The 228,368-nt window shown below is 41.4% G+C and overlaps 6 protein-coding genes across 17 annotated transcripts; 3 read left to right on the forward strand and 3 right to left on the reverse strand.

Moving 5' to 3' along the window:
- Positions 1–2,963: 2,963 nt before the first annotated feature.
- Positions 2,964–17,604, reverse strand: LOC149313414 (SPRY domain-containing protein 7-like). Its single transcript, XM_089519065.1, has 5 exons — positions 17,183–17,604; positions 12,772–12,888; positions 10,830–10,996; positions 6,421–6,523; positions 2,964–4,257 (listed from the first exon to the last, which is right to left on the reverse strand). The coding sequence occupies exons 1-5, from the start codon at positions 17,334–17,336 to the stop codon at positions 4,160–4,162; spliced, it is 639 nt and encodes a 212-aa protein (XP_089375191.1). The 5' UTR covers positions 17,337–17,604; the 3' UTR covers positions 2,964–4,159.
- Positions 17,605–18,537: 933 nt separating this feature from the next.
- LOC149313415 (E3 ubiquitin-protein ligase TRIM13-like) lies at positions 18,538–25,944 on the forward strand. 3 transcript variants are annotated; one of them, XM_089519068.1, is made up of 3 exons: positions 20,491–20,532; positions 20,566–20,621; positions 23,510–25,944. In XM_089519068.1, exon 3 carries the CDS (start codon positions 23,516–23,518, stop codon positions 24,740–24,742), a length of 1,227 nt encoding a protein of 408 aa, XP_089375194.1. In that variant the 5' UTR covers positions 20,491–20,532; positions 20,566–20,621; positions 23,510–23,515; the 3' UTR covers positions 24,743–25,944. The 3 variants fall into 3 exon arrangements, with proteins under 3 accessions (XP_089375195.1, XP_089375194.1, XP_089375193.1); XM_089519069.1 differs by lacking the exons at positions 20,491–20,532; positions 20,566–20,621 and adding an exon at positions 18,538–19,062; XM_089519067.1 differs by lacking the exon at positions 20,491–20,532 and having other exon boundaries at positions 20,554–20,621.
- Positions 25,945–28,981: 3,037 nt separating this feature from the next.
- Positions 28,982–31,968, forward strand: KCNRG (potassium channel regulator). Its single transcript, XM_089523195.1, has 2 exons — positions 28,982–29,556; positions 31,457–31,968. The coding sequence occupies exons 1-2, from the start codon at positions 28,982–28,984 to the stop codon at positions 31,707–31,709; spliced, it is 828 nt and encodes a 275-aa protein (XP_089379321.1). The 3' UTR covers positions 31,710–31,968.
- A 4,963-nt stretch (positions 31,969–36,931) lies between these two features.
- On the forward strand, positions 36,932–79,378 carry LOC149313417 (protein FAM228B-like). Of its 5 annotated transcripts, XM_089519071.1 has the most exons (12): positions 36,935–37,059; positions 41,244–41,354; positions 44,098–44,184; positions 45,315–45,419; positions 48,591–48,710; positions 49,881–49,952; positions 51,549–51,746; positions 65,510–65,587; positions 71,389–71,476; positions 71,843–71,987; positions 75,374–75,475; positions 79,195–79,282. In XM_089519071.1, exons 1-11 carry the CDS (start codon positions 36,970–36,972, stop codon positions 75,438–75,440), a joined length of 1,161 nt encoding a protein of 386 aa, XP_089375197.1. In that variant the 5' UTR covers positions 36,935–36,969; the 3' UTR covers positions 75,441–75,475; positions 79,195–79,282. The 5 variants fall into 5 exon arrangements, with proteins under 5 accessions (XP_089375200.1, XP_089375199.1, XP_089375197.1 ...); XM_089519070.1 differs by lacking the exon at positions 75,374–75,475 and having other exon boundaries at positions 79,195–79,376; XM_089519073.1 differs by lacking the exons at positions 48,591–48,710; positions 75,374–75,475 and having other exon boundaries at positions 36,933–37,059; positions 79,195–79,377.
- A 1,460-nt stretch (positions 79,379–80,838) lies between these two features.
- LOC149313418 (intersectin-2-like) lies at positions 80,839–196,850 on the reverse strand. 5 transcript variants are annotated; one of them, XM_089519075.1, is made up of 40 exons: positions 196,800–196,847; positions 184,707–184,763; positions 178,077–178,169; positions 173,912–173,975; positions 169,976–170,139; positions 168,877–169,077; positions 168,365–168,461; positions 167,743–167,885; positions 166,043–166,106; positions 165,301–165,438; positions 165,120–165,205; positions 164,171–164,433; positions 160,658–160,807; positions 158,388–158,528; positions 156,257–156,344; positions 155,084–155,223; positions 152,397–152,477; positions 147,534–147,670; positions 145,483–145,940; positions 144,455–144,576; positions 143,731–143,909; positions 142,626–142,767; positions 141,333–141,538; positions 139,655–139,719; positions 138,394–138,560; positions 137,706–137,751; positions 137,499–137,620; positions 135,066–135,162; positions 124,972–125,163; positions 103,486–103,607; positions 99,489–99,595; positions 97,437–97,620; positions 96,379–96,477; positions 96,023–96,190; positions 93,867–94,079; positions 90,945–91,066; positions 88,858–88,940; positions 84,964–85,047; positions 84,260–84,433; positions 80,840–83,340 (listed from the first exon to the last, which is right to left on the reverse strand). In XM_089519075.1, the coding sequence occupies exons 2-40, from the start codon at positions 184,735–184,737 to the stop codon at positions 83,183–83,185; spliced, it is 5,391 nt and encodes a 1,796-aa protein (XP_089375201.1). In that variant the 5' UTR covers positions 184,738–184,763; positions 196,800–196,847; the 3' UTR covers positions 80,840–83,182. The 5 variants fall into 5 exon arrangements, with proteins under 5 accessions (XP_089375205.1, XP_089375201.1, XP_089375203.1 ...); XM_089519077.1 differs by having other exon boundaries at positions 184,707–184,769; positions 196,800–196,827; XM_089519079.1 differs by lacking the exon at positions 165,120–165,205 and having other exon boundaries at positions 80,839–83,340; positions 165,287–165,438.
- Positions 196,851–200,395: 3,545 nt separating this feature from the next.
- On the reverse strand, positions 200,396–207,804 carry LOC149313419 (large ribosomal subunit protein bL19m-like). 2 transcript variants are annotated; one of them, XM_089519081.1, is made up of 6 exons: positions 207,732–207,804; positions 204,958–205,075; positions 204,743–204,861; positions 203,227–203,361; positions 202,561–202,742; positions 200,396–200,774 (listed from the first exon to the last, which is right to left on the reverse strand). In XM_089519081.1, the coding sequence occupies exons 1-6, from the start codon at positions 207,778–207,780 to the stop codon at positions 200,547–200,549; spliced, it is 831 nt and encodes a 276-aa protein (XP_089375207.1). In that variant the 5' UTR covers positions 207,781–207,804; the 3' UTR covers positions 200,396–200,546. The 2 variants fall into 2 exon arrangements, with proteins under 2 accessions (XP_089375207.1, XP_089375208.1); XM_089519082.1 differs by lacking the exon at positions 207,732–207,804 and adding an exon at positions 207,613–207,662.
- Positions 207,805–228,368: the final 20,564 nt, after the last annotated feature.

Raw genomic sequence — 228,368 nt, forward strand, 5'->3', positions numbered from 1 at the left:
TCAATACATATAGTCATTTTGACAACGAAATGGGTTTTAGCCTGTCTCACTATTAAAGATAGTGGGAATTATTAGGACACAAATGCGCTACTTAATAATGTGCTATGTCACCATTACCTATGAAACAAAACATTACTTAAAACACTATATTGACTTAAGAAACCATCAGTAGCACTTGTCATGTTTGCTCAATCCTATTATAAGTATATGCAATTTTATACCAATGAACCAATAAAGTTGTGATGTGACTTCAAGTCATTTTTGATGTAAGGCAAACTTATTTATCATGGTGTTTGTTTTTTGGCAAGATTTATTCAAAGATTTGTTTTTGCCCTCCTCTGAGGCTGAGAGAGTGTAACATGCTCCACTGGGTTTCCATGGCCTAGTGGGGATTCAAACTCTTGTCTCCTGAGTCATAGCATAGCCCTGTATTCAAACCACTGATGTTTAAAATGGTTTTAAAGTAAGGTTCTACATTAAGGACACAGTGGCTGAGCAGTTAAGATATAACAACAACAACCACATTTATATCCTGCCTCTCTGTGCAACACAACCAGGGCGGCTTACATGTTAGATGCCAAGTCTGACAACCACAAGGTCAGCCAGTCAGCAGTTTGAGACCCAAGTGATGTGAGCTCCCATCACTAGTGCCAGTTTCTGCCAACCTCGCATTTCAAAAGCATGTAAACGTGCAAACAGCATTTCGTGCAACTCGGCATTTAGTCATGCTGGTGACATGACCATGGAGTTATCTTTGACAAAGCTAGCTCCCTTGGCTTAGTAACAGACGAGCAATGCCCCCTACAGAAGGACATGACTAAAGTATCTTGTCAAAGGGAAAATCTTTACCTTCTTTTTTCTTCTTTACTATAGATGTACAGCCCTGAAATTCTGAGTAATGCTTGGCTATATAATAAGGTTATGTATAATCTTACAGCATGGACTAAGGTATTTCACAAATATCTTTCTAACAGCATGTTTTAGAATTTTTGAATGGTTTTTGTATTGATAGAAATTATGTATAACCATTAAACTATGTATTTACAAATAAAGTCTTTAAAAACAAAATAAATCTCAAAAGGGAGAAATGCTTGGTACTAAACTTAGGCAGAAAAATATATATGCACAAATATAGGATGGAGGACACCTTGCTTCACAATAGTACAGTGGGTCCTCAGTATCCACGGGGGGATCCGTTCTGGATTCTCGCACGGATACCAAAATCTGTGGATGTTCAAGTTTCATTGTCCTCAGTGGTGGTGCAGCCACGCAGCTGCGCCACCGTTGGGGACAATAGGAGTTTGCCACCTTGCCCCCCCCCCCCCCCCCCGAAGCCTTCCTCACCGCAGTGAGCAGCAGCACGTTGCTTCTTCCTCTTTGCCCCTGCCGACTCCTGCCTTTCTCCTCTGCCTCCTCCCCCCCAATGCAGGCTTGCCACCTGCTGATGCTCAAGTCTGTGGATACAGACTGTACATGCAAAAGGAATCTACAAGTCCTAGTAGCCCACAAGCTAAAGATGAGTCAACAGTGTGACGCAACAGCTTAAAAATCCAATAGGATGCTAAGAGGCATCAATAGGAGTATAGTGTCTAGACTGAGGGAAGTAATAGTGCCACTCTATTTTGCTTTGGTCAGACCTCACCTGGAATACTGTGCCCAGTTCTGGGCACTGCAATTCAAGAGGGATATTGACAATCTGGAGTGGTCCAGAGGGAGGCAACCAATATGGTGAAAGGTCTGGTACCCATGCCCTATGAGGAGTAGTTTAGGGAGCTGGGCATATTTGGTAAGGGGAAGAGAAACTTAAGAGGTGTTATGATAACCATATTTAAATATTTGATGGGATGTCACATTGAGGATGGAGCAAGCTTGTTTTCTGCTGCTTCAGACACAGGGCAGTGGATTCAAACTACAGCAAAAGAGATTTAACCTATACATTAGGAAGAACTTCCTGACAGTAAGAGTTGTTTGATCATGGAACACACTCCCTTGGAGTGTGGTAGAGTCTCCTTCTTTGGAAGTTTTTAAACAGAAGCTGGCTGTCCATCAGTTGGGAGTGCTGATTGTATGTTCCTGCACTGTAGGGGTTGAACTGGATGGCCCTTGTAGACTCTTAGGACGGAAAAATGAAATGCACAGATATAGGATGGGGGACACCTGGCTGAATAAAACTACGTGTGAAAGGGATCTAGGAGTCCAAGTAGACCTCAAGTTGAATATGAGTCAACAGTGCAATGCGCCAGCGAAGAAGGCCAATGCGATTTTAGGCTGCATCAATAGAAATATAGTGTCTAGATCAAGGGAAGTAATAGTGTCACTCTATTCTGCTTTGGTCAGGCCCCACCTGGAATATTGAGTCCAGTACTGGGCACCACAAATCAAAAAGGATGTGGAGAAACTGAAGCATGTCCAATGAAGGTCGACTAAAATGGTGAAAGGTCTGGAAACCATGTCCCATGAGGAACGACTTAGGGAGCTGGGGATGTTTAACCTGGAGAAAAGAAGGTTAAGAGGTGATATGATAGCCCTGTTTAAATATTTGAAGGGATGTCATATTGAGGAGGGAGCAAGCTTGTTTTCTGCAGCTCCAGAGAATAGAACGCGGAACAATGGATGCAAGCTACAGCAAAAGAGATTCCACCTCAACATTAGGAGGAACTTCCTGACAATAAAGGGTTGTTCGACAGTGGAACAAACTCTCTCGGAGTGTAGTGGAGTCTCCTTCCTTGAAGGTCTTTAAGCAGAGGCTGGATGGCCATCTGTCGGGGATGCTTTGATTTAAATATCCTGCATGGCAGGGGGTTGGACTGGATGGCCCTTGTGGTCTCTTTCAACTCTATGATTCTATGATTCTTCCAACTTTATGATTCTACTTTTCCTATAAAGTTTTGAAAGGGTGTTTATAAAAATAATGTAGTAAGTAGTTAGTATGCTAACTACACAGAGCATATGAAAGAAGCAAATTATTTTTGTAAGACTATATAATCTGATAAAATATTTTGCATATACATTAATATATATTAATAATGCATTTAAAAAAATATTATTCACTAATATCCATAAACCCATAAAACAACCAGATCTACAGCAAATAACAAAGAAAATGGAGAAACAAATATTTAACAGTTAGTGTGATGTGCTATATTGTAAAATTTAAAATGTTATACTTGTATTCTAATTAATTTTGAAGTGTCTCTTTCCTCAGAAGGAAACTGCTACTTTAATGTAGCAGGTCACATAGAGCATATTCTGGATATACAGTAATGCTGTTTTTACAAAATCTGTGCTATTTAATTTAATACAATCACAAATATATGAAGAAGAGCAACTTATACATGTTTAACAGGGAATTGTTTTTTTAAAATTATGGCCTGTTACAGACTGCCAAATAAAGTTGCTTCGGGTCTCTTTGGAGGTATGCAATTTAAATGATGCATGGGTCCTAAGAGTCCGGAGGTTGCACCAAAGCCACACTCCATTCCTAAGCACTGGAGTGCAGCTTTGGTGCAGCTTCCGGATTCTTAGGATGCATGCATCATTTAAACAGCATACCTCCAAAGAGACCCGAAGCAGCTTTATTTTGGCAGTCTGTAACAGGTCAATATGTCCCTAAGAACTCATCAGCGCTCAAAAGTAAACATATATCATAGCAACCATTTTCAGCTAGGGTTGACTTTTCTTTTTACAGTCAACAGTGTATCCCGATTTTAACGCAAGTGCTCTCAGCATTGAATTTTAAACAGGAATTGCAACAATTTTAAAAACGGAAAACAGCTACCAATATTGAAATTGTGATTTGCTATTTGAGACCTTTGTAATCCATGAAAACTTTGAGTAGTATCTCTGAATAGCAGCAAAGTTGGAACAACCAAGAGAGCTTACAGTTGTTGAAATATACCAATATGTATAGAACTATTATACAGTATAACATTAGAGCCTGGAGTCACTTAATACTGTCAGCTGTATCCCTTTACATCAAATACAAGTATTGTCCACATCACAAAACAATAGTTAAATCTAACATTTGGAACACACTTGGTAATGTGTTTTCTTCTAAAACATACACTTGTATGTATAGGTTTGTATTATGGGAATAATGTGAAGCTTTGAGAGGAGACATTCATTAAAGTACTAGTGAATAACTTCTCAGTGGAATCATTCAGAAAATCTGTTGTTCAAACAGTATTTTTTCAAACCCTGCTGGAGGTGTATGATAAAAGTCACTGAACTGGCAATCCAGAATGGCACTGTCATCAACTGTAAAAAAGAAGAAAACTGTGAGGAATGTGCATACATTTATAATTCACATTTATAGTTCAAATAACTTTTCATTTCAGTTGCAAAGTTGTATCGCTTGTTCAAACTTCTGTAATTTGACATAAAGACTGAAGATGTGCTGCTGGCCCTACAACTTTCATTGCATTCCCAGGAGACAGCCAAGGTGGAGGGGAAAGTGGAGTGATCTGCTAAGGAGAAGAGGAAGAAGGGACTGCTTTAAACTGGATCCCGGGCACCTATTCATTGGCTCCCGTCCAAGTATAAAGCTGCTGAAAGATGAAGCAGCCACCCACAGGCTCTCTAAGGGAAGCGCTGCTGAAGAGAGGAAAAAGCAGTGGCAGTGTGATCTGGGAAGCTTTTGAAGGTCCACAGGACCAATTGGTGCAGGGCTCGCATGTGGAGCCTGCCAAGGAGGGCTCTGAGGGGAGGATTATGGGATGGGAACTCACATGATCAACTTGCCTCTGGTGATTGTCTTTTACGTATCCCCCCTCACAATTCCTTCCAGACCATGTATTTTATTTATATCCTTCCTTTACACTGTGAGCTGCTTTGAATCCCCTGCTTTGAGCCTCCTCTGTCCCCAACGGCTATACAGCTATTTGCATCTGTGCCACCATTGGGGACAGCAGAGGGTTACCTGACTGTATTGTCTCGTGTATAAGTCAACCCAGGTTTTTTGGGGGTCAATTTTTGCAAGAAATTTTTCAACTTATACATGAGTATATCCTGTACTTTGTTTAGTATGATCAGTAGAGGAAAATGCCCCCATCTTAGAATACCCACTGCCTTTGGTCTACCTGAATATACAGAAAAACAGTAGGAACACAATAGCTATTGCCATTGATGGAGTGCTTTTTCAGTCCAGTAGTTAGGGAAAGGCTTTCTGCATATGCTCTTGTTGACTCTTGCTACAACTATTTCATGCTAAGACTTCACTACTATTTTATATTTTCCAAAGCTCAATCTTAACATCAAGAGAGTTCAAACACTGCCCTAGGAATCCCTAGATCAAATTACATTCTATAAGGAAGGAAGGACTCAGGCAAAAAAGTGATATACTATTAAAAACAAAGTAAAAGGTGAGAAAATAATTTTTAAAGATGGAGGATAGAATCATAGAATCGTAGAGACCACAAGGGTCATCCAGTCCAACCCCCTGCCATGAAGGAACTCTCAATCAAAGCATCCCTGACAGATGGCAATCCAGCCTCTGTTTAAAGACCTCTAAGCATGAAATAGAAGGAGGGCTTAATATGCATAAAAACAAGCAGAAAAGGACAAGTATAGTTGTACTGAGGTGATAACTAGATAGAAAACAGAAATGTTTAAAGTAAGAGGAGAAAATAGCCAGGTCATTTATATAGCAAAATATACACCATAGGAATAGAAAGCTACTTCAAACTCTCTTCAGCAAACCTAGTGCCAATGATGGGAGGCAAAAATTCTCAACTGGCCTCCTACAGTTCAGCACTCCTTTTAAAGAAAAATGTTACCTCTGGAATTACAAACTTTGTAATTTAAGAAAGCCTAAGCCAGACTTTACCCTAGTTGAAAGAGCACTGCAATAGTAATCAAAAATTTTGAACTGAAAACTAGAATATTTTGCAACTGGTCATTCCCAGTTTAATTCAATGGTTTGTTTACAAAGAAAACATTAACTAATCAGAGAAAGAATGTGGATATTCCCAAAATTAAAAGTGGCTGGTTGGCAGTAAAGTATTTACTTTAAAGTGAATAAATAATAAATAAATAAAATAAAGTGAATAAATAAATAATTTACTTTAAAGTAAAGTGAAGAAATAGACATTTGTTCCTATCAAACTTATGTCTACAGTCATTTGCTAAGATATAATAGTTTTTCTGTTCATAGGCAATTTATATGAAAGTTAAATTCAATTTCTAGTGCACTTCTATTAAAATATAAACATGTATTATACATATCACTTGATTCATTAATTTATTACATTTACTTTTAATCTTTTCTCCCAGAAGCTCGTGGTTAAAGGCAGCACACATGGTCCCTAATCCATTTTTGCACATGTTGACCACTCAGTGAGCTTCATAACTGAGTGGGAATTTAAATCTGGGTGAAATATCATACTCATTCTAATAAAGGAGACTTTGAATATCCCAACTTACCATATACCACAGGGAAGACAGTTCCTCTGATACCTGATGCTGGACAGTGCATATTTTTTCCATTTAAATAAACATTCAGTTCTACGTGGTCATATGTAATTCCCTGTAAGAAAAGGTGAAATATTTATAAAGCTCTCTGTGTCACTTTTAAATACAGTCCGCCCTCATTATACGCGGATTTGGTATATGCTGATTTGAGCATACACAGACTGAAATGAAGGAACTTTTTTTTACCTTCACTTGATGTCAGCGAGGCTGAGAAGCACTCTCACGGCAGGGGAGAGGCTTTGGGGAAGAGCTCTAGCACCAGGGAAGCATTCTCTCTTCCTCCTCCACAATGTGGCTCAGGAGAGGAAGTTGGTGCTGCTCCCAGGAAACAGGAAGAAGGGAGGCTTGGAGCTTGGAGCTTGCCTCTCCTTGAGTCCCTCGGCTTACTGAAATCCCCCACCTCCCTTCCCCATAGGAATCAATCCAAAAACAGAGTTTAAAGGAAGCAGAGGAGAGCCCAATAGGTCTCCATCTGGGGGGCCAGGGGTTGCTCTGCTATGGGGATGCCCTGCAATCAATCTCTCTCTCTCTGTCTCTCTCCCCATCCTCCTCCCTTCCCCATAGGAATCAATCCAAAAACGGAGTTTAAAGAAGCAGAGGAGAGCCCTATAGGTCTGCATCTGGGGGGCCAGGGGTTGCTCTGCTATGGGGATGCCCTGCAATCTCTCTCTCTCTCTCCATCCTCCTCCCTTCCCCATAGGAATCAATCCAAAAACGGAGTTTAAAGGAAGCAGAGGAGAGCTCTATGGGTTTCCATCTGGGGGGGGGGCAGGGGTTACTCTGCTATGGGGATGCCCTGCAATCTCTCTCTCTCTCTCTCTCTCTCTCTGCTATGGGGATGCCTACGTGGAAGGGAGGAGGATGGAGAGAGAGAGAGATTGCAAAGCAACCCCTGCCCTCCCCCCAGATGGAGACCCATAGAGCTCTCCTCTGTTTCCTTTAAACTCAGTTTTTGGATTGATTCCTATGGGGAAGGGAGCAGGATGGAGAGAGAGAGATTGCAGGGCATCCTCACAGCAGAGCAACCCCTGGCCCCCCAGATGGAGACCTAGTGGACTCTCCTCTACTTCCTTTAAACTCCGTTTTTGGATTGATTCCTAAGGGGAAAGGGGGTGGGGGATTTCAGTAAGCCGAGGGACTCAAGGAGAGGCAAGCTCCAAGCCTCCCTTCTTCCTGTTTCCTGGGAGCAGCGCCAACTTCCTTTCCCGAGCCACATTGTGGAGGAGGAAGAGAGAATGTTTCCCTGGTGCTAGAGCTCTTCCCCAAAGCCTCTCCCCTGCCGTGAGAGTGCTTCTTAGCCTCGCTGACATCAAGTGAAGGTAAATTTAAATGAGGACTTGAGTAAACGTGTTTTTTTTTAATACGCGGTGGATCCTGGAACCAAACCCCAGCATATAACGAGGGGCCACTGTAAAAATATTAAAATAAATAATTTATATATTGCACTTCAATGTGAAAGAAATTCTAGGTGGTTCCTCATATAGTACCAAAATACTATAAATTAATAACAGTATCAGATATTAAAACAGCCAGCAAAGCTAAAGCATCAATTTAAAAGAATGCGGGAAAATTTAAAAGTCTTTTGCTAGTTCAATAAGGATAACATAAGAAAATATGCTCTACTCAGGAACCCTCATGTAAGGTATCCCTTTTAATCACCATGCACCAGGCTATTCAGAGGAGAGCAAAATTTGCTGCAGGTTGCCTGAAGCAAGATTTATTTTTTAGCTGGGGGGAGCTTTGGAATGGTTGGGAGGGACCACACCACTAGGTGTTCATCCCATCTGAGGAGTTACCCAGTGCAGTCTGCAACCCCATAGTAACACCTTGTGTATATCTATTTAAAACAGAGACTTCCTCAATGTTACAAAGCCCCAGGATATGGGATTGCAGTTTTAATTGTCCAGTGCAAAAATGTTTTAGGAATGTTTAATATATAGCAAATTGAGTATTATGTAGCTCAAAGAATACAAGTTAGAAATAATCATAGAATCATAGAATTAGAAGAGACCGCATGGGCCATTCAGTCCAACCCCCTGCCATGCAGGAAATCCAAATCAAAGCATCCCCAGCAGATGGCCATCTAGCCTCTGCTTAAAGACCTCCAAGGAAGGAGACTCCACTACATTCCAAGGGAGTGTGTTCCACTGTCGAACAGCCCTTACTGTCAGGAAGTTCTTCCTAATGTTGAGGTGGAATCTCTTTTCCTGTAGCTTGCATCCATTGTTCCGAGTCCTGTTCTCTGGAGCAGCAGAAAACAAGCTTGCTCCCTCCTCAATATGACATCCTTTCAAATATTTAAACAGGGCTATCATATCACTTCTTAACCTTCTCTTCTCCAGGCTAAACATCCCTAGCTCCCTGAGTCGTTCCTCATAGGACATGGTTTCCAGACCTTTCACCATTTTAGTCGCCCTCCTTTGGACACGCTCCAGTTTCTCAATGTCCTTTTTGAATTGTGGTGCCCAGAACTGGACACAATATTCCAGGTGGGGCCTGACCAGAGCAGAATACAGTGGCACTATTACTTCTCTTGATCTAGACACTATACTTTTATTGATGCAGCCTAAAATTGCATTGGCCTTTTTAGCTGCCGCATCGCACTGTTGACTCATGTTCAACTTGTGGTCTACTTGGACTCCCAGATCCCTTTCACATGTAGTTTCATTCAGCCAGGTGTCCCCCATCCTATATCTGTGCATTTCATTTTGCCGCCCTAAGTGCAGTACCTTACATTTCTCTGTGTTGAATTTCATTTTGTTAGGTTTGGCCCAGCTTTCTAGTCTATTCAGATCATTTTGAATGTTGATCCTGTCCTCTGGAGTATTAGCTATTCCTCCTAATTTGGTGTCATCTGCAAATTTGATAAGTATGCTCCCAATTCTGTCATCCAGGTCATTGATAAAGATGTTGAATAACACTGGGCCCAGGACAGAGCCCTGTGGGACCCCACTGGTCACTTCTCTCCAGGATGAAAAAGAGCCATTGTTGAGCACCCTTTGGGTTCTGCCGGTCAACCAATTACCGATCCATGTAACAGTTACTTTGTCTAGCCCACATTTTACAAGCTTGTTTGCAAGAATGTCATGGGAAACCTTGTCAAAGGCCTTACTGAAATCAAGATATACTATATCCACAGCATTCCCTTCATCTACCAAGCTGGTAATTTTATCAAAGATAAAATAATGATAAAGATGCTTAGGGAACTGGGTATGTTTATCCTGGAAAAGAGAAGGTTAAGAGATGATATGATAGCCTTGTTTAAATACTTGAAGGGATATCATATTGAGGATGGAGCAACCTTGTTTTCTGCTGCTCCAGAGAATAGGACCCGGAACAATGGATGCAAGTTACAGGAAAAGTGATTCCACCTCAACATTAGGAGGAACTGTAAGAGCTTTTCGACAGTGGAACACACTCCCTCGAAGAGTGGTGGAGTCTCAGAGGCTGGATGGCCAAGTGTCAGGGATGCTTTGATTGTGAGTTCCTGCATGGCTGAATGGGGTTGTGCTGGATGGCCCTTGGGGTCTCTTCCAACTCTATGATTCTATGCTCATATTAATGGCTGTAGAGACATGCTGCCACCTCCTCAAAGGAAAAGGAAGAAAGAGCTGGTGGGGGCCAGGGTGGGAACTCCTGTGAGTGTGCAGCTGCTGTGTCTCTTCCTCTGATGAGTCACCTCCCTTTCCTGCTCACCCAGCAGTCATGGGTGGCAGCAGTGCTGGGTGGCAGGAGCAGCTCACCTCCACCATGACAGAGGCAGCCTGGCTGGTGGAAGGGGGTATGTGTAGCTCAAAGAATACACGTTAGAAATAATGATAAAGAAAGATGTTCATATTAGTGGGTATACTTGCTTCCATCTGCCTAGGTGGAGTGGGGCTGGTGCCATTTCTTTTTTGTAATATATCCAAAGTGAGCAGGATTGGTAAAGGCTGCAATGTGACAATATGACTATACAGTATTTGAAATGCAACAGCAAATGCAGAGATGCTGTATGCTTTATGCCAAGCTTGGAAGACTAATGGAGAGAGTAAAAAATTCTAAAAGCTGGTATCATTTCAACACTTTGGGACCTCCTAGACCTTTAAGAGGGAACCTTTGCCTTTTATATAGCTGTCCCACTTGATGCACTAATGATTTACATGTTGTTGCTCCTGCTTAGACAGCTTGGCACCCTCAGGTCCTAGGCTGATTTTCTGCATGCAAGTTGGCTACTGGATTCTCCTAATAAAAGGAAGAGCACTTCCAGCTTCAGTAAAGTCTGCTGAAGCTCACATCTACTTTTAAATTAGCTATGGCTTGAAGGCTGCAATACCAATTCTTGTTCTGATTTCCCATAAGCAATACTGAAAGCAACTCACCACAACATCACCCTCCTGTGGAAGATTGTTTGCTGGCAACCTATTCTTTTCTTCATTGTTGTAGTAAAGAGAACCATCATGTCTCAGTACTAGACTATTCACATCACGCCCAAGGGGGATCTGATTCAGGTTGACCTTATGAGTTGCAACTCCAATGCCCCAGATTCCTGAGAACAAAGTAGGGGAGGCAGAAGAAATGGAATGGTATAGCTGTGACAGAGCAGTCAAGAGATAAACTCCAAGGGTACATAACTTGGGCTGCAATCCTAAATACACCGTAAAATTTACTTCCACGCAATAAAACTCTGTGTGTGTGCACATGCATATGTATAAAAACCAGGGATAAGAACTCTTTAAAAAAAAACACACCTTGCTGGTTTCACTTAGTGGTCGTCTGCACAGGCCAAATGGCCTGGGTTCCCTCCAGCCTTGAGTTGTCTAGTAGTTAAAGATTGTTATGGGGAGGTTTGTATTTATTTTGTAATTATTTGATGGCTATATACATACATTACTAGGTTGCTAAACTCAGCTGTATGGATGTGAGAGAATGCCAGCCTCTGAGCTCCAGTCCTTATTTATACAATGGAAGTAATTTGTACAGAAAAATTTAGCAGGAGAATCCTTTCTTCTAAGCATGCATATACATAACCGTATTAGTTACAGGTGGCAACTATAGTAAAATAATCATATTAATTTACTCCATCAAAAAAGAAATGTGCATATGTATGTAGATCAAACGTAGAGGTGATATTCACAACTACATATGCAAACTGAAACTATGGCCTGTTACAGACTACCAAAATAAAGCTGCTTGGGGTCTCTTTGGAGGTATGCTATTTAAATGATGCATGGGTCCTAAGAGTCCGGAGTTCACGCCAAAGCCACACTCCATTCCTAAGCACTGGAGTGCAGGTTTGGTGCAGCTTCTGGATTCTTAGGATGCATGCATCATTTAAACAGCATACCTCCAAAGAGACCCAAAGCAACTTTATTTTGGCAGTCTGTAACAGGCCAACGTCAACCAGTTCTAGAGATGGGCTTAATCAGTTATCAAATCTTTACTGATGCTTGCAGCTGAATTAAATTAGAAGAGAGAACTCTTACCTGACATCAATAAATTCAAAATTATTACTTTTACATACGTCTGGGTTTTAAAGTGAAGCCATTAAAAACCAGTATTAACTCCAAACAAATTAGTCTTAGTAGGACCCCTGGGGGGAGGGTGCAAAAGTTGCTCGGGGGGGGAGGGGAGCAGTGCAACACTTGATCCCTCTTCCTCTTCTCACACTTTTTTGTGTATCATTTACGCATGCATTGAATTAAATATTGAATTTATTTAAATAAAACTGTTCTAATTTGAACAATGTTATTTCCTTATAAAAGGTAAAAATATAAATACTCATGAATGTGCGAGTGAAAATATGCACACTAAATAAGCAAAGTATTTCTATTCATATATACATCAAGTAGGGTGGCACAATGTCTGCAGGTAGATGTAAAGGGGAGTCCAAGGGTAAAAAGTTTGAGTACCACTGGTCTTGACATTTGAAAAACAAGTTAATTCCAACAGTGTACAACTGACTTACAATATCCTTTTTCCTTTAATGGAAGGGCCTATTCTGCCTAGGGAAGTCACTGCATCCAAGAGACAGATCCCACTGGCAAAAGTGGGAAGGCAAACCTTGCCAGTTCTTGCTTTTCTTCACAACCACGTTTGCTCCCTAAAATCTGCCCTGGGGGAATTGCAATTTTGTAGGGCACAAGAGACTGGGGAAGGGATTGACAAAAAATATCTCTTTCTTTTTTGCTGATGAGACATCCTCTGAGCCGAACCTGATCAAGGGAATTCACTTCACAGCTAAGTGATGTCTACATCCAATCCAGAATCTAACAGGAAGAAAACATGATTAATTTTTGGAAAATGTTGTTTGTTTTTACTAACCTGTAGACTGGATTTTAAACTCAAAGTAACTCTTGTTCTGATGCAAAGGGGCATTGGCTAAGCAGCCTCCTGTACCACATACTCGTCGTCCATTTTTCACAATGACAACATCTGTGCCTGCAAGATTGAAAACATAGAAATCATGTTGAATTTACATTCAAAACTCACAACATGGTTCTGTGCAAGTATATTTGGAAGTAAGTTCCACTGAATTCCATAGAATTTACTCTCATGTAAGTGTAGCTTTGCAGCATAATCCTATTCAGATTTATTCAAAAATAAGTCCTACTATGACCTCAGGTAAATTGTTTAGTATTATAAAAGTCTACAATCATAGCTCGTGCATGCATTCACATCCAATGATGCAATGACTTAACATTCATGAGCTGTTCACTGGTAAACACAGGTTCTTTCACTTCCACTTTGCTGCTTCTCTTCCTGCCAGCAGCAATGGCTAAATTAACCAGAAAAAGAAAGTTTATTGTGTTGTCTGAACTGGAGCTCGTGGTGTTTTTGCTCCCAAAATATAAAATAAGAACAAATCCTAGCTTATGATTCTAGCTTGTGTGGGGAATAAGCCAGGTACTTGGATATGAATTACATGGTTAATCTTTTTCTTTCCTGGTTAGTTCAGCCACTGCTACCAACAGGATGGACCTAGCTAGAGCAAATGCACTATGAAAATCGGATGGTTTTCTGGTTTAGCACTGTCTTTCAAAGTTTGGTGCAATTAAGGAATTCAGAGAGATACCAAGCAGTTTCAGTATTATTAGAAGTTACTGGCCTAGGATTGCTACTGGAATGGCAGACCTGAAATTTTAAAGATAGTGGTACTAAAAGTACATCCCAAAGAACAAGAAGATGGAACTGCCAAAGGAATCATCACTCTTGGCAATTGTATGATATCCCTTGTGAGCTATTTGTTATTTGTTTTCCTTCTTCTTTCCTGTAGTTCTCAAGGGAGTTTCACATGCAACTCAAAACTTTCAGAATTCTTCACCTAACTTGAATGTCTGCAACCTGCTCCTCTCATATTTCATGTTAAGACCATGCAGACATCCTGACCCTTACATAATCATTGTTTGCTTAATTTAGGGGCAGTACAGATGCGCCGCAAAAAAAGAGCTGCCTGTAGACCTAGAAGCAGTGCCCCAATGCCATGACGCCACTTCCTTCTAGTGACGTCTGGTTGCTGTATGGCGGCATCATGGCGGCCTTTGTATGGATGGGAGGCCGCCACAATGCCGGCGTCCATACATACTAGGGTTCAGGAGCATGAGGTTGCTATGCACTCCAGAACCCTAGTATCAGCGGCACCACACTGCTTTTGGCTCGTATGTACCGGGCTTTATACATTGTTTTATTTCACAAGACTCAGAATTGGTTACCATCCTACTGGGCATTTAGAAAAGGCTTGGATTTGAATCATGTGTGTAAGGGTCAGGATCAATGCAAAGGTGAACCCCTGGTTGCATCAACTCACCTAAAGGCATATACACACACTCAGTTTACACACTGAAGTAATTAGGTAGGTCTGCAGGGTATGTTTTGGGAAGCCTCGCTTACGAAGGGATACAACTTTAAAAATTGGGTCTTCAGCACATGGTTGTGTGGAAATATGCCATAATCACTAAGGACCTTGGAAAAACAGTTAATGGTGCTCATCAATCTGGAAAGGGTTACAAAACTATTTTTAGAGATCTAAAGCCCTATCAACCCACCGTGAGAACAGGCAAGTCTATTAATGGGTCTGCAGACCACTCTCACCTTGGCTAACATAAGCATCAAAGACTCAACAAGCAGGAAAAGTCTGAACAAGAATGGTGTACATGGAAACATAGCCAGAAACCACTACTCCATAAAAACAAAATTGCTGTCTGAAATTTAGCAAATGTCACACAGATGATTCTCAAGACATCTGGAATAATGTTCTCCACACAGGAGGCAAAGCTAGAACTTTTTGGATTTGATGGGAAGCACTATGTTTGGAGGGAAAAACAAATTCTGAATTTGAACATAGGGACGTCATCCCAACCACCAAGCAAGGAGATGGAAAATTGGGCTTGCTTTGCTGTCTTAAGACCCCTGGACAACTTGCCATCACAGACACAACCACGAAGGTTGTTCTAGAGAGGGATATCAGGCCACCCATCCAAGAAAGAAAGCTGAACTAAAAGTGGGTCATGCAACCTACCAATGATGCTAAAGATATAAGCAGTGGAAGAAGAAATTCCATATTTTTAGAATGGCCTAACCCAAGTCTGGGTCTAACCCTATCAAAAGGGCACTGGGCAGCTTCATTACTAACCTGAAGCAAGATTTTCACTGCAAGGACGCTCTAAATGTTACTGAGATGAAGTGATTTTATAAGCAGAAATGGGCAACATTCCCCAAAACCAATGTAAGAGACTGACCAAAAGTTACAGGAAACACTTACTTCAAGTCCTTGCTGTACAAGGGGTACCACGAAGTACATAATCACACACTTTGTCACAGACAGATGAATCAGTTGTGGATAAATAAATGCCACAAATGTAGCATGTTTGGGTATAATATGTTTAATTGGAGTTATTTATTGCTTGTTTCTCTAGGTTGTGGAGGCAGACCATGTTCCAAAATATTTGACGCTGGGAATATGTGATCATAAGGGGTTCACAGGCTTTTTTTCACTATCATTTCAGTCAGAGGCCTGTCATTCCAGTCCCAGGAACTGCCTTTCCTTCTTAGGGAGGGGAGAATGGGTTGGCCCAATCCAGGCCTAGAATGACAGTCTGCCCCCAGGGCTTGCTGTGCCAGTCAAGCAACCCTCCTACTCCATGTCAACACCCACCATAGGTATCACTAACCTTTGAGACTAACTTGTCAGCTTAGGCTTGTTGTTGTTGTCGTGTGCCTCCAAGTCATTTGATTTATAGTGACCCAGGCCAAACCTATCACAGGATTTTCTTGGCAAGATTTGTTAAGAGGGAGTTTGCCACTGCCATCCTCTGGGGCTGTTAGTGTGACTATCCAAACTCACCCAATGGGTTTTTTAATGCTCCAGTAGAGAATTGAGCCCTGATCATCACCAGAACTGTAGTCCAATGCTCAAACCACTATGCCAGGCTGGCTCCTTTCAGCCTCAAAGGTGCAACAAGACCTCTTTGCATACTGCTTTGATCTGTCCTTTGCTATGATTTTGTTCTTTCGTAGTGGCTCACTCAACAGACTTCTATTAAAGCAGCCATCAGATTTCAAAACAATAACGACTTCTGCACAGGAGGAATTCCTGAATGTCCCCCATTCTAAGCCTGGCTTAGAAGTATGAATTTCATATTTCTATGGGCCAAACGCACTGCAGAAAAAACTCAGTCTGAGACTGCTTTAACTTCCCTGTTTCAGTGTTAGGGAATCCTGGGAACTGTAGTTTCTTGTGGCTTCAAAGTTCTTTCTGACAGGGTGCTAAATGCTTCACAAACACTACAGTTCCTAGGATTCCCCAGCATTGAGCCAGGGTAGTTAAAGCAGTCTAAAACTGGGTTATTTCTGCAATGGGTCTTTATAGCTTTGTCTTCTGCCCAGGAGGAATTCCAGAATGTCCTCCATTTTGAGCCTGACTAAGGAGGATGAATGTAATATCTCTGTGAGAGTTTTTAACTTTTACTTTGTCCAGAAGGAATTCTAACAGGTCCTCCATTTTGAGCCTGACTAAGGAACATGAATTTAACATTTTTAGCTTTGACTTCTTCCAGTAGGCCCTCCATTTTGAGTCTGCTATGGTGCATGAATTTAACATTTCTAAGAGTGTTTATAGCTTTCACTTCTTCCCAGGAGGGATTCCAACATGCCCTCCATTTTGAGGCTGACTAAGGAGCATGGATTTGATATTTCCAAGAGTGTTTTGATCCTTGACTTTACTCAGGAGGGATTCCAACATGCCCTCCATTTTGAGGCTGACTAAGGAGCATGACTTTAATCTTTCTAAGCCTTGACATCTGGCCAGGAGGAATTCTAAAGTGTCCTCCATTTTGAGCATGAATGTAATATTCCTAAGAGCTTTGACATCTGCCCAGGACTGGAGGGATTCCATTAGGCCCTCCATTTTGAGCCGGAATATAATCTTTCTAAGAATGTCTTGAGCCTTGACTTCTGCCCAAGAGGAATCCCAACAGCTCCTCCATTTTTGGACCTGATTTAGAAGCATTAATTTAACATTCCTATGAGTGTTTCTAGCTCTGACTTCAGCCCAGGAGGAATTCTAAAGCATCCTCCATTTTGAGACTGACTCAGGAGGGTGAATTTAGTATTTCTAAGAGCGTTTTTAAGCTTCCCTTTGGCCCTGCCCTGTGGCAGGGACTCCTCGGGAGGAGAGAGAGAGAGAGAGAAGGGGGCATCTTATCTCTCTTCCCTCTCCGCACTGAGGGAGCCTTACCCATGCGCTGGGTGTCCAGGAGGACGGAGGGCATCTCCTTCAGGGGGATGTGGCCGCTGCCTCCCTCCCCGCAGCACGCCCAACGCAGGCAGCACCACAACGAAGGCCCCGACGCCCCCGTCGCCGCGGTCGCAGTTGAAGCCGACGCCGCCATGGCTGCTCCTCCGTCGCCTTCCGCCTCCTCGTTCGCTCTCCGCCCCTCAGGCCCAAGGCCCTCCTGCCCTGCCCAGGGAGACCTTATTGCACTCTTCACATGCTCAGTGGAAGGAAAAAACAAACCCTCCTAGTTTTATAGGTCCCCCCCCCCACACTTCTCAAAACAATCCTATTCAAACCCAGGGTGACTGGGGATGCATCTACATTGGAGAAATAACCCGGTTTGGGAGCGCTTTAACTTGTTGTCAGGCTCTTTGCTATGGAATTCTAGGAGTTGGAGTTTGTTGTGGGGCCCACAACAAACTAACTCCCAGAATTCCATAGCCTTGATCTTGTAGCTCCTTATCTTATTTTGGGCAATTATCCTTGTTATATTTATATACAAGTGTATGTGCATACAAGTATATACACACACACACACCTCTCTACAAACACATAAGTTTATTTTAGTATACTGTTCTGTATGTTTTTAACTGTATGGTGGGTTTTTTTTAATGTTGTAAGCTGCCCTGAGTACCAGCCTTGACAGAAGTTCAGGATATAAATATAATAATAATAACAACAATAATACACACACACACATATATATATATGCGTTTATTGGGTAAAAATTCTTTTCTCCTTTTAGTACAATACTTTCTTTGTTACCCCTCTTCTTCTTTGTTAGTCTTGATTTCACCTTCATTATACTGATATTTTTAATTGTCCATCCCATTAATAACCTTAATTTTGGCTCAATTTTTCTTTTTCCCCCGTGTGTGTGTATATATATATCACATATACATATATAATGTTAATACACACACGCACACACACACACATATATATGGTTAATATATATATGTTTTTAAATTGTATTAATAATAATATTTATTTATTTATTTATTATTTTATTTTTGTATTGTTTTATACTTGTTGTTTGCTGCCTAGAGTCCCTATATTGGGAGAAAGGTGGGGTATAAAATAATAATAATTGTAGTTTATTTCTTTTTCTATTATTTATTTATTTCCCAAATAAAACAAAATTTCATGTCCAATGTTGCCTTGTTTACACAACCCTACATCTCTAATTCAATCCTATTCTTTTCTTCAAACCTCTGTAACTCAAACCTTTAGTATGTGCAATACAATTCATACCAACATATATTATTATTATTATTATTATTATTACGCTTTATTTATATAGTGCTGTAGATTTGAACAGCGCTGTATATACAAACAATAAAATATTGCCTTACAGCAGCGATTCTCAACCTGTGGGTTACGATCCCTTGGAGGTTGAGCAACCCTTTCACAGGGGTCACCTAAGACCATCGGAAAACATATTTCCAATGGTAGCAATGAAAATAATGTTATGGTTGGGGGTCACCACAACATGAGGAACTGTATTAAAGGGTCGCGGCATTAGGAAGGTTGGGAACCACTGCCTTACAGCAAGCAAAGCTGCTAAAAGCCTAAGTTAATTGTTTTTGCTCTTTCCTTGTAGCTTATCTAATACACATGGTTTGAATGTTTATACATATTCCTCTTCCAGTTATTTCTGTTGATGCCACTTTTTCCTTTATTTTTCTCTCTGTGTATATATTCTCAACTGTCTGTCTATATCTCTGTCTCTTATGTCTCATTATGTAGAGAGATCTTTGAGACTAACTGAAAGAAAGAAGTTGGCAGCTTGAGCTTTTTAAGTCTACTTCCTCAGATGCATTGGATGGAGTGGAAGCCAGGTACTACTATTAGCATGTTTTCTCTAGGAATATCTAAGTCCTCCAGCGAAACTCTATGGTCAACTTTAACAAAAAGTTGCACTGAAGGACCTGGAGATTCCTAGAGAGGATACTCTACTAAGCATTTGTAGGTCCTTCAGCACAATTCTGTGGTCAATGTCTGGCAGATGTTGACCACAGAGTTGCACTGAAAGACCTAGAGATTCCTAAAGAGGTGTTATCTCAGGTAAAACATAGTACTCATCCCTCCACATTCACTGGGGTTAGGGGCACAAGACCCCAGTGAAAGTGGAAATACCACAAAAACTATATTGGGAGAATGGTGGGATATAACATAATAATAATTTTAGTTTATTTCTTTTTCTATTATTTTATTTATTTTCCAAATAGAACAAAATTTCACATCCAATGCTCTTATAGCACTGTTATTCCACTTTAACTGCTCTGACTGTTGCATTCTGGGGATTGTAGTTCAGAGGCCTAAGTGCTGTCTGGCTGAATATTCTAAATCAGTGGTCCCCAAACTGTGCCCTTTAACAGCTTTTGGACTTCAGCTCCCAGAAGCCTCAGCCACGTTGGCCAACAGCCTGGGATTCTGGGAGGTGAAGTCCAAAATCCCTTAAAGGGCACAGTTAGTGGACCATTGTAGCCCCTTTGAGACTGAGTGAAAGAAAGAAGGTGGTAACATTTGTAGACTTAAGCCTACTTCCCTCAGATGCATTTGGTGAGGAATACATCTGAGGAAGTGGACTGAAGTCTAGGAAAGCTCCTGCTGCCACCTTTTTTCAGTGGGTCTCAAAGGGCCTCAAGGTCTCTCCACATACTGATTCTACAGGCTAACACAGCTATATCTTTTAATAATAATAATAATAATAATAATAATAATATGCATCTGAGAAAGGAGACTGAAGCCTAGGAAAGCTCCTGCTGCCAACTTCTTGCTTTCAGTTACTCTCAAAGGGGCTGCAAGAGCTCTCCATATGCCCTGGGACTCTGGGAGGTGAAGTCCAAATCCCTTCCAGAGCACACCTAGGGGAGCACTTGTGTTTAAGTCCCGAAATCTGAGGCTTACTGAAGGAGAGAAATTGGCAGCATGAGCTTTAGTTATTAGACTTCCCTCCCCAGACTGCAAACCCCAGAGTGCAACAGGAGGCAGCCAGAGATGGAGTAGCAGAAGCAGTGGAAGCTGTTGAGAGCCTGTGGTTTTCTGAGGCGGAGGAAGGACGGAAGGAAGGGGAGGAGGCCCAGGGCGGGGACTACAACAGGCAACCACTGCCCCTTCCCTTTCCCTTTCCCTTTCCCTCAGCCAGGTGAGGGCTGAGGCCTCCAAAGCGGGGCTTTGCTGTGGGGCCGCCGGAGGGAAGGAGGAGGCTGCCCTGAGGGAGACCCCCTTTGCAACACAGCCCTCCATTTTCTCCTCAAGGAAGGAAGGCCCCAGAGTTGAAGCCTAGAGAAGCAAAAGGGAGGGTTTGCTGCTGCTGCTGCTGCTGCTGCTGCTGCTGCTGCTGCTGCTGTTCTTCTTTGAGCGTTTAAGGCCATGCCCTGGAGCAAACCTGAAGGTACTTCCTGTCTTATTCTCAGCCACGAAGGAGGCTCTCTTGATGATCTCAGTGATAAAAGGAGCCAGGGGATCCCAAAGGTATAGAGTAAGCAGAGAGAGACTGCATATACCTTCATAGGGTCAACCCCATAAAAAGGCACAGAAAATAGATATAATACAGGGTTGTACAAGCATTTTCCAAGCTGCACCTGACAGGGAGGGAGGCAGGGGAGCTTGGAAAGCTTTTGCCATCCTGTATTTTTGGTGCCTTTATGAAAGGTTATGCAAGAAAGCAAAGACATAGCCGTGTGAGTCTGTAGGGAGATCTTGTAGCACCTTTCAGACTCAAAGAGAGAAGTTGGCAGCATTAGCTTCCTAGCCTTCAGTCTACTTCCTCAGATGCATCTTATTATTATTATTCTTCAAAGATATAGCTGTGTTAGTCTGTGGAATCAGTCTGTAGAGAGATCTTGCAGCCCCTTTGAGACTCGCTGGAAGAAAGAAAGTTGGCAACATGAGCTTTCATAGACTAAAGTCTGCTTCCTCAGATGCATTTGGTTGAGTGGAAACTGGGGACACACATATATATGCCATTGGTATGTGACAATATCAATTCAAATTAAAAATCCGTTGTGCCCTTTGCTACTTCATTTCCATACACAAAGGATTTTAAATTGACATTCTCACATACCAATAGCGTATATACAGTCAGCCTTCCTTATCCATGGATTTTTTATCCACAGATTTAAGCATCAGTTGCTTGAAAATATTCCAAAAAGTTCTAAATTCCAAATAGCAAACCTTGATTTTCAATTTTATATAAGGAATACCATTTCACTATGCCACTGTTTTTAATGGGACTTGAGCATCCACAGGTTTTGTTATCCACAGAGGTCCTGGAACCAAACCCCGGCGGATGCCAAGGGCCCACTGTATGTCTGTCCCTGGCTTTCCACTCCACCAAATGCATCTGAGGAAGTACATTTTGATCTAGAAAAACTCATGCTGCCAATGTCTTTCTTTCAATTAGTCTCAAAGGGGCTACAAGATCTCTCTACATACTTAGGTAAGAAAGCTTAGGGAGGGAAGACTAAGCAAAGGAATTGTTTGTTTAGACTTTTGTTTTTAGGAGTTTTTTTAAGGAGAAAAATTAGGGAAGGGGGGGCCCTCAAAGGGTTTTCAAAATAATTGCAGTACCGATTTTGGGAAGAGTTAGGCAGTGGTTCCCAAACTTTGGTATTCCAGAGGTTTTGGACTCCAGGTCCCAGACCTCTTGACTGTTGGCCAAGCTGGCTGGGCCTTCTGGGAACTGAAGTCCAAAACAGCTGGACGACCATAGTTTGGGAATCACTGAGTTAGAGGAAAAGAAGAGAAAAGAGAGAAGAAAGGAAAGGGTGGTGGAGAAACAAGAGGAAATACAGGATATAAAGCAGAAGGTATTCTATAAAATAATTAAAAACAACCAGCATGAATATGGAGTGTATTTTTGGTAAAGGTTCTGGGAGCAAGTTTATTTACTTTGGTGTTAGTTTTATGTTGTACTATGTAACTGTGTTTATATGTCTTTGTTTTAATTTATTGGTTTTATTTATTCTTTCTTTATACTTTTATTGTGTGTGTGCATCTGTAGTAAAAAGAATAGTTTAAAAAAGAAAGCTTGAATTATGTATTCTGTGCATGTTGGTTGCCCTATAAAGACATCACTATTTTGTGGATTTGAGATGTTATTGTACTTTGCTATATGGCCAACACAGCTACCCTTGAATATGTGTGCAGGGAACATAAACGAATGGTTAATTTTAGGACTTACATTTTTGGAGTTTAAGGAAGGAAATTAGGAAAAGGCGGGGGGGGGGGCTCAAAGGGTTTTCAAAATAATTACATTACCACTTTTGGGAGGAAGCAGGGTCTGGTTCAGTATCAGTGTTAATGCTGTTGCAATGGCTAACTAGTAATTTCTGGAAGGAGTACTGTACTAGTAAAAATTAACATGGTCCACATTCTGGTTAGCAGTAGAGTTCTATTAACTCCCAGTTTTATTAAATGGAAATAGTAGTACCTCCATGCTTCTTAGATGCTGCTGTTCTCTGGCAAAGACAGAAAACCACTGGTGACTTGTCCCTTGCATCCATCCTTTGTCTCTTCTCTTAGGCCTTACCTCTAAAAGGAGCTGGGGCAAAATTATAGATGTGCAACTGTTGCTTGGAAAATGCTCTACAGAAAGAAGGTGGCTCATTTTGATTTTCTGGAAGATAAAACTTCGGGCCTGAACAGACAGAACAAAATAAAGCTCTTTTGAGTCACTTTGCAGGTATGCTGTTTAAATGCTGCATGCATCCTAAGAGGCTAGAAGCCGCACCAAATCCACACTCCAGTCCTAAGGACTAGAGTGCAGCTTTGGGGCAGTTTCTGGCCTCTTAAGATGCCTGTGTCATTTAAACAGCATACCTCCAAAGTGACCCGAAGCAGCTTTATTTTGGCCTGTCTGTTCGGGCCCTTCATTATATTTTCTGCTCTTCTTCTGCCTCTTTAAAAGCTCAAGGGAAGGTGGTGGCAAGACAAAATGTGGAGAAGAAAAGGAAAATTTTGTCTTCTTCCTTTCCAGCCTGTTTTACTGTAGGGAGTATTTGGGCAAGGAGTTCCTCTGTTCCAGTATGCCAAAAGGCAGCTGATAAAAAAGCTCAGTACTTTGTGTGTATGTGTGCATGCTGCTGTCGGTGTAAATTTGGATGTGGTAAAATTCTTAAACCTGTATACATAATAATGAATATCTCTTATGATATATAGTTTCTAAACATTGTCTTGCTTTAGCTGAAATCTGTGTAATTTGTAGAACTAGAGGAAAAATATTTCTTGGTCTATTATAATGTTTATAGTTCTCTAAACTATGTTCTTCTTTTATTATAGACTGCAATGGAGCTCCTTGAAGAAGACCTTACATGCCCCATTTGTTGTAGTTTGTTTGATGATCCACGGGCACTACCCTGTTCACATAACTTCTGTAAGAAATGTTTGGAAGGGATCTTGGAGGGAAATGCCCGGAACGTAATTTGGAGACAGTGTCCTTTCAAATGTCCTACGTGCCGGAAGGAAACGATTGTTACAGGAGTTAATAATCTCCAAGTCAACTATTCTCTAAAAGGTATTGTGGAGAAGTATAACAAGATTAAGGTAGCCACAAAAATGCCTTTGTGTAAAGTGCACAGTGGCCAGCCTCTCAACATTTTTTGTCAGACAGACACACAGTTGATATGTGGCATTTGTGCAACTCGAGGAGATCATATAAGGCATGTGTTCTGCTCCATCGAAGATGCTTACTTTCAGGAAAAACATGCTTTTGAGACATTGTTCCAAGGGTTTGAAACTTGGCGTTGTGGGGATGCACTTTCTCGACTGGACACTCTGGAAACTAGCAAGCGGAAAGCCCTGCAGATGTTGACAAAAGACTATGACAGAGTAAAAGATTTTTTTGAGAAATTACAGTATACACTGGAACAAAAAAAGAATGAGATACTTTCAGACTTTGAGACAATGAAACTTGCAGTTATGCAAGCGTATGACCCAGAAATCAATAAACTGAACACAATTATACGAGAACAACGAACAGCATTTAACATTGCTGAAGCTTCTAAGGATGTGTCTGAACCCATTGTATTTCTGCAGCAGATGCAGGAATTTCGAGAGAAAATCAAGGTGATCAAGGAAACTAGATTACCTTGTCTTACTGTAGACATCAACTCTACAATTAAAGGCTTTGATACTAGCCACTGGGAACAATTTAAGTTAGCAGATGTGGACAAACTTTCTTTACCTCAGGAGAAAAGTAGTGTTAAAGGGGTAATTTCTCTCTTCTCACTCAGATTTATTGTGACAGCTTTGCTTTGCTCACTTATCCTTGGTGGTACAATGCAGATGTGCTTTATGGATTTTATTGTTGATACTCTTCAGTGCTGGAAAACTCTTGTTTTTACATTAGGCTCAGGTTATCTGCCAGATACAGCAGAAATGGCAGGCCATGCTGTCTTCTACTGGGAGAAAGTGAAAGACAGTGCTGCTGTTCTTAGTGAAATATGTGTAAACTATATCCTTATGATGCTGGATAATGTTGCTCAATTTGTGTTCAAATACAAACTTTTGTAACTGCCACCAGTATATAAGACCTGTATGTTCAAAGTGATTGCTTTAGTGATCATGTATTCTTCCGATGTTGGAATGCAACTTCCACAGTATGTAATCCTTCATAATTGATTGTACTGGCTAGAGTTGATGGGATTATGATCAAATGGATTACGGAGGGAACAACTCCTGCCCTAGAGTTTAAAAAAAACCTCATCGGAGAATATTGGTAAACATTTGAAGATTTTGAAAATAATTTTAAAATAAATTCTTGTATTGATAATGTCCCCATATCCGTGGTTCACATATAAGAAGTATTTTGCTTACATTATTTTTGAAATAAGATAATAGGCTGTGGAGGTTGCAGTTTTCCCACCCTAATCTAAAGCCAAGGAAGCTGTTCTCTATTAGTAATGGACTGGATGATAATGAACAAGTTGAAGCTCACACCAGACAAAAAAAAGAGAACCTGGTGGTTGGAATGGATATCCGAAATAAGCATCTAACGTGCAGTATAGAATTACCTCATGTTTTTGGTTAAACCCAGAAGTGCAGAGGTGAGTGCTCCCAAACTGTGCTCATTTCTGGAAATGGCTAATTGTGGAAATGCATGCTTTCATTACATCCCATTTTGATTATTGCAATGCACTCTACATGTGATTCTATTGGGGGGGGGGAAGTGCTTAGAAAATTCAGCTGGTCCAGCATATTGCAGCTAGACAATTAACTTAGGGCTGTTGTGGGGAGCATGGAGCTTCTTTGTTATGACAATCCTAGAGGCTATTCAATGTGCTAGTTACAACTTGGACAACCCTATCTGAATGGTTCCAGGAAGTCTGAGGACAGCATTCCCCCACATGCCTGGGATTTGAGATTTTGGGAGGATGACTTGTCCTGCTTCTTTCAGAAGTACATTTGGAGGGGATGTGAAAGGGGCTTTTGCAGTAGTTGTTCACAGGCTGTAAAGACCCTGGTGAAGGTAGCTCATTGGTCCCCTCCCTGTTGTCTTTCAACAGGCAAAGACCTTTCTTTTCAGGCCTTTGGCAATTAAGCTGAGTTGCTGCATAAAGGGCTTTCAATAAGGTGTGTGCTCTCTCCCCCCCCCCCCCCTTTTACTTTTTAAAAGCTGTGTTTTAATCTGTTTTAATGGAGTTGGTTTGCTTTCATTATTTTCAGCGATCTTGCCGTGTTTGTGTGTAAATCTAGTGAATAAAGAATAAACAACAGATTATTTTTTAGAAAGATAATTACAATATTTGATTGCTTATAAATAACAATTTGCTGGGAAACAATGGAGAGAGTTATTACATTCATGTCCTATATGTAGACTTTGTAGTAGTATGACACTGGAGGAAATACATCTCTGGATAATAAAGCTGCCCTCTTACTCATGCTAGGTCCCAGGCCTTTACTTGCTTGCCAGAAACCCCTCAATCTTAAACAATTGATGACAGACAGAAGGGGACATTGTACGGGTGGAAATTAGGAATGAGACCCTTGTCACAAACGCAGATGCCAACTGTCTCCCCACAATCTGCTCTAAAAGCAACATACTGATATACTCATGTATAAGTCGAGAAATTTAGGTTAAAAAATTGATCCGAAAAACCTGAGTCTACTTATCCACAGGTCAATATAAATACTGTACTTTAAATTACATGCACACACATCATCATCATCGCCTGGTGACAGGCAAGAGTTTAATCTGCCCTGGAAGCACTGACCCCCTTCTATTCCCTCATCTATCCAGCCTTTAATATGAGTACAAATAGTTATGCCTGCTGGAATTTTGTAAGTTCTTTGGCACTGTTTTCCTTTGCTTTGTCCTTTACATCTTTCATTACATGCCCAAAAGTTTTAGCCTTGACTTATCGATGGGTCATATCAAAATCCATAATTTTGGCCTCAAAACCTGCCCGATTTAGGTCGACTTTTAGTCGGGTATATACAGTAATTCCTAATGACTTCATCCACAATATCAGTGATATATTTACTTGTTCATCATCCAGTGTGATATATACTATTCCTGCCCCTCAGCCCTCTACATAGGATGATCTCTACAGAACACAATAAGCAGACACAAGTCTCACATAAGAAAAAAGAATATCAAAAAAAAAAAAAAAACCTAGCTGTACATTTTAACTTATACTGATTTTCAAATATCTGTTCTGGAACAACAACAAAAAAAGGAAGATTGGAAAAAGAAATAGCTGATTTAGATATACTCACAAATTCCAATCTATTAGAATCTATTAGAAAACAGTACAAATGGTTTCTTGGCATACCCCATATATTAATATACAGGTTCTTATCACTGTTATCCAAATAAAATAATTCTTGGAAAGTCAGAAACTGACTTTCAGCTAAGCAGAATATATTGCTTTGACTCCTGAAGACTAACAGGCCAAATATTTGATAGACCTGTATCATTTTACAGCTCTTTGAAAGTTGTTTAAATCTATTCCATTTGCATCTTTTTCATCTGATTACGTGCTGATCCTGACCCACAATTATAGTATGTAACCATGGATCTAATGCTGCATTCCATCAGTCCATCTGAAGAAGTTGAAATCCACAGAAACTCATGCTAAAATGGATGGGTTCTGCTTACTTCCTTAACATGACTTTTTCTTTGAAAATTGTTGCCTAACTCTAAAGGATTATTATAAACAGCATTTTTATCTATATAACAAGGCTGCTAGCAACTGTGTTAACAATGCACAGAAATTTGCTTCTAGATCAAGTCAGGTATAGTGTAAAGAAGTAGGATTTGGAGAAGGAGTATGGCAACAGAACACTAGGAGAATATATTTGGATCCATTGGCTACTTTTCCAGCTGTATACAGGACTCTTATTTTTCTTTTACTGTGCATGTAGAGGCCAAGAAATTGGTCAGGTAAGTGCACATTTTGTACAGCCTATTCATAACCACAAAGTCTGAGCAGTTACAGAGCAGTTTGCATTTGCAGCTGCTATTTCTAGTCTGGAGGGCGCATAAAAAGGAAGAAAGGGTGAGAAAGGAATGTAGCAGCACCTTAAGTCTAACTGTTTTTTTATTTTTGCATGAGCTTTTGTGGGACTCTGTACTGCATCAAAGAAGTGGATTCCAAAAAGTTCATGCCAAATTTTTTTTTAAAAAAATATTAATGGTGCTGCTGCTTTCCTTTCACACCCTTCCTCCTTTTTATGCTGCAAGAGACTAACATGGTTACTTCTGTGAAGAATGTCTAGAAGAAGGTGAGCATTCTCATCTGGGAATAACAAAATGTGTTCTGTTGAAGCAGTCCAGCAATTTCCACAATTGCAAGTGTCAGCTGTAGCAACACTTTGGATAGAGTATTCCTGATCCCTGGAAAGGTGGTATATAAATAAAATTTTATTATATTATTATTATTAAATAAAGGCAACAGAAATCAGCTTCATCAATCTTCCACAGGAGTGTGGAAACTGGACAGATTTTGTGGATCTTTAGAATCATAGAATCATAGAGTTGCAAGAGACCACAAGGGTCATCCAGTCCAACCCCCTGCCATGCAGGGACTCTCAATCAAAGCATCCCTGACAGATGGCCATCCAGCCTCTGTTTAAAGACCTCTAAGGAGGGAGACTCCACCACTCTCCGAGGGAGTGTGTTCCACTGTCAAACAGCCCTTACTGTCAGGAAGTTCCTCCTAATGTTGAGGTGGAATCTCTTTTCCTGTAGCTTGCATCCATTGTTCTGGGTCCTGGTATCTGGATCAGCAGAAAACAAGCTTGTTCTTTTCTCAATATGACATCCCTTCAAATATTTACTTGCCTCTTAAGCATGTGCCAGTGAGTCAACCATTCAACAATCTCATTCGTTCCCTAACCAAGCTTTATTGCATTGTTTACTGCAGACACACTGCTGCAATCCAACACTGAAAATCTGTCTTTCTCTGGCCCTCTTTCACCATCATCTGTAATGCTAATGCTGCAAAAAATTTACAGCTAGACAGAAAAAAAGAGGGCTGAGCTCCCATAAAAAGACTATGTAAAAAGCTTCTTTATCAGAGGCTTTGTTAACTGTCTATAATGTTTAGCTCCCAAGTGACCAGCCCTGTAAACAAAACTTTGTGGGTGTACTTTGTACATGTACGTGGTTTTTGTTGCTAAGGAATATGATGCTTGCTTCGCCCTTCTCTCCTAAAACGCACTGAGTGGAATATGCTATTTTGGTTATACACACACGTAGTTTTGAGACACACCAGTTGACGATACAGTTTTCTTGTTGGAAAGAGGAAGATGAACAACCAAAGTGTGATCACTTTGAATGTGGGAGGACTGAAATTCATGACAAGGCCTTCGACACTGCAGAGGTTCCCTGAGTCTAGATTGGCAAGGATGCTGAATGGAAACGACTCTGAATTTACATTGGTGAATGGCCATTTTTTTGTGGACCGTGATGGAGTTTTGTTCAGTTATATTCTAGACATTTTACGAACACTCCAGGTTTCGTTGCCCAGTGACTTCTCAGACTACCAGAGGCTGCAGCGAGAGGCTGATTTCTATGAACTCTACCATGTGGCTGATCTTCTGAATCAAGAACATTTGTTGAGAGCAAAGCCAGAAATCTTGGAAATACGGTTCTTGCTCCAAGAAACTCAGGCTTTTTTCCGCATTTTTGGTTCTTTCAGTTTCACCATTAGTGAACTTGCTGGGCGAATCACTGTCTTTGAAGAGAAACTTGCAGGGACAAATTGGAAGAACCATGAGGTACCTTCTCAGAAGTCGCTGACACCCCTTTTTCTGGAGAAGCCTTCCCATCACGATCTTATTTTTCAGTGCGGCACTGATTACAGCAATCAGCTTGTAGCAAGGTATTTTAATAGCCGTCTGTAGATATCTTGACTAACACAACACAAACAGTGTATGGGGATTTATTTTTTAAATGATTTCTGTCACTGCAACAAAGCACCTCAGAGATGACGTGTATGTGATGACGTGTATCCAGGAAAACCTTCAGTTCTTCACTGTCTTTGTTTTAGGTCAGGACTCAGCAAAGTGTGGTTCACAGGCTGCCCCTAGGGCCATTTTTATGCACCCAGTCCACCTCCAACCTAAAGGTATGCTAGAAATTTGACAAAACCTCCCCTAAAAATCTCAATGGTATGATTGGCTATTTGGGGTCCCTTCTGATATTTTATTTTATTTATTGTATTAATTTATATCCCACTTTTCTCCCAAAATTGGGACCCAAAGCAGCAGGATATTGAAAAAAGGCCCCCATGACTATAAAACAGATCTATGGTCAAAAATAACAATTACTGTTTATACTTGTGTATAAGTCTAGAATTTTTAGTCAAAAAATTGACCCAAAAACTTGAGTCGACTTATCTATGGGTCAATGTAAGTACTGACTTGAACTCTTAACAAAAAGGAACCAATCCCTGGTGAAAGGCAAGAGTGTAATCTGTCCTGGAAGCACTGATTCCCCCTCTATTTTCTCATCTATCCAGCCTTTAGTGTGACCACAAACAGTTATAACTGCTGAAACTTTGTAGGTTCTTTGGCATTGTTTTCCTTTGCTTCATTATTTAGATGATTTGTTGCATACCCCAAAGTTTTGTCCTCAGTTTATCCATGGGTCATAGCAAAATCCATAATTTCGGCCCCCAAACCTGTCCTCAATTTATACATAAAGTCAACTTATAGTTGAATATATACGGTAAGTATCCTGAAGGTTTACTGCATTTTAGTCCCCATTTCAGGGTGGTGGGGGGCAGGAGCTGCAAGGGAGGTTAAAAATGGTGGGTGTGATAATGGAGGATGGGGCAGGTCAAGGCAGCCCCCAACCTCTGGGGTTGCTTAAACTCTTGTTTAGAGTTTGTAAAAAAACAAAAAACCCTAACCCTAACCCGTGCAGTTGCCACAAATCCAATCCACTTGTGGCTAGAGATGTGAAGGCCAACAAATTTATTGTGTGTTTTTTTTAATACAGGGAAAAACTGGAGGGGGGAGGACAAATTGAAAAAATGAAGAAAATCAATTATGGAATATTCTATTTTAACATGATTCAGAAAAAAACAAAACAAAAAAATGCCCCACAGTTTTTTTCCCGTTTTTTCCCCGGGCCTTCACATCTCTACTTGTGGTCAGAGTGTAGTGAGAGTGGAGTGCCCAGATGGGAATTGTGGGTACAAAAAGCGGGTGAGGAGACTGTTTCTTACATCATTTAAAGTGAAAATTGCACCCTGATTTTGCTATCTACCTCTTTAATTTAAGCGCAAGGACACACATATCGCTGCCCTTGACATTCCAGGAATACTGGCTTATTGGTGTCTTGCATTTGGAATTTGCTTTCTTAATAAGCACAACAGTTTGTTATTGTGTGCATTCAAGTTGTCCCCAACTTATGGCAACCCTAAAGCAAACCTAGCACAAGGTTTTCTTGGCAAGATTTGTTCTGCGTGGGATTACAATGTGACTTGCCCAAGGTCCCCCAGTGGTTTCCATGGCTGAGTGGAGATACGAACCCTGGTCTCCAGAGTCCTAGTCCAATGCTCAAACTACTACACGATGCTGACTCTCATAAAAATCCAACAATTTTCCCCACAAACTTTAAAAGCCCAGCCAATTAGAAGTTGAACTTTCTAATGCAGTATGTTATTTTCTTTCTTTAGGCTTCAGAAATAAGACTGTTCACACTGTACACATAGCAAATGCATTAACATTTCAAAATAAAATTTATTAGCACTAATAACTTTTTGTTATTTTCAGGTATGTTTCTATAAAACCTGATCAAAGGAAACTGTTCAGTGGTGCTAATGTTCTAGGCCTGCTGATCGACATCTTGCACAGAGAAGGATTTCATTTAGTAAGCACCAGAACCATCTCATCTGAAGAAAAAATTGAATGTTATTGTTTTGAAAGAAAAAGGCAGCCGAAAGCTCTTACTATCAGTACAAGCCAAATACAGCAACACACTACTGAACCACAAAGAAAGGCAATCCAGATGCACAAAAGGAAATAAGGATTATATGCTAAGAAAGACTGCATGAGATTCAAAAGCAGCACCTCAAGTGCAACAGTGGAATACGTATTTTTGCTGTCAGTTTGTCCCTTGCATTGCATTTTTGTTATAGAAATAAACTAGAAAGTTGGAGAATCTGCAGATAATGTTGGATTCCATCCCCATCACCTCTAGTCAGCATGGGTAATACTCAAGATTTTGGGAGAATTGTTGTCCAATAACATCTGGAAGGCTACAATTCCCCACCCTTGTTTTAGATGGCAGATGAAGAATTCGGGGTCAAAACTACAATGTAACCTTATTCAGTTTGCTCTTTAATACAATAATTTTCTTGCACAACTAGCCAATGCAATTGTTCCCCTCGCTGCTGCTGGTGGAAGATTGGAAAATGTGTGATGGCTTTACTTGTTTGCCCTATGCTATGCTGCACTACCAGTTATGATCAGGGCCACTATAGTGGCTCTTTGCATGGAGAATGAACCTCCCATTGACTCCAGCCCTAGGTGCTTATCAGACGGGGTCTTTGCAGCTCAGATCCGGGGCTTCTGCGGATCAGGTGATTCGCATTCACGTGATAATGAGAATGTATTTTCATACCTGGTCGCTGTTCCGATGCCCTTCCGAACTGATGGGGAATCGAATCAAAGGAAGTCACGTGATGCGGATTCAGGCAAAGCGGAGTGAGTGCAAATTGTATTTCCACACCGGTGCATACCATGGGGATTCAACGATTTGAATTGGGACCCTTGCACATGCTCAGAGAGGCCCTGAAGGCATCCTGAACCTTTGCACTTCCAGGGTTAAGAAGGGAATCTGGCTCCACTTTCATGTGAATGACAGCTGCACCTTTCTTTCTCCCTTCTAGTTTCCCATCCCTGGCAGCCAAATTCAAAGGGTCCTCCGTGTCAAAGCCCCCATCCATTTGACATCTATCCCAGTGGTCCCCAAACTGTGCCCTTTAAAGGATCCTGGACTTCAGCTCCCAGAAGCCTCAGTCATGTTGGCCAATAGCCTGGGATTCTGGAAGTCCAAAAGCCCTTAAAGAGCTATATCTATATCTATATCTATATCTATATCTAAATAATAATAAATAATAAAATTTTTATTTATATCCCGCTTTTCTGTTACAAGACAATCAAAGCGGCTCACAACATATTAAAATCCACATTTACAAAATTATGTCCCAAATTCCCCCCCTTAAAACAGGATTAAACATGTACAATTAAAAAATCTATTAAAAACACAATTAAAAAACACAATAAAAATATAACAAGAACAGAGCGGTGGGCTAATCCATGATGTGGGGGGCAGTCATTCTGTGGCCGGGCACTTTATTCAGGAAAGGCCTGCATCCATCCTCCTGTCATTCAGTTGCCTTCTCTTAGGTTGCATCCACACTGGGGAGATAATCCAGTTTAACTCCAGTTTAACTGTCCTGGCTCAGTGCTATGGAATTCTGGGAGTTCCATCTCTCCCTCCATCCTCATGTTTCATTTCCTTCACATCTATGTCAAAAACATTAGTATACATCCTTAGGATAGATGTACATGTGGATGAAATGAATAGGGGCTCTGACAGGGAGGATCCCTTTGAATTTGGCTGCCAGGGATGTGTGTGTGTGTGAGAGAGAGAGAGGCAGGGAGGGAGAAAGCGCTGCAAGAAGTTGCAGCGAGGAAGGAGAGGGAAGCAGAGACAGAGCTCCAATGGAGCCCCGGTTGCCCTGAAAGCAAAAAGGGCCACCGGAAGTACATGGGGCAAATTGCAGGAGGACGTCATGGGAGATTTGCAACCTTGGGGGTCTTGCGATGGTGTTCAGGAGCACAAGCAAACTGGAATTCCACACCAGACCAATTCGCAGTGAGATTGAACAGAGCCCCAAGGCGAAACGCGTCAATCCACTTATTTAGTGCACTCGCCAAAACGCGCCAAAATGAGGAGCCAGTAAGGATTCAGTTTGGAAATCCTGTGGAAGGGGCTCACATTTAAAACTACCAGGTATGAAAATACATTCTCGTTATCACATGAATGCGAATCGCCCGATCCGCAGAAGCCCCGGATCTGAGCTGCAAAGACCCCGTCTGATAAACGCCCTAGTCCCAGTCCATCTCCCAGTGGCTGCTTTGAAAGAGAAAGGCTTGGTCTGAATAAATCAAAATAATGTAGTTATTATTGCCACTGGAAATTTAGTGTTCTGTCTTTTGTATTTATTTCTGTATACCTCATGCTACTCTTCTGAGTTTTAAGTAAATGTGAGTGGTGCATACTTTTCTAAATAAAGAAAAAAGGTCCCAACTGTGTGAATGCTTTATCTGAAATACCTACAGCAAGACATATCACTTATAATATTTAGCAATGTACACTGGATTTTGTTTTATAGTCAACACAGCTATCACTGCATTTTTAAAAACTGCTTGTTACCTGTATTTGCCTAATGCTATTACTTTTATCTCTCTTAAAATTTTAAGGCAATTTAAACTTGATCCTGTGTGAATAAAAAAAAGGTAGAAATGTAAATATATGTTATACACAGAATACACAGCTATTCCCCCTTCAATTTTAAAATCAAATATACCAAAAACATCTGATATCATAATACACAATTATTCTTCTGGGTGTTGCAGCGTTATTGCTGTATTAATTACTGCATTTAGTTTCTTCCTTTGAAACATAGCTTACACCATCTGGTATTTGTTGATGGTCTCCCATACAAGTACTAACCAGGGCTGACTCTGTTTAGGATCTGAAAGCAGACAGGATCTTTATAGTATGGAAAATAATTCAAATGGCTATACTTACTTCAAAAGGCTCTGATGCTTTGGAACACAGGGTACTAAATGAATTAAAGATGTAGACTGGTTTCTAGATCCAGGAAGTCTGAGGCATTTGGGTTGAAAAATAAAGAGAGGGAAGTAGTCACAGAGAAAGTGTTCAGGGGGCAAAAAGGAGAAGAGAAAGTTCAGGTTGACAGCTTGGCTGTTTTGGTGAAGGATCACGGTGACCAAAGGAAAAAGAAGGACAAGCAGGAGGGTCTCTCCCAAAAATGCCCTTATTTTTTTCTGGAAGATAAACTTTGGAGTTTATCAGACAAGGGAAATTGGGAGTATAATCCAATGGCAATCCAAATGCAATCATGGGGCTTAATGTTATTGCGTGATAGACTACCACGCACAATGTCAGGCAATAGGAAGTCAGTCTGAACGCAATCGTGGGGTTTCACGTTATTTGGCGAGAGGTGATCACATGCAATTTGGGGCAATGGCACGCTATTTTGGGGCAATGGGGAGTCAGTTCGAGCGCAGTTCACATTCACGTAAATTCTCTGAACTAGCGAATTCACATGAATGCGTTCTGGCCCCACTTTCTTTTCATTCGAAATTAAGAGGAATGCCTCCCGTGTCATAAACTCCTTTGCTTACTATCCGAAACACACCTGTCTTCATCTGATTTCATAGGCTAAGCAGGGACAGCCGTGGTTAGTACTTAGATGGGCAAATGTGGGTAGAATCCCAGGGATCTCCAGCAGCAATAGAAAATAATCTTGCCAAAAACTTGGAGGAGCCACTGCCAGTCATACCTTGTAGTTGACAATAGAGGAGTAGATGGTCCAAACCACTCTTAAGGCTATCAGAAGTGGGGGGCTGGCATGTTTTCTCTAATGCACAAGGGACTAGCCCCATACTTCTGCCCCTTGGCTACAACTGTTTCCTTCCTGGAAACACTCTTCAGACTGGCAGCATCAGTCCACAAATAGAATCATAGAATTATAGAATCTTAGAGTTGGAAGAGACTGCACAGGCCAGAAAATGGAAAAGGAAGACCTCTGGTCTGTACTCAGTGGGCTCCAAAATGGAAGATATTGTGGAATTCCTCCTGGACAAAAGGTGGAAATGTAGGACATGTCCTGGGAAAGGAGGACCTCAGGTCACCCTGTACTCAATGGGTTCCTTAGCGAAGCTCCAAATGGAGAACATTTGGGAATTCCTCATAAGCAGAAGGTGAAAATGTAGGACATGTCCTGGAAAAGAAGGAAGCCTGGTCAACCTGCACTCAATGGGCCGCTTAGTGATGATCCAAATCTGATGGAGGCCATTTTGGAATTCCTCCTGGACATAAAGAGCAAATGTAGGACATGTCCTGGAAAAGGAGGAAGCCTCTTCCCCCTGCACTCAATGGGCCTTTTAGATATGCCCCAAATGGAGGACATGTGGAAATTCCTCCTGGGCAGAAGGTGAAAATGTAGGACGTGTCCTGGAAAAGGAGGAAGCCTCTTCCCCCTGCACTCAATGGGCCTTTTAGATATGCCCCAAATGGAGGACATGTGGAAATTCCTCCTGGGCAGAAGGTGAAAATGTAGGACGTGTCCTGGAAAAGGAGGAAGCCTCTTCCCCCTGCACTCAATGGGCCTTTTAGATATGCCCCAAATGGAGGACATGTGGAAATTCCTCCTGGGCAGAAGGTGAAAATGTAGGACATGTCCTGGAAAAGGAGGAAGCCTCTTCCCCCTGCACTCAATGGGCCTTTTAGATATGCCCCAAATGGAGGACATGTGGAAATTCCTCCTGGGCAGAAGGTGAAAATGTAGGACGTGTCCTGGAAAAAGGAGGAAGCCCGGTCACCCTGCACTGAATGGGCTCCTCAGTGATGCTCCAAATGGAAGACGTTTGGGAATTCCTCCTGGACACAAAGAGCAAATGTAGGACGTGTCCTGGAAAAAGGAGGAAGCCTGGTCCCCCTGCTGCCCCCGTCGTGATCGTGATAACAGTGTTGGGGGGGGGGGCGTCTAAGTCCCTTCCAAGGGGTTTGGGCCTTCCCCATTAAAACGTATGATAGGCCTCTTTCAACCATAGGCCTCCGTTGCCTTGCCAGCCAGAGGGCCAAGCGGAGGGGTTTCCATGGCGACGCTGCAGGGCTCCTGGCGCGGAGGGATACACTCATGAGGGCCACCACCACTCCGTCCCCTCACTGAGGGGGGACCAGTCATAACAGAGGCACCTGGAGCCTTTAAATCATGGGGATATGTAAAAAGTGTGTTATTTCCCCCCCCCCCTTTTCCGGGCGCCAGGGCTTTTATAAGACAGTTAATGAACGTGGACCTGGGGGACTATCATGCTTCCCGGCGGAGGGAGACCGGGGAGGGCGACTGGAGGCTGTGGCCTAGGCGCTGAATGCGCGTCTAGGGAGCAGAAGGAAGCAGAGGGCGGGAGGGAAGCAAGGGCGGGGGAGTGCTGCTGCCCCGAAAGGGGAGGGCTGGGAAGGGGGCATGGAGGCCCCGGGGGACACGGAGGGGCCCTTCACATCCACACCGAGAGAGTCCCCTCCTCCTCCTCCGCCCCCGGAGCCCCCGCAAAGGGTGAGTGGCGGAAAGGAAGCACCCAGGAGGACCAGCGAACCATTGGGGGATGCTTGTCCATAGGGAGTCATTGGTTTGACTGAGAGTTCCTGCATGGCAGAATGGGGTTGGACCGGAGGGCCCCTGCGGTCTCTTCCGACTCTATGATTCTATGACTGGAGGGTGCTTGTCCATAGAGAATCATTGGGGAATACTCGCCCAGTGATTCCTCAGTGTATACCCCAGTGATTCTCTATGGGCAAGTATGGTTTCTCTATGGGCAAGTATTCCCGTGTCTCATCCACAGGGGCCACAATGAGCTGAGGTCAAGCCTTCCCCAACGATTCTCTATGGGCAAGTATTTACCCATGATTCCCTATGGGCAAATATTCCCTGATGATTCTCTATGAGCAAGTATGGTTACCCTATGGGCAAGTACTGTAATTTGTTTTAGTGTGTCCTGACAACAACATCAATTTCCTCTGAGTGTATTAGCCTCTGCTTATGGCAACCCTATGCATGAGAGACCTCCAAGACACTCCATCCTTCACAGCCTTGTTCAGTTCTTGCAGACTCAGGGCCCAGGCTGCCTCAATTGAGGAGAATCCTGCACTACACTCTTATAGCCCTGTTATTCCACTTTTACTGCTCTGGCTGCCATCTGTCACATCTATACACAATGATGAGAAATATACACTGGCATAGGCAGTTATAACTGTAATATTAAGTCAAACATAGTTGTAAAGTCCTTAAAAAAGATGCTCTTAGGCTGCTTTCTAATGGTTGCTAAGGAAGTAGAGGGAGCAGCATTGGTGGTAGCTGGCATGGTTTTCAGGTTTTCAGTGCCTGCTCACCTCTAGTTGGTCTGGGTGACATGATTTACAGATCACTAGCCAAAAAGACAAATGGGTCCTAGAACCAATTAAGCCAGAAATCTCCTTGGAAGCCAAAATGATTAAGCTGAGGCTGTCCTACTTTGGCCACATCATCAGAAGGCATGACTTATTGGAAAGACAGTAATGCTGGGGAAGGTAGAGGGAATTAGAAAGAGAAGAAGACTATGCTAGATGGATGGACTCGATTAAAGAGACCACGGGTTTGAATTTGTATAAGACCTAAGCAGTGGAAGATAGGGAGACTTGGAGATGTCTCATCCACAGTTGCCATGAGTGATAGCCATACTCAAGGGAGGTTAACAACAACAAAGTTGCCAATTAACATTGCTGTTATCAGGTGAAGGCATCTTGGTTGAGGCATCTTCGGTGCTGTCTAAAGTACCACCACTATCAGGACTTGTCTTGTAGAGTGGTGATTGCTGAATTGCATCTCCACCATCTTTCACCATTGGCCATGCTAGCTAGAACTGATGGGAGTTGTAGTCCACCTGAATGGCAATACATTCCCCATCTCTGCCCTAATTGTTTGATCTGCTCAGGCCCTTCACATGCTGGCCCATGTAGCATGTTTTATCCTTTCCCCTGTTTGCTGAAAACTAAACCATGGATCAACATTTAAGGATTCATCCCTACTCTTAGATTTAAGAAAACATCTATACAGTGCTTACTCAGTGGTGAGAGAAATGCAAATTGTACCCATTCAGTGGCATTCTTCCTGATTATTTCCTCACATATGCCAGAGTTAAGTTGTGGTTCTAAAACTGATGAAGGTGCTGAGCTCAGAGTTTCTTGTGGTGGGAGGCCTGTTGTAATCACAGCGACAAGCACTACCTGGATTGCTTTGTTTCTCTCATTGGTTCTTCAGGCTCCATCAGTGGTGGTGCTCAGAGATCACAGTCAAGAGGGTGTCTGTATTCAGCTGTTAAACACTGAAATCCATCTAGGGTAGGAGGGCTAAGAGGTATTTTGTCCTTTCTGAAGCAGAGATGGCGTAGTACACAGTTACTAATATCCTAGCCACCCATCTACATCCACACATATAATGACCAAAGCATTTATTGCAGGGATAGGCAACCTGCGGCCCGCAGGCCGGATGCGGCCCGGCAAGGCCTTGGGACCGGCCCCAGCCCGATCTTGCCGCCGATTGCTGCCGGGGCCTTTGGGGGGCAATTGTCTATAGAAGCCTCAGAAACATGCATTTATATTAACATTTTTTAAAAAATCAGCAAATTTTTTCTCGTGTCCTCCATTTTTTTTAAAAAAGTGTCTTCCATTTGAAAATTTTGTCCTACATTTGTCCTGGTTTATTTAAATATTTAATTTTTTAAAAAATTATTTAATTATTTATTTTTTGGCTTCGGCCCCCCAGTTGTCTGAGGTACAGCAACTCGGCCCCCAGCTCAAAAAGGTTGCCTACCCCTGATTTATTGCTTTCGCATCTTGGAAGGCATGTATGCAATATGTCTACTAACCTGTTAATATGAAATGTCCCATAATCTTTCCGCCCCTGACCTTTCTCCAAGGCTTGAACAGCAAGTTTTGTCTTGCCTCACAGCTGTCTCTCAGTGGCTGCGCCATCGGCATTTGAAGCTCAACATGTCCAAGACTGAGCTTCTTGTCTTTCCTCCTAAGCCCACCCTTTAACACTCCTTTTCTGTCTCTGTGGACAACATTTCTATTCAACCAGTCTAGCAAGTCTTGGTTTTATCTTTGACTTTTCTCTGTCGTGTATCCCTCAGATCCAGACCACAGCCAAGGCTTGTAGATTCTTTTTGTACAATATTGCCAAAATCCGACCATATCTCTCCGCCTCTACTGCCAAGATCCTGGTCCATGCCCTAGTGGTCTCACGACTTGATTACTGTAATGTCCTCCTGGCTGGGCTTCCTCTTTCTCACCTCCGTCCTTTAATCTCTGTTCAGCATTCAGCTGCATGCATTATCACTTCCACTCACCGCTCTGACCACATCTCTCCTGTGTTGGCATCCCTTCACTGGCTCCCCCTCCCTTTCCGCATTCAGTATAAGCTCCTGCTGTCCACGTTTAAAGCCCTCCATGGACTGGCCCCTCCCTACTTATCAGACCTTATTTCCCCTCACCTTCCCACTAGGGCCCTCCGTTCTGGTAGTCAAGGTCTGCTGTCCATCCCAGGATTTCCTCTGCCCCATCCCGGATTCGCCCCTTTTCACTCGCTGCCCCTCACTCCTGGAACCTTCTTCCCCCACAAACAAGAGCCATCACTTCTTTAACCAGCTTCAAAACGGAGTTGAAAACCATCCTGTTCAGAGAAGCCTTCCCAAGGCATTGCATAATTGTCGCTTACTATTTGATGTTCTTTTGGTGACTGTTTATCAAACCATTTCCTGTATTGCTATGTACTGTATATGTAATATCCTACTTGAGAGTATGTATTTTCCCCAGAAGAAGATTAACCATCCATTATGAAGCCAAGCCCTCCCTCCAGTCCATCTGCCTTGGTCCAGGCCTTGGAGGTAGAGAGGAACTGCTGGACCTCTTACCCTTTCCCTCCACCACTCCCTTCTCCTTCTGTGTCATGTCTTTTTAGATTGTAAGCCCGAGGACAGGGATCCGTCTAACTAAAAAGATTGCATGTACAGCGCTGTGTAAATTTACAGCGCTTCATAAATAAAGGTTAATAATAATAATAATAATAATAATAATAATAACACAGCTTAAGGCTGACTTGGGCAGAGGTGAGTGAGAATCAACCCAGTTATGTTTCTGCCATCCTGAAAAATGAACTAGTAGTCTCCCTCTCACCCCTTCCCAGTTTTCCTATATAGATGTTAATATTGTGGAGTATGATATTTCAGTGGAAGGTGTCCATCATACCTGGAGCTAAATTTAGTGTTTTTCTTAACTAGAATAGTCCCATTAAATGAAAGTGGCTTAATTATGATGAACGAGTCCTATTCATTTCAGTTGATTGACTATTTATTTAAAATATTTCTATTCTGCCTAATTTGAAATGATCTCTGGGCAGCATACAAGTAGAATACATGGAAGGAAACTTGGTTTTAGTCCAGTGATGAGAATCATGCAGCTCTCTTGATATTGATGGACTTCAAGTCCCAACAGCCCCAGCCATCATAGCCAGCGGTGAGGACTTGACTGATTTAGGCCATGGTGATTCAGTTATGAGGGTTCTTACAATCTCGTTAGCAGTTGTCATCTGACAAGAAGCCAGTCAACTATATCAGTCTAAATCTGCACATTCTGCAGAACTAGAAAGCGCTTATTACTCTACATTATTTTTCATTTGTTTTTTGGTTATATTAATGGTTTTAGACTGAGTCATCAACATCATCTAGTAGTGAAAGTTCAGGTGAAGACTGGCTTATAAAGGTTTGCTGTCCAGGAGCTCGGCATCGATATCGTAGATATGCTAAATACCGAAAGGTAAATATTTCTGTAAAATGTGTGTTTTAATAAGCCCAGATCCAGATTTAGGGACAGCAGTCTTTATGGATGCTCAGTAGGCAACTTAAGCATTCAAGTACTGAATTGATCAAGCATGCTTAACATATAGTGGGCTTGCAGGTTACCTGGCTCCCTCCTGTACTATGTTCCAGTTCAGTTAGGCTAAATGGTAAAAATATAGTAGTGCTTGTGCGCGCACAGCCAGGAAATATTCAACATCATCAACTTATTTTGTTGGGCAAGAACCACAGGTGTGAACAGCTTCTCCTCCTCCTCCTCCCTCATATTTGTGACTCACACAAATGGGTCATCCATGGTTCCAAAGGTTCACATGTTGCAGTCCCATTGTGTTGCCCCCCCCCCCTGAAATGATGATAGAGAGTGATTGGAACTGAGTTTCCCCATGACAGTTGCCTAAGATTGGAAGGTGGGAATTGTGGCCACCCCACCAGTATCCCATTTTTAAAAATCGTTTTTAAAAAGCCTTCTTTTTCTCATTGTGGTTTGCTGCTGAATTTTGGCATCAACAGCAACCAGTAACCAGTTTTAAAAAACAGTAAATTACCTTGCATAAATGAGTTGAACATGTATTACGTTCAATGAATAACAGGACACCATATTAGTTTCCAAAAATTAATATTTTTTCATGGGATGGCATGGAGGAACAATCCACTACAGCTGGGTTTTCCCCAAATGCCAACTGTACTGGAGGATATTCGTTCCAAAGTTCTTCAAGGTTGCCATTGGTGCCAAGCTTTCTGATCCTTTTCCAAAGACATTCAGAGCATTTTGGTGCCCATGCTACCAAGATACTCACTTGCTGCTACCGAGCTATCCAAAAGCATTCTCGTATGTGCATGGAGGGGTCCATGTACCTTCATGTGGTTCTATCTGTTTCATGAACAAAATGCTATTTTTTATGCCAGCATCCATCACCATATTCTGTCATTGCTAAAGTTTCTCTGACAAATGGAGGTGAACAAGTACATTCCAGACCTCCAGAGAAAGAAAAAAAGTAATGAGATCTTAAGGGAAGACATTTCTACTCATCTGCTGCACTAACTATGGTGCTTTCCAGACCGCCCAAAAGGGTGGTCTGCTGGCGCCTTCATTTGCTGCACCGAGGAGCCTCAGCGGCCAAACCGCGCGACTCCTCCGCGCAGTATAAAGAAGCCGCAAAAAGTGGCTTCTTTTTGCAGTGCCATTATGACGCTGCAAGGTGCCATTGGTGCACTTGCAGCATCATAATGGCACCAAGACGTGCGGATGCTAAGCGTCCGCTATGTCAAAATGGCAGCGCCCATGTAGAATGGACACCGCCATTTTGTACATGCTCGGCGCGTACTAGGGTTAGGGGCGTCCGGAAAGGACTTTTGGCACGTGCGGAACGCGCCTATGAGAGTTAGCAACTGTGAGGCTTCCATGGCAGCCTGATAGCAGCTACTGTGGGAAAAGGTACAGCTTTTCCTTCAACATTTAGCTCAGGCACAAAAGGATTTGCACATTGCATATCTTTCAGATGGAACCTCATGGATTTGAAGCCCCTTCAGATTAATTCAGCATGCCATGTCACCATGCACTCAAAGGTGGCTTGGACACCAGGTCAAGAATAGAAGACCTTTCTTTTGACAGGAATGGCTTATTTAATTCTGAAACTGATCAGGTGATGGACTTCTTGCATAAGATTTGAATAGTAGCATGAAAGGTGAAAGATGGGGAACACTCTGCAGTGCCAAAAATGTCACATACAAGGCTCACTCTGGAGCCATTCTTCTTCCACATAGAGATTGAGATCTCCCGCTAAGCCCTCACAATATATACTCCACTTTTCCATACAGCGTAAGGAGATTCTATTAACAATCTCTTTTTAAAATCCTCCAAAGAAAGTCCACCACTCTCCAAAGTAATTATTTCACTGCTGAATGGTTCTTAATGTAAACAAGTTCTTCTTAATGTTTAGATGGTATCTCTTCTAAAAATTTATCTTCCGTTTCACCAACAGTTTAGATTAGAGATGTAACATTTTTGGAAATTTTGAAAAATATTCCCATGGACTGACACTGGTCTGTGGACCATGACTTTGAGTAGTACTGGATGATGCAGCACATAGACATTCAATTTTAGGCTTTATGTATATTATTATGTATATTAAAGTATTTCTTCTCATACTAACATTTGGATTCACCCAGCGAATCTAAACAATGAAAAATTCAAGAGAGATATGACAGTGCTTCATCACACAACATATAGTTAAAACTGTAAAATTCCACAAAATGTAGTGATGGGCATCTTTAAAAGGAGATTATATAGATTCATGAAGGATAAGACTACCAATGGCTAAAAAACACAATAACTTTGGTATCACAGGCTGTATGTCTCTCAGTGCTATTTGCTTGAGCAGAAGGGAGCTACAGTATCACACTCATGTCCAGCTTGTGGGATTTCTGTTTGCTGTAGATGAAGAGAATACTATAGCAGATAGGCCATTTGCTTTCTTCCAAGTTGCTTAAGTCATCTCATTAGATCAAATCTCTAGCTTTTAGAGGGTATCTTGTTTTGAGAAACTAGAAGAGAGAGCAATTAGAGATTATGCACATCTGATGCACACTGTTGTTTCTCGTGCACATTAGTCAGACATGGGTGTCAGTGAGACATACTTCCAGGTGTGAAATAATTTTTTAATTTTTCTTACTTCACCCTGATGCAACAAATGTCATCACAGCCTAAAAAGACTGGATTCCTACATAATTTAGATGAAGAAGATGGTGAAACAAAACCAATAAAATGGAGACCTATTACATCTTACCAGGTACACATTTTCTTGAAGTTGTGTAATTGAAGTTCAGGCATTCTGTTTAGTGGACATATAAATTTTAAGAGCACACTGATGAATTTTATGTGCATAGTAATGTTTATGTTGAACCTTTCTCTTGTACATTATTTAAGATATGTATATGGTTTCTTATTTCCTATCAATTCCTTAAAAAATTCTTAACATTTTTCAAAAGCGTTCTCTATTCCAAAAATAAACTGAATGAAGATTATTTTGGTCCAAAACACATTGTAGAAATAATCCAGTTTAATACTGCTTCAACTGTCCTGGCTTAGTGCAACGGAATCTTGGGAATTGTATTTTATTGTGGCAACAGAGCTCTCTGACAGAGAAGGCTCAATGTGTCACAAAACTACAGTTCCCAGAATATCCTAGCATTGAGCCTGGGCAGTTGAAGTCGTCTCAAACTGGATTATTTCTGCAGTGTGTTTTGGGCCTTAGTAGGAGGGACTGTAACAGATCTAGACATAAATTACTGAGTTAAGCCTCCCTTAGAATGAAAATGTGGTTGGTTAATCTCTATGTCTTCCTACATCCTACACTAGGCCATTATGTGGTTATCTGTATTTTTGTTAGAGAGGCAGGTTAAAACCAGGAGATGCAGCAGAAATATGCCACTGGGAGGATAGAATGTGGCTATATTATTTCGAATACCTCTTGGTGGGAAAATAATCAATACATTTTAGAAATAAAAATAAAGAAAATCAACATTGACTTTAAAGACAGATGTCAAGAAGGGTTTTGAAATCATCTTTTTAAAAAAACAACCTAATCTACACTCTATTTGTTACATACAATCTATTTGTTGCAAGTTGGAACTTTGAACTGTTGTCATAGTATTTATTATGATGTAACAGCACTGGAACAGTTCTGTTCTGATGTGCAACATCTAAATTCCTGTTGCACATTCCTCTCAAGTAGAAATGACAGACACTTAACTGTGTTTGACTAGAAAGCTGACATCTGATTTGTGCTATCTGAAAGTGTGCCTGCCAGTATATTTTCTAAGACCTCTGAAGGTTGTTTTTATTAATCCTAGTTCTTATTTTTTATAGACCTTGGCTTTGTTTTTGTTTTTTATATTTAATATAAAATTCTTATGCTAGATGTTCACAGGAGTACCAAAACAGGAGAGTTCAGAATTGCAATGGCTTATAAGACTTCGTTGTCCAAGGGCCGAGATGGAAGAGATGATACCAGATGCAAAACAAGTGAGTGTCTAGCGTGGGAACATATCACTTGTTTAGCAGTATCACAAAATGTAAAGCTTGAATTGTAAGGCAGGTAAAGCAAAAGTTTCATCTTAATGTAGGCATTTTTAAAAATTTAAAACCCCAGTGAAGTCAATTGATTTAAACACAAAGTTTCTCATAGATGCCTAGATTCCCAGCATTTGAAGTTATATAATTTTTTGGTCTTAATAATATTCAGGGTTAATATTTCAGCAATCTGATCTTCATAAGTGTAGAGAGTAAGATCACGATATGATTATCAAATTGTCTTGATATTTGGAAGTTATGTTATTTATTGTACCTCATATTGATGGGATATAAATTAAATAAATAATTTGGGAATTGGACTGAGTAGAGCTTACTTCTGAGCAGATGTTCTGTGCTTTAATAAGATAAGCTATATGGCCCTGGATTTGAATCACCTCTGCTTTGAACATATTTGATGGCCTTAGACACACCCTACTCTCTTGGCCTAAGCCTTCACTTTGCTACTTATATAAAGATTATATAAGATAATATATGTGAAATACTTTGAATACTCAAAAACACTGTTCAAGTGCTAAGTGTTGTGGAGAATTAAATTTTTCCTGTGAACATTGCTAAAATGTTGCTACATGTGTTTAAATGTATGGCTAAACATTAGATTCTGAATTATTCCTCATGCCCACTATGATAGTGAAGCAACTTCTAAACATTTGTAAAGATACAGTACTTTTTAAAAAATGTCAGAATGGAACAAATATGGGCCTGTTACAGACTGCCAAAATAAAGGGTCTCTTTGGATGTATGCTGTTTAAATGAAGCATGCATCCTAAGAATCCGGAAGCTGCACCAAAGCTGCACTCCAGTGCTTAGGAATGGAGTGTGGCTTTGGTGCAATCTCCAGACTCTTAGGACCCATGCATCATTTAAATTGCATACCTCCAAAGAGACCCGAAGCAACTTTATTTTGGCAGTCTGTAACCGGCCATTATGTTTAATTTAGTACTCATGCAGTGCCACAGCATGTCTCGCTTTGTCTTTGTATCTGTGTTGTACATGAGTTGATACATTGACTCAACAGAGGCATTCTGTGGCTGTCAGTTCAAAGATATAGCCATTTTAGTCTGTAAAATCAGTATGTAGAGAGATCTGTTTTGGGTCCCCTATTGTTCTCTCTTTACACACTGTCCTTAGGCAAACTCATTAGTTCTTTTGGCTTTTCTTATCATCTGTATGCCGACGACACTCAGCTGTACCTTTCCACTCCTGATCTTTCTCCGGGTCTTGAACAGCAAGTTTCATCTTGTCTTACAGCTGTTTCTCAGTGGATGCGGCACCAGTGTTTGAAGCTCAGTATGTCCAAAACTGAGCTTCTTGTTTTTGCACCAAAGCCTACTGTGCAGTATTCCTTTTCCATTCTTGTTGACGATATCTCTGTTTGACCTGTGCAGGAAGCCCGCAGTCTTGGTTTCATTTTTTATTCTTCCTTGTCGTGTATCCCCCAGATTCAGGCCATAGCTAAGGCATGCAGATTCTTTCTCTATAATATCACTAAAATTTGACCATTTATTTTGGCCTCTACTGTCAAGATTCTGGTCTCACGACTGGATTTCTGTAACTTCCTTCTGGCGGGGTTTCCTCTTTCTCACCTCTGTCCTTTAATTTCTGTCCAGTATTCAGCTGCATGCATTATCATGTCTTCACACTGCTTTGATCACATTTCTCCTTTATTGTCATCTCCCCATTGGCTCCTCCTTTCTTTCCATTTTTGTTACAAACTTCTGTTGATGACTTTTAAAGCCCTGCATGAGCTGCCCCCTCCTTTTTTACTAGCACTTCTTTCTCCTTAACTTCTCACTCATGCCCTCCATTCTGGTATTCAAGGACTGCTGTCCCAGTTAAGGATTTTCACTGCTCTATCCCAGATCCATCCCTTTTTACTTGCTGTCTCTCACTCCTGGAACTTCCTTCCCTCACGAGCATGGATCATCACCTCTTTCACCAGCTTCAAGACTGAGTTAAAGACAATACAGTCGGCCCTCCCCATAGGCTGGCTTACCTTCTGCGGTTTTGAGTTTATGCAGAAGGCAAGCCCTGACAAGTAATGGGCTGCGTACCTGCGTCGCACGCCCAATGCCACACTGCAAGCACACACCCCATTATTTTCTATGGGGCTTGAGCATGTGCTCTTTTCCCCATATGTGTGTGTGTGTCCGGAATGGATCGCCCGCATGTGGGGAGGGCGGATTGTATCGTTCAGGGAAGCGTTCCCAGACATCACATGATTGTTATCCAATGTTATTTTAATTTGTTGTTTGCTATATTTTATGGTTTGAATGTTAATATGTATTAATATGTATTATATTTAATTATTTTTGTAGACTGTATGCCATAGACAGGTTTGCTTTATCTATTTTAATTGATTGTATAGTCAGCCCTTCTTATAGGCGGGCTTGCCTTCTGCAGCTTTGAGCTTATGCAGAAGGCAAGTCCCAGTAGAACTAATGGGGCGCGTACTATTATTTTCTATTGGGCTTGAGTATACATTCTTTTCCCCATTTGTGAGGGGTCCGAAATGGATCCCCCACGTATGGGGAGGGCAGACTGTATGTACAGCGCTGTGTAAATTTACAGCACTTTATAAATAAAGCTTAATAATAATCTTGTAGCACCTTTGAGACTAACTGAAAGAAAGTTGGCAGCATGAGTTTTCATAGACTAAATTCTACTTCCTCCAAATGCATCTGAGGAAGTAGACTTTAGTCTATGAAAGCTCATGCTTTAGTCTCAAAGGTGCTACAAGATCTCTCTACAAACTGATTCTGGGGCTGTGTTGAAGTCTGGTTGTCAAACTGTTGTTAAAGTTTTCTGTAGAAGCAAATTTGAATATGTAAAATAATCTTTGTGTACTGCTTAAAATTTTGCAGAAGGGTTCTGAGTTTTCTTGAAGTCTTTGAAAGGAATGACTGTACATTTTAGTTAATTACAGCCTGCAATGGGTGAAAACAGAAGAGAGTTCAAGTTGTAGTGTGCCATGCTTTGCAGCTTCCTTAGTGTGAATATTGGGGCAAATGTAGGCATAATACTAGGCCACTTTAATAGGTATACAGTATTTCAATTTGGGGTATGTAGAACATGAAGCATTCATTATAAATCCCCCCCCCCCAGTCTCTTCCAGCAGCTTCTACATCTTTAAGCCGATCACCAAGCAAGACAAGAAGTCCTCAAACTGGAGGGTTAAAAATTTCAGATAGCTGGCTGAAACAGAAACATTTTTCTCTTGCCCAGGTACAGCTGACTTGGGAACTGGGGTAAAAGTAAAGGATTAAAACCAGCAGTTGTCTGTTAAAGCTTTGTCAACTTTTGGGAGAAGGAAAACAATCTTGCCAACCTTTTTTCATTAAGCACGAACACATTCCAAAAGGGCTAATAGCCACATCACTATTTTGGAGTCATCCAATCTTTGAGTTCCATGCAGTTTATTGAATGAATGTGTTTTGATTTTAGAAGAATCATAGTTACTGTTTGCTCTGTATGAGATTTTCAATATTGCAGGTTTTTTTAAAAAAATGTATAATGAAAATGAAACAGTATTATAAAAGTGGTAGTATCTGGGGTAAATAATAATATGTTTGTAGGACTGAAGATATTCTGTGATTGGAGGTGCCTCGTGTTAGTGGAGAGAAGCTTTATTAGTGAGAGGAACTCATCCTTCCTGGAAGTTCCAACTATATTCTGAAGGTCCCATAAATGTGAATCTACACCCAGTGATAGTGGGCAGATACCAGTGGCAATGCTGGCAGGTCCACCACAGCACTCCCTGCCATCCTACTTGCGATGTTTCTGTTAATAACTACTTGGCAAAATATAATTGGCAGCTTTGCTTCAGAGTATGTTTAATTAAAGTTTATTTTTACCTTCTTTTACTCTTGATCAGATGATTTAGTATATTTGTATGTGTATTCACTGATGCAGCTTTTCTAACTATTATTTTATCTTTTACAAGTACAGAACATGTAATGTACTTAGTTGGGTTCCCAGGAACTATACTGAATTGTAATAAAATTTAAAAGATTTGAAGTTGGGATTTGCAAAATGTTTAGGAATGCTCTACATATTATAATTTAATGTAATATTTTCTAAAGCATATTGGCATGACCTTGGCTATCAAAATAGTTTCCTTTTAACCTTCTAGACTATGGAAATAGTAAAAGTAACATTTTTCCTAGTATTTTTATTGTTTATTTTACTGTGAGATAGTCATCAATACATTATGCACTCAGAGTTTTGTCCCAGTAATCTAGATCAATGAAGGCTTTAAAACCTACTTTTATTTTCATCTGCTCCTTGTTGGTTATGGAACCTGCATATAGTGCAAAATCTGCTTATTTAGCTAATTGTAATCACTATTTTTCATGAATCAGTTTTACTTTACAGATTATGTTGGTATTTTATTAGGCTCTAGTTAATGAAAGACAGAATGTTGGTTCTACCCAGTCCCTGTTGGAAAAGGAAAATTGCTTTATCAGGGTAAGAAAACATAATGTATATATTTGCAGTATGTCTTTCTGACAATTAAGAAAGCATAGATATATTTAACCTGAATACCTTCTCTTTTTTATGTGATTTTGGACTATAAGTTTTGTTTTGCTAGGGGTGTTGTAAATTTGGAACACATTTACTAACTCTTAGCCTACTGGAGGATAAAGTAAGCATGATGTTAAATGCATTTAGTATGCCTAATTTTTGTTATTTTGATAGTAGTCAGGTGAGAATGGAAGCTTCTTCCCTCAGGCTAATAACAGCTGGAAGAGGAATTTTAATCATGACCAATTCCAAATTAGATTATTTCCATACTGTGTAAATTACAGTCCCCCGCCCCCACATGCTATTTAAAGAACAAAATGTGAGCACATTAACACACGCCAGAATAGGACATTTTAGTCCCCCCTCCCTTGAGTTATGTCTTCTTACAAAGTCCACATTCTTTCACATTTTCACCTCAATACTTGTAAACGATTTCCCCAAATTGCAGCCACTTGATACACACTATTTTTTAAAAAGCAAGCAAAAACTGAGTATTTCCTTATTTCAGCCAGTGTAATGCAACAAAACATGTCTCATGTAGGTTTTTTTTGGCAACCCCTGATGCAGCAAAAAAGAAACAATGTGCTATGCTTGTTAGGTTAATCCTGGGGCAGGGGGTGGTGGGGGGATGAGAATTCCTAATAACGCTATGAAATACCTAGAAGTCACTAAATATAATTTTCAAAATCCTGGCATATGGATTTTACAATGTTTTGTGACACCTTGGAAACATCACTTTAAAATCTAACTCCTGTTAGCATTATTTAAAATAAAGTCATCTCTTGACATGGCTCACAACTTTAAAAACAATGCATCATGATAGTCATTTCTGGAACCACTGGGGGTTATTTAGAAGATTCCAGATGATGACTCTGCAGAAGTGCAGACACCTCATGTGTGAATGCACACAGATGACCACTCCAAAAGTATCAATTAAATATGACCAACCTATGTATATATCAAGTGGCTGGAATGGTTTTGTCTATTTTTAAATAAGAGCCCCATGTTGCTCAGAGCACTGCAAGCATCAGCTGGCTTCCAGTTCCCAAATTTATTTAAGTATTGATATCCTACCTTATATCCAAGGATTTCAGAAGCAATTTAAACAGTTTAAAATAATTTTAAAGCACTAAGAATAATTTAAACAATCTAAAAAGTTATTGAACATCAAAGCAGTACAAGACAATGTAAAACTATGCACATGTGCAAATTTGGATGAAATTAATTAGGTCCCAAAAGCTTTAGTAAAAGGCCATGTTTTTATCTAATGCTGTAATGACACTATAGATGCCTACACTTGAGCCTCAGCTTGATTTTTCATCCCCCCTTTTCCATTTAATGCTGAAACAGAATATCTCTTTGAAAACATTTTGTTCATGCAAATGTCATCCATATTAGAATGTTAAAGTGTGTAAATAATTATTTATTTTTTATTGGCTAATGACCTGCCTCTTTTAATCCTCCCCTAACCTGGTAATGTCTCATTGTGTCATTTGTTTGTAAGCTTCCTTTCTTAATAACAGTCTCTCTGTCAATTAGGAAGTAGACAGGTATTTGAAGCACAGTGATTTTTTAGCCCTAAGGAGGAAGGAAATGTTGTACAAGAAATGGTTTGAGAATGTTTCAAGACCACTACTCCAGACAATTCAGGACAAAATTGACAAGCAGTCAAGCGAAGAAATAGAGGAAAGGAAGCGAAAACAGCTCTCCCTTTACTTAAACTACTGTAACAAGAAGGTATTAGTAAAAGAAATGTTCACTACTCAGACATTTTTAGGCCTGCTACAAAAGATTTTATCCTTGGTCAAGATTGGGACCAGCATTACTTCTTTGTAGGATTGATAGTTATGTTACTAGCAAAGATTTCACAATATCAACACTTAAATTGTTACTAGTTAGACCATAGAGATTGTTACATATGTTTGTATGCATGTATGTGAGGAAAATGTCTTGCTCTGTTCTAGTTATGAACTTTAATAATCAAGAATTTCATTTGCTTTAATGAGAAAATAATTTATTTGGGTTGTACTTGGAGGCAACTGTAATGAAAAATGGGTTATTTTCCTCTTCTTGTCCAGGAAACAAAGGCTCATGTGATGCATTTTCTTCAAACACAGTAGCTTCCTGATCCACTGCCAATTTCTGGCCTTGCCTCTACCCAAGAGGCATTGTTTGCTCTCAGCTTATTCCTTTGCTCTGAACTGCATAATGTTCTTACCCTCTCTGGTCCAAAACACACTGTAGAAATAATCCAGTTTGAGACTGCTTTAACTGCCCTGGCTCAATACTGGGGAATTCTATTAACGTGGGAGACATTTAGCCTTCTTTGTCAGAGAGACACCCTATATAGAATCTGGTCAGATTTCTCTGTCTCAGACCAGATTCCTTGTTAATTCTAAGATGAACGCATTCCTCATTTGGGTATATAGAAGCTGGTTCTACCTTCCTTTTGTCCCAGCTCCTCATATCCTCTGAGAGACCTTGGCACACTTTAGTCCAATTAGGATATACAGAAAAGGCAAAGAGTTTTAGACATACAGTACTGTATTTTTGTTAGGGGAAAAGGCTTCCAGATTTACTGTTGCATGCTGGAACAAAGTTTGTATTTCAATAGCTTATGACCCGACCCACCCACATGCACACTTGAGGTTCAAAAGCACCAGTTTAGTTGGTTAGAATTCATGTCACCTCAGCTGTCCTCTCAACAGAAATGTTCAAGGCAAAAGCATGGACCTGACCAAGGGCATTTACAAGACTCTGCAATCTTTACATCAGCAGAAATTGCCTTTGTCACACATCCTCCCCATAGTAAAATTAGCTTGGGCAATCCCATCTCCCTCCGCCCCAATATGTTGACTAATAGATGTTGTAAGAGATAAAGTTTTCTACATAGATTAATGGACATTCTGAGGATGGGGAAAAAATCTTAATTTTACTTGTATAATTAATGTTTCTCACTGTTACCTCTCACTAGAAGCCAAAATGACCGAACTGAGGTTATTGTATTTTAGACAAATGTGAGACAACATGACTCACTGGGAAAATGCAGTAATATTCAGTAAAGCAGTAGGAAAAGAGGAAGACCACAGCACAATTGGATTGACTAAAACAGTGTAACCACAGCTCTGTGTTTGCAGGACCTGAGCAGGTTTATTGATTACTAGGATTTATAGAGGTCTCTCATGTATAGGCTCTTAATATGCCTATATATCGGAGCCCTGGTGGCTCAGTGGTTAAATGCCTGTACTGCAGCCATTCACTCAAAACCACAAGGTTGCAAGTTCAAGACCAGCAAAGGGCCCAAGCTCAACTCAGGCTTGCATCCTTCCGAGGTCGCTAAAATGAGTACCCAGACTGTTGGGGGCAAATTAGCTTACTTGCTAATTAGCTTACTTGCTGTTCACCGCTATGATCTTTGGAATAGCGGTATATAAATAAAACAAATTATTATTATTATTATTTGATGACAGTCGACAAAATCTCTGGGGCAGTACAGACTGGGAGAAAGGGGCAGCCAGAGGCTGCCCCTTTCTCTTCCAGCTAGAGGCTGCAGCAGACAAACGCTGCAGCCTCCACGAGGCCTAAAAATAACCTGCTCCTGGCAGGTTCTTTTTGCGCTGCGCATGGGGCGCTATTGGCGCACTCACACGCAATGATAACGTCCATGCGACATGGTGCTGTTTGGGCGCCACGCCACATGGGCATCATCGTTGTGCGCCCCGTATGGGCAGGCGCGCACAATCATGGTGCCCACATGCTGATAGTAGGGCTGGGTGCATGCAGACGCCCAGTCCTACAGAACCCTAATTTTGGCCTCAGGCCGGTCTGTACTGGACCTCTGTTCCTGAACTCCTGTAAAGAAAACATGTCACATGATTCTTCTTTTTGTGATCAGGAGAGAAATAATCCATCCTTTGTTCCAGATGCCTTTATCATGCCACCCCACAGTGGACATTCATGATAAGTTCTAATGTTCCTTTAGCCTCAGTGGGTCGTGTTACACTTGGAATATTTAAAACGAGGCCCAGGCGGTTGAATGAGTCAGTGAAAATGGAGGTGTTCTCTCTGTGTATGCTTCTTTCAGTGCAGTTTGTGAACAAGGAAGGGTACTCATTATATTTTCAGTATATTCTGAGAGTAAATGTGCAGCCAGGTGCCACAATTTTAACAAAATACTTCAGCATTACCTGAGTTTGAAGTCACAATGTGAGGGCTCTACTTCGGATTTGTAACAAATCAAAAAGGTTTCTTTCTTCAGAAAAGATTGATTTTATTTTTAGTTTATCATATGGAATGAAAATGTGTATGCTTGTGCATAACAATATGGGATATGGTACCAAGCTCTATAACAGCTTGCCCACACCTCATTCTCATGTCTTCTTTATCCAGTTGACAAGGAAAAGGCAATGGCTGTCAGTGGTTGCTGTTTCCACTGCCAGCTGTTAACTTCCAAAGGGAAAGTGGAACTTGTGTTGATCTGGGTGCAAGTGGGTGGAGTGGGGGAATCTGGCATGATTCGCTGCACCATATACCCTTAATTCATCTGTTATGAGGGCAATCAACTTGAATGGATTCATTTCTTTCTTCAAATGCTTAGTCTGCTTCAGTATCGAAGAACTGTGACTGAGTGTGAAGGCAGCAAGCCATCTGTGAACAATCAGAGGACTACATATTTGTAGAAAATGAGGTGGGAATGTTAGTGTACAGTATATGCAGAGCAAACAGTTGGACTATAAGATCTTACTTCCATCCTCAGTGAAATGCATGGAACTGGATAAGTGAAAGATGAAAGAACAAGTGGATATATTGTTGGACTTGAAACGTGGATATTTGAGTTCAAGTTCACCTGAAGAACTTATTGTGCAACTCAAAGCAGATTGCTATTCTACAGTCTCAGCTCCCCGTATGTAAAAAAGAAATAATACCTACCTCACAGGGTTGTTGTGAGGGTAGAGAATTACTGTCATACTATTACTGGTAGTTAGGTATATAGATACATAATATATTATGTGTACTTTTCAGTTTTGGATGGGCAATTACAGTAATACAGAAAAATTGGTGTTTTGTTTTAGGAATGAGGCAAGAATTTGAAGTAGAAATGCTTAATTATGAGAGCATCTCTGTTCAAGTACTTGCAAGGAGGAAAACTAGCACAGCCTAGGTCTACAAGGACCCATTTTATGTTTGCATTCCCAAATTCTGTTGTGGGTGCCGCACTTTATGGCTCCCCCAAGGGAAGAAGTGTCAATTGAATGTTAGAAATGCCATGCTTTCTTCATTTTTTAAAAAGGACATCTACATAATGCTGGATCATTCAGACATTGTTATCGTTTATATTCCCAAGGTTCTCCCACTTCTCAGAGCATAGATAGTGTAACATTTATTGGTATAGAAGAACAAGAAAATCTCAAATGCATAATTCCTTTAGAGCTAGTCATCTTTAAAAATGAGACAAAAAATGAGGGGGGTGTTTATGTGGACACATACAATTTAAGGAACATGTGATATAGTGATTATACATACACCTAATAAAAACAAATAAATAATATATTATAAAGTTCTTATATCTTTGCTAGCACACAACAGTCACTGTCAGATATACACACATTGTACAGAATGTAAAAGTCCAAGAAGAAACAAAACTCTGTGTTTTGATTTTATGGATCTTATTAATTCATAAAATTTAGAAGGGCTCTGATAAACTAGAAAATTGGGCTAAAATTAATAAAATGAAATTCAACAGAGACAAATGCACAATTCTACACTTAGGCCATGAAGACCAAATGCACATGTATAGAAAGGGGGATACTTGGTTTAGTAGTGCTACATTTGAAAAGGACCTTGAAATTATTGTTGCTCATAAATTGAACATGAGCCTGCAGTGTGATACTGTAATAAAGAAGACAACTGGGGGGCCGAAGCTGGGGGGGAGCTTCCACCCTCTGGGGGCGGGGCTGCGTGCTGGGGGTGGAGCTTCCACCCTCTGGGGGCAGAGCCACATGTCGGGGACGGAGCTTCCACCCTCCAGGGTGGGGCTTTCTCTGCTCCCTTTCCCGACCTCCAGCTGTCTGAGAGACAGCTAGAAGTGGGGGGGGGATTGGGAGTGGGGGTGACAAGCGCATGCCTGCTCCTCCTGCCCTTTCTTGGCCCCCAGCTGCCTCTCAGAGACAGCTGGGGAAAAGTAAGGGCCCGTGAGGGGCAGGAGCAACAGGCGCGTGGCCCCTGCTCCTTTCCTTGGGGCTTCGCCAGGCCTGAGGTGTCCTCCGAAGGACACCTCAGGTTTGCCGAAGCCCTGCGGGGAGGAGGAGGAGGCCAGCGGCCCCTGCTCCTTTCCTCGGGGCTTCTCCAGGCCTGAAGTGTCCTCCGAAGGACACCTCAGGTTTGCCAAAGCCCCACAGGGAGGAGGAGGCGTGTGCCCACCCTCTCCTTCTTCCTTCGGCCGAACGGGCTCCAAGGGGCCTTTTCGGCTGAAGGGGAGGGAGGCCGAAGGGAAAGGCTTGGGCATCCATCCCAGGCCCTTCCCTTCAGATCTTCCCTTCGGCCGAAAGGGCTCCAAGGGGCCCTTTCGGCCGAAGGGAAGGGCTTAGGCACGCCGCCGTCCTGGGCTCCTCCACGGCCTTTGCAGCCCCAGATCTCTCTCTTCGAAGGGAGGCCTGGGGCTGTATGGGCCGCGATGGACCCCCCAGCGGCACGCTGCCTCCTGGGCTCCTCCATGGCCCTTGCAGCCCCAGGCCTCTCTCTCTGGATGGGGTCCGGCGACTGCAGCAGGGCTCCTACAGGCCTGGAAAGAGCCAGGGGGGGCCCGCCAGCGCTGGAGGCCTCCTCCTCTTTCCTGGCCCCTGACGGGGCCCAGGCCCTGTCAGAGGCCAGGAAAGAGCCGGAGGGGGGGCGCCAGCTCTGGAGGCCTCCCTGCCGGCTGTTTCCCGGCCCCTGACGGGGCCCAGGCCCCTTCAGAGGCCAGGAAAGAGCTGGCGGGGGGGCTGCCAACGCTGGAGGCCTCCCCCTCTTTCCCAGTTTCAGCGGAGGCCAGGAAGTAGGCCGGCGGCCCCCAAAGCCCCCGCGCGCTTGCGCAAGAGGCCACAGGCCCCCCACGAGAGGCCCAATCCTGCCACTGATTGCTGCCGGCTCGGGGCCTTTGGCAATCGGCAGCAGGACCGGGCTCGGGCTGGTCTCCCGGCCTCTCCGGGCCGCATGTGGCCCGCGGGCCAGGGGTTGCCGACCCCTGCACTAGATAGAGAATTAATGTGTCTTTTCCCTGTGTGAAATCTAAATAGATGAAAACCTGTGTAATCATAATTATGTAAATGCTAATACAACCCAATCTCAAAGAAATGGGTAACAAACTAAATAGACCAAATTCAAAGCTAAATAGTCCAAGAGAATCACTTTGCGACCTTCAACACTAATGTAACAAAAAATTTTGGCCTTAATTTTAAAAAATCAAGTAGCTGACTAACCAAAAGTGAAGAGTAAAACAGTGTCAAATATGCTCTTTATTTCTGCAAATGTCCTTGCCTAAAAAAAGCTAAACTTCTGTATCCTATAGGTAGATTCTTGATACATGCTTTCAAACTGACTCTGATTTATGGTAATCTTTTCATAGGATTTTGTTGGCTAAATTTATTTAGCAGTTGTTTGCCATTGCATACCCCTAAGGCTGAGGGAGTGTGACTTGCCTAAGGTCACCCAGTGGGTTTCCATGGCTGAATGGAAGTTTGAACCATGGTCTTCAATCATAGCATGTTTGCTTACTGTTTGCTTACATAACTATCTGGGGAAAGAAAGCATATATGGCTCAATGCTCAGAGGTGATATAATGTGGGTGTTTTGCTGCTGTGGAGGCTAGTAGCGAAACCAGTGGATTCAAATTAGAGGAATGAAGATTCTAATATAAAATTAGCGAGACCATTCGGACAATAAAGAGCTATTTGACAGTGGGATAGATGGCCTTAGACTAAAGGATGGTAAACTCTTCCATTGGAGGTTTTTAAGCAGAGGTTAAATGGCCACTTCTCAGGGATACTTTGGCTGTGGGTTCCTGCACACTGGCAGGAAGTTAGATGGCCCTTGGGATCCTTTCCAACTCTATCGTACTACGATTCAGTGTCTCAGGCGGGTTACAGACCGCCATTTGGGACGTCCTAAGGACGTCCCAGTTTAAAAAAGGGGCGTCTCTTCTAGACGCCCCTACTCCTGTTAAGGACTCTGTCCGTAACAAATGGCGGCGGCCGTTTCACACGGCCGCTGCCATTTTGACGTCTTGGACGCCTAGCATCCAGATGTGTCACAGTGGAAGTGACACCGCGAAAGTGTGCCTTGCGCTTTGCGGCGCCACGTCCGGGGCCCAGGAAGGAGCACAATTTCTGCGCTCCTTCCTCGCAGCGTCTGGGAGTCCCGCGGTTTAGAAGCTGCGGCTCCCAGACGCTGCAAGCGGCGCCGGCAGCAGACCGCCACAATTCGGCGGTTTGTAACGTGCCCCAGTTCACAGGTTTGGAGTCAAATTATGTTTATGGAACGCCACTCTCTGCAAAATAACCAGAGTTCTGTCTTTCTTTTATTTTATTTTCTGGTTCTAACTTGTGTGTAATTTCCCCAGAATTAATCCAAATTTGAATTGTACATATCTGGATAGATTTCCATTTTTATGTTGTCATTAATCAGGCTGATGTTAACAGATTATATAGGTTTTGTATAAGCATTGCGTGCTCTCATCTTAAGAAACATTCACAAGGCAAAAACATGGATGTTCATTTATTGGGACAGGATCTGTCCCTTATATGTAAAGCTAGTTGGAAGCATTTGTATATTATATTCTAAACCAGTGGTTCCAAACTGTGCTCTTTAAGGGATTTTGGATTTCAGCTCCCAGAATCGCAGACTATTGGCCAACATGGCTGAGGCTTTTGGGAGATGAAGTCCAAAATCTCTTAAAGGGCACAGTTTGGGGACCATTTACTAAATACTACCAGATTCTGGGTCAGTGCAATCCTGAGCTTTTTACCTTGAGTAATGTTTCCAATTTAAGGATGTAGTCCATACACCTTGTTAGTATTATTTTGCTACATATTGTGATAATGAAAAGGGAAGTGTACAAACTCAGTAACCTGTCATGCATTTATTGTCCCATGTTGGATCTCATTCTGTACTTTTCTGTTCATGTATTTATTTTCTATTTTTATTGTGTCTTTTCTTCCATTAGGCTTCCTCTTCTGGATCTCCACTCTCCCTTTGTGTTCTCCTACCTCCATTTCACCCACTGTTTGACTTCCCCTGTCCTTCCCAAAGCTCATACTTCCCCTCTTTTCTTCCTCCATTTCCATTTTCTCTTCTTTCTGTCTCTCCTTCCACATCGCCACCAGTTGTAGTCCTGCCCTCAATCTTGCTTCCTCCTTCTATTCCGTCGTATTTCTTTCATTTGCTTCCCCCCTTTCCCCCTTACACACCTTCCCTTTTCTTTCATTCACCCTTCTTACAGCTATCCCATTCAGCGATGTACAGTCCACCAGCTCTTTTACCAGATTTCTCCCCATCTCCATCTCCCCCTCCATCTTCTCCCCCTCCCCCACCTCCTCGTCTTCACTCTTTTTACCCTCCTACTCCTCACCCTTCTCTTGCTGACTTTCCTCTGCCTTCAGAAGAGCTTCCAGCTTATGAACAGGAGCCTTCTCGTGATTTCAGTGCTTACCATTCCCATAATCCTTTTTTCCTCCCTGTACCTGCACCAATCCAGTCCTATAGGAGGTATCAAACTCGACAGAAGAATAGTGACAGCATTAAATATTCTTGAAGACAGAAGATGCTTTGGTTTCCTTCACTGCCATGGTCCATAAACAAACATCAGCTTTTCTACAGTAGAGAGAAGATTCAGGTGCTCATAGCTTCTCAAGTACTCAATGAATGTTACTGTTGTCTTGGAGGAAAGATCTTCTGGCTTCAGTGCTACCTGCATGATAAATGTCACAAGGAACAAAGGGGGCATGGTTTTTATGGACTTTGCCTATTGACTTTCTCGTGCAATCTTTCTTGTGAAAGATGTATACATCATAAGATTGTACGCTCTTTGGAGCAGGAACTTCTGTTTTTGTCTTCATTGGAGGCACACACATTATAATTGTATATTTAATGTAAGAGAAATGAAAAACTAACTGGCATTTCTAGACTCTGCTAAAAAAACTTATCAACATTGGACACATATATACTACATATATCTGATTCTTCTTTGTGTTCTCTGTGATTCACACAAAATGGGAATTTCTGCACCTGCGCAGTGCAATTTTGGGCACACCTAAAGCTGTAGAGCTGGTGTTTTGGTGTTTTCCCTCAGGTTGCCCTGCCCCTCTGGCCTCAGTTCCTTTTCATCTGCTGCAGGAGTAGTGTTGACTAGCAAGCTTCTCCATAGTATCTTTCACTGGACTGTTCTTTGACACTCCTCATATTTTGCCTGGATTTTTGTCTTCACTTTTCTGACATGGCTTGTTCATGGCCTTGTCAGCGTCTTTCAAACCTTGCTCCATTTGTTGGGGAAAATCCCAGAGAAGGACAGGCATTCTTAAGTGCCTTCTTTACCTGGGGGAGACCCACAACATGGCATTCACTCACCCCCGCCCCCCCCCCCCCCCCGCTCACTGGAATCACACCTCTTGTCTCAAAGTGCCAACTGACTGCATGTGCTTTGTAGATTATAGCAAAGTGACTGCATAGCCCATGAAAAGCTATGGAACACCCTTGAAGACATGGAGTGCCGACACATCTAATAATCATGATGAAGAACCTATACTCAGGAGAAGAGGCTACAGTTAGAACAGGACACGGAGAAACAGAATGGTTCCCAATTGACAAAGGGGTCAGACAGGGTTGCATCCTTTCACCCTATCTTTTCAACTTGTATGCAGAACATGTTATATGAAAAGCAGGCTTGGACACAGAAGAAGGAGGAGTGAAAATAGAAGGAAGGAACATCAACAATCTAAGATATGCAGACAACACCATACTGTTAGCACTGCACATCTAGAGCAACTACTGAGGAAGGTCAAGGAAGAAAGTGCAAAGGCAGGCTCCCTGTTTAACATAAAGAAAACAAAAATAATGACCACGGAGGATCTAAACAAGTTCAATCTAGACAATAAGGACATAGAAATAGTAAAAGACTTCCTATGCCTGGGATCAAACATATATCAGAATGTGGACTGTGGTCAAGAAATCAGAAGAATAAGAATGGGGAGGGCAGCTATGAAAGAACTAGAAACGCTCCTAAAGAGCAAAGATCTACAATTAAACACGAAAGTCAGTCATACAAGCAATTGCATTCCCCATTACCATGTTTGGATGTGGGAGCTGGACAATTAAGAAAATGGACAAAAAAGAAATAAATTTGAGATGTGGTGCTGGAGAAGAGTGCTCAGGATACCATGAACAGCATAAAGAACAAATAGGTGGGTCCTAGAACAGTTCAAGCCTGAAATTTCCCTGGAGGCAAAGATGACTAAACTGAGGCTGTCCTACTTTGGCCACATCATGAGAAGGCACAAATCATTAGAAAAGACAATAATGCTGGGAAAAATGGAGGGAACTAGAAAGAGAGAAAGACCACATGTTAGATAGATAGATTCAATTAAGGAGGTCGTGGGTATGAATCTGCAGAAACTGGGAAGAGTAGTGGAGGATAGAGTGGTGACCCGGTGGAGATGTCTCACCCACAGGGTCACCATGAATTGACATCGACTCGAGGGTATATAACAACAACAAACTGACATAAACCCAGACTTCCCAGAAACTGTTCGCCTTGTCTATATGGATAGCGACCAAACAACTGACCTTCAAAACTACAGCGTGTACTGCTGCATCACACTGTGTGGATAGACTGACACCACTGGTACTGGAATCCTCCTTGAGTCGTTCTTCATCTTCATCTCAGGCGCCCAACTGGGAGTCACATATAAGAAACAAGAAGAAGAAGAAGAAGACCAAACCATCCTCTTCTCCTGGAAGTAGGCACGTGCAACAGACCCTCCTACTGGCCTAACACCCACAATCCCAGACAAATTAACTAGTTGATCAAGAGGACATCCTGATCTTGTACCCTCCATGGAATTGATCTATGCTGAGTATACCTCAGGAGGGTGATTGATTTTCCAGCTGCAGTTTCTTCACCCCACTTATAAACTCTGTTGGTACCATTTCAAGACCATCCTGTGCCATCTCTACCTCAGGTGTATGAACAACTGCGTGAATCTCCCCATGGAACCCACAAAGCCATCCATAGTTGACATCTGCCATGTCCTAACTCATAGCAACCATCACTCTCACCAAATTCCAAGAGTTGAATGACTCAGAACAACATGCTCCTACCAGCTACCCAAGGCTCCCCTGGTTCCACAGATGCCACTAATTCCTAAGACATTGGGACAAGACAAGCAGAGATCCCCAGAATCCCTTTTAGGATAATGTAGCCCTGCTTCTCCACCTGAAAACATCTGCTCTTTTGAAGATGAGGTCCTCCAAATAGCCTGGTCCCTTAATTTAAAGGTCCTGAGCTTGGAATCCCAGATCCAGGACCCAGAGACTCCAGCATGATTCGCCGTTTCCTTCATCCCTGCCATCTTTCCCACACCTACTCCAGGTGGCATGTAAATCATAGTCAATTCCTTCTTCAGTCCCTCCCACATCAAAGAAAATTGAATCCCTATATGATTTAGAGGATTCTGGCTGCAAGTGGCTCACCCACCACCCCAAGCCCAAGTCTGCCTCCTCCCAAAGCATCCAGTCTATCCCATTAGATACGGAGGGAGAAAAAGCTAGATGTCATGGGAAACCAATTCTATTCAGTTTCCTCTCTCTTCTTTTGCATCATCAACTATTTTTCCTGCATGGGGGTGAACTATCATTTCCTCTGGGGCAAATTCTTCCCCTTTCTTGACCACCTGTCAGAAGAAGACAATAGGGTAGCTGCAACCATTCACACTGAAGCCCTCACATTTGCTTCACAGCAATTGACCATTGCTCAGCACTTGGCCAACTGTGGGAGGGAAGGCCATCACTGACGCAGTGGCCCTTCACTGCCATGCGTGACTCCATTCCTCAGGTTTCTCTCCACAAGTTCATAGTACCATCAAATTCCTACCTTTCAATGAGAGAGCCTCTTCCACTCTACCATTGACAAGCGCCCAGAGCATACACACAAAATGATGTTCTTGGCCTACAAGTTTGGTCTATAACAACCAGGTCGACCATTCAATACCATCGTTTCTCCTCTGGCTACCAATGGACCTCAGTCTGGCTCTCCTTCAGCAACAAAAACAATCCACTTTTCAACAGAATCCATCCCACATGCCCGCCTAACAGAGGAAATTTAAACCAACCCAGTTCAAAAAGAAGGGCCAGGAAGCGCACAGATACCATCTTTGATGCCCCCCCTGTTGCTGACACCATCATTTACCAACAGTTTAGTTGCCTTTAGCCCACCAATGAGCCACCATCACATCAGACTCGTAGGTGCTCAGTATCATTGATCATGGTTATGGCATAGAATTTCAAGGCTTTCCACTTACGGCTACCTTCCATGTATCAGCATCTTCACCCACACTTCTCAGTGAGGTCCACACCCTATTTCGCAAGGGTGCCAAAGAACCCATTCCTCTCTCCCTCCTGCATCAACGATTCTATTTCTATTATTTCCTTGTGGGGAAGAAAGGAAGAGGATTTTACCTGGACCTCAGAGGAATCAATTGCCACATACATCTGAAGTGGTTCAAAATGGTCATTTTATACTGTGTCCTTCCACTGTTTCAGGAGAGTAACTGGTTTACCACTTTGGACGTATGGGATGTGTATTTCCACATATCAATCTACTCAGCTCATCGGAAATACCTGTTTCTCACTAGACGAAAGACTACTGTTCTTGTGCCCTTCAGTCATTGTACTGCACCACTTGTTCTTATAAAATGCATGGCAGTGGTGGCCATGCATCTTCAACAATATGGTGATGTCCTATTCCCCTTTATTGACAACTGACAGGATTGAGAACTGTTCCCAACAGGGGGAAGCCTTTGGGAGGGTGGTACTGTTTTCATCTGTGGCATGACTCTCCCACCTCTGGGAGTAAGTAGCTTGTAATTCTCCCATTTTGTGTGAGTCACAGAGTCTATAAAGAAGAAGAACAGATTGCTTATTTGTAATTGATTCTTTGAGTGGTCATCTGTGACTTCACACAGTCCTGCCCATCCTCCCCTCTCATGTTCTGCTGCCCTAGTTTCCTAAATTCTGCTGCTTTGTGGACTTGGAACTACATCCAGAGAGATAGGGCAACCTGTATACCAGAGAAGAAGGAAGTGGGGCTATCACCAAAAAAGAAAAAAGGGAAAAAAAAGGTCTACAGCTTCAGAAGCTCCAGAAACCACACAGTACAGACACAGAGATCCCCATTTTGTGTGAGGTCACATATGACCACTCAGAGAACCACAGTTACAGGTAAGCAGCCTGTTCTTTCCAGGTTGTTCTTAATATAAATGCCAGGGGCAGGAGAAACCTGTGAATCATAGTTTAATGTGGAGGGGAGGGGCTGTTTTGTTGTTGAAGATTTTTAGCCCCTTCTATTTAACTTCAGTTCACAAGATTTCTTCATATCAAGTAATGGATGATAATGGGACCTAAAGCTGATATAAAAGCATATTGTAGATTTGCACTGTATTATTCCTCTAAATGGCATGTTACAAATTACAGGCTTCTGTTACTACTAACTAGTGCACCAGCTGTGCCTGTTTCTGCAGATGTCAGATCTGGCTACAATGACACGTGCCTTGTTTGCATCCTTTTTGGATCACTAGTGAACTCTACATGGGGCTGACTTTTTTAAACTGTTGAGAAACTTAAGTGAATCCAAAATGCTATGGCCAGACTGTTTCATTTCAGGAAAGATATAACTCCACATTTTGTTTGTTGGTACTAGTTATGACCTATAAAGCCTTTGGGTCAAGACTATCTGAAGGACCATGGGGTACGTCCTGTTACTGATATATGTGTGTGTCTCTTTTTCCATGGAGTGCAGGGAGTTGTTCCCTAAGAGAGCCTTTGCATTCCATACAAAACCTCAACCTGAGTATTCTTATCTTCAGCTTAGTCTTCAGAGTGCCTTTCTTAAAAGACTCATAACTCTTAATTTGGGGCTTATTGCCTTCAAAATTGCAACCTCGGTAATGCTGAAAATAATAAGTTGATTGTGGCTTGATTATGGGATAATTTTTTTTAGTAGCTGAAATATTTTGAATTATTTTTCCTCATTAATGCCTCCCTATAGAGTAGAGAAAATATCATACATTAGTGCACTTTTGAGGCATGATGGAGATAAAACACATTTTTCACTAAATACATGTCTGATAAAAGTTCTGCTCCTGAATATACATTTAGGATATTTCTTCTGTGATCTACTGATGTGAACTATGTCCCCCTTAAGTATCATTACATTGCAACCATTACTTGACGTGTTGTTTTTTCTTCCTTTACAGGGTGGTGCATTTTTAGAAAGTTACAGTCCTTCATCTTATGATCCTTTCTTCCTGAAGACTTGTACAGATGTTTGGAAGGTAGGAGAGCTAGTGTGCTCTGACTATTCTAACTAGACAATTAGGCTCGAATTGTATTGGTTTACTTAGCAATGTAGGCAGAGCTTCTGAAGAGATGAGTTTGAGTCAACAGTTTTTTTAAAAATAAGAGATATATTGAGGATTAATTGGTGTTTCAGAGATTTGCCACTGACCAGCAAACACTCCTCTCTGCAGACCTGGATGTTCTCTTTCCCAGCAGGGGCTTCTTCACATACTCACTTCTCCTAACATATGAATAATTTTTATTTATTTATTTATTAAATTGTTGCTATTAGGTATAGTGGCTGTTTCCTGGTTACTGACAACTTGACTAGAATGGACTTGGGAGTTACACTGTCCAAGGAAACCATCCTCTACTAGCCATGCTCTAGTAGCAGCATTGACAATTTTACCAGTGTAGGGAAGATAGTTTAGCACATCAGGGACAACGAATGGAGAGAGAGAAGGAACTGTAAAGAAAAGGGAGAAGGAGAAGAAAAAGAGAAAGGAAAGAATGTAACTTTACAGTTCCTTCTCTTTCTCCATTCACTGTGTCTCATTCTGTTTTAACCCTAATTCTTTTTTGCAGAAATTGGCCTGAAAAAAAAAGACCATTCACATAAATTTGACCCCTTTTTCTAAGCCTGATTTTTGTAAGGGAGAATTGAGGAGTAATTGCTGTCCACGAGGAAAGTTAATTACTCCCCCCCCCCCCATTTTTTTTTGGTCATTGTTTAAATTCTCTTCACTTCAATACCAATTCCTGCAGTGCCTGAAAAGCCACATTTACATGCAGAAAAGACACTTTCCTATGTGGATGTTCCTCCCTGAATTGTGGCCTTAGTCTGGCTCCTTAGCAAATGCCTGTTTTATGTGGGAGACCCTGCCAACAACAGTCTTACCAGCATAGCCTCATGCTTCACAGGAACATGCAGTTTCATCAGTATGGAAAGGTAGTGCCAGGGTTGAGAAAGGTTTGGTGTGCATCTTGTGCACTTGAAATAATTGATCCACCCAGGATAGGCGGGAAAATACAAATAAGGACAGGTTGCTTACCTGTAACAGTATTTCTTCAAGTGGTCATCTGCGAATACATACAAATGGGTTGTACTGTGCCTGCGCAGTGCCTTTCGGAAACTTCTAGAATCACTAGGCAAAGTACACTTTGCAACATATCGAAACTTTTTGGCGGTAGCTCTGCCCATCCCTTATAAAGCCCCTGGTTTCCCGCTCTTTCCCCAGTTCCGCAATTTTCCGCCGCGTAGGCGACAAGAGAATGAGCCAATGTATAGCAGGACACTGAGGGGAGGATGGGCGGGATTTGTATGTATTCACAGATGACCACTCAAAGTAATACTGTTACAGGTAAGCAACCTGTCCTTCTTCTTCGTGGTCTCTGCGAATCATACAAATGGGTTGAGACTAGCAAGCTAAGGTTAAAGGCGGAGGGAGTGTCATGACATTTGCTTTAACCAATAAACATGGTTATTGCTTATCAAAAAATTATTGCTTGACAATAAATTCCAAATAGACAATGCTGTGTCTCTTGGTTTGTTTCACAGTTTAGTTTCTTTTACAGTGGGGCTGTTCCCATCAGGTAATAGATTACATATAGATACCTAGGAGTAAACCAAGGGTATAACTTCTAGGGTAACCCAATAACCCCCAAGGGTGCTGCAAACGCACATCAACATATCAACAGGGCAACATACCAACAGGGCCATGCAGGACCCAGGCAGTGCATTAGTCATAAAAAGGCATTCAGCAGATAGCAGAAAGTGTATTCAACATATAACAACTCTCTTTAGTGTAAACCTGATACCAGGACCGCTCTGCCAAAGGCTGCGTCTCTCTTGGCCCTGGTATCTAACCTGTAATGCTTAATAAAGGTTAAAGGTTGAGACCACACAGCAGCTTTACAGATATCGTCTAAGGGAACCCCTGATAAGAATGCGGAGGAAGCCGCTACCGCTCTAGTGGTGTGGGACTGAGCCCTGACCGGCAGGGGTCTATCCAGGAGTTCATAACACAGGTGAATGGTGCTAGATACCCATTTAGATAGTCTCTGAGCCGATACCGATAGTCCTTTTTTAGGGTCCGCGTAACACTGGAACAGTCTCTCGGACCGGCTCGAATCCACAGTCCTATCAAGGTAAAAAGCTAGGGCCCTACGGACGTCCAAAGTATGGAGGGCCCTCTCGGCATCGGTGGTCGGGTTCGGGGCCAGGGTAGGTAAAACAGTGTCCTGGCATATGTGGAAAGATGAGACCACCTTGTGTAGAAAGGTAATGTCCGTACGGAGCACCACCTTGTCCATATGGAACCTAAGAAAGGGCTGGTCCCGTCGCAGAGCACAGAGTTCGCCCGCATGGCGAGCAGAGGTAATAGCCACCAAAAAGACTGTTTTCCAAGTCAAAAGTCTGATGTCCGTGGTGGCTAAGGGTTCAAAGGACTTGGACTGCAAGGCCCCCAGTACCGCATCCAGACTCCAGGCTGGAGGCGGTACTGGCCATACCATTGCCGGAGCCTGGTGAATCTCCTACGAGAAGAAGCATGGGGAGAGGTTGACATACCAAGCTTCTTCGCCGCAGTCTTCATCTGGTATTTGAAATTAAGTTTTTCATCTGTCTCGCGATGAAAGAGGCCGGCCTCTTCGAAGGGCATCTCTTCGATGGTGGAATGGGCGCTTTGGTTGAGGTCCGAAGATCTCAGCCATGCGTGCCTCCGGAGGGCTATTGCTGCAGCCATGGATTTGGCGGCACAGTCAGTCGAATGTCTGGCTGATGTGATGAGCCAACTGCCAATGGAGTGCGCTTCATCCCGAATCTCTGGGAGAGTGCCCTGCGACTCGTCTGGGAGGTCTGGTATCAGAGGGGAGATTTTTTCCATAAGCCATTGTATGTAGGCGCCCATACAGGCATTATAGTTGGCAACTCTGATCCCCAGGGCAGAAGAAAAATAAGCTTTTTTAGCTAGGGCATCCCCCTTCTTGGCTTCTCTGTCGGATGGCATTGAAGAGGCCTTGGGGGTGGAGGTGCGTTGGGAGCCCTCCACTATCGCGGAGTTTTGTCTCGGGTGTCCAAATAGCCATGAGGGATTGTTAGGCACAATCCTATAAAGGGACTCGATCTTCCTGTTATTAGATGAAGTCGAAGCCGGGGCCTCCCAAGAGCGCCTGGCCAACTTTTCCAGGGAAGGGAGCAGAGGGATCGCGGGAGGGGTGGGCAGCTTGCCATGAATCCGCTTCTCAATCGGATCCGAAGCCTCTTCCTCCGTCTGGGATATCTGGATCTCGAGAGTGTTGCCCATCTTTATCACATGCTCTGCGAAGGTGCGAACGTCATCGGACGGAGAGACTGCACCTGGTTGGGCAAAGTCCTGATGGTAATCCATATCGGTGGAGGACTCCAACTCACGTCGAGAATGGTGTCGGGCATGGAGTGACCCCTCACCGTCTGAGTCTAATAGGTCTACGACGTCGAGACCCATCCCGACCTCAATATCCTGGACAGCCGTGGGAATGGTGGTCCGGGGCTTGGGAGACACGGACGACTTGCTGGACTTGTGTGGCTCCGAAGTCGACGGTAAGCCAAAACAAGACCTGATGGAATCATGCGAGACAGCCATATAATATCTGTCAGTCTCGCTGTCATAAAAATAGTCTGGTTCTGGTTCCTGATGTAGAGACGGAGAAGCAACATGGTGAATCTGGGCCCGATGAACAACAGTCTTGGGCATTGGAGTCGTGGACTGACGGTAATCGCAGGAGCTGGCCGGGGAGGTCAGATCAGACAGCGGCTCGATGGTGTCATCAGTCAGATGCCGGAATGTGGGAAGAGGTTGCTTCCTGAGTGGAGATCATCAAGTCGGGGAGGTTAGGGACCGACGGGGCTCGGAGCGGCTCTCAGGGTCCTTGACAGGGTCCTTGGTAGCAGAACTCTTGGAGGCAGAGCGCGGAGCCGAGGGCATCTGCTCGGAAGTCAACCGGTCCCAAGAAGAATCTCTACGCTTAGAAGCGGAGTGGGGCTCTTGTCGGTCGGTGTAGTGGCGCTTGGAGGTTGAATGCTGGTCCTCAGGCGAGAGGGTGTGGATTCTCTTTGGCACCGAAGGTGCAGTGCCTGTCGAGGCCGAGACCTTCGCAGAAGAGGATCTCGAGGCAGAACCCTTCTGGGAGCTCGAGTCCTTGGGGCCAGAGCCCTTCTTCCGCTTGTCCTTCTTGGAGGTACGAGACACCTCCTCTGAGGGCCTCTCGGGGCCGGTTTCCTTATCCTGCAGTGTCGGTGCGGGCTCTGCCAAGCCAGACTGAGGAGTGGGTTCCGTAGAAAGGGATTGGGTCGACAAGTCGACGACGGCTGGTATGGCCGAAGGAGTCACCCGGTTGAAGATGCCCCGGCAGAAGAGGATATCGCACCTGCAGTGAAGACCTTGTTGTATATCGCTGCCTTCAGGCGCGTCTCCCGATTCTTTCTTGCTTGTGGGGTGAGGGTTTTACAAAGGGCACGGGCCGCTGGATTATGAGTCTCCCCCAAGCAAAGAAGACAGGCAGAATGCGGGTCTTGTCTGGGAATTTTGCCCCCACAAACAGAGCACTTTTTAAAGGGAACCGGGGGCATAGCGGCTTACACGTTGTGGTCAAGAGAGTCCGAGGTCGGTAATGTATCGAGGATTGCCGAACCTGAGGGTCAAGCGGGAGCGTGGTCAGAAGGAGTCCGAGGTTCGAGCCGTATCGAGAAGAATACCAGGCCAAGGGGTCAAGAATAGAATGGTCAAAAACACAGTCCGTGGTCAGTATAGTGATTCTGGATCTGAGATCTAAAGAGCGAAGTTCCCTAAGGCAGGAAATGCAGCGGAAAAAAGGAACTAGGGAAAGAGCGGGAAACCAGGGGCTTTATAAGGGATGGGTGGAGCTACCGCCAAAAAGTTTCTATATGTTGCAAAGTGTACTTTGCCTAGTGATTCTAGACGTTTCCGAAAGGTACTGCGCAGATGCAGTACAACCCATTTGTATGATTCGCAGAGACCACAAAGAAGAAATTTTATTATTGTTGTTGTTGTTATTATTATTATTATAAGGCTTGCTGAATGTAATCTCCTGACAGAAGTCAGCACAACAGTCCCCCCCCCCCCTTTTGAGACATTCTGTCTGCTGAGCCTCAGGGTGATTTGCAAAAACAGCTGTTCGGCATGGAACTTCAATTTGACCTGACTAAGCTGTTATCCACCCACCCCACCCCTCTTTTGCTGGCTGTTATCCCTTGTTTATTTAGGACAGTGGAAATGGACTGGAAGTCCTCTGCCTTGCCAAGTGAGAAACGGAAAACCATTCATACCTATCTTATATTTTCTGTGTTAGCATTTCCATGGTAACTTTGCCCATTTTCTTTGTATGTCTGAATGATATATCTAAATGGCTCATTGATGTTTTAAGTTGCTGCAATGCTAGAAATTTGCAGATAGAAGGAAATGTCATAGGACAGTAGAATTCCTATGGGAGAACAGCCCCCCCTCCCACACACGTTGCTATAAACCCTGAGTCAGACTTTATTTTGTTATTAAATTATCAAAAATACTCAGCTTGGTTGAGTTCAAACCTGCTATTCCACTCTTGCCGCAGTACCTCTTCCCCAAATCACAGTACAGTATAGCAGAAAGACACACAGAAGCTTTTAAAAATGATCTGCACATTTCTCTGGCCCTTGGAGTACAATATCTTATTCATTTCCATATGTTGGATCTGAGATTGCTGAGTGATTTGATGAGATTTTGATTGCAAAAGCATAAACTTAGCTATGTTTTAATAGGTATCAGTTCCACTTTTACATGATCCCTTGTTAAAGGATATAAGAAGAAGATACCTTGAGGCTGGCATTATCCAACAGTGTGATACAGGTATTCTGTAGTGCTTACTTCTTCCTACATTTGCATTTGTGAAGCATTCTGTATCCCAGGATTAATATCTGATAGTTTGGGAACCTTCGATTGCCTTTTGTTTTGTTTACCTTTTCTTTTCCCTTTTCCATCAAGACTACAGGTTAATCTGACCAGATCTGAGTAAAAATATGAGGAAACAGAAGCATGCAAACCATGCTTTTAAAAGGGTATTTCCCAAAATATTATCAAGTGGCAGTGGCATGGTGGATGATACATATCTTGGAGAAGTGAATTTGGGACTAGCTACTGCGTTTACTTCATCTTCAGAGCAGCCATTCAAGTGGAGGAAAATAATTCTGTTTCCATGTTTTCAACTTCCTGCAGGAAGAATATTCTCTCCCAAAGAGATGAATGAACTGCATAAAGTTGAACTGCCACTTCTTCCTTTGAGTCGACAGCTTATGAGTCCAGTAGATTGGCAGAAAGTTCCACCTGGATATATGGAAAGTGAGGTTCGTGTGAGAAGTCGGTAAGACTTGTTTTGCTGTTTTAAAAAAGTTTCTCGTTCATGTGGTTTCTCAGAGGAGCTGATTTTGTGTGGCTTTCATGGAACAAATGAGTGCCAGCTTTCCTGTCCATTCCATGAAAAAGGGTATACTGATGATAGCTGAAGTTGTGAAATGTTTGTCCCTTAAAGTTCAGAAGCATAATTGTATGAACCCATTCAGTTTTTGTCTAAACCCAATATTTAACCAAGATCAGATTGACAATTCCCCTTTTGTCTAGTAGAATCAGTGTATCAGTCCACCTGCTGGGGGAAGACAATGACTTGGCAGACAAGCTCAGTCAGTTGTCGGAGTCATGTCACAAATGGATGCTCCTTCCTAAAGGATTCATGCCACAAGTTGCTTCTTCCTCTTCTTCAGCTGAAGGCTTTTGAGGGGAGCATTCAGGAGAGAAGGGGCTCCAAGGCAGGCCTCCTCTCCTTCCTTCCTTCCTTGGTCTGAGGAGACTTTGAGGAGGCTGGAATGGAGCCCAAGTTCCCGCCCTGCCCCCAAATTGCAGAATTCACATAGTGGACATCTGCATCCCCATCAAAGGACCCATAGAGGGGAGAAGCCAAATAAGTGCATCGAATGTGGAAAGAGCTTCTGCTAGAGTTGAAATCTAAACTTACATCAAAGGACCCACACAGGGGAGAAGCCATATAAATGCATGGAATGTGGAAAGAGCTTCAGTCAGAGTGGAAGTCTAAACTCACATCCAACGACCAACACGGGGGAGAAGCCCTATAAATGCATGGAATGTGGAAACAGCTTCAGTTAGAGAGGAAATCTTAATACACATCAAAGGACCCACACAGGGTAGAAGCCCTATAGATGCATGAAATGTGGAAAGAGCTTCAGTGAGAGTGGAAGTCTAAATTCACATCAAAGGACCCACATGGGGGAGAAGCCATACAAATGCATGGAATGTAGAAAGAGCTTCAGTCACAGTGGAAGTCTAAATTCACGTCAAAGGACCCACATGGGGAAGAAGACCTTTTACGAGGGAGGACACACCTTCCCTTCACACTTTTGCTTTAGTGAGCAAAGAGATGAGAGGTGCAACATTTGGGGAGATGATGAGGGAGTGAGTGAGACACCAGATGTTGATAGCATGGGGGAATAGTCATCCAGTAGTTACCATGGCTGAAAAGGACTGGTTCTGATTCATGCAGCCCCCATTAGAAATACCCCTCCCCTTCACTGACTCTGGAAGGGGATGAGGTGGCAGGTGAAAGAGGTAAAGTGGCAGAATTGTGAATAGGGGAATGTTGGTGGAGGTAGTAGATTGGGGGGCTTTGTGCTGCTGCATGCAACCCCCCCCCCCCATTGGAAGGGATTTATGGGGAAGCCAGCTGGGGTCTTGCCTTATATGAGGTACGGGCAGGGGAGAATCCAGGAGGTTAGTCAACCTCAACCAGAGTAGTCCTACTAAATCAGTGGCTGAATGGTTGGGTGATTTGGGTAACTGCCGTTGACTCCAGTCACGCTTAATTTCTGTATTTTGCTCCTGCAAGAGAGACCTTCCTTCCCTCTCTTTTTCCTAGAGAGCATGCCAAAAGTCCTATGTGTTTGCACATATCTTGGTAGCCCTGGCCTGGAGGAAAGGAACTCGGTTTTTCTCTAGGCTAAAAAGTATGCCCTCCCTCCATGCCAACTGTCATCATCCAGCCTGGGAGGTAGAGAAAAAGCAGGCCCAACTGCATTAGGGCTAGCCTGAAGTAGAAGAGCCCTCCCTCCATGCCATCTGACACCATCCGGACTGGGAGGGAGTGAAACAGCAGGCCTAACTCCATCGGGCCTGGCCTTGATTAAGAAGGAGAACCCTCCCTCCAGTCCATCTGCCTTGGTCCAGGCCTCAGAGGGAAAGAAGAAATGCTGGACTTGATCCCCTTCCCCAAAAACATTCCCTTCTCCTTTTGTGTTATGTCTTTTTAGATTGTAAGCCTGAAGGCAGGGAAAATTAAAAATTGTATGTACAGTGTTGTTTAATTTTACAGCGCTGTATAAATAAAGCTTAATAACAATAATAACAAAGTGACACAGATGCTGTTCCAGCGATGGGGTTCTCCACAAATTGACCTGTTTGCGAGCGACCTCAACCATCAGTGTCTGCAATTCTGCTCCAGGAACCAACTTGGGAGCTTTTGAGGCAATTCCTTCTTTTTCGACAGGAAAATTGGTATACACTTTCCCTCTGTTTCTACTCATAACCAAGGTCATGGCAAAGATGAGGATGGATTGAATGGATGCCATCCTGACCACTCCATGGTGGCTGAGGCAGCCGTGGTTCACTCCTCTCTTACACCAGGTGCGCAAGGAATGCGTTCACTTGCTGATGCATCCAGATCTCATCACCCTACATGAGTGTTGGTCCTTCACCCGGGTCTCAAAATGTTATGTCTGGTTGGTTGGTGGATTTGACCCTAAACTCTGCCTGACTCTGTACACGATGTCTTATGAGCTGCCCACAACTCAACTCAAAAGTCATACAAGCTAAAATGGATTACATTTCAGGTCTTTTTGAATGAAAAAGGCTTGTCTCCTTCTCAGTTTGGAGTGCCTCATGTGCTGGACTTTCTGATGACGTTGGCAGAAGCAGGTCTCTCCTTATCTTCTTTGAAGGTATATCTTGCTGCCATATGTGCTCACTATCAGTTTGAAGATCACCCATCTTTCTTCAAGGACTCTTTAATCAAGAAGTTTCTCAAGGGGTTCAACAACCTTTGTTCCCCTGCTTCAGTACTAAAACTGGCATGGAGCCTCAAACTGGTCCTTTCGTTTCTGTCTAGGAAGCCGTTCGAACTCTTGATTATGATTGACCGTTAGTTGATCACTTGGAAAACTGCTTTCCTGGTTGCCATTCCCTCTACCAGACAGGCTGGAGAGCTTTGTGTTCTTTGTGTTGACAAGCACTGTCTTAGGTTTCATAAGGACAAGGCCATTATCTGGCCAGATATTACTTTCTTGCCCAAGGGGGTGTCCTTTTTCCATGTGAATCAGGACATTTTGCTTCCTACCTTTGTACTGATCTCGGATACCAAGTGGGCCTTACACTCTCTAGATGTCAAGAGTGCACCTGCTTTCTGTGTGGACAGAACCTTGAATTCATGTTGTACTCAGTATTGTTTGTATGATACTTGGATTGGAGGTTGGTACTGGCTGTCATCACTCAGCAGTTCTCAAAATGGGTGGTTGCCACAATACACCTCACATATGAACTCTCAGGGAAGGATCCTCCTGCTCGGGTTTGTGCACACTCTACCTGGGCAGTAGCAGCTTCCTCTACTTTTCTTAGCGGCGTGCCATTGGAGGATGTTTGCAAGGCTGCTGTCTGGTCCCAACCATTGGCTTTCATCTCTCATTATAGGCTGGATACCAAGCCACGAAACGCTGCAGCTTTTGGGAAGGCTGTGCTGACATCTGGGTTTCAGTGAATGTTGCTGCCTTTCAAGTTCAAGTTCAAGTTCAGGTATTTTCTCCTGATCTTAATTAAACAGGTTTTGCTTCATTGACATGATACGTGATGTCATGACACTCCCTTCTCCACTGACTGACGCTTGTCAGTCTACTCATTTGTGTGATTCACAGAGACCATGAAGAAGGAGGATAGGTTGCTTATCTATAACTAGTTCTTCGAGTGGTCATCTGTGAATTCACAAAAAAACCACCCATACTCCCCTTATGTGTCCTGCATATATGGTTTGGTGATGCTGTCAGAGAGCTTCCTTGGGAGCTGAGGCAAATGAGAGGGAATAGAGGGAGATAGAGCAGTGGGTGAGTAAAGCTACTGCCAAAAAGCTTATGTAAATATTCTAGAAGGTTCCAAGGATACACTGCACAGACACAGAATATCCTAGTTGTGTAAATTCAGAGATGACCACTCTGAGAACTAGAGTTATAGGTATGCAGTGTGGATTGTGTGGGGATGGATGAATTTCTCATCCTGTCTGTGATCTTTCTAATATTGCCTTTGGAGACAGTGTGTTACAAAATGTGCCTCTTCTCCTCTGATTCTTATATTACATTATTGAAGGTTGCAACCTAGGTATTCAATCATGAGCAGAAATCCCCTGACTCACCTATAAACAGATTGTAGCAGTTCAGTCTTTCATAACATTTCAGTGCTTTTTCGTGTTTTTTGATGTTATAGTCTTTGTTATAGTCCAGTGAATCCCATTGTGGGGAAAAGGTGGTGTATAAATCAATGAAATAAATAAATAAATAAAGTCTGTAAAGCACATGCTGATTTTCTTTTTGAATTCTTTTGTGCGCTCAAATAGCTATTGTATGTTTGCAATGTGGTCCGTAGTGCCTCTACCTTTCCTGAATCCTGCTTGCAGGATTTCTGGGATTTCTCTCTATATATGTGATTAGAATGTGTTGCAGTGTTTTAAGCATAATTTTACTTGCTTGAGCAATTAGTGGCGAATTGCGCGGGAAATTAAATTTTATTACCTGTATTTAATTGCCCTTTGTCCTTGTTCCCCACATGGTTAAGAAGGGGCGATCTCTCCAGACCATCTTATCTAACAACAAAAGTAACACCTGAGACAAAATGTAGGCCTGTGATTCTAATATCATCATTTTTCCTATCATGTATGACTAACACTTCTGCCTGATAACCCAAGCAAATTTCAAAAGCTTTGGTTTGCCAATAAAGGGATCACTGTTTTGTGGATTTTGTATTTTGTTTTATTTTATTACATGGCTAACACAGCTACCCCTGAATATGTTTATTGGAGAAAAGGTTAGCGTACAGCAGGAATGGGGAAAGTCTAGTCCAGGACCTGTATGCAATCTCCAAGGCTCCCTAATCTTTTTTTAGCGACTGCTCCCAAACACCTCCCGTGGGTTTGAGAGGCATTTTTGTTACAATTTTTGCACCCTTAAGCCTCTGTTGGCCTAGAAGGTCTTTTTTCCAACAGGATGTGACCAGAAGGTTGCCTGACCTTAAAATTGGCACATTGGGGGAGTCCCAAACAAAATTTCTGCATTTTGGGGTAGTGGTGTCAGGGCCATGTGGCCTTCTAACCCCTGACAGTTATCCTGGTTTCCCCTGGTCTCCAGCCTTCTTCCTGGCATTTTGATTTTATATTCAAAGGGATTATTGTTAGATAGAGGAGCAATGCACGATCCAATCCACCCTTCAAAATACAAAGTTTTCAGCAGAAGCTCTGTCATGGCAATATTTTTATCTATCTTTAAGACTGCCCAGACATCCAAGTTACATGGTGCCAGCAAATAAAACAATTGTCAGATTACTTAAATATTAGTCTAATATCCATTGGGAAATTCATGTCAGAAATGGGCTTATACTACATTTGAGATACGGTGGGATTTTTGGGAGGTCTTGAGGAAATGTTGGGGAATGGCCTTATGAATTTTTTGTTCCTGGTCCCAACTAATAGTCCTATAAAGCAAATCTCTCAGAAGCCTCATTGAGGCTTGGGATATGCCTCATTGAAAATCCATGGTTTGCAAGCTTTCCTGCATACTTGCACTGGAAGGTGATCACCTGAAACAGGAAACTGTAATGATTTTCACATGTAGAACTTGAATTTGGCTTTGAAGACAGGGAATAACCTTACTGTCCCAGAGGTTTAACAATAAAGATGCTGCTCACATTTGAGATTTTCTGTGAAGTACAATTAGAAACGTCTTTTCACAACCTGTTGGGATGTCTGAAGGCAAGCGGAGTGGGAAGCACAGCACCTTCAAGAAAGGTAGCACTTGTCTGAGAACAAGGCATGGAAATAAAAGTGATTCTAGGCATATTTCAACCTAGGCTCTGATGCTCTTGTAAGAAATGTGAATAGAATTGTGATTCTAACATTAAATTGTCTGCCTCACTTTTCCTAATTTAGAGTGAGTCCTAGAACCATAGATATAGTAAGAAAATTTCTTTTTTCATGATTTTCTCCCATTAGATCCCTGCCTACTAGGTGAATATTATAGGTAAGCAAGGTTTTCTTTAACAAAGAGGAAAGGAGGGAATGTATTGCAGCCTGGCTGCTCTTGCTCTGAATGAGTGTATTATTCCAAATGGATTCTAACTGGCATCCTGTTAGGGACCTAGGCATACCTAAGCTTCCTTACACCTGCTTATATTCTTTTCTGGGCACTATGAGGTTGGACATTTCCTTTTTCCCTCTACAGCAGCAAAAGACCCTCTTGACTTACAGTACAACATCTAATGTTCTCCCCGCCATGCTCTGTCTCATGGGGGTGGTGGTGGTGGTGGTGGTGGTGGTGGACAGGATTGAAGAGGTGTCTGGCTATATCCCATAGCCAGATGTTAAATAATGATCATAGCACTGAGATTTCCAGAGGACCCCAGCTGTACTGGGGTATGCACCAGGATGATTCAGAATCTGCACAGTGTTAGGGAGTGGTGGTAGTACATAGCTCAGCACAGTCATAGGCCCACAGGCAAAACTATGCTATGCCAAGCCCTGCTGAATTCCAGCATGTGCCACTCATTTTAGAGAAAAGATCACCTGATCCAGTTTAAAGATGGTAGTTTTCGCTTAAAACCACATGATTCTGGCCTTTCCTGCTTGTGAGGGGCAAGGGGATTACCTTGGTAAGTTGCTAGAGAATGTAGATCCTGTCCTTGAAATGTCCACCCTGCGGGACAAAGCAGAAGTATGGCAGGAGCAGATTCTTTGAATTGGCCTTTAGAGAAGATGTGTGGTCTGCATTCTTTTTTTTTAGTACAGTATCTTTTTTGTATATATGAAAGCTAAGGAAGTGAAGAGGAACAGTGAACAAGAACAACAACAAAAAAAAAAAAAAAAGGGGGGGGGATCTACCCAACAAGGACAGCCAAGACCCTTGAGAGAAATCTACCCTCTGGTTCACTGCAGACATTAGTCTGGACCCAGCTTCATACTTTTTAATCAAGGTGGAAACATTCTGCTGGAGAGGATTTCTCTAACTCAGGCACCCCCTAAGTGTTTTGTACCGTATCTTATTTTACAATACTTCAAAAATGAAAAGTGAATAAGGCTTTTTTATATATATAATGGGAAGTCAAAACTAATGTTGTTATATCAACCAGTTGTCATTTTGGTTTTTTAATTTTTAGTATTAAACAGTGTCAACACAATACAATATGCAATTTGTGCCTCACTGATGCCTGACATTAGTAGGCAGCATTAACCATCTGGTTGTCATTCTCTTCAAAAGGCGAAAAATGCTCCCAACTAGAAATGAAAGTACTATGGATTTCAGAAGCTGGGCTGACACATCCTGCTCTTCAGCAAACAAGAGACGCACCTGTGCCAGGAAACCAGATGCTGCTCCTACATCCAGTTCATCAATTTGAAAATCACCAATAAAATCTGCTTCCTAATTATGTCTTTGACCTGGATTCTTTGTATAAGGTATAAAATTATATGAATGTGGGTAATGTGAGTCAGTTACAATACATATTTTGAAAAAACAATAGATCCTCAGGTTTTGCCATCCAGAACAGAAGAGTGAAATACTTGGTAAACATTTGTACAAAGCTATTTTGTAAGTTTATCAGCTTCTTGGTGGCGGTAGTGTGAGTATTCAAATGGATAGGCAGTCACTTTCCCTTTGAATTCAGGCAAAGGATATCACAAATCTATCCACACCAACAAAAGTAAACAACCAAGCTCTAAACGGGTATTGGTTCATTTTTGAAGAAGCCTTGTTAATCTAGAAAGTTACTAATTGTGACCACAATATCTTAATATCTGCGTCTGGAATGTTTGGAATAATGAGAGAAGAGAATCCTCCCTACTTAGGTTTGAATCTGTGTGTATTATGTACTTCTGTGCAAAACTCAGGACACAATGGTTAATCTTAAGTCTAAGCCTGGCTCTCGGATAATGTCTCCCTGCCAAGAACTAAGCTTGTATATAAAATACTTGGTGCATTCATCCAGTTAGCCTAATATATCTATTTTAACTACCGTATTATTGTTGAGAGACCACAGGCCTCTTATCAGAGAGTGATATCAATGTCATGGTGGTCAAAACAAGTTCCTAACATGTCACAGAGTGTGTAGGAGGGTGTCAAGGACCAGGCTGAATTATCCAGGTAAAGAACTTTCATTTTAAATTGAAATGCTTAGCAGCTAGAAATAAAAATAGAAATGAAAGGTATAGGTAGAAATGAAAGGAACTTCCAAGTCAGTTGTTCAATACTATGATGTCCTACATGTTCCCTTCTATTCAGAGTGATTAATAAAACCTGTCTATTAGTCTGCTTGCAAATGAACCTTTCAAGCTTACATGTGTTATCTGACTTTTGATCAAATGTTAGTATTAGAGCTTGGCAGTAATGTGGAACATACCACAGCTGAACTAGTAGCAGCTGTGGTCCAACCAATAATGACAATGCCAGAGTAGCTATCATGCATTCTGGATGGTAAAGGAATACATAGCTAAGAGCAAAGGCTGAGACCTGAGTTAAGAATGAAATGGACATGCTGAACTTTGTTTTTTATATGAACAATAATGGCTGTGCATTGTTTCTCAGGCAGGTAACTTCTCCCTGTTCCTAAAACGAACAGCTGAAGATACTAGTTTGGCTACATCCTGTAGATCCTTTGATAGCAAACTTTGTCGTTCTCCAGAATTAGCTCATAAATATGCCAGTTGCAATTAGGAATAGCAAATGCACAATTCTAATTACTTCAGTAATTATGAAATTATTTATGTTTACTCTGGCCTGTGCAGTGATGCTTGCTTTCTCTACAAACCAGATCCCCCCTCCCCCCGCAGATGACTAAGCACACACACACACACACACACACACACACACACACACACGAGTTTAAATGATTAATGGTACAGTCGGCCCTTCTTATCCACGGATTTTTTATCCACAAATTCAAGCATCTAAAGTTTGAAAATGTTCCAAAAAAGTATAAATTTCAAATTTAAACCTTGATTTTCCATTTTATATAAGGGACACAATTTGTTATGTCATTATGGTCCTTGAGCATCCACAGATTTTGTTATCCACAGGGAATCTTGGAACCAAACCCCCGCGTATAACAAGGGTCCACTGTATCTTGTGAGAACAATAGCACCGAACGCCTTTAACATTTACAAATTTAAGCAACTCAGTTCTTACTGTAAAAATAAATTATCATCAAGCCTCTATATCCACGCATTCAACCACCCACTCCCTACAAAATTCCCAAAAGCAAACCTTGATTTTGTTGTTTTATATACAGGACCCCATTTTGCAACACCATTGTATATAATGAGACTTGAACTTCCAAGGATTTTACTATCCACAGGGGATCCTAGAACCAAACCCCAGTAGATAACGAGGGCTCAATGTAATTTAAAGTATTACTGAGATTCCATACTGACACTTGCCTCAACTATAAACATGAAACCGTGTTATTGTCATTTTTTTTTACCAAGAATGTGGCCAGTTCAGAGAACACAGGATATCATTCTGATTAAAAACAAAAATCATTTAAAAGCAGTATTTGAAACATGAATCACACAACACACATCCCCTCTCTCAGTTGGGTTTGCAAACTGCAATTCTGTAAAAACATATTAGGCAAAATAGCGCTTAAGGGATACAACTCAACTTGCTGTTTTAAGTTAAAAGCAACACTTAATATCAGAGAAATAAGTGAAAAGATGCATATATTTTTGGCATCTCTTAAAACCCAAACCCAGTGTTGTTTTTTTAAGAAACTGCACATAAAATAACCAGTAGCTGCATTACATGGTCTTTTAGCAGGGGTTTTGCCACAGGCGTTTCTGACTGATGTTTTGGCTTTAAGAGGAAGCCCTGGCTTGTTGAACATTCAGTCCTGTATGATCTCATGAGAAATGCTGGTAACAAACAAACATGATTTATATTTTGATCGTCTTGCTTTTGCTTTAGCTTTTACATACAATTTTTTTTATTCAGCATAATAAAATACCCTTTAGAAAATCATTTTCTTTCTATATGGATCTTTAAACAATTATATTAATAAGCTTATCTAATCTGCTATACAGACTTAAGTGCAACTTACTTTCTATATTAAGGGGCCTTCGCCTATGGAAGGTTTTAAAGGTGCACATTTTAAAGAAAACCCTAGATTTTTTTTACAGATTTTTTTACAAATAATGTGAAAAAATATGGGAATAATGTGAAAAATATCCACATTATAGCAGGACACGTCATCCTATTTAAAGTCAACACCACCTAGTTACTCCTTTTCATAATCAGAAAATGGTTATAAAATAGATAAAAAAAATTGGGGGGGGGGGGAAGCTTAAAGTTGGGACAGTGTTCCAGCAGGGACAGAGGTAAAATTGGATCTCCCTCTCTGAGGCCAGAGGGAGGCAGTGAGATGGGACCTTGAACACCCCCCAAGACCCTCAGGAAACATCTGCACCCTTCTGATGATGATGAAGAAGATCAGGGGGATCCTGTGGATGGAATTTATGAAGCTCTGGGGCCTACTCAGCCCCAAACTACACCCCCAACTTGGGGAACACAGATCAGCCCTGTACTGGTCTGAAAACATTTGGAGGGAGGGTAAGCAAAGCTTTTTCCTTCCCTTCTGGCAAGAGCCCACAGGACTTTGGAAATGTGGAGCATCCCAACTCACCTGCAGGATTAGCCTTCCTGCTGTAACCTTTTCTATCAGTTCTCCATAAAGAACTGAAGTTTACCTTTCTAAAATGAACACAGTAGTAGTTAACAGATGCTAAAGTGCTAAGATTTCAGTATATGTTCCATACAATTAATATCCTGAGATCACAGTCAAGCAGATTATTTCTTTTTTCCAGGCTGCAGAGGAAATTATTCTAGCCCTGAGTAAAATTATTCTCCAGTAATCAAAACAGTAACGCTTAAAACATTTTAAACAGCAGGTTCCTAGTACTTTTAGCAGATCTGAAATTGAAAACATTGGCATCTGTGTTCAAAAATTTCAGCATCAATGAGGAAAGGCAGTGTACTAAACTAACATATATACAGTACATTTTACATTGCATAGTTTGTCACTGACAGGAAGATGCACAGCAAAGAAATGCTAGACAAGTGACCAAGCAAAGTGATTTTGTGACAAGAATCACACTCAGATGACTGCCTGATAGTAGAACATTTTCCACTGCAATGAGAGCAGTCTGGCCTCTTTGTTAGATCTAATAGTTACAAAACAAAACTAAAGGTTTTTAGTTCAAAGGAGAGTTTTCTGATCAAACAACTGCAGGTCAAAGCGCACCCAGACCTCTCCAGTTGGAACCTCATGAAGTAATAAACGTTTCGTTGTAGGACCCTTGCTTTCTTGCTCTGTTCTGATTTTGGCTACTGGAACTTCGGTGCGACCCAAGAAATCTATTTAACAAAGGAAAACCATGGGTTAAATTACTAGTAGTCATTGGTCTGAATTCTGTTTCTAATTTACCTAAAGTGCACCCATTGAATCAATGGGATTCACCTATGTGTTGACTTGCCATTCAACAATTCACTGAATGGGTCTATTCTAACGGGCTAGCCAACAGGATTCCAGCCCTACACTGCCTGATTACAGATAACTCCCATTGAGTTCAATAGTGCTTAGCTGAATAAGATTTTTTTAGCAGTCACCCTCAGAGACAGGGAATAGAGGCCTGCCTTGGAAGGAGAGATCCAGTCTCAGAGGGCAGATCCCAAGGCACACCTTCCTCAGCTTATCTCTCTGACGGTGGACCCCTTCCCTAAGACTGACAGAGGCAAAAACAGCAGATCAATCCGTGTTTTGAAAAATGTTGGGGATCTAGAGAATCCAAAGCCCTCTCATGCCGTCAGCACACCCCCTAGAATGGGGGGAACAGCTATGCTCTCTCCCATTAACATCAATGGAAAGGCACAATTAAAGTGGGAAGGGAACAGATCACCAAATCAGGTCCAAATCCCTGCCATACAGGAATCCACAGTTATAACACTTCTGAAAGATGCCCATCCAACCTCTCTTTAAAACATGATGTTTTTTCTTGACCAAAGGAAATAATACACATTTGGTTGTATACAGAGCAGAAATCTTCACTTGCTACTGTCAATGTCAGTGTTACAATTCCAGTTTGAAAGATTACACTGATGAAGACAAGAAATACTGTACGGGACTGCCAATCTATGTCTCCATTTTATCCCAAAATGGACAGTTGGAATTGGTAGATTTTTGCTGTGTCCCTAAGTACACTCTACCGATTTCCAGTCATCAACCTGGGACAAAGAGTGATAATCATCACCATCACAGACAAAATGCAGCACATACCATCAGGCGAGAACTGATCCCTGTCAAACATGGTGATACACAGCACATCTTGATAAAGATCCTTGATGAAGAATTGGCAGTTAAAGTTCCACTTTGGGTTCAAAGTATCTGGCAGTGTTCTTGTAGTATAGCATTGTGATCCCATGCTGATTTCACAGTATGGATTGCTTTTTCCTTAACACAAAACAGGGAAATGCAGGCATGATTTTTTTTAAAAAAAAGAGAATATAGACAAATCAACCTATCAGAAAAAGTGTTCACTTTTCACCAGTTCCTTTTTTAACATTTAGTTTACATGGTGCTGACCCTACCCTCAGTCTGTTCACAGTACAGTGCAAAATATTTTGTCAATTGCATGGATGTATAGTCAACTTTCCCCATAGGTGGGCTTGCTTTCCACGGCTTTGAGCTTATGCAGAAGGCAAGCCCAGGCAAATGTAATGGGGTGCGTAGAAGTGCCGCCATGAGCACACACCCCATTATTTTCTATGGCGATTGAGCATACGCTCTTTTCCCCATACGCGGGTGGGTTGGTGGGTCTGGAATCGATCCCCACGTATGGGGAGGGCAGATTGTACATTATTTTTTCTCCATACATTTGTTATTGGCAATTGCTATTTATAACAGTGTAGTCTGTATACATAAGCTAGTTCAAATTAAATTATTTTGCCAAATATAAAAAAGATCCATTTCAAAATTATTACCATTAGATTTACATGCTTTTAACTCAGTTGCTTCAATCACATGCACCATCAAACGTCCTATTCCTGAACTCTTCTGTGTTCGAGCTGAAAAAGAAGAATGTTGGAACTAATTAAATGCTTGGAACAAAAACTGAAGCTAATAGAAGAATATGCAGGTTAAGTCACAGATTTGAAATTGAGGATCGCTCAGCCACCATTCAGAAAATGCAGGTGCCTCCATTTTGATCCGGAATGGTGGCAAATGGGAACTTCAGTCCGGATTTAAATGCCATGGAGAGATTCACTGCCTTAAAACGAAGTGGGAATGATGAATCTATTTTGAACCGATTCACAGATGTGAATCTCTCCATGTAAAAAATGTAAGTGTAATTGGCCCCAAAGACACACAAAGACACAAGTCCAAAACATCTGGAGGATCAAAGTTTGGGAGTTACTTCTCTAATGTCTCAAGAAGTCTATCCCGGAATAAACAGGTTGTCAAGTTCAATTTATAGAGCTCGATAGAACTGATGACCTAGCTTACAAACACATAGGCAAACACAAACGGGCAGGGGAAGACGTCTTGGAGGTGTATTCTGATGAATACCGAGCCTCCAGATCGCCCACCCCGGGGGCGTGGCTCAGGAGATGGGGCTTCCACATGGGGGGCAGTGAAGACGCCTCACCTGCGGCCGTTTCTGACCTGCAGTTTCCAAACCGCCGCCTCGGAGGACGCTGCAAAGAGAGAGGCAGCTTCCTCATGGGCGGCCAAAAATGGGGCTTTTTTTTTCTTTTGCCAGCTGGCGGATGCGCAGCTGCAGCGGCGGCAGAAAGCCTATGTGCACATTTAAAGTGCCCAAGCCCCTTTAAAACTTTTCCCCCCGCTCTGCCCAAGAACAATGGTGGTCTCCTGCCAGCTGGTGATCAGCTGGTGTTGGCATCCTTGTCCTCTTGCACTTTGCCAGTGTCACCAGCATCATGGATGCCTCCTCTCCTTTGGTCCCCGCGCTCCTGCTGAATCTGCAATGCACAGCCACAGCTGTCGCCGCTGCCACCGCTGTCCCCCTGCCATCCCCCATCACCTCCCTTGTATATATGTAAATATTTACAGTTTTAGTGGTTTTTATTGTTAGGTGAAAATGGCACAGGAATGTGTGTAGGGGCTCACTTTAAAGTCCAAACTTTCCAAGCAGCGCATGCGTACATGTTGCTCTAGGGTTAGGGTTAGGGTTAGGGTTAGGGTTAGGAGTCTTAAAATGCGCTGCAGCTGTGCTGCAGCTTCCACACCTGCATGGCAGCTGACGCTGCAATTAAAGCCTGACTGCAAACTGCGCATGTTCCAGGACCCCGACTCATTATGCGACGCAGCTGACTCGGAGCTTTTAAATGGGCAACTTAAATTAGCGGCGTAGCAATTCTGGCGTACCGGTGCAGCAGCTTACAGACGGAGCTGCGCAGCTGCGCATCAAACGGAAAAGAAGCGGAGAAAAGCAGCACCTTTCTAATGCCGCTTCTTCCCGCTTGGGGCGTGCGGGGGGCGTTTTCATGGCGGCATTCAGGTAAGGCCCGTCTGAAGGCTCTACCTTCATGACGTCATGAATACATCCCTTTTTGCCCGTCTGTATCCCGCCATACAGTCCTTTTTTCAGTTTCACTGATATCCTTGTATTATATAATCCACATTTTTTTCTACATTAAGAGGAGAAAAAAGAGAACTCGGCAAGAACAAGCACTCCCTAACATGCCAGAAAATGTAGGGTTGGTACTTACCTTGAGTGTTCATTCTTGGATGGCCCAGAGAAACAATCCACATACTGTACTTTTGTGTTATTCCTGCATGTCATACGGCAACGCAGGGGTCTTAAATCCAAAGATTTTTTCTGACACTACCGTTGACTGCTCCCCTTCCTGCCAGTTTCATGACAAAGCCTGTCCAATCCACCTATCAGTTGTTTATTTGTTTCTTATTTTTACTTTGCAATCCTATTTCCGGGAGGGGATGGATTGCTCCTCAAGGACATCCAAGAATGAACATCCATAGTAAATATGAACCCCATGTTCTTTGAATGGTATGGTGGAGCAATCTACATACTGTTGGAATGTACCCAAGCCCTCCATCAACTGGATGGGTGCAGCTGCTATTAACCTATGTTATAGATTGGAGGACAGTCTGTCCAAAGGCTGCTTATGCTGACTTAAACTTACTTATTTGACAATACCTCATGAACATGGATGGTTCCTTCCACCCTGCATAATTGCATGTATCTTCCAGCGATACTGAAACTGCGTAAGCTGCCATGTAACCAAACATTTTGAGGTCTTAGCACCTTAGCTAGATCATAGCAAAGAAATATACATATTTGTCTCATCCTGCTAATGTATTTCTTTATAGCACACATCCAAAGCGTGCCATTTCTTCTGTAATAGATGTGTGGGATTTGGAGAGAAATTTGGTAACTGTATGGACTGATGACGTCCTTTGTTTAACTGTACTGATAGCACTGCTAACTCTGACACTTTTCTTGCCAATGTAGTGGCTATTAGAAAAACATCTGTAAATGTTAGCAATCTTAATGATGCCTGTTTTATTGGTTCAAATGGAGGGGCTGGTTAACCTGTTTAACACTAGATTGATCCTCCCCCAGTTCCTATATGTGTTGTATTTTTGGATTAAAATGCTCTTAATTTATTTGCATGCTCACTCTCTAATGAAGTCATGTAAATTTAAGCTGTTTTCAATTGGTGAATTAGATGACTGCAGCTGAACCTGTGATATTTGCTGCATAAACATTGGATTTTCTGTTGTAATAGCCTTTAAATAGGTTAGGAGTGAAGGCTGTGTTTCTGTGTTCTTCCAAAGCTCCTCTGCCTCCCTTTTACTGTTTACATTAGTCTTGTCAATCACTTCATGTGCCTGGGTCACAGCTTCCTTTGGCTGCTCTGGTTGCCTAAAGAGGCTGTGGGGCTCAGCTCTGCTCCTTGCTTTGGAACCTCTGTTCCCAACATGGCCACATGCAGATATGTTCAGAGACTTAAATCTGGAATTTCTGGCTCCAGCTTAGGAGGTAACTCAGATTTCTTAGCTTTAACAATGAAGTTAATTTCTTCTATCTGCTTTTTTAAAGCTGTGGTTTGATCAGCCTGTGTGTCCTTCTTTGCTAAATCCCACCCCCTCCCCCAACACCCCAGAGTGGCTTCTGTAAATCCTTCTGACTCCCTTTCATTGGATGAGAAGAAAATTCTTTTTAATGCTAAAGTCATCTCAGATGCCTGCTGAGTTGTGGCCATCTGAGCGAGGTTGGTCAGTTTGCTTTCTCAGCTTGCAGTTTGCTGGGCAGCAGTCAGAAAAGTCACCTCTTTTGCTAAAGTTTCTGTGCTTTGATTCCTTTTCTTTAGAAAAGGCAAGGAAGAGTTAATATTATCAGATTTGTTCTCTGATGGTTTTTTCTTTTGAATGGTATCTATCACTGATTTCTCTATACCTAACTGATAGTTGGTTAGTATGCAAAGGGATCTTGCAGTACCTTTGAGACTAACTGAAAGGAAGCTGGCAGCATGAGCTTTAGTAGACTTTACTTCCTCAGATGCATGTTTCTTAGATGCTAGATGGCTGAGTGTGAAGGAAAAACATGTCTTGCTGGCTAGGCAGGATGATAAAAAAGGAGTCAAGGAATGTAACAGAAAAAGAACTTTGGACTCCTGGCTCCTCAGTTGGCACATAATCCAACAGTACATGAATTGCTCCTCTGTGCAATCCAGAGAATGTGATTTGAGAGTCAGAATATTTGGCCATTTAGAGTCAGGAAAAAAGCATCTCTAAAGAATCACTGATAAATCTTTCCAATGATATTGGGAATCTAGCAGTGTATGTGATACAGAACACTTTAAAATACTAATCAACTGAGATATCAGTACCTTGGTAAGCCTTTTCATGTTTCTTCTTTTCAGTTTCAATATAATGTTCAGATGCTCCTTTAATTTTCTGGACCCAGGCAGTTCTGCAAAAGTGAGCAAATTTTGTTAATAACAAAAGAAATCACTCCAAAGCAGGTTTATGTTAATTAATTAATAATTTAAATTATTTTAGGCCACTTTAAAGGCTGGAATACTCCCAAGGCAGCATAGAAGACAAATACAAAACACAATGGAAAGTGCTCAACACATTTTTTAAAACTATGAGTCAATGTCAAGTGCAAATTGTGATTCATGAACAATTTAAAAGGATTTGTACTCAATGTAAAGAGCCTGGGAAAACTAGTTAAAAGGCAGAGGGGTCTCTAATCTTAATATATAATTAGAAAACCAAAAACTGATTTAGTTTCCTTACAGTTGATCTACTGCCGATATCAAAATGAGCACTTACTTAACAGTACAGTACAATCCCTGTATCTGTGGGACCGTTAACACACTTGCATCTGGGGGGAAAAGGTCTCTCTAGGCATCTAGAGGTCTCCCATTGCAACTCTGTGGTCAACATCCAGCAGAAATATAGGGTTTGTCATTATTCATGATTTTTGCTACCCATAGGAAGTCTGAAAACAGGATATGGGGGACATATTGTATTTAGTTTACCCCTTGTCCTCCACTGCTCTGCTTAGATCCTGTAAACTCAGACCGGTGACCTTCCTAATTGAGTCTATTCATCTAGAGTAGGGGGGGGGGTCTTCCTCTTTTTCTACTACTCTCCTCCTTGCCTAGCATTATTGTCTTTTCTAATGAGTTGTGCCTCCTCATGATGTGGCCAAAGTATGACAGCCTCAGCTAGATCATCTTGGCTTCCAGGGAGATTTCTGGTTTAATCTGTTCTAGGACCTATTTGGTTGTCTTCTTGGCCATTCACAGTATCCTCAGTACTCTTCCCCAGCATCACATCTCAAATGATTTTCTTCCTTTCTTCGCTGTCCACTCTCACATCCATACATAGTGAAGGGGAATACAATGGCTTGGATGATTCTAACTTTAGTGCTCAGTTGTATATCTTTACGCTTTATATTTGTATCTAAATTGCTAATCATATGCTGTCCATTAAGACTACCTATCCCTAACATTTGGGACTGGTTGGCAAACTGGGAATTTTCAGAGTGACATGGGCACTCTCCCAAAATAGTTGTCTATTCACAAAATGATTGTCATAGTGGAGAAAGGTACCTTGCTTCAGAAGCAAAGCATAACATACAAGTGGAATGTGAGTTCCAAAACAAAATCAGTCTTTCAAAAATCATAATCTTTTGCTCCAATATTTCTTTCACAGACAGCAAAGTTATATGTTAAATAATATATCTGCCCCAACAAACCACAACAAAATACCCATAAGCCAACAACCAATTAACACATATCACAACTCCAAAACACCAAGCAATACATATGAACATCACAGACAAAACAATGCTTTTATACTCTAGCCTGTCAAGATAGACTCCTACAAAGTTTATCTTTTTCTTTATTTTAAATGGCACTGGAGATCATTCAACACCATGCCTGAATCTGAATAAAAATATTATTTCAATTTTACAAAAAGGTGAAAAACTGGAGGAGTTGGGAGCTTGGTGGGCAACATAGGAGACCTCTGTGCAGTCGAAGGCTTTCACAGCTGGCATCCATAGCTTTTGTGGGTTTGTTCAGGCTATGTGGCCATGTTCCAGAAGAGTGTATTCCTAATGTTTCGCTGTCACGTCAGGAATAAATTCATCCAGAACACAGCCACATAGCCCGAAAAATCCACAAAAAAACTATAGCAGACCTCCGTGGGCACAGTGTCTTGGGAATCCCAGCTATAATTAAAACCAGTCCTCTAATCACTGTAATCTATGGAAAGTGACTATTCTATCCATTAATACAAACTCACAAAAAGTGGAGTTCTGCAGGCCACTCCAACAGCCACTTTGCGTAGGAATCTTCCAAAATACTTTTGTGCTTGAACCCTGTTCCTTCAAAGCCTATTTTAAGAAGCAGCAACTCCAAGCTCCCAAAGCATCTTTCAGGCAAACATTTTCTGGGCTCACCTCTCGTTGATGTTGTCTGCTTTAAGTGTGTATACTCTGTCAATGTGGGAGATGTGGAAAACTGGTTCATCACTAGAAGGGTCAGTTGGCAATTTTACTAAGACTTCATTTAGAAAAACAGGCTGGAAGAAACAGATATAGTTTCAGCTGGAGAAAAAAAAGCATTTGAATAAGCTAAGCCAAAATGATCATTAAATTAATTGTTTCTGAAGTAGCAAGAAAAATGCAATAATGCAATATAACCCATTACCATACTAGGAAGAGTGAATAAGTATGGGAGGTTACAGATATTTAATTTATCATAGACTGTACCTTATGCACGTAAAGCTCATCTAAACGCCTGATGGGATAATAGGATAGTGGATACAAATGACTATTTTCTTTGTAATAACACCATGTTTTGAGTGTTCACCTTGTAACCTAGTTTCAATATTGTCTAGTCAAGTGGTAAGGGCAGTTTTACAACACCTTTAAGCTTGATCAGAAAAATCAAGAGCTGAGGAACAGGAAGGTGTCCCTACCTTGGCAGGTCAACCCATGAAAACGGCAGAATAGATATTCAAATGGAGGAAAAACCCCACTATTACTATTATTGTTGTACTTGTATCATAAATCTGGTATAGCCTCCTGAAGAAGAAAGTCTCTTTTAACTCGGGAAACCCTCACCACTTTCCCTCCCCGGTGTTCCATACCACATGGAAACTCCTCCAAAGCTAGATACGTCCCTCTCCTTCAGAAAATCAGCATCCTTGTATGCTTATTCTCCATTTTATAATGACTGAATTGGCTTCTGTCTCCATGTGTTCACATCTGAAATGTACTAAACTGCCAGGACCCTAAATAGGTCTAAATACCCTACAGGTACCAGATCCTGTCTGATCTTGGAAGCTAAGCAAGGTTGCTTAGTACTTGGTTGGGAGATTTTCAATGAATCCCAGGTGCTGTAGGGTATATTTCAGAGGAAGGAACTGGTAAAAATACCTCTGAGTATTCCTTGCCTAAGAAAACCCAATATGCAATTCATGGGGTCACTGTAGTTCAATAGACAACTTGAAGGCACACGTGTGCAAACACGCACTAGGACCCTGCTTAATTCAAGGTACAAAGTTCATTTGTACATTCATTCAACCCAAGTTTCCTTGGGTTGAATGAATGTACATATAATTATGGGCTGTGAAGCAACAGACAGGAAGGAGAGGAGAGACCCTCATCTCCAAGTGATAAGTGATGTTTTCGACTCCATCCCCTCCTATTTTTTTTAAATGTTCTGCTTAGATAATGACCTTAACACATATAACTTGTATTGTTCCCACTGCTTTCTTACCTCATACCCCCTAATTATATAAATTCTTGGCAGAAAGTATTTTTCATTTTTAATAACATATTTTCAAAGCTTGCCAATATTATTTTGGTTTGTTGTTATGTGCCTTCAAGTCAGTCCTGACTTATGGCGACAATAAGGTGAACTATCACAGGGTTTTCATTGCAAGTTTTTCAGAAGGGGCTTGCCACTGTCATTCTCTGAGGCTGAGAGAGTGTGACTTGCCCAATTTCACCCAGTGCATTCTCATGGCCCAGCTGGGATTCAAACCCTGGTCTCCAGACTCACAGTCCAACACTCAAACCACTAGGCCATGCTGGCTCCCCATTATTTCATTAAGTAGATAAAGGAATACTCCATACTATTGTGCTACCTATAAGAGTTTAAGTAAAACCAATTTTCCAAAGAGCATCACCATACGTAAGGCTCTCTGAACACACCAGGACTTAATTTTGGGCAAAGTAGTAGAAGTACTTTGCATTTACTTGATTTTAAAAAAATGCATTTACTCAAGATCGTGAACTCCTAATTTCTAATGTTTGTTTGTCAAGAAGGTTAAATACAGCAACAGCAATTGAAGGTTTAAAATATGTTGTAACCTTTTCCTCCAAGTGAAGGATTGTCCTTTTATAGATAAAACAATAGCGGAGATCACCCAGAAATCCTTGTATGAAAAGACATTCACTCTGTTTTATGGGAATAAATGAAGACTGACATACATTAAATGTATATGCAGGTCACGTAACATGCAAACATTCACTTCAGTGCAATACCTTTAAATGGTCAGGTCATACACTAAATTAATAATTGTAAGAATAACATAGCCAAATAATGGCTTGAAGAAATGCAATCAATTCAGTCCCCACAAATGGAGATGCATACACTAAAGTATATTGAGGCAACTTTAAAAAAAACCCTCTGCATAAGTCACATACTGTATATACTCATGTATAAGTCTAGAAATTTAGGTCAAAAAATTGACCCAAAAACCCTGAGTCGACTTATCCACAGGTCATGTAAGTAGTGTATCTTAACTCTTATTTAAAAGAAGGAACTATCCCCTGGTGAAAGGCAAGAGTATAATCTATCCTGGAAGCACCAATCCCCTCTACTCTCTCATCCATCCAGCTTTAAGAGTGAGCACAAAGAGCTATCTCTGCTGGAATTTTGTATGTTCTTTGACATTGCTTTGCTTTGCTTCATCTTTTAGATCCTTTGCTATATGCCCCTAAATTCTACCCTTGACTTATCCATGGGTCATATCAAAATCCATAATTTCAGCCCTAAAACTTGCCCTTGACTTATACATGAGGTCGACTTATAGTTGAGTATATACGGGTAGCCCTTGGACATTTCCATTCTCTATGGAGGAAAGACAAAGATTCCAACTAATCAAAAGTTCTCAGTCACACTAACTATGCGGCTTCTGTTCGTTAAGAGACCTGTGTGTCACTAAAATTTGGAACAGTTATTATTTATAGGATGACAATATCGTATTCATTAACTTCAACAAGTTAAAGAAATGGAGCTATCTCCCGTCAAAGTGTATCCATTTCTTTCCTTCTCCAAATGCACCACAACAGATTGTTTATTTTACTCACCCCTTTATACATTTTGAACTGAGAATTTGATTTTGGGCTGAAAAGTTTATCTGATCCAGTAGAGACAAACTGCTTGACCATGTAGGTGAGAAGCAGGAAGTCATTGAAGAGGAAGCCATAGAGTTCTTTGTTGCTCTTTGTCTTGTAAAGCTTGCCACTGTGCAAAAGTTTTCGTGGTCCCAAGCAGTTGGTCAGTGAGTTGAAAATCAGTTGCTAAAAGGGAAAGAAAACCAGTGCACTGACTTCTCCTCGCTATTGCAAACAGTTTTACCCAAAACTGAAGCTATTTTGCTAGGTTTAACATAAACATGCACTCTTAGGACTAAATACAATTGTTTGACCCAACTAAAGCAGACCTATTAAAGTAACAGGAATTTGGTGAGGCAACTTAATTGTAAATTCCATTAATTTAATAGGTCTACTGTGGTGGGACTATTAATCAGATTTAGCAATTGATTTTGATCTTTAAAACAGAAACACTACACTAGTGCAAGCATTAGTGCAACATTCACTTCTCCTTTCAGTTCTCTTTTCTCTATTATCTAAAAAACAAAAACAAAAAACCCAACTCTTTCACTTAGATCACTAATAGTTTAAAAACGTGAAACCTTCTAGCTGTTGTTTTCACTACTGGCACACTTCCCAGTTGGCTACTCTAGAGCATCAGAAAAACTTTGAATGCTGTTTGCCTAAGTTATAAACTGAGGGAGAATTTAAAACTTACAGAAAATAAGTTGAATTTTTAATTTTTTTTTAAAAAAATTAAAAACAATTACAAAATCTTTCCTAGTTTTTAAAATGATTTGTGGGAAGTCTTTAAGATGGTGTCAGTCCAAATTTAAATACCGTATCTATGTGATCAGGGAACGAATTGCAAGAGCAGCCTGCAATTCCTTATAGAGGTTGTGTATCCCTTACCTGAAATGGGACTATATATACAAATGAGATAGCTTGGAGATCAAACCTAAGTCTAAACATGAAATTCATTTATGTTTCATATATACTTTATACATGTAGCATGAAGGTAATTTTATATACAATATTTTTAAAAACTTGGTGCATAAAACAAAGGTTGTGTACACTAAATCATTACAAAGCAAAGGTGCCACTCTCTCAGCCACCCATGTAGACAATTTTGGATTTTTGAGTTATTCTGTATTTTGGATTTCCAGAAAAGGGATACTCAACCTATAATCAGTTGAATTCCCTCTCTTAAAAACAGACATTTAATGCTCTGAAAACAGCATACAAATTGTGTTCGTGTCATCCACTGCTTTAAAACAAAACTAATGAAAACAGAAAACTATTATAAAATGAGATAACTTAATCTGAAAATCCACTCTGATATCAGAAAAATTGGGAGGTCTCATTGTGTCCAGGTGATTTCATGTGAAAGCTTGAAGTCAAATGAAAGAGGCATGGCCATATCTTCATTCACAGGCATTCATTCTAGAAAAAAACTGAGCAACTGCACAGAACCAACGGATCAGTGAAGCAAATGCAGAAGGCACACACTTTACATCTTGAGTTTTTAACATAAAAAAGTGACTTTGAGATACCCTATGGTAAACTTTATCAGCCACCAGTTCTTTAATGCTACTAGCGTCAAACATCAAACAGCATTTTGGCTGTTCACTAAAGCAACAAAATAAAAGACAAACTACAGTGTATCATCTAGCTTTCTCTCACTTTTTCACTGTTCCCCATTCATTAACTGATTCTGATTTTGATGTATAACCATTTCATTATTAATACAATATCACATAATTAAAAGAGTTATAGGTAGGGCTATGAAAATGCTAGTTCTGGCATGAGCTTCAGAATTTAGCATTTTTTTTTAAATAAAAAAGACAAGTTCACTCCTTGCTCCTGAAAACCAGGGAGCACCGTTGGCTATCCATTCCATTTTAGTAGTTTAAAAAGAAAGTTTTGATGCGCTATGTTTTGATAGTTTCTGTTGCTTTCATTGCTACTGTTCTGTGGCAATTAACAATGCCCATTCTCCATATCCTTTTCTTTTTTAAAATTTTCCTAATACTTGATGGCATATCCCATTTTAATGCAATCCTGATAGGGATTTATGTGTAGTGTTTCCAAAACTTCAGTTTCAGCATACACTTAACCAGTCCTCAGCATACAACACAAGCCACTGTTACCTCCACAAGTCCTTCGCATTGAACATGGGACTGTAGCCACTCTAGTCTGTCTGAATTTTCCTTTTCACGCACCCCCTCATTAACTTGAGAGCACAGTTCTTCAGCACACTCAAGCGCCAGCTTCAGGTTACTGTGATCTGGATGAGTTTCAGGAGTGTTTTCCAGAATCTTGTTTGGAAACAAAACAAAACAAATGAAGGTTTTAAAAAGTACAATGTAACTTTCAAGGGAAATCCACTTTCTAAATTATTTATAAATGTAATTGCAGTACTCTGTTCAACTTAGCGCCACGTGGCCAGTCATGTGTGTTTCTCATTTCAGTTAGTTTTTTAATGAGCAAACAATTTGATACTCACACTCTTGATGAGAAGTGGATAGCGTGTAATTCTCTGCATAGGTTTCAACAAGAAACTGGAGAGTGGCATTCCTTTACAGTGAGGGTCTGAAGCCAGTTTCTGTAAGTTAAACCAGAATTGTAAATGAAAAGGTTGCATTGTTTCTATGGATATTAAATTCTTCTAGTGCTCAAAGACCTGTATAGACTATCACAAAGGAATGGACTTTGGATCCCTGATTTATAAATGGGAAATGTGAGAGAGAATTACTTACATATGGGCACACTATTAGAAGGACTAGGAGAACCCATTGCCTTTTACAGATGTGAAGCAAGGCTCCATTTAATCCAGAAAATCCTGGGTTTGGCTAAATAAAAAAATCTTTTATATTTACAGTTGGCGCAAAGATGAGAGGAGCTACTCACAAAGAGCATCTCCCCAACACGAGCCCCTAAAAGCCATTCAAATACCATGGAAGTAATAAAAACTGTAAGCACATATTTACTTTGCTAAGTGGGAGAAAAGGCTGGCCCAGCTCCCTCAAGGGCTAGCCTGAAGATAGAAGCTCCTCCCTCTATAACTGTCATCCTTCGGCCTGGGAGGGAGAGAATAGGCTGGCCCAGCTCCACCAAGGGCTAGCCTGAAGAAAGAGACTCCTCCCTCCATAACTGTCATCTTTCGGCCTGTGAGGGAGAGAATAGGCTGGCCCAGCTCCATCAGGGCTAGCCTGAAGAAGAAGAGCCCTTCCTCTGGTCCATCTGCCTTGGTCCAGGCCTCAGAGGGAGAGAAGAACCCCCTCACCATTCCCTTCTCCTTTTGTGTCATGGCTTTTAGATTGTAAGCCTGAGGGCAGGGAACCGTCTATTATCCCCTCTGTTGTAAACCGCTCGGATTCCCAGTGATTGGGCGGTATATAAATAAATCCTATTACTATTATTATTATTATTATTATTATTATTATTATTATTATTATTATGTCATGATTTTCAGTTAAATAAATGTGGTTATCAGAGAGACCTGCACCTGTCCCTGAAGAGAAATGAAACAGGTCTGGATTAAGAAGTGACTAAATAGCATACTTTTAAAAATTCTTTGAATTCTGGCTCTTCATCTGTCTTTTGCTGCAACAAGGCAGCCCCATTAAGTTGGCAGCTGCAGAAGCGGACGTAGGCTTGCATGTGGGACAGTTCAGCAGCCAGGATGTCTCCAATCATCTGCACAGGCATCTTTTCACCCCCAGTCTTCTTACGCACACGGAGGGCTCTACAAGTAAAACAACATAAAATATAATTGGAGCAGTTTGATTTAAGCGATTGCAGTAGAAAAAGTTAGGAAAGCTAGTGGCGCAGTGGTTAAATGCCTGTACTGCAGCCATTCACTCAAAACCACAAGGTTGCAAGTTCAAGACCAGCAAAAGGGCCCAAGCTCGACTCAGGCTTGCACCCTTCCGAGGTCGCTAAAATGATACCCAGACTGTTGGGGGCAAATTAGCTTACTTGCTGTTCACCGCTATGATCTTTGGAATAGGGGTATATAAATAAAACAAATTATTATTATTATTATTATTGTTCACAGACGACATTCTGACTAGCAGGAACAACTCTGTTAGCAAGGATGCAGACTGGGTGAAATAGTGGAGTTTATCAGACAAGAGAAATTGGAAGTATAATCCAATGGCAATCTGAACGCAATCATGGGGTTTAATGTTATTGCGTGATAACCCACTACACGCAAATTCGGGCAATGGGAAGTCAGTCCGAACGCAATCATGGGGTTTCACATTATTGCATGATAGACTGCCACACACAAATTCGGGCAATGGCATGCTATTTTTGGGCAATGGGGAGCCAGTTCAAATGCAATGAGCATTCATGTAATTTCGCTAAACTAGCGACTTTATGTGAATGCGTTCTGGTCCCACTTCCTTTTCATTCAAAATTAAGAGAAATTCCTCCGGTGTAATAAATTCCACTGTTCCCAAGGAATCTACCTTATATACTCAACTATAAGTCGACCTCATGTATAAGTCAAGGGCAGGTTTTGGGGCCAAACTTATGGATTTTGATATGATCCGTGAATAAATTGAGGATAAAATTTAGGGGCATGTAACAAAGGATCTAGGAAGCAAAGGAAAACAATGCCAAAGAACTTATAAAATTCCAGCAGGAACAACTGAGAATTCCAGGTACCCTTCCCTAAACTGCAAATCCCATGATTCCACAGAGTGGAGTTGTAGCAGTTACAGTGGAACCATAGAATCATAGAGTTGGAAGAGACCCCAAGGGCCATCCAGTTCAACCCCCTGCCATGCAGGAAATCACAATCAAAGCATCCCCTGTGACAGATGGCCATCCAGCCTCTGTTTAAAGACCTCCAAGGAGGGAGTCTCCACTACACTCTGAGGGAGTTTATTCCACTGTCGAACAACACTTACTGTCAGGACATTTCTCCTAATATTGAGCTGGAATCTCTTTTCCTGTAGTTTGCATCCAATGTTCCATGTTCTAGTCTCTGCAGCAGCAAAAAACAAGCTTGCTCCCTTCTCAGTATGATACTTCAAATACGTAAACAGGGCTATCATATCACCTCTTAACCTTCTCTTCTCCAGGCTCTTAACCTTCTCTTCCCCAGCTCCCTAAGTCTTTCTTCATATGGTTTCCAGACCCTTCACCATTTTGGTCGCCCTCCTCTGGACATGCTCCAACCTGTCAGGATCCTCTTTGAATTGTGGTGTCCAGTATGTATATTGCCAAGGACAACCAGCACACGCCTTTATGTACAAGACTAATATCATCTCAATACTGTGTGTTTGTTATTGTTATAGCTAATACATTGTAGCACCTAAATTTTTTGTGTATTATTCAAGGGTAGGTCCACATAGAGCACACTGCAATAGTGAAGGCACAATGCAGCTAGGACACAGATGACTCTTGCCAAGTCATGCTGACTCAGGAAAAGTAACAGCTGATGCAAAAGTATTTCTCATTTTCGCTGTCATGTAGGAGTCCAGCGTTACTTAAGGGTGAAGTCAGTATAGGTTTCCAGACTCTGATCCTGATTTTTCATGGGTTGTGAAACACTTTTGGGACAGCTAATAACACAAAATTTAATACAACAATAGTAGCACTTACTTCAGCAGCTTTGTATTAGACATTATGAGTTCCTTCCAGTTGACAAAGATTAATCGCATTTCAGCTTCTGAAAGGCAGCCTGATTCAGCCATTTGTTTCTGAAAAACCTACAATGATGACAGACACGGGAGATGCTTCAGATGGAATGACAGACTTTCAGAAGTAGCACATTCCTCTCAAATTATGAATTGTTTGATAAGTAACATGAGTGCTCATGACACTTAAGTTTGCATCTGTTCTTAGCAATATTGTAGACAAGCAGTGCATTTCCAAAACATGCAGAGAGGACAGGGTTCTCACTATGCCATTTATCAGCTCTGTAGTAGACAAATGCCAACATATGAAATTTTTCTCATTCCTTCAGCATTATGATGTGACAAGTTAAAATGATTTCCTGCATGGCTATCGGAGGTTCAAGAGCATTGTATTTTACTGGATGTGATCAAACTAATTGCTAACTGTAACTGATGATCTTCAGACAATCTGAACAGCCAAAGTTAGGAGATCAACAAAGAGCTAGTTTTAAAAAATCCTGGAGCTCTAGTCAGAAAACTGGTTTGCATTTCTAAGGTAAGCAAAAACACCAATTCTTTAACACTATTCTCTTTGGATTCAAACTGGGAAGGGGATGAATAGCACTGAAAGAGGTGGCCTGTGAGATTGCAGAAGTGACCACGCAAAGAATAAAACTCCATGCAGATGTACAAAGATCACATATAATAGCCTAACATGGGCTCAGAGGTGTCATGGAAATGACAAATCTCAAATCTGATATGTTTGATAACATAAACTTTTTTCTTCTTCTTCTTCTTCTTTCAAAAAAGAGGCTATAGGTTCATTGCAAAAAGAAGATTATTATTATTATTATTATTATTATTATTATTAACCTTTATTTATGAAGCGCTGTAAATTTACACAGCGCTGTACATACAATCTTTTAGTTAGACGATTCCCTGCCCTCGGGCTTACAATCTAAAAAGACATGACACAGAAGGAGAAGGGAGTGGTGGAGGGAAAGGGTAAGAGGTCCAGCAGTTCCTCTTTACCTCCAAGGCCTGGACCAAGGCAGATGGACTGGAGGGAGGGGGAGGCTTCATAATGGATGGTTAATCATTTTCCAGGGAAAATACATACTCTCAAGTAGGATAATGCATATACAGTACATAGCAATACAGGAAATGGTTCAATAAACAGGCACCACAAGAACATCAAATAGTAAGCGACAATTATGCAATGCCTGGGAACGCTTCTCTGAACAGGATGGTTTTCAACTCCGTTTTGAAGCTGGTAAAAGAAGTGATGGCTCTTGTTTGTGGGGGAAGAAGATTCCAGGAGTGAGGGGCAGCGAGTGAAAAGGGGCGAATCCGGGATGGGGCAGAGGAAATCCTGGGCTGAGACAGCAGACCTTGACTACCAGAACGGAGGGCCCTAGTGGGAAGGTGAGGGGAAATAAGGTCTGATAAGTAGGGAGGGGCCAGTCCATGAAGGGCTTTAAACGTGGACAGCAGGAGCTTATACTGAATGCTGAAAGGGAGGGGGAGCCAGTGAAGGGATGCCAACACAGGAGAGATGTGGTCAGAGCGGTGGGTGGAAGTGATAATGCGTGCAGCTGAATGCTGGACAGAGATTAAAGGACCGAGGTGAGAAAGAGGAAGCCCAGCCAGGAGGACGTTACAGTAATCCAGTCGTGAGATCACTAGGGCATGGACCAGGATCTTGGCAGAAGAGGCGGAGAGATATGGTCGGATTTTGGCAATATTGTATAAAAAGAATCTACAAGCCTTGGCTGTGGTCTGGATCTGAGGGATACACGACAGAGAAGAGTCAAAGATAAAACCAAGACTGCGGGCTTGCTGGACTGGTTGAATAGAAATGTTGTCCACAGAGACAGAAAAGGAGTGTTGAAGGATGGGCTTAGGAGGAAAGACAAGAAGCTCCGTCTTGGACATGTTGAGCTTCAAACGCCGATGGCACATCCACTGCGAGACAGCTGTGAGGCAAGACGAAACTTGCTGTTCAAGCCTTGGAGAAAGGTCGGGGCGGAAAGATACAGCTGGGTGTCATCGGCATACAGATGGTAGGAAAAGCCAAAAGAGCTGATGAGTTTTCCTAAGGACAGTGTGTAGAGAGAAAACAGAAGGGGACCCAGAACAGAGCCCTGGGGAACTCCAACAGATAAGGGAACAGGAGATGAAGTCTGACCACCTGCAACTACTGCAAAAGATCTGCCAGACAAGTAAGATGTAAACCAGTCGAGAACAGATGAAGGGATGTTTACAGGCAATGGAAAAAAGAGAGACTGCTCAACACTTAACCTAGTTTTCTCGCATAATGAAAATGGTGCTCAACCAAGCATAAATGGGTTTCATGGATTTGTCATATATACACCATAAAATTTTAATCTTCCTTTCTCATACACACATATATACACATCAGGGAAGTCTCAGTAGTTGTCAAATTTGGGGGAGGTGGCTATGTTAAGCTTGGAGCAGAACAACTGAGAGGAAACATGACAGCCATCTTCAAATATCTGAAGGACAGGCATACAGATAAATGGAGGGTAGAATTTAAACATTAAAAGAAGAAGACTGAGATTAAATACAAGGTGTTCACAGTGGAATAGTGGGACTGGCATGCAAGATGCTAGACTCTCCTTTGTTAGAAATCTTTAGGCAGAAGTTGGTTGGCGACCTAGTATACTCTTCGCTCCCAATTCGCTGGGGATCCATTCCAGACACACACACCACAAATTGGAATTATCACAGATATTCAAGATCCAATGATTGAACTCAGTTAGTGCACTGGTTGACATAACTGGCAATGAAGCCAATGAAAGAGATTGAATCTGGCGCTGAGCTAGAAAGGCAGATTAAAGAGAAGGATCAAGGTAGCCACTTGGAAAATCTCAATGGTGGTCAAGTCATGGGCAGTCATCTCAGAGACTACTGGATATCTGAAGATCCTCATAATGTCCTGATAGTACTTTCCTTGGGCTTCACTTCTGAAATGGGATCCTGGTTTGAAGAGCATTTGCAGGCATAGGATGGAATGCAGATGGAGGATGGTACATAAAGCAGGAAAGGTAAGCTATTTTGATACCACTAGGCCACAGAAACCTAACTGGGACTGCAAAAGGTGGCAGGTTAATTAATTAATTAATTAATAATTTGTTTTATTTATATACCGCTATTCCAAAGATCATAGCAGTGAACAGCAAGTAAGCTAATTAGCAAGTAAGCTAATTTGCCCCCAACAGTCTGGGTACTCATTTTAGCGACCTCGGAAGGATGCAAGCCTGAGTCGAGCTTGGGCCCTTTTGCTGGTCTTGAACTCGCAACCTTGTGGTTTTGAGTGAATGGCTGCAGTACAGGCATTTAACCACTGCGCCACCAGGGCTCTTGACTGACAATAGAGTTGTAGAGTGGTAAGAAGGTGAAAGCCCAGGGGGTTTGTGAAGGGAGCAAAGGCACCACAGAGGAACTCCACACTCTCTTAGGTGATGCATCCTTCAAATTCATTATGGTTACACAGGATTCTATTTTGTTTCCATTCATATTCTCTACTCACCTTAACATCAGGGAAAGATCAAACACAAATTACAGGCGTTGTTAAAAAACAAAAACTCAGTAGCTATAAAACTAAAGGGGTAATGTTACAGAGAATGTTTTTCTTGACAAAAATTTTGTCAGAATGGAAAATGTACCTTTTGCTGGCTACATCTTGTCACTTTCAGTGTGGCAGCAAAGGAAAATTCCTACAAAGTCACTTTAACAATCATAAAATTGGATTTATAAAACAGCAATTGATGACGATTTGCCCTTTACCTAGCAAATCTGGTAATCCTTAGGACTGCAGAAGTTTATTCTGAATTCTAAATTTATTGTAAGTTTGTAAAAGCTTTTGTTAATGTATATTTTACCTTGTTTGAATAAAACAATGGCTCAAGAAGGGGTTAAAGATAAAAGCTCAGTAAGTACCTTGCCCACTCAGACCTCACCTCTATGACAAGCTGAAGGTCATCCATGTATTTTTCCTCTGTTTGGATCAACTCATGTATATAACCCTGTCTTTTCCTTTCCATGGGTTGCATTGTGTCAAGGCTTTGGAGATCCGCACACCCTACAAAATCATACAAACAATAAATGTCAAACATGTTACTCTTAGATTAATTGATACTAAAAATATCTATTGTGAAAGATCTCAAATCCTTTGATGTATACGGAGACAGAAACTGATTAGTATTGCCTTTGTTTAATTCTTCAACAGCCTATGGTCTTTATCAAGCACACAAGAAGGACAACAAGCAAGATGGAAAATTTCCATCTTCTGCTGATATAAGTGCAGTCTACATGCGACAATAACTTGAAGTGTTTATTAAAATCTACTTTACACCATGTTAGCATAGGACTGAAAACACTGTTGTTCCAACACAAGAATGAACTTTGTTCCCTATTCTAGTGCAATGTTTCATGGAGGCACAAAGATGTGGCATTCTCTCCCCAGAGAGGATACCTGCTGTCTACTTTAAGCACTTTTTGGCACCATATGAAAACCTGTTTTAGTTTCCCAGACTGCAAAAATAGCTGTAGAGTTTTTTTTTAAGTTTTCTGTGGGTTTTCCAGGCTGTATGGCCATGTAAAGTCGAAGGCTTTCATGGCCAGCATCCATAGATTTTTGTGGGTTTTTCAGGCTATGTGGCCATGTTCTAGCAGAGTTTCTTCCTGATGTTTTGCCAGCATCTGTGGCTGGCATCTTGATGCCAGCCACAGATGCTGGTGAAACGTCAGCAAGAAACTCTACTAGAACATGGCCACATAGCCCGAAAAACCCACAAAAAACTATGTATGGCCATGTTCTAGAAGAGTTTTTTCCTGACATTTCATCAGCATCTGTGGCTGGCATCATTTCTCTGAAGATGCCAGACACAGATGCTGGAAAAAAACTCTTCTAGAACATGGCCATACAGCCTGGACAACCCACAAAAAACTATGGATTCCAGCCATGAAAGCCTTCAACTTCATTTTTTAAAAAAAAGTTTGTCCTAAAATCAGCCATGCATTTGAGACTGATTATGTTTTCTGTTTCCAAGAGTTGAGATCTAAGGACATTACGGCATGGCCGTGTCCTTGCCGCAATCACACTTATTAAAGCAAGTGGAATTATACCTGTTTGTGAGTAGCCACTATCACACGTCTTCTCAACTACATAACTGGGGCTGGTTCTGCCATTGTGCTCTCTTACTGATTCTCCCTTAAACCCACCTCCCTTACCTAAGTCCTACCCAGCATGGCTATTTTAAAATTTGTATTTTTATTCAATTTTATTTTCACTTTTTCACACAATTCTGCAGCTCTGCTCCTGCGATTGAAGTTGGGGGGAAAAGAGAGGGGGAAAAACAGAAAATAAAATAAAATAAAGGCAACCAGTCTGCTTCAAAATAGTGAGGAAGTTGGGAGACAGGGTGAGAGGAGGAGACATTGACAGCACATGACTGCACAGATATAGGATGGGGGACACCTGGCTGAACGAGACTATGTGTGAAAGGGATCTAGGAGTCCAGGTAGACCACAAGTTGAACATGAGTGAGATGCGGTAGCTAAAAAGGCTGAAGCAATTTTAGGCTGCATCAATAAAAGTATAGTGTCTAGATCAAGGGAAGTAACAGTGCCACTATATTCTGCTTTGGTCAGGCCCCACCTGGAATATTGTGTCCAGTTCTGGGCACCACAATTCAAAAAAGATGTTGAGAAACTGGAGCGTGTCCAAAGGAGGGCGACTAAAATGTTGAAGGGTCTTCAAACCATGCCCTTTGAGGAAAAACTTAGGTAGCTGGGGCTGTTTAGCCTGGAGAAGAGAAGGTTAAGAGGTGATATGATAGCCCTGTTTAAATACTTGAAGGGATGTCATATTAAGGCGGGAGCAAGCTTGTTTTCTGCTGCTCCAGAGAACAGGACCCAGAGCAATGGATGCAAGCTACAGGAAAAGAGAATTCAGCTCAACATTAGAGGAACTTTCTGACAGTAAGGGTTGTTCGACAGTGGAACACACTCTTTCCTCGGAGTATAGTGGAGTCTCCCTCCTTGGAGGTCTTTAAACAAAGGCTGTATGGCCATCTGTCACAGGGGATGCTTTGATTGTGATTTCCTGCATGGCAGAACGAGGTTGGATTGGATAGCCCTTGTGGTCTCTTCCGACTTTATGACTCTATGATCCTAGTATCACAACTGCAGTGGCAGTGATGTTTTGCACCTAAAGACTAGTGTGACTGCAAGCTCATTTATGGGTTTCCCCCATCAATGAAAAGGGACATCCTAACTACAGTTTGGGGACACTGCAGCTACGGGTTGGAGGCGTTGTCATGCAATAAGTATTGCCAATGCTACTTTTTCCCAGGTCTAATTGTGGTTCAAAAGCCACATGAGATAAAGTCTTTATACCTGCAACAATAGAGACGCATTAATAGAGCTGACAGATGAGGAAAAGGCAAGGAAAAGAGGAAAAAGGCATTTTCCTGGCAAGGAGAGGTAAAAGGGCAGCACTGTTAGCTTGTAGTTGCTGGTTTGTCAAATCCTCAGCTTCCAGGGGTGGTGGTTGAGAATTGGAAGCCAACTCCTCCCCCTCCTGTCATGGTTGCCTACTCCTTGTGCAAACACTGAGGGAATGGCATGGCCTGTTTAATGGACATCTATGCAAGGGTTGTGTCACTGTAGGATCCTGGCCCAGGCGTTTAGACTGAACCATTTGAAATGGTTTTAGTTATATATCATTATTGCATTTTTATTGAAAGCTTCATATATAGTACTCATGTTGTGTGACACATAAATGCTTAGAACAATTGAATGAATTTAAAAAACCCAATCAGAATAATGTCTTTAATGATTCTTTCTAGTTTTATGGGCAAAAATACGAAATCACGATATAAGGAATCAGCGAGACAAGAGCCGTGCAAACTTTCTGACATTTTACACAGATCTTACTTTTTGTTTTTATATATGCTGGATGTTTAAAAAGAGTATACTTTTATTCTAAAAAACCTGAAAACATTAGATTTTTTTTTTGTAAAAAAAAGTTCTATTTTAATGGAACCAAAGGTGAATATAGAATAGAGAAAGTGTTATATAATTTAAATTGCTGGTTTAAAGCCTCTTCCTTGGCAGCCAGTCAGTTGCCCAAAGACAGTTGAATAAAAAGGTCTTTGCTTGCCAGAGGACGGACAGCAGGGAAGGAGCAACCTTGTCTTCCTCTAGAAGGCTTTCTACACCTAGGAGCAGTTTGACACCACTTTCACTGCCATGACTCAATGCTATGGAATTCTGGGAACTGTATGGTGCCACAACAGACTAGTACATACCACTAATATTTACATTAATCTGTTATGTAGCATTAGCTTTAGTTATACTGTTTTGATTTTGCTCTGTCATATTATTTCCTAAAAACCTGTTTTTGTTGATATAGAAGACTCCCTTTTTAAATGATTGTGCTTCTTTTTTGCTTTTAGTTTTACTGATAGCTTAATTATACGTTTAACATTTGTATGATGTGAACTTTTAGCACTGTTTTAAAAATTTTTTATGGTGAGTATATATTTACATTAAAATTCTTATATGCTTATATATCTATTTGCTGTCCAGCTTTATACAATTTTAGCTAAAAAGCATTAAAGAAAAACATTTACATAAACATTGTATTTCTTAACCATTACTATTGTCTTCTTCATTATTTATATTATTTTTAAAAAACGTTTTTACTATTTAAACTTTCATTGATAACATTTGTATTGTGTGATTATTTCTTGAAAGTTAATTCCACTTCCGCTTAAAGTTATGATCACAGTTAACTGTTTTAATTTTGTCAGTCACGTTGAGCAACAGGACTGAGAAAAAGACAGAATACAAGTAAGTACTGCAAAATAATTATATTCTATACATTGTAAATAATTCCATCTTTTCAATTTGCCTCTGCCTGTGTCTTACAGAAACTGCCTTGATACTGAATCTAGTCCATATATATTGGCTAGTATTACTGTTTTAAGGTTTCTTTGCCTACAGTTCTGGACCAGAGTGTGCATTGTTGGCTTAGACCTCAAACTCCCAGAATATTTGGGGTGCCTTATGGGGATCACAAGTCAGTGATTCCTTGAGATTTCAGGGCCAAACTTTGCGACCAAGGAGTGGGTCTTGGTGATGTCATACAGATGGGGCCTAATAATGTCACAGTGGCAAGGCATCCAATGATTGGAAGACAGTTTGGAAGCGCTTGAGGGGTGCATCACTTCTAGTTGCCTTTTTAGCCACTGGGATGGATTCCTTTCTCTATGAAGGTGGGGCAGCATTTTAAAACCTTCTAAAGTTGTTTCAAGTGTTCCTAGGCTTCAGCATTTGAGACTGGAAAAATCAGGGAGGCCTCTGACAGGAATCCTTGATGATAGAAAATTGAATTTAATTTTGAATATGCTATTAGCTAAACTATGGCCAATCTGATACCTGACACCAAGTCCCATGTGTTCACCATGCCATAGCAGAGTTTTTCAATCGGGAGCAGTGTGTGTGTCTGTCACATCTTACTCAGACACTTAAAAAACCCAACAACTATAAAAGGCAGTTGGCCACTAAAGGGTATGGAGTGCAATTTTGTTACGTTTTCACCTTGACCTTGTTTTAGACCAACAAGGTCTAGAAAATGGGCATGATGGTATGCAGAGATGCTAAAGTCAGGTTGTGTGGCCAGGCTGTGCAGAGTCCTTCCCATCATGGTACATGATTTTAAAGAGAAAGAGTGGAAGGGGATGATTCTGTTTAGCTGGCATGTGATTTGACAAAACTGAAGAACTTTAGTTTTCAAGGTGTGATTGCATCATGCACTCAGTTGACTCAAAGGAATGCTACTCTACACCTCTTTTTTAAAAAGTACAGCATCTACATGTTAGAAGCTATAATCAAGAACCAATGCATTCAGAAACAATACTACATTTAGATATTAATTTCAAAGAATACAAAAAGGATTATTTTAAAAAAATCTCAGTTAATTTTGGACACAGGTCTATAGGGATTTAAAGGAAACACAGAAAACATTTCCGAGAGAAGTATCTCAGGGGTGTTCAAAACATGTTTAGTGGATAGATTTAAATATGAATTAGATAATATCTCAGGGGAGAAGGTTTATAAAACATCCAGAAGATACGTATAAAACTGTCCAAACTGTTTTAGGCAGTTTCTGATTGCTTCTGATGATGTAAAATAGGATGAACAGATTTTTGAGCATTTAGTGGTATTGCTCCTCAGTTTAAACTGTACTTGGAAAAACAACTAAACCCAGTCCTTGTATTGCTATATTGTACTTTAATCAGATACTCTAAACCTACAGAACAAAAGGAAGGAAGAATGGGGAGGAAAAAAAGAAATGTGGCAGCACTTTAAATACTGTTTTTTAAATGTTTTAGCATGAGCTTTGTGGATATAAACCCAATTCTTTGGCTGCAGTAGTAGTAGTAGTATTAAGGCCTCAGGTATAAAGCATATTTATGCAGCTGTGGGAGTGGGACAGAATGTAATAGAATCCAGAGAGATGCAAAACATGTCCCTTGCCCTAAATTTTCAAAAGACTGGGCAAGGTGATACATATCTTTACAGTGGTCAGCTAGCGCTAATGTGTGAGAACAATACACCTGCTTATTAAACGTCTGCTTTCCTGGGTTCAAAAGTTTCTGAAACGATTCCTTTTGTTACATGTACAGCAGCAAGGACTTGCATTAATATATGTAGTGTGTCATGAAGCCATTATGTTTGTTCATACCTCTGATAATGGATTGGAATCTGTGAATATTATTTATGTCAGCTATTTCTCTCCCTTATCTCCTTTATAATGTCCTTGTTCAAGGACTGCAACTTGTAAATCTTTTACCATACTCTCAGGAAGGCTGAAATATTCTGCAACTGGTTTTTAGCTATTGCCATTTCTAATGTCGAATAAATGTGTCCATTTATGCTCTAGCGTAGAGACTGTCCTGTTTGTCCAGCACAGAGTGTAGAGGGGCACACAGGACGGCAGATCTCCCATTGGAAGAACAGCAAGTCTCTGATGTTGTGGGTGATATTATAGGCCCCTATAATATTGGCTCCAGAGTACAGTGGAGACAGTTGGCATCTGGAGTTGTAGCAGGGTCCTGTCCCTGTATGTTATGTATCCTGTTGTAAGTGAAGAATTAAGATTTGGAGGCAGTTTACAGGCCAATAAAGGCCTGCCTTTCAGAGCTTGTGGGAGGGCTGTATGATTTTCCAGAATTAGTTATAGCTCACTGATTATGCTTTTGAGTATCTTGTAGTAAATGGTTCCTGAGATTTAATCTTGCTTTGTGTAGGGTTGCCATATTCTAGTCCCTCATATTTTGGCATCTAATCTGTATTAGGTAAGTTTCTTGAAGAGATTGATGATCTTCTACAGTGCACCCGCGCCATATGTGGGTGCACGCCAATTAAAGCAATGACGTGCACACCCGTGGCATGCACACTGCCCTGGAGCTATGAGCATGTGCCCCATTATTTTTAATTGGGTGCAAGCATACATGGATTTCCACTTACGCGGGGGGATTGGGAATGGATCCCCTGTGTAAGGTGAGGGTCCGCTGTACTTAATTTGGTTAAATCTGGTGCTTTCCATTCTGCTAATTTGCAAAGAAGTAAATGTGTAAGACCCTCTGGAGACAGGCAGATCATCCATTGTCACTTTAAAATGATCCTAGAAGATACCCAGTCAGTTTTAAACTATGAATTTTAAACTGCTATTTTTTAAAGTTTATGTTGGATTATTTTAAAGTGTCTTATGTGTGTAAATGGTGTTTGGTGTTTGAATCTATGTTGTTCCCCCCCCCCCCCCCCCCGAGCCTTGGAGAAAGGCAGGAATAATAATAACAGCAGCCTCTTTCACACAAAGCAGCTGGTGACCTACAAAGTAGCTTGTGGCCTACCAGATTCTGGTGCTATTCTGTAAGTCTGCAAATACCTGCTGCCTCCCACCCAGCTCACTGCCATGCCTTTTGGTTCTAACTACCATTATTGCCTGCCTTGCTGTTGTAAGGATTTACATGTTGCAGTCCTCGAACAAGGAAATTACAAACACTAGAAAGGAAAACAGTTGATTTCAATGATGAAGTCGAAGGCATCTTCAGAGAATGCTTTGTCTGCAAATCACTCCTGCATCCCCAGGCTCACACAGTATATATACACCCAACTTTTTCCAGGCAAAGCATTCTCTGAAGATGCCAGCCACAGATGCTGGCGAAACGTCAGGAAGGAAAATTTCTAGAACATGGCCACATAGCCCGAAAAACCCACAAAAACCCATGATTTCAATGATATTCACATATTTCAATCCATTATCAGAGGTATGAACAAAGACAATGGCTTCATGGCACACTACATATACAGTATTATTAATAAGAGTCCTTGCTACTGCTCATGTAACCAAAGGAATCTTTCCAGCGAAAAGGAGCCATCTTTTGGCTTTTTGAGAACTAGCTAGCAGAGGTCACAAAGATATGCTTTACTGTTTAAGAGAATACGGTATGCATGCTAATAATTTTACTGTTTGGATTTTGAAAGGCAGTGATGTAAAAATAACAGTACTGAATTATTTAAAGGCAAAAAACACAAACTCTTTCAGAAGGGGTGTTATAGAAAAACAGGAGAGGTAGCAGAGCGCAGCGTTGGAACCCATAAACACAGTATCTAGTTGCAGTTGGGGCCTAAATAGACAGGCCAAAATAAAGCTGCTTTGGGTCACTTTGGAAGTATGATGTTTAAATGCTGCATGCATCCTAAGAGGCCGGAAGCCACACCAAAACCATGCTCCAGTCCTCAGGACTAAGTGCAACTTTGGCGCAGCTTCTTGCCTCTTAAGATGCGTGTGTCATTTAAACAGCATACCTCCAAAGTGACCCAAAGCAGCATTATTTTGGCCTGTCTGTTCAGGCCCTAGGACAACCAATAATGGTGATTAGAGCCAGAAGGCATGGTGGTGCACTCGGGTGGGGAGGTGGCGGGCATTGGCAGAGCTAGACAATCAGCCCCAGGATGCCATTTCACACTAGCTTTGAGGTTGCTGCTAGCCCACCATCACTGCTGTGTGTGGAAGAGGCAGTAGTAGAACTCACCCTCTCATCCAGTATTTATAGGGTTCATTTTGAAGTGGTAATGGATGATATGCCTCCCTCTGGGCTGGGATAAGCAGCCAGAATACCATACCACTTCAACTCTACTCCTACATTCAGGTCACACCACCACTCTGTCCTGCTAGGAGAGACAATATAGAAGAGTAAAGTGCTGGAGCAGATATGGTCTGCCTCTCAGCCTCCCTAGAGGAAGAATACAACTACTACAGAGAATAGGGGATGAAGAAAAGGCAGGGCCACACATAAAACAGGCGTTTCCAGTGTCATTACCACTTGTCTAACATGCGAGTACTCATGTTGGTCAGCCAGACATAATGTTTGGTAGAGTCTAATGGGTTTATGGAGGTCATAAACCTGTCTTACATTGAGCAGAACTGTGTGGTCCTCCTTATTTCAAGAAGCCAGGGAGAAAATGCCCTAGGATTAGAAGCCTCAACCACACAAACCCTCTCTCTCCTTCTCCCTGTCTGAAGGGCTTTGGACTTTGTTTGAATCTGATGTCTATTCCTAGTAAATATAGGAAATTACAGTCATCCCTCCATATTTGTGGCTTTGATATTTGCGGATTTGATTATTCATGGATTTCATTAATATGTTCTCTCTAGGACTGTCTAGGTCCTCCAGTGCAACTCTGTGGTCAACTTTAACTAAAGGTTGCACTGAAAGACCATTTGTAGCTACTCTAGTGCCATTCTATGGTCAGTGTATGTTGGGGATTGACCACAGAGTTGCACTGGAGGACCTAGAGATTCCTAGAGAGGTGTCCTCTCAGGTAAAAAGTGTTTTTGTTATTTGCGGTTTTTCCATATTCACGGGGGTCTTGTTCCCCTAACCCTAGTGAATATGGAGGGACAACTGTACACCCAGAGATAAATGAAATTTGGCTAATATTGATGGAAAAGAAATCACACACACACATATTCTTCTGTGTGTACCTTTAATAAAATATGTTTGCATAGTTATTTCCAGTTTTCAAAAAACAATAATGATCTCATGCGCAGCATAGGCTGTGTGTGCATGGGGAAACAATGATTATTCCAAAACATTTAATAATAGAAAGTCTTAAAACAAAAGTAATATTAAGGCAACATTCAACACTATAAGATGTAAAGAGTTCAATTTTAATTACATTAAAGCAGCATTATGCTGTAGCAGCCCAAAACACCACTACAACTAGAGGTCTGTCAGCATTCATGTAACAGATTGATTGGAGGCAGCTCATAGCTGGACTGAATAAGATACTGTTTGGCAAATACTGTGATACAAGCAATTAGCAAATCATGATTTGGTGGTGTGATTCATTTTTTAATTGTTATAAAAATCAAAAATTTTGTAACTTTTACATTTCTATTGTAAAGATTTTTTTAAATTTTCTTTTGCTGTTTTATGACCATTAAAATGTCACAAAGTCCCAAGTAAGCTTTTGTGTTCTCTAGAACCCTTTATCAAACTAGATCTTAATTTCTAGGTACAGCTGAAGAACCTCCATTCCTAATTCTCCCCTACTCTTGTGAAAGTCTCATGGCCCTCATATTCCATACTTTTCAAGAAACAATCCTCTTTCTGGAATGGGGACAAATAAACAATTGTGTTACATTGCCTCAATTATATACCGTAATTATCTGTGATTACATGAAAAAGAATCTTAGCCACACACGAAAAGCTGCAAGAGCAAAGCTGTTCATACCTAAAGCTAAAAACCACAATTCAGAGAGGCAATGTATACACACTGAAAAGCTTGGACTTATATACTACAACATTTGGCTTTTTCTTTTGAACAAGCAGATATCCATGCCAGAAAGCAAATTACTTTGGGGACTTACAGAGCTGCTTTATATGTATGATATATGGACAGTTGTTGGGATGCTCCAATTTGGGGCGAGGATGTTCCACTGAATATGTGGATTTAGTAGGGTGTATCTGTTTCTGGAGTCTGTCTTGTGTATACAGACTTAGGGCCTGAACAGACATGCCAAAATAAAGCTGCCTTGGGTCACTTTGGAGGTATGCTGTTTCAATGATACACACATCTTAAGAGGCCAGGAGCTGGGCCAAAGCTGTGCTCCAGTCCTTAGGGCTGGAGTGCAACTTCCAGCCTCTTAGGATGCATGCAGCATTTAAACAGCATACCTCCAAAGTGATCTGTCTGTTCGGGCCTTTTCTCTAACTTGGTGCAGAACATTTCTCCCCCAATTTTGCCTTGAAATTCAGCAGCCATGGCTTCTCAACAAGAAATGTGAGATCTAAAAATGTTTATGCAACAATTACTGAATGATGATCCAATTATCTGATACCTAAACATCTTAGGACCTGCTTCATTTTTTTTCTTTACTTGCTCAACATATTAAAATACAGACAGACAAAGGGAAAGGTGTGGAACTACCAATATTTTTCTTTATGGCAAAAGAATACTGATGCCATGTCATAATGAAAGTATGGTTCCTTTATTAGTAACCAAGGCATAACAAAGAGTGCATTCATTCATTTTTGCAGCACTTTTAAACTAATTGTACTACATGAAATTCATTTATGTTTTGTATACACCTGTTTCACGTAGCCTGAAGGACATTTTATACACAATAATGTTGTGCATGTAGCAAAGTTTATGTACATTGAACCACTGGAAACCATAGGTGTCACTATCTCAGTCACTCATGTGAACAATTTTGGATTTTGGAGTAATTCGGATTTCAGAATGCCAGGTAAAGGAGACACAACCTCACATAAGATTTGACATAAAAATTCAAAACTACATTTCATATGTTTGGCAAAGTATTTCAAAATATAAAATATGTGTGAATATATTTACAGTGCGCCAGTGTCATATGCGAGCATGTTTTATGCGGCTTTCAGCATACGCTGAAAGCCACATGGGGAGGAAGGGTTGGTGCGCACTGCCATGCTGCCACATGCGCGGGCCCCATTACTTTAAATGGGGCTCAAGCACACACGTTATAACTCAGCTGGCTGTGTAATAGTTTTTAACATGATATTTTTTATATTGTTTTTTTTTTCTATGTATGTACTTCAATGTTGAAATTTTAATTTGTACGCCGCTTTGATCATCGTGGAAAAGCGGGATAAAAATAAAATTTATTATTATTATTACATGGGTTTTTATGGTTGTTGAAACCTACGTTATTATGAGACTACATAAACAACAGACTGGCTTACAAGCTGTAACAAGTCACATCTAAAACTAATTTTACTCATTATACTGGTGCTCCATTGTTTGTACCAACAATGTGGTTTGCCACTCAAGGTATATATTATCTTTGAAGAGGGAATTTTTAAAACTTTTTTGTTTCAGACAATAGTGCATTAATAGGATTACTGAAAAAGGATACAATGATTTTAAGAAATTTTGTTTGCTTTTTAATGGAAATATACTGTGACAAATAAAGGCCAAGTTAACCAAAACTAACCAGGTAAACTTTCTCTGGTTTTTATGCTACCAAACAGATTTTGTTTAAACTTCTGTATGGAGCTAAATTCAGGTATTGATAATTTGCAATTCACCCCCCCCCCAACACACACACACACACACACCCAAAAAAAGCCTAGTAGCCATGTATGGACTTAACAGGGGCTTGTTGCTGAGATGGCATAAAAGGAAAGGTGCTCTGGCAAACATTTGTGAGGCCACTCTGCTTTTAATTTATTGTTTATGGCAAGTGGGGTGTACACTGGCAGTGCCAGGGCTGAGATAATAATGTGAAATGCTCTGTTTTCACATGAGACAGAAACATTACTATCCCAGATATTAGCTTGAATTCAAAGATATAGCCATGTTAGTCTGTAGAATAAGTAGGTAGAGAGATCTTGTAGCATCTGAGACTAACTGAAAGAAAGAAATGGGCAGCGTGAACTTTCGTAGACTTCAGTCTACTTCCTCAGATGCATTTGCATTCCTCCAAATGCATCTGAGGAAGTAAACTGAATTCTATGAAAGTTCACGCTGCCAGATATTAGCTTGTCAGTGATATTTTTTAAGTTGCTACATTGCATTGGCAGTCTGTGAGAACAGGCCACAGTTCAGCTTCATTAGTATTTGAACTGATGTAGCATCATGCCATTAGCAAAAAGTTCTACTCTGCACAAAAAAAGAAAACCTCAGGTGAACACTGAGCTGTTTACTATCACCAATAATGGTCATACTTTATTCTGTGATAAATGATCACAGTAAAATACAAGTAAGAAAAGTTAAATCTTAGCATGATTTAGGCACACGACTATTCTGTATTGCACAAATTATTTACCCCTACAATCCATTTCTTGATAAAAGTATACATTCTTTGATAAAAGCCCATTTAAATACACAACCTTTTCACCTTACTTAGGAGGCGATCTCCAATACAATTACTAGCATGTAAGCGCCAATGAACACAGTGAATTTATTACTGAGTAAAAGTGTATAGAATTACATAGGATTGTGATCCTATCCACACTTAGTAGAAAATAATGTCCTAATGAAAATGTGACATATTATAGCAATCATGCCTAGGATTGTACTGCTATGCACAATGCTGAACAAAAGGCTTTACTGGGAGCATAATGTAGATTTGAGCCTTGCTTTCCTTGAGCTGACTGGGCCTCCTCTGCTGCTCCAGCAGCCCCACAGTCTTCTGAAGGATCAGGTCTGTTGGGAAGGGTTTGATGCATCTCATGAGGGATGGATCAACTGCCACAGTCCCAATGATAACAGCAAGGAGTAGGGAACTTTCAAACCTTTCTACACAAATAGCCTTTACCAAGACTCTAAAATGGGACCACAAAAAGCATGCCACAAAACCTGACTGGCCTGCATTTGTTCCCGTCACTACACTCTGTTTTGACACATAGTAAAATGTCATGATATTTCAGAAGAGCAGAGAGTTTTCAAAATTTGTAGCAAATTCTAGGACCTAAGAACCAGAGGACACAGTAGCAACATAAAGTGCATAAAAAGCACGTACGGTTTTATTTTACTTCTGCTCTTTCCCCTCCAACACACTGCCAACGTGGTCATCATCATACATGAAGTGCATTGTGAGATCAATGTATAATAAATCAGCAAAAGAAACATATGGTGCAACATCAAGAGAACACAACTGTCCATGTAATACAGTACAAATAGTAGGTCTTTGTGTGCCTAAAGTTGCACCATGCCAAGAGAGAACTTGACAAGCACACTAATAATTCATCACTGTTCCTAAATAAAGAGAATAGAGGAAACCATATTGGAAAGTGCAGAAAGCCACACAAAGACCCACTAATCAGTTTGCATAAATTTAGTTTGTAACTGTACAGTATAGAATGAAATTTGAAGTCTTGAATGCGTTTAATATTGAAGTGAAGCAAATGATTTTTTTTTCAGAGAGATCTGAGCAGGCTGTCCACCCTGCTTCCATTCTATAGTCAAACTTGGGTAGTGGGTCTCTGAGGTGCTTTCACCCAGGAAGACAACATTGGATCCTTTAAAAAAGAAAAGAAAAGAAAAAAGAAAAAAAGAAAAAGAAAATTAGGAATAAATGACCACAACCAAATTCTCTGAGAGAAAAATTCAAGAAGTGCAAAGACAATAAATTTCTCTTTAATAAAGGTTCTGAAGATGATATGGCCATGCTCTTTCATTCTGCCCTGCGCCCCGCTAACTGCCTATCATTTGGAAGAATATTATCTAGGCAAGAAAATACACTACTGATTTTTAAAATCAGTCAAACACTGCAAAAGCTCATCAATACCTGGCTGCCAACTACTTAACAGGAGAATCTGGGTTCTAGGCAAGTTAATTTTTAAAACTGAATTGCTCGTTGACTTTTTGATACTCAACATTAATACTTAAAATATGTAAAATATTTTTTTCTGGTTATTTAGTAGTATAACCACATGCTATGAAAAATATGGAAAACCATTTGATACTTGGATATTTATTTTCTGCTGTGGGTCACTATCTCAGTTTGAAAGCACATGAAATTGGGCATCCAAATAAATTCTATTCAACAATGAATTAATATATATATCCTATTATCATTAGGACAGCTGTCACATTTGGAGCATGGGGAGAACTTCAGAAAAGTGTTATGGCATTATTCCATTATTAGATTATACCCTTTACACATATATACCCCCACCCATAGAGTAATAGGTCTGCAAGGAAGAGCATACTTTTGATATGTACAGTATAAGGAGCCCTTAATTGGTTAAAGGGTATCATGCATCCACTGCGTGCACTGAACCCGCCCCCCCCCCCCCCCCCGGCTGCAGATGTCTTAATAATACAGTTGGCCCTCCTTATCCACGGATTTTTTTATACAAGGATTCAAGCATCCACGGCTTGAAAATATTTTTAAAAAGTATAAATTTCAAATATCAAACCTTGATTTTCCCATTTTATATACGGGACATCATTTTGCTATGCTATTGTATTAATGGCACTTGAGCATACATAGATTTTGTTATTCATGGTGGTTCTTGGAACCTAACCCCAGTGGATAACAAGAGTCCACTGTAATGGACCTCAAAGTAGGGAGATTATCAGATTATTGGGGGGGGGGGGGGAAGGTAAGAAACAGGCTAAATCACACTAAAGATTTTCAGACGACATCATGCTCATCCAGGATTTATCCCAGGAAGAACCATGAATGCTCCAGCAACAAATCATTCATGGGGAAATTCCGCAAATGGTTTCTCAATAGTGCAAATGAAGCATGATTATGAGAATGTGAAAGTTAATTGTGCTTCATTCGCGCCACTGTGGAAGCAACAATGGATACCCAGAATGCATTGCTGTAGAGGCAATCCGTTCTCCTTGCCAGGATCAGTTTTGAAGTGGATTTCAGTCTTTTTTTGAGGTAAGGGGCACAATTTTGTTTACACTGGAGTAAAACAATATGGTGATGTAATAAATTTTATTTTGTAGTCTTTCATTCTGTGCAGGATGAAAACATGATTTCAATACATGCGCCATAGAGCCGAAACGATCAATTCCATGGAACTAATGATTCATTCATAGATGTGTGAGAATCACAATTGTAATATTATATGGTAACATCACAATAATCTCATTGTGTGACTGTGCAAATATATTTTGCACTATAGCGGCTACTGTTGTGTTAGCTTTCATTACTTTGCTCAACTGACCCTGATGTGATAATTTCCTAGGTTAGAGCTTTGCTGTTTCATTACTGATGCAGGTTTCCTAAGCCCCATTCAGGCATTCAGAATGGGGTTAACCTGAATGCACAAGGAAAGGGAGCAGGTTAGTGCTGTCCTTCTGTCATTACTCTCCACGTATAGAGAGTGACTAGCTGAAAATGACAACACTCTCTATGCATGCAGCCTTTTCTCCTGAATGGAAAGCCTGATTCTTCAGGGTTCCAGACTGTGTGGAAAGGCTCTCCTCTTCAGACAATTGTTATTCCACACATCGGGAGTGATGGCCAGGGTGTGAATGTGCAAGGTTAGCTGGTTTCCTGTCCTCACACATTCAGGATAAACCTGTTTTGAGCACCTGAACTGGGCTCCATTTTTTAAAATAAATATAATCTTTCAAAAGTGGAGGTTCTTCTCTTCAGACAGTTGTTTCTCCACAGGTTGGGCGTGACGGCCAGGGCACGTGTGTGTGTGTAAGGTTTATCTGGTTTGCTGTGAGGTCAGCAGAAAGGAGATGGATCAGAAAATAAAGGAATATTTTCTAGAGAGGCCACTGTTTCCAAAAGAACTTGCCTCTTTAGAGTCATTGTGGTGGTGACTTTTCCCAAACTCTCACAATTATAATAAAACCATCAGTTACAGAAAACATCACAGTTAGAAGATGTATAAGTGTCTAATTAAAAATAATAATTGAAAGCCGCTCTGATAGCCTTTAGGGCTGAAGGGAGGGGTATAAGTACTCTAATAAATAAAATTAAAAAATGTAACAACTTTCTCTGCCTAATTTGAGTATATAATTAGCTCATCAATTTGTATATTAATCTGCACAGAGCCTGAGGTGTCACAGATGATAAAAACAGTTTTTTAAATGTACAAATGGTTTTTATGTCAAACTATGACATGTATACTTTGGCTCTAAGAAATGTCAAGCACAGCCAACATAAAGTGCTCAAGCTACCGTGATGCATTTCTATCTGCTGTATTTGATAGCTTTGGGACGATGAACTATACTATGTGTGATAAAATTTATTTTAAGTACACATTAGTTTTGGAAACCTCCCCACCCCTGGCAAAAGAATGAAATGACAGAGAATGTGACAAACACAAGCCTGTAGTACATTTTGTACATTCCTTTTCCTTGCTGTGCATCCAATTAGGAGACAAAGAAGGAAACACCAGTTTTTGTGACCAATGAAAATCTTTCTCTTTTAACAGATTAAGTAGAGTTCCTTATGAACTGATATAGTACTCAGTTTTGAGATCTTGAATGCAAATATGACTGCAACAAGGAAAAAAAATTCTTCTGGGAGAACATCCTCAGAGATACCTTCCTAAGAGGTTCAAATAATGGTTTGAATGAAGCACACAGAAATTTAGTTCAACTGAGATGGCAAGTGGCAATATTCAATGTCTGTTCTATATATATAATCAACATCTAGTTCCCTTAAATGACTAACATAAAGAGGCCCAAAAAAGGTGAACTTAACCCAAAGTAAAAGTTTGCTGAAATAGAAATTTTAACAAGATGGGTAAAAAGGTTGGCGTGACATATTTTGAAGGTTAAATGCTGGTTCAGGATGTCTACTTTGAATCAGACTAACGTATGTTGATAAAGGATTTGCATGGAATGTGTAGACTACTGAGTGCAAAGCCAGGGTTGATGCATGGTATTTGGTGAGAGGCCTTTGATAAGAGAAAAACTTGGAATGTGGCATAGGTTGCTAATGCATAGTAATGAGATTTTGATGTATTCAGAATTCTTTGTCCTGACTGAATGAATTTTTGTATGTTTACATCCAATAGAATTTTGTCACAGAAAGTCTTTGTTAAGATGTCTATAAAAAGGAGGACTTTACTTTTATTCTTTATCTCAGGGCTTAATTAGGCTCCAAATCCTAAACTGAGATCTTGCTAGCAAAATAAATTGCTTTCTTTACTAAACTGGGTCTTCCTTGCCTGTTTGCTGTTCTGTTCAAGAACCCATCATTTAAATTGGTTTATTAATATTGAATTCTGTAACACAACATCCAAACTGAAAGCTGGCTTATAGTTGGAGGTTTTGAATTGGGGGCACATCTCACTGCAGTAATATAGTTGTCTTGCTGGATGCCAATCATAAGCTGCCAGGATAGAAGGAGCCACAGTGGAAAGTGATCCAAGGTTTGCTATCACTGGCACTTTACAGAGAGCCCAAAAAGGGCGCTCTGCTGGTGCCTGTGTTTGCTGCACCAGGGAACCGCAGTGGACAAACGGCGCGGTTCCCCGGCGCAGCAAAAAGAACCTCAAAAAGCGGGTTCTTTTTGCAGCGCGGAAATGACGCTGAAAGGTGCCAATTGCGCACTTGCAGCATCATTCCCGTGCCACGCCGTGCAGATGCTAAGTGTCCGCTATGTCAAAATGGCGGTGCCCATGTAGAATGGGCGCCGCCATTTTGTACATGCTCGGCACATACTAGGGTTAGGGGCATCCGGAAAGGACGCCCCCTTCCTAACCCTAGTACGTGCCGAGCACGTACTTTTTGGCGGTGTGTAACCCGCCACTGATCCCAACAGCTGAGGCAAATCTAATATCAGAGTCCCAGTACTGTAGTTGAGTTGCCTCAAGTCTGACAATACAGAACCCAATGCTAACTTTCATGGTGGTTTTCTCTTGCTTTTCTTGAAAATAAGGAAAATGGCTCCACATTATCAAGAATAATCTCTACCGAAATCAGTGAGCTGCCATACTAATCTATTTAGTTAAGAGCTTTTTGGACATCTGAGGTATTATGGCTGAAGACTGAATAAATAAGTTTCAGATACCTCCTCTGAAACTGATGGATCTAAACATGAAATACACACATGAAATCTACTGAACAGTGATGCTGCTCCAAGTCTCTCCACTATGGTTTTCAGGACTTCTTTTTCTTCTTCTTCTGATGCACCAAATCAGCCATTTAAAGGGAATAATTGCCTTTCATTCTCTGTTCCTCATGGGAATTATGAAGAAGATGGAAGAATTCTTCAGCAGCACTCATACCATGACATTGGCTCAGCTGTAGCCTAACGCAGAAACAGGTAATTCTCTTGCTTTCTTGACCTTGACGATCATAAGCTGCCAGGATAGATGTTAGGAAATACAGTCCTCCCTCCATTCTTGCGGTTTTGGAACTTGTGTCCCTTGCTTATGCGTGACAAACGAATGGAGGGGGAAATAATGGGGGGTGTGCCTGAGGCGCATGCCTACATGCATGCTCCCATAGCCACATGCCTATATTCAAGCCAATGGGGCTTGAATATATGCAAAACTCCATTTTTGCAAGGGTGTCTGGAATGGATCCCTGCTAAAAAGGAAGGGCAACTATAGTTGAGAGGAAGACTAAAATTTTTTGAAGAATAACACTTCCCAGTCCCACTCACTTACTGGTGCCTGTTACTGGTGAAACTGTTGCAGCCTTCATTGCCTTTTGGAGGGGAAAGGAAACTATAGGTTACTGTGTTGCTATTAATGAGAAAATACTTTGTGTAGGTAGGGGATAAAAAGTTAGTTGCTTCCTCATTCATCTTGCTCAATAGCCGTCTAGGAGAAAGTCCCATTCACCAGGTAGACTTTGCTCCTAGTGAAGACTCAATTTTTTAGTATGGATTCATTCCTCGGATAATGAGTTCTCTTCCACCAGACTTGCAATTCCCCATCAGGAATGTAGAGTACTCACTTCATGATCTTCTCCACCACTGCAGAATACATTCCATACTTGGTGGGCCTATCCATTACTTTATCATATTCTGGTTGACTGGCCCCAAAGGTTGGAGGAATTTTCATTTTAACTCAAAAGCGCACTCAACATGCAGAATATATTTGATAGGAAGTGATACAAACAGCTGTCATAGTGCCAAGAGATAATGGAAGACACTTTATCAGAGTTATAAAGATCAAGAACGAGTTTTCAATAATTTAGTATGTACATTTGCATTGTCAGCAAGGGCAACGTAACATTTTCTTCAGTAATATTGATTGGAGAAAGGTTAAAACCTCTGCTATGGTAATTCTGGAGCACTGACTTTATTTTTTCCCCATTATTTGCTGTGGGCAAATATCAAATTCTCAAATCAAAGTTGCCAGTCTTATTCATGTGTTACTCACACAAATAGGTTGTGTATAGCAAAAGGAGAGGTTGGGTGGGGTGATGCATTTCAGTTGTTTTTATTGCTGCATTGCTCTTTCTCGGTGTTTGACCTAATTTCTGAAGCAGTCAGGTTCCTGTACTTGAAGAGTACCTTGCAAGATTTATAACCTGATGATGTAATCTAACACAAGGATCAACTTTCCACATTTTCTTGCAAGACTTCACTTATTTTCTCCAACACTGAATGCTGGAAGTATCAGTTTGGAAGTGAAAAAGTACCACTGAAAATACAGTGCGCTCTTGCCTTAAGTGGGGATCTGTTACGGACCCCCCCCTGCATAAGGCAAATTCCGTGAATGCTCGAGCTCCATTGAAAACAATGGGGGTCGTGCATGTGGTGAGGCACAGTGCGTGCGCCATAGGTGCACATGCCATTTCCTGTCTGTCATGCAGCTTTCAGTGTAAGCTGAAAGCTGCGTATGGCGCACTCGCACTTTAAGGTTCCTCAGGAATTCTGCACTTTAAGTTTCTGCACTTTAAGGTTCCTCAGGAATTCAAGTATTTAAATTCAAAATTCAAACTGTTCTTAGCATTTTGCTACTTGATTAGCAACTTGTTTTTCAATTCCATGAAGGTTGGCACACAACTGATAACAGGTCATAAAGCAAAAATGTGGGAAGACTATACTTTAAAATTATGTCAGTGTTTGTTTAATAATGGAAGGAGAGAACTTGGAATGTAATTAGCAGAAATTAGTGTTTAAACAACTAAATAGATATTGCTATAGCTACAGCTCTAGAAAACCAATTCTTTACTTTCCTGTTTCTGAAAAGTCACTGAAATGGTTCATTTTAGACTACTGTATTGTAAAAATGTGTACAAGCTGCTGGCTTGTGGTAAAAAACATATTGTCTTCCTGTTGCGTGTCTGTTGCCCCAACACCCAAAACAGAGCACAAGCCAGCTGCATGAGGTGTACCATGAAGCAGCACTTAAATCAAGGGATATTCCTTCTCCATACTACTGTGATTATAAAAAAAAAAGTTTACATAAATTAGATTGATTCTTATTATCCCTTTGCTCTAAAGAAAGAATACAGCACAGCAATAATAAGTTAGTGGCCAACACTAAAAAAGATAACATGATGTATTTAGGCTTCCTGTGCTACTTTTTGAAGTGATACAAATGTTTTAAGAAATCAATGCTATATCTACATAGCAGCTTACACTAAGATGCGGTATGCCCGTGCTTGATCACTATTTTTAGCAGAATCAGTGATTCCCTCCATTTTCCTGCAACTTGCAGGACACCTAAAATCTGCTCTAGATGGTGGGGAAATTCTCAGGAGGGGAAGAATTATTGCCAATAGATAAAGAACTATGTTTTTAGATATGGAAATACATAATTAGATATGGAAGAACACATATCTGGTTCCAGAGTGTTCAAATACATTAAATATGCTGCTTGAGAGTGATAAACATGCTGCAGTTTGGGAAACACTGGCCTGTTACAGACAGCCAAAATAAAGCTGCTTCGAGTCACAGTGGAGGTATGGTGTTTCAATGATGCATGCGTCCTAAGAGTCCAGAAGTCGCACCAAAGCCACGCTCCAGCCCTAAGGACTGGAGTGTGGCTTTGGTGTGGCTTCTGGACTCTTAGGACGCATGCATCATTGAAACACCATACCTCCACTGTGACTCGAAGCAGCTTTATTTTGGCTGTCTGTAACAGGCCACTATCAACATCCAGGGAATGTTCCAAGGTCCAACAAGAGTACAATGAAGTTTCATTTTTCTGAACATGTGACTACACAGAAATATAGGTAAACAAAAGGAAACATGTTAGATATTATTTTTAGTTACACAGCTGCCACCTTGTCCTAATTTTTTGCTGAAAAGGTGGGGAAATCGGATATGCCTGCATCATTCAGGTGCATAGATCAGCACATAAGCAAAGACTCAAGTGTTTATTCAAATATTTCAAGGGACTAAGTTCTAATGTACTAAAAGCACACTGTGAACAATCCACATACAAGCTGAAAAACTTAACCAATCATTGATTTAAAGATGTTTCACTTACACTGTTGACTTGGATCAGAATCTGTAGTCATCTTCACATAATTTGAAGGAAAGAGGCCTGAGATGCCATTGATTTCCCCTTGCCACCAATCTAAGTCATCTTTGTTCAGTACATTAATAAGCTGTCCCTTGGAGAAGCTGAGCTCATCTTCCTTGTTTGCCAAGTAGTCATACATTGCTATCACTTGACATACTGGAAGAAAAAGAAGTCAACAAATTATACAGTGTTAGTTATAGCAGGAACGTGCCAAACTATAGAGGTTTTTCACAAAAAATGGGCTCCATTTCTACTTCTAAATTTCAGTGTTGAACTCATATAAACAAAGAAAAGCTTGCTTTAGCATGAGATTATTCTTCCATAGAGGTTCAGGCTGCTTATTGATTTACAGGATACTATAAAAAATAGGAAAGCTACACATTCCATTTCTGCAGAGAGATGTCAATATCTCAAGACTACATTTTAAAAATGAAGGAAGAACAAGGAATACTGGGAACTCCAGCTCCTCCAACAATGAGAAAGTGCAGGAGACTGGCAAGGGCTGAATTCAGGATTGTTTTTGCAGGAACTCACCTGCTCCAACCAATATTTAACTCTAGTGCTCCTGTCCGTATCAGTCTGGACACGAAAAGGGGCTACTGAGAAGTGAGATAGTAGCTTCTGCACATTCAGATTCCTAAGGTGTGTATGTATGTGCCTTCAAGTCACCTGTTGACCTATGGTGGCCCCATGTATCTCATAGGATTTTCTTAGGCAAGAAATACTCAGAGGTGGTTTTGACAGTTCTTCTCTGAAATAGAGCCAACAGTATCTGGTATCTGTTGGCAGTCTCCCATACAATTACTAACCAGAGCTAACCCTGGTTAACTGCCAAGATCAGACAGAATCTGGTGCCTTTAGAACATTTTGGCCCATCCCTGAGGTACATTAAATTATGCAAAGCATGCCAAGTCAGTTAAAAATACACTGGTTTATGATGGTGCCACTTAGAGTCACTTTGGTTTTTTGAAAGACTATTTATGGTTTAAACTAGATGTATTGGAGGACCCCTGAAATTGCCTTTAAATGGCCAAATGTACCTTTTAAAACCTTAGGGAAGCACACAATTAGTACTTCTATTTTTTTCTAGGATGGGGCATGTCAGGGGGCTTTGGGGAGGCAGTGGGGAACTGAGTGGGCTACCCTTTCCCCACCTCTACCCTAGTACAACAAAGCTTAAGTTTAGGTAACTACTGTAGATTCAAGCAACCACATATTGTTCCTTCATCTAGTCCCACCTCTATTATCCTCCCATTCATTAACTGTATCCTGTCTTCATTTTCTAGATTGTAAGAACCCCAGGACAGAGACAAGTTCTCTTTGTCCTTTGAAAAGAAGTGTAACTCTGGTGAAGAGTTGTCTGCCTGCCTTTTGTTAGTCAGTTGCCCAAGTTCCCTGATCAGCTTGAAAAATAAACCTGAAAATCATACAACATTAAAATATAAAACACAGGCCAAGTTTCTGCATTATTTAGCGCAAAACTTCAGCACATGGAACTACCCTATGTGTGCTGGCTGTGTGCCGTAATAAATGTTGTTGTTGTTGAACTACTCTATGGTCCGAAACACACTGCAGATATAATCCAGTTTGAGACTCCTTTAACTGCCCTGGCTCAATGCTTGGGAATTCTGGGAACTGCAGTTTTGTGAGACATTTAGCCTTCTCTGTAAGAGAGCTGTGGTGCCACAATAAACTACAATTCCCAGGATTCCCTAGCACTGAGGCAGGGCAGTTAAAGTGGCTTGGAAGTGGATTATTTCTGCAGTGTGTTTTAGACCTATGCCTTCCCTCTCACCCCTCCAAATTCCACCTACTGCGGGAGCAACTACTCCATAACCATTTAATGACTAAATAAACTACACTTCACACAATGTGGACCATGAAAAAAACAGGAAGTGGGAGCGACACAGCCTTCAAAACTAGTGTGCCACTACTGAAAAAGCCCTCTACCTAGTAATCTGCTGCCTCACATTCTTTCCTCAGAGAACATATGAAGAAGATCTTAACATCTAGGCAACAATATTCCAGAATATTCACACAGTCTGCTTCCTAAAATGTTCAGGGTTTTGAAAATTAATTGACCACTGGAAGCTGGGGTCAGAAATGAACTGAAACTACTGAAGCACTGACATACTATCATTCTTTAGGCCAGTTCTTATTAAAATTCTGCTGCTGTAGTTTGGATGAGCAGCATTCTGGATTATTTTCAAAGGTACTCTGACAGATAACACATTACACTAATCCCCACATATTGTATACCCACATTAGTCTGTAGAAGCAATATGTAGAGAGAGAATGTAGAGAGATCTTCTACCACCTTTGAGACTAACTGAAAGAAAGAAGTTGGCAGCTTGAGTTTTCGTAGGCTCAAGTCTACTTCCTCAGATACCTTGGGAGGTTAAACTCAAGGACAGGTTGCTTACCTGTAACGGTATTTCTTCGAGTGGTCATCTGCGAATACATACAAATGGGTTTCACTGCGCCTGCGCAGTGCTGTTCGGAACCTACTGGAATCACTGGGCAGAGTTTACTCTGCAACATATTGAAACTTTTTGGCGGTAACTCCGCCCACCCGTTATAAGGCCCCTGCCTTCCCGCTCTTTTCCCCAGTTCCGCAATTTTTCCGCCAAGCAGGCGAAGGAAGAGAGCCAATGAGAGCAGGACACTGAGGGGATGGACGGGTGGGATTTGTATGTATTCGCAGATGACCACTCGAAGAAATACCGTTACAGGTAAGCAACCTGTCCTTCTTCTTCGTGGTCTCTGCGAATCATACAAATGGGTTTAGACTGACAAGCTTAGGTATGTGGCGGAGGGAGTGTCCTGAGACCAAAGCTATGGTAAACCAAAGGTCTATTTATTACAAATAAACACCCTGAACCATAAAGAGTCAGTCTTTTGTTCATGCACAGATAAAATAGCAATAAGTTTGCTGAACCTGAGAAGGGAACAGAGGTCATGCAAGACCGATCCCATAAGACTTGTGCAAATCAACATTCAACAGTATAAACAGTGTAAACTGTATAACACAAATATATCAGTAGTGCAATCAATGCAACCCTGAGACCAACACAGCCCTCCCGAAAGCTGCGTCTCGGATGGCCCTGGTGTCCAACCTGTAATGCTTAATAAAGGTGAGGGGTTGGGACCAGACAGCAGCCTTACAGACATCCTCCAAAGGAATCCCAGACAGGAATGCTGAGGATGCCGCCACAGCTCTTGTGGAATGTGACCGAACCCTGCCAGGGAGAGGTTTGCCCAGCAGTTCATAGCAGAGGTGGATGGTACTAGCCACCCATTTGGAGAACCTCTGCGTAGACACGGGCAACCCCTTCTTCGGTTCCGAGTAGCATTGAAAGAGTCTCTCGGACCGGCTGGAGGCAGCAGTTCTGTCCAGGTAAAACGCCAGCGCCCTCCTGACATCAAGGGAGTGCAGGCGTCGCTCCTCATCCGACGTCGGATCGGATGCTAGAGTGGGCAACACAATGTCCTGGCACATGTGGAAAGCAGACACCACCTTTGGCAAGAAGGTGATGTCCATACGGAGGACCACCTTGTCCTTGTGGAACCTCAGGAATGGTTGGTCCCTCCGTAAGGCACAGAGTTCGCCCGCACGACGGGCAGAGGTGATGGCCACAAGGAAAGCGGTTTTCCAAGTCAACAGTCTCAAGTCCGCTGTGGCCATGGGTTCAAAGGGCTTGGATTGGAGAGCGGACAGTACTGACTCCAAACTCCAAGCCGGTGTTGGTACCGACACAGGAGGATATAGGTTGGCACAACCCTTCAGAAAGCCCTTCACCAAGGGATCCTTAAAGAAAGACACCCTCCCCCCGAACTGATATTTAGCACAAATGGCAGAAAGGTAGCCTTTGATGGATGTGAGGGACAGCCCTTCCTCCAAAAGCGCCATCAAAAACTCCAGCACCACTGGAGTGGAAACCTGTGCAGGAGACAAGCCCTTCTGGTCAAGGAAGAGGCAAAATCTCCTCCATTTCAGGGCATAAGAACGCTGGGTGGAAGGTTTTCTGGCAGCCAGGATCACTGTCCTAACCGATTCAGGCAAGGCGGTCAGGGCCGGATCTTCCAGGCCACCAGCGGCAGGCTCTCGATGTCCGGGTGGAGAATTCGTCCGTCCTGGATCGACAGCAGGTCCGGACGGGGGTCGAGGCAGAGGAAGCATCTCCCGGAGAGGTGGAGAAGGGATGCGAACCACGGTTGTCTCGGCCACCACGGGGTGATCAGGATCGCCTGCGAGCGGTCCGTTGTCATTTTGGACACCACCCTGACGATAAGAGGGAACGGAGGGAAGGCGTAGAGGAGCTCCCCCGTCCAAAGGAAAGCGAATGCGTCTCCAAGGGATCCGTCGAATTGCTTCCTGGAGCAGAACTGGGGACAGTGGCTGTTCCAGCTGGTCGCGAAGAGGTCGATCCGGGGGGTTCCCCACCGATCGAAGAGGCCGCTGACCGTCTCCGGATGGAGCCTCCACTCGTGGCACACCGATGGAGATCTGCTGAGGCGGTCTGCCAGCTCGTTGTCCTCTCCGGGAAGGTGAATCGCCTGGAGGAGGACACGTCTTTGGATGCACCAATCCCAGATGCGGAGCGTGAGGTTGAGCAGGGTCCTGGACCTGGTACCACCTTGCTTGTTGATGTAGTACATCACTGTGGTGTTGTCCGTCCTCAGGAGGACCACTCTTCCTGAGACAGCAAACTCGAATGCCCTCAAAGCCTTCTCCACTGCGAGCATCTCCAAAGCGTTGATGTGGAGGAGCTTGTCTTGTGCGGACCACCTGTCCTTGACGACAAGGTCGAGCAGGTGGGCGCCCCATCCCTCCAGGGATGCATCGGTTGTCAGCGTCAGCTGTGTCTGGGGCTGATGGAAAGGCATCCCGGCGCAGACGTTGGAGCCGTCTAGCCACCATCTGAGGGAAGCGGCTATAGGTCTGGGTACCGTGAGCCACTTTGAAGGTGGGTCCTCCAACGGAAAGAAGACGGAGAGGAACCAGGATTGGAGAGGACGAAGACGCAGTCTCGCCCAGGGGGTGACGAATGTCGTCGATGCCATGTGGCCCAGGGCGACTTGGACGTCTCTGGCTCTTATCCTTCTGTGTGAGATGCACGGCCTGAGGGACGTAGCCAGGGCCTGAAACCGGTCCGGAGGAAGGAAGGCTAGGCAGTTGTCGGAGTCGAGGATGGCCCCGATGAACTTGACCTGTCTGGTCGGCGTGAAGTGGGACTTTTCCTTGTTGACCACCAGCCCGAGGGAATCGAAGAGGCGCAAGGCGAATGAGACTGCCTCGTGTAGCTCTTCCTGGGATTCGGCTGCAAACAGCCAGTCGTCCAGGTAGGGAAAAACCAAGAAGCCCTTCTGATGAAGGTATGCCACCACCGGTGCCATGCACTTCGTGAAGACTCGTGGGGCCATGGCCAAGCCGAACGGGAGCACGTTGTAGTGGTACGAGTCGGAGCCGACAGCGAAGGCGAGGAATCTCCGGTGGGATTCTCGGATCCCGATGTGGAAATAGGCGTCCTTCAGGTCGACAGTTGCGAACCACAGGCCCTGGTGGAGGAGAGGCAGAATGGAGGCCAAGGTTACCATTCGGAAGCGACGGTAGTTCAAAAAGAAGTTCACTTGTCTCAAGTCCAGGATGGGCCTAACGCCACCATCTGCTTTAGGTACGGTGAAGTACCTGGAGAAAAAGGCCCGAGGATGTTGGTCGGGCGGCAAAGGGGAGATTGCCCCCTTACAAAGCAAGGTGCGCACTTCGTCGAGAAGGGTGTCTGAGGGGGGAGTGGACATGAAGGCTTCAGTTGGAGGGAGCTCTTGGAACTCGAGGGCATAACCCCTACGGACGATGTTAAGAACCCACGAGTCCGATGTTATAGAAGCCCAGGCGTTAACATAGGGCCTCAAGATGTCCAAAAAGAAGAGGGGTGAAGGGGAGACGAAGCGCGCTGCGTCCCTTCAGGCTCTCTTCTTCCCCTGGTCGGTATCCTGCCGGCGGGACTTGCGGTACCGAGGCGGGAAGGTGCGACGGCCAGAGGAGGAGGAAGACTGCGAAGGGAAGCGCTGTCTCTGAGAGCCTTGGTGCTGGGGCTGTCGGTCCCGGGAGAAGGTCCCTTGTGACTGACCTTGCGGCTGCCACGGGCGCTGTCGCTTCCGGAACGTAGAAGCCGGTGCTGAGGACATGCCGTGCTTCTTCGCCGCCGCCTTCATCCTGAACTTGCGGTTCAGGCGGTCGTCGGTCTCGGCGTGGAAGAGGCCGGTCCCGTCGAGCGGCATGTCCTCAATGGCCGCTCTAACCGTCGGGTTGAGGTCGGAGGCCCTGAGCCACGCGTGGCGCCGAAGAGCCATGGCAGCTGACATGGACCTCCCGGAGCAGTCCGCCATGTTCCTGGAAGTGGTGATTAGCCAGCTTCCGATGGAGTGCGCCTCGTCTCTGATCTCCACCAGCTGCCTCTGGATGTCATCTGGGACGTCCGGAACCATGGGAGAGATCCGTTCCATGAGGGTTTGGATGTAGGCCCCCGTGCAGGCGGTGTAGTTGGCGGCCTTGACCCCAAGAGCCGAAGCCGAGTAAGCCTTTTTTGCCAGTCCATCAATTTTCTTTGCCTCTTTGTCGACAGGGGAAGTAGCCTGCTTCGGAACGAAGCTGTGCTGGGCTCCCTCCACAATGGCCGAGTTTGGTCTGGGGTGTTCTGCCAACCAGGAGCAACTCGCCGGGGCGACCCTATAGAGGGATTGGACCTTGCGGGAGGGTGCCGATAGGGCGGCCGGAGCATCCCAGGACCTTTTGACGATGGTCTGGAGAGAGGGAAGGAGAGGAAGGCATGGCGGAGTGGGGACCCGTCCATGCACCCTACGCTCTACCGGGTCCTCTGCGTCGTCCCCCGCGGCTGCGAGCTCGATGTCAAGGGCCCGTGACATCCTGACCACGTGCTCTGTGAAGGCCCTGACGTCGTCCGACGGCGAAGAGGGCCCTGGGTTGTGCATCCTCTGAGGGAGGCCGAACCCGAGAGGACATCCTCGTCCGAGGGTGCCTCCGAAGGTGGCAGCGGTTCGTCTTCAGAATCCAGGTCGGAGGAGAGGGGGTCCGTCACCCTGACCTGGGATCTCGGGCGGGCGAAGTCCACTGACGATCGGGAGCGTCTGCGGGATGAGGACGGCGACCTCTCACGTGTACGGAGTGGAGACGGCGACTTCTCGCGTCTACGGGACGGCGATGATGACCTCTCGTAGACCGACACGGTGGGAACCGATCTGGCCGGGTCGGCTCGGTCTACGGGGTGGGGGTTCAGCCTGGTGAACTCCCTCAGGGCTCTGTCCTCCGGCACCGACATGTAGTAGCGGCGCGACTGCACGTCATAGAAGAGGTCCGGGATCCCCTGTATGTGGGCCAAGTGACCTTCATCATCGGTCGCCGGATGGGAAGGAGACCGATGATCAGGAGAGCGAGGGGCGTCATCCGTCCCGTGGATGAAGTCCAAGGCCGGGGGAGGCAGGGATGTAACCGGGGTCCCCTGGTCTACCGGCGTCGGCTCCTGGTATGGAGCTGGCAAGGCGGAGGCGCGGGCCTGTCTGGAGTGGGAGCGCTCCTTGTCCTTTGCCCTCGGCGGGTCGGTGGTGGGTCGATCCTTGGAGGGCTTGGCCTTTTTAGGGGCCGGATCACGGTCAGCCTTGTCATGGTGCCTCTTCTTCCCAGGCTTGGGAGTCTCCTCCGATGGGAAGAACGGGTTGTCCGGGAGGTCCAGGAGGACAGCAGTCGGTGTCGATGATGAAGGCCTCGGGGACCTTGTTCCTTGAACCGGTTCGGTATGCTCGCTAGGCATCGCATGCCGTGGTCCCTTGGATGCCATGGAGGACGAAGGCGAGGCGAGATGGACCTCCGGTTTGGGAGCCTCCTTGGAACGGGGGCCCTCCGATCCCTCCTTTGGCTTGGAGGCCCGTTCGGTACCCTCAGTCCCCGATGGCTTATGGGGGCGATTGGAGTGTTTGTCGGTGGCACTGGGCGGTTTGGAGCCACGGGCCACATCGGAGGTGGTGGAAGGAGTCCCGGCCGGGACACACACCACGCTGGGGACGGCGGCTCTCCCCGATCCCACGCTGGAGACACTTGCCCGAGAAGATGAAGCGGGGGGCGGCAGAGGCGGGACAGAAGAAGACCGCGGACCCCTTTCTTGCAATTTCCCCAGGGCAATCGCCGAAGTAAGCCGGGACTCACGGTTTTTCCGGGCCTGGGAAGAGAGGGATCTGCAGAGTGCGCAGGCCTTGGGGTCGTGGCTTGGACCAAGGCAAAGCAGGCAGGTGGAGTGCGGGTCCTGAACGGGCATCTTGCCCTTGCAAATGTCGCACTTCTTGAAAGCCGCAGGCATTTCAAAGTCGCCAAGTCGATGGGAGATCCGAAAACGAGGTCAACAGCGAAGTTACCAGGGGCGGGAGACAAAGAATGGTCAAGATACAGTCCGAGGTCAAAAACGAAAGTGATTCCAAGCAAGCAAAGCAAGCGAAGGTTCCTCTGAAGCAGCTAGCGCGGCGGAAAAAAGGAACTGGGGAAAAGAGCGGGAAGGCAGGGGCCTTATAACGGGTGGGCGGAGTTACCGCCAAAAAGTTTCAATATGTTGCAGAGTAAACTCTGCCCAGTGATTCCAGTAGGTTCCGAACAGCACTGCGCAGGCGCAGTGAAACCCATTTGTATGATTCGCAGAGACCACGAAGAAGAACTGCTTAATAATAATAATACTAAATAATAAAATATTTATTTATATCCCGCCTCTTCCGTTTGGGGACCGAGATGGGTAACAACAGAGTTTATGATACACAATATAAAAACAATAAAACCCACAAAACCCTGATCCAACCCTCCCTCCCAAACTAAAAAATTAACATAAAACATGATTAAAATATGTAACAATACAACATTACAAGATCATTCTACAATCCACGAATGACGAGGAGATATAGTAGGAAGGGTGGATAGAATTGGTTCTGGGCGGTTATCACTCAGGGAAGGCCTGCTTTGCTTAGGAGCTGGGGGATAGAGGTGTGTGTCAGGGGAGGTTAAACTCTACTACTCTAGTTTGGGGGAAGTCAAAGAATACTGGTTAGATAACCAAAGCATCCAAACCTTAGCAGCCCTGAGAAATGGTGCTGAAGGAAAATCCATGTATGTTTCTGGAATGATCTGGAATCAGCAGGGCTACTTTCTACAACACTGAAAATCTCATTTTGGAGACATACATTGAAGAACAGGGTCTCATCTCATTTGAATAGGTTAACATACCCAAATTTTCATGCAATATTTCTCCCAAAAGAACCTAAATCAAAGAAACCAGATTGAACAACTGAACTCGTGACAGTGGCGGCCAGTGAGAGGATTCATTAGCTGAAACAGGATGGAACAGCTATGCAGTGATCAAGGAAGGAGGAAAGTGCTACTAAAGAAACTACACTTAGAACAGCTGAAGAACCATCTCAGATTTAGACCTTAAATACATATTATCCACAAATGCAGGTATAAGTCTCCACAGATACTTTTGTAAAGAAAAACTGGGACCAAAGTGAGTGGAAAAGAGTGGTAACAGAAGCTGGAGGTCTTCATACAGAGGCTGGATGGCCATCTGTTGGGGATGTTTGATTTGGATTTCCTGCATGGCAGGGGGTTGGACTGGATGGCCCTTGCAGTCTCTTCCAACTTTACGATTCTATGACCACTAGGGAAAAAGCAGCTTGTTAAAATAACTTAGAGGAAAGAAACCATGGGGGAGGAAAAGATTAAGTACTGACACTTGCAATTTCTCCACTCAAAATTGCCAACTTTTTTTTAGTAGTAGCTATTGGGATAAATCTATATGTGTTTGCTGTTGTTAACTGTCCTCAAGTTGTCCTCAGATCATGGTGACCCTGTGAATGAGACTCCTCCAACCCCCCCCCCCCATCCTCAACTGTTCTGCTCAGGTCCTGCAGGTCCATGGGTGTGTACTTTACGGCTCTAAGTGTACTTCAATATATACTTTACCCCTAAATCTAAGAAAAGTCTAAGTAAGTGTTTAGACACCCACCTGGGAGAGCTGCAGGAGTAGTCTTTTCACTGCTCGGACCCAAAAGTTTCACATGAGTAGCAGGAAACCATCCCTTTTGCCTTTTTTTCCCTCTAGCCTGCAAAAAAGAATTTTAAGCTCTCATCAATCAAATGGCAAACAATCCTGGAAGCAGAATTTACAGCTCTTTAAAACACTAAAAGAAAGTTACATTCATTACTAGTATTCAGAGACATAGCTGTGTTAGGCTGGAGTATCAGTATGTGGACAGAATCCTTAAAAAGGTGAAAGCCATGACATGTGTGCTAGACCCTTGTCCTTCCTGCCTTATCAAACAGGGCAGGGGGTGGTGGCTGACTGAGTAAAGGCGATAGTCAATGCCTCCCTTCAACAAGTCAGTGTTCCAACTTGCCTAAAGGAGGCAGTTGTGAGGTTTTTGATGAAAAAGTCCTCCCTGAATCATTCTATAGTAATAATCAGTCAGTGTCCAATGATAATTATTGGGCAATGTATTGCAGTGTGTGGTGGTCTCCCAATGCTAGGGGTTTCTGGATGAAATGGATTGACCCCTAGATCCATTTCAATCTGGTTTCAGGCCTGACTATGGAAAAGAGATAGCTTTAGTCATCTTGGTGGATGATCTATGCAGGGAACTGGACAGAGGGGATGTGTCCCTGATGGTCTTCTTGGACCTCAGTGGCTTTCAGGAGCATCAACCATAGTATCCTTTCGGGTTGCTTCTTTGGGATGGGGCTTGGAGCCATTGTTCTACAGTGGCTCCATTGCTCCTTACAGAGCCAAACCCAGAAAGTGGTCCTGGAAGACTTCTGTTTGCCCCCTGGCCTTTGGCCTGTGGGGTCCCTCAGGGTTCTGTTTTATCCCCTGTGCTATTTAACAAATACATCAAACTACTGGGAAAGGTTGGCCAGAGATTTGGGATACAGTACCATTAATATGAGGATGACACCCAACTCTACTATTCCTTCCCACTCAAATCCGAGGAGGCTGTCCTGATCCCAAACCAGTGTCCGTCATCAGCAATTGACTTCATGGGGGCAAGTAAACTGAAACCTTAATCTAGACAAGACAGAGATGCTCTTGGTCAGCTGGAAGGCAGATCAGGGAACAGTGTGTTAGATGGGGTTATATTTCCCCTGAAGATGCAGGTTCACAGTTTAGGGATATTCCTCGCCTCAGCTTTGAACCTGGAGGCCCAGGTTTCTGCAGTGGCCAGGAGTGCTTTTGAACATTTAACTCTTGTGTGCCATCATCATCCAATCCTTGAGATGCTGGTTCTGGCCACAGTGGTACATGTCTTAGTTATACCCCTGTACATCCCAAGCAATGCACTCTACTTGGGGCTGCCTTTGAAGAGTATTCAGAAACTTCAGCTAGTCCAAAGAGTGGCAGCCAGGCTGTTAACTGGGGCTGTTAACCTGAAACAGCTCCACAAGAGAGAAGGCCTTCTTGGTGGCTGCTTCTACTCTCTGGAACTCCCTTCCCAGGAGGCCAGAATGGCCTCCTCTTTGTTGGTCTTCTAGTTGCAGGCTAAAACCTTTTTATTCAGACAGGCCTTTAAAACAGAAAGTTTTAAAAGAATGGCTAATAGAGTGCTGTATTGTTTTTAACTGAATTGTTTTAAGGAGATGTTTAAAAATCCTTTAAATTGCATTTTATTATTTTAATATTGCAAATAACATAATTCTATTTTTTATGCTTTCTTTTTGTGTTTTTAATTGCACTGTTCTTTCAAAGTGTCAGCCTTTGGGTATACTAGACTTCTAATTATCCCACCAAACCACAACTCCCAAGATTCTATGGGACAGAGTCATGGCAATTAAAATGGTATCAAACTGCTATAACTGTGAAATGTGGGTATACCATGAACTGCAGACAAGTTACTTGATACTCTGGGTTTTTTTTAGTGTGAAAGATATTTAATAATTAATAAAGATATATATTTTTAAAAAAGATATTTAATAAGAAAATATAAACTCTTTGAAATGTGAACTTCCTATAGTATCTTGAAGTTGGACATTGAATGAAGAATGATACTGAATGGAAAATGTACATCTGAAAGATGTAGTATATGTAGGGATCATTGTGTCCAGTTAATTAATCCAGTTAAACCTTGAAGGTGATCTAGTAAACATAAATCCTTCAAACCTGAAGTTAACTAAACCAGAACACAAGGAGGGTATGCAGAAAGCTACTCTATTTAAAGTTAGGAAAGATGCTGAACCAAGAGATTGAAAGGTTTTTTTTTTAAGAACATTAATAACAGACCATTTCTAAATGTTATTTCAAAATGCCAATGTGCTCTTTCTTAAAAGACTTGCCCCCTTTTACCCTATAAAACTACCACACAAAGCCAGAAAGAAATGTTTCATGTGGAAATATAAAAATGTTTTTGAATATGTTGTCCAATGAGTAAGATTTTTTTCTCTTTGTTACCTGCAATTCCCCCTGCCACCATCCACTAGAATTTTTTTTCAAAATTAGTATCAGCTGTCCTGGGGCCAGACTCAGTTGTTCTGTTCCTGATGCTGTATAGGCTGTGGTAACCTGAGCAATTTCTGAAATGAAACAAGTATCAGTGAAAAACTGAACATTGCTAAACACACACAAACACACACACACAGTGAAATCGTCAATACTCACCAGGTTTTTTATTTAATGTCCCTGTTTTGCTAACAGTAGCAGAACTCTACAAGAAAAAAAGTAGGGAGAAATCTTTGTCAGCAGTGGTATAATTTAACTGGAGAATATTCAACAAAAATTTATTTTGTCAGGTGACTAATATCTGCTTTTTCTGACACAGTGATCTGGAGTTGGGATGGGTAACCACTGGGTCAGGAGGCCACCTTTGTGCCCCTGGGGCAGATTAAGGAAAATGAAGGAAAAAACCCTCTGGTTTTGAAAAACAGGTGAGGATTCTCTGTATCAAATACTTAAAGGTACATTACCATTCCTGGAGGCAATTCATCTTTTTTGGCCAGAAAAAAATGGGCAATCCAGGCAGTCTGGAGAGGTCAAGGGGAGCAGTATGAAGCCTCAGGGCTGCATTTTACTCTCCTCTGGTCTAGGGGCAGGAAACTTTGCTTTGAAGCCTCGCATCTGTTCTCAGAAATTTTCACTTTTGGGAAGACAGATCTTCCCTGCACAAATCCTCTATCATTCTCTGCATGACCAGTGATATTATCTAATGTGATTGTACTAACATCTGAAGCAAAGGAGAGATGTCCCAGTCTAGTGTTGCAAGCAAGTGTATCTGGAACAGAGCCTCAGTTTCTGGGGTACCACACCCACCCTCCCTATCCCTAAAAAAAAACCTGCAGGAAAGACATACATCCTGATCTTTTGGTTTGACATAGTTGGATGGAAAGATGCCAGTTCTATCACCAATGCTTCCAGTCCACCATTCTCCATCTTTCTGAATGACTAAAATTTCTTCACCTTCATTGAATGTTAAATCGCCAGGTTCAGAACTTGTGTAAGAATACAATGCTATATACTCTAAAAAAGTAAAAACAATTTTAATCACTTAATATTGCTACACATGATTATAGGTATAGACTGCAACACATTTATCCCTGACTTGCCTTTTAAATAGCCAAACTCTGACACATCAGCATTTTCATGAGAAATAACAAAACCAAAAGAAAATAACTATCCCATTTTTTTTCTCTTGGGAAAATCTTGTTCATAGGCAAATCTTAATGTCAAATATTTCAACTGTACGGGCTGACTCTCCCTTACCAGGAATTCCAAAATCTGAAATATTCCAAAATCCATAATTGTCCAGATGGGTGGCTGACAAAGTGACACCTTTGCTTTCTGATGGTTAAATTTAGACAAACTTCACTTCAGGCACAAAATTATTTTAAAAAATAATGTATAAAATTACTTTCAGGCGATGTATATAAGGATTATATGAAACATAAATGAATTTCATATTTAGACTTGGGTCCCATCTCCAAAACATCTCATTATGTATATGTAAATACTCCAAAATCTGGGGGAAAAGAACCCCAAATTCAAAACACTTCTGGTCCCAAGCATTTTGGATACGGGAGACTCAGAAAGAAATGTTCCTTTCACATATGCCACACCACAAATCCACTGCTTTATAATCTTCTATAACTTTCCTCTTTGGTCTAGTGTAATTAAATAGAGGACAATATTTTCATAAGTCTCAAAGAAGTTTAATATATGGGGAAACAAGATATGCAAACAGTCCATGCAAAACAACACTATCTTGTATTCTGTAGTGCAGGTTTAACATTTTAGTATATACTAATACTCAGAAATATATACCAGATTCCATGTGCTATCGTGAACAATTGTCAAGCATGAAGGTTGTCAAAAGCTAGGGTTCAACTGGAATTGGCAAAAGTTTGGTTGTGTGTGTTATGCAGTTCTCTTTGTTTTGATCGGGATGACACATTCCTTTTACTTACAGCAAAGACCATACAATACAGTAATTAATGCTTTTCTACCGTTCTTTCTGACATTAGCCTGAAGTGTTGCACATATTATTCTCAATTAAAAATTAACAAAAGATGTAAGAAGTTGAGACAAAGATTCTATAAATACATTATAGTGCTTACCCTCTCCTAAGGTATAAGATGTTGTTGCAAGCTTCTTATTTACAGCTGCATAAACAGCTTCGGGTCTGTACATTTTAAAAAAAAGTATTTTGGTCATTGCAAGATACAGTGATACGTGACTCAAAACTTACAAAAGCCAATCCACAGAAACAATGGATGTGTTCAAGTGTCACAAAAACAAAACAAACACGGTTCGTTGCCTTACTGTTATGACAATGATCCTAGTCTCTCCCCAGGCTCACATGCTAGTTCCTCCCCAATGTGTATGTGAGGAGGATATTGGAACCTTCCTCTTTCATTTTACATTCGCTACAGTTTAGCATTTTATCCAAAAAACAATCTATGGTTAATTTAACTACCATTTTTGAAACAAGCTAGCTTCAAAGCCCAGGAAACAACAGTTTAGATTAAATGAAGTCTATAGTAGGGGAATTCAACACTTGTACCCACTGAGAAACAATTTCACCTGGGGTGCTAAGTTTGTGAATCCTTCCCGCTGCCTCCAGGTGTCTCCTGGAAATGCTCTTCAAGTGTCTCCTATGTAAATCTGTTAGTGGAATTCTTCCTAAAGGGTTAGAGGATCTGCCAAACTTCCTCTAATATCCAAGTTGTTGAAGTCATTGCTCCAAGCTACCAGCTGGAAGAATGAAGGGACCCATAGTTCAAGAATGAACTATGGGTCCCTTCTAAATAATTAACCTCCAACATTGCTGGCATAAGAGAACATGCGCACCAGGCCCATCTGGAACTACTACAGTGAATTCTATTTCTACACTCCTGTCCTTCCAGTGGATCCTGGAGATCAATGGAAGAGGAGAAAGGAAAAAAAAATCAGTCTGGGGCCTACTGACAAAGTAGTATGTCCAACTCGAGTGTCCATAGGCATAGCACAAGCATTGTTAGAATAAAGACCCAATGCTGGGAACATTAAACGGTAAGGATCTAAAGATTTCTTGATACTGCAGACTTGTCAGGAAAAAAACCAAGGGAGACCACTATGCGCCTCCACTGTCTTGCTGTTCTTTTGTTGCCTCACTAGACACAGTGAGACTCCTGCTAGATACAAAAACTGAGAAAAGAAAAGCTGACAGAAGAGGAGCTAGAAAACTGGGATCAGAGCACCCATTTGTTTTATTATGATCCCAGAGACTTGCTGGTGCCTCTTCCCTTGGGCAAGAAGTTTGCATACCCTATGTTCCTAGACTGGGACATAGCCTCCTTGAGCGGAACTTAAAATTACCTGACAGCACAAGAATTCAAGCTGCTCCTGTCAATGCTAAGGCCAGGTGGGGAGAAAAATCTATGTGTGTGCTTGCTTGTGACGCTCATGAAGCTCACCTGTACTGCCTCCTGAGGATTCAACACCACACTTCAGAAAATCAGTTCCTACCTGAACCCTGGTTGCAGGAAGCAGGTAGAAAAGGAAAAATACTCTTTCATTGTGTTATTGAGCCCTATAGCAAAGGGGGAGGGTGGGAACTGGGGAATGCCTGGGCTCCTCGCATCTCCAAACTGACCACAGCACCACGACAACCACTAACTGCCACCAGATGTACTGTGCTGAATAAAACAGTGTATACACATCTCTGAACCAGTCTAAGTGTTCAAGTTATCTTATACACTCTCCAGATCTACTTTTAAAATGTGTTAACTCCCAAACTTCCAAAGTCTTACTTACTCTTCCCTTTGACTTTCATTTCCAGGTAAGATCTTTACATAGGACTTGGGAAACCATCCTCTTCCTCCATTTACTTCTCCAAACCACCAATTTTCTTGCTGCTCCAGTATTGTAATTATGTCATTTTTTGAAAAGTTCAAGTGATTATCTTTCTTTGCAGTCCAGGAACAAAGTGCTTGAGCTTGTAAATTTTCTACGACTTGACCCTAGAAACAACCAACCAATAAAGCACAGGTTAAGCTACATAACAGTACTAATCATCACTGCAATTTTCTTGTGTTTTTTTAAAAGTAGAAATAACATAGCACAAAAATGTAGACTAGATACTTTTAAACAAACAAGCAACTATACTTAGGGCATGCACGGAATACAGATTTTCTTAGCTAGATTACAGGACATCAATGACTCACCACATTACATAGTGAATTAGATATTCAGTATATATGCACCACAATTGATAAACTAGTTCAGTTTCTACTAGCAGTGTCAGGTTTTCTCCGCCTCCCCCATAGAGATCAGCATGCATAAATAGCATTTTACAACAAAAGGTCCTGCAATTACTACATTACTGTGATTAAAAATAGGAATGGATTATATCTGAAACAATGGCCTGAATTGCCTTCAGCATGAGGAAAGTTGATTACATTCTTTATTTCATTCTTTTGGGACTACTCTGTTTCTTGTTATGCTTTCAAAATAGCATTGACAGAAAAATTTCATGCTGCATGGTGCTTCAGCATGGGACTGACAATTAGAAAGTGGCTATTAGCAAGTCTGTCTTAATACCAAAGGGTTTTGTCTTAACACTCCCGTCCTAATTTAACAAGAGATACTACAATATTCACATAAGACTGTGCTTCTCTAACTTCTAAATCATAGAATCATAGAGTTCAGGCTTGCTAGAGAGGTTAAGAACAATAAAAAGGGCTTTTTTGGATCTGTCCGCAGCAAGAGGAAGAAGAAGGAAACGGTAGGGCCACTGCGTGGAGAAGATGGCAAAATGCTAACAGGAGATAGAGAAAAGGCAGAATTACTCAACACCTTCTTTGCCTCAGTCTTCTCAGAAAAGGCAAAGGGTGCTCAACCTGAGGATAATGGAGCAGAGGACAGAATAGGGGAATTTCAGCACAGAATAAAGTAATATTGGAGCCATTGGCAATCATATTTGAAAACTCCATTATAAGTCTTTATATGAAAATCCAGCAATGGATTTCCTATAACATACCTTTCTTTCAAGGTGAACAGTATAAAGAAACATAAAGTGGTTTCCACCTATTAGAACATAGAACGTACCTGTCCATGAATGGGAGAAACAGATCCTGGAGATACTGTACGAGTAAAGGCAGATTTCTTTTGCCATGAGTTAACATTTAAGCTCGAGAAAGGTATATTTTGGTAATCAGTTTCTTCTGCTAGTTTACTCGGTGAAGTTGATCTGCCAGTTAAACAAACACAGAGATAAAAAGTTATTTTTCAGTATCAAAAAGGGTGGAAGATGGGGTAGGCCTGTTTTTTGCTGCTCCAAAGAGTGGGACCTGAATCTGAACCTTTCCTACAAGAAAGAAGACTAAACATTACGAAGAACTTTCTAACAGCTGGAGGTGCTCAAACATAGAAGAGTCTACCCTAGAAAGTGGTAGATTGTTTGCAAGAAGTTTTTAATCACAGGTTGGGTGCCCATGTAGGGATCCCATGGCTGTGGATTCTTGCATTGGCTAGGGTTGGACTAGATGACTGACTTTTGGGATCCCTTCCCAAAATCTACAATTTCTAGACTGTACAATTTTATGAATTTAATAGCTGGAAGCCCAAGTACTAACCTCTCATTCAACCATATAACTCCACAGGATGTGGAGTAAATTACACTCTATTAGCCTCAAGGTAAGCAACAGCAACCCTTCCCACATAAATCTTGCCCAAAGGACCACATGATAGATACATTTTTGGATTCCCATGAGTCAGAAATGACTTGAAGGCACACCACATCAAAACAGTTTTAATTACAGTGTAAAGCAGCTGAAGTAATTGTAACACAACACAGCTTCCAAAATACACAGAAGATGTTGCACACATGATTGTGCTTCATGAATATATAGCCCCTCCACTCCCTAAAAAAGTTCAAATCAATACCCAGCTTTTAACCACAGTGCATGTGAGAGAAAGGTCCTTTCAAAACTGAATACAACACAAATTCTGTCAATATGCAGGTGAGTGATGAGAATCACAGCCATTACGATACTTCTTAATATAGAAAATGCACATAACTAGTATACAATACAAATAATATTTCATGTTTAAAATGACCTAGCCAAAGCAAATACAAAGAATTCCCTCAAAATGCAGCAAACTGAATATAATTTATGTTCAGAGGAGTAGTGGAGTACTGAGTTACACTTACTCTACAGGAACTGAGGCAGTTGGTAAAGATACTGATGGAGGAAGTAAAGCTTTCTTAGCAGGTAAAACAGATTTTTCTTTTTCAGATATTTTTTCTACATAATTATTTGGAAACCAGCCAAAATGCCCTTGAAAGCTCCCATATAACCAACCAGGTTCTCCTTCAGTTTTTTCAGCAACCTGGGGAAAAAAGGAAGAAAAAGAAAAGAAATATAGTTAAATGAGAAATGTTATGTTTGTTGACAAATATTATGTTAGGTTTTTTTACATTAAGTTATTTTAATTTTTAATTTTGGTTTATGTCAATTCAGAGTGTGTGGAAAAGAAATTATGGCCCGTTACAAACGGGCCTATAGTACGGACGCCCCTAACCCTAATATGGACCGAGTCCTTACAAAATGGTGGCACCCGTTCCACATGGGGGCCACCATCTTTACGTAGCGGATGCGCTGTGCCTGCATGTTGCGTGGCGCATATGATGCTGCAAGTGCGCCATTGGCGCCTCGTGGCATCATATCTGTGCCGCAGAAAGAAGCGCCATTTTGGAGCTTCTTTTTGCTCCGCGAGGGAGCCGCGTGGTTTGGCTGCTGCGGCTTCCTCGTGGAGCAACCAGCAGCGGCACGAGACTGCCCGTTTTGGGCGGTCTGTAACGCGCCAAAGTTACATTTTAAAATAAATATCCTATTTATTATTCAGAAACTATCATCCCATCACCCATTTCATACCTGAATTATATCTCCAGCATTAAAACTGATCTCATCATGATTCCTTGCTTCAAATGGATATAAAGCTTTGTAATTCACAAAGCCAACCAATTTCCCTGATTCAGAGGCACTAACAGCATGACCTGAAAAGTCAAGGAAGAATCATTATTGGATACTAATTGTGCATGCTCTGCATGTGTAAAGCAACAGTTACATATTTTAGGATGTGAACAAGTGCACAGCACTGGCCTCCTTCTTAAGCCTGGTTAATATTAAATATTGACTTGACTGAAGACATAAGTGCAGTTCGCTTGCACTTCTGAACAGTACCCACCATATATACTTGACTATAAACAGACCTCATGTATAAGTCGATGTCAGGGTTTGGGGCCAAAATTATGGATTTTGCCATGACCCAGGGATAGGTCTAGAGTAAAACTTGAAGGCTCCTTTAGTGTGTGTATGTGTGTGTGCCGCAAGAGAGACTCTAATTGAGGCTGGTTGTTTCACCTTTGGCTTCAGCCTTCACCCAGACAGCCATGGCCAGCACGGTCGAGAGAGGGTCTCTGTTTGTTTAAAAGCAATTAATCACTGAGAACTCCTGCTTGGTGCAAGGGACAAAGAAATTATCTTCCCACTGCATGGGGAAATCTGAAAGAGCTGCTATCACATTACATACAGACCCATAAATAAGTCAGCCTGAGATTTTGAGGTCAGTTTGTAGGCATAAATTTTTAGACTTACAGGCAAGTATATTTGGTACGTATTAATTAATTAGAAACAATGAAAGACATAATATAGGCAGCTACTAAAATTCAGTGGCTTGGATCTTAGCAGGGTGAGTGGAAGGAGCCATTCTATTCACGAATAGGATACCACTGGAGAAGCGGAGGGGAGGGGGAACAATTTGGACTACTCTTTCTCCATTTCCAAAACTCCAATTGCAGGAGTAGAAATCCATTCGATGAAGGCTCTATCAGGTGGCTTAAACTCAGGACTGTGGACAGTTTCAAAGTAACCAAATCCACACAAAAACATAAATGTGATACCTTCATGCCTAAATGGTGACTTAAGGGCTTGACTCTTTGTCTGTTTAAGGGTGTCTACATTTTTTTCATGTAGGTTTGATTGAAAAATAGTTTTTTCTGACTCTCGTAGATTGGCTGAATCTTTTCTTTTCTTCTCTTCATCAAACTGCTTGAGCCTTTCCTCAGCTTCCTTTGCAATCTTCTCCTGTCTTCTTCTTTCTTCTTCTTTTTGCTTCTGTCTATGCTGTTCTGAATCTTGTAGAATTTCTGCTTCCTTGTTCTTTTTTCCCACTTCAGGTTGGTCCTCTGCCAGTTTTTGCTGCTGGGCCTCTCTCTGTTGTGCAGCTACCTCCTCAGCTTTTTGTTTTTCCTCATGAAGTTTTTCCTGAATGCGCTCTTCCTGTAATCGCTTTCTTCTCTCTTCTTCTTCCTTCCGGATATTCTCCTGCCACAAGTTCTCCTTTTCCCGTTTTGCTTTTCTTAAAAAAAAAAAAAGTAGAGAAAACAGTGTCAATAAATCAGAGTTTAATTTTATGATACCAAAGCTAAAAAACATGACTGGATAGTAAAGACTTTGCACAAGTACTTTGTAGATTCACTGCAAGGAGAATAGTTCAGATCCTATATCTCTACAGGAATTGTTATGTGCAAGGAGGAAAGAGAGTGGTAGAACAAAAGCAGAAAAGGAAAATGTAGCCTGGAAAATGTTTGAGCAGCACAGGCAATTTTTCAAGCCACCCCTTCTCTTATGAACTGGCTCTGAAGGCTCATTAGTCAAATTTTAACAAAACAGGTGCACAGAACCAGTTGCCTCCTTCTGTCACTGCTCCACAACATGAAATAGTTCACCACAATGGCGTCCTAGCAAAAGTGGGGGGGAAGAGACCCATGAATGTCATCTAGAGCCTACTGGAAGAAAAGACTAAGACTGGGAAGGGCATGAAAGAACAGGACAATATCCCAAAATGATAAGACATTTCTGAAAACTAAAGTGAGGATAAGTCTGAGCCATTGTATTCCCCATGTATGCATGTATGCTGGACAGTGAAAAAAACAGATAGGAAGAATGTCGTACTTTGGCCACTGCATGAGAAGGAATGATTCATTAGAAAAGACAATGATGCTGGGAAAGGTAGAGGACAGTAGAAAGAAAGGGAGACCACATGCCAGATGATTAGACTTAATCAGGGAGGTCAGGGGTCTAAGCCTGCAGGACCTGAGTAGGAACGCTGAGGACAGGGGATCCTGGAGATGTTTCAGCCACAGGGGTGCTGGCACATGCTATTCTAGCCTAGGTGCTCATCCAGGTTGATCCTCGGGTTGGTGCAGGGACAGGCAGGGGGTTACACACCTGTCCCTGAACCACCCTGGGACCCAATCGGTGCATGCTCTTTACTTTGTTGTGCTATTGTTCCTACAGAAACCCCCCCCCCCACTATTGCCATGTCTGATGTGGAAACGTCACTGTTTCTGGTCAGGGGGCTTCTCAGCAGGAGAGATGAAGAAGGAAAGAAAGGCGCACAGGAGGCTGTTTAAACAGCAAGGGTTTGGCATAGAGTTTCCAGGAGACTGTAGCAAACCAGGGGGCAATGTAGGGGTCAAATTGACCCAAAGTAAAAGCTGTTTACTCCAGGATTGGGCCAGATCCACAAGATCCATGTCTGATCTGATAGGATTCAGCATGATCCTGGAGATCAGATTTTGGCCTGCAACATCTAAACAGGATGATGAAGGGCCAGGGGGAGGGGCCTTTAGGCCTGTATGGACAACTCCTGGATTACCATGAATTGAACAACCAGCAAATCCCAAGTCCTGATGGATTCCTACCAGTTTTCTTGTCTTTTTCAAAAAATCCACCCTATTAAGACTCAGTGGAATAGCTGATAAATATTTCCTCCATCTGAGGAACACTGGTGTATACTGTACTTCCCAGCATCCAGCAAATGAGAGAATGTTGAATTTTATGGATTCCCAGAAGAGAGGAAAGCCTGCAGTATCGTATGGGCACCAAGACAACCTCCCAAGAACGTAAAATGGGATTATTTTAAATCCTTAATATTTCATTATATTACCGTGCAGCCTCATCCTCCAGTCTTTTTTTCTGTACAAGTTCATTTCTTTTTCTTTCTTGTTCTTGGACTTTTTCTTGTTTGATCCTGTGAAGCTGCTCAAGAGCTAACTGCTGTGTGTTGTAGGTTTCTCTCAGCTCCTATTAACAAACCCCCCCACAAAATGGAAAAAAGTAAACATAATTAATGCAGGCAGCTTTTGAGAAACGTGTTTATTATACTTAGTAATCCAAGTCTTAATACAAGACTTATAGCAAGAGGTATAAATTAATGGTTAAGAGAAAACAATTCAAGAGACAGATTCAAAATTAAAAGATGTTCAAAAGAGCTAGAATTTCTATTTCTAATTATGATAACGACTAGTACTACAACAACTTTTCTTTTAATGAGTAGAGGTGAGGTAATATGGTGAACATTCAACTACTTATTTTCAACAAAACAAGTTAATACATTTATCAGAAGGTGAGCAGAAAAATACTAGAGGCAGGATCTATTAATCAGTCTTGGATTAAGCCAGATTGATTTGGAAGTAGCACAGTGAATCTATTTCCTTGGGCCTCAAAAACATTTGAATATGCTTGTTCCGTCCCATTGCTTTTATCCTATTATAATGAATTAATTCAATAATAATACTTTCGTGAATATTTTGGGAAACTGTTGATTCTTTTTTTCTCTCCCTTGCTTGATTTTTGTCCCTTAGTATAAAGTGGATTTCTAACAACTGTTCTAGGACAAAAATGCTGTAATTTTCTTTATAGAAGCAAACTGAAGATGTCTTTATGTAAAATGGTATATAATAATGGATCAAAACACCTGTTTAAGAAACCAAACCAAAATGAAACCAAATATTTTAAAACAGCTTTCATTTTATTAACATAGGGGTGAAACAGATGGGCAAAACAAAGCAGCTTCCAGCCACTTTGAAGGTGGGTGTTTATACGACATGTGCCTCCAAAGGGGGGGGGGGAACTGAAACAAAGCCGTGCTCCGGGGCTAAAAACCAGAACAAAAAGAAACTGGGATACTCTGTCTTAGCCCTGAAAATGCACATTTTCATGCCTGCATATAAATAGCAGCCCCACCAGTGTGGGGCTGCAGTAAAGCAAAAAATAAAAAGTAAAAAGTAAAAGTGCAAAAACGCCAAAGGATGCAATTACACAAATCATAGTCCAAAGGGGGGCATGGGGTGAAGTGGAGTGCAGAAGGCATGTATTTGGAGCCTCCATGATTGTGCTTTGCCAATGTCTCACTTGCATACCAATACACCCGTGCAGAGCATTCCATGTGCGACCGTGTGGCCCATGAAAGGGGTGGCCATGCAATGGGATGGCATCTGGGTTGATGTGGGAGATACTTGGAGGTCGCAGGCGATGTGTTTGTGTAGCAGTGTGCATGCATGCTGAGCAGGCAACCAAAAAAATTACCCAGCAGTGCAGCTTGATGCCGTGCTGTGCAGTCTCCCCACAGGTATTCGGCCCACCATGGGAGTAGGTTGTGCAGACAGAAGGGTTTCAACCCAATTCTGGGAAAAGATTAACTGAGCTGCTTTTTCCTGCCCTTCTGCTCCAGCCCAGAGTCTCATTCTATTAATTCAATTTCTAAACTAATCTCATTTTTATTGTTGGAATACAGTGGTGTTATGATTGGACAGCACTTTACAGCTTGCCAAAAAAATAAAAAAAATAAAAATAAAGACTGGCTACTAAGTTTATTTATTTATTTGTTATATTTATTTATATCCCCCCTTATCCCAGGACTGGGACTCAGGGTGGCTTACAACATTTAAAACAATAAAATTTAAAAAATACAAAAATAATACATTAAAATAACATTAAACTACTACAATAAAATAAAAAAGAAGATAAAAATATCTAAAATATATTCAAATAATATAGCATCCCAAGGCATTTTTTAAAAGTTTCTCAGTTCAGCCAAATACAAACCTGTCCAAATATTCCCATCTTCACATCAACAGAAACCAATTCTAATTTGCTTGAACACACAAATTACCTGAACGTTAGAAGCTGGTCTGCTTCTCCATAGTAAAATAACTATCATGTTTAGATTCATGCTATTCTGTTATACTGTAAACATTTTCACTAATCATGTAATAAATATATATTAACAAAATAATGTTATGGAGTATGTGCACATCATGACATTATATTTGTATTCTGACACACATCAAGTGCAAACTAATTTTCTGTAAGACTAGGGATCCCCAACACAATACCCATGGTCACCATTAGGCCCATGGGGACCTCCCTTGATACTTGTCAAATCCTTATTATTATTATTATTATTATTATTATTATTATTACTATTATTTCACATTTTTAAACAAACAAACACAAACAGGAGTCAGGTCATCTGCAAAATGTCATGTTTATTTATCCAGATTGGCACTGGATTCTGATAAGGGCCTACATGATTAGAAAATGAAAATACTGCACATGTGTCTCCCAGAAACAATGAAAAAGAAAGAAAGAAAGAGTTAGTGGAGGCAAGAGACAGTGGGAATTGAAGCTGGGAAGAAAAGAGAAGGGAGGGATTGCCATGTCTGTACACATATAGTATCTCATACTAACAATCAACAGGGGGTCCTAATATAGAGTTTAACCTTCAATCTTGATTCTGCCAGCCCCCCCCCCACCCACCCAGCACCTACAATTTGCCCACAAAAGAGAATCTAATTTATTTCAATGGAATTTATTTTTATTTTATTTATTAAATCAAATTTACAGGCAGGCATCATAATTAAGCCCTGATCCAGATCAGGGCTCTATACTAGCAATTTGTGATGCAAGTATCTGCACTCAAGATCCAAGGCCCAAACTAAATGGAGGAGATTGTCACTTGGGAAAGAGACTGGGGGAGGCCAGCAGGGCTATTTAATAGAGGAACAAAGTAGGGTGGGTGGAAGTCTATGTATGTGCTTTGTGACAGGGGAATGGGTCCTCCCAGTAAGTTTGTGGATTCCAAAGTGTGACTGTATGTTACTTCTGGCTCAGAGCCTACCTCTCTCTTGAATTCAGGCTCTTGGCTAACCTTTAATCCCTTAGCTCCAGCAACTTGCCTTCTATGAATTGGGTTTCTTCCAACCTGCCAAACTCACAAGAGCCATTCTGAAACTAAGCTTCACAGTCTGTCCCTGTTCCCTCCCTCCTTGGTTTTAAGGCCAAAACTCTGATCTCTGTTTACCATGAAATGAAATACATGAAATGAAAACCCTGCAGGAAGTGAAGCAAAAATCACACCCTGGAACTACGGTTGCAAGGGCAGAGGATCAGTTTGGGTGAGAACACATATTTAATTACAAATAGGCAAGGCAGCCATGTTATTTTGCTTTATCTGCACTAGCATCCCAGCACCTATGGCAAATTCAGCATACACAGCTTGTCAAAAAAGACTGAAACTCATTCTCAACACCAATATGCCACTTCCAGGACTAAATAGGCATTTCACATCCTCTTGAGATGCAAGATCACTCAAATCATGCTATACATAATGTACTCCTGGTAAGGCCATTTGATGCTTATGTTGTAAAGTCAAGTTCATAGGCTCAAAAAATATAAAGTACAGTGGACCCTTGTTATATGCTGGGGTTTGGTTCCAAAATCCATGGATGCTCAAGTCCCATTAAATATAATGACATAGCAAAATAGTGTCCCTTATAAAAAATGGAAAATCAAGTTTGATATTTGAAATTTATACTTTTTTGGAACATTTTCAAACCATGTATGCTTGAATTCATGTATAAAAAATCAGTGTATAAGAAGGGCCGACTGTACCCAATTTAACCTCCCCCTAAAATGGTACCAAACTACACCATGATTTCTGAGGGGGTGACCATCCACCTTCTACTGAAAAAGACCTATGGCAAAGGAGAATCCAAGGCAGTCTATTCCACTGACAAAGAGCTGGTGCCATCATTCAACTGTTAAACAAAATCTCTTTTCATGTAATATAAACCTACTTGTTTGGGTGATATCCTCTGGAACAAAAGAAAATAAATTTGCTTTATTGTGTATATGTCAGGCCTTGAAATAGGCAAAGACAATAATCCTATTGCCTCTTAATTGTCCCTTCTCCAGAATAAACATACTCAGTTCCTTCAACCTATTCTCAAAGGACGTGGTATTCAGAAATTTTACATTGCCAGTGGTCAGACAACTATTCAAAGTGTGTGGTGTGTGTGTGTGTGTGTGTGTGTGTGTGTGTGTGTGTCAGTGCCCAGTTCTGGCTGACACACTGTACACTGCTGGCAAGATATATGTCCAGCCTTCCCTTCCTCATTATTAGGGCTGAAAGGTGGGGTGGAAGATTTCTCCCCCCTGAATACCTCAGAATACCTCCTAGTGTTCAAAATCTCAAGCTAAACCTCTCTTGTGCCTATTTTGATATGCACAAATGGGACACACACTTTTCTATTATCAGAAATGATAATAAAATTATTTAACTATAGGCCTTTTTGAAGTTAGTCTTGATACCTAGAGTTGACTCCATTTCAGATTAACTAGTAATTGTTAAGAGATGGATGGAAATCTGTGTGCAATATACAGCACATAGAATTTTAAAATTTTACCTAAAATAGTTAACACTTAAATTAAATATCAGAGAACAGTTAGTAACCTTTATATTATTCTTTTTATTCCTGCTTCATTACCTAATTTAAAGCATTTAGTGAGCAAACAGGGTTCAAAAGCAAGAAGAAAAGCAAAAGAAAAACTTTTCATGCTGTACAGCACTGATTATTGCATTAGGCAAGGTTGAAAGCTAAGTGCTAAAGAAATTTTTAGAAACATAGAGTCATAGAGAAAACAATGAAATTATTAGAAGCAAAAAGGCCAAAGATTAGAAAATAACCTTAAGTAAGAGGAAGAGGTTGTTGAGACAGCTTAGCAGACACAAAAGGCACTGAAGAACAGAAGCATCCATTGTCTCACACTGTAAGATAAGGCAGATAAAAAGCTGTTACACTTTGCACTGCATTTGTTATACATGTTGGGAATGAATGATGTTGCAACTGAATCACTTTGGAATGTACAACTGGTATGTCAGATATTAATCATGTTAGCCCATTTTTGAAAGAGCACTGTCAAATTTCCCACTAAGTTTTCATGAAGACACACAGCAGCAACAACGTATGGTAAAATCTATGTCTTCACTAACTAGAGCTGGCCTCCCTATTAATAGTTTACAAGTGGGATGTGCAACACAATATTGAACTGTTAAGTGTTCCTCTTCAGCCATACTCTCCGAAATGATACTTCTTTCCTCTCGCACCTGGCTTTCTGTTCCCTACTCAACCATCAACTGACATTCCATGCCCACTGAGCTTGCTCAGTCCTCACTGTGCTGAAGGGCACACCAAGCAAAGACACCCAAGGACTCCTCCCAATACACTGTTTTTTTTTTTAAATTTGCCTAAGCCTGCTGAAACACCCCTCTTGTACATAGATGGTTCTGTTTTGCCTCCATAGAGATTTCCACTGCTTGAGACTCACTCGTCCTGTCTCTGGGTGGCACAGCAACAATGCTTTGTTTGGATGAACCTCCATGCTGCACCAACCATAAAAAGGATGGTCCTCATACAGGAACAGGCATTGCATACTTCCTCAACTGCACCAGAGCAGCAGCTCTCATGAGAAGGTGGTGCTGTGGCTACCTAGCTAGTAATCTGTACCAGTGCATGGCTGGCTTTTTAACCCTGGCAACTAATAGGTAGCCTCCTGGTCAAGCTAGCTTTGCTCCCCTTCAACTTTAAGGTGAAGGTGAAAGCTCTTAGACTCTCAGTCCAGGCTCCCACCACTTTGCAGATCTTTCCTTGCAAGATGCTCATATCATGAGCCCAAGTGAAGAACTTTCTCAGCTTCCCTTCCAGCTACATAGAAAGATATCTTGTCAGTTGGCTACTTACACATCACCCAAAAAAGACATTGTATACAAAAGAGAGAATGAGAGACAGAGAGAAAACACACAAGCCGGCACATCTGAATTTACTAATTTAGATTTCTTGATGCAAATCTAGAAATAATTACAGTAGGCCCTCCACAATCATGAGAGTTCAGGGTGCAAGGGTGCCTTCTGGTAGCCAGTTAAAGGGACGGATGGGTGGGGCAAGAGGTGCAGGAATGTGTGTTTGGTCCTCTTCTTCCTCTGCCCTCATGCCCCTTTAACAGCTGCCTGGTGAAAGGCAGCTATCCATCCTGAAAAGGAGCATGGGGAATCAATCCTCCTCCCCTTTCCAGGATGGATAGTTGGCTGGGGAAAGGCAGCTATACGGCCAGGAAAGGGGCAGGCTTGGCGTGTGCATCCTTCCTGGCTGCTCACTTCCTCCTGGTTTTCCCAAGAGGAAAAGCCCGGGAGGGAGAAGGAGGAGGAGTGCGAATGCAGGTGGCCTTGTCCTTGCAAATAATCAAAACTGCGAGTGTCAAAAAAGCCGTGAATGTTGAGGGACAATTGTACTATAATTTAAAGTGAAACACAGTACATTTCTCCAAGCTGTGACCAGTTGACTTGTGTGTCTGCTCAACTTACCCTCCAGGTATCACATGTGAATGGATAATTTCAAAGTCCATTCTGTCCTTTATTATGGTTTTTAATACTGTATCTGAAATACACTTGGACTGGATAGTCCTTCATATAAACTGCCTTCTATAAAATATGCTGATCTATCTTTGTTCTAAGGGAGGACAAATATTGTAAAGAGGACCTGTTGAGCAGCTTCCTAAGTGCAGGAATTCATCCCTCCAGATTGGAAACAGAGTGTAACAGAGATGGAGACAGTTATGGCCAACATGTGTAAGCCATAATGAAATAAACACAGCTGCTTTGGTTTTTCTTAAGTGCTGAAGATGCTAGGAAAGATAGTTTTCCTTCAGGGGTCACTAATTTGGTTGTTAGCTTTAATTAGAATTAAAGATTATAACAAGTTTTAAAAGAGAATTATTTCAGTATATCCCCACAATGAGTTTTGCTTCAGATGTACAATAGACAGTAATACACTGGTGCTGGTTTTCAAAATTTATGGTTTTTTAATGTGTTTTAGTATTTTTAACTGTTTTAACATGTACTAAGTGCTTTTTATAGCATTTTATTCTTTTAATGTTTTAATATTGTACTAGTTAAATCTACTTTAACATGCACTTTTTAAAAATTGTACTGTTTTAATTTGTAAGCCGCTTTGTGTCTCAATTTTGGGTGGAAAAGCGGGATAATAATAATAATTCCATTCACAGTATGCAAAATGTCACCCATAGAGAGCTCCAAATTGCAAAATAAACCACTCACTACATTTTTAAACATTAAATCGGTTAATGTAAACATTGGCTGAGTAACTGAACAGGACTGATGAAGTGGTAGGCAAGAAATGCTCTGTCATAAAGACTCACTTGCTGAAAACACTGAAGTTCTGACAAGCTGATGCCTGCTGAGTTGGAAGTAAAATCAAAAGGAGAAAGATAGGTACATTTTTATGACTTTGCTGCCTCTTGCAGCAAAACCAATGAATACACTGATATAGTTTTAAAAGTAATACATCAAGACTGTACCTTAAGCTGATTATTAAAAGCATCCATTTCTGAGAGCTTGGAAGCCGTCTCTTTTTCTAGTGCATCTAGTTGCTCCCTAAGTCTTTGGCATATTTCTTCTTTCTCTGAAGACTTTTTGTGTACTGAATTAAGGTCTGTTTCTGCAAATAAAAGATAAAATATTTAATATGTACATTTAATTATAAACCAGTCAATTAATTTTGTTCATCACTTATACATCCTTTTGCAAAAATACTACGTTTTACATTCCAACTCATTAACTCCTGCAACCATCACATCATTTATCTTTTAAAGAGACTTTGGACTAAAAGCTAGAGACTTGGCCAAAGACAATCAATCAGTCCATGAAAGAAGAGGGATTCCAGCCTATGGTTTAGTCCAATACAAGTGAAGGGGCCCTAAGTGAAAAACATTATTCAACCCAAGGGTTACATTGATTTTTGTGAACCATATTTGCCCAGAGCCTGTTTGCACAGGGACATATATGTGTATGAGTGCATGGATGCATGCGTATGTGCATGTGCGCACGCACACACACACACACACACAAAATACATGCAAACAGTTCCTCTATTATACTTCTCCTGTTGGGACGTTTTTCTCTTGTAAGACTGTCAATGAATACTTATCTTCAATTATAGGCTGATCAGAGATTTTCCCTGCTTCCCTGAAAATGGACACCAGAAAACAATATTTTGCCTTCTTCTATGTGACACCCCTTTGACTATTTAAAGTATGCCTTCCACTGATCTCTTTTCTAAAATAAAGACATTAACTTCTCAATTCACTGTTGCATTTTCCTGTAACGCTTAAGATGATGGGAAAATGTTCTTTGAAATATATATGATAGTGCTGCAAGTAAAACACACAATGCATTTAATAGATATCAGTAGCCTCTTTCCTGTGTTAATGTTGATTTGTTATTTATCATCCAAACCCAGACTTTTCTACATTCAAATTACCCTTAACCTGACAATTCAGCCTTATGTACCTTTTAATTACCCACTTTGCTCTTCTCATATCCCTGTAATTATAAATCCAGCCCATTATGGTACTTTCTCTCTCTCAACATATTACATTTTCCCTTCCTACCCTCTCAGCACTCCTTATGCTTCACTCCACTGAATAAAAGAAAAACCGAGAAAGAGAAAACAATCTTTAGTAGATACATACTAGAAGAGTTGTCAAGTTGCATATGATTTATTTTCTCATTTAGCTGCTGTTTTTCAGGAATTAAACGGATCAACTTATTCTGATGTTCCTGCAGAATTGGAAGAAAATTTTAAAAAGTTTAAAGGAGTAATTTCTACGTGGCATCACCAAGCCAACTGTATAATGCAATTTAAGTAATTATGCTGAGACATTTTGCATGACAGCTCCCTTCTTGCCAACAAAAATGGTGTGTGCATGTTTGAATGTGTGTATGTATGGGTACTCTAAAGCATATTTCCGATGTGCAAACTCATTTTCTTTGGTACCAAAATTACAGAAGGCATGCTGACTGATACATTTGGAGTCTGTGCTCTCTAATATTTGTTCATCACGAACGTAAGTTTGTTCTGTGCTTCCTAAATTCTGTAAAAGTAATTACAGACCTCCAGATCTTTTAACCAGAACAAGGAAACAATTTACTTGAACACTCACATACTAATTACCGTATATACTCGACTATAAGTTGACCTCATGTATAAGTTGGGGGCAATATTTAGGGCCAAAATTATGGATTTTGCTATGACCCATGAATAAGTCAAGGGTAAAACCTAGGGACATATAGCAAAGGATCTATGAAGCAAAGAAAAACAATGTCAAAAACTTACAAAATTCCAGCAGATATAACTCTTTGTGCTTACTCTTAAGGCTGGATGGATCAGAGAATAGAGGGGGCCAGTGCTTCCAAGACAGATCATACTCCTGCTTTTCATCAGGGGATGGTTCCTTCTTTTAAATATGAGTTAAGATACAGTAATTACATTGACCCATAGATAGTTGAGTTGGGGGTTTGGGGTCAATTTTTGACCAGAATTTTTAGACTTATACATGAGTATGTACAGTACATACAGTTCAAAAACAACAAGATACAAAAATACTCCTGTGTAACATGTTGGAAGTACAGTAATGCTTAGCAATGAAGAGTCAAGAATCCCTCAGAGTAGGCAGTAGTAATAGGGCTAAATACTTTTAGTGATCCCTGTGGCCTCACAGAGGGACCAGGATAGGTAGACCACCTATCCTGGTCCCTCTGGCCTGTTACAGACTGCCAAAATAAAGCTGCTTCGGATCTCTTTGGAGGTATGCTGTTTAAATGATGCATGCATCCTAAGAATGCGGAAACTGCACCAAAGCTGCACTCCAGTGCTAAGGAATGGAGTGTGGCTTTGGCGCGACCTCCAGACTCCTAGGACCCATGCATCATTTAAATAGCATACCTCTAAAGAGACCCGAAGCAGCTTTATTTTGGCAGTCTGTAACAGGCCTCTGTGATCTAAACTGTTACTCTCAGGAGTTTCCCCACCTCTCCTCTCTCAGCTCTTCCCTAGAATGAAACTGGAACCTCTAAGTTTTACCGTCAGCCCATCCATGGGTCATGGCCCCAAAACCTGACCTTGACTTATACACGAGGTCGACTTATAGTTGAGTATATACGGTTTCCCTTTACTACTGCTAGATTAGAATACATATATGTTGGCAGTATTACAAAGTTGATGTTACAAGAAGGGAAGCTTAGTGGTGAAGTTAATGGAATATGTATTGGTTACAAAAGGAAAAATAATTGTCTGGATGAGTAATGAACAGATGTGTGGGGGAGAAAGTGATACTGACATTCACCAAAGCCAGTCTCATGGGAGGCCTGAAAGAAAAGTGTGGCATGGGAAACAGTGAGAGTGAATGTGGGAATCTTCTGGTTTATGAGTGAATTGGAAAAAAGCCTGTGGACCTACAGGCTGGGTGCACTGCCTACTATATGCTGTTAACAAAAGTCATGCTGGTTACTGAAATAAATTTTTGCTTTTGAAACACAGAAGATTGGTTTACTGAACTGAAGGAGGTGGGTGGATCCTAAAAGTCAGTATTACTTCCCTTGATCTAGACACTATATTCCTATTGATGCAGCCTAAAATCACATTGGCTTTTCTAGTTGTCACATCACACTGGTGATTCACATTCAGCCTCAGTCCACTAAGACTCCTTGATCCTTTTCTCATGCACTGCTGTCAAGCCAAGTATCTATCACCCATTCTATACCTGTACATTTCATTTTTACTGCTCAAGTGTAGTGTGCTATATTTCTCTCTGTTTAAATTACCTGAAGCTGTTCCTGTAGTTCCTTGATTTCAATAATTTCCAAATCACATTTCTTTTCCAAAAGATCCAGATCATTTTTTCGATTTTGCTTTCTAATTCGCACATCTTTCAATCTTCCAGAAATCTGCTGGTGTTTGTCACTCTACCGAGAAAAACATCTGAAACATCATACATCTAATCTGATAATATAAAGGCATTTCTCTTATATGTAATTGTATTGTAATATGTAAATACAACCCTCCAAACAGAAACTGAACCAAGACTACATAATATTGGTTTAAAAAAAAGGATTTCTAGTCTCTCTCTCTTGTTCTCTTTTGCCATTCTTCAGAATGCTCAAACAGAAATTTAATATCTCTTTGGCTGGAGATATGTGGTCGTGATAGGTAGTGGTGGTTATCCTGATGTGTGGCAACGAGGCAGGCTTCATACACACCCTTTGGTTCCCTGAGCTGAATCAGGTCCTCAAAAAAGCAGAAATATGTGCTGGGAGCCCCAAAGATGCTGTTTCTAGTTTGACCCTCAGTTGACAGACTTCTAAAAGTCAGAAGACAAAACTAGTGACTTATGGCTTAAATAGACAGTGATTTTTCAGAAACAAAGGGAAACAAATTTCCCTTTGGTGCTACAGCAGTGCAAATCTCACTCCAGTAGTTACAGTATAATAACTGTAGAACAGTAAGGGTGAAGCAGGGAACATACTTGCTGTAGTGGCATATGCCTAGTTCCCTTTTAAAAATACTTATATTCTGCAAGGGAAGAAATTTACTTAGAAATGTCTGGCTGCCGGGGGTGGGGTGGGGGAATGAAAAGGTAAGCTTCCATTTCTTCCCACACTTTAACAGATTCACTTTCTGCTGAAATGAGTAACTTTCCCACACAGCACCCCTTAAAATACTTGCAGGTGGCTAATATATACTCTCTTATAACTTTCCCTCAAACTTTCTAACTTTCTCTACTTCTTGTTGTTCGCAAAGCTTGGTTTCCAGACCCTTCAGATTGTTTTGTTACCCTCCTCTGGATACATTCCAACTTGCTGAGATTTTTTTTGAAACTGTGGTGCCCAGAAATGGATGCAATATCCATGTGAGGCTAACCAGAATAGAATAGAGTAGTGTCTTTATACTTCATTTCATCTGGACATTGCAACTCTGTTGAGTCTGTCCAGAATTCAGTAATCTTTTTGTTGCTCCACTACACTGCTGAATCATGTTTAATTGGTGTTCTACTAAGACCCCTAGTTTCTTTCTGCACATACTGCAACCAAGGAAGCTATCACTCATCCTATATATGTGCAGCTGTTCTTTTCTTGTCTAATCCTTCTTGAAATTCATTGTTTGTATTGTATCAGATATCCAATAAAAGTAATCTTGAATTTGATTTCTGTCATCTGTTAGCTACTCCTTCCAGTTTGGTATCATCTGCAAATTTATCATCTCCTCCACTCTTTGATGCACATTATCTACAAAGAAGTTATATACTCCTGGGCCCAGGACAAAACTCAGTGGCACCAGACTTGTCACTTCTTTTTCGGGGTCTCTTCTGCTGCCACATTTTGTTTTGTTTTGTTATTCAGGTTGAATGGACACAATGGCACACAATCATAGCTTCATTAAAAGGTTAATTTTTCCACTGATTTTAATAGACATCTCTTATTTTTGTCCATGGGGATATTTAAACATAGCTTCATAGTTTGAGCAAGGATATGAGTTATCAAGACAATAATTCTGTCTAGCCTTTATTTATCATTGTAAACCTCAAAGTAACCCCAAATCCACTGATGCTTTGTACCTCTCTCTTGGGCATTGCTTTGGCTATGTAACAGAGAGAACAGTATAAAATTTAAATTACTCTACATAATGAAAAGTGGGACCCTCTAGCAAAGTGTTCAGGATCTTAACTGCCCCATTACTTTCCTCTTTTCTCATTTCCTATGCCCCCCACCATTGCCGCCACCATTATAATTGTACACCTACAAACCCTGCCAGCTTGTCCTTACCTCTCCCTTGTACAGACTGGCCCTATTGTTGCTGTTTTTTATCTTAAGCAAAAGCATTTACAGCCTGAACAACAAAAGTAGAGGAAGTGATGATATAGTGCTTAGACAAATATCTAAGATTTATTTCTAATAAAAGTGTGGGCAAAATACATTTATAAAATACAGTTATACTGCCACATGGAAAACCTTGCACATATGGGAAAATACTCTAGCTGTGTGAAACCTTAGTTCAGAACTGTAGTTCCATTTGCCCCCTGTAGCATATGACTTACCAATGCATCTAAATCAAGATTAAGACTCTTCTTCTTAGAGGCCAGCTTGACAATTTCTTCTTGTTCTCTGTTACGCTGATTAAGAAGATCTTGACGCCGAATCCTCTCCCATTCTAGGCGCCGTTGCCGTTCAAGTTCTTGCTTTGCTGCCTAAAAGTTAATATGTATTCATAAATGCCCTGCTATCTTTGAGCAGTTCACATTAAAGCATAGAAACCATACAATATAAAAATATAAGACAAAATAAAAATATAAAATAAAGTTTAAAACAACAAGAGATTAAAACCAAAGTAAAAACCAGCACCAGTAAGGAACTAAAAAACAAAACAGAACACTACAGTTGGCCCTCCACATTTGTGGCGGAGGATTTGATTACTTGCAGATTTGATTAATATGATCTCTCTAGGAATCTCTAGGTTCTCCAGCGCAACTCTGCCAGAGGTTTATCATACAGTTGTGCTGGAGAACCTAGAAGATCTTAGACAAAACACCTCTAGGCATCCAGCATGATCTATAATCAACGTGAGGCAGATGTTGACCACAGACTTGCATTGGAGGACCTGGAGATTCCTAGAGAGGTGTGCTGTTAGGTAAAAAGAATAGTGCTTTTTTATTTGCAGTTTTCCCACATTCACGGGAGTCCTTCATCCCCAACCCCAGCAAATATGGAGGGACCACTGTAATCATTTTTACACACTGAACAAATAAAGGGCCTGGGAAACTAAAGAGGTTTGCACTTTGTGATGGAAGAAAGCACCAGGCAAGCCTTTTTCTTGGAAGAGCCTCTCACTAAATGAAATACCACTCTCTCATCTGGCTGTGTACCTGGAGAAACTTCTACAGACAGAACTCTTATTGACAATGAATTTTGATGGAATATACTTGTATATGGCAGCAAATTATTTACTAAATTTTCCAGTGGGTGTCCTTGCACTCTATTTGCCATGAACACAAGAGACAAAACAATAGTCTAAGGCTTACTCCAGCATTGGTTGACATCTTTATTATGGCGGTTTACAGACCGCCCTTTTGGGGCGGCCTGTACCCACCCCTTTCCCTGATGGATCGGGGCCTCAGCTGCCACAGCAGCAGCCCTGAGGCCCCGATCCGCCACTTTTCCAGGCCGCGGGAAGCTTCAAGCCCCAAGGACACCCCGACACAACGAGGAAAGGGAGAAAGGGGCCGCTTGGCCCCTTTCTCCTTTATGTCGCTGGTGCAGCCATGTAAAGGCTGCGCCAGCGACACAAAACCCAGAAGGAGCTCCAAAATGGAACTCATTCTGGCCCCACGGAAAGGGCGCCAGGACGTCACGTCCCGCCACTCCGTTTGGAGGTGGTGTGACCATGACATCCTAATGGCGGCACCCATGTAGAAGGCGCCACCATTTTGTACGTACTCTGTATGTACTATGGTTGGGGGCGTCTGAAAGAGACGCCCCCGGGCAACCCTAGTACGTACAGAGTACGTACTAAAAGGCTCATTTGTAAAGGGCCTATGTTAGAGACACAGCACTTAGAGACAGCAGTCATCAACAGCATCTGAGAGGGAACCCTCTCCTTGAGTCTAGAACAACTGGGACTGCAATTTTTCAGTGAATCTGCCATCAACTGTGAGACATCAATTACAGTTCAGAGAATGCTGATGGAGATGCTGTTGTTTAAGTACTAGACTCTTTCCTCCCCTTTTCTAACTGAATAGGACCTAAACTCTTAGCAAGTCTGTGATTATTTTGATTTTTTTGGTAATAATCTACTAGATTGATTTTACTGATGCTTAAAATATTTTGAAGTGTCACCCTGAACAAAGTAATATAAAATGTCAGAGATCATTACAATAAAGGAAAAATAAGAGGAATACCTGGACATTCTTTTGTATTCATTTAAAAATAAAAATTGGATATATTTTTGTAAACACTTTATTTTACATTCTCAGAACCTTAAAAACCTCTAACACATTATTCACAAAATTCAGAATTAACAAGATTTATTTATTGAATTTACATCCCACCTTTCTCCTGAAAATGGGATTAAGGATGGCTCAGTATCACAATTATATCTTTCATGCTGGATTATTAATGCAACTAACGGACAGCAAGTACTTTTCCTGTCCCCAACAAGTTTTTAAAAATAGCTTAAAGACACTGAAAAAAAATCTCACAATTTCCCTGATACTATTAATCAGTATCACACCTCCTGTCATAGAGCCAAGGAATTCCTACAATAACTTTAATCAGGATCAGGAAAGAGATAATCTCTTTTCATGGTATTCCACACATACAAGTATCAGGATAGGGTTAGAAAAATACTTTTTGGGTTGTAATTTTCAGAATCCAGCAGTCACAAATCACAGTATTACATGTAAACACATGTTATAATATCAGAATCATTTGCCATGCAAATATAATGCTATCTAATTTTGTGAGAATGAAGTTACCCCAAACGCTTTGGTAATGATACTATAGCCTTCATTTTCATGTCTTACTCCTACCATTTTCAATTTCTATTATTTTGAAATACCAGTGATGGGTCTCTTCCTAGTTTTATATGTACCCACAGTCTGAGTTGGAGATAACCACAAATTAGAGACCAATTGAAGGCTTCAGCAGCAGTATTTTTATTAGTATGCATTTTACCTCTGCCACTTCTTCCAAGTATACTTTTTAAAAGTAGAGATAGGTGATTTTTTTTTCTTCAGCTCAAAACTGAAATTGGTTGGGAACTATAAGTGGCAGTAAAAAACTAAACTAAAAATATATATTTTTAAAAAATTCTCCAAGAAATGAATGCTCACTTGCAATTATTGACCTGGACACATGCATGCACTTGCAGTCAGGTAGTGCAATTTAATAGCAACAGGATGTTCAGCCAGAAGTTGGGATTTTTAAATCCACCAGGTTCATACATTTATAATTTTGCTATTCTTCCAATTTGACTGTTCACTGTAGGTACACAGGTATGTCCTGGTTGTTTGGTATGCCAATTTAAAAAAATTATTGGTCAACAAATTCTCAAAATAGTTGATTTGTTATCCAAGGGGCAGGTTTTTGTTCCCTCCACCACAATGAACTATTAGGTTCAGGACAAATCCCCTTCTCTAAAGCCATGCTTATGACTGTCAAAGGCTTTCATCATTTTTTGTGAGTTTTTGGGCTATGTGGCCATGTTCTAGAAGAGTTTATTCCTGACTTTTCACCAGCACGAAACATCAGGAATAAACTCTTCTAGAACATGGCCACATAGCCCCAAAACCCCACAAAAAACACACTTATGGCTGTTTTTGTTTTGTTTTTAAAAAGATACTAAGATGATACATGCCCTATCCCTTAACTGCTGAAATCAAAGCTAAAGTAACCATAAATCCCAATTTCTCAGTTATCAGGCCCACAATCAGACCACTAAGGTAATCTTATCTAACTATGTATACTTGTAAAGGTCTTTATATATCCAAGCAAATAGCATAATCACAATGACAAATTTGCCACAGATTTAATAGACCACCACTGAGAAGACTAACCTCTCGCCTTTCAATTTCTTTCCTCCTTTCTTCTTCCCTTTGCTTTTCTAGCTCACGCTGTTTTTCCAAGTGCCTTTCTAGTTCTAGCTGCTTCTTTCGCTCCTGCTCCTGTAGCTCTCTTTCTCTTCGCTCTTTCTCTTCTCTTTCTCTCTGAGCTTTACGTTCCAACTCCCGCTGCTGCTGTTCCAAGAGAACTTGACGTCGTTTCTCAAGCTCCATGTTCCCTCTTTCATAGTTTGCTTTCCTCTTATCCTCAAATGTAACTAAATTAAAGAAAAGCAAACAACAGCAGCAAAAATTGATCAAACACAGGTTCTCCTTTCAAGAATAGACCATGGTTAACAGATAAAAATTGGTTGCAATAACTAAAAGCTCAGTAAGCAAAGAAGGACATGTGAAGACTAGCTGGATAAAAATCAGTGCTGTTTTTTAAAATGAGTAACAGGATTATAAAAATGTAAATTGGATTTTTGTTTTAAAAACCATGGACAAACTACATTTCTCACTTGACACTCTTGTAGAAGTAACTGTTAAAATAAGATCAGATTAGAGACATGCCACCTAAACATGTACTTTAATGTCTCACAAAAATGAATTAATGGCTCTGTCACAGTCATGCTTGCACATATTAAAGTACCTCCAATCAAACATGAGCATTTTTACAAGTTTTTGACTTGAGGAAATACCTCTAGTTTGTAAAGCACTGAACAGTAATTACTAATTCTGGCTTAAGTTTTAGACTCTGTTTTTCAGCAAACTAAAGTTATGTGATGGGGAAAAGGCACAGGCTGGGTGAGACTATGTCCACTGGAGTGGAACTGGGTCATACAAGGCAGAGAAGGCAGTTAAGTCAGAGAGGCAACACAGAAAAAGAGAACAGAAGAATCCTCACACTCTGCCACTCTTTAAGCAACTTTTCATTCTTTACATAAAAGAATACCATTGTTACCTGGAGCTTTTTGGGGAGGTTCTTCTTCTTGCATTCTCTGGTATGTTGGCAGAACACAATTAATTTTTTCAACACTTTTTCCACTTCTGGAGAGAAGAAACAGTGTATTTGTTTTTTTACATTTTAGATCATTTAGTATTTACAGTACAATTTTAGTAACATGTCACCTTGTGTTATGCACCTCAAAGAAGGTGGCACTAACTCAGGAGGGAGAGTTAATGGGAGAGGTTGCCCAGCTTTGGCCATATCAGTTAAGTGCATAGCTAATATGAACTCTTCTGCTCTCAGCTGCCCATTACAATCAATGTCAGCAAGCGACCTAGGAAAGACAGAAAAATGACATGTTAAAAAAGTTGAGGGAATAAGGGGCAGCAATATCTGTCGCAGTACAATGTCATTCAGTGGATATACTATCAAATGGACCAATTTTGGGGGAAAATAATACATGTCTCAGACCAATATATTAAGCTCTGTATGCAGTGGAGGATATCTGTCTGGAAGAACTAGGGATATGATCCAGACATGCTTTATCATTTTACATTGCACTCATTTTACTAGAGAATTAAACACATGCTTAACTCTCCTATGTGGTAAAATGTTATTATTAAGCTTTTCCTTGAGAATGTAAACCTTTCACTTTCTCCCCCTATCTTCATTTGTCTACATTCTAAATAAATGCAAAACTGAAACAGTATAAAAAACTGAAATAAATATAATAATATATTTTCCATCACAAATCTGTACTCTAAGAATACATGCAACATTAACAACACTATATTATTGAATACATAGTAAGGATATTTATATTTGCAGTATGTTATCTAGTGATTCTTTAGAAACTATCCTTCATTTGTTAACATTTTCATTCTATTATAAAATACCACAAAAATATCAGGGTCTTATCAATCCATGAGTAAACTTACCAAATAGTAGCTAACTGGGTCTGGGATAGGTTTGATTGCAGAAGGGCATTTTTTGCCTGAAATCCTTAGTAAATCAAATATTAAATTTACTAAGTATGTTAATATCAAAATCTAGTTAGACCAATATAAAAATAAAGCAACTAGCTGATTTGTTTTAACTTCAAATCTTATCCAAAGAGATCTGTCCCTGCAAAGATACGCTCATATCATTTACAGTCCTGTACTCTGAATTTAATTCCCACTTCAATCAATGGGACATACTCCTAGACAAATGAGTATAGGTTTGCAACCCAATTTACAATCATGAAAATCCACAGACATACAAATACGTTTGAACTGAACATCTAAAATACAGTTCCACATCCCTATCTAGGCATGATGAACGACTAGCTCATTTGGAGGAAGTTATTTATTACACAATATATAATAAAGGTTTTGTTATAGCAATTCCTTTTCTTTAAAATTATAACCCTCTTAGAGCTTTTTGCATAAGGTATCAAAATCTGCATAATTTCATATCCAAGGATGACACTTCCCTTTCATTCCACAAGACACACCCTTTTACAAGTCTCTCCCCACCTGGTATTCTCCAAAACATATTGGAAGTTCACTACAACTGAGCCAGAATTGTGATTTGTTGTACTGCTAGGGAAGGAGTAGTCCTATCAGGAAGGCATTGGGTTGGAAGGGTTAATTTCCAAGATACATGAAGGAATTCCCTTGCAGGATGAATAATCAGATACTCTCAAGATACTGTATAGTCAATCTTGATATCTACCCTTCACAGTAATACTTTTCTTTGGGAAATCTAGGTTTGCCTCTGAGCAAGATTGGAGTCTGCCTTATTATAAAACTCCAAGTGTCTCTGCACCTGCAAGTTACTTGGCAATTCTTAGGATTTATGTTCCTGATGGTAAGGACTTCATTAATTAATTGTATGTTTAATTTTATGTTCATGGCAGTCAACCATTTCTGATCTTCTTTTTGCTTAGTTATTGAAGAAATGTATTCACTTGGAAACAACAAGAAATTTTAGTTTGATCAACTGGAAGGTTAATTTTATTCATGCATTAGACCTCTTGGAATACAGGTGCTACAAGATCCCTTTGTATTTTGGAATACAGGTTAGCCTAGCTCTCATGATCATTAAAGGAAACTCTGAAAAGGGCCCTATTCTTCTCCATAAGAGGAAAATTATGATCTTCCCACAGTACAAGTTTGGACATAATATTTTCTGGTTGTGGCAGTGAATAAGCCTAAATAGACAAATTGTGTCTTGCAACCTGTTTTGCCCCATGCTCAGACATACGCAAATTCCATTTTCCATTATTATTAATATGTTTCACCAGTAAGTAAAACTAGGAAGGTGTATATGAATATGTTTTCTCTTAAAATAGCAATAACAACTACATTTTTATACCGCTTATCAGTGCACTTAAGCATTTCCTAAGCGGTTTACAATGTGTAAGCTAACTGCTCCCAACAACCTGGGTACTCATTTTAGCAACCTCGGAAGGATGCAAGCCTGAGTCGAGCTTGAGCCCTTGGCTGGTACTGAATTTGCAACTTTGCAGTTTGTGAGTGAGTGGCTGCACTACAGGCATTTAACCACTGCACCACCAGGACTCAGCTTACAAGGACTGAAAAAGAGTTAATTCTTTTTAAACAGAGTCTTGTAAAAACTTAAATTTAACACTAACCTGACAGATATCCACTCATTCCTTTATCAAGGCTATTAAATTTTTGCCTGTATTTTAATCTGGAAGCCTGAGGAACTGCCCAATCTGAAGATCCAGTCTTCGGTGAATTCCCAGTTAGTGAGGTAGTAGAAGAAGAATTTGAACTGCAATAAGCAAACAAGCCCATGTTTTAAAGCAAACTAGTATAATATGAAGCAACATTCAAACTGCACATTATTACTTTGTTTTTGTGAAGCAACAGGTTAACACATTAAATATGTGAATATAATGACTTCTGTATTTCCAAGTTGTAAACACATTCTTTTTATTGAAACTACAGTGGAACCTCACCTTATGCGGGGGGATCCGTTCCAGACTCCCCGCATGTAAAGCGAATTTCGTCTATGCTGGAGCCCCATTCATTTGAATGGATCTCGAGAGCGCGGTGATGCGGGAGCGTGTGGGGCACCATGGGCACGCTGCCCCTTATGCACCGCACGCTCTCATGCAGCTTGAGCACATACACTCAAATCGCATATAACGTGGGCACACTGTACTTAGATTGCAAGAGCAAAAAAAGATGATTCCATTGAAAAAGTATAATTCTGTAACTGAGAAATAACTTGTGCTTTAATATCCATACCTACTAGATCCTAAATCAATCAGGGACTGTGTCTTCTGAATATTGGCACCACCAAATCCTCCCATCATGGGACTATATGAACTGGAATGAGGCAAAGCTAAAATAAGAGAAAAATGGATGTTAATAGTAAATTAACAGCCCTCAATGAGATTTAGTATGCCAACCCTTATGTTAATTCCATTATTTCACCTTGGACTACCAATAGGATTTCTATTTGCAACAGAATATTAATTTCGAAGAAAGAAAGGACTTAAAGTGGAGACAATGGTATCTTAATTTCTGGAGATTTTTCAGACTAGTTAATTCCCCCCTTCAGACTTAGGGCCTGAACAGACAGACCAAAATAAAGCTGCTTCGGGTCACTTTGGAGGTATGCTGTTTAAATTTAAAGACTGGAGGGCAGCTTTAGCACAGTCATTTGAACAGCATACCTTCAAAGTGACCCGAAACAGCTTTATTTTGGTCTGTCTGTTCGGGCCCTCAGTAACCAAATATAGAGATGATATACTTACTTGAAGACCATGATATGGGTAATGGTTGAAGAAGGCTAGATGTTCCATTTGGCAAGGATGATGTGCTGACAGACGGCAGCAGGGGAGCAGGAATAACCAAGGGTGGGATGGAAGTTACAGAAGCAAAAGATGACATGGGAGCTAATGGTGCAATTGTTGGAACAGATGCTGGAACAGACAGGTTCGGCATACTTCCCATGCCTGAAAGAAGAATTCAATAGTCAGGCTTCTCATTGGTGGCCCCCACAGTATGGAACTCTCTAGAGTTGCAACTAGACTCATTTGTGTCACATTTAAGAGGATTCTTAAAACTCTCCCTGGAATTTTATTTAAAGTCTTACAGTATTTTCTACTTATAGGTATTTGAAATCACATTTTATTATAAACACTTTATTTAAAATTGTTTTTATATTTTATCTGTCCTTACAAGTATTAAATTGTACTCTTTTATAGGAACACTGTATGATGAAACATTAAATAAACAAATGATGTTCACAGTATATCTGTTAAGATCCAAAAAATAAAAATAAAAATCTAACCAACTATTAGGTTAGGTTTGATGTGAGTGACTAATGATTGCAACTTTCTGCCCCCGCCCCCAATAGTATATAATACACCCCAGACATTGAAGAATAATGGGGGAGGGGGAGGGGGAGGGGGGAGAAAAAGACAAAATTGAAACAGAAGCAATATGATCTCTTTTGAAACAATAGCTAGCCACTGGTAACAAAAGAAAACCTTTGGCCTGGATCCTAAGAACCACTCTTCCTGAGAGGCTTGGGCACACCAGAGAAATGTTTAAAACTCCCTTAGTTTAAAAAGAAGTGTTCCATGTGGCATTAAAATACAAAGACAAAATTCCCAAGATCTCTTGGGCTCATTGAACTAGTTGCATTGTTCCTTGGCTCACAATTATTATTATACCAAGAAGGCACAGGAGAACTAGTGAAATATCACTCCTTACTACACTCAATAGATTTAAACTGGGATGAGGTGACACAGTTTAATTTTCTGCACATATCTTTATCAAGTATGAGAATGTATTTTATTTATTTATCAATTTATTTTCATCAAATATTTATTGAATGTCCATAATTACCAAAACGAGCCGAAATCAAGGGAGAAAATATTGGAGCCTGCTTCATGACTGGAGGTAGGACAACAGGCAAAGGCTGGCCTTGTAGTTTTAGTTTGATGAGTTTCATAGCTATGGAAAATTCCTGCTTATCCATTTTCCCATCCTTGTTCAGATCGGAAAGAGCCCTTTAAAAACAAAAATGTATGCACAGCAAGTGAGTGTGTATCTTGTATATACTCAGTACAACCATGAGTATTAACTTTCACCATTGCTGATTACTGATGTCTGAACTTAATACTTCTCCTACAGAGCGCCCATTGCAGAGAGAGAGATTTTGGAAGGCCCAGGAGCTAATTTTCTTGCTCTAGACATTGTGGGTATCACATAGTTGTCAAAAAAAGGTCAAAAAGATGGGGGAGGGAGGATAGCAAACCAGAAATGGCTGGAAATTTACTTTTGGTTTTGAAATGGAGATGGATGGGGCTGTGACTTGTTCAAAAAATGAAGTACTTCTTTTCGAGGCCTCCAGGAGAGATAATACAGACTTTTTTAAAAAAAAGCATTCCAGGTGTGTCAGGGGCCACAATCCAGCCAGATTCTGCCCCAAATAGGACCAGAAAAAATCCGCTCCTACTGGAAAAAAGCTGCCCCTTTGTCTTTTCGCCACCTCTAGGGCAAGTGGCATCCAAACACCACGCCCTTGAGTCGCCCAGAAGTCGGCTGGCGTGTAATTACTGGCACAACTTCCGGGTGACTTGGGGACATCTAACCCCCTCCCCCCCAAAGCCAACTAGAAGCTGACTTTACCTGGCCATCTGTTTCAGCCCATAGTTTTATGTCACCCCTGACCCTTTCCTTACGGTTGCTTATACACCAGAAGGGTGGTGTATTGGAAGCTCTTGTTTTATTAATATGAAGTTAAATTTGACCCCAGAAAGGATTTTAAGAATTTTGGTATTCAAATAACTAAATTCTATTATTTTGTTCACCTATACTCTGGACAAATATTAAAAAATGACTGTGTATAGCACTACACTGCACAATATGAAGCACTACATGTATAATGGTTTTATGTATAATCCTAGTGACACTTAACTTCTCTGCAGACATTGCCACTTTATACACAGGACAGGATTTGGATTGTGATTGTGCTGCCCATACATGAGAGCAACACAACAAGTCTTCAGATTTACACATGAGCCAAGATGGGTAAATTTGTAAACCCTGGTTTTGTGGTGTAAAGTTGATAGTGCCTTAATGCATTTCACACATGTCCTTATGCACACCTAAGTCCAAAGCACAAACAGCAGGTGGATATGAGAGAGGGGATGGGCCCACATGATCCCAGTAAAATCCTATGTAAGGTGGGCATACATTTTTCAGATATTTAGTTCTACGGACTCCCCATCAGATTGTAAGAAATGGAATCCTGCCTCTGCAGATTCTCAGATCAAACCAAACCACACACTGCATTTGATTTTTTTTGTTATTTTACCTCATGAGTCAATCACTGTGTATCATCACACACACAGACAGACACCTCCCTCTGCCCTGCTGAACCAAATCCAATTCAATCATGCATTAAGGGGCAGAGCAGACTGTGTGTTGCCCAACCCATGCCATAGAGCTTATCCTGTTATAAAACAGAAATCACCACCTGCTTCAGTCACAGAAGAGAACACACCAGAAAATTTTTTACTCCATGTTCTTGCCAACTATATCTGTGATAAAGATAGAACAAAGGGTAGGGCAGCCTCATCTTATTTGATCATATAAGAGATGCTGCTCCAGAAACTGTCCTCAGGCCATTCAGAGTTTTAAATCACATGATCCTTATGATTTTTTCTTTAAAAACGGCCCTGCCACTGATTAGACTAGCAGTCTTTAAAGACTAGGCCTTCCCAAAGGTACTTCCCTACATGCAGAACTCCTTCCTATGGAAAATACATTTAGCCCATTTTAAAAAATCATCTTTCAAACTGGTATCTAAAACTGTTTTATTTGTTCAGCTTTTAAGCAAACATGCTATGTCAGATCTTGTTGTTATTTATATTTTTGCTCTTTTCAATTGTTTAGAATTGTTTTACAGGGTTTCTAGTGCTGGTTATAATTTTTAAGAGTGTTGTTTTAGCTTTATCATCTTAATTAATTGATTTAAGCCATATTTTATTTTATTTTTTGACTATTTATGTATGCCACACTGGAAGAGGTTTGGCCTGGAAAGTCACACAGAAATGCAGAAAGTAAAATAAATAAATTTGGCTCCAGCAGTCCCTACAGACTTTTTCCATTGCACAGGCCTGGTTTTAAGAGGTATGGGGTGAAATCAGAACATGGGAGATAATCCTTAATTTATTTAGTGATGGTCTTAAATCCTAAAGTAGCATAATCTTTTGAATCCCAAGATCATCTGATTACTTTCAGTGGAACTCAAGTAATTTCTAACTTAATTCAAAATGAACTATAGGACGTTCACCTAGGAAAGGGTGATTAAAAGAATGGTGCTGGAGGGAACCAGCTGCTATGAACATTGAATTTAGAAGTGTGCTTGTGCACTCTCTCAAACAGAGAAAGTAGTCATTTTTATCTTCAAGTGATAAGTCTACTTTGGATCCCAGTAGGATCAGTTCAGAGGAAGGGCCCTGGATTTCTACAAAATCCCAGAAATGATACAAAGGAATCAGGAACAGTGCAAAGCATCTCCCCCAACCCTTGCCTCTAAGCCCAATTCTTTCTTCTGTCTTCAGAGTGAAAACAGCAGTGGAGCTAGTGGGAGACCCAGAACTGCTGGGGTGCCAGTTCAGTAGCTAAGAAGGTCTACTGACAGGAGGAGAGATTTATTAGAAAGAAAGAGTCTGCCCAGGAAGATAGAAAAAACTCAAGTTATGAGCAATGAACCAGCAAAGAATCTGGAAGGAGAGAACACAGTAGCATAGATAAAGCTACCAGTCTCCACATAACATTTGCCTGGATAACTGTTCCTTGAATTAATAGGAAGGTTGAGCTTATAAGCATCTTTTAAAAATTTAGTATTATTGGCTGCATTACTATCTGTTACACTGATATTATCAGTTTTGGAAAATGGATATCAAAGGAAGGAAAAAACACACCTCAAAAGAAGTAATCTAAAGTGCAGTGTGCCAAACACAGGTGGTATACCAAATTTCTAGAGAGGGTGTTGAAGTTCTATGCAGTCAACTGCATTGAATGTCTATCTGGAAGGCAATGTACACCACTTTTCTACACACAGTTTTTAGGAATATCTGTTACAAATGAATCTCAAACCACAACTGTTACAGTAACATAGTGATACCTCAAGAGAAAATGAAGACGTTGTGGGGAAGAAAACAGCATTTTCTGTGAATGTTTGGATAAAGGTACAAGGTCATGCTTCCAAGACAGAGAATGTGTGTGTGTGCAGGGGTGCATTTTCACACACACGCATAGCTCCAAGACCACCAGAAACTTCGCATGGACACTAAAGGGACCTTTAGGAAATGCAAGTTATTTTGTTTTTCAAAAGGAACTGTGAAGCGTAGTTAATTAATATCTGTTTATAGCTTGCAGTACTCTCTTTATCCTCTATTTTTTTTAAGAACAAAGCCACAGGCAGGCCTGGGATACCTGAAAAAGACTGGTGGAGGATGGGAAGCAGACAGAACAAAGAGAGAGAATGTGCTAGTGTACATGCAAGGAGGAATTAAAAGATTTCTAATTCAAAACAAAGCTGATATTTCTGCTATTTCTGATGTAAAAATAATCTTTTTACATACTGTGTCAGTTGGCAGACTTGGACAAGAACCAGAGAACGTAATGGAGAATATGTCGATAAATGATGAGCCAATTCAGGTGTTCTCTTACAGAGTTAGACAGAAGTAAGCACTGCGGAATATAGTTTATAAGAATTACATTGCCAATTTCACAACATGAGTTATCTACATATCTTCATATCTTTACCATATTTCAGCCAGGACAGCAGATGGTAAACCTGATTGTAGAAAAAAAGTACGAGCTTGATCACCTGTATGGGAAAAAAATGGGGGAGGAAACAGAGAGAGGTATTATAATACTGTACAATACAATAGGATCAGTTAGTGATTCTCCCTCTCCCTCAAGGCCACAATCAAAAATTGGAACATGTTTATACGTCTCTTTCCTTCTTTGAGGAAGCAAAGTATTATCAGAGTTTTCCATGGTATATGCAGTTAGATACTTGCTATGGGAGACACGGATGCTTCCAGAACTAGCTGGCATCCTGTTGATGTTGAGGTTGGAATTCCTTCTGCCTCTACACAACAACCCTATAGCCACCCTGTAGAACTTACCATAAAGTTGTAGCACGTATTTCTGGTTATTCCATGCCTGGTAAATAGGGAACAGGATCAGAAGCACAACTGCCTATGTCCCTGTGTCCAGATCCAAAATAACTGAATTGTTCAATAACATCTCTGGAGGACCTTCGTGGGCCCTCAGAGGATGGTTACTTTTCTGACCTTACCCCTACTCTCCACCAAAAGCGTGAAATATTTATGAAGGAACAACTGCAGCCCAGTGAATAGCCAGCTGTGACACAGCTCGGCATGTGGAATTACTATGCTATGTAGAGCCATACAGGGCACAGGCTCCTTTGGCCCAAGTGATATTCAAAAGGAACTGTGCAGCTATTCTGTTTTGAACAGGGATTTTTTTGGGAGGGTGGTGGTGGTGGTCTGGAAAGTACTTGCAGAAAGTAGTGGCAAAACGAGGAAGCAGCACAAATGAAAAACAAAGATATCTGGATCCCTCCCACTTGCCCATAAGGACTCCTACAGTGGGAAGATCTTGTTCACTGAGACAAGATCCTCTCCCTCCATCTGTTTTCCCCAAGAAAGTAATGGTGTGGAGTAACTGAGGGAGAGTGCAAGTTCTCTTTCCTAGTTCTGCTCTTTTTCCTTGACATGCCTACAGACTGCAGTGGTTTGTAGGTCTCCAAGTATGGTCCCCATATACAGACTGTTTTTCATGGATAACAGTCTATTACATTATTTCAAACAAAATATTTACAGAAATGTGCACATGTGACAATAAACAATTGCTACTTATATGCAGAAATTCCTACTATGTATTATATAATGCACAAAACAGAAATATTCCTTTGTTTGAAAATATTTCAAATGCACAAAAGTAAAATTGTAGTCATCAATGGCAGTCAACTTTCATCAAGCCTCATCCTCCCCCCATTCCTATCATCCCAGAGGCCCCAATAAGAAAAGAGCAGTAGAAAAAGTAGCTGGCTGGGTGCCACTGTATGGAGCAGCTGCTGATCCTCCCCACCCATCTTTCCATCTCTAAAGCAGGTGAGGATAGCATAGGGAGGGGTGTCCTCATTTAGCCAGATCTAAGCTTTCCTGATATCTTGGCCACACAACCTGCTCACCTTCCCCAGGTGGAACAGTAGGGAAAGTGGACTTGCTGTCTTCAACCTTCGCTACCACAGCACTCAAGAGGAGAGCACTGGTGAGTAAGCAACAGAACGAAATGACTGCTTCTTACAGAAGCAGCTACCTAAGCCCACTTATACATGTGCACTTTGCAGCATGTGTACTGTGGTGGGGAGCTTGGCAGAACAAATAATAACTGCTACAACATCTGGGGGCAGGAAGACACAGTGTGTGTGTGTGTGTGTGTGTGTGTGTGTGTAAGAAGGATGCAAGCACATAGAGCAGCACCACAGTGCCCAATCTTCCACATGTCAATCATGTGTACAATCTGCCACCTCTTTTCTCGCTATCTTAGCAACAAAGTAAATAGAATTGGGTTAATTGGGGAGGGGACAAAGAGAATGGAAGATCCAAATGGCATGTTGCCAAGGGTTCCTGCTCATAACCTGGAACCAGCCCTACTACTTGTGCCAATCTCCCTTGTATATCATATTCAACTTAAATCAGATGACAGTATCATGCAATTGTTTGTAGAGGTATTCCCCAATCTACATGCTCTTCCTGAATAGTTGAAGACAGTTTATAAAATAGTAAAAAATGTCATCATGATCAAATTAAAAAACAGCTAAAAACATATAGCTGTTTCAGAGCAGGCAGAATCTTTAAATATGAAGTGCTTTGAAAAGAGAGTGTTTTTAAATGGAGGAGTCTTAGAATTTCAAATCATTCCTTTTCTGCTGTAAGTGAGATTGCAAGCTACTAGTGATGTATTTTTTATGCTCATCCTGCTCCATTCAGCTTACACTAGTGAACGAGATTTAGTTGTGTATACAAAGAAGATAAAGGTTCAATATACACAAATGGCAAGCATTAAACTATTTCTCTCCAACCATTTTGTACCACTCATGCTGTAGTATAGGACCTCTTTATTTTAGCAATATTAAGGTCTAGCTATGTGTTTATTAATTATCCAGGAGGCATTAAGTAATGGACGAGGCAGTGCTAGAGAGATATTATGCACCGAATGCATCTCAGGACGTAGATTTAAGTTTACAAAAGCTCATGCTGCCAACTTCTTTCTTTAGTTAGTCTCAAAGATGCTATAAGATCTCCCTGCATACTGATTCTACAGACTAATATGACTATATCTTTGAGTTATTCCTGCAGTTCATCGTGCTTTTCAAATATTTGCTGTAATCCAGGATTTTAGACTTTTGGGGATGGGTGAGAATTATTAGCCTAGGTGGATGTAAATTCCACATATCTCCTGTCATTTCCTTCCAGTAGACCTCAATGGCCATCTAAATCTGTAGAAGTGCAAACTTATTTCCTCCAATCAAGTGGGCTCCTCATACAATTTCTTCTCTCTTCTCAGAGAATACCTTATTTCAAAATCAAAAGTGGACTGATTTTTTGGTAATCTTTGTGCCCACCAAAGTTTCAGGAACAGTGCTCCAAGAATGATGGAGCTGCCCACTTCTGGTCTAAAAAAAAAAAGATAAGAAAATGGTCTAAGATTTGGGAAAAAAAATTGCCCAAAGTGGAGATCATAACCCAAGTAATGAGTAAATGGTAACAAGTACCTAGGGTTGAGGAACTTTAAAAACAGCATGGAGATTACATATGATCCTGGGACTTCACTTTGCTTACCCTGTTTTATAAGCTATTTTCTAAAAAGTAATAAAAATGAACTAAAATTAAGTAACAGAAAAAGTTACTCAACATGCTACTCTTTCAAACTGCTACAAAGGAAAACAAGAAGTTGTTTCAATAATGAAGTAATGGCTCTTTTAAAAAAAATAACTTTTTAAGCCGACAAACTTTTTGTCGTGAGGTCCTCTAGAATTGCTACCTGTCCGTTAACAAAATGAGAGCTCCCATAGGGAGTTCCATGTTCATAGCCTTTTAATCATGGAGCAACTGCTACACAATTTAGCCTATGTTTTGATAAAGATTAATAAAGCAATTTAGTAACTGAATGAAATGGCTCTGCCTAAAAATTATTTTAAGGGTGAATTGTGAATACACAGGTGAATTGTCACTTCCTCGGTGCCCTATGTTTTGCCCAATAGTATGGGTGGAAACTAGCATGATATAAAAACACAGAGTTGTCTCTCTGCAGCCTGCAAATACTACACCAGTGATGGCAAACCTATGGCACGCGTGCCAGAGGTGGCACTCAGAGCCCTCTCTGTTGGCACACATGCTGTCGCTCTAGCACAGTGTTTGCCAGAGTTTATTACTAGAAAGCCAGAGGGGCATGGCACTTTGCAATAAATAATTGGGATCTGGGTTGCAGTTTGGGCACTCGGTCTATAAAAGGTTCACCATCACTGTACTACACCATTTTATTTTATATAAGGGACCTGATTACTCTACTTGAGATGTCCAGGGAGCCCTCCAGTCAACCCCTGCCTTTGAGGCCGCAGCACTCCTGGTCATTTGTTTACATCTGTCTCCAGCTTCGCATTCCTCTCCAGCCTCACAAATGTACATCTTGTAGCACAAAATGTTTTGGATTTTGGACCATTTTAGATTTTGGAATTTCAGATAAAGGAGACTCAGCTGGACATGTGCAGCAAAGTCTGGAAGCACCCCTTGATAGTACTTCCAGCAATATGTTATGGCAAATGTGAGCAAAAGCCAAACTTGTGAACAAAATCCAAAATTAAAGGCCACTCACTGCAGGAGCACACACCAACCTGTAACGTAACCCCCAATTGGTTTAAGGCTGTCAAACTGCTTGTCATATTTCATTCTTTCTTCAGAAGTGATAGCCCACATATTTGGACCTCCTGAAAGACAAAACAGTTTAATCATATGAATGGTCAGTTGGGTAGGAAAAGGTTAAAATCAAAATGTGCATGTCTGGCCCTAAATCCTGAACACTGCCCAACCCCAACCCCCATTTTATTTAAAGCTAAATTTTTCATGCTGATAATGCTGAAAACACATGACACCTAAGTAGTCTAAAGGAACCAGATTCTACCTGACCTTGGTAGCTAAGCAGGGTCAAGCTTGATTACTCGTCTGATGGAAGACTGCCAATGAATACCAGGTGCTATAGGCTGTAGTTCAGAGGAAGGAACTGGCAAAACCATCTCTGAGGATTCTTTGCTAAAGAAAGCACTTTCTTTCTTTATTTATTTATTTATTTATTTATTTATGGTATTTATACCCTGCCCTTTAGCCCTAAAGGCTATCAGAGTGGCTTACAATTATTATTTTAATTGGACAGTTCCCTGCCCTCAGGCTTACAATCTAAAAGACATGACACAAAAGGAGAAGGAAATGGTGGTGGGAAAGGGGATGAGGTCCAGTGGTTCTTATCCCCCTCTGAGGCCTGGACCAAGGCAGATGGAGTGGAGGGAGGGGGTCTTCTTCTTCAGGCAAGGCCTGATGGAGGGACGGCGCTCTTTCTTCGGCTAGCCCTGATGGAGCTGGGCCTGCCTGTTCACTCCCTCACAGGCCGAAGGATGACAGCTATCATGGAGGGAGGGCTCTCTTTCTTCAGGCTAGCCCTGGTGGAGCTGGGCCTGCCTGTTCACTCCCTCACAGGCCGAAGGATGACAGCTATGTGGACAAGATCCTTAGAAGCGTAAGGAATACAACCTGCTCTCTCGATCCCTGTCCCTCATGGCTGGTGGCTCAGGGGTGTGTCGGTGTAACCATCTTGTTACACCAAATTATTAATACATCACTCAGGGATGGGCAATTTCCAATCAGCTTGAAATTGGCCGTAGTGAAACTGCTGATCAAAAAGCCCTCCCATGACCCCCTGATGCATAGTAATTATCGGCCCGTTTTGCTATTGCCATTTTTGAGAAAGGTGATCGAGAGGGCGGTTGCACTCCAGCTTCAATCGATCTTGGATGATACTGATTATCTAGACACATTTCAAACTGGGTTCTGGGCGGGCTATGGAGTTGAGACTGCCATGGTCGCCTTGGTCGATGATCTCCGTCTGGGCATGAACAGGGGTAGCGTGTCCCTGTTAGTGCTCTTGGACATCTCAGCGGCTTTCGATACCATCGACCATGGTATCCTTCTGGAACGCCTGAGAGAGTTAGGAATTGGGGGCACTGCGCTCCAGTGGTTCCATTCCTACCTCTCGGGCAGGTTCCAGATGGTGCAGCTGGGAGACTGTCACTCCGATAAGAGGGCACTTACATCTGGTGTCCTTCAAGGAGCCATTCTGTCTCCCATGCTATTTAACATTTACATGAAACCGCTGGTAGAGATCATCCGGAGACATGGGGCGCGGTGTTATCAGTACGCTGATGACACACAAATATATTTCTCTGTGTCTCTGACTGATGCAGTGACCAGGGATGGCATCTCTCCTCTTGATGCTTGTCTGGACTCGGTAATGGGCTGGATGAGGGAAAACAGACTCAGACTGAATCCAGAGAAAACGGAAGTACTTGTGATAGGTTCCCCAGGTCCAGGTTTGGAGATTTGTCCACCTGTCCTAGACGGGGTCACGCTTCCCCTGAAGGACTCTGTTCGCAGTCTGGGGGTGCTCCTGGACTTGTCGCTTCACCTTACATCTCAGGTGGATGCGACGGTCAGGAGTACCTGTTATCAGCTTCAGTTGATACGCCAGCTGCGACCCTACCTGGGCCGGGGGGACCTTGAAACAGTGGTACACGCTCTGGTAACCTCTCGTTTGGATTTCTGCAATGCGCTTTACATGGGGCAACCCTTGTACCAAACCCGGAAGCTTCAACTGGTCCAGAATATGGCAGCAAGGCTGGTCTCTGGATCTTCCAGGGCCAGCCATATAACACCGGTACTTAAAGATCTACACTGGCTGCCTATTTGCTTCCGGGCACAATACAAGGTGTTGGTTATCACCTATAAAGCCCTAAATGGCTTGGGCCCAGGGTACTTAGAGGACCGCCTCTCTCCATATAATCTGCCCCGCACTCTCAGATCGGGTGATAAACATCTCCTAAGAGTTCCAGATGCTAGACGAGCCATCACTATACAAAGGGCCTTTTCCAGCTCGGCCCCTAAGCTCTGGAACTCGATCCCCGACGAGCTCCGCTCGACCCTCTCCCTAGCCCAATTTAAAAAAGGGCTGAAAACGTATCTTTTCAAACAGGCATACCCCCAATAGCCATGTTGTAATCCCTCTCCCCCTCACCGTTGTTACAATTGCTGCTAGCTTGGAATTGTTATTGTTGTTGTTTTATATAATGTTTTATATAATGTAATTGTAAATTTCTGACAATGTTTTTATTGTAAATTGTATGTTGTTGGATTGCAAAATCCACCATTTTAACCCGCCTTGATCTCTGGAAAGGCGGGCTAGAAATAAAGCTATTATTATTATTATTATTATTATCATCATCATCATCATCATCATCATGGAGGGAGGGCGCTCCTTCTTCAGGCTAGCCCTGGTGGAGCTGGGCTTGCCTGGTCACTCCCTCACAGGCCGAAGGATGACAGCTATCATGGAGGGAGGGCTCTCTTTCTTCAGGCTAGTCCTGGTGGAGCTGGGCCTACCTGTTCACTCCCTTGCAGGACAAAGGATGACAGTTATCATGGAGGGAGAGTGCTCTTTCTTTGGCTAGCCCTGATGGAGCTGGGCCTACCTATTCACTCCCTCACAGGCTTTGAAATTCATGGGGTTGCCTTAAGTTGACAAGTGACTTGAAGGCACACACACTTACAATGCTGAACATCCATCCAAACTGATAGGAAAAAAAGTGGCAGTTTGGGCTCCCTTGCTCTCAGCTACCCCTGACTCTCCAGAAAAAGAAAAAAAAGCTGTTTCTAGACTGAATTGAAGAAGGATGTGACAATCCTTCCAATAGTCCCAGGAGTAGAAGTATGGCACACATGGAGGGTTGATTGTCCCCAGCATCCTCACAGTTGCCCACCTCTGCTCTAGAAGGACCATTTCAAATGGACAGCAAGAGATAAATAAGGGGGAAGAAGCATACTTCATATTGTTAACAATAAAAAAGATCTCTTAGTCCTAAAGGTGTCGCAAAATCCTTTGTGGCTTTGAATTTTAGGCAAGATTAAGATGTCCTACACATTTCTAGAGAACTCAAAAGTTTGAACACCTCTGGAGGCATTTTTGTTGGTCATGATAAAGTTATTGCCCATCTGCCCATTTTGAAGTTTTAATAGAATAGAATAGAACAGAACAGAATAGAATATTATGGTCATAGACCAGCACAATTTAATTCATTTTTAGTAATGAACCTATATTAACATGAAAATACAAATGAAATGAGCAGTGTGAAGAAGCAGAGTACATGTTTTCCATGCATACATTCTTGTGGTCAATTCTCACCACCTCTAATTGAAAGAATTTCAGACATGTGCTAATGAGCATTACTGGCAGAAGTGGGCTACATGGGATTTATCTCACTGAAGATCCAGTGATGGCTGGTGCATCCATGGAGAATCTGCAGATTGCCTATTCCCATTATCGTCAATGGCAGCATGTGCACGCAACCATGCTGACGCAACCACATGCACATCAGTGTCCATTGATGGTAATGGGACTTGAGGTCCTGCATTTTGGGGATCTATGGGGAAGGAGTGGAGCCAAACCCCCACTGAAAGGGTAAATGGAAACAAGAAAGCAGTCTTCAAATTCATGAATTCAAAATTTATGAGAACCGCTCAGCAGACCATATTTTTCTGTTCCACCTGCAATCCATCACACAAAAAAGCAAACTGATCCAAATAGCTCCAAAATCACAAGTGCAAAAAGAGACAGAAAAGTAGAAGGAAACCACAAAACCCGGTAAGAGCACTTCCATATCCCCCAGTTTCTGGTTTCAGTTACTTTCTGGTTGCAGCTATTGCTGCTTCCTTCCCTCTGGTTTTTCTCTCAAGGCTACAACAACCACAGGAAGAAAACTCACCAAGTACACTACCTGGCTAAAGGCAACTGAAGGGCCATCCATTCTAAATTCTAAAACTGGAAGGCAAATTATTAGACTCAGATATGGAAATCCACTGAAGACTGTCTGCCTTCTGCTTCCACAGAGAAATGCCACTGGAGTGAAAGGAGGAGGCAGAGGAGACAACAGAATGACCCAGCAAAGCCATTGCCAGCATTAATGGTTCCTGGGAGGAGATATCAGACCAGTATTTCACAACCTCTGGGGAGGGGAGGGAGGATAGCCTTTGTTGGCAGTTCCTTTATTTTACCTCTTATTAAAAAATAATCTCTGAGTAGATCATAGGCCATTGGGCCTTTACACAGATAAACAATTACCTTTGTAAATACCAAAAGCAAAGTATCATTCCATGGTATTTTAATCTCCCAAAGTGTTATTTTAAAGTATTTTAATTCACTGTCAAATAAAGAGAACAGGTTATGTGTGTTTTACAATTGATAAGGCTTCAGTACACTACAACATAACATTGGAGGTTACAGGTGTGTGTGGAAAGAATCTGCCTCAACTCTTTGATTTACTTGAAGGGGAAAACCCTACACTTTCTACTTGTTTGGCATAGGAAACGCAACCGTGTAGTTTGCCATCGGTTCACTTGCCCAGTTCTTTAATGGGAATAGTATTTGCCCAGCTCATTTGCAGGAAGGCAAATTTTTCTATCAGCTGATAAGCATTTTGATATTTATTTTGAATTTGTTATTGATACACCTTAATAGTAAAGATCTGCAATGTTAAAACAATGTCATTTATTTTAAGAATTTAAAAGCATATTTTATTCTTGACACTTACTGGACTAATATATTAGGTTCTAGGGCTATTCTCCCTGTGAGTATTCAGTTTTCCTTTTATAACCAAAAATAAAATGGGATGATAAAATAGTAGGAAAATATCAAAGCTGATTTCCAAATTAATAATGTCTTCAGTGAGTATTGTGATAACCAGCAGCCATCAAATGGGTAAAAGAACTTGGCAGGTATGCTTTAAAAATTATTTATGATTATTATTATTACAGTATTTTGAAATTCATCATCTGGTGGAACAAACAGAAACACTTTCAGGCTGCAGTCCTAAATACAATGTACTTCCTCGACGGCAGTGGGCTTTGTTCTGAAAACACTGGGGCTAACTTGTCAGAAAGCATTTACAGCAGTTGCTCTGCACATGTTGCTCTCTCAGTGCTATGTGGATTAACATAAATTACAGGAAATTCACTGTTTCAAACTATCAAAAAATAGGGAGTTTCAACATGGCCTGATTAGCAAGGACACAGCTTGCCATTCACAGCTGAAGCATTCAAAAGCACTGTCACTTTGTTCATAGTATATGCCATAATCTTTAAATACAGCAAAATTAGAAGGTGCCATGGGCAGGCTATGTTACAGTGAATGTGTGTGCATAACACTCACAAGGCCTGTAGATTCTTTCTCCACAACATTGCCATAATCTGTCCATTCTTCTCAGCCTCTACTGCCAAAACTCTGGTCCATGTCCTACTGGTATCGTGACTAGATTATTGTAACCTTCTTCTGACAGGGCTTCCTCTCTCACACCTCCATCCTTTAATCTCTGTCCAGCATTCAGCTGCAAATATTATCACAGCCACTCACCGCTTTGACCATATTTCTCCTCTTTTATCCTCCCTTCATTGGCTCCCCTTCCCCTTCCGCATCCGGTACAAGCTTTTTTTGTTGACTTTCAAAGCCCTGCATGGACTGGCCCCTCCTTACTTATCTGAATTTCTTTCTCCTTACATTCCTACTCGTACCCTCTGCTCTGGTAATCAAGGTCTCCTGTCCCAGCATAGGATTGCCACTGCCCCCTCCCGGATTCGTCCTTTATCACTTGCTGCCCTTCACTCCTGGAACCTTCTTCTCCCACATGCACACCTCATCACTTCTCTACCCAGTTTCAAAACTGAGTTAAAGACTATATTGTTTAGAGAAGCGTTCCCAGGGGTGAGCCCCTCTCTGCCCCAGGAAGCCTCCTTTTAAACAGCCATTAAGAAGCCAAGCCCTGCCTCCAGTCCATCTCCCTTGGTCCAGGCCTCAGAGGTAGAGAAGAACTGCTGGACCTGATCCCCTTCCCCACCACCACTCCCTTCTCCTTTTGTGTTGTGTCTTTTTAGATTGTAAGCCTGAGGGCAGGGAACCATCTAATTAAAAAGATTGTATGTACAGCGCTGTGTAAATTTACAGCGCTTTATAAATAAAGGTTAATAATAATAATAATAATAATAATAATAATAATAATACAGGCTGAATCAAATTATGCAAGAAATAGTAGTTATTCTGCTACTTAACCAAAATCCTAACCATTACCAATCTGTCTAATGTCAAATGCTGTTATGATGTATGAATACAAAAGCTCTTTGCCTTCAGAATATACCTTTAAAAAGCTACTTACCATTTATGCCTGTAGGAATCTGAGCCATCATGATTCCAAGTGTTTCTTGCTAGCCATCTGCAACTTAACAACATTGTACCATTAATAATGCAACAAGGGCAGAACACAACTCAGCTTCTTCTGTAAGGCAGAAGGAAGGTCCATCCCCCTTCAATGAACAGGCTTGACAACAAACAATACAGGGTTTAAATCTTTGCTGAAAATGCTGAATTAAGGTTGGGGCGGAAGGCAGTTTTTTACTAGGTAAACAGGCAGTATTTTTTAAAGTGAAATAACACACTGGAGTACAAAATACATCTGAATGAGAGATGGCAAAGGCAAACCACCTCTGAATTTTGCTACGAAAATCCTGTGATAGATTTGCTTTAGAGTTACCATACTTCAGAAATGAAGCACACAACAACAATATATCTGAATAATAGCTAACCACAAACATAAAAAGATGAAACAAAAATAAATATTACATAAAATATTAGTTCTTAAAGCTTTCTCTTTTACTGTGCTAAAATATGTAGTTTTATTTTTTTTAAAAAAGTGAAGGGAATAAGGTACAAGAAAACAGTGCTATACAAGAAAAAGGAAACATACAAAATTCTAATACCATGTGCTTGACTACCTTTGGTCAGACAATCCCAAATGCTGCTTTTCTCCTTCAAACCACAACAGAATAAAGCTGTTTCTACTCTTACAGTAGGCTGAGCACTTCCAAAGACCACAAAGGTGGATTATCAGAATCCCAGCTCCTTCTCACTATGGTGCTAAATGGGAGATCGTAAGTTAGAAGAAAAAACACATAGAATCATGCAATCATAGAATCATAGAGTTGGAATGTAAAGGCAATTTGAAATAGGAAAGGTTAAAAGTGATAGAGCTGATGTTTTAGACCAGAGGTATGAGTAAGTCAAGAGTAATAATTCCACTGTAAGAGAATTGTGAAAGCAATCTAAATATTTTGAAATACGAAACTTTTTTTTTCCTGTGAAGTAAGTACTGTAGATTACTAACTCTTAGGAGTAATTTCTGCTGAAGCCACCAACAGATGAGGAAACTTGATTTAATCCTACTCAGTGATTTGAGCCCAATGCAATAATGTTTGATAAAATATTACAGAGGCTGAGAGCTGTAATGTAAGCTCGAATGGTGAAGTGTTTGGTGGTTGGAGTATGAAAGCATTCATTCAAATAGAACTAGAAAATACGAAGACTGCATACCTTTAGTTGAAAATGTACAAACATTCAGCAAGGCTTTACATAAAATATATATCAGGAAAATACAATATTTTTTCCATTTCTATGCCCTATCTATTCTTCAATATTTAAGTTTATTTGTAACACTCACTTGCTATTGTAGCATGAATGAAAAAGGGAGGGAAGAACACACAGAGATAAAAAATGTCACTACAGTCATTCTTGAGATTACAGTACATTAGCTCAACCAAATCTTTAAGAATGTAATGACCATTAAGAGTTTGCATAGCAAATCAAGCTTATAGTTTTCAGAAAGGCCCACACGGGCCTAAACCAGTCCACTCCAGAAAACAGACTGAAATTATATTGACTGCTTCTCATCACACCTCCCAAAATCTGGATGGGTATCACAGGATGACAAAATTTGGGTGGTTACCACTTGGACACATCATGGGAAAGCAAAACTATTAGAAAAGACAATAATGGTTGGAAAGGTAGATCGTAGTAGAAAGTGAGGAAGACTGCATGCCAGATGGATAGACTCAATCAGGTAGGCCACGGGCCTTAATCTACAGAAGCACTGAAGGACAGAGAGGCTTGGAGATGTCTCAGCCACACGTTTGCCATGAGTCAGGTTAACAACAAAAACCACAGGATGGGAAATATAGGCCCCATACCTTTAGAAGTTACCTAAACCAACATATTGTCTTCATGTGCACATCATACTGCCCTCTCCTATGTATTCTTGCTCTCTAGAGGCTCTTCTCCCATGGGGTGCAAGCTCTTTCTCATGCTCCATTCCATGCAGACCAACACCCGACACCCACTCCATGACCAGCAGCATTGACAAGACATTCTCCTTGCAGTTGTTGACCTGCTTTCTCTAGACAGAGACCTCTACCCTGACAGGTGACATGTCAGAACATTCTGCAATGCACAAGAGTGCTCCTAGAATGAGGCTGATAGCATAATGGGCTATGCTAGTTTGGTGAAAAGAACAACAATAAAACAAGGTATCTCTGTTTAGGAGTAAACAGGGCCTCCAGAAGGAAGACGTTTCACAACCATTGTGTTATAAGGTTAATTCCCATATAAATAATTAATTCTAGTACGCACAAATGAATCAGCACATGTCAATTACAAAGATCAACATTCCCCAGATGGAGGCTCCTCCTAAGAGAAAAGGCCAGCACTGGCTCAAGGAAGACAGCAGCTACAAAAGTCAGGAGGTATAAGAGGAGCTACATAATTCTGTATATGAGAACAGCTGAATAAAAGAGAAGTTTCACTATCAAGTCATCTGTGTCTTATGTACCCGGTCTGCAAAAGAAGTAAATTCTGCATGCTCAATTCTTTGGTCATGTAACCCATATCATGACTTGAATTGTAATCTGTGTTTTGGCTAATTCATCATGATACCTGCTCAGCATGTGTTCTACAATTTCTAGCATGTTCACTTGATTTGCAGTCCCTCTGTCAAAATTATAAATAAAGGCACCACTGTCTATAGTTGATTTTGGCTAATTTCTCTCAGCTATAGACCCTGTCCCCTACCTTTGAGAAACAATAGAATAACAGGTGACTTACACTGTACTCGAGCATATTTTCAGCACCACAGAATTAGCTTTGAAGACCAAACCAGAGATACTATTGAAACTAGCTTACAAAGTGATAAAGATTCCTAAAGCAGTATGTGTGTGAAGTCTTCCATAACCTTAAACTGCAATATAAGTTAATTGCAGTTAATAGAGCTCCACTGAAATAGGGCTATTAATAGATCTGTGTTGAAATCTGCCTCCCATCCACCCACTCAGCATGTTTGTGAAATTCAGTGAATTTCCTTTTGGGGAGAAAAAGACGAAATGAAAATAATTGGATTGGGGGGGGGGGGAACCCACATCCACATTTTATTTAACAGATGAACAAGGTGTCCACATTTTCACTCACACACCAAAAAGCATGAGCACTGTAAATGAAAGCACTGGATTTAACTTTAGTGACACATGCTCCACTTACTTGATTCACAATGGAACCACATTGTCCCCTGGTGTTTGTCTTTTTTTAACCAAATCATCTTTCTCCCTTCCTTATATGCCTCCATGTTATCTATGCAAAACAACTATTTCCTCTACAGAAAAAGAAAGAATAATAATAATAATAAATAATAAAAATTTTATTTGTATACCGCCCTTCTATATAATCAGGGCGGTGTACAACATTATAAAACATCAACAGAAAAGCAATCATTACAATTACATTAAAATTTACAACTACATTAAAACTATCTACATTAAAACAATCTAGCCAGCTTGCCACTGCTGACATTGGGGGGGGGGGGGGGGGAGAACTAATTGGGGCCTGTGTCAGGGAATGCTGATTTGAACAGAAAAGTCTTAAGCCCTTTTTTAAACTGGGCCAGGGAGGTGGCCGAGCGGAGCTCAATGGGCAGAGAATTCCAGAGGGTCGGGGCCGAGATGGTGAAAGCTCTCCTAGACGTGGAGGCTAACCTGGCCCCTGGAACCCTCAATAACTGCTGCCCAGGGCAGATTGTATGGGGAGAGGCGGTCCTCAAGGTATCCTGGGCCCAAGCCATTTAGGGCTTTATAGGTAATAACCAGCACCTTGTATTGCGCCCGGAAGCGAATAGGCAGCCAGTGCAGATCTTTAAGCGCTGGTGTTATGTGGCTGGCTCTGGGTATGCCAGTAACCAGCCTGGCTGCCATATTCTGCACTAGTTGTAGCTTCCGCGTATGGTACAAGGGCTGCCCCATGTAGAGCGCATTGCAGAAGTCCAAACGAGAGGTTACCAGAGCGTGTACTACCGTTTCAAGGTGCCCTCGGTCCAGGAAGGGGTGCAGCTGGCGAATCAGCCGGAGCTGATAACAGGTGCTCCTGACCGTCGCATCCACCTGAGATGTAAGGTGGAGGGATGAATCAAGGAGCACCCCCAGACTGCGTACCGAGTCCTTCACGGGAAGCGTGTATCCAACCTCACAAAACAGAATACTTGAGAAGAAAAATAAAAAACGCACTGCTGTATAAAAATGGTTTATAAATTGTACAAGACATACATTCCTCACATGCACACACCTTATGTTCACACTAATGGTTACGCCAAAACCCATTCTGTGTTGCTTCTCTAAGCACAGATTGACCTGGATTGCATGCTCTCTAAAACTATCAATACCTCATCTTAATAAACCAAGATATTTTGTACATTTTTGGTTATCCTAATAAATTTGCACCATTAATAGCATGCTGACAAATGTAGCCTTTCAGCTCCCATTCACTCCTCCCTGCTCATGCAAAAAAGAGGAGTAAAACCTAACGAAGAGGTTACTAACACCAGCATGCAGCTTATGTACAGCATTGCTTAATGTGACTTGCACATCAAGCTATTAAGAAAATATCAACTAAAATTTTTGATATTCGACATATACTGACAATTCTTAATGCTTGGCCTATGACAAAGATATATTTGCAAACCTTGCCAGTGTGGTTCAGCCTAACATGCACTTTACGTATTACTTTATACTGTGTTTTATTATTATTGTACTACTTTGAATTCTTTATACACATTCTAAACACTAATGAATAAATAAATAATACCTAGTTTGCAGGACTACATCACATGAATACAACAATAGCACATAGGAATCTCACTTATAAACTGAAATTTCACAGATGTAGAATGATTTCAATTTACAGCAGGAAAAACTTGTTTTTAAAGGGATATTTTAATTGAGGTACTCCATAACTCAGATGATATGATGAACAGCATGAAGCTATATCATGCTTGCTGAGTGTACTTGGAACCTACAAGAAGGAACTCTGGTGTTGCATCAGTTGATATAATGATAAACAGATCTCACCACACATACAGCAATATGCTTTTCCTAATACTTTTCTTCTAAGGACCCTTGCAGATGTTCCATTTCAAGTACTACACAAAAACATTCAATAGGAGCCTAAATTACTGTTCTCCTACTAGGAATGAAAGGACACATCATCCATACAGACAACTATGGAAGGATGTTTTAAAATGACTTTCATGTCTTTTGCTGTCCTTCATTCTGCTAGAATTGGCAACTGTATATTGGTCAAAACAAGTCTCCCTCTCTCACCAGCTAGTAGTAGTCACTCACAAACTAAATATCTAGGAGTAGCTGTGTTGGCTATATCCAATAACATACAAACAACGATACCTTTATTGGAACAACCAAAATGTACAATTACATATTGCAAGCTTTCAAAGTCACACTGTCTTCTTCATCAGGCAAACGGGAGAAAGAAATTGAAGATGTTAGTCATAGGCCTGTATTTTCTGTTTCTAGTTCAGATGGTAGGAAGGGCTATCTTCAGGCTGGCACCTCGCCCTTTGGCCATGTGGTCACTAAAAATTCAGGCCTATGACTAACATCATCAATTTGTTTCTCCTGTTTGCCTGATGAAGAAGCCAGTGTGACTTCAAAAGCTTGCAATATGTAATTGTGCATTTTGGTTGGCCCAATAAAGGTGTCATTGTTTGGATATTATTGTACAAACTAAATATGTAAAAGGTATGCATTATGCATAAAGGAGAATGGCTGACAAATGCCAGACATTCCACACCAGCCAATTTGGTTCATACAATTGTGATCCATTTTGCTTTGCAGGATCATAACTAGGCCACATGAAGCAAAAACTGGCATTACACATGACAGCATTCCATTGCATTTTTCTACAAGGGAAGAGGAGAAGCATTCCTTCAAGTAATTATGGCTTTCTATGTGAACAGTGTCATAGAGTTTAGTCTCCAAGTGATACTGAACTTGTATCTGGGTGGAGTTTCTTGTTGCTTCTTGTTATTCTTTTTTACGAAAGAATAAAAAGATCTTGTGTAACCCCACAAATTGGCCTGTCCTCTAACCCTTCTACTACATGCCAATCAACAAGCCCAGGAAAATGCCAAATATTTGTGCCAGAAGACTTAGCTTGAAAAATCTTGCAGCATATACTTGCTTTCATCTGGCCTCAAAGTTTCACACAAAGAAGAGGAAACAGTACAAATACACACAATTTTTATTCTATGGGGGGGGGGGGGGAGAGCTGGCAACATTAATGAATAATTTGTGGTTATGGTTGTTGTGTGACGTCAAGTTCTAAAGCAACCCTATCATGTTTTGTGTGTGTGTGTGTGTGTGTGTGTGTGTGAGAGAGAGAGAGAGAGAGAGAGAGAGAGAGAGAGAGAGAGAGAGATAGATGTGTTCAGAGGGTGTTTGCCATTGCCTTCCCCTAAGGCAGAGAGAATGTGACTTCTCTGGTCATCAAAGTGTTTTCCTTGGCTGCGTGGGGATTTGAACCCTAGTCTTTCAGAGTCCTAGCCCAACACTCATAGCATTACACCACACTGGCTCTCTCTATGAATCCTTTACGTTTGCTTAATAATTCCATAATCACAACCATGAAACGGCCCTAACCAGTTTCCTTAAAACATAATAAGAACAAATAAATCAAAAACAATTGAAGAGAGATTTAGGAAAAAAGAAAAATGAAATCAAACTGAAAGTTGTGCATCTGAATCCTTTTTTGTTCAAATTATTGAGAAGTCAGAAAGTTACAAGAAAAAAGGAAGTTGTCAATAATTTGACAAGAAGGCAGGGTAAACTTTTCATTATTTCTAATAAAATTGAAGCATGAAATCAACAGTTAAGAAAACCATTTCTACTATCCATTTTTTTTGGATAGTCTAATGTGAGCCTTTTTTTCTCATCAAGATCATGTCCCACATTTTATTCCACCAAGTATCCATATTAAAATTACATTTTTCCAACCACTAGCGATTTCAGTATGAGCAATAGATAACAGGAGTGAAATCATGCCCTTTTGTTTTCTTGGGAGTAAATAAAGAGAAGCAACAATCTGGGCTAGATTTTTATTGGCCTGTTACAGACTGCCAAAATAAAGCTGCTTCGAGTCTCTTTGGAGGTATGCTGTTTAAATGATGCATGCATCCTAAGAATCCGGAAGCTGCACCAAAGCTGCACTCCAGTGCTTAGGAATGGAGTGTTGCTTTGGCGCGACCTCCAGACTCTTAGCACCCATGCATCATTTAAATAGCATACCTCCAAAGAGACCCGAAGCAGCTTTATTTTGGCAGTCTGTAACAGGCCACTGTTTGACTTGTAATACTGAAGATCTGTCTTTATTCTTGAGCCCAAAAGTTTTAAACTACAGGACAATGAAATCCACAAACCAGCCATAAAACTTCACTGTCCCATCAGTGTCATCACTAGGGTTGATGTCACCCGGTGCAGTTAACTCATGATGTCTCCCTCTCCCATTGAGCTCCTCCCATACAGAATCCTTAGTAATGTTTTTTGTTCTAATGTTACTTATAAATCATAATTTCCATGTATCACTGAATGTAATAGCAATAATTGTGATATGAACAACTGGCAAAATTAAACTTATACCTTTAAATTACAATATCATGTGCACAACATAAATGTATTTACATTGTTTCATGTGGTTAAAGTGAAGATTTGGTAAAATGTGCTATTTTAAAGGAAATGTTTTTTAAAAAATTTAAAATTAAATTTTATTTTGTTAAAAAAAACCTGGGACTCTCCTTTCTCCTCCCACTGAGCCTCAACCCACTCACACCATCTCTTTAGCACTGTAAAGGGACACAGGTGAGTACTACTGCCCCTTTCTGCCAAACGGCAGATGTTTGGGGAACAGTGGTGTCACCTAGTGCAGTCCACACCCCATGCACCTCACTAGTGAGGCTGTGTCTCAGAGTGAATAGAAAAATAAATGACACCATAGGTAGAAATTGAAACTAACAGTAACACTAGAAAATGCAATTGGTGTACTTGGAACTACTACCACTTACGAATGATTTCAATTTATAGAATGTCTCAACATTAATTATTGTTATTGCTTATTTTTAATTTCCTACATGGAGCAGTTGGGTTGGACTTGATAGTCTATAAGCCCCTTTCCACTCTATGGTTCTTCTGGGATGTTTAGTATGATGCAAAAGTATTCTTCCGTACAAAGAGCAATAATTTGTGAACTAGCTTGAAATGATAAAAAAAGCAATCTTTACAAGCTGAAGTTTAAAAAAAGGTGAGTGGTCTTCCATTGTAAAATCTAGCCTATATGTAAAACACCATCCTACGAGTGAGCTTCCACAACAAAATTTGTTCAACTTCTCAGCTCAGTCAATTAGGGCAACCCTATTTATTCAGAAAATACACTAAGGCTTCAATCTTTAGTTTACATCTCTGAAAACACGTATAAAATAAGATGGCTCACTGAGTACATCAGAAATGATTTCTGAATAAACATGTACAGGACTCCACTGTAAAAGACCTTACGTATCCACCTTATGTGGGTAATATGACATGCTTACTGTAATGCACTTGCCTTTCATTTTTCAAAAATTAACTTTCTATACTTCTTTGAGATTACTGTTACAAGTTTCAGATTACTGCACAAGCTTCCCTTTGTTTGTCAAACTCTTAATCAGCCATGTACTAAGAAAAGAACAAGAGTTCCCACAGAAACATGTGGCAATGTTTAGGATCTGTGGGGTCTCCCCTCCTTCTTCTTGAAGGAAATGAAATGTGCACGGAAATGTACATGGAAAACTTCATAAAGTAATTTGATGCATTTTACTGTATTTTAAAAAGTAACCTACATACAAATGACTACAGTCTTTGGCTTGCAAGAAGTTACAAATGAGACCACAATAAAGATTGCAAATTCACAAGCTTCAAAAATACAAATACAGTTGTGCTTCCACATTTGCTGGGGTTAGGGGTGAAGGAGCCCCATGAATGTGGGGAAAACTACAAATAAAAAAACACTGTTTTTTTACCTGAGAGAACATCTTTCTAGAAATCTCCAGGTCCTCCAATGCAACTCTATGGCCAACATCTGCCCAAATCTGACCATACAGTCATGCTGGAGGACCTACAAATGCCTAGAGAAGTGTTTTCTCTATGAACGTCTACGTTCTCCAGCACAACTCTATGGTCAACTTCTGGCAGAGTTGCACTGGAGGACTTAAGATTCCTAGATCAAATCTGCGAATAATTGAATGAGCAAAAGCCGCAAATGTGGAGGGCCAATTGCATGCATACCTCACAATTTAAGAATGGTACACATTTGAGACAAATGCCTATATTTTTTTTTCAAAAGTGTAAGCACATTAAATATATATGTCCCTAAAACTGTTCTTTTAGTTATTAAAGACACATTTGTTGTTGTTAACCACCTTGAAATTGTGCCTGACTCATGCATGCATGGGGACCCTATGGATGACTATCTATTTTGACTATCAGCAAATGGAAACCAGAAAGCTGATACAGAAATTAAATAATCAGCACCAAAATGGCACAAACGTAATTTGACAAAATTCAGGGGTAGCCATGCTGGCCATATAGAAAGTACAATAACATCAAAACTTGATACCTTTAATGGGTCAACCAAAATACATATCACTGTTTGGTGGGTTTCTGGTGTTGCTGGATAATTTGACAACTGAGGCGCTCATCCAGAGTTTGGTCAGTTTTACAAGCAGGAGGAAGCAAGGACAGCTGAAGGCACCAGCAGAGGAACATATATATGGACATATATATGCCATTGGTATGTGAGAATGTCAACTCAAATTCAAAATCCTTTGTGTATGGAAATGAAGTAGCAAAGGGTATAAAGGATTTTGAAGTTGAACTGATATTCTCACATACCAATGGGATATATATGTCCGTCCCTGGTTTCCACTCAACCAAATGCATCTGGGGAAGTGGATGGTAGTCTAGGAAAGCTCCTGCTGCCCACTTCTTTCTTCCAGTGAGTCTCAAAGGGGCTACAATATATCTCTTTCTATAGGCTGATTCTGCACTCTAACATGGCTATATCTTGGAATAATAATAATAATAATAATAATATGCATCTGAGGAAGTAGAGGGAAGCCTAGGAAAGCTCCTGCTGCCCACTTCTTTCTTCCAGTGAGTCTCAAAGGGGCTACAATATATCTCTTTCTATAGGCTGATTCTGCACTCTAACATGGCTATATCTTGGAATAATAATAATAATAATAATAATATGCATCTGAGGAAGTAGAGGGAAGCCTAGGAAAGCTCCTGCTGCCCACTTCTTTCTTCCAGTGAGTCTTAAAGGGGCTACAATATATCTCTTTCTATAGGCTGATTCTGCACTCTAACATGGCTATATCTTGGAATAATAATAATAATAATAATAATATGCATCTGAGGAAGTAGAGGGAAGCCTAGGAAAGCTCCTGCTGCCCACTTCTTTCTTCCAGTGAGTCTCAAAGGGGCTACAATATATCTCTTTCTATAGGCTGATTCTGCACTCTAACATGGCTATATCTTGGAATAATAATAATAATAATAATAATAATATGCATCTGAGGAAGTAGAGGGAAGCCTAGGAAAGCTCCTGCTGCCCACTTCTTTCTTCCAGTGAGTCTTAAAGGGGCTACAATATATCTCTTTCTATAGGCTGATTCTGCACTCTAACATGGCTATATCTTGGAATAATAATAATAATAATAATAATATGCATCTGAGGAAGTAGAGGGAAGCCTAGGAAAGCTCCTGCTGCCCACTTCTTTCTTCCAGTGAGTCTCAAAGGGGCTACAATATATCTCTTTCTATAGGCTGATTCTGCACTCTAACATGGCTATATCTTGGAATAATAATAATAATAATAATAATAATATGCATCTGAGGAAGTAGAGGGAAGCCTAGGAAAGCTCCTGCTGCCCACTTCTTTCTTCCAGTGAGTCTTAAAGGGGCTACAATATATCTCTTTCTATAGGCTGATTCTGCACTCTAACATGGCTATATCTTGGAATAATAATAATAATAATAATAATAATATGCATCTGAGGAAGTAGAGGGAAGCCTAGGAAAGCTCCTGCTGCCCACTTCTTTCTTCCAGTGAGTCTCAAAGGGGCTACAATATATCTCTTTCTATAGGCTGATTCTGCACTCTAACATGGCTATATCTTGGAATAATAATAATAATAATAATAATAATATGCATCTGAGGAAGTAGAGGGAAGCCTAGGAAAGCTCCTGCTGCCCACTTCTTTCTTCCAGTGAGTCTTAAAGGGGCTACAATATATCTCTTTCTATAGGCTGATTCTGCACTCTAACATGGCTATATCTTGGAATAATAATAATAATAATAATAATAATAATATGCATCTGAGGAAGTAGAGGGAAGCCTAGGAAAGCTCCTGCTGCCCACTTCTTTCTTCCAGTGAGTCTTAAAGGGGCTACAATATATCTCTTTCTATAGGCTGATTCTGCACTCTAACATGGCTATATCTTGGAATAATAATAATAATAATAATAATAATAATAATAATATGCATCTGAGGAAGTAGAGGGAAGCCTAGGAAAGCTCCTGCTGCCCACTTCTTTCTTCCAGTGAGTCTCAAAGGGGCCACAAGATCTCTCTGCAGATGGTTCCGCAGACTAACGCGGCTCTACCCCTGAACCCTGCTGCCATAAAGGAAGGAAGGAGGAGGCCTCTGGTTCCCAGCTTGACAGGTGCCAGGCTCTGAGCCGATTAGACGCCCAAATGGCGGCCTCCAATCCTCAGCCCTGCCTCCCCACAGACCTCCTCCTCCCAGCCCAGGGGCAGATGGCTCTCAAAACGCCCCCCAAACTCTCTGGAAAGGCCACCTTAATGGGGTTGCTGCTGCTGCTTCTTCTCAAAACTAGGAAAGCAGGCGTCTCTCCCTCCCTCCTGATTCCAACAAGTGCCCCGCAACTATGACTAAGGTCCCAAGCACACTGGAGAAATAAACCCGGCTTGGCACCGCTTGAACTGCCCCGGCTCAAGGGGGGCTATGGGATGCCTCCCCCGCACCTGCGCCTACCTGTTGCGCAGCCTGGCAGCCACCTTCCTCCTCCTCCTCCTCCTCCCGAAGGCCCTCTGTACTCGAGAGGGAGGCGCAGGCCTACTCCTCCCCTTCCCCTTCCGAGCCACTGCCCCGCCTCCTCCTCCTCCTCCTCCTCCTTCATGATCAGGGCGGCTGCGTCAAAGCCACAAGATGGCGGCTGATGCGAGGAGGAGAAGCAGAGGGCTCCAGGGCCTGCCTTGCCCTCCTTCCTCCTCCACTATAAGCCCCCCCTCGACTGGGAAGCCCACCGCCCCTTGCTAAACTGAGAGCAATAGGAGTGAGGGCAGTGGGAAAACACGCCTAGTTAATAGCTATGTTTTAAAGCACGCGGGAACAGCTGTAGAATCAGAGTTGGAAGAGACCCCAAGAAGGCCCCTCCAGTCCAGCCCCCTTCTGCCTTGCAGGAACTCTCAGTCAAAGCACTCCCTGGGACAGATGGCCATCCAGCCTCTGCTTAAAGGCCTCCAAGGAAGGAGACTCCACTACACTCTGAGGGAGTTTATTCCACTGTCGAACAGCCCTTACTGTCAGGAAGTTCTTCCTAATGTTGAGCTGGAATCTCTTTTCCTGGAGCTTGCATCCATTGCTCTGGGTTCTGTTCTCTGGAGCAGCAGAAAACAAGCTTGCTCCCTCCTCAATATGCCATCCTTTCAAATATTTCAACAGGGCTATCATATCACCTCTTAACCTTCTCTTCTCCAGGCTAAACATCCTCACCTCCCTAAGTCGTTCCTCATAGGGCCATGGTTTCCAGGCCCTTCACCATTTTAGTCGCCCTCCTTTGGACACGATCCAGTTTCTCAATGTCCTTTTTGAACTGTGGTGCCCAGAACTGAACACAATATTCCAGGTGGGGCCTGACTAGAGTGGCACTATTACTTCATGTTGGCCATTTAGCAAATGCAAACAGAAATCCATCAATTATACCTTTATTGAGCAACCAAAATGCACAATATACTTGTTGCAAGCTTTTGAAGCTCCATGGGCTTCTTCATCAGGCAAGATGCTAAAACCAAACAGGAGAGGAAAAAACAAAACAATTGGAGATGTTCGTCAGATGCCTGCACATTGTTTCAGTCTTTCGTAAAGATGGTATACTGGGGAGGATATATTTTGTGCAGGCAGGCTCCTCCTCCTCCTGGCCATGCGGCAATAGGGAGATTTTCAAAGTCCAGGAAATTTAAAGTACATTTGTATCCCAAGAGGGACCCTTGTTTTGCAATCCAGTATGTCTCCAGTATGGCAGGGGGTTGGACTAGATGGCCCGCCTTGTGGTTTCTTCCAACTCTACGGTTCTATCCATTCCAGTGAGGTCACAGGCCTCTTTGTAGGCAGAGGACAATGGATTCCTTCATGTATTTGCATCAGGAACATTTGGATGGTGTAGAAAACGTGCAAATTCAGTCCAAATTTAAGAAGAAAAATTGTTTTACCTTGGTTGAAGTCCCAGACCACAGGCTACTCTTCATGGTTCCTGAATTCGCATGTATATTGTGCATTTCGGTTGGCCAATAAAGGTATCACTGATGGATTTTTGTTTGTATTAGCTATATTTTAATCATAAGCCTCCTGTAATTTTTATATTAGACCCAGCTATTCTCTACAACCCAGCTCTATGCAAATTTGGTGGTAAGACTGCTAGGCGGCAAGAGAATTATACCCAAATTTGCCCCTGACAGCAGCCTGACATAGAGTGACTACAAGTCCTCCTCCTTTTCCAAGACCTGTCCTCCATTTCAGCCTCCTGCCCAGGAGGAATTTGAAGAGGTCTTCCCATTTCAAGCAGGACTGAGAAGCCCATTTAGGGTGACCAGAGATCCTCCTCTTGTTTTGGGAGGTTTCTAAAGGTCACCCCATTGTTTTCCCAGACCTGCCCTCCATTTCAGCCTTCTGTCCAGTAGGAATTCCAAAATGGCCTCCATTTTGAGCATGACTCAGAAGCACTGGCTTACATTTTTATGAGTGTTTTGAGCTTTGATTTTGGTCATACCCTTCATTTTGTTTTGAATGTCCTATGTTTTGCAGTGCTTTGTCCTCCTTTGCAGTTAATATGACATCTGCTGACGAAAGAGTCCAAGGTGCCACCAGTGTTTTCACCCTTTGGAGGATGGGACACAGAGTGGCTTGGGCCTAATTCCCAGAAGTAAAAAGACTAGGAGCCTGCAAAGGGAAGAGGCCTCTTCTCTCCCCTCAGGCGTCACATTGAGGGGCCTCCTGCAATGCCACCCAAGCAGAGGCAGTGATGGCTTCCATTTATAGACTAGAGATTCTTGGTAGTCGCAAGACCCAGCAACCCCAAAAGGGTGACCTTTAGAAACCTCCCAAAGCAACAGGGCAGGGAAGTGATGAGAGACAAGGCCTCAGCCTTGCTTCCTAAAGTTCTCAGTTTGCGCAGTCTTAGTGGCCAAGAAGAGGCAGCGTCTATCCTTCTCACTTGCCTACATTCATGTTGGCAATGAGGTGGTAGTGAGAACTGGAAACAGTAAGGAGAACTGGGTTTTCTAGATCCAGAGCGACCAATAAAATGCTTGTAGTGGTTTGTTGCAGACGCAGCCAAAATCAACCCACTTGCATACCTTAGTCCTCTATTGGGAAAGAGCTAGGAGTCAGACATAGCTGAATTGCATAGAGTGAAAATGCAAGTCACCATTCTCTTTGGATAAAGATGGGGAAAAGTATGCCTCTAAGGCCATTTTTGTGTCCCCAGCACCCCTGTATTTTGCCACCTGGAGATGTGGGCATCCATTTTACCCCCGGGGGATTAAAAATTGGGCCAATTCCTGTTGGGAAAAAGTGTCTATGTTGGGCTTAAATCATATGCACACACATGGGGAAATGGTCACCCATGATTCCTTAGGGGTATTTGGGGACAAAACGTTTGGATCAGGTATTGGTAGAAAGGCAGAGATAAACATTTAAGCTTGATATGCACAAACAGCCATGGGGAGATTACATGAATACCTTTCTTATTCCTGTAAGTCATTTTACTGGTCTTGCCAATATTAGATATTAAATTTGTATGCAACAGCAAAAGTTGAACTTAACTCAGGAAATGATGGAGGCATACCCTAGTAAAATTGTCACTTTGAAATTCATAGCAACCTCTGTCAAATTTTCCACTAGGTAGTAAATCTGACTCTTACTTTTACAATCTAAAATGTTTTGCCGTATCTGAGCACAAAATATTACTTTTAGGCCTTTGGGTGGCGTTAACCTTTTAAAAGTTTGGACTTTAATATTTTTGTCAAAGGCTTATTTGTTCAAAGCAGCTAAAGAGGTATAGAGAATGTATATTTCCAGATTTTTGGACCTCAGTTCCTTGCAAATCCAGATAGCATGAATAGTTGGGTATTACCAGAGTTTAAGTCTGAAACTTTCTGAAATATTTCTTTTGCTATTGCATACATGTTCCATAGATAGATCTGAATTCAAAATCTAACACTACTTCTGTTTTCCGCTACCCTTACAGTAATAGATATAAGTGGACTTTTTCATTAGCTTCAGGTCCAAGGTTGGTCCTATATACATTTGATAAGTCAGCTAACAAACACAAAATGAACTCACAAAAATAATATAATTAAGCAGTCATTGTTTGAAGTCAATAGGTGTGGCTTACATTTTAGCACAAATGTTTCAGTATGCTTCATATACACAGACAATTTTCAAGAGATAATAAATGAAAAAACAATAAAATGAATTATGCTAGTCTTTCTTCTATTATTTTTATACCTTCCTTTCCAAATCTTCATTCACTTCTTTCCAGATTTCCTTTTCAATTTTTGATGTATCATACTCTTTCATGAAATCAAATTCCCTCCAAGGCATTTTCCATTTTTCTACTCTTTCTTTGGCTTTTTCATTAAGATATAAGTCAAAACTGATGCCTTGGATATTGAACTTTGGATGCTCCCATCGTTTTGACCAGGGTCTTGGTTTCATTTTGACCTTCATCTAGTGTAATTAAAAGTAAATATGTTAGATCATATATTTGCTGTTTCAATTAGTCTGTTTTTTATTTATGTAGATTGTACATACTCATAATACTCTTTATCCCAACCATTCACTGAAACTGCCACTGGGTGTTCTTCACATGTTGGGACTACTTATGGATTTATCATTCAGAAAATGTTTAGCACTGGTAATATGAATGATTTGGAACTATGTTTTAGGGATAATTCTTCCTCTTCATCAGTGGCGTCTCTAGGTTTGGCGTCACCCAGTATGGTAACTTATGGTGTCACCCCCCCCCGCCATTGACGTTCTCCGATACCACACCACACAGAATCCTTAGTAATGTTGATTGTACTAAGGTTACTCGTTAGTTGTAATTCCTGTATATTACTGAATGTAAACAGAGAGTTGGAAGAGACCACAAGGGCCATCCAGTCCAACCCCCTGCCATGCAGGAAGACACAATCAAAGCACCTTCAACAGATGGCCATCCAGCCTGTTTAAAAACATCCAAAGGAGGAGACTCCCACTACCAAGCAATAATTGTAACATAAACAACTAGCAAAACTAAAATTATACCTTTAAATTACAGTATCATACAGTGCGCCCGCATTATATGCAGGCGCACCATATGCAGCTTCCAGCATATACTGGAAGCCTGTGGTGGAAGAAGCCTCAGCGCACCCGGAAGAAGTAATGGGTCACACGCCGTGCACTGTCGGCACAAATGCCATTACTTCTAATGGGGCTCCAGCATGCATGTTTTTCCCTTACGTGGGGATCCGGAACGGATCCCCCATGTAAGGGAAGGGCACACTGTACATTTACATATACATAGTTTCATGCAATGTTTTTAAAGAATTTTTTTTTTTAAATTTACAACTTGGGACCCCTCCTTTCTCCTTCACTGAGACTCACTCCATCTCTTCAGCATTTTAAAGGGATACAGAACACCATAGCCAATTTCTTCCCAAAGGCAGATGTTTGAGCAGCAGTGGTGTGACCAAAACTTAGTGTCACCTGGTGCAACCCGCACAACACCCCCCCCCCGTGACACCACTGCTCTTTATGATAGAGCACAGATATTAATATGTACTTTCTTCTGTTATGGTTTATCATATAGATGTTCCACTGTATTTAAACCCCCTATTTTGATTAAAACAGAATTAAAACTCAGAGATAGTAATGTAGCAAAGGTGGGCCAGTATGGTGTAGTGGTTGGAGTGTTGGACTATGATTCTGGAGACCAGGTTCAAAACTGAGTTCCGCCATGTAAACCTACTGGGTGACCTTGGCCAAGTCACACTCTCTCAGCCTCAGAAGATGACAATGGCAACTTCCTTCTGAAGAAACTTGCCAAGAAATCCCCATGATAGATTCCCTTTAGGGTCACCATAAGTCAGAAATGACATGAGAGCACAGAACAAATATAGCAAAGGTAATAGCCAAAAAGAGCTTACTAAAGAACTTCCTACAGATACTACTTAGTTTTTGATCTCAAACCAAGGAATGCTCAAGTGGTTATATTTGAGAGGGAATCCTTAGAAAGTTTGTAGTCTGCTTAATTATTGGAAAAGGTTCTGATTATTGTTACAAATAATTAAAAACGTTTTTGTCTTCTGCCATGAGTAGCTAGCCATCCACAATGGGAGATACTGACTTTGGACAGGTTAGATTTTAACCTACTGTAGTCCCAAAGCACGTAGGTATACTATGCAGCAGCTTTACAATGCAAGATTATCTAGCTAGCTACCAGGCACATGTCTTGGCTATCCCTTGCTATTACCTTGTTAACAGGAACTTCTTCGTTAACTGGAATTGATACAGGCTTCATGTTAACATCAACAGTGCTGTACTCTGGAAGGGCATCTCGTAAATACATCAGATTATCATCCAATCTTTTCTCCAATTTCAGAACCTTGATTTCTTGTATTAAAGGGTTGTATAGTTCATAGCAGATTTCAATACCTTAAATAGAAAGTTGGGTGTATTTTTTTTAGTAATTATTCTACCTGTCCCAGAGAATGAAGTTAAGTGGATTCAGAGCCACAGCTGTTACAGGCCAACTTTGGCTGGAGAAAGAACATACAAATCTGGAGCTATACAACATTTTGCAGGAAGGCTGAATAAACAAATAAGTAACTTACTGTATGTAAAGAAAGTTGCCTGCATGTCAAGTAACAGATTCAGCTTTCCACAGACTCGCTGTAACAATTTAGTTTTTTATCCAAAAATTTAAATATCCAGATCAGTGTTTGTTCATCAACTTTGTGTCAGTGAAATCACTCGTCACAACATTGAGCTTATTTGTATGAACCTGAATGGCCTGTACTGATCTGAAATGTATTTTCATCGTAGCTACATAATTTACCTGAAGAGCAGTTTGAGTCAGTGCTTGTTTCTAGTGCTTCCCTCTGTCCATAAACAGCCATGTATCCAGACATGTACCTACCTTGTCCTTCTATTACATTTCGAAGTATAAAAGTTCCACCAAGTCCTTTTCCTGATCGCTGAATACAAAGTCCTACAAAAGTGCTAGTCTTTCCATTGGCATGGGGATCTGCCGCAGTTACAGCAAGTATGCTTCCTGCAAATAAATAAACTGTTTAACATCTAGAAAATTATAATAAGAATACTCTCAGCAAGGTTAATATCAATTCTTGTTATTGAAGTAAAACATGAGAAAGTAATCTGAGCTCATGCTTTGATCATTGTTTACCCTGCTTCTGATTTGTCATCAGATCACAGAGATTATGAATCATGTTCACTTCAGATTACTAAAGTTACTTCTACAGTAGTTAAGCATGTATGGAAATGCAGTCTAAATTTACAATTGCATCAATTTACTCATTGGATTCAATAATTAATCTTAACCTGTGATCTGCAATATTCTACTTTAGCATGAGTCTTTAAACCAGTCCTCCCCCAATAAAAAAAGGTAAGAGCATGTCTTCTGTTGTTCAAGAACATAATACCAGTGAATTCAAAGAGATTTCAATTAAGCACCAGAAAGAACTTTCTGACTGTAAGAGCTGTTCAGCAGTGGAACAGACTCCTTCACAAGGTGGTGGACTTTTCTGCTTGAAAGGATTTTAAACACTGGTTGGATGCCCCCCTCTCAGGGGTACTTCAGTGGTGGATCCCAACAGTATCAGTGGATCAAACTAGAAGGCCCTTTGGGGCCCTTTCCAACTAGTGTTCACTACTTTACATTCTGTCAACATTTTATGTCTTTGTTTTCACTGATATCTTAACAAATACATAAAATTACAATGTGTATGTACAAATAAATGACAAATAAATAATGATATTCAATCTGACTTGAATACCACTGCAGAAAGGCAGACTACGTATTCTAAAATTAAAATAATTTTAGCCCAAGTAGTGAAACATTGTTGAAGCTGTGCATGTGTTTTTGATATGAACATACTGGAAAATAAAGAACCTGTTCTGGAATTACATCCAGTTTGGTAAAGCAGTTGATTAGCCTGAATTAATGTAACTCTACAGGACTTTAAAAAGTAACTTTCCACTTTATAATTGGCAAATGTTATATCAATATATACTAAAAATAGGCAAGTCTGAAATACAATAGACTCAACATTTGTTTAAAGATATTTGGGAATAACCCTTATTCAAGTTACATGGACACGATGATCAAATTCACCATTATTTTTGTGATGTATGTAGCCAATGTGGTGTAGTGGTTTGAGCACTGGATTATAACTCTTCAAACTAGTGTTCAAATCCTTGCTCAATTCTGGAGATCCACTGAGTGACCATGGGCAAGCCTGCCACAAGTCACATCCTCTCAGCTTCAGAGGATGACAATGACAAACCTCCTCTGAAAAAAAAAACTACTAAGAAATCCCCATTACAGGTTCCTCTTAGGGTCTCCATAAGTCGAAAATTGGAGGCACATAACAACCACAACCACCCAATACTATATTGTGTGACATGTTACTGACCAACATAGAATTCTGGAATATTCATTACTTTTCTTCTCTGGACCATATCTCTCCTTTCAATGTAGAATTTTAAAGGATTTGTTCTCTGCCGAGGCGGGATGAATTCAGGACTAAGGAACCTGTCAAACACAAAAATAGCTTTGTAAAAATGATGAATTATTTCCTTACATTAAAGAAATGTGGCATAACTAAATATGAAATTAAAACTGTTTTACTGTCTTTCTGTTGAATGAAGTTTTGACTCATCCACAATGACTGGCTTTGGAGGTGGCTTAAATCTTGTTGGTTCTTCATCTTTAGAGCTGAGGCGTTCAAATGAAAGAGAGAAGCACCCTTGAAAAGAAAACCTTGAATTAATACCAACCTATATTTTAACAATCAGCCTCTTGTGATTTTTGTACTGTATTTTTAATACTGTAACTTTACACTGTTATTTTTATACTGAGAGACAGTGTGGCATAGTGCTTTGAGCATAGGACTACGACTCTGGAGACCAGGGTTCGAATCCCAGCTCAACCATGGAAAATAACTGGGTGACCATGGGGCGAGTCACACTCTCTCAGCCTCAGAGGATGGCAACTGCAAATCCCCTCTGAAGAAACTTGCCAAGAAAACCCTATAATAGGGTCATTTTAGGGTTGTCATAAGTTGGAAACGACTTGAAGGCACACAACTTTCATATTAGACCCAACTACTTTCTACAACCCAGTTCTATCCAAATTTGCTGGGAAGACTGCTAAAAGGCAAGAAAATCATACCCAAACCAGCCCCTGAGTGCAGCTTGACACAAAGTGATCACAAGACCTGTCCTCCATTTCATCCTTCCATCCAGGAAGAATTCCAGGAGGCCCTCCATTTTGAGCAAGGCTGAGAATCCCATTCAGGATGACCAGAGGTCTCCCTCCTTTCCCAGGACCTGCCCTCCATTTCAGCCTCCTGCCCAAGTGGAATTCCAGTAGGTCCTCCATTTTGAGCAAGGCTGAGAATCCCATTCAGGATGACCAGAGGTCTCCCTCCTTTCCTAGGACCTGCCCTCCATTTCAGCCTCCTGCCCAAGTGGAATTCCAGTAGGTCCTCCATTTTGAGCAAGGCTGAGAATCCCATTCAGGATGACCAGAGGTCTCCCTCCTTTCCTAGGACCTGCCCTCCATTTCAGCCTCCTGCCCAAGTGGAATTCCAGTAGGTCCTCCATTTTGAGCAAGGCTGAGAATCCCATTCAGGATGACCAGAGGTCTCCCTCCTTTCCTAGGACCTGCCCTCCATTTCAGCCTCCTGCCCAAGTGGAATTCCAGTAGGTCCTCCATTTTGAGCAAGGCTGAGAATCCCATTCAGGATGACCAGAGGTCTCCCTCCTTTCCCAGGACCTGCCCTCCATTTCAGCCTCCTGCCCAAGTGGAATTCCAGTAGGTCCTCCATTTTGAGCAAGGCTGAGAATCCCATTCAGGATGACCAGAGGTCTCCCTCCTTTCCCAGGACCTGCCCTCCATTTCAGCCTCCTGCCCAAGTGGAATTCCAGTAGGTCCTCCATTTTGAGCAAGGCTGAGAATCCCATTCAGGATGACCAGAGGTCTCCCTCCTTTCCCAGGACCTGCCCTCCATTTCAGCCTCCTGCCCAAGTGGAATTCCAGTAGGTCCTCCATTTTGAGCAAGGCTGAGAATCCCATTCAGGATGACCAGAGGTCTCCCTCCTTTCCCAGGACCTGCCCTCCATTTCAGCCTCCTGCCCAAGTGGAATTCCAGTAGGTCCTCCATTTTGAGCAAGGCTGAGAATCCCATTCAGGATGACCAGAGGTCTCCCTCCTTTCCCAGGACCTGCCCTCCATTTCAGCCTCCTGCCCAAGTGGAATTCCAGTAGGTCCTCCATTTTGAGCAGTACCAAGATGCACGCCTTTACATTTATATGAGTGCTTGGAGCTATTGCTTGGCCATGCCCTACATTCTGCGTTGGCATCCTCCTTTGTGGTGAGGACCCTCCAGTCACACACACACACACAGTTTGGGAGCTTTTCACGTTAAGATCTGCTCCTGCTGGATGTCTGACACTGAAATTCACAAAACAGAAGTGCTGCGGCTCTTGACCGTCAGAGAATAAAGGTGATTGTTTCATTAGCTTTTCTGGTCTAGATTCTACTCAGTGGTCCCCGAACTGTGCTCTTTAAGAGCTTTTGGACTTAATAATAATAATAATAATAATAATAATAATAGGATTTATTTATCTCCCGCCCAATCACTGGGAATCCGGGTGGCTTACAACAGAAGGGATAATACAAAGCAATAGCAATAAACAATAACAATAAACATAAAATAATAAATAAACGTAAGATAGCAATACATAGCAAAAAACATAACAGTATCGTAATAGTTCAATAATGACAAATCCTAACGTAGAATATTACATTCAACTGGGACTTCAGCTCCCAGAAACCTCAACCATGTTAGTCTGGGATTCTGGGAGCTGCACATCCTTTAAAGAGTGCATTTAGGGGACCACTGTAAGACCCTTTGAGACTAACTGAAAGAGAGAAGTTGGCAACATGAGCTTTCCTAGGCTTAAGTCTACTTCCTCAGGTGCATTTGGTGAGGATTGCATCTGAGGAAGTAAACCTAAGTCTAGGAAAGCTCCTGCTGCCACCTTCTTTGTTCCATTGAGTCTCAAAGGGGCTGCAAGATCTCTCTACAGACTGAGCCTACAGAGCAGCATTTGAAGAGCATTTGGGCTTCCTCTCCCAGAAGCCTCAGTCACGTTGGCCAATAGCCTGGGATTTCGGGGCGCCGAAGTCCAAAAGCCCTTAAAGAAAGGGCAGAGTGTGGGGACCGCTGCACCATCAGGGTATTAGTATGATAACCACAAGATAACGACAGCAGTTTACTTGATCGCTGAGCGCAACAGAGGCTCATATTCTGCAGACAATAAATCACTTCTTAGCATTAACGGGGGAAAGTATTGAGAATCATGGCATAAAAGCCCTCCTCCCTTCCCTAGACTTACTGCATCGCCCTCCAGGAAGCCCCCAGCACTTTCGCCAAAGGGCCGCCATGGCTGTTAAGGGCAGGCGCTTCAACGGCAGCTAAACCGCATGCGCAAAATGGAACGGTACGGCGGCCTGTACGAGACAAAACTTAGAGGCAAGCGCAGGCTGGGAGAAACGCTCTCCTTTTTGCCTTCTAGAGCAGGAAGTGTTTGCTTCCCGAGCCTGCATCTGCACTGCAGAAAACTACAAATCCCAGAATTCCATAGCACTGAGCTGTGGTAGTTAACTGGGGTGAAGCTGGATTATTACTGCAGTCCTATGCAGTGCTGTGGAATTCTGGGAATTGTAGTTTGTTGTGGCACCAGAGTTCTCTGACGAAGAAAGGCTAAATCTCACAAAATTGTGATTTCCTGCATGACAGTGGGTTGGCCTGGATGGCCCTTGTGGTCCCTTCCAACTCTATCATTCTATGATTCTAACTACAAATCCCACAATTCCATAGTGTAGTGGAATCTCCCTCCTTGGAGGTCTTTAAACAGAGGCTGGATGGCCATCTGTCGGGGATGCTTTGATTTGGATTTCCTGCATGGCAGGGGGTTGGACTTGGACCTTGCGGTCTCTTCCAACTCTGTTATTTTATGATTCTATAGTATTGAGCCACTGTAGTTAAAGTGGGGTCAAACTGCATTATACTGAGTGTCAAGCTGGATTATTATTATCAGTGCTGTGGGATTCTGGGAATTGTAGTTTGTCATGACACCAGAGTTCTCTAATGAAGAAAGGCTAAATATCTCACAAAACTACAAATCCCATAATTCCACAGTATTGACCCATGGTAGTTATAGTGGGGTCAAACTGGATTATTACTGCAGTCATAATGCTGTAGGATTCTGGGAATTGTAGTTTGTCATGGCACCGGTCCAGACCTCTGTGATGAAGAAAGGCTAACTATCTCACAAAACTACAAATCCCAAAGCACTTAGTCATGGTAAAGTGAGGTCAAATAGCATTGTATTAAAGTAGTATCAAACTGGATTATTACTGCATTCATACTCTATCTTGTCCGATTCTGGGAAGGGTAGTTTGTCATGGTGTTGTGGATGATAGGTTTTAAAGGGTTCTGACAGAATAGAGTAAGGCAGAGGACCCAGATTTCGTTGAGAATTCAGATTTATTCAAAGCTAGCTGTCCCCAGTGGAATTCCAATTCCAACAAAACTGAGGAATGGAGCCAAAGAAAACGGCTACCTTTATATGAAAACAGACAAAGAAAACTCATCTTCATCACCTCATTGGGCATTTTACACTCCAAACATATAAATTTCCAGCAATCATAGCCCATATACATGAATACAGTTAAATATACTTTAAAATACATTTGGCTACACCCCATTGCCCCTTATCAGCTATGTTGGCACTCAGAGGCCCTTCTGCCAGTGAAATTACATTCTCTAGCAGTCTTTTACTAAGGCTCTTTGTTCCCTTTAGGTGCCTGGATGAACGCTTCACCTTGAACATCTCTACATCTGCCCCCCTTCTGCATTCCACTCTCCCAGAAGCCTCTATTCTAAACTGCATGTACTTTGGTTCACTCTCATATTTTATTCCATCTAGATATATATATTGACTCTTGCATATTACCAGACATCGATATTTGGGTTTGTCCACCTCAGTGGCACCGGGGCTCTCTGATGAAGAAAGGCTAAATATCTCACAAAAACTACAAATCCCACAGTTTTGTACCACTGAGCCATGATAGTTAAAGTGGGGTCAAAGGGGATTATATTAAACTGGGATCAAACTGGATTATTACTGCAGTCATAATCAATGCTGTAAAATTCTGGGAAAGAGTTTGTTGTGGCACCAGAAGAAAGCTCTGAGAGCCCCCTGAGAGGAGAGCAAAGCTTTGGTGCTGCAAAAACTTACCTTTCCCAGAATTCCATAGCACTGAGCGGTGTCAAACTGGATTTATTTCTGCAGTGCAGATGCAGCCTGGGAGACACATTCCTTAGATTTTTTGACATTTTTCTCCACGGGACAGAAGTAAAGCAAGATTTTCTTCTATTTTGCAGCAGCTGTCCCCTAAAACAACAACCAACCAACCCAGCACCAAATAAATGGTGTTCCCTTCTGCACAACCATTAAGGCAGATAAAAGAGGAAGGAATGGGGGAGTAAATATGGCACCACCTCCATGGCCAGCTGGTTCTTATTTTCACATGAGTGGATATAAACCCAAATCTTCCAATGGAGTACTAAGTAGTATTAAGGCCTCAGGCATAAAGCCTATTTACACAGGTGTGGGAGTGGGATAGAATGTAATAGGATCAGAGAAGATGCAAATCTTCTCTCTTGCCCTAAATTTTCAAAGGGCTGAACAAGATGATTCAAATTTTTACAGTGTCCAGTGAGCAATAAATCTGCTTACTAAATGTCAGTTTCCCTGGCTTCAAAACTCTCTCCTGAGAAGATTCTTTTTGTTATATGTACAGTAGCAAGGACTCTTGTGTACGCATGCACACAGACACACGCACATATCACCACCTTGAGTCCCTATATTGGGAGTAAGGCAGGATATAAGAAAACAAAATAATAAAAATAATAATATAGTGTACCATGAAGCCTTTGTCCTTGTTCATACCTCTGCTAATGGAGTGGAATCTGAATATAATGAAGCTAACCTATTTCTCTTTCTAGTCTTCCTTTGCATTTTGCTTGTTCAAGGACTGGAGCCTGTACATCCAGGAAGGTTGAATGTTCTGCAACTGGGGTTTGGGTATTGCCATTTCTTATATCAGATCTGAGCCCATTCATCCTCTTGCTCTTAAATCATCAGTTTAAGATATGCAGATGACACCATATTGCTAGTGGAAAACGTCATAAACCTGGAACAATTTCTAAGGAAAGTTAAAGAAGAAAATGCAAAGCCAGGCTTAATTATGAATGTAAAGAAAACAGATTAATGATCATGGAGGACCTGCATAAATTCAATCTAGTTAATGAAGAAATCAAAACAAAGATTTTCCATACCTCAGATCAAATACTGATAACAACAGAGACTACAGTCAAGAAATCAAAATTAGGAATGGAAGGGCAGCTATGAAAGAACTGGATAAGATTCTAAAGAGTGAAGATATACAACTGAGCATTAAAGTTAAAATCGTCCAAGCCATTATATTCCCCATCACCATGTATGGATGTGAAAGTTGGAAAGTAAAGAAGGCAGAGAAGAAGAAAATCAACTCTGTAGTGCTGGAGGAAATTGCTGAGAGTACTGTAGACAGCCAAAAAGACAAACAAATGAGCCGTTTAACAGATCAAGCCTGAACTCTCCCTGAAAGTCAAGATGATGACACTGAGGCTGTCATACTTTGGCTACATCATGAGAAGACATTAATCACTACAAATGACAATAATGCTAGGGAACATAGAAGGCAGTAGATACTTCAGTGGTGAAGACTCTGTTCTTTCTCCCAGCACCAGAACTCTGCCTTGGGCCTCTGTTATTTTTATGGCAGGCTGTTAGCCACACCCAGCAGGACAAAATGAGTTTCTTACAGCCAGGTGGATACTTCACTGATAGAAAGCAGTAGAAAGAAAGGAAGACCACATGCCAGATGGATGGACTCAATCAGGGAGGACACAGGACTGAGCCTACAGGACCTGAGCAGAGAAATGGAGGACGGTTCTTGGAGATGCTTCATCTATGGGACTGCCATGAATCAGGGCTGACGGGAGAGCAGTTAATAGCAACAAACAACAATATCTTCTTGTACAGAGACTGTCACGTTGGAGGAAGAGCAAGTAAATGTATCTCTGATGTTATGGGTGATGTTCTTGGCCCAAGGGGACAAAAGGGTCTTGCATACGCCTTGCTTGTTCCTTTTCACATCCCTTCTTCATTTTACTTGTTCAGTGATTTGGAGGCAAGCAAGGGTGAACTTTGCTGGTTTAGCTGGAGGGAGAGAAAAGGAGGTGCATGTTGTGAAGCATTATTGTCTGACACACATTGCTCTGGGATTAAGGCTACATCCGCACTGCAACAATAATCCAGTTTGACACCACTTTGGCTGCAACTGCACTGCAGAAATAATCCAGGTTGACATCGCTTTAACTGCCTTGGCTCAATGGTATGGCATTCTGGGAATGCTAGTTTGTTGCGGCATCAGAGCTCTGTGACAGAGAAGGTTAAATATCTCACAAAACTACAATTCCCAAAATTCCATAGCATTGAGCCAAGGCAATTAAAGTGATGTCAAACTGGATTATTTTTGCAGTGCAGATGCAGCCTTTAACTGCTATGGCTCAGTGCTATTGAATTCTGAGAATTTTAGTTTGTTGTGCTCTGATCTGGTGCCCCAATAAACTAAAATTCCCATAATTCCATAGCACTGAGCTATGACAGTTAAAATTATGTCAAACTGGATTATTTCTGCAGTGCAGAGGCAGCCTAAAGCTCAAGGGATCCACTGCGGTTTGCTCTTAAATAACTGCATGAACTGGAAAGGCTGTTCACAGAGTAAGTCATGCTGAATGAGACAAGACTTGCTGCAGTCTGTGAGCATGAGGTTGAGCTGTCAACATCTGGCATGGTGAAGGCCACAAGCGATGGTGCCTGGTTGATCGCTTTAAAAGAGAAAGCGCTAAGTCCGTGTATTGCTTCAAAATAAAGCAGACCCATTGTACCAATGGAATTTAACTATATGTTGGTTTGTAAAGTTTGCATTTCATTGTATGGGTCTACTCTATTTGAAACTAATACAGTCAGCCCTCCTTAGCCATAGATTATATATCCATGGATTCAAGCATCCACAGCTTGAATATATCTCTGTCTCTGTCTGTCTGTCTGTCTGTCTGTCTGTCTTGTCTGTCTGTCTATCTATCTATCTATCTATCTATCTATCTATCTATCTTTATTACAGCATACAGCCAGCACAACGATAAAATACAATACAATAATAACCACTCATACAGTCATAGAAACTCTAACATGTGTCAACTTGCAGGGTGTTTTAAAAGGTTGTAAACATGTTTCAAAGGCGGGTTACAGACCGCCAGTAAGTACGTGACGAGCGTGTACTAGGGTTAGGAAGGGGCGGTGCTTCCGCACCCCACTAACCTTAGTACGTGCCCTGTGCGTAGAAAATGGCGTCAGCCGTTCCCCATGGCCGCCACCATCACTACGTCACGACTGCGCCGCCTCCAAACGAGGCGGTGCGGTTGTGACATATTGGGGCCGCGCCAGGGCGCCTAGGGCACCCTTTCTGCGACCCCGGAAGGAGCTCCGTTTTGGAGCTCCTTCCTGGCTTTGCGTCGCTGGGCGCAGCCTTCAGACGGCTGCGCCTAAGCGGCCCCTTTCTCCTCCTCCCTGCCGTGCCCCAAGGACACCCCTTTCCAGGCGGTAGGGAAGCGGCGTTTTGCCACTTCCCCGCGGCCTGGAAAGCGGCAGATCGGGGCCTCAGCGGCTGCCGCTCTGACTACTAAGGCTGCTGAGGCCGCCGCTTTTCGGCGGTCTGTAACCCGCCATAGAATCTCTTTAGCATAGTCTGCATATCAATAACAGAAATTGATAAAAATAATAGAACAGTATAAAAAACACCTATAGACCATCCTATAACCATATAGAAAAGCCTCGTCAATCAGTTTATATAAGATAAAATTTCATACAGAAAATGACATGGTGTCTGCAATAACAATATCATCCATAATTAGACTTCCAGAGTTCACTGAATCTGTTTTAAATAGCCTCTCCAAAGGGTAATAACAGCTGCAAGAAATTTAGCGACTCTGCTAGTTACATCTTCATTTTGGTCTGCTAAAAAATATTTAATATAAAATTTATTCTCCCTTCCGGGTAAATACTTGACAATAGGAGTTATATAGAATGCATGGGTCTCTATATAGAGGAGGCAACTAAGAAGAACATGACTAATTGATTCAATCTCCTCAAGGCCACAGGGACAAAACCGACAGCGGTAGGGTACCTTATTGTACCTTTCCTCCAGAACTGCTGATGGCAGAATATCTAATCTTCCCAACATAAAGGCCCTTCTTTGCTTAGGGATGGTCAAATATTCAAAATATCTAGCACATTTTCCAGTTTCCCCAGATTCCCCAATAACAAAATGTAGTGGTGATTGACTTCTATGACTTTGCAAGTCAATATCTTTAATTCTCTGCGTGATAGTAATTTTTGCCTTATTGTAAGCTAGTGAAGATATAAATGATAATGATAGCCCAATAGAGGACAGCTTCATGGCTAAAGATTTCTTCCAGGTAGAAGTAAAAAGGTCTGTTAAGATTAATGGTGCCATGCCGACTGGTATAAAGAGTAATTTTAACCAAAAATTGAATTTGCGGATCCACATACGTGCCTCAACTGATAATAAACCAGCTTCCAGCCGAAGGAAAGCATTTGGCACACAATTTGGTATGCCAAGTATAGACCTTAGGAATTTGGTCTGTACAGTCTCAAAAGAGACAAAATTATTGAAAGAACAGATCTCTGAGCCATATAAAAGTTGGGATAGGATTCTAACAACAAAAACCTCAAGGGCAGCAGGAACATATTGACCACCCTTATTGAAATAGAAAGAACAAAGCGCCTTGATACTTCTCTGGACATTCATTATTGCAGTCTTTTGGTGAAGATTTGCAGATCCCCTTTCGTGGAAGACTATGCCCAAATATTTATAAAATGTCACTTGCTCAATATGGTTGTTATTTACTGACCATTTATGACGTATACGCCTTTTTGAAAAAAAACATAACTTTGGTCTTACTATAGTTAATTATTAAAGAATCGTTTTCACAATAGTCTACAACAGGGGTAGGCAATCTTTTTGAGCTGGGGGCTGGGTTGCTGTCCCTCAGACAACTGGGGGACCGAAGCCAAAAAATAAATAATTAAATATTTTTTTAAATAAATAAATAAATATATATATAAATAAACCAGGACAAATGTAGGACAAAATTTTCAAATGGAAGACACTTTTTTAAAAAAATGGAGGACACATGAAAAAATTTGCTGATTTTTAAAAAAATATTAATATAAATGCATGTTTCTGAGGCTTTAATAGACAATTGCCCCCAAAAGGCCCCGGCGGCAATCGGCGGCAGTACCGGGCTGGGGCCGGTCCCAAGGCCTCGCCGGGCCGCATCCGGCCCGCAGGCCGCAGGTTGCCTACCCCTGGTCTACAAGGGCTTTCAAGAGTCTGCTAAGGCCTACCCTAGTAAGTGACATAAGAACAATATCATCGGCAAAAGCTAACACTGACACAGGTCTGTTTGACAAGGTTGGATGGTGTGATGGTACAGCTGAAAGAGTCATAATTACAGAGTTTATATAAAAATTGAAAAGGGTCATGGCTAACACACAGCCTTGTCTTACACCGTTAGATGTAGAGATGGATCTTGTTGTATTTCCATGAATATTACATCTAATGGCTAAAGAGGAATTCTCATGTAATCTACAAACAAGGGTTAACAAACGTCTGTCAATATTTGTGGCCTATCTATCTATTCTAAAAAGCAAACTTTGATTTTGCCATTTTATGCAAGGGACACCATTTTACTATGCCATCGTATTTAATGGGTCTGAAGCATCTATGGATTTCGGCATCCACAGGTGTGTGTGTGTGTGGGGGGGGGGGGGTTGGAGCCAAACCCCAGTGGATACCAAGGGCCTACTGTAGCTGAAAAGGAGGGGGACGAGGTGGGAGGTGGATTTTGTTGTGTGCCTTCAAGTTGTTTCCGACTTATGGTGACCTTAAGACGACCCTTTCATGGGATTTTGTGGCAAGATTTGTTCAGAGGGGGTGCTTGCCATTGCTTTCTTCTGAGGCTGAGAGAGTGTGACAAAGCAGAGAGAATGCTGGTGCCAACAAGAAAGTGGTCATGTAGGTGGCTTCTAGTTTGTGACACAGACTCTTTAAGGTCCAGAGAAACCAGTCTTCTGAAGAAGCATACGTTGTTGTGTGCCCTCAAGTCATTTTGGACTAATGGTGACCCTAAGGCAAATCTATCCAGGAGGTGAGTGGGAGTTTCTTTCAAGATTTTTTCAGAGGAGGTTTGCCATTCCCTTCCTCTGAGGCTGAGAGAGTGTGACTTGCCCAAAGTCACCCATTGGGATTCCATAGCTGAGTGGAATTTTGAACCCTGGCCTCCAGAGTCATAGGGCCCGAACAGACAGGCCAAAATAAAGCTGCTTTAGGTCACTTTGGAAGTGTGCTGTTTAAATGATTAATGCGTCCTAAGAGGCTGAAAGCTGCGCCAAAGCTGCGCTGCAGTCCAAAGGACTGGAGTGCAGTTTTGGTGCAGCTTCTGGCCTCTTAAGATGTGTGTGTCATTTAAACAGCACACTTCCAAAGTGACCCGAAGCAGCTTTATTTTGGCCTGTCTGTTTGGGCCCATAGTCCAATGCTTATACCCCTACACCACACTGGCTCTATGAAGAAACATTAACTCCAGAAAAGCAAGAAGTCTCTTTGGGAGCAGTAACCTTGAGAGAAATAGTGTTCAGGCAGAGCTCTGAAAGTCCAAGCTACATAACCCTGATCTATCCCCTTCTATTTAGTTTTTAAAAAGTAATAAAAATGCTTAGTTTTCCTTGTTTCTGTTGGGCCTGTTTAACAAAGGAAGAGGGGGACCCTCTGCTCTGTACAACATCTCAAGGGCCAATTTTGGATTAAAGCCATGCAACTTTTAAAAACCAAAACCATTTCCTGTTACCCTTCAGAACACCCACACACATTTGATATCCTCTCCCCTTTTGTCCTCTCTTTCTCATACCCTCCCTTGCTGATTCACCTTTTTACAAGATTTTCAAAGGGAAAGAGTATAAAAGCAGCATACCACACTGCTTCTTACTATCCTTTCAGGATTCCTTTACTGTTCACAGTGTGTGGAAGAGGAATCATGAAAGGTAAGCCTAGGTGGGGTAGGGAGACCTGTGTTTTAAGATCAAATGAGGAAACTTCCTCATGTCTTTGTGTGTATTTAACGAATGGAAGAAAAATTACAAATAGGGCTGTCTGAAAGCTCTGAAGTTGCTGCTTTTGAGCTGTATCCACACTGCCAAAATAATCCAATTTGACACCATTTCAACTGCCATGGCTCAGTGCTATGGAAGTCTGGCATTGAACCATGGCAGATAAAGTTGTGACAAACCGGATCATTTCAGCAGTGTGGATGCAGCCTTACAGAACAGAACAATTATTTCTCAGGTAGAGAGATTTTGTAGCACCTTTGAGACTAACTGAAAGAAAGAAGTTGGCAGCATGAGCTTTCGTAAACTTCAGTTTACTTCCTCAGATGCAATTCTGTCTAGGGAAAGGCATCAGAACTGTAGTGCTACTGTTTAGACAGAGCTGTGAGTCACTGAACTTAGTGGGGGGAAGTGACCCTGGGTCATGAACTATAACTGGGCTCTGATGTAAGATGTAAGTGCTATAATACTTCTCAGCAACAGTGTCCACAGTGCCATCACATTCACCACTGATGGAAGAGGTAAGCTGCTGTAAAAATCTAAACTACAAGGACCCTTGCTAACCCCTAGGGCCATGATGGAGAACCTATGGCATGCATGCCAGAGATGGCATGCAACGTCATTTAGCTCGGCACCCAGCAGAGAAAAGGTGGGACAGGCATGCGCCTCCCAGACCTTTCCCTGCCTCCAGCTGCCTCTCCGGATGGTATATATCACATTGGAGGAAGAGCAAGCAAATGTAACTTTTAGTTGGGGCACTCGGCCCCCAAAAGGTTTGCCATTACTGCCCTAGGGTTTGGTATCCCCTGTGGACGTGCATATCTGTGGATGCTCAAGTGCCATTATACTAAAATATAGTATAATGATAGCATAGTAAAATAGCGTCGCTTATATTAAATGGCAAAATCAAGGTTTTATTTCTGGGGAGGTAGGGATTGGAATATTTTTAAGGGTGAATGGTTGAAGCTCTGGATACAGTAGTACCAGTTATTCTCAAAAGGAAACACTTAAGTAGTGTCAAATTTTCTTAGAAAGCTTGAAAGATGTTTGAAACCAACTATGTTATTTATATTGTTAGAGATGGAGTAAGCTATTTATTATTTATTATTTACTGTTATTTACTATTTATTATTTTCAGCTCCCTTTTAAGAATTTTGTTTCTAACAGACTTTTATAAAATACAGTGCGCCCTTGGCTTACGCGGGGATCTGTTCCGAACCCCCCTGCATAAACCAAAAAACGCATATGCTCGAGCTCCATTCACTTGAATGGGGCTTGTGTACGTGTGTGGCAGCGGCACAGCTGCGTGTGTGCACCGTGGGCCATTCATTTGAAATCCCGCACGGCTCTACACAGGTTTGAGCGTATGCTAACATTTTATTTCAGTTGCCGTTATTGTGGTATTGCCGTATTTTGTGTTCTCTAGTTATGGGATTGATTGCTGCCTGCCACTGTTTAATTTCATTGGTGTGGTATAGACCACCCAAAAAGGGTGGCCTCCCGGTGCCTGTTTTTCCACCGGCGGGAAGCCGCAGCCGCCAAACTGTGCAGCTTCCCACCGGTGGAAAAAGAATTCGCAAAAAGTGGGTTCTTCTCAAGCCGCGGTGGCAGTGTAACAAGTGCGCCACTGGCACACTCGTTATGTAAGCGCCGCACAACACTGTGCAAATGCCATGTGGCGCTTACATAACAATGGTGGCACCCATGTATATAGGGCGCTGCCATTGTTACACCCTCATCATGTGCTAGGGGTGCAGGGCACGTGGGTGCTCTGTCCCCAGGCAACCCTAGCACATGACAAGGGTGTTGCAAAGGCCCATATGTACCGGGCCATTGTGACTTTCTTCTTCTTCTTCTTCTTTTGCTTTTGACTATAGCTGCATCCACGTTGCAGAAATAATCCTGTTTGACACCACCTTAATTGCCATGCTCAATGTCATAACATTGTGGGAACTGTCGTTTTGTGAGACATTTAGCCTTCTCTTTCAGAGAGCTCTGGTGCCAAAACAAACTACAAATCCCAGGATTCCATAGCATTAAGCGATGGCAGTTAAACTGGTGTCAAACTGGATTATTTCTGCAGTTCAGATGGCCTCTTAGATGTTATATTGTTGAAAACTGTTTAAATTACTATATATGTTATTGTATTGTGCTTTGTAAGATTTTTATCCCTAAAAGGTAGGATATAAATGTATTAAATAAATAAAATACAATGTATTCCACAGATAGAATGTATCCCACAGGCAGCCATAAATGAAGAAGTGAACAGGACATTATGAACTCATTAGCCTAATTTCTGATTTAGTGAAATTTTAAAAAATATATTTAAATTGAATTATTACACGTATAACAACATATGTTGTAGATTTCCCACACATTCTCCAACTAACTGCTAATACAGACTGGTAAAAACAGCTGGCTTCAAGGTGGTGTGGGGGTGTGGTGTCCGTACACTGCACACTCCACCCCCAAGCTGGCATCACACCACCTGCCTGCCCTGATGGGGGGCAGCATTGGGACATTCCTGTGGCACGGCGATTCGATGCCACATGGTGCAGAAATGCAGAAGAGCTGCTAGTGTGGCAAAAGGGGTGGCTTTTCTGTCACAAAAAGGAGTGGCATTTTGCAGCTTCATTTTGGGTTGGAGAAACACCGGATCAGGGCCATGGCATATGGTTACCGTGGTCCCGATTTGGTGCTCACAGGGGTGGCCAGAAGCCGCTTCTTTGGGGCAGTCTGCTTCCTCCTATGTCAGTATGAGTCTGGCTATCCTGACTGATCTTGGAAGCTAGCAGAGTCAAGCCAGTTAGTACTTGGATTGGAGACTGTCAATGAAGACCAAGTGCTTTAGGTTATATTTCAGGGGAAAGAAATGGCAAAACTGCCTCTGGAAATTCCTTACCTAAGAAAACCCTATGAAATTCATGGAGTCATCATAAGTTGACAAAAGGGATGTGGTGGCTTAATGGTTAAGACGCCAGTTCTGAGATTGGAAGGTTGGCAGTTCGAGGCCCAAGTGCTGCATGGTGAGGTGAGCTCCTGTCACTAGTCCCAGCTTCTGCCAGTTTAGCAGTTCAAAAGCATGCAAATGCAAATTGATAAATAGGCACCACTTTAGTGGAAAGTTAACAGCGTTTGGTGCAATCATGTTGGCCACATGACCACCAGAGCAGCCCTTGGACAACACAGGCTCTTTGGCTTATTAATGGAGATGAGCACCACCCCCTACAGTTGGTTATGATGAGACATTCATGTCAAGGGACTATCTTTCCCTTTTACACTGCAAGTCAACAGGCAAATTTAAGTGCCAGACACATACACATGCAGTAATCCGCTGCAGAAATAAAGCAGTTTAACTGTTATGGCTCCATCCTATGGAATCCTGGTATTTGTTGCCTGGTGAAGTATTCAGCCTGGTCTGTCAAGGAGTTCTGGTGTCTCACCAAACTACAAATCCTAGGATACTGTAGGATAACTCATGGTAGTTAAAGTGGTGTCAAATTGTTTTATTTCTGCAGTATGGATACCCTGGTTTTCAGTGCAGTGGGTGAAGTATCTCCTGCAAAACTCACGTCAGAGTTTTGGCTCACCTGGTAACTGAGCAGTGGTGAGCCCTGGGGCTTCTATGAAATTTTGAATATCAGGTGTGCCTTCTATGCTTTGTCTCAAAAGATGGACCTCATGTCCATGAATAAGTAGACATTGTGTGGGTGATAGAAAAGTATGTGTGGGCACAGACCTTGTGCATAGCCCCCACAACACGGCATTACAAATCCAAAAGTGCTGCCCACAGTTGGTGCAGCCAATACAGTACTACTGGAAAGCTAGATGAGTCTTTAACAGTTGTGGACAGGATGTTCAGAAGCAGTGTAAACCTTGCTTCAAATGAAATGAAAGTGTACCCACCACTGATTTGATAATCTGATTAATAATTTATAACATATTATGTAATGATGCAACACTGTTTACCTACTTTTTGCCAAAAACATTTGTACATTTTGAAGTTCAGATAGAAAATCTGGGATCCTATCCAAGTAAATATCTAGGGGATGGTGACCAGTGTTCATAATCAGTCTGTTGTGAACTGAAGCCAAAATGTTGTCAGTACAAAGACTTGTAAGCTCAGACAACCAAGACTGAGCACCAGCAGCAGAGGGAACTATTATGCATTACTCTGTGTACCTCACTTCACCCACAGTGTGAAGTTCCAGCAATAAGACAACATAAATTAAATTTCCAATGGAGTAGAAAGTTACTGTGCCCATAATGCTTATTCTGTTGAGCATTAAAACCGGATTCAGCTCTGAGTTTGGAAGCCCTGAGTTTCAACAGTGACCAGGAGTGCTTTTGCAAGGTTAAAACTAGGTTAAAACTGGTGTGCCAATGTGCCTGTTCCTGGAGAAGCTGGATCTGGCCATAGTGGTGCATGCCTTGGTTATATCCCATTTAGATTACTGTAATGTGTACTGTACTGTGTTAAAGTACTATGGGGGGATGCCTTTCAAAAGTGTTCTGAAACTTCAGTTGGCTCAAAGAGCTGCAGGCAGGGTGCTTACTAGGGCTGAGTATAGGGACCACACAATTCCTTTGTTGGAACAGCTACCATCTGTTTCTGGGGATAATTTGAAGTGCTAGTTTTGCCCTATAAAGTCTCATACTGCTTGGGTCCATGTTATCTGAAGGACCATTTGAAGGACCAGGTTCTTTGAAGAAGTGTTATCTCTCTTTATGAGCCCACTGACACTTTAAGATTATCTGGAGAGGTCTTCCTCTCTGTCCCACCAATCTTCTCAGGCTTATTTGGTGGGAACAAGTGAGAAGGCCTTCTCAGTGCTGCTCCCAGACTTTGGAACTCTCTCTCTAGAGAAGCCAGGATGGTCCTGTCCTTGCTCTCTTTCTGTCAGCAAGTAAGAATATTTTTCTTTCATCATGCTTTTACAAACTGAGTAGGGTAGGGCTTTTAATTCTTTGTGGTGCAGTTTTCAGGTGTGTATATAATCTATTAATGGATTTTAATATGTTTAATGTTTAAACTTTACAAATTATTTAATTGCTTTTAAAATCTTATATTTATACTTTTATTAATGTTTAAAATAAATAGCAGTGGATAGATCAGAACTGAAGTGTTACATAGCTTGGACTTTGAGAACTCTGCCTGAACACATACGAAAATAGCCCACACTGTTCCTGGCAACACTATTGCTCCCAAGGAACCTCTTATTTTTCAGGAGTTAATGTTTTGTCATAGAGTCAGTGAGAACATTGGACTATGACTATGGAGACCAGGGTTTGAATTTCCATTCGGCATGGAATTCCATGGAATTCCTTTGGGCAAGCCACAGAGGAAGGCAAAGGAAAACCCACTCTCAACATATCTTGCGAAGAGCTCTCCCCCAACAAATGTTTGTTCAGAAGACTGATTTCTCTGGACCTTAAAGAGTGTGTTCGTGATTGAGGAGCCAACTGCACATCCACTTTCTTACTGGCACCAGGGCTCTCTCTGCTTTGTGTCAAGAGTGGGTGATCACCTGATCTCCTTCTCTGGGTCTATAGGTGAGATAGGTCAACTGGGGCCCTGTTTGAAGGTACCATAATGTGCTGAAAGTGCTGGTGAAGCCTCTTTAGAAGATAAAGTGTTTGCACTGTGATGTTTTCCCTTGGAATCAAAGGAAGAGACCTCCTAATCAGTGCCTAGATAAGAGATGGCACTTCCATTTTCTCTGTTTGGCCACATGGGCTTTGATGTGCTACCACAGCAGAAGACCATTTCCATCCTTCTCATATCTTCTCCTTCTTGGGTTAGTTCTCCTTCCATCTCTATGGCTGCATCTCCTTCTCCTCCCATCCCCATGGGTCTGTGCCCTGTCTTCAGATGGTATACTAAGCATACTCCATGGAAAATATCTCAGGATAGTCATGTATCTCATGGAAATCTTAGGATAGCAACGGATTAATATTTTCATCCCATTCATCATGTCACTGTGCCAAACCCAGAATAATAAGGTCAAAGGAAGGTTGCCAGGAGGGTGACTAAAATGGTGAAGGGTCTGGAAACCATGTCCTATGAGGAACGACTTAGAGAGCTGGGGATGTTTAGCCTGGACAGGAGAAGGTTATGATAGCCCTGTTTAAATATTTGAAGGGATGTCATATTGAGGAGGGAACAAGATTATTTTCTGCTGATCCTGATAACAGGATACAGAACAATGGATGCAAGCTACAGGAAAAGAGATTCCACCTCAACATTAGGAGAAACTTCCTGACAGTAAGGGCTGTTCAACAGTGGAACACAGTCCCTTGGAGAGTGGTGGAGTCTTCCTCCTTCGAGGTCTTTAAGCAGAGGCTGGATGGCCAGCTGTCGGGGATGCTTTGATTGAGAGTTCTTGTATGGCAGGGGGTTGGACTGGATGGCACTTGTGGTCTCTTTCAACTCTACGATTCTATGATTCTATGATGAGCCCCCTCCCAATGTAATCCTTTCCTCAGTGCAGCTCAGATGCTTCATAGAGCAATGCCAGACCAGAACAAAGCATCCTTGGATTAGGGCCTTAAAGACTAAGGCAAAACATAGGTTAGTGGAAGGGTAAGATGAATGCAAGCACAATTGGTGACATTACACTACTCCATGATATTTTAAACTTCCTGTTGCCAGTGTTTATGGGCTTTGGGCCTTAATTCTGGTCTTAAACTTGAAGGGGGCTCCTGGAATTTCCCAAGAGATAGTAAACCTGTTTTGGGAGTCTGCACAAGGATTACATTGAAAGGGGGCTCATCTGGCAACCTTACCTTGATTTTATTATTCTGGATATGATACTAGCTGAATCAATAATTTCCACCTGCTGCCCAACAGTTGTTTGCGGTAAGATAGGGAATGTCAGATTTGGGGCCCTGGGACTATAGTTTATTATATTAGTTGCTAAGCTGGTTAATCTAATTTTAATATGTGATTAATGTCTCAGTTTATATACTTGGAGAGAATGTGAAAGAAATAGGTTTGAGAATGGTTTTGTGTGATCTGGGAATCCTTTTTTACTCTGGAGTGACACCTAGTGCTCACTTCTGGGCCTTACTCCTGAAATCTGAAGGGGAATAATGCACTGACTGTGCTCTACAGTCTAAAGGCACCAGATCCCATCTGATCTTGAAAGCAGGGTCAAGCTTTCTTAGTACATACTTGAATGTGAGGCTGCCAATGAAGACCAGCTGCTCTATTTCAGAGGAGGAACTGGCAAAACCATATCTGAAGACTCCTTGCCTAAAAAAACCCTGTGAAATTCATGGGGTCACCATAAGTCAGTGATTGATTTGTAGGGATACACAAGTGTGCACTTATGCATGTGTGTGCAAGCATGCATGCACGCACGCACACACACACACACACACACAATGTGACATTGTGAAGCGATTGGCCCTGGAAACTTGCAGCCTTGAGAAGAGTTGTCTCAGAGTTGAACACAAGACTGCCCAAACATGCTTGATAGAATAACATGCTATGCTTTCTGAGTGGAGCTATACTCTGCAACACCAGTCATTGTTTTTTGATTGGGTTTTGAATTTGATATAAATTGCTGTGTGTTCTTGTAAGTTTGGCAGTGTTGTTATAAAGGAGCTAGTGTGAAGCATAATCAGTTGGGAAAATGGGACAACACCACTACACTAATTGAATAACCTTTCCTTGTGATTGCCCCTTGACACCTTGAAATCTTCTTCTAGGAATAGCTTATGTCAAACCAAGCTCCCTCTTGAAAGTGTTACTTGTTTGGTATAAGTAATTTAAATGGATTTCATCAAAACATTATTTGACAGAATTTTCTATTATATTGTTATTGATAAGACAGTAAAATATGGGTTGGGAGGATACTATTAGATGAGCTTACAGCTAGTTGAGAAAGAAGAAAGGAAAGGGGAATAAATAGCAAGCAGAGGTCTGGAAAGACCTGGCTTGGCAGCCATTCATGGGAAAAGGACCTAAGCATCTTTCTGGATCACAGTCTCAATATGAACCAGACATGTGATGCTGTTGCAGAAAAAACTGGTACAATCTTGGGCTAAACTAGCAGAAGCATAGTACTTAGACTATACAAACCAATATTGGTAGAATTCAAAGAAACAGCTATGTTAGTCTGTAGAATCAGTACAATGCAAAGTTCATGCTGCTAATTTATTTCTTTCCATTAGTTTTAAAGGTGCTACAAGATCTCTGTACAAATCAATATTGCTATTCTTTTCTGTGCTGATCAAAATGCATTTGGAATAGTATGTAGAGATCTAGGGACCACACTTTTATTTTATTTTTAAAAATTATTTATCACACTCACTGAGACACACAAAAGACACTACATAGAACAACAATTTTAAAAATAACTAAAATAAAAGCAAAAGAACTCAATTAAATTCTACCAAATTCTACATACATACCTGCATATATACCTCTTCCAGTTAAAACAACCATTCAATGAAGCAAAATGACTTCCTAATCTCTACTAGTTGGAAATAATTATAACTGTTTTACATTTTCCCTTTTACCTATGTATGTATATTCTATTTGAAACACTATTTCATTTTTCTTTTCTATCTTTTACCTATTTGTATTTATATATTAATAGTGTTCTTTATCTTTACATTTTCTTCTTAGTCCTCTATTCCTACTACTCTTATATTCCCCCAGTTATGTTTTAAACACACCGCCAGTTCTGCCCATGCTTTCCTGAATTTGTCTATTGATCTATTATTGATTAAACATGCTAGTTTATATATTTCAATATATTGATACATTTTTCGCAATCATTCTATTGTGTTTGTCTTTCCATTTTCTTGCATAAATAAGTCTACTCACTGTTATCATGTAGAAAAGGATTTTACCATGTTTTTTCTCAGGTTCTTAATCAACTATTCCGAACAGATACATTTTGGGATCTTTTTTAATTTCTGTTTTTTAGTATCGTAGATATTAACGTATGTATTTGAGATCAGTACTCTTTAGCTCTTTTGTATGACCACCACATATAGAATAAAGTGCCTATTCTTCTGAATATTTCCAGTATTTATTGTTTGTATTTTTGTACATTTTGGCTAATTTATTCAGTGCCACATGACATCTAAATTGCATTTTGTAATAGTTTTCTCTCTCAGACTGTAGCTTAGTGTAAATTTTATATTTTTTCCTATGTTTTTTCCTAATGTTCTAGTTGTGGTCGATGTCCTGAGCCTATACAGTCTTTGATTGCTCCTTCTTGCATATTTAATCCTAATAATAATTTATACAGTTTTGATATTAGGTGTCTATTTTATTGAATTATTATATTTTCAAAATCTGATTCTTCAATTTCTATATCATGTAATTTGTCATCCATTTTGAACTGCTCTTTAAGATGCCACTATAGGAACCACTGACTGGCAAATCCTTTCTCCTGTTTTAATGTCTTCAGTCAGTATTTTACTTTATTCATAACCAGTAAATCTGCATGTCAGCCATTTTTCTTTGGCCATCTTATCTCTTTTGTGGAATACCTAATTTATAGAAACCCATCTTGGCATTTTTCAGCTCATTTTCAGTAAGGATTTCCTTATATAATGATTATTAAAATCAATTTTTAGCTTCAATTTCTCATAATATAAATAAGCATACCATCTGAATCTTATATCTGCTCCTTCTAGTTATAGAATTCTTCTATTTTTTAGTTCAATCCAGTCTTTTATCCATTCTAGGCAGCATGCATGGCAGTAGATCTTTATGTCTAGTAATTCCAGACTGCCTCTTTTGATTTCAGCTTGAAGTATTTTCTTAATTCTGGTTTGTTTTTTTTGCCTGCCCAAATAAATCTCTATAAATTTCTTTGAAGAGGAACAATTATTTTGGTAATATATTTATTTTTATTGTGGTGATTCTGCCCATTAATGACAATTTCATTTTTTGTCCACATTTGTAGGTCTGTTTTGATTTCTAACCATACTTTCTTATAATTATTTTTGAATAGATCTGAATTTTTAGTCATAATTATTATTCCTAAGTATTTCAGTTTCTTTTCTATTTTGAAACTTAATATTCTTGTCAGCTCTTCTTTTCATCCTAAATCATGTTTATTGTCAAACTGTAGTTGTTTTCTTTGTTTCCCCTAAACCCTGAAAATTGCCCATATTCTTTCAATTGATTTATTACGGTAACAAGCAGATACTTTTTAGAGGTTTGGCCAGATAAATCAAATTATCATCTTCATATGCCATTATCTTACATCCAGATTCTTTTATCTGCAACCTAAGGGGCTTCCCTTAGGCATTGCAAGGATGAAATCCGGGGGTGGGGGTGGGGGGGGTCCCATCCTGCCCAAAATGGTATGGGGGACAGTGCATGTGGAGGAGTGCAGGATAGTGTGGGGAGGGTGGGAGTATGAGAAGGTGCAAGTAGAGTGGGAGCATGGGCTGAGGAGTGTGGGGAGGGTGGGAATGTATGTAGGGGAGTGCAGGAAGGTGTGGGAAGGGTGAGAGAATGTGTGGAGATGGTGCAAAGGGGGAGCATGGTGGGGCAACTGGGTGTTATCTCCTTCTGGGATGTCACTTGGTGTGGGCCACACCACTGCATCCCCCCTAATGACACCACTGGGATGAAAGACCAGGATGGTGAGGAGTCTGGAAACCTAGCCCAATGAAGAATGTTGAAAGACCTTGATATGTTTTATCTGGATGGGAGAAAACTAGGGGGGAAGATCTAACGTCTGAAAAGGTGTAATGTAAAATAGTGGTTCTTAAACCTTTGTCCTCTAGATGCTTTGGATTTCAGCTTCCAAAATCCTGACCATAGCAAGGCTCACTAGGGCATCAGGGAGATGAAGTCCTAAACACCTTGAGAATGAAAATTAGAGAACATGTAGATGGCAGAATGTACTTGTTCTCTGTTGCTCTAGAAAGCAGTGCTGGAATGAATTGACAGAAAATGCAGGAAAGCAGATTTCATCTAAACATTAGGACAAATTTCCTAATAGCCAGAGCTATTCAGCAGTGGAAGTTCTGCTTGAGAAGGCAGCAGGTTTCCTTTGCTGGTGGTATTTAAGGAATGGCTAGGTAGCCCTCTGTCAGAGATGGTGCAGTGGCATATTGGTTTGCAGAGCTTGTGCTAGCAATGGGTTGGATTAGATAAGGAGTGGGTAAAGTGTGGCCAGCAGCCTGTTTGTGGCCACCCCAGGCTTCCTATTTTTTTTTTAAAAAAATGTTCCCAAATGCTCCCAGGACTACTCAGAATGGTGGTCCATGGACCAGTGCCAGTCCCTGGCAAATTTTTATGAAGAATAGAAACAACTATAGCCAATGGGCACAAATATGGCACTGGCCCCTGACATGACGAGAAAAGAAAATTGCTGGTCCTCCATGTCAGATAGCTTGTGATGTATTTGGAGGCATGAAAAAATAAATCAATCAGTGTTTTGTTTGGCCCTGTAATCCTCTGACTCCCAATTGCCAGGCTCCCTTCCAGTTTTATGATTCTTAGGTCCATAACTAGTCTGTGATTATTGCTCTGAATTGATTGACTTCTCTTAGACAATTTACTCAAAACTTCTGACTGTTGACCATTCCAATGATATGTTACGGGGGAAAGTGATGCTGAAGCTCTCTCCTGACTTGTGGAGTAACTGATGGGCTCCAATGTGTGAGGAAAGGCAAAGCAAATAGATATTG

The sequence above is a fragment of the Sceloporus occidentalis genome, unplaced genomic scaffold, assembly GCF_023333645.1.
Source record: "Sceloporus occidentalis isolate IW3139 unplaced genomic scaffold, rSceOcc1.0.p SCAF_4, whole genome shotgun sequence".
In the NCBI taxonomy this organism is placed as follows: domain Eukaryota; kingdom Metazoa; phylum Chordata; class Lepidosauria; order Squamata; family Phrynosomatidae; genus Sceloporus; species Sceloporus occidentalis.

Coding starts and splice junctions, on each gene's coding strand:
- LOC149313414 (XM_089519065.1), bottom strand. CDS start 17,336: ATGGCGGCGTCGGCTTCAACTGCGACCGCGGCGACGGGGGCGTCGGGG. Junction 12,889..17,182: donor CCTGGACACCCAGCGCATGG/GTAAGGCTCCCT, acceptor TCAATCTTGCAG/GCACAGATGTTGTCATTGTG. Junction 6,524..10,829: donor CACAGGAGGGTGATGTTGTG/GTGAGTTGCTTT, acceptor CTTTTCTTACAG/GGAATTACATATGACCACGT.
- LOC149313415 (XM_089519069.1), top strand. CDS start 23,516: ATGGAGCTCCTTGAAGAAGACCTTACATGCCCCATTTGTTGTAGTTTG.
- KCNRG (XM_089523195.1), top strand. CDS start 28,982: ATGAACAACCAAAGTGTGATCACTTTGAATGTGGGAGGACTGAAATTC. Junction 29,557..31,456: donor AGCAATCAGCTTGTAGCAAG/GTATTTTAATAG, acceptor TGTTATTTTCAG/GTATGTTTCTATAAAACCTG.
- LOC149313417 (XM_089519070.1), top strand. CDS start 36,970: ATGGAGGCCCCGGGGGACACGGAGGGGCCCTTCACATCCACACCGAGA. Junction 48,711..49,880: donor AACATTTTTCTCTTGCCCAG/GTACAGCTGACT, acceptor GTATTTTATTAG/GCTCTAGTTAATGAAAGACA. Junction 71,477..71,842: donor TATCCAACAGTGTGATACAG/GTATTCTGTAGT, acceptor AACTTCCTGCAG/GAAGAATATTCTCTCCCAAA.
- LOC149313418 (XM_089519075.1), bottom strand. CDS start 184,737: ATGATGGCTCAGATTCCTACAGGCATAAATG. Junction 170,140..173,911: donor GCTGTCCTGGCTGAAATATG/GTAAAGATATGA, acceptor TTGTTTTTAAAG/GGCTCTTTCCGATCTGAACA. Junction 155,224..156,256: donor GCAACTTGACAACTCTTCTA/GTATGTATCTAC, acceptor TTTTATTTGCAG/AAACAGACCTTAATTCAGTA.
- LOC149313419 (XM_089519081.1), bottom strand. CDS start 207,780: ATGGCGGCCCTTTGGCGAAAGTGCTGGGGGCTTCCTGGAGGGCGATGC. Junction 205,076..207,731: donor GCTTCCTGGAGGGCGATGCA/GTAAGTCTAGGG, acceptor TTTCTTTTCAAG/GGTGCTTCTCTCTTTCATTT. Junction 200,775..202,560: donor AAGAAGTTCCTGTTAACAAG/GTAATAGCAAGG, acceptor TAATTACACTAG/ATGAAGGTCAAAATGAAACC.